The sequence below is a fragment of the Onychomys torridus genome, chromosome 4, assembly GCF_903995425.1.
Source record: "Onychomys torridus chromosome 4, mOncTor1.1, whole genome shotgun sequence".
Taxonomy (NCBI): Eukaryota; Metazoa; Chordata; class Mammalia; order Rodentia; family Cricetidae; genus Onychomys; species Onychomys torridus.
Genome location: NC_050446.1, coordinates 124562358 through 124801071, shown reverse-complemented (window position 1 = coordinate 124801071; position 238714 = coordinate 124562358). Strand labels below are relative to the sequence as shown.

General features: G+C 45.9%; 5 protein-coding genes and 1 non-coding gene across 10 annotated transcripts; 1 reads left to right on the top strand and 5 right to left on the bottom strand.

Annotated features, from left to right (window-relative positions):
- Positions 1 to 9767: 9767 nt before the first annotated feature.
- On the bottom strand, positions 9768 to 75212 carry Ndrg3 (NDRG family member 3). 3 transcript variants are annotated; one of them, XM_036184020.1, is made up of 17 exons: positions 75132 to 75212; positions 55702 to 55803; positions 42610 to 42645; positions 32449 to 32554; positions 30436 to 30556; positions 28933 to 28995; positions 27115 to 27175; positions 26378 to 26464; positions 22303 to 22359; positions 20485 to 20588; positions 19435 to 19500; positions 19269 to 19320; positions 17066 to 17113; positions 13881 to 13916; positions 13724 to 13775; positions 12400 to 12438; positions 9768 to 11322 (listed from the first exon to the last, which is right to left on the bottom strand). In XM_036184020.1, exons 2-17 carry the CDS (start codon positions 55756 to 55758, stop codon positions 11141 to 11143), a joined length of 1167 nt encoding a protein of 388 aa, XP_036039913.1. In that variant the 5' UTR covers positions 55759 to 55803; positions 75132 to 75212; the 3' UTR covers positions 9768 to 11140. The 3 variants fall into 3 exon arrangements, with proteins under 3 accessions (XP_036039913.1, XP_036039915.1, XP_036039916.1); XM_036184022.1 differs by lacking the exon at positions 12400 to 12438; XM_036184023.1 differs by lacking the exon at positions 55702 to 55803 and having other exon boundaries at positions 75132 to 75205.
- LOC118583283 lies at positions 48635 to 48719 on the bottom strand. Its single transcript, XR_004944869.1, has one exon.
- A 4503-nt stretch (positions 75213 to 79715) lies between the features above and the next one.
- Dsn1 (DSN1 component of MIS12 kinetochore complex) lies at positions 79716 to 92825 on the bottom strand. Its single transcript, XM_036185524.1, has 11 exons — positions 92747 to 92825; positions 90687 to 90712; positions 90049 to 90369; positions 87638 to 87711; positions 86440 to 86512; positions 84684 to 84774; positions 83114 to 83173; positions 82667 to 82744; positions 81690 to 81837; positions 80842 to 80929; positions 79716 to 80460 (listed from the first exon to the last, which is right to left on the bottom strand). Exons 2-11 carry the CDS (start codon positions 90709 to 90711, stop codon positions 80387 to 80389), a joined length of 1032 nt encoding a protein of 343 aa, XP_036041417.1. The 5' UTR covers position 90712; positions 92747 to 92825; the 3' UTR covers positions 79716 to 80386.
- A 4079-nt stretch (positions 92826 to 96904) lies between these two features.
- On the bottom strand, positions 96905 to 168154 carry Soga1 (suppressor of glucose, autophagy associated 1). 2 transcript variants are annotated; one of them, XM_036186455.1, is made up of 15 exons: positions 167116 to 168154; positions 149423 to 149647; positions 143459 to 143617; positions 130674 to 130736; positions 128818 to 129993; positions 126024 to 126164; positions 121522 to 121647; positions 117279 to 117509; positions 116844 to 116948; positions 115781 to 115948; positions 114677 to 114928; positions 112008 to 112079; positions 111360 to 111430; positions 108918 to 110268; positions 96905 to 105184 (listed from the first exon to the last, which is right to left on the bottom strand). In XM_036186455.1, exons 1-15 carry the CDS (start codon positions 167794 to 167796, stop codon positions 105038 to 105040), a joined length of 4968 nt encoding a protein of 1655 aa, XP_036042348.1. In that variant the 5' UTR covers positions 167797 to 168154; the 3' UTR covers positions 96905 to 105037. The 2 variants fall into 2 exon arrangements, with proteins under 2 accessions (XP_036042348.1, XP_036042349.1); XM_036186456.1 differs by lacking the exon at positions 126024 to 126164.
- An 8816-nt stretch (positions 168155 to 176970) lies between these two features.
- Positions 176971 to 189785, top strand: Tldc2 (TBC/LysM-associated domain containing 2). 2 transcript variants are annotated; one of them, XM_036186537.1, is made up of 6 exons: positions 176971 to 177003; positions 178205 to 178369; positions 178823 to 178975; positions 184348 to 184443; positions 188329 to 188402; positions 189650 to 189785. In XM_036186537.1, the coding sequence occupies exons 1-6, from the start codon at positions 176971 to 176973 to the stop codon at positions 189783 to 189785; spliced, it is 657 nt and encodes a 218-aa protein (XP_036042430.1). The 2 variants fall into 2 exon arrangements, with proteins under 2 accessions (XP_036042430.1, XP_036042431.1); XM_036186538.1 differs by lacking the exon at positions 184348 to 184443.
- A 2818-nt stretch (positions 189786 to 192603) lies between these two features.
- On the bottom strand, positions 192604 to 229311 carry Samhd1 (SAM and HD domain containing deoxynucleoside triphosphate triphosphohydrolase 1). Its single transcript, XM_036184815.1, has 16 exons — positions 228940 to 229311; positions 224049 to 224115; positions 220655 to 220727; positions 218290 to 218450; positions 217004 to 217119; positions 215688 to 215758; positions 210242 to 210397; positions 207362 to 207462; positions 205841 to 205967; positions 205215 to 205306; positions 203706 to 203821; positions 201271 to 201410; positions 200397 to 200489; positions 197680 to 197784; positions 195651 to 195788; positions 192604 to 192844 (listed from the first exon to the last, which is right to left on the bottom strand). The coding sequence occupies exons 1-16, from the start codon at positions 229256 to 229258 to the stop codon at positions 192734 to 192736; spliced, it is 1986 nt and encodes a 661-aa protein (XP_036040708.1). The 5' UTR covers positions 229259 to 229311; the 3' UTR covers positions 192604 to 192733.
- Between the last annotated feature and the right edge of the window lie 9403 nt (positions 229312 to 238714).

Below are 238714 nucleotides of genomic sequence, written 5' to 3'. Positions count from 1 at the left end.
CAGCAACCACATGGTGGCTCATAACCATCTATAATGAGATCTGGCTCTTCTGTATACAAAATAAATAAATAAATCTTTAAAAAATATTTCAAAAAGTAGCAGGATACAAGGTCATCTCAAAAAAAAAAAAAAATCAGTAGCCCTCCTATACACAAATGCTGAAAGGGATGAGAAAGAAGTCAGAGAAACATCACCCTTTACAATAGCCACAAATAATATAAAATACCTTGGGATAACACTAACTAAACAAGTGAAGGACCTGTTTGATAAGAACTTTAAGTCTCTAAAGAAAGAAATTAAAGAAGATATCAGAAAATGGAAGGATCTCCCATGCTCATGAATAGGTAGGATCAACATAGTAAAAATGGCGATCTTACCAAAAGCAATCTACAGATTCAATGCAATCCCCATCAAAATCCCAACACAATTCTTCACAGACTTGGAAGGAAAATACTCAACTTCATATGGAAAAACAAGAGACCCGGGATAGCTAAAAGAATCCTGTATAATAAAGCAACCTCTGGAGGCATCACCATCTCTAACATCAAGCTCTACTATAGAGCTATAGTAATTAAAAAACAGCTTGGTACTGGTATAAAAACCAACATACAGACCAATGGAATCAAATTGAAGACCCTGACATTAATCTGCACATGTATGAACACCTGATTTTTCACAAAGCATCCAAAACTATACAATGGAAAAAAGAAAGTGTCTTCAACCAATGGTGCTGGCATAACTGGATGTCAATATGTAAAAGATTACAAATAGCCAGGTGCTGGTGGCACATGCCTGTAGTCCCAGCACTTGGGAGGCAGAGCCAGGCAGATTTCTGTGAGTTCGAGGCCAGCCTGGGCTACCAAGTTAGTTCCAGGAAAAAGGCACAAAGCTACACAGAGAAACCCTGTCTCAAAAAACAAACAAACAAAAAAACAAACAAAAGATTACAAATAGATCCATATGTGTCACCATACACAAAACTCAAATCCAAGTGGATCAAAGACCTCAACATGAATCCAGTTACACTAAACTTAAGAGAAAGTAGGAAGTACTCTTGAATGCATTGGCACAGGAGGTCACTTCCTAAATATAACACCAGCAGCACAGACACTGAGCACAAGATTAATAATGGGACATCTTGAAACTGAGAAGCTTTTGTAGGGCAAAAGACACAGTCAATAAGACAAGAAGGGAAAAGACCTTCATCAACCCCACATCTGACAGAGGACTGATCTCCAAAGTAAATAAAGAACTCAAGAAACTAGACATCAAAATACTGAACAATCCAATTAAAAATTGGGCTAAAGAGATAAACAGAGTATTCTCAAAAGAAGAATCTCAAATGGCTGAAAGACATTTAAAGAAATGCTCAACATCCTTAATCATCAGAGAAATGCAAATCAAAATGACTCTAAGATACCACTTTACACTTGTCAGAATGGCGATGATCAAAAACACTAATGACAGTCAATGTTGGAGAGGATGCAGAGCAAAGGGAACACTCTTCCACTGTTGGTGGGAATGCAAACTTGTACAACCACTGTGGAAATCAGTATGGCGGTTCCCCAGAAAGTTGGAAATCGATCTACCTCAAGACCCGGCCATATCACTCTTGGACATATACCCAAGGAATGCTCAATCATACCATAAAGATACATGCTCAACTATGTTCATAGCAGCACTATTCATAATAGCCAGAACCTGGAAACAATCTAGATGCCCGTCAACTGAAGAATGGATTAAGAAAATGTGATACATATACACACAATGGAGTACTACTCAGCAGAGAAAAACAATGACAGCATGAAATTCGCAGGCAAATGGATGGAACTAGAAAATATCATCCTGAGTGAGGTAATCCAAACCCAGAAAGACAAACATGGTATGTACTCACTCATAAATGGATTCTAGATATAAAGCAAAGAACAATCAGACTGCGACCCATAGAACTAGAGAGGCTATACAGCAGGGGGGACCCTAGGATGACTATGGCTTATAGTAAGTTTTGTTTTGCTCAATTACTGGGCAAGCCTCAATGAAGCATTTCACTACTAGGATAAGAATTTCTACTGTATCAAGCTGATGATAGGAACAAACAAACAAACAAATAAGACTAGGCAGGAACACTCACGTCAAGGCTGGACAAGGGCCTGGCGGTGATGGCACATGCCTTTAATGCCAGCACTCAGGAGGCAGAGCCCAGTGGATCTCTGTGAGTTCAAGGCCAACCTGTTCTATAGAGCGAGATCCAGGACAGGCACCAAAAATACACAGAGAAACCCTGTCTTGAAAAACCAAAAAAAAAAAAAAAAAAAAAAAAAAAAAGGCTGGACAAGGCAACTCAGTAGGAGAAAGAGAGTCCCAAGAGATAGTGAGAGTCAGAGACATCTTCACTCCTACTGTTAGGGGTCCCATAAGAACACACAGCTGTACAACAATAACAGATAAGCAGAGGACCTAGCTCAGACCCATTCAGGCTCCATAACTGTCAGTTTCTGTGAGCCCCATGAGCCCTGCATTACTGCTCATTCTGTTCAGCCAACACTTCTGGATTCCTGTTTCTGCTTTCGACAAGTCACAACTCCCAGCACACCTCATCTGGAAACTTCTTTGACATGTCAACCTAAAATGTGTCTCTTCTTTCTTGTCTTTACATGGACTTAGTTGACGATGAGGGAGAGTAAATGACTAACTCCACACAATGCTCAGCAACTCTCTCTGGCCATAGTGTGGTGTGCACACGACCCAGTTACATGGTATTAGTTACTTTCTGCTGCTGTGATAAAACATCATGAGCAAAAGCAACTTAGGGAAAAGTATAACCCACCACTCCAGAGAGCGACTCTGCAGCAGCAGGGGAGGCATCACAGCAGGTGTGCAAGGCTGAGAGTTGAAGTCTTCAATCCCAAACAGGATGGTGAGAGAGTGACTGGGAGTGGGGTGAGGCTGGAAATTCTCAGTCTGTTCCCAGTAACACACTTCCTCTAGCAAGGCTCTACCTCCTAAAGGTTCCACAGCCTCTCCAACAGCACCACCGACTGGGAACCAAGTGTTCAGATATATGAGCCTATGGGGGACATCACTTACCTAAACCACCACCTCCATTAAGCTCCATATTGCTCTAGGGCCCAGGACTGGGACACCAACTCTCCCCTGATCTTTATCTTTGTGGCCATCTAACTTTGCAGCTTCACATTCACACAAGCAGCTTCCTTACCGTCAATCTTTATATATACACATACATGCATAGCCACATGCACATGACTCTTCCTGTTTTTTTCTGGAGAACCATAATGTTATTTAAACTCTAAATCAAGGTGTGATCTCAGAAGAGATTTATATAACATTGGGGTCACCCAATCAGAGAAAAAACCTACATGTCCTATGTAGATCCTGGTCTAGGATGTGTACATGTGTAGGTATAGTATAATATGTGGACAGGAGAACAAGAAAGGGTATTATTAGGTGATAAGGAAGGGAAGGATGTGGATAATGGATCCAAGTCATGAAAAAAAAAAAAAGCTACTTGTTCTCCTAGTTTTAATTCTATCATGGATTTTTCTTTTTGTGTCGTGAATGTGCATAAAAATATAATTAATTGATAGTGAAAGTGTAAAATCCAAAGTGAAGCTCCGTGGCTTCTAAATGGCTATTCTAACTATTCACTGAGTTATCCAGACTTTGAGTCTAGGCAAGTGCTTGAGTGGCTATGTTAATCTGTCTGTGTGATATTTATATTTTCAAATTCTTTATAATAAAGTGCCTTTTAGTTAAACAAAACAAAACAAAACAAAAAACCCACAAAGCTGGGTGGTGGTGCATGCCTTTAATCCCAGTACTTGAGAAGCAGAAGCAAGTGGATCTCTGTGAATTTGAGGCCAATCTGGTCTACAGAGTGAGTTCCAGGACAGCCAGGGCTACACAGAGAAACCTAAAAACAAATAAACAAACAAAAAAAGTATTAGCGGGCTGTTTTTGGTAATAAGAACTAGACTTAAACCCATAGCTAGTTTTGACATAAAAATATTAAAGTTTCTAGGATAATTTGCTTATGTAATTATTTTTTCCATTTTCTTTTATTAAGAAATTTTCTACTCACTCCACATGCTATCTATAGATCCCTGCTCCTCCCCCCTCCCACCACCCACTCCTCTTTCCCAAGCCACCCTGCATCCCCACATCCCCCAAATCGAGGTCTCCCATGGGGAGTCAGCAGAGCCCAGCACACTGAGCCTAGGCAGGTCCAAGCTCCTTCCTACTGCACCAAGGCTGTGCAAGGTGTCACACCACAGGCACTGGATTCCAGAAGACTGCTCATAGACCAGGGACAGATCCCGATCCCCCTGCCTGGGTGCCCCCAAAACAGTTCGAGCCAAACAACCATCTTCCGTATCCAGAGGGCCTAGTCCAGTCCCATGGGGGCTCCACAGCCACCAGTCCACAGTTCATGGGCTTCCACTAGTGTGGCCAGTCCTTTCCGCATGTCCTTCCATCATGATCTCGACGTCCTTCGCCTGCAGTATCTCTCCTCTGTCTCATCAGTTGGATTCCCGGAGCTCAGCCTGGTGCCTGGCCATGGATCTCTGTATCTGCCTCCATCTGTCACTGGACAAAGGCTCTCTTAGTCCAGTCGGGTCATGCAATTATCTTAAATGCTGGGACTTTTGCTCAGGGATATCTTAGACAATCTTTCTTATACTCCTTCATAGATACCTAAAGAAGTTCAAATCAATAAACCATGGTAAAACCTGCACATCTAGCTGGGCAGGTGGTGTATGCCTTTAATCCCAGCATTCAGGAGGCAGAGGCAGCATGTTCGAGACCAGCCTGGTTTATAGAGTTAGTTCCATGACAGCCAGGGTTACATAGAGAAACCCTGTCTGGAATAAAAACGAAACAAAAACCCCTGCACATCTATATTTATTTTACCACTTTCATGATACCCAAACTTTAGAATCAGCCTAGGTGGCCATGAACAAATGAATAGAGAAAGAAAAATACCATACATATATCAGAGTTTCATTTGTTCATAATGAACAACATATCATTTTCAGTAAAATGTTTAAAGTTAGCGATCATTGTGTTTAGTAAACATAAGCCAACTTAAGATGTTGTATGTTTTGTGTCATTTGTGGAACATAGGTTACACAGATGCATGCGTGTGTGTGCGTGCATACACACACGCGCATACACACACACACACACACACACACACACACACTCTGACATGAAAGTAGAAAGGAATCCTCAGGGAGAGGGAAGATGGGAGGGGTGAGAGGGTAATGGAAATGAATATGATCAAAGTACTTAGCATAAGTATGAAATCCATTATTTTGAACAATTACATATTAATGCAATAAACAGTAATATGTAATCTCATATACTTTATTTTTATACCGAGACATCGTAAACCCACACAAGTGCTAGGGCACACCCACAGCCCCAATATTAAGGAGTCTGATGTAGAAGGAGTGTGAGTTCAGATCAGGTTTGTCTGTAACAGCAAGTTCCAGGGTCCTGGACTAAATAACAAGACTTCATTAAAAAAAAGCAAAGCAAGGGGCTGGAGAGGTGTCTCAGAGATATGGGCTCTTATTGCTCTTGCAGAGGAACCAAGTTTTGTCCCTAGCACCCATGTCAGAGGCTCACAACCACCTATAACTCCAGCTACAGGGCATCCAATGCTTCTAGCATCTTAGAATACTTAAACTCATGTGCACCCCCACACACACAATTAAAAATATCAAACACACATATACAGCAAGAAAACTGATTCTCTGTCAAGTATTTCATATAATCTCTTAGGCTGAGAACTTCCTGCAACAAATAATGTAGACATCTTATTTCTAAGCTACCTCATAAGGTAGCACTCAGGACATGAGGCCACTGAACTCTTTGAATGCAGACAGTGTGATTGAGGAACTATGTATTGTATTGTGTGGGCTGGAGATGGAAGCCATGGCTTTCTGTGTGCTAACCAGGTTCTCCACCACTTGACTAGCCCTTGTCTCCTCTCTTATCTGCTTCTGCAATGTTCTTACCAACACTGCACACTCAGCAGAAGCTGGGCACCTGTAGATCACTGGGTTTTGGTAGGCTCTCACTGAAGCTTGATGCTATGTTTTAGGCTTGTTGGCCAAAGACCCAGAGGTGGTGAGATCTAAGTTTATATAGACTCAGGGTCTGGGAAGGCCCTGGTGATCCCACAGATATGACCTACCTGGTTTTGTGGACAAGGGTCCCTGGTGTAAACAGACACTGGAGCCTGGGTTAGACAGGCCTTTTCCCTGCCACTAGGCATCCTTTCCATCAATCTTCAGCAGACTCTTAGAAGCACACTGCCAAAAGAAATCTGAAAAGGGTGCTGCTCTGGAGACACAGTCCATGGATCCCAGCTAGGACCCAGACACTTGACCCACACTGGGAGTGACCCCTCCTGTCAGGTTCAAGCCCCAGCCCTTTCTTCACATGAAGAGACTGCCAGCAAGCTGTAGGTGGTTTGCTTTGTATCAGTCTTTCCTAGGCTGTGGCCTTGCTCCATTCTTAAGAACACCAATGGTCTTTTCTATCTCTGTGTAGGAGCTTTGGGGCCATTTTTGGTGTCCCCTCTGGAGGGCCAGCCTGCCCTTTCCATTTTCTTTGTGTTTGTCTGGATCCCAGCATTTCTCAGGAAGCTTCCTAGGCATGTTTAGCCTTTGCTGATCCTCCTTTGAACTCCCGTGGCCTGAAGAACCATTCCTTCATCTAGGGTCACATTCTGCTAGTTGGTGGCAGGGATAGTGACAAGACACTGAGCTCTCTCCAGGCACATCAGGGACCAGGGCTAGGGTTAGAGATGGACCGAGGAGGAGCCAGGAGGCCTTGGGATGGGAGTCACAAGCAGAGGTGACACCAAATACTTATTGGTGCCAAGAGCACTGGGTAAGATTGCTGGGAGTCTGTCAGTCTATGTGACATAGTGGTGACTCTGAGGAACTCTGAGGGACTGACTGGTCACTTCCATTCTCGGTGCCCCTTTTCCTCATCTGAGAAGTGGGGATAACCACACCCAACACTTGGGCATGGTAGATAATGCCTGGGAAAGCCAGCCCTGGGAGCATACTTCCTTCCTGGTTTTGAATATCCTATTACAGACTCTGTTATTGTTGTCTTGTGTTTTGTTTCCATGAGACTATGAAATGAGGACTATGTTCCCTAGGTTGTCCCCAAACTCTTGGGCTCAGGTGATCCTCTTGCTTCATAGGCTTGTGACCGCCACCAGGCTCAGCTGGAACATGTGTTCAATCCACCATTCCCTACAGTTCCTTGCCCTGTCCTCAGCATTGTGAGGCCCCCCAAAGGCACCCAACACACAGCGACAGAATGAACCAAAGTGAGTAGAATGTTGTGCACAGTGTCTTGTCCTCAGACTAAGCAAACCTTGGTCTCTAGAGGAACGCTGCTTTCCCACTACTATATTAAGTGTTTTGGTGAGGGGTACTGGCTCTAATCCTTTTCAGATGGTCTCATTGTTTTCAGCAGGACAAGGTATGGTCTCACTGTTCACTCCTCCCATTCTCATGCTGGAGGTTCTATTCAAGTCATCGACTGAGGTGGTGGTGTGTGTCAGGCACTGCCAAGGGCTCACAATTGGAAGGAGCAGCTCACAGAACAGCATGGGGACACAGTGGGCACCTTCCTTTGCCCTAGGGCGGTGCGCTGCTTGGATGAGGGTGTTGTCCCTCAGTGCCATAGGGTGGCATCCATGTCCTGGAACAGTCCCCACTGAGTGGACCCAGTCTTGCAGGGAGGACTGCTCTTCTGCACATCTGTCCTGCAGCCCTGCTTTACCAACTGGAGAAACAGTGCTCTCTGCTGCCCCTGTGCAGGACCTCAGAGTCCACAGCACAGAGCTCAGGAGCACCAAGCAGACGGGTACCCCGGGAATGGCTCTGGACAGCCCCTTCCTCTCAGACTTTGGAGACTGGACAGCCTTGGTGGTGGTGGGAGTTCTGCTGGCTCCTGAGGGATGGGATTTGCTCACTACCAGGGCAATTCTCCCATTTCAGCTGGCCATGAGTATGAGGTTCAAGCTAAATGCTTGGTTTATGCCTGCCCCGGGTAGCATGGGTGACTAACTCAGACCAGCTGTGTGACCTCAGGCAAAGCCTTCAGCCTGTAGTGTCTCCCGTGAGGAAGGATGATAATACTGATTCCACATGGCTGAAGGAGGGATTAGAGGTGATTAACTTCCCGGCTGTAGCTCAGCAAGACCATAACCTTTAGGACCCTTGGGCCCTAAGGGACCTGCTCTTTCCTGGACACTTCTCCAGGACTCTGCAACTTTCTCTTCCTGGTCTGGCCATGGCATGGTAAACTATTGGGGAAGATGAGGTCCAGACAGTGGCAATGAGGCTGAGGATAAACAGGTGTTGGCCACCTTTGCAGAGGAGACTAGATCATTTGTCACGTGTCTGAGAAGCATACCATGTGCTCAGGCACTGTCTGTGGTGTCCTGGCGAGTGGGTGGGCAGTGTTGGCGAAAGGCCGTAGAAACTGCACAGTGCCCAGGCTGCTGTACTTCTCTCTAATCCCATTTATATCGCAATGGCCATGTCTGGAGGGTGCAGTGACCTCATCTAGAGGATGAGCTGCCTGCTGCTCAGGCAGCAGGATAGACAGTGCAGAGATAGGACGGCCATCTTCTCTTGGGATTTTGTGGGCTTTTTTGCTTTGTTTTAGAGCTTGGAATTGACTCCAAGGGTCCACTGCTGTTTCTAGCTCCACTCCTTTCAAACTGAGAATCTCACCCTGTGAGAGCAGCTATAGATTCAGAAGCTTACAGTGTCTTTGGAGGATAATCCAGAGTTCTTTTCAGTCATGTTAGAAGAGTGTGGTCGAAGGCCCTGTGGGTAGTAGTGGGTAGTCAAGTAGGTAGTCCAGAAGAGACCAGCATGTATATGAGGGCATGTTAGATGGAAGAATGCAAGTCTCTTTGAGGTAATCAGAGCAGAGATTAGACTGTTTCTACGGAACCTTAGAAACCTGTTATAGCCACCAGCTCTTCTCCTGAATCCTTCATTCCTGATATAAGCAAAGCCCTTTTCCAGTCCCAGAGTGGACCATTCTTTCTACCCTTTATAAGATGGTGGGCTTTAAAAACTATTCTTAGAGGGCATAAGCACAGCAGCTTATGAAAAAATACACCCTGCTATCTCTCTCTCTCTCTCTCTCTCTCTCTCTCTCTCTCTCTCTCTCTCTTTTTCAATACTGGGTTTCTCTGTGTAGTTTTGGTGCCTGTCCTGGATCTCACTTTGTAGACCAGGCTGGCCTTGAACTCACCTGGCTTTGCCTCCCGAGTGCTAGGATTAAAGGCATGTGCTACCACCGCCTGGCCTATGCCTGCTATTTTAAGAAGAACCCAGGAAAGTGGTTGTAAATTATCACAGACTAGGACCAGGAATTCCACAGAGATGATGGAACATAAGATGTGGACTGGCTTTCTCAGACTCAAGTTCCCTCTCATCAAGAACAGCATTGTCAGGCATCTTGGGAGTTTTGAGGGGACCTGGGCATGTCAGGTAGATGGGGAATTCAGCATAGTATGCCCTTACTGGCTGTGATACCTCAAACATATTATTCTAAAGTGTCTCTTCCTCTATTAAGGGTCACTGAATGGGATAAGTAATTACAGACAAGAAAATGCACAGTCCAGACCCAGTAAAACATCTCATTCCCAGCCCAAGCCTTTAGAGAGTCGCTTGGATAGATGACACCAGCAGCCAGGGAACAATGAGACATAGACAGCTTTATTTCATCTGTAAACGTCACACTCTGGCAGACACCTTCCTTATCTTAGCAGAAAGCAAGGCGTGTGTGTGTGAAAAAGCTCTTCCTCAGATTTGGAACCACATGACCCTGGCTGGGCTCACATCTGGATACTTCCAAGAGAGGAGTCCTTGCTGTGTGGCAGCATTCTCACAGAGGATCTCCCTGGTTGGTATGGTCCCTCACTGACAACCTGGACAAGGCTGCCCTGAGATTGTCCCCTTCCCTCCTATAAAGGGACACTGCACGCTTAAAACTTTCCAGAAATGGGTTCCACTTCAATGTGACTTGGTTTCCATTAATGTTTGCTGAAACCTAGGCTACACTTACTTATCATGGTGATGTGTTAATGATTCCTCCTCTACCCCATTAAGACCCTCACCATTGATGGCATTTTAAATCATACTGTCCCCCTTTCCTGGGACAGAGGGATGGAGAACCACTCTCTTTCCAGACCTGGGAGGCACTTCCTGCAGATGTGTGGGTGTCTGGGAAGTGGTACAGATGTTACAGGGACAGCACTTTTGTCTGCAGAGTGGAGCCTGGCGTTTTGTTTTCCATCTTCCTTGGCTAATCTAGAGCTTAGGCCAATTCTTTGGAGAAAACTCCATGGTGTACAGACATCATTTATGGGTTTCAGATCCCTCTCTCTGACTTATACAATGGTATATATGAATACACTTGGACAAGGGAGGTGCCTGCCACCTTGCCTATCTGTGTAACAGGTGACTCTTTTACTGGTCACAGCTAATCAATAGTCCACACAGTAACTACGGTTCCCACATCCCTCAGACCTGTTCTCCTCTGAAATCACTGCAAATATTGTCCAAGTGGAACCAAAATCCAATCTTGTGGTCCAAGCTATCCAGATATCTGCTCTGCATATTTCCCTTTAAAACGCCACTGAGAATGCAAAAAAAGTCCCTTTGCAGAAGCACTATAAGAAAGCATGTCTAAAATCATAGAACTATGCACACACAGACACAGACACGCGTGCTCGCACAGACACGCGTGCTCGCACACACACGGAGTTGGGAATCAAAGAATCTCGTCAGATACATATTTGAGGGAGCATAGGGAAAGGCTGGCAAGAGAAGATATGGAGATCAGATCGGATCAAGATGTTGGAATGTTACAGTAATGGCATGGGTGTGGTTCTTGGTATATACAAAAAAGGGGTATGTGGAGAGAATGATAAATCCAGGCTATTAGAGAAAGGTTCTGTGGCCATGCATGAGTGAAAGTGGAGGCCAGCTGACAGGATGAAATGTTCTATTATGGAGTGGTCATTTCAAGGAGGAGGGACTTGCATGGTCCAGGGGGTAGCATCTGCTTAGCAAGACACCTCCATGGTCTGGTGTCTGTCCAGGACATCAGGGGACTCACAGGATTCTTGAGTTCCATCTGACTGATTGCTGGTCACAGACCTGCTAAAGGGACTTTCTCCAGAGCCAATGCTACTCGAGGTGGAGTGGGTTCGTGATCGGGCGAGCCGGGTCATGCTGGCAGATGGTACTGTAATAAAGAAGCAGGATATTAGAAGGAGCTCAGTGTAGCTCAGGTACCCTATAGGTTTCACCAAAGACACCTAAGATGATGCCAAGGACGACAGAAGAGGTGCCCCACTCTGCACTATTTGCTCTAGGTGAGGGGCTGTATGCATGGCTGTTTTGATCCCCTGCACCTCGATTCTCCCCAGATTCTACTTCAGAGTACGATGGGAGACCCTAAGGGTGGAGTAAAGCCTCTTTGCTGTGCCCACGCCATTCATACAGTGATGGGAAAGTGGCTTTGGGAACACATACTGGTGACCAAAACCTGCAGCACATGCAAGACTAAACCAAAAGAAAGAATGACAAACCACACAAGTAGGAAGGTATTTCACAAACACAGTGCAAGCCCGATACAACAAGACTACCATCCGTGTCCACAGGCTACTGCTGCCCTCTGGGTAGGAGACACAGATGGGTAGAGGGGAGGGAAGGTGTTCTGGAGCTGATGGCTACACAGGGATGAGGTACAGGCTGTTAGGGGGTTGAGAGGGGACTGACTCTGGGGTATTTTAATTTAGACTCCTATGTTGTTCCTGTTACTACTCTGACTCTGAGATCATTTAATTTCAGCATGGCCTGGACAGGGCTTTACCTGACAGAACTCACTGCCTATTATTCTGGATCATCAGTCACTGTCCCTGCTGTCATCTCATCACTGTGGTCAGAAGACACCATCTCTGTGGTGGTCTCTGGACACAGATGCTAACACTCCACCTGGTGTCAAGGCTGCAGGCCCTTTTGAACCCTGTCTAGGGCTCACTTCACGGGTTAAGAAACCGGTGGTGGTGGTGGGAGAGGGTCCCTCCCCGAGCTGTGCTTTGCTGCCACTCTCGCTAAGGACCGAGAGGAGGCCTGCAGTTCAGTAGAGTCCTCTTTTCTTACAGGACCAGGCCTGGTCTGCAGGGTCAACTCTTAGAACACACAAAGCCCTGTTCTATCGGGCTCTCACTGCACAGGGACACCGCGGACATGCTGCAGGCAGCCAATGCAGCAGGAAGAGCATGGTTGGGAGGCGGGCAGGGCCAGCACAGGAAGGTACCTGACTCGCTGCTGAGGTGACTGAGCTGCACATACGGGACTGGAAGCAGGATGGACACAGGAAAAGGCAGGTTAGTGACCCACAAGAACTAAGTGACAACTCTGGCTGCCTAGAAGATGCTAACAGGATACTGAGCCGGGATGGAAGTTTCTCTCAAGGTCCTAGAGAAGAGCATTGGTGCTGAAGCACCTCCTTTAATGTCACTTCTCTAAACAGACAAAAAGCTATCCCATCCTTGTTCTACAGGTAGCACCCTACTCTGGTTTAGGAGTCAGCTACACAACCAGGTATTTTTCTGGAGAGAGGATGAGACTAGGCTAGGAGAGGACTTCTCCTGGTGAGCCAGAGGGCCATGTGTGTGGGCTCGGTTGGTAGTAGCTCACATACAGGGACAACATAGCCACTCTAGACAAGACATACATGGTCTTCCTGGCAGCTACAGGTCTGAACCTAGGACCCAGCTTCCGAGGCAGCTCGCCAATGGTCATTATCGAGTGGACACCAAAAACCTGCTTCCTGGATAAAGAGCTCGGTATTGGGGCAAAAGGTATTTATTTATTTCCCCTGAGAGAAGTTCGTGAGAGTTTCTGTGACAAAGGAGAAAGCTCAGGGTGGGGAATAAGTAGGAGCCCAATACAGTAGCGCATGACATGGATATGCTCTAAACACTACCAACTTATCTCACAGCAGAAGACATTTCACAAAGGACACTGTCCTTTTCTCCTGGAGTATCTACTATGTTCTGTGGGCCAGGTAAAACCTGCTGGGTTCAGATATAAATCACAAGATCTAGTTCATGGCTAAGGCAGCCAAAGCTTCAGAGGTTAACGTGGGCCTGGTTAGACTTCCGAGATTTCAATCATGGCTATGCTGCTTATGGTTGGTTTCCCCAGGAGGCAAGCTAAACATTCTGGAGCCTTAGTAGGCTATAAAATCACTTCTTAGAGCCAGGTGTGGTGGCATATGCCTTTAATCCCAGCACTCAGGAGGGAGAGGCAGGTGGATCTCTGCGTTTGAGGCCACTCTGATCTACAGAGTGAGTTCCAGGACAAGCCAGTCTACACAGAGAAACTTTGTCTTGAAAAACAAAACAAAACAAAACAAAACAAACAAACCAACAGAAAAAGAATCACCTTAGTCTGAGGACATGTTAGCTGTCAGTCTAACTTAAACATGCACAGATGGGTGAACCCTCCATACTTTATCGTTCTCTACTTAAAGGATGACTAGCAGATGGGCTATGTCCTGAGACCTGTGGTTTCCCAGATGATAAACGTATCCCATTATCCATAAATTCCTACTCAATAGAAAACATACTACTCACTGTAGCCCATTCCCTGTAAAAAGTACTTGAAGGCCTCGGTGAGCTTCCCAGGCTGGGGGAACAAACAAAGAAGGCATTAATTTGTACGTAAGTAGAGAGGTAGCAATGAGAGAGAGGAGAGAGAGAAACTATGTAGTTATTATGAACACTTTCTTACCTGAACTACTTGGGGCAGTCCTCCACAGTCTGCCATCTAGAAAAGGAAGAACACCTAAGTGAGCAGGACCTCCACTAAGGGGAATGCTCTCAGTACCCCGAGGCCTTTCAAAGAGGTCAGGAATGGCTGGGCAGTATGGTGCACACCTTTAATCCCAGCACTTAGGAGGCAGAGGCAGGTGGATCTCTGTGAGCTCCAGGGCAGCCAGGGCTGCACAGAAAGGGTCAGGAATGAACTGTGGGCTCCCTGATGCTTAACTGCACTATCTCTGCATCACTTTGATGCACTCTATACGGTCTCAATGCTGGTGATACCCTTAGACTGAAACCTGAGAGAGGCATCCAGTGCTCTTCATTCCCAGGATGTCAGGCCTGGCTTTCAGGCCTGTGTAGGTGTTTCTTGTTAGGCTGACAGTGCTTTCAGCTACAACTTCCATCCTAGCTCTGCCTGTGTCCAAAGAAGCTTATCTTCAGAGCCCTCAAACAATATGCTGTCATGCCTTAATGCTTTGTAAGGTCCTGTTTTCCTACTAAGAGGTCAGGGCAGGGTTTCCTGTGTTGCTTACTCCTCCACTTCTTGCCTGTAAGTACTTGGGCACAGGCGTGGCTCACCATGCTTGCTTTCTAATCCCCTTAATCTCTTCATTGTCTTTACTCTATGACAAAGGGGTGTGATGCCATGAGGAGTGGAGACCTGCCTATTACCTCCCCAAGCTGGATCTGGTGGTACTGTTCTTTGCTTTTGAAGGATTTTCATCAATCAGTCTTCGAGCTTCCCTAGTGTGCACTGGAATCCCCTGTTTATTCCTGACTTTTGGATATTACCCCAGGCTTCCTCAATGAGGCTGGAGAACTCCATCTCTAACACTGTGACAGATATAGCAGCTGCCAGCTTGCACTCAAGACTGTCCCCATTGCATGATGGCCAAACAGAAACCAATGTATTCCTTCTAGCTGACATGACCAGACCTCAGAGAGAGGCTACTTGCCTGACTTGCCTCTATTTAAAGGGATATGAAAGGTCTGAAGAGATGGCTCAGTGGTTACAGCAAGTACCTGCTATTCTTCTAGAGATCCTGGGTTCAATTCCTAGCACCTACATGGTAGCTCACAATTATAATTCCAGATCTAGAGCATTTGATACCCTCTTTTGACCTCACACCAGCTAAGCACATGCATGATGTGTACACACACACACACACACACACACACACACACAAAATAAAATAAAGATTTAAAACTATATAAATCATCAGCCAGGTAGTGGTGGCACACAACTTTAATCCCAGCACTTGGGAGGCAGAGGTAGGTAGATTTCTGAGTTTGAGGGCAGTCTGGTCTATAGAGTGAGTTCCAGGACAGCCAGGGCTGTTACACAGAGAAACCCTGTCTTAAAAAACCAAAACCAAACCAACCTTTATGAATTCCTGTTTCATTGCTGGGATTAACACTTTCTTTAAATGGGAGCCATTATTTAAGACAGGAGAATACCACAGAAAGTGTAAGAATTTGAGGTTAAGAAGGGACAATTTGAGAAAAACAAGCATGAGAAACAACCATTTAACCTGACAAATATAAAACAGACCAAACTAGTATGGGCTGAGATTTTTGCAAAGTTTAGAAGCTAAAAACTGGTTAGAAGTAAGACACTGTTGCACATGCCTGTAATGCAAGCCTTGTACATCTGGGGCAAGGCCACCCAGGTTATATAGTGAGTTCCAGGCAAACCTTGACTATACAGAGAGCTACTGTTTCTATTAAAAAAGAGAGAGAGAGAGAGAGAGAGAGAGAGAGAGAGAGAGAGAGAGAGAGAGAGAAAGAGAGGAAAGTAGGAAGGAAGGAAGGAAGAAAAAGAAATAAGAAAAGAAAAGAAGGGGAGTTGAAGGGCTGCTGGTGGAGAGGCAGTCACTGTCTTTGGTGGTGTGGCCACTGGTGACTTACTCATGCTCCAGTGGCTAGCTCCACAGGATGCCCATGTGGATGGCCTGGGTAAGCCCAGTGGGTTACAAAGTAAAAACAAAAAGACATGAAAGTGCGGTGGGAACTTGTTGGGATATGGGGTGGGGTGGGGAGGCTTATGGGTATGGCAGAGGTAGGGAAAAGAGTGTGACCAGAAAATATCATGTCTGAGCCAGGCATGGGGGTGCATGCTTTTAATCCCAGCACTTTGGAGGTAGGGAAACCCTGCCTGTGAGTTTGGTCTGGTTTACATAATGAGTTCCAGTAGCCAGGGCTATCTGGAGAGACCCGATCTCAAAAAACAAAAACAAAAACAAAACAAAACCCATTAACAATAGTAAAACCAAAATAATAAATGCCTGAAACTATCAAAGAATAATTTAAAAAAAAATTAGAAGCCAGTGGTAGTGGGGCACGCCTTTAATCCCAGCACTCAGGAGGCAGAGGCAGGTGGATCTCTGAGTTCAAGATGAGTCTGGTCTACACAGTAAGCTCCAGGTCAACTAGAGCTACATAGTGAGACCTTGTCTCAAAAAACAGATTTAAAAAAAACAAAAAAAAACAAAAAACAAAAACAAAAACAAAAAAACCCAAAAACAGATAAACAAGAAACACAAAAAAACTATGTGTGTGAGCTCACTGGTTAAGAGCACTTGCTACTACTACTCTTCCAGAGTTTGGTTGGCAGAGGTCAGAGGTATCAGATTCCCTGAAGCTGGACTCACAAACATCTGTATGCCTTGGGACATGGGTACTGGGAACCAAACTTGGGTCCTCTTCAAGAGTAGTATGCACTCTTAACCAATGAACCTTCTCTCCAGCCCCTGTTAGTGTTTATTAAATTTTAAAAGTTGCATTTCTTTAGTTTGTATGTGTGTATGCATATCATGCCTGGTGTGTGTGGAGGTCAAAGCCTCTGGTGGGGGTCAGTTATCTTCTACCATGTGAGATCTGGGGATCAAACTCAAGTTGTCATGCTTGGCAGCAAGTGCCTTTCTTTACTTGTGGAGCCATCTAGCTGGCCCATGGTTTTGTGAGCTAGAGTCTCATGAAGCCCAATCTGGCCTAAACTTGGCATGTAGCTGAGGATGAACTTCAACTCCTGATTCTCTGCCTCCCAAGTGCCCATGAGCAAAGGGAAGAGAATGATCCTTTCTGCATGAAAACACAGAGTTGAAGCGTATCTAACTTATCACAAATGGTTGGCTGTGAAAAAAGACACATTACCTTTAGCAAAGTTGTATTTATAGGGTCAAGGCGAGAATTACATTCAACCTGAAAAAAAAATTTATAAATTGCTAGAATTACCATCCCAGAGATCATATAAGCCAAAGAGATTAGATGTCACGTATGAGGCACACTTTGTCTGATGGTTCAGAGTTCTTCTAAAATTTTGCCATTTCCTTTTCTGATGCTTTCAGTCTTTAATGAACAACATGTTGAATCTAAAGGCTTTTCCTGTTGGCCATGACATGTGGGCCAGGTACATTCCTTCTCTGAGAGACAAACAGGACTGTGGCCCTGTCCTGCTGAGATCTCCTCCATGCTGTCCCAGCACCAATGGCCTATCAGCTGGGACTGTGCACTGTCTCCACCTCCCTGCTCAGTCCCTCCTGCCTAGAGTGGAGGGCTGCCCCTCCCCAACCACCAACTCTTCTGCTTCAAGGTCTCTGGCTCCCCAGTGGGAAGCTGAATTCTTCTGTGACTGTTCCCTTGCAATGGTCAGCAAAGTCAGGGATGACAGCTTGGCACATCTCCATGTATGGGATCTTGTACCCTTCTATCAAAATATTTTGGGAAGATAATCTTGGAGCACATGCTCCATCACTGAGCTATGTACCTCCAGCTCCAGAAGGACAATAGTTTATGGCTCACTCAAACAGCTTTCCCTTATGTTTTCTAAGAACATACACATAATACCTGTCATAATATATATATGTGGAATATATACCACAAAAGAAAATGAATAAACTCTGAAAACTTAACAGCTGTGTGTAATGAACACATAGAAAGCCAGGTGGGATTTTCAGGGATAGACAAGAGGAAAAGGTGGGTGTCTGAAGACTTCCAGAGGTAGAGAAAGGAAGGTCGTCAGTACGCGTGTCACTACAGCGGCTAGTATAAAGTGCACAGAGGCAAATTCAGGGCAGACTGGAGCTCCCCGTAGAAGGCAGAGGGTTTCTGAGGTGACAGGTCTGAGTGTTTGGAGAGCAGTGGCATGTGTGGCATACTGAAGAGGCAGTGGGCCCGTCAGGTAGTGGTTCTAGTTACCTAGGCAAGAATCAGCAATCCAGGTGAACTTTGGATCTTGGGATTGCTGATGGGCAGGTATACAAAACTCCTCTAAAATCAGGAGATGATCTAAAAGCCAAGATCAAGTCAGAGATTTAATTTGCTCTGTGTGAATGACAATGCAGGTTGTGATAAATGCACCATTTTCTATAGAATATGCAATGATTCTACAGGTAGAATTTTAAAATGGGTATCTAATGGCTAGTCACAGTGCTCGGAATACAGTAGATAAGCTATATATATTTTCTAAGAAATCAATTTCCATGTCTGGATTTAGCATAATAAAGCATGCTTTCCTTTATCTACTACTTTGTAATTCATACAATTGACCGTGTTTCCATGTTTAACTAACCACAGTCACCAGGGCCCAGTGTGTTTTCTTGCAGGACCTTACATGTGAGTGCTCTGCCTTGAGCTACATTCCCAGCCTCAATCACTGGTCTCTGACACATCTATGCATTTTCCAAATACCCAAATAGATCTGTTACTCCTCAGCCCTGAATAAATAGGGGATGCTCAAAACGATGCTGAATTAGTGAACATAGCCAGGTGTCAATCCTGAACTAGCTAGCACCTGCGGAGCTTCTTCTGGATGGTCCCAGGGCTACCTCTCAAGTCCGCACCACCAGAGCTCTGGCCAGGGAGTCAGGTCTAAGGATGATTAGAGGAGTGTCTACTCTGTGTTTTGGATGAGGGCCCTCCTTTCAAAAAACAGGAGTGTGGAAATAAGATAAAAAGGCATTATTTATTTAGCTAACCTGTACCTTTAAAAAATAAATGAACATGCTATTTAAGTCAACACAAGAAAAAGCATTACAGGCCCTCTGCAACCTTCTTATTTGCTGAATTTGTGGTGGTTAACTTCCCTTAAGTGGAAGGCTGAAAATCTGACAATCACTGCCACAGAATGGACAGCAGCACACAGAGCCATCAAGGACCACACTAATCAATCCGATGAGACCTGGTGACTGCTGAGGAATTGATTTTCAAAATATGTAACAGTAAAACCTGGTAGGTGCAATGAGATACAGCATGATCCCATGTGGTCATGTTTCCACGACACAATGTCAGTGGTGTGCCTGCCACATACATTTGATTACACTTCAATCCCAGCCTGCTCACATCAGGACATACTTACCACAGCCTCCACAGCAGGTGAATTGTCCCCCACCACCAGTAAAGTAGAACACCTAGGAACACGAGGAAGAAGAGTCAGTCAGCAAGTAAGCACAAACACTGTGGACAATGGATCTGTTATGACAGGCAGATACACAGCCATTCAGTGGGGAGACTCAGGGGCTTACTTTAATGTTTTCAGCCTGTTATCATTTTGGCCCAATATAGGTCTTTCAATCTCCAGGTCTCTGCGTCTAGACAAACAAAGCAGAATCAGCATCACTTGAGGAAAATCATGGCCCTTCATGTGTTTCCTGGACATGTAATCCAGAGTATGACAGTCTAGGAACACTGTCTTTTCTTCACACCTGAGGATGGAAGGGCCCTGAGCGTTCTCCTGAGGCTGTTTCCATGGCACCCTGCATGCTACAGAGCAGGAACAGGGATTTTATGGGATGCTAAAAAGGGGGAGAACTTTAAAACTCAAACAAAAGCACTGCTGAAATCCTCAAGTGTAACGAATTTTCCAAGTGGTCTGTAGGAATGGAGGGAATGCAATACTTCTATTTGGGAAGAGGGTTATACTTACAATAGCTTTGCATCGAGCTGTTATCTTTTTCATTTCAATTAAAAGCAGGAAAGCTCTCCAGACCAGATTCAGAATTCAGCATTGCACCTTACTAGGTGTGTAACTCTGCAAGCTCAGAGCTGACAAATGCAGCCTTTCCTACCACATTCCCTCCTTGGAAAACTACTGCTAGGGTGGGAATCAGTGCTCTCTCCTCAGCTTACCCTCTGACAGGAACAGACAGGAAAGTAAAGTCTGAAATACTCAAGGAAAAAGGAGTTGACTTACATCCACGTGTTACTCTGCCTGCTTCATGATATCAGCAAACAGAATCAAAACCAAGCCCTAGTGTTCTCTCCATTGTCTTCCTACATGTGCTTCCCTTCAGGTCCCCACCATTGTTTGCTTTTCTTGAATATGTGTAAGTTAGCTTTCTCCCCCCCCCCCCCCCAGGACAACCTAGAAACTACAACTTTTTAGAACTCACAGTTTACTTCTTGAAAGCTCTTTCTAAAATCGGTCTTATAGCTCTTCCATTCTAGAATGGTCAAACAGCACAGGGCAATACAACAATGGCAGTAGATTATTTCTCTTCTCCGCTTTCTTAGAAGTCACGCAGATTTTAGAGCTGGACTACACAGTTAACTGAAGGAATGAGAAACAACTCTACCCATTATAGGAACCGAGGAAGAGCTGGAGATTTTCTTGGTTGATGTCTTGGGCAATGTGCAGTCTGTAGGTTTGAATGAGGTCCAAATTGGCCTGCAGTTCTTCCTAGAATAAGTGAAAGAAAATACCAGTAAACCGGGCTGCAGAACAAGTCCACCTTATTTGGTTTGTATTTTTAGTGGCAATAGCCTTTCCGCTCATGAGGGGACTTAGGGTGGAGCTTAGGATTTACTAATGCACAGATACACTGAATGGCTAACATCTTTTTTATTTGCCTCATCCATAGTTCAGTTCCATATTCTGTGTCAAATGAGGGCACCAATTGGTATATGGCATGGCATATACTAAAGACAGTTACATAGAGCCAAAAATGTCAGGCCCAAACAGTATACACTATGATTTTACTTATTTCAAGTTCAAAAACAGGCAAAGGAAAGAAGAGAGGTAATAGAATAGTGGGTACTTTGTCTAGGGGGATTAGTGACTAGAAAGAACACAAAAGAACCTTTTTGGCTGATAGAAATATTCTATACAATAATATACATGGTAGCTACATGTGAATACATAGGACAAAGATCAGAGACACGCACTTACAGTGTGTGCATCATAATATATGTGAATTACATCTCCGTTTTTAATAAAACAATAGGATGGAGGCCACCCACCAACAAAAGAATGAGATTAAAATCCCAGCACTTGGAAGGCAGAAGGAAGAGGATCCCAGTTTGAGGCCATGCCTGGGCATAAGGCACTGTCTCAGAGGCAAGAGAGGGAAGAATCGGAAGACTTAGAGTGACTGCCTGTAAGAAACAGGAAATGAGATGGGCTGCAGATTTTCTGTAATAAGCCTGTATAAGCTCCTTTCTCTAAAATAAAAGTAAATTTGTCACACTGATAAAACCTGATGAAATAAAACAATGAAGGAAAGACTATCACTTTGGAGCTGGACTTTGATTCAAAGGTCAGCTCCATCATTTTCTGTGTGGACAATGGTAGAATATTGTGCTGTGTTTCTGCCCTTTGTTCCCCTATCTTAAAATAAAGCTAAAGGTGCCAGAGAGATGGCTCAGTGGCTAAGAGCATTGGATGTTCATCCAGAGGACGCAGGCTTACATTATATACACAAGATAAAAAACTGAGTCTATACATAATCAGTAGCAATATCAACTCTCTAATCTTCCACGTTCCTATAGACGTATTTAGAATTAGGTATGCAGGCTGACCAGCCTCTACCCCTCGCTATACTGTTCCTCCACACTCCAGCCACCTCACAGCTCTTGATCTCCCTGCTCAGTTTCTCCATCACGTACTTCACTCACTTTTCCCTTTGAAAACAGAACAGGAGGCAAATCCCCACCAACAGTTATCCACAGGACCACAGTACCCCTGCTGGAGATTTCAGTGTCCATCAGTTCCTGAGGGCTGAATAAGATCATCTCTAAGCTCCCTCAAAATAACATTTCAGAATTCTTTACTTTTTCTTCTTCTTCTTCTGAAATCTGTATTTCTGTGAAGCCTTTCCTGAACCTCCTGATGGCTCTAAAGATGTCTGGTGAGGCACTGTGTTGTCAAACATTCACAGATGGCATTCTGCTCACAGGGGACAGGTGGGGGAGATGCTGTTTTCTGTCACTCTCCAAGTGCCAAGATCCCTGAGGCTAAGGGAAGCCTCTCCCATAGGCCTGGCCTTTGCAGGGCCACATGCCCTTCTAACCGCAGGATCCAGTAGATTGCAAGGTACCTCTTTCCTTCCTAAAGCACAACAAAGCTTTGCACACAAGCCAGTAAACCCAGCTCTTCAGGTTGCACAGGTGCTTACCTGTCCAAAGTGATGAGCCAAAATTATGTCCACAATGTTGGTCGTCAAGCCTGAGAGCTGCAAGATAAAAACTGTGTTAGGAGAGTGAGCATATGTGAGCATTTCATGGCTGCTCACTAAAGGAAGGTGTACTTTACACATATTATCATTCAAAAGCAAATCAAAAACACAGATCAGTATCATTTCAAAGAAATTTGAAAAAAAAGAAAGAAAAATATAAGGCAAAAACGAAGTATTCTTTCCATGGTATGAGCAGGGCTTGCTTTGAAATAGGGCTGGAAGGAACAGTGGCCATTCCTTCAAAACTCTGAATCCTGAGACTCGTGGCAGTCTGCTGCTTCATTTCTGCCCCTTTTCTGCATCTACACTGGGTTGATGGCAGGTAGAGATCCACTTACAATCCCGCCCAAGACATGCAAGAGACAAAAAAAAAATTCCTTCCAGTTTTAGCCATCTTTATTTCAGGCAGTGGGAGGAATAGCTATATTTACAGAATGTTCTCACATTTTGAACATTTTTCTCCCAGTTCTTCCCATTTCAAAATGATGCATCTCATATCTAATAAATGCAGCAATCTGTGTAAATCTGGAGACAGTCTATTTTCAGAAACATTTCCAGCTCAAACGATCTTGCCAACTCCTCTTTAGCTTTCTTCCTGGGCTTTAGATGGAATTCCTACTGAGGACTTGGATCGGAGGTGAGGCGCTGAGTTGGAGGTGGGGATGCAGAAGAGGAGGTGAGGGAGAGACATGGGCATGGGTGAAAGACTAAGGAGGAAAGATGGCCTGAAATCACCCCCTGGGCTGTGGGTGAGCCATAGGCTACAGATGTAAGAGGAGGAGATTAATCACCCAGCTCACGTCATGTGTTGCACTATTCCTAATGCTCAGAGTCCCAAAGTGTTCTGTGGATGTCACTAGGCTGTTCCACATCTAAGTGCGGGGTGCTCTACTAGACAGGTGAGCACAGTTTACACAGTCTGACTGTGAGAGAAGAGCACAGCAGCTGCCAACAGTGTTGTCAGTGCACTCCAGCCAAAGCTAGGGAAGGCAACGTTCCCCAAGTGTAAATAAATGTGGGGAGGGACAGACAGACTGCTTGAATCTGGTCTGGTGATAGGTAGAAAAATACATGCAGGGTCTCATTTACCTGGAATCTGAAAAACAGACCAGGCTAGCCTGAAACTCACAAAGATCTATCTGCCTGCTTCTGCTTCCAGAGTGCTGGGATTAAAGGCCTGTGCCACCATTCCTGGCCAAGATAGGTTTTTCTTTATGTGAGAATTTTATAATTTTCCTTATCAAACAGCCAAAATCTGTTTTATTTGTTTTAGAAACAAGGTCTAACAATATAGCTTGTCTGGCCTCAAACTCTATCCTCATCTCACGTCAGGCCTAAATAAGATAAATTTTTGATCATATACTATTCTATAGTATCAAATTTATGTTTCTTTCTCTTTGGTGATTAGACTTTGTCTATCTGTTTGTCTTACAAATAATGTTTTCACAAGTATCCTAGCTTGGTGAGTTTCTTGCTATGTGACCTTAAATAATTTATTAATTGACTTGGTTAACCTGAGAAGAGCAATTTAAACATTAAAAAAAAAAAAATTGGGTGATGATGGCACACACCTTTAATCACAGCACTTTGGAGGCAAAGGCAGGTGGATCTCTGAGTTCAAGGCCAGTTTGGTCTACATAGGGAGTTCCAGGAGAGCCAGGACTATACAAAGAAATCCTATCTTAAAAAATCAGAACCGAAACAAACCAAGTAAATCCCCCCAAAAGCAAAACAGTGGCTGCTATACAGTAAGCATTAAGTTTGTGTTAATTTCTTTCAAAATCATTATTAACCCTCCCCTTAAATCTATATCACTATCCTTTAAAGTTTTCAGATTCTGAATTATTAGATATCATGGGTATCAATGAGTCCCTGATACACGTGACAAATGAGGTTGTAGTACTCTGGAGAACACATCTTTCGGGGACAAATTACAAAGACATCCATGGTGACCACAAAGTATTTAAAAGCAGGTATTTGAAGTGAGATTTTACATTAGTCGTCTTGTGATAAGAAAATGAAAGCTTCAGTTCTTTTTCTCTTACAGAAACATCACTGCTTTAACCTCAACACCCACAGATTCATATGAAAACAGAAACAACATTTGCCTTCAAGAAGAAAATGGACTGCTTCCATTGCAATCTGAAAACAGGGAATCATGCTTCAACACAGGAGAACCCAATGCTAACAGAATATGATGCCTTTTCCATGATCTCTCTTTTACTCTAGTTTAGCACGCGGATTTTTATATTCATTAGGTCATTCGTGTTGGAATTCCTGGCCACTCCCCCAGCTACATGACCGCACATGTGCAGTTCAGTAGCCAAGAAAGGGGCCAGATGTTCTATGTAATCAGTGAGCTGCATGATCTCATAATTGTGCACAGCGTGATCACACAATCTATGTGCATGCATGTGTTGCTCCGGAAGCCCATATGCACATGTGCAGGGGAATCCACAAGAAGCTGGACACAGACTCCTCCCCTTCTTCTCTCCCCCACCTCTCTCTCTGCACTTGTCTTTCACATGCCTGGTGACACTCTCTTCTGTCCCTCCCTTCTCCTAATAAAACTCTGATAGTGGGTTTTGTCATGCCTTGTGGCCCTTCCCGCACAATTCCAGCGTCGCTTAATAAATAACATAGTGCCTCTGCAATAAAACCAACAATTAGCATACTTATTTTGTTTCCTATCTGCTAGCACATATTTTAGAGATCAAATTCCTTCATTTTTCATATGCTGAACATTAATAATCCTTATGACTCTTGGAACAGTAGGAAAGAGCTATTTCTGTGTTTACTAGAGATATGATTCATTCATTCATTTTATTTATCAGGAGAATAAATCAAACCAGATTAAGACAATTGAGATACTAGAAATAATCTAGCAGGAGACTTACATGAAAAATATTTTAAAATATTTACTTATTATTATGTGCACTGGTGTTTTGCCTGCATGTATGTCTATGTGAGGGTGTCGTATCCCCGGAACTGGAGTTAGAGACAGTTGTGAGCCATGTGGGTGCTGGGAATTGAACCCAGGTTGGAATAGCAGCCAGTGTTCTTAACACCTGAGCCATCTCTCCAGCTCCATACATGTAAAATGTTTTTATGTTGAATGGGGACTCCCACAAGAAGGGCAGAGAATTTTAAAAGGAACTTTACAAGAATATTTCAAAAATAGGCAGAGATGTCACTGCCTCTTAGGGAAATTCATATAACTTTTTATTTATTTATTTATTTATTTATTTATTTATTTATTTACTTATTTTAAAGATTTATTTATTTAGTATACAGATCTCATTACAGATGGTTATGAGCCACCATGTGGTTGCTGGGAATTGAACTTAGGACCTCTGGAAGAACAGTCAGTGCTCTCAACCTCTGAGCCATCTCTCCAGCCCTCATATAACTTTTAAAAAGATGCTAAGAGTTGGGATGTAGCGTAACACTATAGTACTCCTCTAGCATGTGAAATGGCCTGGACTCATTCCCTACACCGCAGGGAAGAAACAAATACAATGGCAGGAAACTCTTTGTTGTTGTAGCAGTCTTACAGGGAAGAAGGGATGGGGATGTAGCTCAGTGGTAGAGCGCTTGCATGCAAGGCCCTGGGTTCCAGCCTCAGCTTGTGGGGGTGGGGCGACACAAAGATAAGGGGAAGAAGAAGAGACACACAGAAGAATATAATCTACAAACCAATTACATGAGGCTTCAGAACACATAAGACCAGTCTGTTGGTAACAGAAGTCAGAATAAAGTAGTAACTGGCAAAGAGTATCTTACAGAAAAGGTAGATCTGAAAATATTCTATGTATTGGCTATGTAGTGATTACCTGTAAAAACATTCGTAAGTTATATACTTAAAACATTTTATGATAGCCCGTGGATGAAGGTTGATGTTAAGAATGCTTGTATAACACATTCAGTTCACAACACTCAACAAAACAAAACATCTCATTTTCCTCTAAACTTCACAAATAGGTAATTTTCTAAGGGACCATCATTTAGTACTTACTTTGGAAGCTGCCCAATCAATCCAGCCTTTAGCACACGGGTCAACGTTAATGAGCACAAGACCTTCTACCAGCTCTGGATGATTGAGCTGAGAGACAGACAGAGACAACTGTGTGAGACACCCACTCCCCACTCTCTTAAAGCAGTCGACATGGTCAGCAGGTTTGTGCTAAGCCCCACTGCCTCTGTCTGGAAGGAAGACTACAGAGAGGTGCTCTGCAGCACCTACAGACAGCACCTCTTGAAATCTGGCCCAGCACCTGGAAACCAGTCTCTCAAAATGCTGTCAAGCCATCTTCCCTTGCATGGGGGCTTAGGGAAGACCAGAGTTTTGTAGCTACAGCAGAGGAGAGCAAGCTGCAGTTGTTCATCTCCTAGGGGGACTTCCTTATGAGCAAGTGTGCTAAAACCCTTGGCACAGGGGCTTATGTGGGCTCCTGCAATGGTTTTCCTGAAGCCACCTGAATAGGCGATGCCACCCCCACACATTACGGTTTCAGCTCTTCCCAAGCTCACTTTTCACGGCTTTACAATCCCCCAGAAGCCACCTCTGGGTCTCTTTACAGTGCTCTGTCCTCGTGTGTGGACTTTCAGGTCCTCTACACACAAAGCAAGCCTTTACACACACATGTGGCTGGAGCAGCTGGGACTTACAAAACCAACACAAGCAGGCACCCGGCTGGGACCCCCACACTCACCGCCTCAGGAGTTGAGACATCTAATCCTTCCTGTACTTACTGCAAATCGGCTGAGGATGTAGGCTCCTGCTCCAACTCCAATACCAATGATGCTCTTCAAACTGTAAATAGACACATCAACAATCAACAAAGTCAACTACCTTTGGAAAGAATACCAGCTGGTTGTACATGCAGGGTCTCACACAGTTTCCTAGATAAGCTTCTTTAACTTCTCCAACTTCAGCATCTTACCTACATTAACAAGGGTAACACCACCTACTTTCAAATTTGCTTTTATAGTTAAATGAAATATGCTGTGGGTGTGGTGATGTACACCTTTAATTTCAGGACTTGGGAGGCAGAGGCAGGCAGATCTCTGTGAGTTCCAGGTCAGCTTTGTCTACATTGTGAGTTCCAGGACAGCCAGGACTACAAGAGAGATGCTGTCTCAAAAATTGTGTGTGTGTGTGTGTGTGTGTGTGTGTGTGTGTATGCCTAAACCTGGAATTCATTTTCACTACCACCTCAAAATTCATCAGCAAATCATGTCAAAACTACCCCCAAAATATTTCCATTAGTTACTATTCACTTTCTATTTTTTATAATTTTAACTTTTTAAAAATAACTAAATTTTCATTTATTATAATGTATATATACACTTGTATCGATATGCGGATAAGTGCAGGGTGAGTGCAAGGGGCCTGTGGAGTCCAAAATAGGGAAATGAATCTCCTGGAGCTGGAGCTACAGACAGTTGTTAGTCACCCAACATAGGTGCTGGGAACTAAACTCTGGTTCTCTGCAGGAGCAGGAATCTCAACTACTGAGCCTCTCTTCAGTCCTTACAATGTATTTTAATCTACCCATAACACATTCAAGTACCAAGCTATCCTTATCTTTTCCTAAACTATAGTGGTTGTTTAACTTGTCTCCAAGCATTTTGCTTTTACTCCTTTACAAATAACTAGAAGAGGAATAATCTTTTTTTCTTTTTCTTTTTCTTTTGGTTTTTTGAGACAGGGTTTCCCCATGTTGTTTTGGTGCCTATCCTGGATCTCACTTTGTAGACCAGACTGGCCTCAAACTCACAGAGATCTGCCTGCCTCTGCCTTCCGAGTGCTGGAATTAAAGACAGATGCCACTACCACCCGGCAATTGTTTGTTTGTTTTAAGTTAAATAGTTTTACCACTGTATAATTTATATACCTACAGTAATCCTTTTAAAAGTCTAATTTGTGTATCAGTCCAGAATTAAAATCCTTTGATATCCTTCCTTTTTACCAATAAGGACATTGTCAACTTTTACCTAATCTTTCAGACCTATGGAATCTGGTCTGTGTTTCTCAGATTTTATAACATGCCTTTCTTCCACTTGATCTTATTAGTCTTTCTTTTTCTCTGGCTTTCTGTCCTAGCCTGTATGGCACCTATCCAGCGAGACATTCCCTAGCTAGCTTCATTTATGAGGAGCCTTCTCTTTTATCCATCATAATAGCCACAGACTTCTTTGTACTGATAATTGCTAGGTGCTAAGGACCAATCTCAGAGCACAATACTTGGTAAACATGAGCTCTATCACAGAGATACACTCCAATCTACTTTGTCTAAGGCGTTTATTGTGATTATCTCTCACCTACACCCATCTCCCAACTAAATGCAATGAATGTGATGACTCTTCTGTTTGTGAATCACTCTATTTATATTTAGGGAATATAAAGTAATAAAATAAAACAATAATCTATTGTTTTGTTTTGTTTTGTTTTGTTTTGTTTTGTTTTGTTTTTTTTTGGGAAGGATATCTGTTTATTGGGAATGAAAGCCTGGGTTTCATTTGTAGCAATGAGGGGGAAGAAAGTGGAAGACTACAGAATCTACTCACCTTAAGTGTGTAAGAACAGGAGGCAGCATTTTGGCTAGCTCATCCATGGTGGGGTACTGATACCTGAAACCCAGAAGGACACCTTCTGAGTTAGAAAGCACCCACAGTTCCCAGCCACTAGGAGACCTTGACCAGTCCAGGAGTCTTAGAGAAACACATGTTTTTGTTTTTGTTTTTTTTAAACCAAAGGCTCAAAGGATGTGATGTGGTGCCTAGAAACAATTGTGGCCTGCTCCATAATCCTCCATGACTGCCATGTGAGGAAGGAAGTAAAAGGGGTCACCCTCTTTATGCCAGAGGAAGCTATAGGAAGAGAACTGGTTAGATGGCCCACTATGTGCTATTTCCAAACCCTTAACATTCACTTCCAGGCTGAGGAATGTTCAGCAACAACAGTCAACTCAGAAAGTAGCTCAAAGTCTGCCAATCATATTTAGGCAGTTAAACTCTAATAGGAAACATAGTTTGCTGGGCCTATGCACTATTATAAAACTTAGGCTCCTCAGAATAAATATCATTCATTTCCTTAGGATAAAACATATTGTACTAGAGTAAGTGTGTGTATATGTATATAGTAAATGGGCTTCTATATAAGGAGGCAAGGCTCTATAACCAACAGGGAGCTCAGATTGTATCTGGTAAACACTATAAGGGATAGAGTGTTCTCAAAACTATTTATGCACAAGTCAGGAAAAATCTTGATGGATATCACCTGGGTGAATGACAACTTGTATTTGAGAGACACAACAGCTTGGAAAGTCAACTAAGATTCTGTAACAAGACTTCTTGGGTTGGAATTCCAGCTCAGCTACTTATTTGCACACTGATACAGACCCTATAGGGTTGTGTGGATCAAGGGAGCCAACAACAAGCATTTAAACAGGAAGAGCCGGGTTCTTGCAGGTGCAGACTCTCCATTGTCTTTGGAATGTTTAAGCTCCAGAAGTCACTAGGAATTGAAGCACAAAAAGGGAAGGTCTCCCTCTTCCCTCCAAAGCTCTCACTGGCACCCTGCCCAGGGGGCACTTGGGAGTCTGTGACACTGGCATACAGAGCAAGTTTAGGATGATGTTGAGTACCAAGGCCAGTCAAGATGGTGCCCTTTCCTGTCAAGATGGCTCCAGAGTAAATGGTTCCCTGGGTGTCCAAAATCCATCTCTAGGTGGGAACTCAGATGGAAAGGTATTCCCAGAGCAAGCTCGAAGGAGTCTGGGTTCAGCCCATGTGTCTGGCACTTTAGGAAGAGACACATGTAACAAATGTGAAACAAAGGAGTCGGGGGACAGATCAGAGTCTGTGAGAAGTGGGTGTTCCAGACACATTCTGCCTTGGGGCTATAGGCACACAGGTCGTGGCCTGAGACCAGGGGCAGAGAGACAGGCAAGCAGCACCACCTGTAGGTGTGACACCATCACAGGGAGGGGAACACACCAGGAGCCCCACAACCAGTTCACCGCATGTGCTCTGGCCTGCATTCTCCCAGAGATCTTCCTAGGGCCTTACCCTGTTGGGAAGGAGGGTGCCCCTTCCTGCTGGCCTGGGGCGTCCACATGGCAGACAGCAAAGTGCTGGGTGATCTCCTGCATATCCTCGAAGTTGAAGAAGGTATTGAAACAGGATTTATCTATGAGATGAGAACAGCTGTGGATCACAAGTTCTCCAGCTGGCCCCAGTTTTCCTCTGCCCAGCAATGCTGGGCCACTGCCCTTTCACTCCCTTCTCAGCAGCAGTCCACTAAGCCAGGGCTCTGCACAAAGCCTGGACCCCAGCTCTGAAGGAGACTCCACAGGAGGCCCCTCAGGGACTGGAGAACAGCTGCTTCTCAACTCTAGCAATGGGTTCTGAGTAGGATCCACCTTGTGGAGGTTGGCTGGGTTTCCTGGTGGTGCACAAATAATCTTCTATCCACAGTGCTGTCTCCATGCACCTTCTTCCTCTACCTGATGAGGAGACACTGCCTTCCCCTGACCCTGGCTAGAGGACATCCTCAGCTGCTGGTCATCACATGGGGCTTTGTCAGAACTGCTCTGTGCAAGGAGGAGATGCTGCTTCATATTACTCTCTTAGTGGAGGGCCTTCATCACTTCGCATGCTAAGGCTCAGCCCTGGGCTCTCAACTCAACACTCAGAGCCAGAGCAGCATGAAGGCTACAGGTCTGCAGAGTCTGTGCATCTGTAGTTAGAATCTAAACTTGAGAGGGTATTCCAACACTGGCATTACACTCTCCCTGCATTAGAGTCTAATCTCATTCCATAGGTTCAGTATTACTTTTCTGCAATGCTTTTTAACAGAAGTGCCAAGGATTTTGTATTTTGAAATATCTGCATATAAATAATGAGAAATCTTCTGGTTGGAAGTCAGATTTGAATATGAAATTCATTTTTATCTCACATATACTTAATACAGATTGACTAATGATTATTTGTTATATGTAGTATTTTTAGTGTACCTCTGTGCTGAGTGTGACTTATCACATGAAGTCAGGCAAGGAAATTACTCATCACATCACAGCACCACTAAAACAGCTTCAGATATTGTAGTATTTTTGTGTTTGCGTTTGGATAGTAGGGTTACTCAAACTGTACTGTAATAGAGCACTAACTTAAAGAAGCTCAATAATAGGCTGTAGAAAGAAAACAATATTTCAGTGAGTTTCTCACAATAAAATTAAGTTAAAACTCTAAGTTTTCTAACCTCAACCTAAACAAAACAACAGAAAACACCATGGCTGAGGTAGTTGCAAAGCACTTGGCATGAGTGTGGCCCTACATCCCATCTCTAGGACCATCACAACAAAAACAAGAAAAAAGAAACAGACTTTGGCTCTGCTCTCATAGAAGTAGACTGATCTGTCTGCAGTGGACACAACAGAAAGGAGAATATAGTCTAAAATCCCCCAAGAACATGTCCTGTATACTACCTAACGATGCTAAGCCTGCACATGACAATAACAACAGAGTGTAAGAAAGACTAGCTCTGCTCTATTATATACCACTGTTTGGGATTGGAGAGCTGGCTCAGTGGTGAAGAGCACTTGCTGTTCTTACTGAGGACTAGGATTTGGTTCACAGCACCCACTTGGTGGCTTCCAACTGTTTGTAACTGCAGTTCCAGGGGATCTGATGATACTTTTTGACATCCACAGGCATCAAGCACACATGTAGTGCACATGCAGTAAAAGCATTCATACACATAAAATAATTTTAAAAAAATGAATACTATCCCCCTGTCCCCCAAAAATAAAAATAAAATTAAGAAGGCTGGGCAGTGGTGGACATGCATTTAGTCTTTTATCCCAGCATGTGGCAGGTAGATTTCTGTGAGTTCAAGGCCAACCTGGTCTACAAAGAGAGTTCTAGGACAGCCAGGGCTACACAGAGAAACCCTGCCTTGAAAAACCAATAAATAAATAAACAAGTAAATAAAAATAAATGAATAATGGAATACTATTTTTCCCTTAATATATAAAGATTACACACAGTGATAAAAAGTGAAGCTGTAAATCAAATACATACGGTTGAGCCCAATGTCATGGTATGTCAGGATAACTGGTCTATTTCCTTTTGGTAAGCCTCTTATGGTGACATGGACCATACCATGGGGTGTTTCGATGTCATGTTCCTGCAATAAGACAATGTAAAATCTCAGAAAGGCTTCATGAACTATAAGCCCACCAGAAAGAGGCAGTGCTACATACACTATTTGAACTTTCTAATTCTACTAATTAAATAGATAATAAATAAATACACAGAAAAAAAAAAAAAAAAAAAAAAAACCCTTGTCCTCAAAGGTCAGTTTTGGGTTGGGGATTTAGCTCAATGGTAGAGCACTTGCCTGGCAAGAGCAAGGCCCTGGGTTTGATCCTCAGTTCAAAAAAAATAAAATAAAAAAAGCTCAGTTTTAGGAGTCCAGGAAATCAAGGATTTGTTGATAAATTTGTAATTGGTAATGGAAGGAAACCAACAAGTTGGATAAAGAACCAGGAAATACTTAGGGAAAGAACAGTTAAGGAAACAGAAGATGTGAAACTGTTCCTGGGTAAAAGCCAGAGGCTTCAAAAACCTTGAACACGTACGTGTTCGGCTGCAGAAAACTCTGGCAGACATCAAAAGGAATGTTGGCCTAGAATCCTTCTCCTTTCTTGGATGTGTCTTACATCATCTGTCACAGGAGTGACCCCTGGCTGTCATGTTCATAGGATGAATTGTAGAATGAAACCTTCGGGCCATGGCTCCCTAGAGGTAGGAAGCCATCTGGTCATGTGGTGTCAGCATCTTTCCCTAGGAATCTGTTTGGGACTGAGAGACCACATGTGTGACTTGGTGCTTCTCTTGAAACAGGAGTAACTTTGGTAGCTTCTGGGTGGCCTGCGACTACTATAATTCCTGGTCCTCACTGTGTATGCTCTTAAGACATCCTGGACTGCTCCTGGCTTAAGGTGTGCTGGGCAGCTTGCCCCATATATCCCATAAGACAGGAACCAAAGCAAAACGAAGCTGAGAAGCAGTCAAAGTAGAGCTCAGCTCAGGGAACAGAGTGAAGCCAGAAAGGTTTGAGCTGGTAATGTTGGGATGCCTGCAACACAGAGAACGGTGGATGGGAAGGGAGAGGGGGCAGAATGCTGAGGTTTATTCTAGTCTTTCTCAACTTTTACATTTCTAAAAAAAAATTATAGCACTTAGCCTCATGAATTTCTGCTGAAGTCTCCATCTGTCTCAGAAAGTTTCACATGGATAAGAAAGAATTAATTGTGCCACTGGTAATCTCAACAAATGCAATAGGCTTCCAGTATAATTTTCTATTTAATAGTGAACTTCACTATAACTTTGGTTTCTCTCATGTGGGAAATACAATTTCTGCCTAATAGGACATCAGTATATTTCAAATCCTAGGCTCCAGATCAGAGTAGAGAGAGACCTTTACTGATTCATGGTATGTATGCTTCACTATTTGATGCTCCTGGTTACTGATTTTGCCTATGAAAACTCACTGCATGGCTTACATAAAGGAAGGCAGAAATGAAGACTAGACTTGAGTATTATGAACTGGTTATGAGATGAAGCATAGGGTTTGGATAGAAAGACTATAAAGATATAAATCTCTGTTATTGCATAGTCATTTATTTATAGACATGCCAGATTTACATGTATGTGCTTTGTGTGTGTGTGCATACACACACACTCCAAGTTAATTTATGAAGTATCTCCACACTGAACCCTTATTATATGCTACATTCTGATGTGAGCTCTGAGGCTAATAGAGCATACCAGAGAGGTGTTTCTGCCTTAGAAAGACTATATTCTGGACAGAATGTCAACCAATGAAACCAAAACCCAACCAATCCATAATAGCTCATGACAAACATAGTCCTGTCCTAGAAAATTAAGAAAGCAATCAGGACTGGTCGGTGGTGGCGCACGCCTTTAATCCCAGCACTCACTCGGGAGGCAGAGGCAGGTGGATCTCTGTGAGTTCAAGGCCAGCCTGGGCTACAGAGTGAATTCCAGGAAAGGCTCCAAAGCTACACAGAGAAACCCTGTCATGAAAAACACCACCACCACCACCACCACCACCACCACCAACAACAACAACAACAACAACAACAACAAAGCAATCAGGAAAGTACAAAATGCAAATCCATGAAATGCTATTTGACATACCCAAGAATGTAGAAAAGTAAGAGCTCATACATATTCTTGGATGTAATTTGGAATAGCAGCTCTGAAGAAGAGTTTAGTAATTTCTGGTTGTATTGAGAAGAGCCTACCTACAACATCTGTGTGTGTGTGTGTGTGTGTGCGCGCGCGCGCATTTTGTTGTTGTTTTTTAGTATCTCATTGTGTGTCCCTGGTCACAATCCTCCTTTCAGATATATCTAAAGAAATTCTCAAACACGGTTATATACACAAAATCATCAATCATGTTTATTTTTTAAAAACCAGACCCTGCCCCGCGGTGGTAACACACACTTTCAATCCCAGCACTCGGAAAGCAGAAGCAGGTGGATCTCTGAGAGTTTGAGGCCAGCCTGGGCTACAGAGTGAGTTCCCAGACAGGCGTAAAGCCACACAGAGAAACCCTGTCTCAAAAAATTAAAAACAAACAAACAAAGAACCCAGCCCCTACTAACAGGGAAATTAATAGATCAATTGCTTTATTTATATCATGAATTTATATATCATTTATTTATATATGAAATGAAAATGAGTAAACTAGCAGTTTAAGTATTAACACCAAGAAATTTTTAAAAATTCAGTGTCCAGTAAGAGCAGGATAGAGAAGACTATGTGTACAGTAAGTTATTCACACAAACATTTCACAGCACACCACAAACTGTGTTTATGATATTTAACAAATATAGTACTGGAAGAGAAGCAATGTATGACAATCTCAGAGCTTCAATTTCTTGAGGAAGGAAATGGATGCTGAAAGGGAACTCCAGGGGACCAAGGTCTCATCTCCATGCTCTGTTTATGGAGAAAAATACAGGAGGGAAAAAGAATAAAGGGAGAGAGGAATAAGTCCTCTTATTTGTTAGGCATCACAGTTCAAGAAAGTCCCCCAATTTGTCACTATGATGATCTAGTAGTAGAACCTTCCATCTGCTTCACCCAAACCTTGATTAAAAAAAAACAATCTTGCTGAAACAGTCCACTTGGGCCTCAGAAATGAGACGAAAACACTCAAATACAATGTGACCTTAACACAGGAGTCTCTCAATCCCTAGCCAGTAGTCAGCAGCGGTATGTGTTTGAGGGGATGGAAAATGAGCTGAAACAGGAAAAACAGAACAATGATAAAAATGGAGCTGTAAATGATGGAGTTTTTTTTAAAAGAACATTTTTTTTTGTTGTTTTTCGAGACAGGGTTTCTCTGTGCAGTTTTGCGCCTTTCCTGGACCTTGCTCTGTAGCCCAGGCTGACCTCGAACTCACGGAGATCCACCTGCCTCTGCCTACTGAGTGCTGGGATTAAAGGCGTGCGCCACCACCGCCCCAGCTAAAAGAACACTTTAAAGTGGGAAGGGAGCGGGGCAAAGTAACTGCTTTGTCACCACTCACAATGTGCATGACCTTCAGAGTCAAAATTGGACCCTTAACACAATCTCAACCTTTCAAGGGAGAACTCAGTCCCTACCTCCCCATAATATGACTTCAAACCATGTAACAACCAAAGCATCAAAGAGCCAAGAGTCTTCACTGTCACTTGTTGCCCTGTCTTGGCCTGTTGCTTTACGTTGTCCTTGTCTGGAGCTCCTCTTCCTTTTGGAAGAGCGTGAATGCAAATGGTCTGAGAGCAGCGGCTGAAGAGAAAGAAGGCACTAACCTCCAGGGGGCGCTGTGTATGGATCTCCATTGTCAACTAGGGCAGGGGTGCAGAGACCCCGGCTGTGGGGCTGAGTCAATGGTCAGACCACCTCAGGGTGTGAGCTGCCGCTGCCAACCCTCATTTGTCTTTCTGGTTCTTTCTTTAGGGACTTGCACACTAGCATTCTAGAATGTGACCACAATGGCAGCCTGTGATCCAAGGGTGGAGCTCAGGTGGCTTCCCCCAGGCTCTGGTATCTATCTCTGAGGGGTATACTTTATGAACATGCTACAATTCCAGGCTTATGAAACAACTCAAGCTCCTAAAGGCTGCTGACATCTCTACCTATCTTGACTGCCTTGTCCTATCAACCAAAGATTCATCTTAACCAGAGAGCCTGTTAACAATTTGAGCTAGGATGGTACCAGTGTTGGATAGCCACCAAGTCTGGTCTCTTTCTCATGTCCTCTCCCTCTAGTTAAATGTGCTGCCACACTTCTACTTGCCCTTTACTTTAGTTAAATTATGATCACGTCGTGCTTGTCATTACTTCTTCCCTACTAAACATGTTGTTAGTATAAACTTTTATTGTTTCCAAAAGGCAGGTATGATGTGTGTGGAATTCAAGGCTTGCTAGGCAATTATACTTCCTCTGAGCTACACCCCAAGTCCCAACACAAGGCTTCTTGCTATAATGCTTGTTCATTACCTTACTTCTTTCTGTACAGAGGGAGAAGGTTCACTTGTGTAATCTCACCGTAAAATGCCTGCAGTTACTTAGCCCCTGTCCTATCACGTTTCCCTGTTTAAAGTTCTGTGACACATTTCCCTTGACTCTGGCCTTAACTTTCTTCTTTCTTACCTCTCATGCCCTTCACTCGAGTTTGTTCACACAACACTTCCAGACATCTAGTTTTTCTGTTGCAGCCACCCACAACTTCTAGCTTTCCCACAAGTCACGTTTCTCATTGGAAAATCTCTTTTGCAATATGTCAACCTAAGAAGTTATTTTCCTCCTTAAGAACCAGCTCCAATATCTTCTTTCCACAACCTTAGCTGACAATGAGGATAAAGAGCAAATATCCAACCCCACCCAATACCCCAGAACTCTAACCACATTGTGTTTCAGGGTTGTGCTGTGTATGACACCCATATGTGACCATTTCTCTACCACTGAGAATCCTGCCCTAGACTTTACCATAACATTACAATAAAAATCTTTTCTTAGCACTGTGGCTCTGGGCTGTAAGGTTTGAAAAAGTTGGTAGCCATCATAAATGTGATGTGATACGGCCTGTTGGAGGAATAAACCCTCTACTTACAGAGCTTACAGGCAGGTGGTGATTTGTGATTTTTGTTTGTTTTTTACTTCAGCTTTTTCTCTAAGCTCCCCCTACCCTACCCCCACTCACTGCTAACTTAATTCTCTTATATTTGTGGTTGTGAGCCTAGCCTTTAACAGCTGAGCCATCTCTCCAGCCCTTAATTCTCACTTGGTAACAAAACATTGACCAAGTGACCTCATCTGTAGAGGTTTAAAGATGTTTGAACACCTTTGAAGAAGTGGTCACATACACTGATTTGCACTATAGTAATAGTATCAGGTCTCAAATGGGTCCTCTACAGAGCAACTACAATTAAACAGGCAACATGAAATTATTCAGTCCTTGGCCAAGCCTAGATTACCCTACACCATCATTATCAGCTTCTTCTACGGGAATGATATATCCTCCCAGACAAGAGCTTCTTACTATCCACTAATATTTACTGAGTGCTGGGATTAAAGGCATACATCACTAACACCTGGCTGGCTGAATTTCCTTAAGTTGCTATTGATTATCATGAAAGTGTCATTTTTCTTACAGCAACACAGTATATACACAGAGAAGCTACAGCATTTGTTTAAGCTCTAGCTCCACATTTCTAAGTAGTCACATGGGACAGAAGGGTCAGGAAGCACCAAGTAGACAAAGGGACAGTGAGGGGCTTATCACTGTCATCACACAATAATTGCTTTTTCTCCCTTCTTATCAGCTCTAACCAGGTCAACTGGCATCACCCCTTCCTTTACTATTCTACACCTACAATATACCTAAGTTTGCCTCAGAGGACCTGAACAGCAATGCTACCACTTGTGACAAGAATCAAGAGAAATAGCACACATATAATTAATTTTCACTGTTGAAATGACTATGCCGGGCTGACATTTGTTCTGATCTCTTTCCTAACAATGTCCACGGATATTTAAGCTGTCCTAGTTAGCTTTTTGACCAACCTCACTTTAGAGTTCCCTGGGAATGGGAACCTCATTTGAGAAAAAGGCTCCATCAGATTGCCTGCAGGCAAGTCTGCAGGGCAGTTTCTTGATTAGTGACTGCTGTGGAAGGGCCCTGCCACTGTGGCTCTGCCTCCTTTGGTAGGTGGTCCTGGACTGCATAAGAAAGCAGACTGAGGAAGCCATGGGTAACAAATCATTGCGCTGTGCTCCTACATGGCCTCTGCTTCAGTTCCTATCTTGAGTTTCTACCTTGGCTTCTCCTGATGATGGACTATAAGATGTAAAATGAAATAAACCCTTTCCTCCCCATGACCATACTCTTGGTCATGGCCTTTATCACAGTAATAGAAAACAAACTAAGACAGAAGACTCAGGCAAGCTGGGCCATCTTTGACTTTTCACATCATAGTTCCTATATCTTAGGTCTTTGTGTGTGTGTATGCTGGAGACTGAGGACTGAACCTAGGGTCTTCAAACACTCTACCACTAAGCTATATCCCTAGTCAGTTTTTCTTTATAACACAGAGACTCCATATATCCAGAACTAGTGACAAATGTGATCTTTACAAACACCTGCTCTCATTCTATTTCTTTTTTTTAAGAGTTATTTATTTATTTATTATGTATACAGTATTCTGTCTGCATGTGTCACTGCAAGCCAGAAGAGGGCACCAGATCTCACTACAAGTGGTTGTGAGCCACCATGTGGTTGCTGGGAATTGAACTCAGGACCTCTGGAAGAGCAGTCTGTGCTCTTAACCACTGAGCCATCTCTCCAGCCTATCTCATTCTATTTCTATCAGATCTCAACTAAAGTGATCTTCACAATGCCAGAAGATAGTAAACTTTCACTCAAGGTATCAGGACCTTTTGGTAGGCTATTTCAGATTATATATGTGTGTGTGTGTGTGTGTGTGTGTGTGTGTGTGTGTGTGTATACATATACATATATATATATCCACATTGGTGAAATAAGGTTTAAGCTTTCTTATCATTCAGATACATTAAAAAAAAAAATATGTCATATGAAGGTTCCAAAGAAAATGGTAACACAACAGTACAGGACTTCATAATTAAAAAAAAAGCAGGAATATAATTTTTTATTGTTGATTTTCAGGGCTGAGGACTGAACCCAGGACCTCACACATGCCAGGCAAGAGCTCTACCACTGAGTTATAGTGGAGATTCCAATATAAAATAATAATAACAATAATATAGTAGTAGCTATTATTATTGTTGTTGTTCTGGGGATGCAAGCATTGCACAGCGCACTTGTGGAGATTAAAGGACAATGTTAAGGAGTCAATTCTCTCCTTCCAGCTTGCTGAGGCAGGGTTCCTCTTGCTGTTTTTGCCATACTGTATACACTAGGCTAGCTAGACTGTGAGCTTCTAAATTCTTCTGTCTCTGTCTCCTGTATAGATGTAGGAGTGATGGGATTATAGATACATACCATTGCATCTGGACTTCTTTCTAGAAATTTTATTACACTTACATTTTTATACATTTATGTGTAAATAAATTTATATTTACACATTTACAGGTGGGGAGAGGCATGCCATGGCACGCACATAAAAGTTAAAAGACAACCTGTGAGAATTTGGTCTTTCCTGCTATTCTGTGGGCTCTGGAAATTGAACTCAGGCTGTCAGCCTTGGCAGTAAGCATCTTTATCTGCTAAGCCATCTTTCTGGCTGCCTATGGATTTTTAAAAAGATGGGTTTTAGAAATTAAACTCAGGTTATCAGGCAGTAACTGCCTTTACCCACTGAACTATCTCATTGATCCCTTGCTAGAGTATTATCGTGTCTTGCATGTGTATATATGCGTACCACAGAATACATTTGAAGGTGAGAGGACAGCTTCGTGGTGTTTGTCTCTCCCTCTACCTTATGCAGGTTCCAGGGATTGAACTCAGGTTATCAGGCTTATGTCACAAGTGGCTTTACACACTGGACCATTTTACTGGCTCCTGCTAGACTATTTTTAAGCCTTAATATTTGTGGTGCTTTGAAAGAAAATGGCCCCCACAGGGAGTGGCACCCTCAGGAGGTGTGGCCTTGTTGGAGTAGGTGTGGCCTTGTTGGAGGAAATGTGTCACTATGGAGGTAGGCTTGGAGGTCTCATATATGCTCAAGTTACTTCCAGTGGGACAGGCCACTTGCTGTTGCCTGCAAGTCAAGATATAGGACACTCAGCTACTTCTCCAGCACTATGCTTGCCTGCACACAACTATATCCCATTATGATGATAATGGACTAAACCTCTGCAGATGTAAGCCACCCCAATAGAAACCCTAAGACAATATTAAATTTAATTTCACTTAAATCTATACTTATACTTACATATGAAAACAGTACTTGTCTAGAATGAGCAAGGCCCTGGGTTCCATCCCCAGCTCAGGGGTAAAGGGGTGCAAGACACACACACACACACACACACAGCAGAAGAAATAGATGGTTTAAACTTACTAACTTTTTGGTCTCTGATGAAGGCAAGTGCTTCCATGCTTTCAGAAAGGAGTGCACACATAATATTTCTAAAGTGCATTATACTGAGTCTCCTGTCACTCTTATCTCAATGATATCCTTCTAGGTAAATTATATTAAAAACAACAACTCCAACCATTCAACCAGAACCCAAACCACACTGAAGTCAGATTAAATTAAATACAACTAAACTCAATCTTGACTGACCCTATTGCCACAAAGTATCAGAAGTTCTAAAGACTTTTTGAATCTGAGTAAAAATGACTCCCATGCACACTAGGCTGATTCTATCAAAAGAAAGAACCAGCTAGAACTAAAACTCAAGGACAGTGCTACCAGCCCGCCCTTGCACAGCAAGCCTCATCTAACCTGCCAAATAACCTCAGCTTTGAGGACAAGCTGACTCCTTAAAACATGTTAGTTCTGGACTTATCTGGGGAAAAATAAGTAATGGATTCAGGAGGAGGCAGTTTTTCAGTCCCAATCACTTCATGTCCTCACTTGGAAAAGAGGAACAAGAAAAACCATCTTATAATATTGCTTTGTTTCTCTAAAATATACATTTCCAAGATCACATCTGTCTAATAGATACTCTACCATAGGTGACCAATAATTATGATAGAACTGGTTTGCCAATGCAAAAGCTATTTAAAAAAAAAATTCTATACAAGGATTGAATGGACTGGTTTTTCCTTTTTATGCTAATGCTATAAAGACTGTACTTAACATAAGTAACTCTTTGCTGATGGATGTGCAGGATGGCTGAGTACTGGAAACAAGAAGTGCAGTTGGAAGGGCCATCCTTTCCTGCCCATACCCTTTGAGTTGACTTCATGCTGTTGCAATGGCACAACCCCAGAGTGAGAGGGTCAGGCTGTGTGTGCTTATAGGGTTCCCTGTGTATCCATGTGTGTTCCTTTCTTAGACTTCTTTCTGGGGTAGTTAACAGATAAAATAAGTGGGTAGAGAATGGCTGGCTCATTTTATTGGTTTTCAAATTGGCAATAGTAGATTATGAAGAACAGTACCATGTAGGAGAATACTGAGTTAGGATAAATTTTGCATTTCCAAACATAAAGCCAAGGAAAAATTTTCACTTTGTATTAATAATAATTGGTTTTTTGGTTTGGGAAACAATTTTGCTATTAAGATGTCTCTTCTCCAAACTGCCCATCATCTATTTTATCTGCAGTCTGGTGACAATCTTCCACCACTGGTGACAAATGAGGTCTCTAATATCATTTGAGGAAAGGAGATCTCAAAAAGTTCCTAGAAGGCACTATTTCAATATGATAGCAAATCATTTTAAATAAACTTGATCCAATGACTAAAAGAACACTAATGAGTCATAATTAGTATGATGAGCACACTTTTAGCTAGATGTGGTGGCTCATGTCTATAAACACAGAACTTGGGAGGCTGAAACAGGAGGCACTGTCATGAGTTCACGGCCAGCCTTGGCTACAGCCCCTGCTTCAACAAAAGAAAACAAAATACGAACAACAACAATACAAGATCTACTTCTCTAAGACCACTGGCACAGGGAGGAAGGCACTGTAGGGACCCTGTACAGAGCCTCTTTGGTGCTTGTACAGTCCTTACCTGGCAGTCAAAGTCCTGGAAGTTTCGTGTGCCATTCTGTCAATGGAAGGCAGAAAACACAGTCAGTTTCCCCAAATGTGCAGTAAATTTAGTTCACAATGAAAGCAGTGCACGTGCAGACTCCCTAGTTCTCACAAACTAAAATGATTCCCATTGGAAGGCTTTGGAGAGAGGGTGGATGTTTGATATGCTACTGCAGGCTTCATTTTCAGAGGTGAGATTAACATGAAGATAAAGCCTAGTCATCCAGCAAATCCTGTTGTATTATGCTTTCTGAGGAAAGAAAGCAGTAAGGATGTGTAGGAAGAGGGCAAAACATGAACCACAGTCTAAAGCTCATCCTCAACACACATGGGAAGTAAGACATTGGAGGCCACACCAACAGTGATGGAGAATCGAAAGAAGGTTCCCAGATCTAGAAATTAAAGAAACAACTGGGAAGAAGACAAAGCCAAGAAATGAAGATTTTCAAATTTAACTTTAGTTAGATTTCTTTAAGAAAAGCAATGTTAGCCAGTGGCACACACTTTTAATCTCAGCATTCAGGAGGACAGGAGGATCTTTGTGAGTTCGAGGCCAGCCTGGTCTACAGAGAGAGATCCAGGACAGGCACCAAAAAAAAAAAAAAAAAAAAAAAGAAAAAGGAGGAGAAGGAGGAGGAGGAGGAGGAGGAGGAGGAGGAGGAGAGGAGGAGGAGGAGGAGGAGGAGGAGGAGGAGGAGGAGGAAGAAAAGCAATGTTGTGGAGATGGCTCCCAGTTAAGAGAGCACACTGTGCCAGGCATGCCTTTAATCCCAGTATTTGGGAGGCAGAAGCACATGGATCTCTGAGTTTGAGGCCAACCTGGTCTATAGAGCAAGTTCCAGGATAGCCAGAGCTACACAGAGAAACCTTGTCTCAAAAAACCAAAAGAATGCACACTACTCATGCAGAGGACATGAGTTCAGTTCTGGCACTCATTTGGGGTAGCTCACAACTACCTATAACTCCAGCTCCAGGAAATCAAAAACCTCTGGCCTCTGCAGGCACTCCCACACTTGTGCACACATCTACGTACACATGTATATAAATAAAAATAGTAAACCTTAATTACAAAGAAAAAAAGAAAAGCAATGTTGGGGGTTGGAGAGATGCCACAGCAGTTAAGAGCACCTGCAGAGTGATCCAGGTTAGGTGACTCACAACCACCTGTAACTCCAGTTCAAGAGATCCAATGCCTTCTGTGGGAATTGCACATATATAAACAGGCTCACACACAGACATAAATAAAAATCAATGAAATTTTTCTAAAAAGCAATGTTACAGAAAGAAAGAAAAACAAAACAGAGTTCTTGTTCTTTTTTTGTTTGTTTTTTTGTTTTTCGAGACAGGGTTTCTCTGTGTAGCTTTGCGCCTTTCCTGGAACTCACTTGGTAGCCCAGGCCGGCCTCAAACTCACAGAGATCCACCTGGCTCTGCCTCCTGAGTGCTGGGATTAAAGACGTGCGCCACCAACGCCCAGCCAAAACGGAGTTCTTAATAGACTGGCATATTAATTATATCCTATGAAATTGCTGATAAGAAAAAAAGAGGGGAAAAAAATCACTGAATCATTTAAAAAAGCACAATATATCTAAAAGTTCCAAATGAAATCACCAAGCTTCTGGAAGGGATTGTTTGACAGTAATGCTTGAGGGAGTCAAGGAATGGTTCATAGGCACATCTGCAGTGCTGAAGCTGCCAAAGTTGAAAGAGTACAACATAAGAGTACAAAAAGGGTAACAGGTGATGTATGTGGAAAAAAAGAGAGAAAAACCCTTCTGACTTGATTTTTCATAAAAGATAAGCCCGTCCCTGAAAAGCTCTTACTAGTTAGACTGTTATATAAGGGTACATGTATTTTTCTCCCCAACAGCTTCCAAATAAGAGCCTTTCTCAACATTGCCTTTCTAGATATACAACTGCTCAAGAAGCTCACCTTAGAAATAGTTCTTCAATGAGCCAGAGGTGTAGCTGGTGGTTGTGTGGCTACTACACCACTGGCCTTGGTATATTCAAGGCCCCTGGGTTTGATTCCCAACATAAAAAAACAAAAAAACAAAAAAAACCCATTCTTCCTGATCCCACCACTTATCCAGCTGGCAAGACAGAACAAAGGTTGAGGTGGAGCCTATGGGTACACATACCAAAAGAAACAAACTGCCCTGCCCAGGAGAGGAGCTAGTAGAACCAGCTGGAGTAATCTGGATCAGTGCAATCTAATATGGTAGCCATCAGTTACATGAAGAATTCAAGTTATGCATGTATATATTTAACATTTTCTGCATTGTTTTTAATTTTGTTTTGTGAGACAGGTTCTCACTATGCAGCCTAGGCTTGCCTTGAACTCACAATCCTCTTACCCCTTGAGTGCTGAGATTACAGGTGTATGGAATATTCCTTGCTATTAGGTTTAAAATTTTAAAAAAATCAATTTCTCAGCTGCATTAGTCATATCTAATGCCCATGTTACTGGGCAGCACATACACATAACACTTCCACTATTGCAGAAATATCTGTATAATGCTGTCTGATGACCTTTTGAAGGTATAAGATTCTAGATAAACAGACTTGGGTTTTCTAAGAGGTACACAGTAAAATCATAACATATCAACTGGGGAACTGCAGATGCCACAAATAATAAACAAGGACAGAGAAGGCTAGCCTGAGTATCATTTTTTACTCAAAACTGAATAAATAATTTTAAAGTCTGATATAGTTACAGCAGGGAAAGACAGCTATGATAACCATGCAGATGAGATAGGATAGCACATTCCAAGGAAGGCCGCTATAAGCAAAAAGACATCATGGTGTTGTATGCCTCCTAATAGTTCTACAAGATACAGATAAGAACTTCTTCAAAGAAGCCATTGCATTTAATTTCCAGTAAGACGATGAAAGACCAAAGGAAGGGTCCTTGCACAGACTAAAGTAGATGGTTTCAATAAGATATAAGTGACCAGCAGGTGAATTCTTTGATCTATGCAGTAAGCAAGACAATTTTAAAAGATTAAGCTAGGTGCATGCTTAGTCCTATCCCTATAGACTGAGGCGGGATTGCTGGGAGTTCAAGGCTGGTCTGAGCTACAGTGTGAGGTCCAGCCCAGCCTGGCTAGACTATGAGGACTTGTCTAAAAACAAAAGGACCAGAAGGAAAATACCAAACATTAACCACCATCTATCTCTGCAGAATTTGTGAGTGATTGTAATTTCTTTAATGCTTTTCTACCACAAGCATGTGTTTCTCTTTTGTAATATACCAAACAAAAAGGATTTGTACAAAAAAGCATAGGTTTAAAGATGGGTCATATTAGGGCTGCAGTCTTATAGTGTTCCTAGAGGTTCCTTTAGGGATTATCTAGAAAGATTAAAGAAAAAAAATCACTCTAATCTGACTGGGCTCTTTGGGAGCAGCTGTCACTGGATGCATGACTTCAGATTCCTTGTGATCATGTGATAGTAACCACAAGGCATTTTGTGAAGTACAAGCCTCTGAGATGAGCACAAGAGAAATGCCAAAAGCAGAAACAGGCAATTGCTTCCAGAAATGTCAGCTATCTTGTTTGTTGATGAGTTAGGAAAAATCTTACTCTAATGTACAAACTCGACTCCCAGGAAAAAAATGGGTACTAATAATAATTTTTTTACTTATTTGTGTGTGTGTGTGTATGTGTGTGTGTGTGTGTGTGTGTGTGTGAGAGAGAGAGAGAGAGAGAGAGAGACAAAGAGACAGAGAGACAGAGACAGAGAGACAGAGAGAAATGCAAGACCATCTTTGTGCAGCGCTCTGAGCTTCATATGTGGCTCAGTATAGAGGTGTTTGCATGACACATCAAAGCTCTGTGTTCTAACTTCAGCACTACAAAAAATTAAACAACAAGCAAACAAGAAAAATATAAATTGAAAGCAAGTAATTCCCCCAACTGAGTAAGGAAAAAGCAACTAAGAACTGGTCAAAGAAAGGAGAAGAGTATGTAACACAAATAAATTTGAAAAATTGGAAGGGAGAAACAGTAATCACTAGAGAGAAGAGAGATGTATTTCCCCAATACCATGTCACATCAAGAAATGTAAAGGGGTTGAGGATTTAGCTCAGTGGTAGAGCGCTTGCCTAGCAAGCGCAAGGCCCTGGGTTCGATCCTCAGCTCCAAAAAAGGAAAAAAGTGCTGGAGAGATGGCTCAGAGGTTAAGAGCACTGACTGTTCTTCCAGAGGTCCTGAGTTCAATTCCCAGCAACCACATGGTGGCTCACAACCATCTGTATTGAGATCTGGTGCCCTCTTCTGGTCATCTGGTCTTCTGGTATACATGCTGTATACATAATTAATAATTTAAAAAAGAAATGTAAAAAGTGGAGCTGGAAGCAGACTCGGTGGTTGAGAGCACTGGCTGCTCTTCCAGAGGTCCTGGTTCCTAGCATACACTTGATGGCTCACAACTGTCTGTAAGACTAGTTCCTGGAGATCTGACACCCTCTTCTGAACTCTGCAGGCACCAGGCATGCTATGGTACATTTATTCACATAACATGCAGGCAAAACAAGTATATGAAGTTCTGAGAGGCAGAAGACAATGGCCACAATGTAAAGAAAGATGAGTTAATAAGACCTTGAAAGCAACACCGAAAGGAGACCCAGGGAATCTGGCTGTTCTGTGAGCTCGCAGCAGGGAGGGGCCTATGTCTGACTCACCAGCTATTCTTGGTCCTGACACTCAGCAAGTGCAAAACTGTCATCTTGAAGAGGTTACGAACACCTCAAAAGAGACAGAATTTGAGGCAGACACAAATACCAAACAGGGGAGGAACTAAAGTGGGAATAGTAAGTTGTTACAACAATAAAAGTTTTAGAAATAAATTGATCTCAAAAAACAAAAGGACACAAAAATTAACTGCCAGGTGTTGTAGCATACCTGTAATCAACTATATATGAATCACTGAGGCAGGACAACGACAAATTACAGGCCAGTCTAGACAGCTTAGCAAGATTCTTTCTGAAGATACAATTTTTCTAAAGGGGAGCATGGCTGGAGATGTAGCTCTGTGATACGATGCTTGGGTAACACACCAGAAGCCCTAGGTTCCACCCTTAGGGGCAAAAGCCAAAACAACAAAGAACCTTCTAGAGAGAAGAAAAACACAGCATCTCTCTTAAAAAAAAAAAAAAAAAATGCTTCCCAACAGAAAGCAAATGAAAATGGGAGTGTGAACAAGCAGTTCAAATAAGCTCAAAAAATACCCCATTTTTTTAATTGAGTAAAACAAACAATTAACATACGTTAATAACCAGCGTTACTTCAAAGCTTTGAGATAGAGCTATGTAGCTTAGGCTGGCCTCAACTTTATGATTCTTCCACTTTAGCCTCCTCAGAAAACCATTTTCTGAGGAGAAATATGTTCAAGCTGACAATCTAAGATAAGAATGAAAACTCTATATGTATGTATTTTAAGCATCTATATCAATCATTATTTCCAAAAATAATAACAGACTTCCTAAATAAATCCATAGAGTCCAGATGCTATGAGAAAACTGTCATCTGTAATTAAGTTATCACCTGTCGACTGCTGAAAAAAAATACAATTTCAGCTTTGAAACTGACACGTAGACTGCACACTGTTGGGCTAACGCTATAGGCCGTAGACTCCTGCATTAACCCCTGAGCACTCTGATAGGCTGTGGCTGTGGTTTGGGCTTTTCTCACTATCCCTGCTTCTTGAAATCGGTTGACAGTCGCCCAGTCTGTTGTGGTGGCATTCATATGTGCCTGCCTCAGTCCTTTTAGGTGATTTTTTACAGTTGTGACAATTGCCTCAGCACACTAAGATATACCCACCTTGTAGTGCATATCAGAAATAGCACCTCAGAATACTCTCTGATGAAAATGTCAACAAATGTGATTTTAACTGCAGACTTGTTGGGGGGCAGTGCTAGAGACTGAACCCAGGGCCTCATACATACGAGATGTGTGACCCACCATCAAGCCCCCACACACTCTTCCTTTTCTTTCTCTCAGCCACAGTCTTTCTTTCGGAGCATACTCCATCTCCTGATTCCCAGAAACTCAGAATATACAGTGATCAAGTTCTCATTAGCCAGGGCCAACAGTTACAGTAGCAGGGGCACCCCTAAACCTACCTCTAATTAACTCCACAATATCTCTTATCATTTCCCTGAGCCAGATTTTCCCTGGAATTTTTTCATAATCTCAGATTCTAAGCAGGCAACACCATCCACAATGAGGCTTGATCATAGTAAGTAAATATTGCAGGCTCACCTGGGACTGCCAGGGAACTTAGGTACTGCCTGCCCTATTACACAGCTCTTCCGGACACTCCAGCTACCCAGCCTTTAACCAGTAACCCGCCAAATAGGGCAGACCCTCTGGAAACCTTTATTAAATTTTTAAAAAATGTTATTTTATTATTGTATGTGTATTATTGGAGGAGGAATATATGTACCACTGCATACATATGGAGGTCAGAGGACAAAGGGCAGCTGGTTCTCTCCTTCCACCTTTACATAGGTTTTGGGGATTAAACTCAGGTCATCAGGCTTATTATACAACATGTGCTGTTAAGGCTGAGCCATCCAATCTCCTTCCACCCCATGTCCCACTCCACAGACAATCTTTAAAAAAGTAACCCTGACACAAACTCTTCTGTTTCTGTTCTCCTGGAGCTTACAAATGTTGTTCCCAGGGGCTGGAGAGGTGGCTCAGCAGTTAAGAGTGCTTGCTGCTCTTCCAAGGTCCCAGGTTCAATTCCTAACACTCTCATGGCAGCTCACATGCATCTCTAACTACAGTTCCAGGGGATCCAATGCCATCTTCTGGTCTCTTGGGCATCAGGCACACAAGTGGTGCCTAGACATACATGCAGACAAAACAACCATATTAATAAAAAGCAATTTTTAAAAAGTTGATCCCAGAGTTCTCCCTCTTACAATTCTTACACCCTCCCCTTTCCCTTTGCTCACATGGCTAGTCATCAGTAGAAAAGCAAACCTTAAATTACAGTATGAGTTATTTCACAATTTACTGTAATAATCAAAACAAAGCAAATAGTTTGTTTCCATTATCCCCTTGGGTATTTATTCCCCTTCCTGATATATCTTTAACTGTGGCTTCCTATTTGTTTTTTGTTTTTGTTTTCATACCTGGCTTCTGGCTTTTACTAGGCTCTTTAGCATCTAAAGCAAGTAGGCAGACTAGAAGACAGGGAGAATGAAGCATGGTCAACTCTCCTGCTTGATATGAGGTTTGCTGGGTGAGGTGGCTGAATAACAAATAAGCAGCAGCAGATGGCAGGATCAGCATCAAATCCCCAGATCAGGGTCAGAGTTAAAAGTTAAAGGTTCTAGACTGGGCTCTCATACTTTAATAGACACTGGCTTTGGACAAGTTATATGCCTCATCTGTAAAACAGGTGATTATTTAGCAAGAGGCTAAGAGAATAATATAATGTTTGTTCTTTTGTTTGTTTTTATGAGACAGGATTTCTCTACATACCCCTCACTATGTAGACCAGGCTGGCCTCAAACTCACAGAGATCCACCAGCCTCTGCCTCCCAAGTGCTGGGATTAAAGGTATGTGCCACCATGCCAGGCTGGAAAATAATATATTTGTAAAAATGGCTAAACATTTTTTTTTTTGAGACAGGGTCTTATGTAGCCCTGCCTGGCTAGCCTGGAACTCACTATGTAACTCAGACTAATCTTGAACTCTTGACAACATTCTTTTTTGAAGGAGAGCCTAGCCCCTCCCCATTGTATCAAAGCTGAGCAAGGTATCTCACCACAGGGAATGGGTTCCAAAAAGTCAGTTCATGCACCTGGGATAAGTCCTGGCCCTGCTGCCAGGGACCCCACTAACAGATCAAGCCACACAACTGTTTCCCACATTCAGCGGGCCTAGTTCAGTTCCACACAGGTTCCCGAGCTGTCAGTCCAGAGTCAATGAGCTCCAACTAGCACTGGTCAGCTTTGATAACATTCTTGACTCTGTCTCCCAAGTGCTAGGATTTCAGAGGTATGCTACTATGCCTGGTTTTTCTCTTAAGACAGGATCTTGCTAAGTATTCTAGGACTTGGTGTTCTCTTATCTCAGCTTTCTAAGCACTGGTATTATAGTCTGTACTATAACTTATAATGTTATTTAAGAAAAAAAAACCACTCATTTATCTATACATTCTGTGCTGATGGTAAATTCTTTTCATCACTGGAGCCAAAATAAACATGGCAAATTCACCCACTTCTTGACAATTCTGAGCTATAGCCAAAATTACAGGCATACTAAAATAAAATGGGAAGAACACCAACGAGTGATGGGATAAGTTAACATAAGTGTCTCTTAAAATATATGGAAAATGCTTCCTTATGGTCACCCAGGACACGCTTCTCTGCAGTAGAGTTGGTCTACATTTCCTTTAGCTCCCTGAAGCCTGAAAGGGTTTGGCAATGTCTTAGGCTAAAAGCAAATCATAAAGAAAAAGATGGGATAAAATAATATACATCTCTAGGTTGCTCCTTAAAGAGACAAGAGAAGTCACACTGGCAAGGTCTACATGGTCACAACAGTTGGCAGAACAGAAAGACTTGGGTTTCAGTCCCAGCTCTGCCACTTATTGACTGGGCAAGCTGGCCTGTCAATCAGCTTACTTTTATCTGCTAGGTGCATATTAATACTATTTCAAAGGAGTAATCTGAGTACTAAGAGAGAATGGATGTAAAGCATTTGGCACATAAAAAGTACTTAATAAATAAATAATAGCTGGATAGTCCATACCCCACAAAAAATGAAAAGAGGGAGGAAGGGAGGAAAGAGAGGGAGAGAGGGAAGGAGGGAAGGAAGCCAAAGGAACAACAAAGTGTCTTAAGGCATCTATCCGTTCAAACCCAGTGCCAGTGATTGTCATCCAGGGACCTTGTACCCCAGAAGATATTTAGCAATGTCTAGAGACTTTTTAGTTGTCACTAGAGGAGGGCTAGTAGCATCCAGTAGATACAGGCCAAAGTTGCTGCTAAACTTTCTATAATGCACAGAATAGTGTCCCAAAGAATATCTAGTCCAAAACAACATCAGTGTCAATATGAAGAAATCCTGCGAGCATTATTTGGAGCTCAATCTAGAGAGCTACTTCCTCTCTTAGCTTTATTTTACACAGCAATATGGAAATACCCTTATCTGTGCTCTCTACCTCACCAAGCTATTTAGACATCCAATGAAATGGTGGAGATGGGTGAGAAGCATTTTCTTCATTATTTTCTTTTACAATATATACAAAAGTATCAACTTACTGAGCTAAGCTGGCAGTTTTCAAATACCAAGGAATCCCTGCGAACAGTGAACATGGGGGGATCTGAGGTATAATTCTCTGAGAATGCCACTGTTCAAAGGGAACTTCACTCAGTCTGACCATGGGACTTTCATGAATAGTAAATGGGACAGGAATATGTCTCAGGGAGAGGAAGAAGCAAGATGGAGTGTGGGAAGTGGATGGAAACAGGGCAAGCATATCAAAGAGGAACTGACAGAAGTTAAGGAGTGAGACTTTGCTTGGTGTCAGTCTATTTGGGTCACAAGGAAATAACACAGATAGGAAGACTTACAACAGAAGGTTAGTTCCTCACAGTTCTGGAAGTCACAAAGTTTCAGATGGAGGTTCTGGCTCAGTTCAGTCTCTGATGAAGGCTCTTCCTGCTTCACAGATAACAGCCTTCTCACTGTACCCTCATGTGGTAACAGGGAGAGGCCACCAACCCTATCAGGTGAGTTACTATGTTCTGGCCCTTACTGAATTTTAAACACTTCTATAAAGGTCTGTTTGTACTGTTGCTACAATAAAAACACCTGACAAAAGCAACTTAACAGAGAAAAGTTTGGTTTTAGCTCACAAACCAGGTTATCGATTATCGCTGGGATGTCAAGAGCAGAGAGAGTGAGAACATACAAGCTTGCAGTGCTCAGCTTGCCTTCCCCTTTTTCATCTAGTCCATGACTCAAACCCAGTATAGGGCGCTGTAGGTTATCTTCCCTAATCATTTAGCACAATCGAGACAATTCCCCACAGTCATGCCCATAGACCAACCTAGTCTAGATAATCAATTCCTCATCAAGACTGCCTTCCCAGGTGATTCTAAATCATCTCAAGCTGACAATTAAAACTAACCATCATGCCGGGCAGTGGTGGCGCATGCCTATAATGCCAGCACTGGGGAGGAAAAGGCAGGTGGATCTCTGTGAGTTCAAGGCCAGCCTGGTCTACAGAGCGAGTTCCAGGACAGGCTCCAAAGCCTGTCTTGAAAAACAAACAAACAAAAAACAAAAACAAAAAACTAACCATTACAAGGCTTCCTCTCCAAAAGTCACATGTGGTGTGGGTTAAAGTTTCTGTGCATAAAATTGGGGGAACACAATTCATTCTATAATGTTAAGGCACAAATCATACCTAGCTGAAACATCCTTGTAGCCTTAGAAAGGTTCAGACATTAATCCAGGGATTTTCTTTCCTTTGTGTAAATTATGTGTATGTGCCTTTGTGGGAATATGTGCATGAGCATGCAGGTGTCCATGGAGGCCAGAAAAGGATATATAACTCCTGGAGCTGGAGTTATAGGCAGCTATGAGCCGCCCAACCTGGATGCTAGGAACCCAACTCACATCCTCTGCAAGAGCAATATACATTCTTTACTGGTGAGCCATCTGTCCAGCCCCAATTCAGTACTTTTCTATAGGCACAACCACCACCCCTTTCCTTCTCCAAACTGCCCTTTCTGTGATGTACACAGGCAACTAACTTCTGCATTAATGCCTCCTCAGCCATCTTGTGGCTTTTCAGGGCCAGGGAAGGGCATGTATTTGTGTCTCAGTCTTCAAATATCTGAAGTCAATCAGGCCATTTTTCTAACATTGGCAATCAAAATTAACTATGGTCCAGTCTCAATCTTGGGAGCTTTTAAAAATGCTGAACAGCCAAGACACAGCATAAATGAGAATCCAGAGTTCAAGGCCAGTATAAATTACAGTGAGACCCTGTCTCAAAACAATAATGAAGATGATGGGGGTAAGTGGCTTAATGGATGAACACTTGACAATCATGTAAAAGATCCTTGGTTCAATCCCTATTATGAACAAAACAACTAAACTATATAGCCAACCAGTCCAGTAAGGTACTAGTTAAGAGGGATGACTTGGCAGCAGTTACTTTTACATCTCCACAGGTAATTCCAATGTGAAGCTAAAGCTGACACCTACTGACCACAGTCTTTACCCCTCAGACTGGTCTGGAGTGGTATCTGGGACCTTCATCTTTAAACAATCCTTTACCTGATTCTGATGGTTAGCTAGACTGAGGGCAGGTTATTTAGTTACTGAAGCTAAATGGTCTGCTTTCTCCTGCTTTGAGAATATTCATTTCTGTGGCCAGACATGAGCTTTACAGCTGTAGGTTTTAGTTCCTTCTCCTCTTCCTGCACATTATTTTAGGTACAGTCCTCCTTATACATAGAAAGATGGTATTTAATGGATAAAGATTTCTGGAGACATGTTGGGGGAGGGCAGCAGAAATCAAGAGGGTGTTAAAAAGTATAGACTGCCAAAGGAGAGAACATGAAGTCTAGTGAAAGTCAAAGGAAGGAGTGACAGAGAGAAGTCACAGGGATAAGTATAGGGCTGGCAGGATGCAATATAATTTAGTAAAAATATAAGTCAGCAGAACCAGATGTTATAAAGAGCCTTGCTTCGGACAGACAAAGATCATTAGCATCAACATTGTTTAGTGCTCTCATCCTTTCCCACCCACTCACCTTATCCACACACTCATTTTTTTTCCTTTAAGGATGTTATGGACTCACACCAAGCTATAAAGTATTTTGACAGAAGACTATGACAATAAACCAAAAGAATAGTATAGGAAAGAGTTTTGGATGTGTACACTGAACAGGGAGGACAAGAGGGATCTGTTGTCTTAATGTTTGGTACCTCACATCATGCCTTGTATCTGGTGAGTCCTAATGGCTGTCAACTATGCCATTCATCATAAAATCCTCTAATGCTAAGATAAAAATGAGGTATATTCTGTCAGGCATGGCAGTACACACCTTTAATCCTAGCACTAAGGAGGCAGAGGCAGGTAGATCTCAAAGTTCAAGGCCAGCCTGGTTTACACAGGGCTATACATAGAAACCCTATATCAAAAAACCAACACCCCTGCCACCAAAAAATGAGGTATATTACTGACATCTATCTCTGATGAAAATGGTGTTGACCAAAAGGTCACATTGTAGACTCAACAAATTTTAGGACAGCATTGTAGCCTGTGTCTTATCACTAACCATGCATGTTAAAATCTCCTTATAGAAACTAAAAGGTAAAGCATTTGGATCCTAAATCAAATGCCACCTTTACACTTTCTATTTTAAATTGGCCATATTTTTTTTCCTTTTAGATCTCTATAAAGTAGGAAAACTTAAAAAAAGAAAATTACTGCATATTCTTGTCGAAAAGAAAAGAAAAGGTAGGGAGGCACCAAAGAGTAGGTTAAGAAATGAGTTTTTACGAATATTCCCTGTTGTATGGTATTTTGTTTGTGTTCTGACAAATAAAGCTTGCCTGGAGATCAGAGAAGCAAAGAAGCAGTCACAGTCACTTCTTATCTCTCTGGATCCTCTGACTGAATGGGGCGAGCTCCTCCTGTTTCCAAGAATCCTCAGACTGAAGGGGCAGCGAGAGCCTGTCTCCACCCATCTTATATTCCTGTCTCCACCTCCCTAGTGCTAGGATTAAAGGTATGAGCCACCACTACCTGGCTCTGTTTCTCTTTTAGACTGGTTCAATCTCTTGTAGCCCAGGGTAGCTTGAACTCCTGATTTTCCTGCTTTCTCCTCCCAAGTGCCAGGATTAAAGGTGTGTGCCACCACTGCCTGGCCTCTTTGGTTAACTACTGGCTAGCTCCGCCCTCTAGTCTCCAGGCATTAAAAATCAAGCTAATATTTTACCTAGTATTCTGATGATATAAGAAATTAATTATAGCAGAAGAAAACCATCTGTATATATTTTAGCTAAAGCAAACAGTCTTTACCTTATCATTTAGAAGCGGTTTGATCTCTGTGAGTTGAACATCCTGAAGTTCATCCATGAGGATGGCTTAGAGTAGATAAGTCTCAAGAATGAACCAGTAACTCTGAAACAGAAGAGATGGAAGAGAAGACAGATGCTCAAGCTGGTGCTGGAAACATAACATCATTCATTCAGATACTGGAATTTGCTCTATGTATATCATGTACTGCACAGGGTGCAGCAGACACATAGTGGAGGCAGACAGACTCTCAAATGGACTATGTTATTCTTTTCCTCTGGTATTCATACCTTTCCACAGCTTCCTATCTCCCCTCCCCAACCCTAATGTGGGGAGGATCTGTACCTTGCTTTTGACTAACAGAATGAGGGAAATGTAATAGAATGTACATGAATACTTTTAAGGGTTACATCACAAAATATCTTAACATCTATCTGTCTTGCTGAAAGATAATCTGCCCTGTTAGCTTTGTTGAGCCAACTGACATACTATAAGATGGCCATGAGGCAGGGAACTAAGCTCAGCTTCCCTTAAGCCAGCAAGGAGGGGAAAAAAAAGACAGAAACTGAGACCCTAGGTTCAGTATGTCTACAAGAAACTGAATACTGCCAACAACACATGACTCTGGAAACAGATTCTTCCCCAATGGAGATTTAGCTGAGAGGTAAACCAAACTGACACCTTATTTGAAGCCTTACAAAGGATCCATGATGCCTTGAGATAATAAAGGTGTGTTGCTTTAGATTACTAAGTCTGTGGTGATATTTTAATGAAGAAACAACAAATACAGTAGACTTTGCACTCACACAGTATATATCTTGGTTCCTAAAGATGGGGAAGAAAACAACATTCTCAAACTATGCTCTGGAAGCAACCATGTAGAGAGTGGGTTAAGGAAGGTTAACAACTCAAAGTTAATGATGTAGAATAGGACCCTGAATTAATAATGACAATGGCAATAAAGAGGAAATAAATAAACAGCTATTTACCAAGGAATTGCAGCATGGATAGGATGGTAGCTGACTTCTGAGATGGCCTTCTATGAGTTCCATTATCCCTGATTCTTGATATTCACACTCACTTATAATCTTCCACCCAAATAAATTAGGAATGACCTTCATTACTCATAGAATATGAGAGAAGTACATAATAAAATGTGACTTTTTAGAGTTCTATTACATGGGCATTGTAGTTTCTGTGATGTTGAGCTTCTATTGCCAAGAGAGAAAACTAGTATGTTGTGAGGGCATACACAGACCTCTGGAGGTCCATGTGGAAGGGATTAACACATCAGTACTAACCTGCTAGCCATGTGAATGATCTTGCAAATGAATCCTTAAGCCCTAGTAAAGAATTTAGATGTTTAAGCCAGAGAAACATCTGACAGCAACCACATGAGACATTGTCCAGAACTGCTCTGCCAAGCCTGTTTCTGTGTTTCTGACTCACAGAAACTATAAAAAATAATAAATAATTTTGTTTTGAAGTGATATGTTATATAGCAATAGGTAACCAGTAAAGGGAACAAATTGTGGAATTCAAAGAAAGGAAGCCACCTAGAGGGAGATAAGGTAGCTAACCAGAAAGCTTTCCTTCACCCCACCATACAGTCATGGGTAGACTAAACACTGGATACTGCAGGCACATGATTCCCACCCTGACTTCAAAGCTCTAGACTTTCTCCCTTCTCTCTTGTCCCTGGAACTATCAAGTCAGCAAAAATGCTAATTCAATGAGTTTGGGATGTAGCTACTCAACATCACTTACTGGGGACCTACTGTGCAAAACACTGGGAAAGATCAGAAGAGGATAAAAGAACAGAGATGACAATGGTTTATAAAATGATAAATAAAAATAAGAGACAGAGTTCCAAGTGGAAACAATTGCTTCTAATTGGTGAGAATTAAGAAGGCCTCAGAAGAGATTGGTGTGCTGCAGATGCTGGACCCATGATGAAATTGGATCTGATTAAACCCACTGTGAACTGAAATTAGACAAAATGATTGAATACAGCTCTCCTACTAAACATCACAGCTTAGCAATGCAGTACACTGCAGTGTATCTGCTGCTGTTCCCCATGCTCACATGACTGGTGATGAGGATTGCTGCCTCTATCCAGCATGACAAGAGGCATTGTTCTACATATCACTAGCCTAAGAAACAAGTAGAAACTCAAAGCTCAGAAGGTATAGCTACTTTTCTAGCACACATGTGGCCCTGGGTTTAATCTCTAGCTCTGGAAAAAAAAAAAAAAAAGGCCTGAAATTTACTCAATTTTTGTTTTTGTTTTGTTTTTTTGAGACTCAATTTTTGTTTATTAATCATACAATAAACTGTGGCTGCTTTTCATTTGGACTTTATATGACCATTCAGACCAATTGAAAATAACAATAATATAAAGATACTTTACTGACAGTTTCTCCATCTAAGGATAAACCTTTTACTACCACTGGCAAGGCAGAGACAGGGGACCGAAAGTTTGATGCCATCCTGGGCTCCACAGGAAGAACCTGTCTCAAAATAAACACCAATTTTAGTTTGTCCCCATGATGTTCTTTTTTTCCCATGTAAAATGGTGATTTCCTGACATTGTGTTTTCCATACCACCTGCTTTATTTCCTAGTTCAATTCACTCGCAATAAAGCGGCACAAACTTCATTGTGGGTGGGTGGGCCTGTCAGGGAACCTCAGGTTCAAAATCAAGACATCCGCTTACTGCTCCCCTGCATTTTTTGTTTGTTTTCTAAGGCAGGGTTCCATATAGTCCAGGCTAGCCCCAAACTTGATATGTATCTGCGACTGTCCTTGAATTATTCATCCTTCTGATATTAAGTGGTGGGATTACAAGCAAGTGTCACCATGCCTGGCCATCTCCTGCTTCTACAACAGAAGAAAATGAGATGTCTGCGCCAGTACACTTAGATGTAAACTACAGAAGACTGTCCCCCTAGCTGGGCAGACTAAGGAAGGACTGCTGGAGTTGCTCAGGGTTATTTAGAAACTGCCAAGAAGATAGGAGCATTCACCTTCCACATATGAAGGGACCTAGTGAATTCTTTTTTCTTAGTTCTGCCATCTTGGGCCCTTGCCAGTGAGCAGTTTTATAATATCTATAAGAAAAGTAAGATCACATGGTGGAAAACTCCATCTCCATATCCCTCAGCTACACAGACTGGCTCCCTCCTGGGGATCTGTGGCCTGCAGTTCCGGCATCTGTTGCCAGGTCCCATCCTGGCACAAAAAGGTTGGCATATTTTCAAAAGGCTGGTAAAGATTTCATAAGCTACAAATGTTTGCCCTCTTCACTAGTTTAGAAAGGAAATAAGAAGAGTGATAAAACCCAGGTACCCTTCAACTGAAGGAAAAGGAAAGGGGCAAAAGTAGGCACCAATTGCATGCCCAGAGTTCTCTAAGCATCTCATGGTTAACTTTCACATCAGTCTTCCCAGGGAGATATTTTCATTTACTTTATAAGCAAGAAACTTAGGCTTGGACCAGTTTTCGGAAATTCTATGTGTAAGGGATAAGGAAATGATTTTTTTCTTTCTTTCTATATAATATAACACTATATAATAATGTCTATACCAAGCCCCACCAGCTGGTTATGGGAACCTGGATCAGTTCCTTCCTCTCCACCCACATGATGGCACTCCTTGAGGTAAAGTTGATGGAAGCCTAAAGCAATCCTATACATATCAACAATGACTCAGACCCCTTGGAAATGGAGGTTTGAGTCATCACACGAGGATAAGAACTCACTCTTTCAGTAGCTAATTCAGGGCAAGGAGAATATAAAATAAGAAGAGGGGAATTAAATTCCAGCTATTTCTTGTAGCCAGTTTTAGAAACAAGGGCTACTTTTCACTTGTTAAAATTGTGTGCTTCAACCTTCAACGTACACTCTCCTGGGACTTTTTATTAGTTTTGAGGGAGAACAGTCTAGCATAGGATCCAGCACTAAGGACTGAGATCACCTGAGATGAGAGGGTGGATTGAAGGAGTGATCACTGACAGCATCTTTACTAGAGATAGTGAGATGAGCAGAGACAGTATTATTGTCATTCTGCCATCTTCCAAGAAGAATATACTCAATAGACCAGATCAACTAGAAGGAGAATACGCCAGAAAGAACGATTTTTAGGAACCCAGCTAAAAGGCAACAGTCTTTGTGAGTTCAAGTCCAGCCTGGTCTACAAAGTGAGATCCAGGACAGGCTCCAAAGCTACACAGAGAAACCCTGTCTCAAAAAAAAAAAAAAAAAAAAAAAAAAAAAAAAAAGAAAAAAAGAAAAAAAGAAAAAAAAAAAGAAAGAAAGAAAGAAAGTCAGTCCAGAGATGCAAAATGCAAGCCTTTGTCCACTCAGAAAGTAGAAGCCTGGAGATACTGGACACTTATTGTGTCCATAAGGACATCAGGGGTGTACTTCAGACCTAGGCAGGACCCTAATTGGCTGAGTGACACTGGGCAAAGCATTTTTTCCTGTCTAGGCCTCAGTTTCTCTATTTGTAAAAGAAAGAAGTTGGGCAGAATGATCTTTTTGGGTCCTGGACAGGACTCACATTCTGAATTCTCCATAAATGTAGTACTTCATATTTTCCTCAGGGTGAATTCTCGCCTTATAATTCATATTTTACTGTAATTCTAAGAGGTCAACCAATTAGCAACCTAGTATGAATCAAGAACTTGGTAAAGGTTACCTAGCAAATCAGCAGGCAGGTACATTTGGTCTAACTCAAAGGAACATGGGAGTCTGTGCTGTGAAATTTCCAGCCCTTAAAAACACTTTTTAAAGCAGTAATAAAGTACTGTCTTATTTCATAGCATTCTCCTATGACCAAAGTAATTTGTTATCTTTGGCTCTGTATGGACATACTGTCACCAAGATACTCATTTGTATTCTAGGGGCAAAGTCAATCACTTTTGGTTTTGGCAAGATTGCAGACAGATTACCAAAACAGAATGAAGGGAGCAAACACGAGGCACAATAGGGAGAATGAGCTGGAAGGAGTCAGCTGCAGCTAGTCCTGAAGCAGTTACAACTAAAAGAGGCAGGAAGCATCCAGAGGATTAGCCAGAACACTGGGACAGCATGCAGACTCATAGGTATTCATTCTCTCTCTCTCCCCAAAAGCTCACTGGATTATCACAATGAAAAATAGAGGTACTGGCATCACTGCTATTACAAAGATGAAAAAACTGAGGCTTAAGAAGACAAACGGGGTTGGAGAGATAGCTCAATGGTTAAGAGTACTGGTTGCTCTTCCAGAGGACCCAAGTTCAATTCCCAGCACCCAAATGGCAGCTCATAACTGTCTATAACTCCAGTTCCAGGAGATCTGACACCTTCACACAAATACACATTAAAAAAAAGTTAAATTATAAAAAGGTCATGTTTATATATAAAAAAAGACTAACAGACCAACTAAACTACTACTACTAATGAAATGGCACAGCTGGAATTGAAACTCAAGTTTTCTAAGTGCAAACACTAACTTTATGCCCAGTCTCTCACACTGCCTCACTGATCATCATCGACAAAGACAGTGTTGGGGGATGTGTTTACCCATTGCCATGTTTAGGAATATCCTAGACATTTACAAATAGATGGCAACAGCACCATCCCCCAATAACTTAACCACCAAAGCCTGTTTCATGCAAATAATCTCTGTAAGGTATAAACATCAGTTAAGAAAACTGGGTTGGGGATATAGCTCAGTGGTAGAGCGCTTGCCTAGCAAGCACAAGGCCCTGGGTTCAATCCTCGGCTCAAAAAAAAAAAAAAAAGAGAAAGAAAAAGAAAACTACCTTAGCAGAGTGGTGGCAGCACACACTTTAATCCCAGCAATCAGGAGATAAAATTGGGCAAATCTTAGAGTCAGCCTGGTCTATAGATCGAGTTGTAGGGCAGCCAGGGCTACACAGAGAATCCCTACATCAAAAAAACAAACAAAGAAAAAGAAAGAAAACTACCTTAAATTACAAAGGTTTAAGACAAAATACAGGTTGTAGTTGCTGAGAAAGTTTCATAAAGAAAGTAATATCTGTACTTTCAAGTACATTTAAATGTGGTAAATGCCTTTAATCCCAACACTCAAGAGGCAGAGGCAGGTGGATCTCTGTGAGTTCAAGGCCAGCCTGGTTTACAGATCAAGTTCCAGGACAGTAAAAGGCACACAAAGAAACTCTGTCTTGGGGGGAAAAAAAGTTCCTTAAAGACAAGGGGATGAGAGAGCACAGATCTTCTGGAAAAGGCTCCACTTTGGCAAGAGCTGAGAGCTCCTACTAGGCTGAAGAGGAACGCTAGAAAAGGTCTATCCATCAAGTAACTCACAAAATAGAACATATAAAGAGTACCCAACAACATGTGACATGACATACATGTTTAAGGGTATGCAAGTTTCAGCAGTGGTATTTCTATATGTGTTCCACCTTACCAAGAAGAAAGGGGGTCGCTTGGGTTGTCTTACAGTCCATCTAGTGTTTGGAACATAGCATTAGAGCTAAAAGAAGCTTCCCCAGGCTACGATGGCCAAGATATTCCCAAAGGAGGTGAGAATGATAAATTTGAAAGGATATGCTTGAATAATTGGAATGCAGGAGCAGCCATTCCAAGTGAGAACACTCAAGGCAAGGAAAAATGGATGACCACTGAGAGAAGACAAGCTACAAAGGAAACTGAGTCGGAACAAAGGACACAGACCACTTTATATTCTATGGACGACACTGGTGGTTTCTAGGGAGAATGATACAGAAGCTTAGCTTTATCAGATGTTTGAAACTTGGTTATCTTTGCCAGATGTGGACAAGCCTTTCATCTCACCACTTGCAAGGGAGAGGCAGGTGATGTCAGTTTGATACCATCTTTTTTATAGAGAGAGTTCCAAGCTAGCCACAACTACATGGTGAACCTCTGTCTTAAAACAAACAAGAAACAACCATAGAACAAAAACCAGAAGACAAAGACAAAGAAGAAACAACTTGAGCCCTCAATGCCATCTCTAGAGTCCTAAGGCCTACCTCTAATCATGCAGGCCCTACATCAGCCAGCCTGAGGCAGGCTAGACTCTCACAGCAGACACAACCAGTAAAAGAAGTCCAAATGCCCACGTCACATGACAAAAAACTTAAACAATATGAAAGGCCAAGATAATGTCTCCCCCAACCCCAAACCCACTACTCTTGTAGAAATGTTCTCCAATGAAAATTACGTACAACCCTAGGACTCAAAAATTCAAAAGAACAATCATGAACATGACCAAAAAAATTTAAGGAGTTTAAAGAGGACATGAGCAAACGCCTCAGTGAACTCTTAGTGACAACCAAGAAAACACAAGTGTAAGGCTGAATGAAGTGATGAAGACAATTCAGGATCTGAAAACTGAATTCAGTAAAGAGATAGACATGCTGAAGAGAACTTAAGCTGAAATAAGATGGAACTGAAAAACTCAATAGTTCAATTAGAAAACTCAGGGGAAGCCTTATCAGTAGGATGGATGTAGGAGAAGACAGAATTATCAGGACTTGAAGATAAAGTAGAGGAATTAGACCATTCAAACAAATAATATGAAAACAAAACATGGGAGAAACATGCAGGAACTTTTTAACACTATGAAAAGATCTTTGGGTTATAGACACAGAAGAAGGAAAAGAACCTCAGGTCAATGGCATAGACCAGATCTTCAACAGGATGAGAGGAAAACCTCTCCTAATAAAGGAAAGACCTATAAGAAGCCAACACCATAGATGAAAGTAAAAAGAGAAATTCCCCACAGCATATTATAGTTAAAACACTAAATAAACAAAGCAAAGACAGAGTATTGAAAGCTACAAGAGAAAAAACACAAGTTATATATGAAAGCAAACCCACTAAAACAACAGTTGATTTCTCAGTAGAGACTTTAAAAGCCAGAAGAGCCTAGAACAACGTGATTTAAATTCTAAAAGACCACAGACGCCAACCTAGACTACTGCACCCAGAAAATCTAGCCACTGTAATTGAAGGAAAAAGAAAAACTTTCCATGATACAAACAGGCTGAAAGAATTCATGTTCACCACACCAGCTCTACAGAGGATACCAGAAGCATTACTTCAGACTGAAGAAGAGAGAAATAAGCACAGCCAAGAGACCATAGAAGGAAAACAAATGAAGGTACGAGTACTGAAATACAATATAGGAATTAAGAACAAAAACAGCAAAACCCAAGCAAACCAAACAACAGAATAACAGCAATAACATACATCTTTCAATAATAACTTTATATATTAATGGGCTCAACTCCCCAGTCAAAAAAACACAAGTAAGTATAGCTCTCATCCCTAATCAAAGCTTTTTTTTGCAGCAGCAGATAGAAAAGATGGAAACTGTTATAGAAATCCACAACCATTGGGCTTAGTGGTTAAGAGCACTGGCTGCTCCTTCATAGGACCCCAGTTTAATTCCCAGTACCTGCACAGCAGCTTACAATGGTCCCTAACTCTAGTTTCAATAAATCTAGCTCTCTCTGATGTCAGAGAGTACATATACATACATGTAAATATACATACATGTAAACAAAACACTCAAATACATAAAATAAAACCTTTTTATTTTTAAGTAAAAAAAATTTTTAAAGTATTTTTATTTTTTCAACATTTTACTTTTATTTATGTTTATGTATGTGTTAGTATGCTCATGTACTTGCAGGTGCCTGTGGAAGCCAGAAGAGAACAATGGATCTCCAGAAACTGAGTTCCAGGCAGTTGTGAGCTGCCTGGTGTGGGTTCGGTGAATGGAACTCAGAGGTCCTTTCAGAGGTTAAGAGCACTGTCTGCTCTTCCAGAGGTCCTGAGTTCAATTCCCAGCAACCACATGGTGGCTCACAACCATCTGTAATGAGATCTGGTGCCCTCTTCTGGCTTGTAGACAGAACACTGTATTTGTAATAAATAAATAAATCTTTAAAAAAAAAAAAAAAAAAGAGCAGCATAACCACTGAGGTATCCCTTCAGTTCCCTAAATAAATAATAATAATAATCTTCTTCTTCTCCTCCTCCTCCTCCTCCTCCTCCTCCTCCTCCTCCTCCTCCTCCTCCTCCTCCTCCCCCTCCTCCTCCTCCTTCTTTTTTAGGGAAGGAAAGGAACAAAGGAAATATGGTAGGTGTAGAGACACATGCCTTTAATCCCAGCAGAGGCAGGTAAATCTGTAAGTACAAGGCCAGCACGGTCTATTCTGTGAAACTCTGTCTCAGAAAACAAACAAAACCAAATAAATCAATTCACAACTGGACAAAAAGCAGAGAACAACCGACTGTGTGATGCTCAACTCCAACCAATACATCTACAATGCAACTCCTACACCACATTACCAAAGAGGGGGCAGAAAGACTAAAAGTCAGATGACCAGGATATCTGCTGCCAGATAGTATCTTCTAGATGGAAAAGGTGTACCCATGAAATCTCAATAATATGGTTGCCTAAACAAAGCCTACATAATGACAACACCAGCTGACATGTTAATGTAGAGGGGGGAAATCTTAGAAGACCCACACTAGATGAAGAGTTACAGGAAATAAATGGCTGCTGAGAGAGGGACAATCAACTTTCTCTAGGGACAAACTCCCTGATAAGTTACCCAATCTAAAATAGTCAGCCCTAAGCCCATATACATATGGACAACACTAAATGGACCAACTAGGTCATATGCTGTATATTTACAGAAGTTTAAATAATAATAATAGAAGAGGTTGTAAATTTGAGAAGGAGTTGGAGGAAGACACAGGAGGAGCTGGAGGAAAAAGAGAGGCGGACATTATATAAATACAGTAGTCGTATATGAAATTCTCACAAATTAAAACATTTAAATTAAAAGCAACAAAATCCCTGCTCATCTTGTCTACAGTTTTCTTAGCTACAATTAGATCTAGGAGCTTTAAAGAATATCAATACAAGGCCTCAATCCTAAAGATCATTTTAACGGGTTGGGGCACAACTTAGGCATTGTTTTTAAAGGTCCATGGGTTGTTAAATGCAACTAAGGCGAAGAAGCACTGGTCTTCAACAGTGTCCCTTTCCTCCAATAAGGAAGAGAAAGAAAATTAAAATGATTTGACTAAATCCATACACCTGAATGTGTATGGGGCTAAGACCACTGTTTGGACACCAAGCCCAGATTCTGGAAGATATTCGAGGACACTGGGCTACATTCCATACTTCCATCTATAAGAAACACAATTATGTGATGACTTGGCTCTTAAGTTTTGTCAGGCTTAAAGCCTGAATTAATCTAATCATAAAACCATTGACTTAAGCATCCTCCCAAGCATCTAGGGTAATGGATGTTGGTTTCACTGCTGTCCCCTGGGGGCCCTTTATAAAGCAAAGGATCTCAAGAGACAGCCTGGAAAGCCAAATAAACAAACCAACTCCACGGAACAAATAGACCTTTTAAAATATAGCTCACAGATTTTTTTCCCTGCACAAATGAAAATCTGTATTTCTCTTTACAGGAAGAAATAGTTTCAGATGCTACCCCCTCCCTACATAAGCAAAAGAGGGGAGTGAGGGTCAAAGGCAGCTGTTGAGATATACTCATAGATCTTCATCTAACAGGAAATTCCCTTGCTTCTCCTTGGCCCTGGATAAGGTATAACCACACACCTTACAACACACACACACACACACACACACAGAGAGAGAGAGAGAGAGAGAGAGAGAGAGAGAGAGAGAGACACCTTTTGCTATATCTTTCTTGGGTTTTGGCAGCAGATGGTAAATAGATTTGCAGAGACTGCCAAATTGGAAATCCAAGTCTGTCCTATGTGTTCATTTTATTCATTCCAGGGTCTTGGTACAGATAACTGCTAGAACAAAGCAATCCCCATAGAGAGATCTTGTTAATTACAGACTCCCAACTAACAGAGTCTTCTAACACAAGGCTTGTCTAAAGCAATTCTGGCACCAGAAGCATCCCCTTCTGCCTTCCACTCTTGAAGGACGCAGCTCAAGACACTGGGGAAGCTACTGCTGGCAAGGCCCTGGTACAGAGTTTGGAAGAGCTCCGGGTTCTTACCAGATGAAGGCAGAATCCATGAAAACAATTTGTTCCTTTCTACAGTGTGAATGTGGTAAATGACAAACAAGAACCCTAACAGCAGTACTTCATGTTCATACCTGCCACAGTTACTGAGTGCTTACCCTATGTCAGGTACCAGGACAAGCATTTTATCCATTCATTATTTTATGTTATGTTCCAATACTTAAAAGCGAGGCAGTGTAATCCTCCCCCTTTCACAGATGAAGAAACTGAGGCATAGCTTGACTTTATAATTTTCCAAAAGCCACACAGTTAGCAAGCAGCAGAGCAAGGATTTGAACTTTAGCATTCTGCATCCAAATCTTGGACAAGTCTCTATTAACAATTATTTCTGGTGCCAACTGCTCGTTAATTCTTCATTTTTTCAGGTTTCGTTTCTGTGATGGGTTGAATGAAAATAGCCCCCATTGGTTCATATATTTGAACACTTGGTCCTCAGTTGGTAGAACTGTTTGGGAAGGATTAGGGGGTATGGCCTTGATGGAGGTGTGTCATTGCAGCTTGGAAGTTTCAAAAGCCCACATCATTCCCAATTAGTTCACTTTGCCTCCTGGCTGTGACTCAAAATATGAGCTCTCAGCTGTTGGTCGAGCACCATGTCTGCCTGACTGCTACCTTGCCCCTGCCATGATGGTCACAGACTCTAACCCTCTAGAATAAGCCCCAAATAAACTCTTTCTTTTATAAGTTGACTTGTTCATGTTATCTTATCATAGCAATAGAAAAGTATTGGTGAAATTATTATGGCCACTCCACGTAGTTAAAAAGGAGGTTTATTTTGTGGGGTAACTTACAAATGAAGGGATAGGTTGTAGCGTCTGGCAAAGGTATGGCACAGTCCGGCGGTGTTCTCTGGAGAATTCTGCTTAGTCTACCTCCAGTGTCCAGGGTCCTAGAACCAAGAGAGACCTCTGCTCTCCATCCTGGGTCTTCAGCTTCCTCCCTCAGCCCCACCTTGTGGGCGTGACCATTACCAAAGCCTCAATGGGGGTTGGAACTTCCAGGCCAAGGCTCGGATGGCTACCCACTACAGAAAAGTAACTAAGACATTTCTAAAGTCTATTAGGAATTTCATGATCAGCAAGTTTTGAAAACAGAAAAGCAATATACAAACTTTGACTATTATTACAAGGAAGAGACTAACAGCTACCTGGGGTTACTGGAAAAGCAATCTACTTGTGGGACATCTAAGGACCCAAGTTATGTTACGGTCAACACAGGTTGACACCATTTCAACACAGCAGCATCCTTCAAGGCTGAAGACTGTTGGGAGGACCTCGGCCCCCACCCCACCCCGAGCTTCTCAAGTCCAGGAAGAGAGACAATAATCTAATCTCCCTCTTCTCCCTGCCAAGTTTTAAAAATTAATGTACAATGGTCTTGCTGCTAAGATCTCATAATTTTATGAAAGCACTCACTTTTTCTTTTTTGAAACTGGGTATCAAAATTAGGTCCTCATGCATGCTAGACAAGGACTCTAGTAGTGAGCTTTACCATGAGGCTCATTCACTTTTTAATGATGAACTGAAACCTAAGGTATAAAATGTAGAAGTACTGTAAGAATAAACCAATAAAACTGTCACTTCTAGTAATCTGTCTGTTTTTTAAACAAATGCTGTTTCTTGAAAAATTACCACAATTATGAATTAATGGGAAGTTGATATGATTTCAAATCTTAAATTACAATTAGAATTAGGAAGCAATTTCATAGTACGTTTATGATCTACATAGGGTTTCCTTATCCTAATTTATTAGATTTATAAGTTTGTAAGCCATCACACTGATAGTTTCCCCAGATGACAGCTATTTCCCTAAAAGTCAAAACAGCATCTACCTTAAAGATACTACAAATAGCCAGGCTGTGTTGGTACATTCCCTTAATACCAGCACTTGGGAGACAGAGGCAGGTGACTGTGAGTTTGAGACGAGCCTGGTCTACAAAGCAAGTGCCAGGATAGGCTCCAAAGTTACAGAGCAACCCTGTCTCAAAAAAAAAAAAAAAAAAAAAAGATACTACAAAATATATAACAAAAGGTTTTAATGAGTCAAGAGATGAAGTATAAAGAATGCTGTATTTGGAACTGAATCTTGATCAACCAACTGAAAAATTCAGACTGTATACTATGGGCATTAGTTGATAAAAATAACATAGTCAAAGCTTGGTAGAAGCCACCCCTATACTTAAGGAATTAATATATTTTAAAAAATTTTTACAAAGCTGGGTGTTGGTGGACCAGGCCTTTAATCCCAGCACTTAGGGGGCAGAGGCAGGGCAGATCTCTGTGAGTTCGAGGCCAGCCTCGGCTAGAGCGAGATCCAGCCAAAGCTACACAGAGAAACCCTGTCTCAAAACAAAAACAAACAAACAACAAAAATTACAAGTGTGTATGTGTGTGTATGATGGGTGTGGAGACAGCAAGCACATGGAGGTCAGAAGACAACTTTATGGAGTCAGTTTTTCCTTTCACCATTATATGGGATCCAGGGACCAAACTCCATTCTCCAGCAAGAGATTTGACCTATTAAGCTACTTTGTCAGCCCCAGGAAACTAATATTAATTTACTAAATTCAGTCTCTGGAAAGACAAAAAGTAACTCCTACACATAAATAGTCAAGGAGACCAACAGCTCTACACTACACAGCCCCACATTAGGTTTAATAGCATAGCATGCTCAGTACCATAATTAATGTTTACATGAATGCAACCCAGCATGCAAAGAAGGCACACCTCCTTCACTGTGCACCCCTACAGCCAGCAACAACAATATTTACTTAGGACTGATAATGTGTCAAGCCCTCTTGGGTTAATTATAAGAAACATAGGATTTTTTTTTTTTTTTTTTCAAAAAAGAATACCATTCTAGTGAAGGGAAGCTGGGAATCAAACCCTAGAGCCTGGGGTATATTAAGCATTAGCTCTACTACTTAGTTACATACCCAATTCAAAGCAATTCATTCTTCTATTTAAAATGTCCTTAATATATCAGTTAATTTTATGTGAATATGAGAGGAAAGTAATGACAAAATTATAGGTTATAGTTATAAATACAATAGAGTTAGCACTATAACTAAAGTTTTTTTTCATTTACCAAAGGAAACCCTGAAACCTATAAATTTGTGTTCTCAATCTTGGCAAGCTGTTCTCAAGCAGCCTCGTAAGTGGAATGGGAATTTCTCAGGATAACACCTTTTCAGCATTAAACTTGCAGTATTATTAATCTTTGAACTTCAGAGAGCCCCTCTCCTCCCTGGCACTCCTTTCTGAGATGGTCTTCTGTAATCCAGGCTGGCCTCAAACTTGCTATGTAGCCAAGAATACCTTAAATTCTTGTACCTCCTAGAGTACTTCCTGGTGAACTGTTTCCTTTCATATTGCTTATCCAGGCTTATCACTACCCTCCCCCCCACACACATACCCCATTCCCCGCCCTTGCAACCCAGCAAACAAACAAACAAACAAACAAAAACAAAAGTAAAAACAAACCTTCCATTTGGTCTTTTCTTTCCTATGGTCCTTATTTCTTACCTGGATTCAATCATCCATTCATTTATCAAGTGCCTATTTTCAGCAAGGCCCTGATCCCTACTCCTAGGGAGCTCACTGTGATACTAACTGGAGTTGTTATTTGCAGAGCCCTATCACCAGACTCGATGCTTCAGCAAACAATTTGTATTTCCAGAAGCTACCAGCATCTGTCATACAGCAGGCACTAAAAATGTTTGTAGTATGACTAGATCACTTTATTGAGCTCTTTTTAAAATCCATAAATATTTTAATATCAATCTTCAAGAAGGTTTCATTTCCTTTCCTTTTTAAAATATAAAAGCAATATGTGCACACTATAAAAATAACTTACAAAGGTATAAATTTCAAAACTAATTCCTCAGGCTCCCATATCCCATTTTTTGAAGTGACTATTATGGTGTCATATGTATTTTTCCAGAACTGACCCATGCCAGTAACACACTTAGTCAGTCTCTCAGTCTCTCCTTCCCTCATTCCCTCCCTCCCTCATTCCTTCTGCCCCACGCCCTCTTCTCTCTCTCCTCTGGAACAAGCTCTTTGACATTTTCTGACTAGCTTTTCAATATTCTCATCCAGTGGGTTTCAAAGTGTGGCCCTCAGACTAGGAGAATTAACATGATTGGGAATGTGTTAGAACCCAATTCTCAGGCCCCTGTTAAAACCTACTGAATCAGAAACTCTGGAGGTAGGCCAGGCGGTGGTGGCGCACGCCTGTAATCCCAGTACTCGGGAGGCAGAGGCAGGTGGATATCTGTGAGTTTGAGGCCAGCCTGGTCTACAAAGCAAGTTCCAGTACAGCCTCCAAAGCTACAGAGAAACTCTGTCTCGAAAAACCAAAAAACAAAAACAAAACAAACAAACAAACAAAAAAACAAAAACAGAACCTCTGGAGGCAAGAGAAGCAATGTGCTAATGAGCTGTCTAGTTGACTGATGCACAGGAGAGGTTAAGAACTACAGTTCTAGGGGTTGGGGATTTAGCTCAGTGGTAGAGCGCTTGCCTAGCAAGCGCAAGGTCCTGGGTTCGGTCCTCAGCTCCAGAAAAAAATAAAAATAAAAAAAGAACTACAGTTCTAACACAATCAAGTCGGGGTTTTTTTCCCCACCCTTTAACCATGACAGACACTGCTATCTTGTCTCAGTTTTGTCACCCAAACTTCAAAATGCTTTCCTTGCCCTTTCAATTCTGACACTATCAATCTGTCAAGCTCTGAAAATCTTTTTTTTTTTTTTTTTTTTGAGACAGGGTTTCTCTGTGTAGCTTTGGCGCCTTTCCTAGAACTCACTCTGTAGACCAGGCTGGCCTTGAACTCACAGAGATCTGCCTACCTCTGCCTCCTGAGTGCTGGGATTAAAGGCGTGCGCCACCACCGCCCAGCTAAACTCTGAAACTCTTAATTCTTCCCCCGACTCTCTGATGTTGTGTATACTATTCCTAACCTCTTCTCCAGGTCCCACACCACACCTAATCTACCTTGACATTATCTATACACTGTCCTCAGTGTCCAGAACAGCTATCTCCCTAATAGACCAGATGCTCCTTATAGCCATAAGTGTATTTATCTCCTCTACCTCTTTATCTAAACATATACCCAGAATTTTTTTTTTTTTTTTGGTTTTTCGAGACAGGGTTTCTCTGTGTAGCTTTGCGCCTTTCCTGGATCTCACTCTGTAGCCCAGGCTAGCCTCGAACTCACAAAGATCTGCCTGGCTCTGCCTCCCGAGTGCTGGGATTAAAGGCATGCACCACTACCGCCTGGCCCAGAATTTTTAAGAGTCTTCACACAAAGAAGAAACATTGGTAACTTAAAAAAAAAAAAAATTCTGGGAATGATTTCCAAGGCCTCACACATACTAGTCATGTTCTCTACCACTGAGCTATCCTCTCTGCCCTGGCAAACCCTTAATAAATAAAAAGTCTGGAATGTCAAGCTGTAGTCTCAGTTCTATAACCTTGGACAAATTCAGTTCTTAGGATACTGTCTACCAAAGAGAGAAAGTAAGATCAATGCTTGTTTTCAGATTGAATATAATTTTATGGTATTTTCCAAACTGGGGGTGGTGGCACATGCCAGTAGCCCCAGCACTTAGATAGAAGCATGAGGATCAGGAGTTAAGGACAGCCTGGGATATAAGAGACCCCTTCTCAAACAAAACAAAACAAAACAAAACAACTAATAATTCCCACATTGGACTATCATTTCCTTATATTCTCATATTGCTTTGCTTGTAACCTAATGTGGCAGTGTTTAGATATGTCACAGTTAAAACAGTATTCCCTAGTCAGCTAGTAAACTGCTTAAAAAGGAATCATTTTTTATTCAATTCTGAATCTTCTACAATACTCATTAATATACCTTCTATATAATAATAATTCACTGTAATATCAGGAAATCATTTCAAATAACTCTTTAAGAAGTTTCAGGGTGTTTTATTAGTAAAGATGCTTGCTTGGCACCCTGAATTCAATCCCTGAAGTATAGACAAAGTTGTCCTATGACTTCTACATGCACAGCATAGCATTGTGCCCCCCAATAAATAAATTTAAAAATTTTAAAGGAACTTTATTAAGTAAAGTTTGGTGGCATGTGCCTGTAATTCCAGTATTCCAGAGGTTGAGGTCAAAAGATCAAGAGTTTGAGGCTAGACTGGCCTACAAAGTGAGGCTCTGCTTAAAAAAAATAAAATAATTGGGCTGGCAAAATGGCTCAGCTGGTAAAGGCACTTTCCCCCAATCCTGATGACCTGAGTTCATTCCCAAGGACCTGCACAGTAGAAGAGGAATTGACTCTCCAAAATTGTCCTCTGACCCCATATGCATGCTGTGGGGCACATGTGATCTAATATATGCACAGACACAGGAACAAATAGATAAATAAATCTAAAAACTAAACAAAAGCAGCAGCAGCTCATTTATGAAGAAAACCTATGCACATATCTGCTGTCTCCAAAAGGGCCTTGTGAATATTATTAATTTTTATTATAAATACCATGTATTGATATACAATAAAAACTATGATCACTCTCGTGTCACCTGGGGTAATAAGCCACACAAAGCAAAAGAATGAAAAAATGCATCTCACACAAACTTCAGTACAGACTAAAATGTCATAAGCCTTGGGCACTCCTACTGCCACAAAAAGAAAAACTCCTCTGTAGGCTAGCGAAGCATATACCGGCTCCACGGAAGGGGAGACTTCTAGATGCAAGACCATTATCTGCAAACTTTCAAAAACAAAAGGGTAGACTAAGGATGAGTGGAGATGATCAGAAGATAAATCTAAAGAGAGGGATGACAGCAAAGTGAGCCTGAAGGACAAGAGGACTAACAGAAGGACAAGAAAACATCACCCTTTGAGTAAGGATTTACCAAGGGTCTACTAGGAGCAAGTGCAAAGACGATGCCTGACCCTGAGGGGATAACAGTCCTGAAGGTAAGACACAGGCCTGCAGCCTGTAGTGTATTATTTAACTCTGGTTGGGAAGATTAAGCAGGGAAGGCTTTATAAGGAAGGTGAACATTTTGTGGAGCCTTTAAAGTGTGGAGGAGGATTTGCTAAGGAAGGAAAAGACAGTTTGAGCTAGTTATTTTGGGGGCAAAAATCAACACATTTTTATAGTTGTTCATTTGGGGCTCAAATCAAAGGAGGTGTCTTAGATTCCACATCACCCCGTCAATGCTTTCCCTTTTTATCTTAAAGCCTGAAAATGTTCTGGAGCAGAGCCAGAAAGTCCCCCAAGGAGGTGAGTACTGGCTAAATCTGCTCTGTCACCTCCACAAGTCCAACCAGCCCTGTTCTATTGCCTAGTCCTGGCAGCTAGAAAAGGAAGGCTAGTTATATACCTTGGGGGGGGGGGGGGGTTTAGGGGGGGGTGGGAGTGTGAGGTGGATGTAAGCAAAGCTTACTGAGTTCTGTCAGGGAACCACCAGGGGAGGGCCTCCCTGCTTAAGCCAAGACTCCCAGTCTACCTGTGACAGGGAGGGAGAAAAAATCTTCAAAGAAAAGAAGGGAGGAAGCACTGGATGGGAAAGCAGTGAGGTACAAAGGTGAAACAATTTTAATAAAACGCTTAGCAAGACACTGGCACAAGGCGAGTATCTGGGAGAGAGCCAGCTCATATTAACATGGCAATTGTTATCACAACAGCTCTTCCATCGTACTGACAAATTCTATTCGTAGCCCACTTTTACGACGTCTAAAAGCAACTCTATAAATGACAAGTGTATTTCCAAAATATTTAAAGATACAAGATCAAATTCCAGCAGCTCTGGCCGTGAAAGCCCCAAAGCCTCTGAGTTAGAGCGCTGGCCGTGTCACTTGTCGGTCCCATGACCTTGGACTCGGCATTTCACCTCCCAGTGCCTCAGTTTTCTTGACTACAAAGTGGGCTTTATGCAAACCGGGGTCATGGGTCCCAGGAGAGAGGGAGACCTCTGAGGCTTTGGGACGGAACCCACCGAAGGCGCGTCAAGGCCCCTGTCAAAACTCTGGGCTGTGAGGGGCGGCGGGGTAGGGGATGCTCAGATCTAGGAGCTCCGAGCTGCGCCGTGGGAGCCGGGACGACGGTGACACCCTCAGAGGGTCCCTGCGACGGAGGGTGCAGGCCTCGGGAGAGAGGCTCGACCCCGGCGGGGCACACGCTGTCCCCCGCGGGCCAGGTGCCGGCGCGGGAGGCCGGGCTGAACGCGCAACGCGCCGGGGGCTCGGAGGAGGCCGACCGCGAGGACCTGGGTTCTGCCGTGTGGGCGTCCGTCCGCGGCACCCCAGGGAGCGACACCCGGGTGTGCCGCGCCGCGCGCCCTCCGCCCGCTGTGGCAGAGGCGCTCACTCACCTGAAGCGCTACCGCGGGCCGTCAGTCAACAGCAGCTGCAGCGGCAGCGGCAGGAACGAGGGACGGGGGAGGCGCTGCGCTGCGCACGCGCGCTGAGGGAGCCGGGGGTTTACGCATGCGCAACGCGCTCGCTTACGCTGGGAACTACAGGAAAGATGGTGGCCAGGCCCGGAGAGCCTAGCAGCGCCATCTTGTCTGTAGTTTTTCTTCTTGAGGCCTCAGAGGCTGTGGCTCAGAACTGCCCTGAGATGTGAAAAGCTCAATCTGGTGCCGTCGATCTATTCCTCTTGGTTAAATTATTAGTAAGCCTTTAAGGGCCATGACATACTTGTTTTAACAAGATTTAGAGCTACATGCAAGATCATCTGGCACTCATGCGCTGGAATGAGTCTCAAGAGTTCAAATTCCTAGTCCTCTTTCGCCTCTTAACAAATGGCAGCCATATCATTTGCTTGAGTATGAAGAGATGGTTACTCTAAGTTAATGACTAAACAAAGATTTTTCATTGTTAATTATATGTACGTGATGATGTGCATGAATGTAGCAGGTACCCAAGTAGGTCAGAGGTTGCAGATTTCCCCTAGAGCTGGAGTTAGAGAACTTTGTGGGCCATCAAATATGGGGACTTGATGTGAACTCCATCCTCTATAGGAACAGTATGCATTCTTGCCACTAAGCTATTTCTCCAGACCAGAATCAAAATGTGCTGGCCGCTTTTATGTCAACTTGACATAAAGTTGGGTGTCATTTGGGAGAGAGAATCTCAGTTGAGAAAATCCCCCACCAAATTGGCCTGTGTAGTATATTTTCTTTTTCTTTCTTTTTCCTTTACCAAGAAAAGAGGTTTTTTTTATTTCTTTTACTGCCTAGGAGGATGAAGACCTGAGATGCCAACCCCCAAATTTAGCCTCCTGAGGGCCTCATGGCTCATATATTTGAACACTTGGTCCTCAGTTGGTAGAACTGTTTGGGAAGGATTAGGGGGTATGGCCTTGATGGAGGTGTGTCATTGCAGCTTGGAAGTTTCAAAAGCCCACATCATTCCCAATTAGTTCACTTTGCCTCCTGCCTGTGACTCAAAATATGAGCTCTCAGCTGGTAGGAGAACATGCAGGAGTGAGCACATGTGACAGGAAGCAAGAGAGAGTCAAAACCCAGGCATGCTGACAGTCTTAAACTAGCTCAGGCTGTCCTGGAAGTCTGTGTAGCCTTGAACTTAATGGCGATCCCCCTGCCTCAGCCTTCTGAGTGCAAGGGTTACAGACATGAGCCATTCCATTCTTGTCCTTGGAGCTTGGTCTCACAAGAACTAACTCTGGAAGACAAGCATTGACCTCCTAATCACCTTGCACTGGGCCTCAGCCACCTCACTGCCAACTGTGGCCCAAGCTTCCAGTATATGATCTTTGAGGCCAGTCAAACCACACTGAGACACGTATGTATAGTGCAGAGTATGCCCCCTCTTCAGCCTACGGGTATGCTGACTTCATCCCTGAGGTACTTCAGCCAGCAGGGCGGTTCATGCAACACTGTATGCAAGCAGATTTCCTTACTGTGACTACCGGAGAACACTTGGGGCATGGAGCCTTCATTTAATTGGTCGCTTGCAGCTCAACCATGGACAAATCTCACCCTGTTGAAACCAGTCAGAGTAACGTGTTACATGGTTAACTTCTGTTCTCATGGAAACGCAAAGGTCTTTTTGGGTTTGTTTTTTTTTTTTTTTTTTTTTTGGTAATAAAAAAATATTTGATATCTTTAGCCATCAGGGAAATGCAAATCCAAGTGACAGTGAGATTCCATCTAACTTCAATCAGGATGGCTACAGGTGAGGAGAGAAGGAAGGAATGTACCTGATTATGTTTTTCTTTTACTTGTTTGTTTTTTTGTTGTTGTTTTGTTGTTTTTTTCAAGACAGGGTGTCTCTGTGTAGCTTTGCACCTCTCCTGGAACTCGCAGAGATCCGCCTAGCTCGGCCTCCCGAGTGCTGGGATTAAAAGCGTGTGCCACCACTGCGCAGCTGATTTATGTTTTTCTCCCCCCCCCCCCCAAATTGGCTGGTGTGGTGTATTTTCTTGACTGACTGATGAGGGAGGGCCCAGCTTACTGTGAGCAGGCAGTCCCAGATGGTTTAACAAAGCAGGCTGAGCAAGCCATCAGAGAGCAAGCTGGTAGACAGCACTTCTCAACCTGTGGGTTGCATATCAGATATTTACATTATGATTCATAACATAGCAAAGTTAGTTATAAGAAGCAACAAAATAATTTTATGGTTGGGGTCACTACAACACAAGGAACTGCGTTGAAGGGTCACAGCACTAGGAAGGCTGAGAACCACAGCTCGATGGCTTACTAACAGTTCCTGCCATCTTCCCTCAGTGATAAACTGTTACCTAAAAGTGTAAAACAAAACAAACCTCTTTCTCCAAGTTGATTTTGGTCATGATGTTTTATCACAGGAATGTTAACTCCAAGATACTATACTAGCCTAGAATTTGCTATGCAGCCAATCTCTCTTAAGAGCTTATTAACCTATTATCTTATTAAAAGTAAGTATAATTAACTAAATAAAGATCATTATTCTTGAAGAGAACAAATTCAACCACACTTTGTTTCTTGAGATAAGGTCTCTCCATGTAGTCTGAGCCATCCTAGAACTCACTATGTAGACCAGGTTGGCCCCAAACTCTGAGATTCTCATTGTTATTAATCAGGCATTATTCCCAAACAAATCTGAATGAAGGCAAAACTGACAACCTTTTATTATATGATTTATATTTAATTGTTAACAGTTACTAAGTACTGAACTAGTGCTGGCTTACCCTCACTACCTGTAGTGATATTGTGTTCCCCAAAATATTGTGTATCCTAATAAACTTATCTGGGGTCAGAGAACAGAACAGCCACTAGATATAGAGGCCAGAAAATGGTGGCACACATGCCTTTAATCCTAGCATTTCAGAGGCAGAGATCTGCCTGGATCTCTGTGAGTTCAAAGCCACACTGGAAACAGCCAGGCATGGTAACTCACGCCTTTTATCCCAGGAAGTGATGGCAGAAAGCAGAAAGGTGTATAAAGTGTGAGGACCAGGAACTAGAGCACAGTTCAGCCGAGATTCATTCTGGATAAGGACTCAGAGGCTTCTTCTAGTCTGAGGAAACCGGATCAGCTAAGGAACTGGCAAGGTGAGGTGGCTGTGGCTTGTTCGACTTCTCTGATCTTCCAGTACCTGGCTCCATGTTTGTTTTTATTAATAACACCCTTTAGGCTTCATGCTAAAACTACCTATATATACTTGGCTAAATTAGGAAACATTTCTAATGTTCTATAAATGACAAAAATAAAGCCTCTCTCAATAATAAAGCTGTGGTAAGCACTAATGATGCTTAGAGCTCACTAAGTATTGTGAGACAGGGTCTAATGCAGTCCACCGGTCTAGAATCTGCAACATAGCCAAGGTGAGCCTCCAAATCCTGATTCTGTTGCTTCTACTACTTGAGTGCTGAGATCTAACTTTTTAGTGTTTTGGTTTTTTTTTTTAATGTTCTAGCCCTTTTAAGTGGTTGAAGACATGCAACACATCTCCTATCTTCATTTGAACACTTACAAATAAACAAAACGTGATAGAATATAATACAATGGAGGAAGGCATAATAACCTTTTTTTGGGGGTGGGGAGGTTGAGACAGGGTTTCTCTGTGTAGCTTTGTGCTGCGCCTTTCTTGGATCTCGCTCTGTAGACCAGGCTGGCCTCGAACTCACAAAGATCCGCCTGCCTCTGCCTCCCGAGTGCTGGGATTAAAGGCGTGAGCCACCACCCAGTCATAATCACCCTTGAAGACAGAGCAAACTAATGAGTTGAAACTATGCTCCAAAGTTTATACTCTGTTATACTTCTCTGCTTTTGAAACAATACTTAATAATACTGTCTTTGACTCTTAAAATACTGACTTTCTTGGAGGCTATCTGGAATGTTCTTTCTTGTTCTACTTTGGACAATATAAATCCTCAATCTTCAATAACTAGGCATAACTTAAATTTTATTTCTAATCCAGACTTCACTACACAGGTCTCCACCTGTGTATATAGCAGCAGCCTGCTTGAATTCTCCATGTGGTAGTCCAATTAGACATTAGCGCTTTCCCACTTCATTAACTACTCTACCGTCTACTCATTTTTTAAATCTTCAGCAATAAACTGATAATATTGTTTTAGGTTTTTACTATTTAAAATCCTTAGAGTGTCCTTAAAACACAGATTCTAACATTATTCCAACGTTCTAGACAAGAGGTTAAATAACTGTTCTTCAGTCATGGGAAATGACAACACAAGATTTTTAAAACATATCTTATAGGTCTATTATGTTCTAGGCACCATTCAGCAACCAGAACAATTATTATTATTTTTTTTAAAGACAGGGTTTCTCTGTGTAGCTTTGCGCCTTTCCTGGAACTCACTTGGTAGCTCAGGCTGGTCTCGAACTCACAGAGATCCACCTGCCTCTGCCTCCTGAGTTCTGGGATTAAAGGCATGTGCCGCAGCCGCCTGGCTACAACTTTTAAAAAGTAAAATAAAATATGGGGACTAATGATGCAGTGAGAATGCGTGCTTAACATGCAAAGCCCTGGGGTCGATTCGTAGCGGGGCAATGGGTAATTACCATAGGGAAAAAAATTAAATCGTCTCAGCCCTTTCTTGTCATAAATTTAGATTGCAGGAGGTCAATTCAGTATTAAAAACTAAGCACACTACAGACATTAGGACACTTCAGAAAATGGGCATTTTGTGACATGATCCAAACAGACCCATCATGCAACAACATTCCCGCTCCACCCTCAGTGCCACGCTTAAGAACTTGAGCTTCATTCTTTTATGACAAGAACCCAACTTGACTCCTTGAACACTTCGTTAAGATTGGTTCTAAATGTCTTTGGGTTGTTTTAAAACTTGACAATATCTTCAGGGGATAAAAAGTGCTGACCCTGAGGGCCTTTAAAGGAATGGGCCACTGTTTCTGAAGGTCATCTCAGGCATTTTGCACATTCCTATGGAAAGTGTCTCTAACAACATTCTTCTGGATACACACATTCTGTCGTTCAGAAACAGTCAAAGTGCTCTGCAGTTGGAACTTTCCAGCTCTGAGGAAACCGCTGTGAGCTTGCCATGTATGGAGGCACTCTTCCCTGTCCTCTCCCTGGCAGCTCACCACAGAAACTACAGGTAAGGTCGCCGACAAGACCCTGATCACTGTGTAGTCATGAGCTCTGCAGGTGTAGTTTGAGCAGTTTTCGAGCAGGTGAAGAATCTAATTGCTCCATGCTTCTCTTCTCTGCAGAGGGAAGGAGCAAAAACACATTTCAATTATTGGAACTAAATGTGGAAACTGTGCCAGACAGTGAAGGCCACTAAATGACACATGAGAAAGTCTCTCTTCTCAAAGAGATGGCTGTCTAGTAGGAAAGCCGGTACAGTATGATAAATAAGAAAATGGACAGGAAAAACTCTGGGGAAGCACCTGCAGCTTTACTTCAGGCATTCTGGAAAACTGAAGCCGTCGAAAAGCAGTGGGTATCTTCACGGAGTGCTTTTACGGAATTACATTAAGGCATTTCTATCAACATCCGACTTACTATGGGGAGTAAAACAAGTCATATGGTTTAAGTCTAAGGCCCTTCTGCCTGGGAAGGATCCCCTCAAGAGACGCACTTACTGAGCTGTAGTGACACCTTCTGGAGGTACTGAGTACTTTCGTCCATGAAGGCTTGCAACTGCTTCACTGACCCTTGCAGCTCATCCATCTGCAGACAGAAAGGACTTTCTCTGATTCCCCATACTGCCGGGCAAGCTCCTGCTGTGGAGCTTTAACCCTGCTCTTTCAGCCTGGAATGCTTACGCTAGACATTTGCTCTTGGCACCCACTCAACCACACCCCACATTTCCCTAGCTTGCTCCATGCCCCAGGAGACCTACCCCTAAACCTCTACCAACAAGATGCCAAGTCCTTTAAGTTTTGTTTGAGCATAATGACAAAGGAGCTAATAGCCACTGTATGTAAAATACAGTGTATGTAGCTCACTGTTCCATTCCTCCTGTATTCTTTACCCCCTTCACTCTGTTTTATTAGCACTTAACATTATATGTTTACTTACATTTTTTCCTCATTTTCCCATGGTAGAAAAGTTGATATCCTTATTACACATCTTTTTACTTCCAAAGATTATGCCTTAACTCCTATTTGTCATGTTCTCCTGAGGCCTACACCAGCAGGAGGTGATGGGACCTTTAGAAGTAGTTTAGCTTTTTGGAAGCATGAAGTGGCTATCAGGACCTAACCCTCTGTCTCTCCCCTCTCCTCTTGTTACTCATCCTCATAAGGGGAGTCGTCTCCTGTCACATGTTCCCACTACAATTATTGTATGGCTGCAGTCCAAATCAAAAGGGTTTAAACAACCATGGACTGAAATTAGTAGCCCAAACAATCCCTTCCTCCTTATGAGGCAGCTCAGGTGACAAGTCTAGGAAGCTGGGCAATCCACGCAGTAAGCCTGAAGCACTAACCACTAACTCCATGCAGGCAAAGACACGGTTCTGACTCCGTATAATCTCCTGGTAGTCAGGCTTTGTGTGAAGGACTTCCTTCTGGGAAGAGCCAAGACAAGTCATGGGGTCCACTTTGACTTCAGTGATTTTGGTTTCAGTTGATCCCCTAAAAACAACAACAAAACAAAAACAAAAAAACGGAGATTTCCTGGAGTTTACAATCATTCTCTGGAAACAGATAAGAGTGTCTTTGAGAGGGAAACCCTGTTTTGTTCCTCAAAGCCTCTCTGCAGCATTTCTATGAGGGTTCCACCTAACATTCTATAGTTGCCTTTGTAAGTGAGATTTGGTTGGGGAAGAACTTTCAAATACCAGCTGAGAGGTGTGTGGTGCCACACACTTACAATCCCAGCAATTGGGAAGCTGAGGAGGACTGTGAATCTGATGTACACCTGGGCATTTGAGGCCAACCTTGGCTGCCTCATGAGACCACATTTTAAACTAATGAAACCAGTTCAGATGCTGAAGTAGAACAAAATCTAGTGCTTTCGAACCTTCTCTGACTTACCTAGCCAAAGATGGCCTCTCACATCTTACACCTCCTGTTCCAATCCATTCATAGCTGTGTTTTCACCAAGGCCTTAACCTATCTACAGCTCAAAGGCCATGTACTTGCTAAAGTCTCTTGAGGACCGATGTTGGCCCAGTTCCAGGGGAACAGGTGCAAGGGTGGCCATGTGCCCATCTCCCTGTGGATTGTGAATGGTAGCCAAAAACACGGCCTAGAAGCAATTCTGCTCTCTGTCTGAAAAGTGACACTTCCGCTTCCCTTTGGGTCCTCCTTTCCACCAAAGAAAACAAATTGGTACTTTAAAGTTGACTGAACTATGAGAACAGGTTCATCACTCAATTTGTACAAATGGATTTGAAATAAACTCAAATCAAATTCCACAAAGTAAAAAGACAGCTGCTTCTTTCCAGTTCTTGGGCCTCACCTGGGCGTCTCTTCGGGTGGAACCTCATTCTGGTATTGTAGTAAGAGCTGATCCCAAGTTTGACGTTCCAAAGAAAACCTGTGGAATTCAGGAAGGGAATTTAAGTTAATTTTTGGTCACATTTTTAATTACTCAGGGCAACAATAAGTACTCTAGGCATGTAATCTGGTTATAAAATGAATTAAAAGGTCATTAAAGGATTAGAAAGCTCAACTGATTCAGAGGGTATTAATTTAATCAAGTAATACACAAGCTGTTGAAATCAAATTAACACCCTTATTCCTTGACTGCACCCTGACTATCAGGGCTCCTCATGTGCCTTCCAGCTCTAGAGCCGATACACGAGAGCTTCGACCATGCTTACCAGGCATTTTCTCCGGGTTCAGTTATCCCCCTGGTGGAGAACAAAGCTCTGTTTTCCAAGTAAGATTCACCCATTTTACTTACTTTGTTATATATTCCTTCACCTCAGCCACTGAGGTTTCTAGTGAAAAATCTGGTGCTTTTCTAGAATACAGATAATATTATGAGATTAATATGAATCCTTCAACAAACACTTGCTTTAATGTCTTACATAATTTTAGTGGTATTTAAATATATTCATAATTTTTTATTATTCAGAGAATATTTTTTCTTGGACTCAATGTCCACTTTGCACTATTAGGCTAAATGGTTTTTAAATTTTTTTTTGCTCATCAACTCCACTTCATACTTTTCTAAAAATAGTCCTTTATACTTTTTCTCCCTAGCTTCAAAACTCCATGACTATAAACAGAATAAAAGCAAACAATTAGCTTGGTTCTTGAGACTTTCTGTGTTCTGGCTCCTCTTAACTCAGAAATTTCTGATGGTTCGGCTCACTTAGATGACTATTTCTAATGGAAAGAAGCAGGAACTGAAAATGCCAAAGTATTGCAGATATCCTTGGGCTGCCATCGAACAAACATAGATGAGTAGTCATCCAATTCCTGGTTTTCTACCAAGGCATGTGCATACTATCTCTAGCAAAGATGCAGCCACCTGTGCTTAAATACACATTCAGAGAGATTTTCTTGGGCTAAAATATTTCATGTCTGATGAGAAATGTCACACTTAAGAACTTGTGAATGAGCAGACCTTGCATGAATTTTAAATTTGGACCAAGTGCATGATCCATTGCAGGGTAGAGTTGTGATGGCAACCGCACCCTTGAAGGATTACCAACTTAGGGGGTGATATCCTTTTAACAATAAATTCTATTTAGTAGTAGTAGTAGTGCGTTTGCATGTGCACACAAACGTGTATAGGTATGCATATGACAGAGTGTGTACAGGTCAGAAGACAACTTTCAACAATGGGGTTGCATCCTTCCAAGGGAGATGTAGATAGAAATGAGGTCATCAGCTTGTGCAGCAGGAGCTCTTACATTTAACCACCGCACCACCTTGCCAGCCCATTCTGCTAATATTCTTGTTTGCAAAGAGCATTAGAACAAGAGCTGCCTTCTGCATGACAATCAAAGATCTGAGAACGAACCCTCAATCTTCCCACAGCTGTTCCTTCTCACTACCCAGGTCTTTGGTTCCAGCCCAGAAGTGAAACCATTAGGGATCTTCTCTCAAACCTCTACCAAGGTTGCCTGCCCCTGACATCACTAAGCTACTTATGCCGACTTCCTGGTTGATTTATCACTAGCTGAAACTGAATTTTCTCTACATTATCTCCTCTAATACAAACATGACAAGAGGGACTTGACTCATTGATCACTTCCTCATCACCTGGAAGAGCCTTCCTTGTACAAGCCAAGGATAGCAGCTCATGCCTGTAATCCCAGCAATTGGAAGGCAGAGGTAAAAGGATTGCCAAAGTTAAGTCCAGTCTGGACGACAAAGATCCTAGCTCAAGAAAGCAAAATTAAACAATTAAGAGTATGGTGGTACACAGGTGCTGGATAAATGTTTATTGTGTAAGCAATGGTGTAATTATAATCAAGTTTTAGCTCAGTTATAATTAAGGACATAAGGGGAATTGCTCTTACTCTTTTGAATCTTCAACAAAACATCTTTGTAGAGTTCCATCACTTTCCAGCCTGTCTGTAAAATGTTTCAATTCTTCAGAGATAGAAGATGCTAGAGAGGACAAATTTGTTAGAAAATAAAAAGATAGCTGGGTAGTGGTGGCACACACTTTAATCCCAGCACCCGGGAGGCAGAGGCAGAGGCAGGAGGATCTCTGTGAGTTCTAGGCCAGCCTGGTCTATGGAGCAAGATCCAGGAAAGGCACAAAGCTACACAGAGAACCCTGTCTTAAAATACCAAAAAAAAAAAAGAAAAAAGAAAAAAGAAAAGAAAAGAAAAAGATTACAGCTGTTCACCAGGAGTACATGACAAAGATTTTAAGGAGTTCCTAATACTAGGGTCCCACTCCGTATCTCATTCCGGCCCTCTCATTCACACAAAACAGTCATGTAAGTGTGCTAATATTTTATCTTTGGGGTTGGAAGTTTAGCTTCATGGTAGAGAACTTGCATGGCAAATTCAAGGTCTGGGTTTGGAGCCCAACACTACAGGGATGGCTGTGGAGGTCTGAATGAGAACGGTATCCAGAGGCTCATGTTTGAACACTTTGTCCCCAGTTAGTGGAACTGTTAGGGAAGGATTAGGAGGTGTAGCCTTGTTGGAGGTGTGTCACTGGGGGTGGGCTTTGAGGTTTCAAATGATTTGTGTTATTCCCAGTGTGCTCTCTGCCTCCTCCTAGCAGATCAAGATGTACACTCTCAGCTGTTCCCGCTGCCATGCCTCTGCTCTGCAATCATGGACTCTAGCCCTCTGCAACTGTAAGCCCAATTAAATACTTTCTAAGTTGCCTTGGTCGTGATTTTGTATCACGGTAAGAGAAAAATAATTAATATGGGGTGTGGAGACAAAAAATACAAAAGAAAATGTTATCCTTTTAATTGGGTAGATGGCTAAATGGAAGGCAACTTTATGAATTTTTTTTAATAGATTTATTTATTTAGTTATTATGTATACAGAAGAGGGCACCAGATCTCATTACAGATGGTTGTGAGCCACCATGTGGGTTCTGGGAATTGAACTCAGGACCACTGGAAGAGCAGTCAGTGCCCTTAACCTCTGAGCCATCCCTCCAGCCCATGAATTATTTTTATACAAATAAAAAAAGCAGGTAAACATGGCTATCTATACAATTTCACTTTCCCCAGAGATGTGAACTGCTGTCACTGAAGACAGCATTACAGAGGAGTAAGAAGGGGCAGTTTTTAAAGAGGTCAGGGACCTGGTTTTAAAGAGGTACCCCCGTAGTTGGAGAGCTCCTCTCCAGGGGCCACCAAACCCCCGCTGTCCCACAACTCACGTATAAAATAATCATACGGACACTTATATTATTTAAACTGCTTGGCCATCATTAGCTCAGGCCTACCATTGTCTAGCTCTTACTCTTATAATTAGCCCATTTCTATTAATCTATACTTTGCCATGTGGCTCATGGCTTACCAGTACCTTACATCTTGTCATGGCAGCAGCTGGCAGTATCCCTCTCCTCAGCCTTCCTCTTCCCAGCATTCTCCTCTTCCTTGTCCCGCCTACCCTATCCTTCCTGCCTGGCTACTAGCCAATCAGCACTTTATTTATTTTAACCAATCAGAGCAACACATTTGACATACAGAACATCCCACAACACACCCCTGTAAAAGGACACTGAACACATGCTGGCTGGTTCCGAGAGAGGGGATGGGTCAAGGCCAAAGCACTTGTCTATGCTCAGCTACTCACCTTTCGCTCTAAAGCATTCTAGGCTGAAGTCCTTAGTGCTCTTTAGGAAAGGTTCAAGTTTCTCAACAGAGAACTAAAAAAGAAAAGCATTTTCAGTACAACCACCAAAGTCTCGCAGGAAAGCTCTATGTGTGGCTTTATGATGCTTAGGATAAACTTTGCTGAAACTACAAAGGCCTAATTTTCCCACCCAACACTTTTCATGTGAGTAAGTGGATAAGGAAAAATTCTCTGTTGCTCACACTCCGTTTTGATTTTAGTTTTTGGTTTTTTGTTTTGTTTTGTTTTGTTTTTTTGGAGACAGGGTTTCTCTGTAGGTTGTCCTGGAACTCGATCTGTAGAACAGGCTGGCCTTGAACTCAGAGGTCCACCCACAAGGCATGCACTATCACACCCAGCTTACATTTTGATTTTTAACTCAGGGAAAACAATAGTCATTTAATTCTCATAAATTATTTGCTTATCTAAATAGTCGTAAGCAACAGTGAGACATGAAACACAACTTAAAAAGTTTATTTTTTTTTTAAATAAAAAAAAAAAAGTGGGCTGGAGAAATGGCTCAGAGGTTAAGAGCACCAACTGCTCCTCCAGAGGTCCTGAGTTCAATTCCCAGTACGCACATGGTGGCTCACAACCATCTGTAATGAGATCTGGCACCCTCTTCTGTGTACATAATAAATAAATAAATCTTAAAAAAAAAAAAAATGGTGGCAGTATACACTTTTTTAATCCCAGTACTCGGGAGGCAGAGGCAGAGGCAGGCAGATCTCTGTAAATTCAAGGTCAGGCTGGTTTAGAGTGAGTTCTAGGACAGCCAGGGCTACACAGAGAAACCCTGTCTCCAAAAAAAAAAAAAAAATCAACAAAACAAACAAACAAACAAAAATCATATCTCCATACACTAGTCCACCTTGTAAGCAGCCTTGAATGTCTACAGCGACAGATTTTGACCTCTACCCAAATTATTTTCATCACTCGCTGCCAGTGAGTAAAAAACTCTGCAAAACCTCTCCGCTGCTCAGCTGGCAACAGCAGAGTTCAGCACGAAGGCTGCCTGCTCAAGTGAGAACTGGCTTTTAAGTCAGTCCCCCGCATGGAAAACCATCTTCCTCAGCTCATCACTGACCCTGCGATCTCTCTGAAGTTGTGACAATAACACAACAGTGAAGGAAAACACTTCTCAACCCGGGAACCTCACCTGGAAGCTGGAGAGCAGGAGAGCGCCAAGCCGTTTGCTACCTGCTAACTTCAAACTGATGGATCTGCTGAGCTCTGACATAAAAAAGCACATTTAAGGAACATCACACTACAGTTAGCAAGACAACAAAACTGGAAAATCTCTTTCCTCTCGATGCAACCCAGCTTAAGACAAGAAGCTGTCTTCTCTTAGTAGGGAGAGAATTATAATTTTTCTAGAGTAACTGAGGAATAAAGTTTACACTTTCACGCATCCAAATTTTCAAGTGTTATTAGAACCTTTTCATGTATTACATTAAAATCTTGTTCTATTTAACAAAGTATATAGAAAATATAATGAAATCTATTACTTTGTATGTCAATTAAAAACAAACAAACAAGGTAGATACAAATAATGTAGATGGCATTTTTGTAACAGGCACTGCAATGTGCTTTAGTACATAGTCAGTGGATGAACCCTTGCCTCAAATGTGCATTGACCTGAATATTACCTTCAGCACTGAAAACAAAAAAACATTTTCGTATAAATACCATAGGTTCTACTTTACAAATGGAGAAACTCAAGGAAGGGAAGTGAACTGTCTGAAGACAGGCTGAAGAAGGCATGTTTCAAATCCAAGTATGCCAGCAAGATCTGTTTCCTAGTAGTAGCATGCTGCCTGTGGTGATCTACTATTAATAGCCAGCTCCAGCTGAACACCTGCTGTATAACAGACATTTTCCTTTGCTGCTATGCACATCTCATTAAAATTTTAAGGCAAGTATCTTCTGTTCATTTGATTTGGGCTTTTTGAAACATGGTCTTGTAATGTAGTAGCCCGGGCTGGTGTTAAACTCCTGGCAATCCTCCTGCATCAGACTCCCAAGTGCTGGGATCACAGGCAAGGATGACTATGTCTGGCATCAATTCTATTTTGATAACAGATGGTAACACTGTGGCACACAGGCTGGTTAGACTCCTTGTTCAAGATTATACAGCAAGCAATGAGAATGGACTGGGTGGGTGCTTTATGTAATCACATCACTGACCCAAACAGCTGTAAGCTGTAGATACTGTTCTCGCAATGATGTCCATTTAAGAACAATTACCATATAGTAATGGAATTGTTGGACAGTAAACAATGATCATATAGTAAGGGAATTGTATAGTAAACAATGATCATACAGTAAGGGAATTGTATAGCAAACAATGATCATATAGGAAAGGAATTGGTTGCAAGAATTCTAAGGGAATTGTATAGTAAACAATGATCATACAGTAAGGGAATTGTATAGCAAACAATGATCATATAGGAAAGGAATTGGTTGCAAGAATTCTTGCCCTGTGGCTTCAGCTGGCTATTTTAAAAGCATTCTTGTCTCTTGAATGATTCTGGCTGCTGGTAACCAGATTCTTTCTGGCTATAACCAAGGAAACGTGGCAAGTAGCCAGGAATAACCAGAAAAATAATTCCTCTTATTACATGGTCAATTCTATGTTATACAGAACTGATGCTCTGGAATGGGAATGAAGGTAGGGCTAGTCTTGGCAACTACTCCCTTGGCTCGTCTAGGGAGTAAAGTGCATGGGCACTATGGCACCAGTTTTCCAACTTGGCTGTTTTTACTCAGATCCCTTCCACACATGTAAGCACCTTAAAGAAATCACAGTAGCTTTAACACTGAGGGTCTACCAATGGCCAAGTACATGTTCTGTGGTTTTATTTCCCCCAGTTTACTGAGAAGGACTTAAGACAAAGGAAGGGAAGCTCAAGAGCAAACTAGACTGTCTGCATTATGTCCTGTACTTTGATACTGGCAAATCAAATGATTATAAATTTAGAAAAAAAAATCACAACTCACATTCAAATATGGCATCCCTAAAAACCATTTTACTTTTTGTTATTTAGTGTCAGGGACTGAACCAAGGACCTCAGGCACACTAAGTATGCACACCACCACTGAACTATATTCCTATCCCCACTTAATGTATTTTTATGCACATCTTCCTTCTGAGTCATAGTTATAAAGGCTAAATCAGGCAAGTATTAACCCACTTGCCTTCTTTTCTACTTTAAGGTATAAGACACAGGAAGAACTCAAATTCCTAGCATCCTAGATAGGATGACGGATTAAACAATTAACAACCAGAATTTCTGTTCATATGTAAACCATAAGCAGCCCATATGTAACCACCAATTAACACTGAACACTTAATAGGAGTGTGTGGCATTAGGATGTATAAACGAGAGCATGTCCACAGGAGTCTCTCTAGTTTACAGGTAAGGAGACTGAGGCTCAAGGAGGTGATGTGTTCAAAGTTGCATAGCTAAATGTAGCCAAGTCGTGTCTACTCTGCCACACGTCCTGTCATTCATTACTCATGACTCTTATTTGGGCTGGAATTCCAGTTTTCTGGACACAGCACCCCACCTGTGATGCCTGGGTGAAAGGGAGCCAATGACTTCCGTCGGTTTATCTCTTTCATACTTGCTCGTCGCCAGGATTGCCTTCTGTCTTGATGACGGACAGACTGTTCTTGGGGGGACAAATGAAGTGACATCAACTGAAGTCTCTCCTGATGGTTGGCGTCACAACTTTCCCCCTTCTCAGGGCTCCAGCCGAGGTGATTTTTTTCCGTTGGAATGCCTTGCGTCATCTCCAGGGAGGCAGAGGATTTAGGCAACACTTCCAAAGGGTTGGGACTTGATTGCAATTGATGATCCTGAGTCTGGGACATCATTGGTTCCTGTTCTAGCATTTGTTATAGAAAAGTCAAAATATAAAATCAAAACATACTGCAACCAAGTATCTGAGCTTTTGCTCAGTGACAACAGAAAATGTACGACCCCACAAGAAGACATACACTGGTAGTCTCAGCTTCCTGGGAGCCTAGGCAGAAGGAACAAAGGAGGGAAGGAAATCTATTTCTCTGGTGAAGGAAACAGGAAGTCTTTCTGCAAATATACAGAGTGTGATTCCAAAGCCACCAGGAGCCAGAGAAGGGTTCTGTAATAGTTCAGGAGCCTGAACCCAAGGCAAGAGGCACTGAATTTCACTGTAAAACTCACCTTCTGCTCTGGGCACTGACGTCATCCTGGATGGAGAAATGAAAATAGGAAAATGAGGCGATCCGTTCTTCACATTCCAGCTCCAGACTCACAAGGGCTTCACAACCCCATAAGAGGTCTTGAACTGCCCTCACTTGCCTCCTCCAAAGACTATCTGCAGGGGTCACTGACTGCTCTCTGTCGATGTAACCGTCTTGTTATAAGATGGTTATAATAATAATAAGAAGAAGAAGAAACACAGAGCCAATTGCAGAGTTAAAAGCCAGGATGTCAGAGCAATAGCTGAGAGCTGAAAACCTTACCCTTCACTGCTGCTCTGTCTTTCCTCTCTGCGAGAGAGCTACTTCCTGTGTTTTTCTCTTTTTTTATAGACTTTCTGTTCTGCCTTCTCATTGGTTGTAAACCCAACCACATGACCTCCTCATCACTGCCTGTCTGTACAGACCTCCAGGTTTTCTATGGTTGGAATTGAGATTAAAGGCGTGTGTCTCCATGCTGGCTGTATCCTTGAACACACAGAGATCCACCCAACTCTGCCTCCCAAGTGCTGGGATTAAAGGCGTGCACCACCACCACCACCACCACCACCACCACCACCACCACCACCACCCAGCTTCTGCTATGGCTTGCTCTGACCCCAAGGCAACTTTATATACAAATAAAATCACATTTCAGTACAAATAAAATATCACCACAGCTCTCCTGCAGAACTTACTACACATAGCCTATCTTAGCTCCCAGGCACTTTGTGATTAACTAGCCCCTAATTCCATAGATGGTATTAGGATCTACTTTGTTTTCCAAACTAGAAAACAAACAAAATAACCCCACATCATATCTTCTTATTCTCGACAGACCCTTCCATTCCTGGAAATCCTACTTTTTAAATCTCTGTACACATATTCCTTCCACCCATAAAACAGACTTATCCTTTTTTTTTTTTTAATGCTCATTGGTGTTTTGCCTGTATGTATGTCTGTGTAAGGGTGCTGGGCCCCCTGGAACTGGAGTTATCAGACAGTTGTGAGCTGCCTTGTGGGTGCTGGGAATTGAATCTGGGTCCTCTGGAAAAGCAATCAGTGTTCTTAACCCCTGAGCCATTTCTCCAGCCCCCAAACTCATCCTTTTTAACAGCTTAAATTTGAAGTCACAGGGCTGGAGAGATGGCTTAGTGTAAGAGTACTGAATGCTCTTCAGGATGACCCAGGTTTAATTCCCAGCACCCACATGGCAGCTTACAACTGTCTGTAACTCCAGTACCAAGGGACCCAACACCCATGGCAAAACATCAGTGCACATAAAAATAAAATTATTAACTAACTAATTAAAAAATTTGAAGTCACTTCTCTTTGGCATATCTGATGGCCACGAATCTTTTCTCTATAGTACTGGCTGTAAAGTATATTTACATGTCTGTCTTCCCACCCAGACTGCACTGCATTCCCAGTACCTGTCAGAGACAACTGACCCGAAGAGAGGCAGGGACACAGCCTGGCATCTCTCCATCTTGCATGTATTTCTCCCTCCCAAAAGACATCTGAATGTGGGGGGTGTTTGGTAAAGAAAAAAAATCGAACGGTTGCTGAGGGATCATTAAAAAGAACACAAGGGTCCTTCAAGGATCTAAATTACCACAATCCTTGTAACAGATCACACAGGCTCAAGCTTAGATAACGTATCATTATCCCATTTAATACGTTCTACAACTCGGAGTATTATTACTCTATCAGGAGGCCCCGGCTCCTTCCGAGGCCAGCCTGGGGCACAGGAACAATGCAACCCGGGCTGTGACCCCAGCCCTCTGCCCAGTCCCCAGGCACAGTCTGGAGTCAGGGTCGCCTGTGCCCGGGAGAGAGGAGTGGCCTTCCCGGTTGTCCTACCGAGAGGACGTCTCCGAGGCCCTGCGGCTGGGAGCGCCGGGAGAGCGGGGTGGGCCGGGCCGAGAGGCGGGCCAGGGGCGAGCGAGCTACATCCGGGGAGATGCCTGCGACTTCCGACCCCAGGGCGACGCCCGTCCAGCCCGGGGGCCCCGGTTCCTGAAACACAAAGCCCAAGGTCACCTCTGAAAACTCGCGTCGCTGCAGAGGGCCCTCTCCCGGGTTAGCACGGCTCGCGGTCCCGCGTCGCTGCCGCCACTTCCGAAACTCCCGCCAAACAACTGCGCGTGCGCAGCCAGCGGCGGCGGCGGCGTTCGAGCGAGCCTCGCCTCCGGGAGAGCGCATGCGTACTCCGGTGTGCCAGGCTCTGGCCCAGCCCATCTTGTCCTTGATTTTTCGGTCCAATTACGGTCACCACTGGTCCGGCCACACCCAGCCCCGGGATTGCCTTCTCCGACGCACCACTTTGCTGGCCTTTACTACCATACAGCTTACATAGGAAAGTCAGGGGGTCTGCTTCTGGGCCACGGCTGCCTCTATCTCTTTCACTCCAAAAGTGTGGACAGTGACTCTCTCCAGGGACAACTGGAACTCTGAGCTCAGTTTGTCCCCTGCCTACTTACTCCTGCTCCACGGGCCCCTCCCACGGTCTCCTACGTACACACAATATTCGAGCACATCCGTTGCCAGCCTCATCACAGGCCGACCCTGCGGCTGCCACCCGTCTGCCAGTTCTTACCCGGCTCCTTTGTTCCAGCATGCTCTTTGCCTTAAAAGCCTTTCTCTTCCCCTTCTAGCCTTCTCTTCCATGTCGAAGGACAGATGTTCTGTGCTCCCAAGAGCCCAACCCATGCCGGCTTCACCCTCCTTTGCCTGGAAGGGTTCACGAAGCAGGCTGTGTCCTTGGGACAAGGTATTGAGCCATCAGAATGGCTCGATGCATCAATGAAGTGATTTCTTTCGGGTCTGAACCTTGTGAATGCAGAATTGAGAGCAGTAAGAGAGATTGCAAAGGGCCAAGTGTGGTGGCACATGCTTTAATCCCAGCACTGGGAAGGCAGAGGCAGGCACATCTCTTGAGTTTGAGGCCAGCCAAGGCTACATAGTAAGACCCTGTCTCAAACAAAAGCAAAACAAAACAAAAAGGCCCCTAAGGAGTCCCTAAGGAGGCAGGTGGATGTACATGACTTTGGCCATTCTCCCATTGTAATTGTGGTCCCTTGCAAGTTTTCTGATAAAAGATAGAAATGTGTATAATAGAAATTTCTACTCTGCCGCTCTGGCCTAATAGTTTCAACTGTTATCTGAAAGAGGTGTGTTCTTGGTTCCCTGAATATCACTTTCTGGAGCTGGGTTCCTTTATCTATGCCTCCATCCTTCAGCACTTCATGTGTTGATGTCTCACAGACAGAATTTACTATTTCCAGCCAGGGCTGGCCATGTTGGCTGGCCTCATGCAATCCAGTCCCAGTCAACATCCAACTATGTCTTCCTTCCTTTGAATTCTCTGATGGTTCCCTCCTCTTTATAAGATACACATGAATTCTTTCCCTGTTCCACATTCAACTTTCATTTCTTGGGTTTGTACTGCCTCCCCATGTCTGGTTATTTTGAAACAGGTTCTCATGTAGCCCAGGCTGGCCTCAAACTCAATATATAGCTAAGGATGACACTGTAACTTCTGATCCTCCTGCCTCTCCCTCCCAAGCATGGGGATTACCAACGTTGCCACCCTGCCTGTCTCTGCCCTCTTTCCCCAGGCGTTCAGGCATGTTCTTTCTCTCTCTGAACCATCTCCTCTGTTTCCCACCTACAATCCATTACCATTCACTTTATTCAACATGCCAAATTTGGGTGTGCTTCCCAGGGGCTCCCCACTTCTGTGACTGGTGGTTGATATCTTACTTTCCAGGCCCATCTGTTGGGAGCTGGGCCAGTATATGAGTGGTTGTCCAAGGGATCTCCAGATGAGGCAAAGCCCACGGGGACAGTCTCAGTCGGCAAGGACCAGTGGACTTTGGGACAGCGCCGAGTGCTGCTGGAACTGTGTGGCCTGTACACTCTCTTCTCTCTCATAATCCTGATGATTCTCTTAGCTGTTTTTAGTGTCACTCTGTCAGTCACATGTGAGACAGATGTGACCAGTCCTGGAAAGAGAATTCAATTTCTCTTGAATATTTTCCCCTAAAATTCTTTGGGAGCTGATGCTTCTCAGGTTTCTTGTCTGGGGATACTAGCTGTCACTCCAGACCCTGGGAGCTGTCCTGATTCAGTGCTGACAGGATCAGAGGCAGCTCACCCCTATTTCTGTAAATGTTTTGTTAAGTTTGAATGACATTGTTGTTCTTGAAAATGTGCGCCTATTATTATCACCTTTTAGTTTTGTAAAGACAGGATGGACCTGGCTCAGTATTTGACCAAGCTATCAAAATGATAAGTGTTTTTGGTTTAAAAGATGTTTTGGGGCTGGAGAGACGGCTCAGTGGTTAAGAGCACTGGTTGTTTTTCCAGAGGTCCTGAGTTCAATTCCCATCAACCACATGGTGGCTCACAACCATCTGTAATGAGATCTGGCGCCCTCTTCTGGCCTGCAGGGACACATGCAGACAGAACATTGTATACATAATAAATAAATAAATCTTTAAAAAAAAATGTTTTGATGTAAAAGTTGGGGGAAACCCCATACTTGACATATTTGTTTTTTTTGCTGGAGGTTAACATCGGACGGTGGGAAAACATATTTGTTAGTATGGAAAAACATGCTTGTTTTTGAAGTATAAAGACTGCTTGAACTCTTCGGGTGGCCACTTGTGTGAAACTCATCTGGGGGTCAGACAATCCATTTCTTTGTACCAACACCCCTTCCCGTCTCAGGACCCGAACCCAGGCTGTGGCGGGACTGCAGCTTCCGTCTGTTACATCCTCCATGCCTGGCATAGGCCTGGCAGTTATTAGCCCCCCATAAAAGAGATCTATAAAAGTAGGCGTTATGTCTTAGGCTGTCCAAACATCCAGAAATGAGCTAAAACTGGACTACAGGAAGATTTCTAGCAGTTAAATAAAAACCAGCATTCTTTGGAAACTTGCAAAGCTGGTTCCCATCTGCCCACAGTGCTATGAGCATAGCAAAGCCCATGCTGCCCTCCAGGCTCCAGCCTCACTGTCCATAGCTAGCTCTTCTCACTTCCTCCTCCACCCTGACTCCCCACCTCCCAGCTACAGCTCTCTTTTGTGACTTCTCGACTATTCCTGCAGTTACTCTAGCTTGTCTCTTCTTCGCACTTAATTTCTTATTCCTTTACCCTCGCGCTATGCTCGATCTCTGGCTACCCTGCTACTCTCTCCGCCATTCTCTCCCACTTCCCTAGCCCTGGCCATGTCCAGTCCGCTGGCCATGTTCAGTCTACTTCTTCCTCTCTGTGCTCGGGACTCTCTCAGGTGCCTCTGGCTGTTCTGTCTCGTATCTACAATAAAAACCTTAACCATATCATGGAGTAGCCATGTCGGCAGCTTCCTTACTGTAGCCCTCACATACAGCAGGCAGCTCCCAAAATGGCCCCAGCATCCCTTCTCCCGGTGTGTCATCTCCTACGGTGAAGAGTGGCTGTATAGTCCCTTTATGTAACCAATAAAATATCATAGAAATGTAACTTTCAAGGCTTAGCCCATAAGCTAGTGGCCACACGGCAAGGATACACAAGCTTCCCCACATGTTGAGGCACTGAATCTCTTTCTTGATAGCCAGTACTGACTCCCCAGGTTTGTGAATTAGCCACTTTGTAAAGGGATCTTCCAACACTAGTCAGAAATCCAAGTAGCGCAGGCTGCCCAGGCCTATAGCTCTCTGGTAGAGAGCTTGCCTGACATGCATGACACAGACCCTGGGTTCCATCCCCAGTGCAAATACTCATACCCTACTTGATATCAGATTGCAAGCCTCCAGAATCCATGGAATAGAACTGCCCAGCCCCCCACATTTGCAGCCCACAACATTGGTAGGATATGATAACGTTTGGAATGATTAATTCCACTGTAATGCCTAAAAGTATATTTTCCCCCCATAATAAATTATTGTGTTAGGGAAAAGCTTGATTCTATTTTTCTCCTTCTGGAGCATTCTGCATTTGTTTCTCAGTAGTGGTGACACACTTCCTGGGAGATGCTGAGTTACCAGCCATGAGCCACCAGAACCCCTGGTGGCCCCATCTAGGTGATTCCAAACCAGCCAGCTGGCTTCAGTTTTCCCCTCTTAAGTAATCCCAGGTGGGATGGAGTCAGTTTTCAAACCTGCTGGGGCCCCACCAGCCTCTCCAGGGAAAAGCAGAGAGCAGAAAGCAGGCACCTGTTTATATGACATACTTTATTTCCAATCTACAACCATTAAAAACACTTTGTAAGTTTACACTGTACAGTTCTCATGTCTGAAATAAGACACAGGGCGAGGAGAGCTGGTGGACTAGACTGCTGTTCTCTGTCACCCAATCCATCCCAGGAAGGAGCCTTTAAAGACAGAAAGGGGGGTGGGGATAATGGAAGGAGGAAGAGAGGAGGAAGAGGAGGAGGAGGAGGAGGAGGAGGAGGAGGAGGAGGAGGAGGAGGAAGAATAGTGGAAGGGAGAGGTGGATAGTGGGCCCAAGGATGCCCTTGGTCCCATCCTTCCTGAGGGGTCCCCTAGGACCCACGACCGCAGGACCCTCCCCAGGAAACCAGGATGACCAGGAAGGGGCTTCACAGTATTGGCCAGATGCGGGAGGGGAGCCAGGCTGAGGAGGAGGGGCAGTTTCTAGCTCTTTCCCAGGTGCTGGGGTCTGGAGTTGGTTTTGGCACTGTCTACAGGTCTCCCTGGGATTGGGAAGGTCTGGATCTGGTGTGGGAGTGCTGACAGTAGGGGGCTGGGGTGCTCTTCTTGCAGCAGGTTTTTCCCCTTTGGACAGAGACCCTCTGGCAATGGTGAGGATTCCAGTGGAAAAACAAAAAGGGTCCTTTTTGCCTCCTGCCTCTGGGGACTCTCCCCTTTGCTTGCTGTGACCTCCTATGCAGATTTCCCCAAAATCCAAATTAGTGGGGGATGGTGAGCTGGGCTGAAATGGAACCAGGGAGGTAATAGGAAAGCTGCAGGGCTGTCTCCCCATCCCAGCTTCAAAAGAATAGGAGATGCTACAGTGATATTTTGTTGGGGTGGGGGTGTGGGCAGAGGCCTTGAATCTACAGTCTGGTTGACTGGTTGTTTTCCATTGTTCTTGGCCCAGGCCAGGCACAATGCCTGCCCAAGCTGAATGGACAGCTCGTCTGGGACAACAACCTTGTTGTTGTTGGCAAAGTGGTCTACTTCAGAATGACCTGGAGGCTCTTTCAAACCCCAACTGGCTGGACTTGCTTCAGTGGGTCTTGGATGGGGCCAACAATCTGCACTTCTGTCAACCTTGCTGCTGAGGCCTCCACTGCTGGGAGAGAGTTTGAGAGACACTAGTCTGCAGTGATGCCCCCAGTTGCCTTGGCAACCTGGTACTCCTACAGCAAGCCATGTTAGCAAGGCCCAGCTGTAGAGGTACCAAAAGATCTAGACAGATGCTAGGAATGATGTTGTGGTGTGTGAGCCCCCTGTGCAGAGAAGTAAAATAAGGCACAGAGATCCATGGCAGAAACAAGAGAAGAGCCAGGGGTGCCAGGGCCCAGAGGATCCAGTGGAGGCTGTAGGACCCCCCAAATGCACAGGATGTTTGAAGCCCACAGGGTCATCCTGGTGCTCCTGGGAGGATCATACAACTGGGAGGCTCAAACTTAGGATAGGTTTCCAGACTGCCAGCTGAGGTCTCTTGACAGAAGTGGCACAGGTGGCTTTGGATGTGGTGTGACAAGTAATCCAGACTCTGACTGCCTCAGTCCCTCCAGGATTTTCAGAGGAAACCGAAGACTCTTCCCTTAGGTCCAGGGAGCTGGTGAAGGGTAGGAAAAGGAGGGCGGGCACAGAATCAATGGGGTAGACAAAGGGAAGAGAAGGGTCTCGGGAGGGTGAGGAAGGAAAGTGGTCAGACAGTAGAAGAGCCATGAGCAGAGACTGTGGCCCAGTATCACGCCCTCAGTCCCCTTTCACGGGTCTGTGGATTCTGCAAACTGCAAATGCTCTTGGTTCAAGAGGGTGAGGTTCTGCCAAGATGAGCTGATCTGGAGGAGGTGAAGGCTAGGGGAGAACAGACAGGTTGGACAGAGGGACACAAAACCAAAGAAATAGAAGCCAAACTTCTGCTTTATACTAAGGCCACTGAGAGTGGTGATCGGGAAGAGAAGCCCCACAGGTGAACACTGGGTCCGTGTGCACTACACATCCTCCCAGAGGAAGGTGACCTGGCTGCTACTGGGAGCAGGGACGACAGGAGCCAGAGAGTGGGATGGGACTCGGGTGTTCTGGGCTGGAGTGAGTCTGATAAGAAGGGCTGGAAGAGGTGGCGGTGCATGATGCATGGAACAAAGGGGATGCCTCTAGTGAGGAAAAACACAAAATAAACACAAGACTGGAAAATTCCAGGTCTGAGAGGAAACCCTGGATTCAGAAGAAAAACTGGACATGGCAATGCCCTACTGGGGTGAGGATGTGAGTTTGTAGGACAGGGAGGGGATGTCAAGGTCAGACAAAAGTCCACACAAAAGAGGGAAGAGTGTGCCAGAGAATACAGGAGGGCTGAGGGCTGGTGCTAGAAAAATCCCAGGGTCCCAGAGAAAACCTGGTTCTAGGTTAGGATTACTTCACCAGGTGGCAGAAACCAGCTAAGAAGGGGAAGCTCTGGATGATGATGGAGGAGGGGTGGGTGTGAGGTAGGAAGACTCGGATTCAGCCAAGCCCCCAGAGCATGCTTCATGCACTATGTGTGGAATCTTCTGGAAGTCAGGAGCCCTGCATGTGCCGGTGGCTATGCCTCTCTGCCTTGCTGTGAGGCCTCGGGCAAGCTGCTGCCTTCTCACCATGTAAAACAGGAAGGGGTGAGACACGGTGGATAATGTTGGATTCTGTCTACACACGCACAAAAAGGAAGGACGTAGAGCAGAGGTCATTCCGCTCTGGGGCAGGAGCAGGAATTATTGTTTAGGGGTCAGTTATTAATTATTATGAGGGGGTGTAGTTTCAGTCTGGGGCCAAGAAAAAGCTCTGTAAATAGTACTGGTGACACAATATTGTGAACATACACAACAGACACTTAAGGTCAGGGCTTGTGGCAAATGCCAGTGGAGAGAGAGACAGGAAGATCAGGAGGCCAACTGATGACAGAGCAGACCCTTTCTCATAATAAATTAATTTTCTAAAAGCCTCTTAGGTTTTGAAGATGTAGCTCAGTGGTAAAGGGCTTGTCTCACATGCTGAGTCTCATTCTCAGCGTGTGTGTGTGTGTGTGTGTGTGTGTGTGTGTGTGTGTGTGTGTGTGTATATGTGTGCACACACACAATTAAAAGGACTACGGTAGCGTTTTAAAATGTGAGCAGGTTGGTTGAGATTCTCCTGTGGTCCCCTTCTATTTATTTTAAGGCCGATGAGAGAAGGAGGTACATGCCACCACTGGAGCCAGGGCCCTGAGGGGCTGGATGGCTCTCACGAGTGTGGTCAGATGTAATTCAGATTTAGGTAGCGAACTTCAGCTTTTCTTGGGAGATGAGGTGAGCAGGCATGGTGCATTTGGTCATTACCATAGCCACCACTTAAAGCTGGGGAAACAAGCGTGGACTAGCTATGTGATTTGGCCAAGGTCATTCAAGTTGGTGGCAGTTTATCATCTTATAAATAGTCACCTAGAAAACATGCTTTATTGGTAAAACACCAACCAGCTCCTCAGTCTTCTAGGAAAGAACTCATGTTCCACATTAGTTTGTCTCTGAGAGCAAATATACTCACTCGCTCACATGACTGGCTGCCAGAAACAATAGAAACCTGACATGCTTCTCCTCTTACCATGGCTGCCAGGAAACTCAAGAATGAAATTTCAGGCTGTGTATGGTGATATATGGCTATTAATTATTAATTAATTAAACTTGGGAGGCAGAGGCAGGAGAATTACCCCAAGTTTAAGGTCTACATAGCAATGTCCAGATTTGCCAGGGATACATAGCACAGTTGTGTCTAAAAACAAAAACAGACAAATAAAAAGCAGAGAGAAAAGAAGTACAATTTAAATCGTGTAATTACGGGCATGACAGCAGGTAGATTGGGAAAAGATTTTTCTTTCCCTTTTTCATATGCTGGGCAAGTGCTCTACTACTGAGATATATGTCTCCAGTCCTCACCCTTTGATTTTCTAGTTTTCTAATCCTAGGGAAAGAACCCAGGGCCTCACACATGTGAAGTAAGTGTCTACCACTGAGCTACACAGCACTTTCTAAAATCCTTATTTTGAGATAAGGCCTCAGAAAACTGCCCAGACTGACCATGAACTATATCCCAAACAGGCTTTGAACTTGATCCCCCTGCCTCATCCTCCTGAGTAGCTGGGATTAAAGGGCTGTGCCATCAGCCTCAACTTTCTAGCTTTGTTATTTTATGAACATCTGGCTAAGGTGGAACACTGGTTTGGGTGTCCTTTGGAAATCCTTGGGGTAATTTCCTCAAAGCAGAGTTTGGTTGAGGACACCCCTCCCCCCATCCTCAATATCCCAGCTTGGTGCTCAGGGCTCTTGTCAAGAACCCACACCACGAGTACTGGCTCACAATGCAAGAGCTACAAATGGCTGGACCTGTGGATGAAAACGCTGTGATCACTGGCACTTAAGGATCTCCCAGAGAGCTGAACCCGAAGGTCCTCTGTCCAGAAGGTTATGGTAAGACCTAGGAATCTGCACTGTGAACACACTCTCAGAGGTTCAGATGTAGCAGGCCCTGGAGACCCTCTGGAACACAAAGGTCTACAGAGTTGCCTATGGGTTTGGCAGTGGCAAATTTGGGATGTCCTGAATCTAGCCAATGTCCCAGTGAGTTTGCACAGAAAGAGTCCAGCTGTAAAAGTGATGACTTCCTGGCTCCAGGCTCCGGTATGAGAACTATCTGTTTTCTCATTGGCAGAAGGAGCATTAAGCCCTGTCTTGTCAAAACTGCCTCTTAAGAGTTGTCCTTGAGAGACCTGAGGAGAGGGGTTTGGGGACGTGACTTCTCAACAGTTAAGGACTCTAGGGAGGATGGTGTGAGAGATGGCTGTTACTACAAGAGGGAGCTAGTGGACAGTTAAGTCTGGAACTGGATCCATTCTGGGTGGGTGGGAAAGAGGAAGAGTCTGGTGGTCTTGGGGCAAGAGACTGAGCTGAGTAATGGATAGATCCATGAACGGTTCATAGAGTGGTATATCGGTATCCAGAAGGCCAAGTCTTTGGAGTACTTGTTTTTGTCACCTGGTAGATGAATATCCCTGGAGAGGACAAGAGATAGGGCCCGGTTTGAGGACAAGCCTCGGTCAGATAAGGACTGGGAGGAAGGTTACAGAGCAAAGGGAATGCATTCTGATGCCTTGTTCCGTCGTCAGGGGGTCCCAAGGGCTCTGAATTCAAAACCCTTCACCATTGCCTCCAAGAGGGTCTAATTTGGTTTAGCCCTGGGAAAAGGTGAGACCTAGTTTAGTTTCAATCATGTAACTCAACCTCATGCCCCCAGCCAATTTGTGTCAACCCTGTGGGCTCAAGCCAGGCAATCTATTAGAGGACCGGGACCCCAAGGTTCCTTGGGACATTGGCTAAGAGAGAAAGAGAGATGGGGGAAAAGGAGGTAGAGAGCTGAAGGAAAAGGAGGAGAAAGTCGAGGTGGACAGGAAGAGGATGGATTGGGAGGAAGGGCAGTGCTCCTTCCCATGACCCCAGGCCTCTGGGGGAGTGCCCCATGTAGGCCAGGCAGTTTTCTGCTTTGGGAATGTTACCAAGACATAAAAGGCATTTGAAGAAACAAACAAACTTAGAAATTACATTTCGAAAGAGTAGAGAGATTTACAAACCAACCCTTCCACCCCCACAAAAGAAAACAGAACCAGTTACCAAGTAAAATGCTAAAGATCAAATCAAACCAATATTTACATGTAACATTTTCAACCCCATCACGCCCTATGTCCAGGGGCTTCTATAGGGACAGTGACAAAGGGTTCTGCACAGTGGCAAGCAAGAATTAGAAACAGGGACTGAAAACCAAGACTTGGAGCTTGCAACACCTGCTAGGGCCACGGGGGCCAGATGCTGAGACGGCAGAAACGCAAAAACGACCCAGATGGGAGACGATGGTAAGGCTGAGTGGCCCCTAAGCCCTGGGGTTCAGGTCTATGGGGACTTTTCTTCAAGCCTCCCTGGCTCTCAGCAGCTCTGGGAGGTGGCAGAAGGCCTCTGGTGGCTTGTGGCCTAGTGTGGTCCCCTCAGCTGGAGATAACCTTAGAGGGGCCTCTGACCTCTTGGAGGAGAGCAGTAGCATTCCTGGAGGGACCTGGCCCAAGGTCCACTGGCCTGCTGACTCTGCCCATGCAAGTCACTAGGACACGAGGCAACAGCTGGTGGGAGGGACTGACCCTGGTATACTGCCCATAGGGAATGGGGTCGTGGGGCTTTGGGTAACTGTTCCAGGTGTCCCCAAAGAGGTAGCCTAGAAACTGGTAGGTGGGAGTGCAGAGGCATCTCCCTAGTCTGGAGGAAACTCACTGTGCAGCTGGCTCTCTGCCTTTCTGATGGGGAACTCTGCACGACGCCAATCCAGCCTTGGATGAGTCCAGATCCCCAGCCAGGAACAGGAGGCAGCACATCCGTGCATAACTGAAATTGGTTCATTGGCACCAAGGGGAGACATGTGAGCTCCCGACACTGCAGTCTGAGTTACACTGGTGTGGCTCAGGCGACTCCTAGGGGTATAGGAAGGGCAGGCAGTAGAGCTGGGGCCAGAAGAAGAGCCGTGAGTGGCTATAAGGCTAAGAGAAGGAAGGGCTGGTAGACACTCTCAGATCCATGTGCAAAGCTGCGGTAGACAACATTCTACAAGTCCATCCTGTTTTCCTGTGAGGTCTCACGTGGGGAACGTGGAGGGTCGCTGAGCTCACAGCAGAGCTGCAGCTACAGTCATCTACATTTGACTCGGGAGAAAAGGTGTTGGAGGAACGGGAGGGGTGAGAAGGATCACGGAGGATGTCTGCAGAGTGAAGACATCATTCTGGCCTACACTTTGTCTGAAGTATTTACAGTCTGGCCTGTAGAGACCAGGCCAAGTACCAGGTGATGAGTAAAATGTAGTGATCTGAGACTAAATGGCCAGTGGCACTGGGGTAACAAGGTGCAGAGCTCTGCCAAGGGGCCCTTCTGACGAAACCAGGCGATCTGAGCCTGGTGCTGAACAGCCTCAGCTACATGGGACTCCATGGTGTCACAAGCCCCACATTGTCCCAGCGGCAAGAAAACCTCTAATAAATTACCTTAAGGGCTTTGGGGGGGGAGGGGCTGGTAAGTTAAATTATTAAAATAAAGTAAATCACCTTAAATATTTATAGTATGAAAAATTCAAATAAACAATCGAGGCAAGAAATGTCTGTAGGCCCTTGTCTTGGGCTGTGTCCAGGGATACTGGCCTCTTGGCGCTTTTCTCTGGCCTGACCTGACCAATAGAGTCTCTCCCAGGGAGCATTTCTGCCCCCTACTTGCTGCAGGATTGTGGCACCCATCCCTGCTACCAAGAAAGAGACCCTAGGGATCAAGGCATGGCATGTAGCTTTTACTACATCAGGTGTTGAGATGGACCCTACCCATTTCTGTTCTCGTGGAGTCTCCTATGAAAGTCGGGCTTTCAAGTCACCCTGACAAGGGAGCCAGCTCTTCTGGCCTCCAATTCTGAACCTTACACACTCCTACCTGCCTCCCAGTTCTTGTTACATGTGGGTACAGGACGGGGATCCAGGGCTCCAGGATTCCAAGTGTTCTTGGCCCTGGCTTCTTCTCTATCATATCCCCCTTCCCTGTTCTAAGGAGGCCCAGCCACCGGATCAGCAGAGCTAGGAGGAGGAGGCAAGAGGGATGGTGACACCACCCAGCCCTCACTCTTCAGAGCGGCAAGCTGGGCCCAGAGCAAACCCAGTCTTCTCGGCGGCTTCTCCACATGTGGTCAGGTAGGGCCCATCTCTGTGAGCCCCACTCCTGGAGCCTGGCCAGAAGTGCCTCCTTTTCTGGATCCTTCTAAGAAGTGGTGTGGGTGGTACCAGGCCCCCTGTAGGATCCAGAGATGACTTGTGGAACTCTTCAGGTGCTTTTGAGGCTCAGAGTCCTGATCACCCAGGTTTGGTCTTTCTCCTGCTCACTGCCTTCCCCCGGAAATCAGAGGTCACCTCCCAGCAATTAGCGGGACACCCTGCTTTACCTTGAAAAGCTCTTCTCTGGCAGTTAGCACAGCTGCTGTTCCTCCTGGGCAGAGTGAGGCTGAGGACGTGACCCCTTGCCTCATCTCCAGGGTCTGGGCTGCTTGAGGCGGGAGCTTGGCTGCTCTGGGACTCATTGCGGGGCTGCCCTCTCCTCCCCGCCCCAGCCCGACTCTGAAGGGTGCAGTCTGCACTTGGAAGGAGAGTGTCGGATGGTGTTGCGGGATGGCCGGACAAAGCAGGAGGCAAGCGACTGGGCACTACAGTCACAAACAGCATCCTGGGAAAAGACAGGGAGGTGGTCAGGAGCAGTCCTAGGCACTGGCTGCAGCCACCCAGGAGCCAAGTCTCACACTGCTTCCCAGGGGCTACAACCCCGTTCTACACAAATTTGTATCACATTACTCCTATTAGGGCAGAAATGGACCCTCGTTCTAATGAGGTCTGGAAGGCACAAAGAAGAAGGCAGACATTATCCACGGTTAAAATTCTCAGCATTTTACACATTCACACACTGACCAGCCTCAACCCCAGAGCGTTTTTTTTCCCACTTACAAAATACAAACACTTCTCTGCCACTGTGAATGTCTAGGTTTCTGTTGGTTTGTTTCTGTTGTTATTTTTACTGTGTCTGGGCATTTTGCTTGCACGTGTGTCTGTACACCACATGTATATACAGTGCCCAAGGAGTCCAGAAGGTGTCAGATCCCCTGGAACTGGAGTTATACACAGCTGTGAGCCATCATGTGAGTACTGGGAATGAAACCCAGGACCCCTGGAAGAGCAGCCAGTGCTCTTAATGACTGAGCCATCTCTCCAGCCCCTGGGTCTCTGTTTTAGTGGCTGTACAGTATTCTGCTGAATGGAAATAAATACCTTCCAATCCACCCGCCCCCAGCACTAGAGATAGAACCTAGGCCTTGAGCAAGCCAGGCAGGTGCTCTACCACACAGCTCCATCCTCGGCCCCAATTTACTTTTGTGTTTGCTTCTTTGTGACAGAGTCACACTACGCAGCCCAGGCTGGCCTTGAGTTCACTACGGAACTGGAGTTATAGGCAATTGTGAGCCACCAGGTGAGTGCTGAGAACTGAACCCAGTTCTTCTGCAAGAGCTGAAAATGCTCTTAACTGCTGGGCCAGCTCCCCAGCTTCATGTTGTTGTTTCTTACTGTGCTGGTTTTATGGTCTGGAACTTGCCAATGTAGACCTGGCTGGTCTCAAACTGATAGAGACCTCTGCCTCCTGCCTCTGCCTCCAAAATGCTGGGATTAAAAGTGTGTGCCAGGCTGGAGAGATGGCTCAGTGGTTAAGAGCACTGGCTGCTCTTCCAGAGGTCCTGAGTTCAATTCCCAGCAACCACATGGTGGCTCACAACCATCTGTAATGACATCTGGTGCCCTCTTCTGTCCTGCAGGCAGAACACTGTATACATAATAAATAAATCTTTAAAAAAAAAAATAAATAAAAATAAAAGTGTGTGCCACCACTTCTGGTTTGTGATGATCCATTCTATATCAATGTGACTAAGCCACAGGGCCCTTGGACACCAAGTCCAACATTATCCTGGGCATTTATGTAAGGCTAGCACAAAAGGGCTGTCTCTCCCCCAAGGAAGCAAATTCTTCATGGTTGACAACCTTCAGAATGGGACATTGGATGTTTTTCCTGTTTCTATTTTTTATGAATTTAAAAAATATTTATTCATTTATTTTGTATGTTGGAGTATAGGAATAGGCATCCACGCAGTGGAGGTCTGGGGACAACTTTCATGAGTCAGTTTTCTCACCCTACCTTGTGAGCTCCAGGGACTGAACCCAGATCATCATGTTTGTGGCAAGTACTTTTTGCTGGTCCCTTTTCTTGCCTTTGAACTGATAAAGGGCACTTCCTGCCCACCTTCAGACCTGGCTAACGTCATTGACTTTCCTGGTTCCTCCCTCTCTCCTCTCTTGGATGTACTATGACTAAACCCATGTTGTGCAACTGAGCTGGACCCTAACCTAGACAACCTCTTCTGAAAGACTTTGGCAATGCATCAAATGCCTTATAAAATTTGAAATATTCTTTTATCCTATTTCTGCAACTCAAACTTAGTGAAATAATCTGAGATGCAAATAAAAAAGGTTTTGCACTAAGACATTCACTACAGCATTCTTTATCACAGGGAAAAACTGGGAACCACCTAAACACAGTAATGGAGAAGTGGACCTGTTGAGTCAGTCACGATCCCACCCCACCCATGGCCTTCTCCATCCTTACAGCTCTGTGCTTCCTCACTGAGTCCACAGTGGGACTATCTCCACTGCAGCTAACAGAACAAGGGGATACATTTCATCCAGGTCCAACCAATCAATTTCTTGCTCCTGAAACTACAAAACTGGGACAGAGGGATTTGAGTCAATGTCTCTTAGGTACTTGAACTGGAAGATGTGAAACCAGAGCTGCAATGTTCTACCTGATCCTTAGGCAGATTCAGAGAGAGAGACAGAGAGGGAGGGAGAGAAGGCTCAGCAGTCAAGAGTAATGGCTGTTCGTGCAAAGCACCACATCAGACTGTTCATAGATGCTGCAACTCCAGTTGCAGGGGGCCTGACATCATCTGGCCTCTGCAGGCACTTTCACACACATTATGCAAAAAGACTAAAGTGAACTCACATACCTACACATGAATATAAAATAAATAAATCTAAAAGAAAAAACCCAGGAGACTGGAGAGATGGCTCAGTGGTTAAGAGTACTGGCTGCTCTTCCAGAGGACCAGGGATCAATTTCCAGCACCCACACAGTGACTCACAACTCTTTGTAACTCCAGTGAGTTAAGACACCTTCACAGGGGGCTAGAGAGATGGCTCAGAGGTTAAGAGCACTGGCTGATCTTCCAGAGGTCTTGAGTTCGATTTCCAGCAACCACATGGTGGTTCACAACCATCTGTATTGAGATCTGGCGCCCTCTTCTGGACTACAGGCATATGTGCAGGCAGAGCACTGTATATATAATAAATAAATAAATCTTAAAAAAAAAAAAAAAAAGACACCTTCACACAGACACACATGCAGGCAAAACACCAATGCACATACAATAAAACTGAAATATTTTTAAAAAGAAAGAAAAAGCCAGGAAGAGGGTAAGAGAGGAGAAACAGGAGAAGACAGAGTTCCAATAGAAGGACAATGCTGCAGTCTGCCAGGCCCACGTTAGGGTTCCACAAGAACACCATCCTGCAGAGACCATATCTTCCCTTCTCCAACACTAATTTAGACACAGTCCTTTACTAAATTTCAATTAATCCCTAACACCACAAAATTGGTATCAGGAGTGGGGTGTGCAGCAAGACATTGTTGGGGTGGGGAGGTGGCAGCTGGTGAATGTGCTAGAACCAGTCTTCAAAGAGTGAGGGTGGGAAGCCCTGATCTGCAGCTTTTCCAAGTGTCCCCCACCCCTGGCATTTATCCTCTATTACAGCACTCTTAAGCTACCGAGGCACACAGAATGCTAACAACGGACTCTTAGAAGCACAACAAGCCACTGGATAGGCACATGCCTCCGCTGGAGGGATGCTGTAGATCTCTGCCACACGGTGGCAAAGTGAGTGCTTAGGCCATGTCCACCAAGGCACTAGGCCTGTGTTATTTCAAGTCAGGGATGTTCATGTCCATCCCAGATCAGTGTAAGAACATTTTAAGACACGCAGCTAATATCTTCCCTGGGTTTAAGAGCCAGGAAAGAGCCTTGGCACACACCTCAGTTGGTAGAGACTTGCCTAGCGTGCCCAAAGCCCTGGATACCATCTCCAGCACCATATAAACCAGTTGTCATGCACATACCTATAATCCTAGCACACTGGAGGTAGAGACAAGGGAGTCAGGAATTCAAGGTCAAGGCCAGCCGGGGCTACAAGAGACTCTGACTTTAAAGAATAAAAAAGCACAACACAGCACAAAGCAAAACAGGACAGTTTGAACTTCCTAGGCTAATCCCACATCCTGACAGAAGGGTAAAGACCATCCCTACCTCACTGGAGAGGATCAAGGCGCCATCTCCATCCCGAAGGACACCATCCTTCCCGACCTGGGAGAGCATGGTGGGTCTGACCTCTTCACTACCACCTGCCTTGGCTGCCTTCTTATTCAGGATCCTGGCTACACCTTCAGGTTGATGGTAGCTGGCAGGGGAAAGAGGCTCTGGCTTCTTGGAACTCTCCTCTCCTGCTGCAGTAGTGGGGCTCGGTGCCCGGCCACACACATTCCGGAAGAACTCCTGCACAATGCCATACTTGGGAGGCTCGGGCTTGGTTCGGGCCTCAGACATGCCCAGTTTCCAGACAGATTCTGTGCTCCCTGAGTGCTCCACCACGCTGAAGAGGCTGGACAGCCCATCATTGATGTTCCTCAGCACGGGGCTATCCCGTGTGGTGGTGGAGCGGGCCCAGGCAGAGCCATTCTGCTTGCCTTGGTGCAGGTTCCACAAGCTGCGGTCCTTGGTGCTGTCCAGCTTGGACACTGATCGCCTCTGGAGCTTGGGGGAGCCATACTTAGGTGAGCAGCATGGCCGCTCAATGCGCGAATGGACCTTGTCCAGGGAGGAGGAGATCTGCTTGCTGCGTACTGACATGAGCGAGGAGCTGCGGGGTGACCAGCTCTTGCTGTGGAGGCTGCTACGGGGTGGGTCAGTCTGCAGGCCCACACTGACCGTCCGAATGGTCTGCGTGCCCACACTGGCCAGGCCCACCGTCTGGCTGGACGTGCTCTTTACCTTCCTCTCCAGGGAGCCAGAGCGCATGGCCTGCCGCACACAGTTGGTGATCTCCTTCATGTCATCACTCATGTTGCCTGACATCTCAAAGTCATGCAAGGCTGCGGGGAAAGCAGCTCCGGAAGCTGAGGTGTTGCCCCCGGATCCTCCATCCAGTCGCTGCCGAGAGAAGTTGCAAAGCCACCGGCCATAGGAACTCTCGGCCAGCCCATCTGCCTCGGTTGACTCCTTGGGCTTGGCCGTGGTGAAGAGGAAGCCTGGTTCAATGAGGATCTTGCCCTCCTTGTCATGGACCACGGGGACACCCAGGCGCCGGGCCACCGGGGGACTATAGTAGACTCGTATGCCCGTCTTGTCTGGAGCAGTGTAGCTGCGCTGCATCTGCCTCCCTGCAGGCTCCTGGCAAGCCAGGGGACCCACACGGCCGCAGTCCCGGGTGGAAAGCCCAGGCTTTTCCTTGGCATCTTTCTCAGGCTCCACCGGCTCAGTACTCACAAAGGCAAAAGCAGGGCTGTTGGGCAGCTTCTTGTTCCGGGCATCTCCACCAGCAAGGTAGGGGGAACAGTCAAGCAAACTTTCAAACTCAGACATGGAGGAAACTGATTTGGTCCTGGGAAGAGTAGAGGAAGAAAATGGGACTGATAGAAAACCACATATCAATCACGTTAGTCTACGCACCTGGATATGCATGTGGAGACCAAGTCTGGCTTGCCTGTCACTTATAGAGCGCCTTGCTGGCACCTCCTCAAACCCTCGCTATACAGCTACCTTATATACTCAAGTGGTACAAACACTGGGACCACACTTAACCTCTAGACAGAGGAAGCCAGAAACAGCCACTTCAATCCCCCTGAATGTAGCCCTCAGCACACAACGGGTGGGATCTGGAGTAAGTACGCGGCCTTCTCACACCTTAACTGGGGTAGCTCTGATTGACTGATTCGGCCTCTGCTAGCTCCCAGGTTCCTCAGCAGTCTTGAGCTCCAGCTGCCCACTGACTAACCTGGCAGCACCCCAGATCTGCCGTCGACCATTTGAAATTCCTTTGACCCACTGCCTTCATTCTGTGTCTTACATCCAGGTAGAGTCTGCTTCTAAGGAGTCGTCTGCTGCACATAACTGGCCAGTAGGCAGCTCTGGGGACATCTCCAATTATCCCACTGCAGAGAGGGAGCTACCCAAGCCTCAGTGCGAAAAATGGCAGAGCTAGAATTGAAGCCTGGCTTTCTGACCCCAGTAGCCCCCTCACTCTAGAATGTTCTGTATTGCCCGTCACGTCTTTCATGGAGGGTCTTAATGGTGGAGACACTATCCTTGAGCGTCCCCTTGGCCACAGCACTGGGCTGGGCCCAGTGGACACTGCCCAAACACCCCAGGAATGGATATCTACCATGACTCAAACTCCAGGGAGAAAAAGATAATCCCCAAAGAAGTGAAACAGCTTCTTTGCCAGCAGGTGCAGCGGCGGTCCCAGTTTCCCAAACCTGGAATCAACATTAAACTGCATGCTACAGTCTTCACAGCCCCAAGCTTTCCAGGGCCCGAGTGACGGGATTCCAGAGATAAAAACCATCTGGTGGCTCTCCCCACCCTCATGGGGACAGAAGTGGGCACATGGGGCAGGGGAGTGCAGAGAGTCAAAGCCAAGGGTCTACGGGGGAGGCAGAGCTGGGCAGGGGCTGGGGGGTGAGGGGCCAGCACCTTTTCAAGCCGGTCCCCCCAAGTTCAGCTTCAGAAACACCCTCCTTGTCGTGGACCTTCTCACTTCGTGTCTGTCAAAGGGAGAGACAAAAAGAGTCAGTTCTGGTGACCAATGTGTGAAAGGGAACTGCATCACTGGCCCTGTGAGCCCCCACAAATCTTCTGTGCCTTAGCTCCCCAGAATAGGCATTTGCCTTCTGTAGCCCCATTTCCCGAGTATTATGCCGTCATGGTGAGGGAATGGCGATGTGAAGGGCCTGGACGTAACCTCTGTTACTTGGCTCTGTGTTCTATGGGCAATGCCCCTGGATCTATGCACAAACTCCTCCAGTGTGACCCTACTGACCCCACTCAGGACTCGGCCAGGGCAATGAGACAACTGGGTCTCAGAGATGGAGAGTGACTCACCTAAGACCACACAGCCTGCTTTCTGCTGAAGTACAACTGAAGTGGCCTGGGTCTTCCCCCAGGCACGGTCAGACGGCCCCAGCAGAGGACCCTCCCCAAGCCCCAATCCATGGGCAGGAGTATGAGAAAGGGTTAGCTTTAGGGACAGAGTTTGCAGCCTTCGGCCACATTTCCCACAAGCAAGAGATTTTCTAGTGTAGTCAGGAGCCAACAGAACACGGGTAGCAGGGATGCCCTCACCTCTTTCCAGTTGTTGTCCTGCTTCTCCAGGTCCGAGTGCTTCAGGACCCAGGGTTCAGCAGCCTTCTGCAGCTGAGAAAGGCAAAAGGTATGTGCTGGTGAGCAGGGCAACTCTGAGCCGGGCCACTCCCCAGGCTCAACTCTATAGCCCATGTGACTCACATCATGGGTCCAATATTAGCTTCTCAGTGGGTGGAGATCTGAGCCCCCACAGGTGGATTTGGAAAACAGTTAATACAAGCAGCTACTGGCAGGCATCTTCCTGACATAGCTAATCGAGTTAACAGCTGTTATCGCTACAGTAATCTATAGTAGAGTCATAGGACAGCTAGGCAGAGAAGAGCAACAGCCATTTCACAGAAGGGACCATGCTGCCATCAACGGCAGCCATCCGTGACAACCCAGCACTACTTCCTGCTGAGTCCTGAGGTGACCCCCGGAGGACCATAACTTCCGGGGAGTTCATTGCATGTACATATCAGTTCATTTAATCATCATCAATACTCGCAACCACAGGAGTAGGTGTGACTGTGATTATTTCCATGGAGCAGGTGAGAGGCTAAAGACAACAAAAGGAAAAAACTGGCCCAGATGTGGGCAGATGAATTAGCAGCTGGGATTACAGGAGCTGCACTGTCACTTTGCTTAAATTCCTCCACAGCTTTACAGCTGACTCCCACATAGTGACTCACCTGAGTTTCCCCAGGGTTTTCCCAGTGTTAGTAAGGCTTACTTCCCCCAAACCTTTCAGTTCTGAAAAAGCAAGAAGGTTCTGCCTAGGACTGTTCCAAGAGAAAAGCAGAAGTCCTAAGCAAGGCCAGGATGGCTGTTTGCACTTGAACCCATGTCTCAAACGTTGCTTCTTAGGAACCCAATTAAGATAATAAAACAGGGGGCTGGAGAGATGGCTCAGAGGTTAAAAGCACTGACTGCTCTTCCAGAGGTCCTCAGTTCAATTCCCAGCAACCACATGGTGGCTCACAACCATCTGTAATGAGATCTGGCGCCCTCTTCTGTGTACATAATAAATAAACCTTTAAAAAAATAATAATGTCAATGTAACAAAAAGGAATCATCCTACAGACAGGAAGTGGCCAGATGGTGCAAAAGGGTGCTCTGGTCAGCAGCACCCCACATGTCCCAGGGAATGTGCTTTGATTTGTGGGGGTACCAGCCTGAACTTGTCACATACAGACACCAATGAAACGTGACCCTGAGAGGTGCGATGTTCTGTAGCTAGTGAGTGTGACCCTAGAGGAAACTTAGTTCCTTGCGAGAAATCAGTTCACGCCAAATGCTAGGGCTGGAGCGATGGGTCAGCCATTGAAAACTTGCTGCTTTTCCAGAGGACTCAGGCTCAGGTCCCAGCACCCCATGCCTGTTCACAACCATCTGTAACTCCAGTTCCAAGAAATCCAACATGCTTTTTTGGCCTGAGCGCATCAGGAATGCACATGGTACATATACATACATACATACATGCAAACCACTCATCCACACACTTTTTTTTTTTTTTAAATCTGCTAGGTGTGAGCTGTCTGGTATGTTTCTGTCCTGTCAGAAACAGGACATTTTGGGTCATTTTGCTCATCTGCAAAGTGACCTTCCAAGGTTGAGAGGGTTGGAGATTATATTCTGAGAAGGTATCTTGGAGAGATGCTCGCCCTCATCAGATGAGTCCAAAGATCAGGGAGTCTTGGAAACTGGCAAGGAAAAAGCAAAGCAGGTCTGCATAATGCTCTGCTTACCATGGGCGGTCAGGGGAAGGCACAAAAAAAAAATATCGGGATGGAAGGCAATGGGAAAACCCCTCTGAGACCAGCTTTTCAATCACTATACGCTCAAGTGCCCTTGAATGTAGCATCGTGATACTGTACACACGCTTGTGTGCAGATCACACTAGGGGGTTACTTTCGCTTGTTCGGTTGTTTTGAGACAGGGTTCCTTGTAAAGCAGGCTGGCTCCAAACACACTAACTAGCTAAGGACGATGACCATGAACCTTTAATTCTCCTGCCTTTACCTCCCAAAAGATTACAGGTATGAGCTGCCATGGTTGGTTCCTATGGTACTGGGAATCCAAGCCAGAGTTCCACGCATGCTAGGCAAGTGCTCTGAGTCTCCCTAGCGAAAGTGCAGTGCCTGGATTTTGTCTGTGTGGGATAATGAGTGGTGGAGTCAACAGCAGTTCAACTGGGAGAAGCACAGGAGAAGCAAGTGTGCATGCAGGAACATAACGGCTCAAGAGTGGGAAACGAACAGAACACCCTCCGCAGGTGTAAACCCACACAGCACACAGGGAGGGAGCCAGAAGGAGTATGGTTTCGGTAGTATGTAGATCTTGGTTTCCCTTCTCCAGAGGACTCCCGTTTTCCTATGGGAATCACTCTCGGCCCTCCGATCACTTTTGGGTCCTGGTTTTGATAGGCCCTCATAATGGACCTATCATGATGCACCTGGCCAATGAGAACTTGGGGTGGGGGGGGGTTCTTATTGCAACTGCTAAGCTGTGAGCTATGAGCAGGGAAGGACGGCCTTACGTGAGGCTGGCATGTGTAAGAGTGTCAAACACAGGTGAGGAGGGGCCTGAAGGACAGGCTGAGGAAAGGCCTGGTTCTCACGCCTCTCTCTGAGCGCTTTGGCCGCCTGAGGCCCTGGATCCAGCCTCACCTGACTGAGGCGGTTCTGCAGCTCCTTCACCTGCTGCTCCACCTGCTGCTTCTCGCCCTGCAGCTGCTCCACCAGCTGCAGCTTCTCCTGGCTCCAGTGGCGCTCGCTGATCTGCAGCTGCCGCGTCAGCTCCATGACGGCGCTGTAGGACTCAGCCAGGAGGTGTTGCTGTTCTTCCCGCTCCCGCTGCAGCGCAGCCTTCCAGTCGGGCCCGGGCCTCTCGCTGGCACCCTTCCCAGCCTTCAGCTCCATCTGCAGGAAGAAGCACCAGCTGGGTAGTGGAGGGGACACTGGCTCCACACCCATACCAGGGAGGCTCAGGGGACCCTCCATGCTGATCCTCCTTCAATAGAGCTGTGGACCCCTTTCTGTATACAAGCCAGACCCTGCACTAATGTTCTCTTCCTAAGCCTCTGTAAGCCAAGTGCTACATCCCGTCCCTCAGAGGGGCTCCAAGGGGCTAAATAAACATTCCACATCTGGCTACCATAGGCAGAGCCCCCAGCTACTGACAACCATGCCATTTATCAACTCTTTTTTCATTGTTGCTGTTCTCAAGACAGCGTTTCTCTGTAAAGCCCTGGGCATCCTGGAACTCACTCTGTAGACCAGGCTGACCTTGAACTCAGAGATCCTCCTGCCTCTGCCTCCTGAGTGCTGGGATTAAAGGTGTGTGCCACCATCACTCAGCCCCTGCCTATTTATCTGTATTAATAACCCTGCCTGTGTCTCTCTGCTCTAATCAACTACATAATACATAGGCTAAGCTTCCAGAGCACTGTGTTTTCTCCAGCAGAGAGCCCAGATCACCCAATGCCAGCTTTCTGTGTATCCTTGTGTCCCTCTGTCTTTTCTTCATTCTCTTGATATCCTAGTCAAGTCTACCCCAGAGCCATGCTGGATGCGGCCTGCAGGCAGGTGTGGAAGCATTCTACATGCCCACAGTGCAGCCTAGGCTCCTCTCTATCTCTCCGGGGCACAAGGCGAAGTGCAAGGGGTCCTGTGCATCCAAGAGCACAGCTTAGGACCCTCCTCCCAGATCTGACGGTCTAGATCCGGGCTGGGAACAAGGGAGAGATGTCCCTGAGAAGCACGGAGGCTTACCTGTGAGGCATGGCCCTTGAGCTCTGCCCGCTCCGTCTCCCATGTGGCCTTAGCCTTTGCAAACTGCTGCTGAAGCTCAGTCAGACTGCGACGCTCGTCCCGGAGCAGCCAGCACAGCTCCTTCAGTGTGACCTTCATGTCAGCCAGGGTCTTGATGTACTCATTAGGCTGCAGACAGAGTAAGGCCTGGTCAAGAGCTCTGTGAAGGCAGGGAGGGCGGCCCTGGTGCTGCCGACCCACCCAGGAGTCTAGCTGGGGCCCTACCAACCTCAGAGAACCCTCTGTAGGTCCTCTAGCCAGTAAAATGGGGGTGAAGGCTGGTCCTGGGGTAGCCTGGCTAAGCAGCATGCCTCACATGCCATGTATTGTTACATGAGCAGCAGTTCTGTCCAGATGGAGAGAAACAACCTTCCCCAGGCTTTGCAGGCCCCAGGCTACAGCTCTCTTGCCTGTCTGAGCTGAGGCCTCCATGGAGCCTCTCAAATGGTACCCCCCTTTCCTGGTTCCTTACACACTGCTCAGCCACACCCCGGCTCACTGTAGAACCCTTTGAGGCAGACTGACTCCATTGCTCCCTCTGACCTGTGGCTTGACTTGACAGTTCTTTCTTAACTCTAGACCATAAGGGCCTCTCTTCATGTGACCCTGGCCTGGTATCCTTACCCTCTCCCAATGTTCCATTGGTCACAGCTACTCCAGCACATCTTGCCACACCTCTGTACACATAGTCCTCATGGTTCAATATGGTCTGTTTTCCTTTCTGAATTTAACAAGTCCCTATTCATCCACGGAAGCGCACTACACAGGACCCCCTTCTCTGTAACACTCTCCCCTATATAACAAATTAACTGCTCTTCTTCCTGTACTTCACAGATCATCTGCTCTTCTGTCACCCACCCCGGATGACTCACGTCCCTCTAGCCCTGAGCAATTGGCGGGCCAGTTCCCAGCCAATAACCATCTGCAGCTCCCATGTCCCATCAGGGTTGTGTGAGAAGACAGCCGGAAGTGATCATTAATGGATGAGGTACACACGGGTAGGACGAGAAGGGACTGAACACACCGTGTTCTGGGTCCAGCTGTCCCCTGTGCAGGCCTTGTTATCTGAGTGTTGGGCGTTCATCTCTTCCTCCTCCATCAGCAGGTACAGTTCCTTCATGCTGTTTACCTGGTTTGAGAAACCACATTCAACAGCCTCAGCCTTCAGAGGGTGGGGACACGGCCAAGCCGCCCAGGTAGAAAGGGGATTGCAGGGTGGGAGGAGGGAGGACAGGAAATCCATAGCTGATATGTGAAATTAAGTTAATTATAAAATAAAAATATTTTAAAAAAGAAAGGGGATTGCACAGCCATGCAGGAAGGATGAACCAAAGCCTGCCATTGACGTTCCACACCTTAACTGTGACCCACCCCTAACCTGGCACTGTTCAGAGAGAGACGCAGAACTCATGCCCCATGCCCCCTTCTCGCTCGGGGCTAGGGCTAAGCTCAGCCATACCTCCAGGAAATCATCCTCCTCATGGGGCAGGACCTTGCCCTGCCGCCAGCGTTTCAGGAACCACCTGAGCTTCATGAAGAGCAGCAGGAAGTTGTGCTTGAACTGCTGGGACTCCTGCACCAGTATGTTCTTCTCCTGGCTCCAGAATTTCTGCTCCAGCCTCCTTTGGAGGCTCAGACTCTGCAGCTCGAACTCCCGCCTCAGCAGCGCCCTCTGCTGGTCTTCTTTTAGCTGTCAGGACAGGCATAAGCAAGGGAGGCCCCAGTTGATTCCAGAGACCCAGACCAGAGGCAGAGGGGGACACTAATGGCGAATGCATGCTGGTGACCCCTGCTAGGGCTTCTACCCAAAGCAGTGGGCTGGAGAGAGAGCTGTCAGGACAGTGCCTGCCACACAGCATAAGGACTTCAATTCATCCAGAAGGCACATACAAAAGCTCAGCCAGCCAGCCTACTGTCATCAATCAGTGAGCCCTGAGGGCCAGGGAGGGATCCTGACTCAAAACACTGGGTAATCAGCTTGAGGAATGACCTCTGGCCACCATGACTGAGAGCTTCCCGGGCGTCAGGTGTCTCCCATGTGCTTACATAGGTCTGGGAACTATGAAGGTAAGTGGGACTGCAGAGAGGGTGAGGTGCAGAGCAGAGGTATGCTGGGGTCAAGGGAGGCCGAATAACAGTAACTATCCTAAGGAGCAACCCTGGGTCACGGCCAAGGGAGCCAAAGGCCCGGGATGTACAGCTCTGAGCAAAGCACGTCTGTTCTGTGAGCTCTGTTTCCGAATCTGTAATCCTTCTACCTCTGCAGCACATCCTACCCTGCACCATCACCACAGCAGCTTCCAGATCCGTAAAGTGGGGGACCTCACAGGGAAGAGTATGAGGATTACAGACAGGATATAATACGTGGAATGTGTGTTGCACAGGCCACTCAGGAAGGTCTGCTTCTTTCTTTCTTTCTTTCTTCCTTCCTTCCTTCCTTCCTTCCTTCCTTCCTTCCTTTCTTTCTTTTTTTTTTTTACATTTACTTATTATTTTGTATGTACATGGGTGAGCACAGGTGCCTTGGCACGTGTATGGTGGTCAGAGGACTAGAGAGGTTAGTTCTTTCTTACTGTATGGGTCCTGGAGATCAAACTTAAGTTGTAAGGCTTGGTGACTAGTGTCTTTACCCATCTCACCATTAATAAATGCTATTATCGAACTATCAAATTGACCCACAGCCAGGCTTGAGAGGTGCACCGTTTCAAAAATCAGAAACTAAGGCCAAGAGTTGAAACGAGCTGGAGAGGTGGCTCAGTGGTTAAAAGCACTGGCTGCTCTTCCCGAGGACCCGGTTTCTGTTGAGGGCTGTGAGAGTATACAGCAGATAACAACTGATGTTTTTGTTTGTTTGTTTGTTTTTGGTTTTTCAAGACAGGGTTTCTCTGTAGCTTTGGAGCCTGTCCTGGTCTAGCTCTGTAGACCAGGCTGGCCTCGAACTCACAGAGATCCACCTGCCTCTGCCTCCTGAGTGCTGGGATTACAGGCATGTGCCACCGCCGCCCGGCAACAACTGATGTTTGACAAGTCGACCCACCAGATGTATATAGCTCTCTGATGGGGAGCCCTACCTGGCAAGGCCATGGGGTCACTGGCTGTGGAAACTGGTTGCTTTCTGTCTGTAACTTTCTCATGTGCCACCACTATATCTCCCCCTGTAAGAACAGCTGTGGGGTGCTTTCCATGGCCCTTCGGTAGTTTTTTACATCTCTGGGCACAAAGCTGTGGATTTCTATTTAAGCTGTATAATTCTGATGAACAGAAATATTACCAGAATATTCTTCTTTACTGACACAGGAAAGTGGCAGTATTCTCAGTCTCAAAGACAGCCTTTCATACATTTTGCAAAGACCTTAGAACAAGTCCAATATAGACTAGCTGCCCCTACAGAATAGATACAAAGACTAATTCCCAGGTGTTGTTTATTGCTAAATCAAGGCCAGGCTGTTTACATCAAGACATAGCCCTTCCTTGCAGTAGCTCCCTTTCTATGGGTACCCTGACGCTCAAGGTTCAGCCAGTTGTTTATTGGCTGTGTAGAGCTATGTGAGAGCTTGTGCCTGCATTTCCGCTGAGCTACTCAGGAGTGGCTCCAGAGAGCAGCACCTAGCCTAATCCATCTTTTGTTTAACTGATACCTTTTGTTTGTCCTATGTGAATCTTGTCTCAGAGCGTCCTAAGGATACAAGGCCTATGCAAAACTTGGTTCAGGAAACCCGGCAAACTGTGGTACCTGAGAACTTGAGGAATTTGCACTTGGCATTGTATTGTTGGGAGCTCCTTTTAGGTTGTGTTGAGCATATGGAAATCAACTGGCTAAACTGTAAATATTGAGAAATACAAAGATGCCTGGGGTGAAGGAAAAGGGGTCAGTCCCTAGAGCTTTGAATCCAGAGAGGCTGGATTCCCCTGCAGCCTCGAAGGCTAAATTCATTCTTAAGGTGCCCCTGGGTCTTCTTTCCATGGATTCATGTGAACCCAGATAAGAGCTGCTACAGAATGCGAGTGAAGTGTGTGCGTATGCTGGGTGAGAGATGCAGAAGAAGAAACATGAAGAAGCATGGGAGAAGTGTGAGGAAGTGAGTGGGTGAAAGAACGAATGAATAAAATGTGGTAGACTAAAACTTGTTCCTAATTTCCCTCAGATAAGTTTCCTACCCTCGATACTCTGAGGCATTTCCTTCATTCCCCTGAGCAGATCGTGGGGGCTGGTCTAACAAGGTCCACGATAGGTTTCAATTCCCAGAACCCATATCAGGCAGATCACAGGAAATCTGACACTTCTGGTCTCCACAGACACCTGCACTGACATGCACATATCCACACATATCTATGTGTAATTAAAAACAAAAAATCTTAAAAAAAAAATTTTTTTTAAGTGATGAAACAGAGAGTCATGGTGTCACATGCCTTTAATCCCAGCACTTGGGAGACAGAGGCAGGCATATTTCTGTGAGTTCGAATCAGCCCACTCTACATATTGAGTGGACAGCCAGAGCTACATAGAGAGAGATGCTATAGAATATTATTTCAATGCTGTGGAATATCTGTTTAATGATGCAAAGATGTGTTACATTCTTTTATGATACATGTGTTTAATTCTGTGAAGCTGTGTTACTGTGCCTGTCTAAAATACCTGAGTGGTCTAATAAATAGCTGAACAACCTGAATAGCAAGGCAGGAGAAAGGATAGGTGGGGCTGGCAGGCAGAGAGAACAGGAGAAAAAGAGAGAAACGGGAGATTAAGGAACGAGAAAGGAAGGAGAGGGGACTCCAGGGGCCAGCCACTTGGCTACACAGCAAGCCACAGAGTAAGAAGTAAAGAAAGGTATACAGAAATAGAGAAAGGTAAATGCCCAGAGGCAAACAGTAGATAGGATGATTTAAGTTAAGGCAAGCTGGCTAGAAACAAGCCAAGCGAAGGCCAGGCATTCATACGAAAGAATAAGACTGTGTGTGGTTTATTTGGGAGCTGGTGGTAGGCTCCCAAAAGAGTCAGAGTGAAAACCAACCAACAACAGAGGCACTGTCTCAAACAAAGCAGAGCAAAATCCAAGAGATTAAACAGGCCAGTGTCATCTAGGCAGCCAATATCATGTGCAGGGGTCCCAGCCCAGGCTAGAGCTACAATCACAAACTCGGTGACATCCTGGCATGTGGTGATATATTGTGTACCCTAATAAACTTGCCTGAGGATGAGAGGACAGAACCAGTCACTAGATTAGACATAGTGCCACGCAGCGGTGGCACACACCTTTAATCCCAGCATTTGAAATCAATCCTTTGCTTGGGAAGCACACACGCCTTTAATCCCAGGAAGTAATGTCTGGGCAGAGAAAGGTATACAAGGCGTGAGAAAAAAGGAACTCACTATCTTTAGGCTGAGGATTTTGTAGAGGTGGCTGGCTGCCTTGCTTCTCTGTTCTTTCAGCTTTCACCCTGATAATCTGGCTCTGGGTTTTTATTAAAAAACCATCTAAGATTTGAAGAACACTGGTAGGGCACAGGGGTGTTTCCCCTCATGTCATCCCCTTCTGAGGACCCTGCTTTTAGCAGTGTTCAATTTCTTCCTATGCTAGGAACAAAACCCAGAGCCTCCAACATACTGGGCAAGCGCTCTACCACAGAGCTACACCATGGCCTCTGCATCTTCAGTCCTGAAGAAGTTGTAGCAGGTTAAAAAAAATGTGGTACAAACCCACCTGGACCACTTTCTGGTTGAAGCTGTCAGCCTCCTCCTTCCGGAGCTGCCGCTCCTGGGACAGCTGCTCTTGCAAGCCCCGGAGGCTGTCATGGGCCTCGGCCAGAACCAGTTGAAGCTCTTTGATCTGCAGTGGGGTGGGGACCACACAGGAGTGGAGAGAGGACACAGGCTGTGGTCAAAGAACGGCGGGAGCAGAGAACCAACGGTAAGCTGGACCCGGGCGTCCTTGCCTCAGAGTCATTGTGACCATTAAATCAAACAGTCCATGTCAAAGCCTCCACAGAATAATTTTTAACAGTTCTCTCTTGCAAATTTATTTGCAGAAAATAATATACCGTGAAAACTAAATTTGATGCACAAAGTTGTTCATAGTCTCTTTAATCACTTGATTTACTTATTTTTGACTCAGCCTCAGTGTTTTTCACAGGTTGGTCTCGAACTCCTGAGCTCAAGCCATCCCCCTGCTTCAGCCTCCCAAGAAGCTGCCACAGTATGCTATTTCATTGTTTATAATTAAAGTTTAGAAGCTTCTTTATCAAAACTCAGGTGGCCATAGGTGTGTGGATTTATGTCGGGGTCTTCGATTCCATTGGTTCACCTGTCTGTTTTTATGCCAATACCATGCCATTTTTATTACTACAGCTTTGTAGTGGAACTTGAAATCGGGGATGGTGATCACTTCAGAAGTTCAGGATTGTTTTGGCTACCCTGGGTTTTTTGTTTTTCCATATGAAGTTGAATATTGCTCTTTCAGGGTCTGTAAAGAATTGTGTTGGAATTCTGATGGGAATTGCACTGAATTTGTAGATTGCTTTTGGTAAGATGGCCATTTTACTATGTTAATCCTACCGATTCATAAGCATGGGGAGATCTTTCCATATATGATTGGAGAAAAAAGTGTCAGCACAATGATGCCTAACAATATTCTGCCAAACAACATACTCATAGATCGATGACAATACCAATTGTCATCAGAGAGCCTTCATCCAGCAATCAATGGAAACAGATACAGAGACCCACAGCCAAGCACTGGGCCAAGCTCAGGGAATCCTGCTGAAGAGAGGGAAGAAAGATTGTATGAGCTGGGGTGTGTGTGTGTATGAGGTGTGGTCAAGGGCATCACAAGAGAACCCACAGAAACAATTAATCTGGGCTCACAGGAACTCACAGACTCTGGATGGACAGCCAGGGAGCCTACATGGGACTAGGCCTTCTGCATGTATGTGATAGTGGTGTAGCTTGGTCTACTTATGGGACTCCTAGTAATGGGTGCCAGGGCTGTGCAAAGTGCTTTGGTTGGCTTTTGGGAACCTATCCCTTATACTGGGTTGCCTTGCCCAGCCTTAATACAAGGGGAGGAGCTTGGTCCTGCCTCAGCTTGATATGCCATGCTTTGTTGACACCCATGGGAGGCCTGTCCATTTCTGAACAGAATCAGAGAAGTGGATTGCAGTGGTAGTGAAGGGGAGTTGGTCAAGGGGATGGAAGGACACGAGGGAGGGGAAATTGTGGTCTGGATGTAAAATAAATGAATAAATTTAATTAATACAAAAAAATCTAGCCAGGCAGTGGTGGCGCACGCCTTTAATCCCAGCACTCAGGAGGCAGAGGCAGGCGGATCTCTGTGAGTTCGAGGCCAACCTGGGCTACCAAGTGAGCTCCAGAAAAGGCGCAAAGCTACACAGAGAAACCCTGTCTCGAAAAACCAAAAAAAAAAAAAAAAAAAATCTAGGGGCTGGAGAGATGGCTCAGCAGTTAAGAGCACTGACTGCTCTTCCTGAGGACCCGGGTTCAATTCTCAGCACCCACATGGCAGCTCACGACTGTCAAACTCCAGTTCCAGGGAATCTGACACCCTCACACAAATGTACATAAAATAAATTTTTTAAAAAGAAAAAAATTTAGAAGCAATTTAAATAATAAATAATGAAATCTAAAATGTATTTAATGTGTCTATATATGTAAAAATCCATTCAGCTGTACACTTACAGACACTGTCTTTGTGTATTATTACATAACAGAAACACATTAACTATCAACATGATTTTAACTTTCTTTATACCTTCATGTAATGCTGCTTAGGGGTCTAATTGTACTTATTGTGGCTTACAATGACTATGGTGCAAGATTATTAAAAAAAAGTGTTAACCAAATTCTCCAATTTCTGGGGAAAATGGTGTTTTAAAAGAATTTAGAATTAAATAGGCCCAATAGGATGGCTCAGCCAATAAAGGCTCTTGCAGACAAGCATCAGGACCTGAGTTTGATTCCCGGGACCCACGTGGTGGGAGAGAGAGAGCCAACTCCTACAAGTTGTCCTCTGACTTAAAGGTGCATGCTGCAGCACAATGTGCACACCCACACACACCCACACACACACACACACACACACACACACACACACAATAAATAAATGTAAAAAGTGTTCTAAAACCTGTTCTTTTGTAAGTCCAGCTAGAGACTAGAAGGGACCACAGAAGGAACTTTCTAGAGTCTGCTGGCGGATCTAGAGGCTAATTTACAAAACAGGAAGATCATGAGCTTGAGGCCAGCGTGAGCTACGTAGCAAGACCCCATCACAGAGCACCAAAGGCGAACAAGGTGTTTAGTCTGTGAAAAGCCATACGCACCTGTTTGTCTTCCCTTCTCCTCTCTCTCCCTTCCCTATCTCTCTCTCTCTCTCTCTCCCTTCCCCCTCTCTCTCTCTCTCTCTCTCTCTGTGTGTGTGTGTGTGTGTGTGTGTGTGTGTGTGTGTGTGTGTGCGTGCTGAGCCGGGGATTGGACTCAAAGCCCCACACATGCTAAGCAGTGTTTCATCACTGAGCTATAGCCCGACCCCATTGATACTCTGTTGTTTACTCCAGTAACGAAAGTTTTAGCCAGATGAAATGAAGTAGTGCATGAAGCAGGAGGGTCACCTGAGCCTGTGCCTTTGAGACCAGCCTGAGCAACACAGTGAGACTCCATCTCAAGAAAAAGAAAAGTATTGAGTATTTCTGGTAACAGGAATGTTTATTCTAACACACTGTGCAGGAAGAGGAACATGGAAATGGTCCCAGGCATGGCAGGTGTCCGGCTGTGAGAAAAAAGTATGTGGCCAATAATACGATAATTTGGCACTGTCTCTGCAATGATTTGAGGCATGTCTTGTACACCTGTTGTGTATTAAAAATCTCTGCAGAGCTGGGCAAAGTGTCATGTGCCTGTAATCCCAGCAGTAAGAAGTTGGAGGCAGGAAGATGGTAAGTTTGAGGTAAATGTGGTCTACATCCTGAGACCCTGGTTCAGCAAACAAACAACTCTTTAGAAGAAGTCAGGCTGCTACCCTCACACACCCTCCTTGAACTCAGGGCTGGTGCCGCGTTTCTATCATAACTGCTCAGGAAGGGTGACTGAAACCGATTAAATGTGTAAAGGAGCTCACACAATCAAGCTCATTTCTTCTCAGAAAATGAGATCTAAGTATCTCAGGGTTTTTCTTCTCCTCCTCTCTCCCTGCCCTTCTCTCTCTGTCTGTCCATCTCCCCACTGGGGATCAAAGCTAAGGTCTTCTGCATGCTAAGTGCACAGTTCAGTTACACATCCAGACACTGTTTTTCCCCTTCCCCTAGAATGTCCAGACTGCCTCAGTTTCCAGGGAGCATCCCAGACTCAAGGGGACAGGGAACTTTTCAAAGACCAGAGAACTTTAGAAATTCTAATGAGCATTAATGTTGTGGGTGGGAAAGCTGGGGCCACAGGATGTGAATGTATTCAAGATCACACCACCAGACCATCAGAGTGAGATCTCACTCAGGTCCCCTGAGTCCAAGTGACATGTCATGGACACTAATCCTCATCTTCACCCATAGAGGCCAGGCCTTAAGCTAAAGCTTTTGATGTATCTACCCCCGTCAACAACCCTATGAGGGGCTCTATTCTTAGAGAGACAGGAAAGAGAAAAGAGGAGTCTGGAGAAACTCGAGCCTACCACCCAAGGAGCAACATGCCAGCAAACTGGTAAAGCCACAGAACACATAGCAAAACATACATTAATAGAAATGGGTTAATTTAAGATAAAAGAGCTAGCTAGCAAGAAGCCTGCCATAGACCATGCAATTGCTAATTAATATAAGCCTCTGTGTATTTACTTAGGACCAGGCAGCTGGAGGACCCAGGTGGGAGAGATTCGTAGCATGCAGGGGGGAGGAGGGGTGCAGGCAGGAGAAACTTCCAGCTACACCATTGCCTCTCTGGTATGTACATTAGACATTTTATGATGGCCTCCAGTTCGGCATCCTAACACTGGGATTACAGATACACACCATGTCCAGCTAAACTTTCTCTAACTAGACCATGGGACTGATTCAAATTCTCTTCTTCCCCCTGCCTCCCTGGTTGTTAGGAAGCTTAAAACCAAACAGAATGCTCAAAGCCCATCACCCTCCAAGGATCACCCTGGTTTTGAGAGGCCCCAGACACTCTCCTTCAATCCCACCTCCAATTTAGGCCTCGACCCACCTCAGAGGCATAGGAATCATTATCTTCAGCTCGGTAAGGTCTGAAGTTCCGACTAGGGTCAGGCTTGGAGTCCAAGTCACCAGCACGGAAGGCCTCTCGGATCCTAGGCTCCCATTCCAGCAGATCTCTGAAGTCAGGTGGCTAAAGTGAGGGGCACAAGCAGAGAGAGCCATGGGGAGAGGCCCGAGGATCACTACCAAAGGTCCCCACCAGGCCTCAGCTCCATAATAGGCTTTGTCCACATGAGAGTGAGGCCCAGGTGAATCAATCTTGCACCCTGGACCCAGCCTCACCAGGGAGCATTGCCATCACACAATGACTGCTTGTTGCAAAGATGAAAGAGTAGGCAAGTGAAAACACTATTTTTGTGAATGGCTGTTATGCAAAAGCCTTCTGAAACAGTTCCACTGCTCTACCACCTGTGTGATCCCTGCTCACTCTTCAGGATGAAACAAGGAGGAGACTCGACATGGAGCTGTCCACTTGTTTAAGAAGCCATCTTAAGCCACAGCAGCAAAGCATGAGTTGAAGCTGCTGTAGTACTGTGCAGTGCCATGCATGGAAATCTGCTCTCAGGATGAAAACCAAACCACCCCATGCTCTGCAGCCCAGCCTCACCACTCTGCACAGTTCCTTGAACCTACCATGTTCCTTCTCTATGAGCTGAGCCTCTTCAAGATCTAGGACAAGTTCCTTGTTGATGGAAACTATGTATCTTTCTTTCAGGTCCCTCTTCTGTCTGTCTTATCATAGTCACAGGCTTGCCATGTGGATGAATTCTTCCTCACTAGGCAATAAGGACCTTGGGAGTGCGAATCCTATTCTGTCTGGTTTTAGGGACTACCACTTATCCTATGCTGAACACAAAGGGTAGGGACCAGCAACAAAGTGTCCAGCAAATGGTTCCGGGAATACCGTGCATGAGGAAAACACACTATCCAGGAATACAAAGGGTAGGGACCAGCAACAAAGTGTCCAGCAAATGGACCAGGTTAGGGTTAGGGTTAGGGAATACCATGCATGAAGAAAACACACTATCCAGGAATACAAAGTATAGAGACCACCAACAAAGTGTCCAGCAAATGGACCGGGAATACCGTGCATGAGGAAAACACACTATCCAGGAATACAAAGTATAGAGACCACCAACAAAGTGTCCAGCAAATGGTTCCGGGAATACCGTGCATGAGGAAAACACACTATCCAGGAATACAAAGGGTAGGGACCAGCAACAAAGTGTCCAGCAAATGGACCGGGAATACGTGCATGAGGAAGACGCTGTCCAACAACAGCTATAACAGAAGCAAAGGGTGTGAAAAAGAAGTGCGGGGAGGGCACGTGGAGGGTTAGAGAGGTGCTTCCAGGATGCAACTAGACGCTAGCATCTGAAATGCGTAACTGCACCCAAGAAACCTCAGCCCAATCCTATGTCATTTTTGTTCATTTAATTCTGAAATTTTGTCTTGGTAATTTTGTTTTGTTTCTATTCTGTCCTGGAAATGCAGCCTGTGTGGCCTGCTAAGGCAAGTGCCTTACCACGAGCCACATCCCCACATGGCTGCTCCATGTGATGGCTGTACTGAACACCACCAGTCAAAACCATCTACAGAGGTATTGGCACACAGTGGTAAGCAGGGACACAAGGTGTTCACTTATTTTTGTCTTTGTTTCCAATGTTTATGTGTTGCTTTTGCAAGAATACTTTGCAAATTATGGACATTTTTGCTGTTTTAGTTTTTCTAGGTAGCATATCATGGGTATTAAGACTAAGCTTCTCAAAAACTCATCAAAATGATTTAAAAACCACAAACATTTGCTTTATAATTTAAAATTATGGGCTGGCAAGATAGCTTAGTGGGTAAATGTACTTGCTACCAAGGCTGATAACTCGAGTGGATCTGCAGGACCATCTGAGAACTGACTCCTGAGACCACTGCATGTCCACAGTGGCTCCCTCTGACCCCCAGAAAATAAGTGTAATAAAGATTTTAGTTACAAAAGACAAGAAAAGAAGGGGTGGGGTGGCTGCCCTGGAGAAATAGCTCAATAGCTAAGAGCTTGATGCTCTTCAGGAGGACCCAAGTTCAGTTCCTAGCACCCATATCAAGATAGGCACTCACAACCACCTTCCTCTGGCTTCTGTGGACACCCATATACAGGTGGTATATATATACACGTATGCGCGCTCGCATGCGTGTGCACACACACACATAAATTTTCAAGTCTTTTAAAAGGAGGGGGCCAGGGGTGTGGCTCAATGGTAGAAAACTTGCCCAGCGTGTATGAGGCCCTGGGTTCTGTCCCCAGCACTGGGAGAGGAGAGGGGAGGCAAGGGGAGAGGAAGGAAGGGAAAAAAATAATCTAGCAAAAAGATAGGACCTCAGAATCAACCTCCATCCATAGTAAATGCATGCTGGGCAATCACCGAGTCAATAGGCTTATACTAAGTAAGTTGGAATAAATACATTTTTACTACCTATAAGAGCAAATAGCAGGCCAAGTGAACAAAGGCAGGAACTGCTGTGTTCGGTTTATACAATTCCATTTATATAAAGCTCAAAGATGGATAAAATCAGGAGGTTGTCCTGAGGAGCAGGGATAGTGGCTATCGGGGAGATTGAGCAGGGCAGCCTTGGGACTGGTCATGTTCTGGATGATGATCACATGACTGTTGAGTGCAAGACACTTATAGAGTTGTTTGTACACAGACTTGTGTCCTTCTCTGTCGTGTGCCTGGTCCAGCACAAAGTTTGTATGTAATAAAAGTAACAGGCCCCTGGCCTGGGTATCTTACCTGGAAGTCAGAGCCAAGGTCTTTGGCCAGCATGATCTCCTTAGAGGACCCCTGGGAGCCCAAGGCAGGTAGCGCAGGCAAGGACTCAGGTTGCTCCTTGCCAGAGCTACCCAAGGCCACATCCACCTTGCGTGTGAAAGCGTTCAGTTCCTGCTGCAGCACGCTGAGCCGCACCAGGATGGCATGGATGAGCTTGGCATCCCTGGGACCCTCACTGTTATCAGGCGCCTCGTGCAATCGCAAGTCTGCACACTCATTGTCCAGGCACAGCCGGAGGCCAACCGAGAAGCCATTGGCATCAGCCACCAGGACGTCAATGGCCTTGCTGACCAGGGCGGCCTGCTCCCGCAGCCCGGGCAGCGCCTCGGCTTCACGGGCCCTGCAGAGCCGGGCAGTGTGGGGCTCCAGCGCCTCGCCCAGAGGAGCAGGCACGCACTGCGCAGAGTCCCCAGCCTCGGCGTCCGTCTCCAGCATGGGGCGTGTGCTCTGGCAAGAGGCCAGGTCGCAGCGCTGCAGGTTGGAGAGAAGCACGCGGTTCTCATACTGCAGCTTCTTGACCTTGCCGCTGAGCTCGCCAATCTGCAGTTTGGCAGCCGCCAGCTCCTCCTGCGAGGGCTCGCTGAGCACCGAGCAGCTGTCCTCTGACAGAGTCACATCCAGCTCGTGCTCCGAGCGGTATTTGGCCAGCTCGTTCAGCAGCAACTTGTTCTGGTCCTCTAGCTCAGCCGAGGAGCGCCGCAGCAGCTCAGCCTCTTCTTCCACGAACTGCAGGTGGCGCCGCAACTCAGCCAGGCTCTCCCCGCACTCACCACCCAGAGCAGAGAAGGCCAACCGGGCCTCAGGGCCCCCGCCACCCCCATGGTCCTTCATGTCGTCCATCTCGGCCCGGAGGCCCCGGTTCTCCACCTCCAGCTCCACGATGCGCCGGCTCAGCAAGTTGGCCTCCTCCTCCACCAGCTTCAGGTGCACCTTCAGCTCGGTCTCACGGGAATGCGGAGCATCCGCCAGCTCCTCTGCGGACAGGGCTGCGTCCAGGTCCCCATACAAGGAGCGGTACTTGAGCAGCTCCTCCTTCATGCTGTCGTTCTCCTTGGCCAGCTTGGTGAGCTTCTTGCACATGAGGGCCGACTCCTCCTTTGCGAAATGCAGCTGGCATTTCAGGTCTGCGCTGTCCTCCTGCGGCCCAATGGGTACAGAGACAGATAGCAATAAGGAAGATTATTGACAGCTTGGAGCTAGCCACAGCATTCTGGAGTGCACTATGTCTGAGAACACAGAGGTGACTCAGCCCGGCTCTCAAGGCCTGGAGACCACAGAAAGCAGAGCAGAGACATTGGTATTGAGAGACCAGGGCACACTGACTACAATCTTGGAGTCTTGGAGCCGGTGACATTCTGACTGACTATGGCCATTCCTGCTAGAATTGCTCCATCTGTAAAAGGGGACAGAAACATTCCTTTCTTACACACTGACTGTTAAATGGGAAAATGGACAAAAAGTGCCTGGCACCCTGGCTGCTAACAGGATTCTGTGCCTGCCCTGTGCAAAATGTGGTGCTTTTATCTAATTCTTACAACAAACCCACAGAATAGGAATAGATGAGGAAATGGACCAGGAAGTTGAAGTGATTCATCTCAGTCGGGTGGCAATCAAGCCGCAGAGTCCTAGGACCTTTGACCCTGGAGTGTCTAAGGATAGGTTCAGAGTGGGCTTGGAGAAAGGAAAGCAATAGTGGAGTTGAGAACATGCACACGGAAGGAAGTGTACAGGAGGGGGGGGGGCACACATCCCAGGACACTTAAGTTGGCCTGGTCTTCCAAACTCCATGCAGGGTGTGGGGGGTGCTGAGGAAGTACCTGTGCAGTGGGCTTCTTGTCTGTCTTCCCCAGAGATCGGGTTCCTCTTTTCTTCAAGGAATGCTAAAGGGAAAGAAGAACCAAACTGAAAGATCATGAAGACGATGTGTCCAAGGAGGGCTCACACAACAGTCACACTGACGGCCTCAGCCCAGCCTGCATGTGTCAGCCAACACCCTCGTCCGAGCCGGGGGGGGGGGGGGGGGGGGGGGGGGGGGGTGGTCACTGAGTGAGCAGCACAGGGCAAGCAGACTGGAGGAAATAAGCGGATGCCTTGCCCAGGGCTCCTCCTCCCTGCACCCACCTGTGCCATTGCCATCCTGTTGCCTGTTGGCTGGAAATGGGAATTTGGGCTCTTCTGGGCTCCCCCCACCCTCGCAGATTAAAATATAATTATATAATTTTCTCCCTTCCTTCCCTCCAATCCCTCTCATATACCCTCATTCAAATTCATGGCCTCTTTCTTTAAGTGTTGCTGCATATGTGTGTGTTCCTAAATATATAAATACAACGGCTCACTCCAGATGTCACTTGAGGATGTACGTTTTCATAGCTGACACTTGTCTTTCATTCACTCATCAGAGATTTCCTGAGCACACTTCAGAGTACAGAGAACACAACACTGAACTATACAAATGAGATACCAAAAGGATGCGGTGGCCTCAGGTGGCCCCCTGCTTCAGGACCGTGGTGTTCATTCTCCCAGGAAAGGTCTCCAAACCGAGGACTGTTCTTGGTGGTGCTAGCTGGCTAAGGGGAGCATCTTAAGTGCACTCCCTGGGTGGAGCCCTGGCCCCATGCCTCAACCCCAAAGGGCCACTAGTTTGAGTCCAGGGCATCCAAGTGATTCAGTTTCTATTTCTGTCACACCCTGTCACTGCCTAAGGGGATCTTCCCTAAAACTCTGCATGCAAATCTCCACCTCACAGGAAGTGACATTTCACAGGGCCTTGGACACAGAACGAATACTAATGAACAAACTGTGGGTGCAAAAGTAGAAACAGCACAGGAGACTCAAACGTGATCATGAGAGCCGAACAACAAGCAAAGGCTCAAAAGCCCAGAAGCTTCGGAGGTAGGGGAGTCAATACAATTGATTACACAGAAAATACTACACAGATAAAAACAAAACAATGAAGAGCAGACCATCTCGGTCCCAGCACAGCTCAGTGCTAGAAAACAGGCCCCATGTGTTCCAAGCCCTGGGTTCCATCTTCAGAAACACACACACACACACACACACACACACACACACACACACACGTTAAGAAATAAGCAATGAACTGGTGAAAATATCTGCAATGGGAAAATGGGTTAGGAATGTAAGAAAGAGCACAGGAAGTCAGGCCCAGGTGTGCAGGCCTATAAATCCAGTTACTCCCAATTGCTCAAGAGCTCAAGGCCGGAGAATCATAAATTCAAGGCCTGTCTGTACCACAGATTAAGACCTCGTCTCATTAAAAGAAAGACTGGGGGATGCTGTTCAGTGGGAGAGAGCTTGCTCAGTGTGCATGGAGCTCTAGGTTCCAGCCCCAGCTCAGGGTGGGAGGAAGTTTACAGAAACAAGGCAAATCCATCTTAACCCTGGAGAGATGCTTGGCCCCTCTCAGAATGGAGACACTCAAGGAAAGCTACACCGAGGTGCCACTTCTCAATGATCAGATTGGCACCACGCCAAGCCTTCTAACAATACGACCTATCGGTGGGGCTCTAGCTAAACAAGAAGGCTCATTTATCGCTGGCAGGAGCGCAAAACGGCACAAGCCCCACGGTGGGGAATTTCAGGAAATGCTACAATAATCAGTGCTGAAGTTTCTTGTTGTTTAAAGAAGTCATTCAATTAGACGCATGATTCCATTGAACACTTCCTCCCGAGAGAGGGATGATTCATGCCACCAGCTTTTGAAACCACACTTGGGTTGTTCTCAACTTTCTGAGTTGGGCTGCCCACTTGAATTTCTGAAAATGCTCCCCAGGGGCTTTAGATATGCCAACTGTCACCTCTCATTCCCCATCACTGCAGGCAGGCCACTGACATAAAACAAGACGTGTTTGTTTGTATATTTTTATTTTATGTACATGAGTGTTTTGCCTGTATGTATGTTTGTACATCGCTTGTGTGCAGTGCCTGTAGAAGCCAGAAGAGAGCGTTGCATCTCCTGGATCTGGAGTTACAGATGACTGTGAGCTGGGAATTGAACCTGGGACCTCTGGAAGAGCAGCCAGGGCTCTTAACCACTGAGTCATCTCTCCAGTTCATCAAGCTCTGTTTTACTGAAACTGAGAAAGGGGCAGGAACTTGACCAGAGTTCTGTAGCAAATACAAAACCAACCTGAGACTAATTCTTGACCTAGCTCTTGACTGTATTCCAAAGGCTTAGTGGGAGAAAATGTGTCTTTGATGAGGACCTGAGTGCAGCTGTCACAGTGGTTTCCAACCTGCATGCAGGGAAGAATTATCTGGAGATTTGGGAAAACACCAACAAAGGCATCATCACTTCAGAGTCTGAAGTAACTGGCCTGAGGTAGGCCTCAGCCATCCAAGGTTAAAGTCACTTCCTAGCAAAGCAGTTGGCCCGATCATGTGTGCATGTCCATGTGGGTGTTTGCAAGTGTGTGTGCACATGTGGGGATGTGTGTGCATGCACAAATGCATATGTTTGCATGTGGAGACTAGAAGACAACTTTAGTGTGCACACATGTATGCATGCATAAATGGATGCGTGTGTGTTTGTGTGTGTGTGTGTGCATGTGTGTGCACGTGTGCATGTGAACACCAGAGGGCAACCTCAGGTATTCAGAAGCTCTCTCTCTTCGGTTCATCTTGTATTTTTGGGGACAGGGTTGCTCATTTGCCTGGAGTTTACCAATTATGCTAGGCTGGCTGCTGGGAACTGCAGGATTCCTTCCCGAGTCTGGTGTTTTTACATCTTGTCAGCCCACTCTAGGTCTGTCTTAAAACTCATTTAGGTCATACAGAACTTACAGAATACCAATGAGGCAGGAAGATGGAGATAGAGTCCGGATGCCACCAGGCTGCCAAGAGAGCCCCAGGTCTTTCAAAAGAGGACTTGGGGGGGGGGTCACAAAACAAGGGACCTGGAAGGGAGAGCTCAGGGGGAGACTCCCGCGGAGTGATGAGGTGGTGCTGAGGGTCAGACTCCCACAGGCTGAGTGGTGTCTTGGCTGTGGCCTCTGCTGTGATTCTGGAGAACCCACACAGAGGAACTCCTTTGCCCCCCTAGAAATCTATGAGCTAGGTGACCACAGCTCCACCAAGTCCCCCTAATCCCAGGAAGGATGAGAAGAGACCCAGATCTTGAAGGTGCCCAGCTATCACATATGCACGCATGAGATGATGTAAAAAGCCACAGGAATGGCTGAGGGGCCGTGACAAATAACACTGTGAAGCAATGGAAGCAACCTACAAACAAAGCTTCCCACCCAACAGGCCTCCAAGTGAGGAATGGAGAAACAAGCTACTGATGTGTTCACACAGGAAAACTTACTGGTCATGAAATGAATGGGGTCCTAATGCTCAGGGCCACGTGGGCGCCTTGAAGACACCACGTGAAGTGAGCCAGGCCATCCAGACATGGCAGGCACTGCTGTGTAACAGTTTACTCCAAGATTAAAACTTTCCATCCTGCAGAAAGCTCCTTAAGCAGGGAGGTAAACAACACAAAATAGGTTCAGGAAGCCCCTGAAACGGGCCAGATTCACTAGGCCCCTCTCTGCCAGAGTCAGCAATAAAAGCTGAGAGTCCCTCTCACACAAAGTGAAGCTGAACTCCAAAGAAAACTCTCAGAGGAGAAAAGCTGCAAAAACCCTGAGACCAGATCAGCTGCCTCGAAAAACTTCCGACCAGAGTCACCTGGGAAGGACAATCTTGCTGAGCTGCCTGCAGGCTGTGCAGTGTGCTCCAGGTTCCCAGCTTTGTGAGCATCACCCGTGCTGGGGTGGGCCTCAGTGATGCAGCTGTCTGAGTCATTTCTGCTCCTGTAAGTGACCCCTCACCCATACTCCTGGAAGTAACCCCTCATCCGTACTCCTGTAAGTGACCCCAATAAAACCTGTTGGTTCACAAAGTTGGACTTTGGCTTGTTATGGGATCCCTGTCTAGGGATCTAGGTGTGTGTGTGTGTGTGTGTGTGTGTGTGTGTGTGTGTGTGTGTCCAAGAAGACACAACATCAGGCACATAGCATCAGGTTCCATTTCCACAAACTGCAGGCCAGGCAAATTGGCAAAGATGGAAAGTATATTGATGGTGTCCCAGAGCTGAGAGAGGAAGGAATGGGGAGCGACTGCTAATAAACGCAAGGTTGGCTTTTTCAAAGGCTGTAGCAAAAAAGTCCTGGAATTAGGGATGCATAATTGTGCGATCCACTAACTGTGCAGTTTAAAGGGGCAAACTTGGGCTGGGGATGTAGCTTAATAGCAGAGCATTTGGCTGGCGTGTGTTCAATTCCCAGCACTGCAAATTAAAAGGGGGAAGGCAGATTCATAGTATGTCAATGACATCTCAATAAAATGTTACTAAAAACCCAAACTGAATACCTGGGCATAGTGGCACACAACTATAAATTCAGCACTTAGGGGCAGAAGCAGGAAGAATACCACAAGTCCAAGACCAGCCTGTCTGCATAGCAAGTTCCAGGCCAGCATGGTATACATAGTGAGTTCCAGGTGAGCCTGGACTACATAGCAAGTTCCAGGCCAGCATGGTGTACATAGTGAGTTCCAGGTGAGCCTGTCTGCACAGCAAGTTCCAGGCCAGCATGGTATACATAGTGAGTTCCAGGTGAGCCTGGACTACATAGCAAGTTCCAGGCCAGCATGGTGTACATAGTGAGTTCCAGGTGAGCCTGTCTGCACAGCAAGTTCCAGGCCAGCATGGTATACATAGTGAGTTCCAGGTGAGCCTGGACTACATAGCAAGCCCTATTGCAAAACAAAACAGGAACAGCCACATAACATACAAAAATATAGTCATGCTGGGCGGTGGTGGTGCACGCCTTTAACCCAGCCCTCAGGAAGCAGAGGCAGGTGGATCTCTGAGTTTAAGGCCAGCCTGGTCTGCAGAGCGAGATCTACACAAAGAAACTCTGTCTTGACAAACCAACCCAAACAAAGCAACCACCCCATCCCACCCACCCCCAAAACACCCCAGCAAAGCACAGATGACAAGTAGATAAAGCCAAGGCCTCCTCTCGTGCCGCCCCCATCCTCCTCCTCTCCCTGAGGGACCCTTGCCAACTGGCGTCCTCTGGAGCACCTTCTAGATCTGTGGCTCTGTGTTTAAGACTGAAATAGATGGTTCGGTTTGGGACTTTCTTCCCTTCCTATGCTTGCTTGATTCTGTGATATTTTTATAATAAGCATTTCAGACTGAAGAAAACCCCAAAGCATCTAGCATTTTAAAAGGCTATATCATGCAACATGATCCTGTACATTACAGAAACCGCGTGTGTAACCTAAACCCATCTTTGTTTATTTTTTAAAGACATAGAAAGGTGCATTGTTAAACACAGGGAAAGACCCAGAAAAAACACAAAGCAAACTGCTAATCCCAAGTTATGCAGATGAGAAGGGAGTGGCTGGGTACGGCTTTCATTATTTTGTATATTTTTACACTGGTTCTATCATTTTGAATAGATGCCACAGTCACACAGTGACATTGAAAGAGCACAAAGGACAGAGGGAAGCAATGGTCCCCGGTTTCCTGCCTTAGGGGCAGGCAGTGTGGCCAGGGCCTGCTGGAACCTTCCTCAGAGTTACGCCAGGTATGCGTCTAGGGGCTTTTGCAATAGGATTTTTGTCTCATTAAGTTTATATTACATTTTTTAATTTAAAGAAGCATGCACACATATACGTAAGAGTGTGTCTGTATACACACAGAAAATCCTGTTGGGAGTGTCTGTTCACTCCCAAGTAGGAATCTCAGAGTACGGACTGGATTGCAAGAGCCTGGAAAGGATTTCATTCTCTGTGGATCTGTGGGGGAAGGTAAAGGCCTACTGTTTTTTCACTTCAAAGCTCTCTAAGAAGCCATGGCACACCTTGCCAGCAGCAGGCAGGCCGTGGGGCTGGAAGCTCACAGAATGGAGGCAAGCAGAGAGCAGGAAGCTGCGCCTTGGGAGGTGGACTGCAGTGGTTCCAGTCATTCTGTCTTGGACTGAACCCTCTCCCACCATGTGGAAGTTGTTGGGCTTCTGCACTGCCCTGAGTTCAGGAGGGAAACCAAGGCAGGTTTTGCAAGCACACAGACAGCCCTCCCATCTGTTGTGTGGCAGCTGGCCAGGTGGCTGGGGGCTGCCTTGCCCCTCAAGGGAGCCAAGGTCTGTCAGAGCTCCCTTTTAGAGCCCTCAGAGGGGCCAGTCCTGCTCAAAAGGCAATGTTCTGGCTCTGTATAGGGTGGGCCAGAATACCAGAGAGAAAGCAACCACAGTTCCAGCAGGACCCAGTCCAAAGGCACACTTCCTACTCCTCATAAGGCCACTATGAGGAGCCTGGGTGGCACCTCTGTACATCCCTGGTCCAATCCATCCCAGCAAGAGCCTGAGCTCCCAGAAACTCGTGTCCCAAACCAAGTACCATTGACAGTTTTCTGTGTAGCTGTTTCTTCCACGTGCAGCTGCCGGCTCTATGGGGAGAGCCTCTGTGGGAGGAGGCAGCAAGGGCTTCTCCAGGCCGGCAGCCAGTGGCTGGTTGAGATGGTAACCATAATAGTACACACTGTATTTAGCAAGTGCTGATTCTATGCTGAGCACTTCCCAGCCTGCCTCATTGAATTCCCACCAACACCCCTAACTGTAGGGACTGATTTTCCCTTTTTGTAAACAGACCAAGTGAGCACTAAAGCTGTTGTGCCATCTGCCCAAGGTTACAGTCACTCTCAAGGAAACAGCAAAGCCAAGATTCACATCCAGGCCTCCGAGGCTCCACGTCTGGGTTTGCGCCTGGCATATTGCAGACCGGGGCCGGAAGCAGCAGAACCAGGGCCTGACCCCAGGTGGTTGGCAGTGCTCTCCCCACCCACCAAGGAGGAAATCCAGATGAGAAATCACCGATGTGGGTTCTGAGAAAGCCCCTTGAGGGCTCAGCCAGGGCAGCAGCATCTCTGGTAGGAGTCAGCGCAAGTGTGGGAGACCCAGGGCCCCGGGTTTGCATCCCTACTTCTCTTTCCTCAGTCTTCAGTCATAGACAGCAGTTCCACTGCTGTGTGCAATACAGAATCATAAAATAAGTGAACATGGATGCCCTTTGCAGCATTATTTACGACAGCGGAAAGTGGAAGCCACCCAAATATCTATTCAATATAAGGCACTCAACCCACACAATGGATTATTACCCAGCCATGAAAAGAAATGAGGTCCTTCAACATGGATGCCTAAACCCGGAAAGCCTTCGGCTAAGTCATAGAAGCCCATCACCAAAGATCACACAGTGCTTGATTCCATTTGAATGCAATCTCCTGAATGGACAAATCAATAGAGGCAGAAAACAGGCCAGCAGCTGCCAGGAGCTGGAGGGGAGGGGTAGAGAGACTGCTAACAGGTGTGGGGTCACTTACAGGAGCAATGGGAGTCTTCTGGAATTAGATCATGGTGATGGCAATACATCATCAATCCACGAGACGGAACTATAAGATGGTGTATTGTGTGATCACCGAATTAAACTGCAATTTTAAAATGTCCACGAAGGAGGAATACCTATAAAGCAGGGACAGTGGAGGGTTAAACATCATGAAGGCACATGGGCAAGGCTGGAAGCTGTGCCTGGCACAGGTAAGCACCCAGACACAGCAGCTATGTGAGGACAAATCACACTCACACTGGCTTTCTGCCCCAATACAAGGGAGATGATAGTGGACGAAAGGGCAGCGGCTATTATGATTCTTAAGCAGCAGCCCAGCTGAGCCACAATGCCACTGCGGATAGCAGTCAGGGCATGCCATCTCCCTTCTGTCTCGCCACTGAGCTGTCTCCATAGCAACAAGCATCAGCTGAAGGCAGGGGCTCCCATTCCCAGTCAGTGACAACATCGCCCCAGCAACCTGTCAGGATGGCAAAGGCAGGTCATGAGGATGGGACTGCAGCGCTTGCAGAAGTGCTGAGGGACCCTTGTCTCCATAGCAACCATGTCAGGAAGGAGAGGGAGGAGGAGAGGGCAAACACCACACAAACAGGATCTGGAGCCAACACCACACATCAGGACAGACCAGACTTAAGGCATCTGTTTCCCAGGAAAGAGAACCGGAGTCTTCGGCGCCTACTCTGTGTTAGGGTCAATTCTGGGCTCTTTACATTATTTGAAATTCCACAAGTAGGGCTGTGGGGCTACTTAGTGGGTAAAAGCACCTGCCACCAACCCTGGTGACCTGAGTTTGGTACCTGGGATCCATGAGGTGGAAGAAAAGAACCAACTTCTTCAAGTTATCCTTTGACCTCCTCACACCGGCTGTGGACACACACACACACACACACACACACACACACACACACACACACAAGAAATAAAGTTGTGGGGTTTGTTTTGTCTTTCTTGGTTTTTTGAGACAGGGTTTCTCTCTGTAGCCCTGGCTGTCCTGGAACTCACTCTGTAGACCAGACTGGCCTCGAACTCAGAGATCCTCTTGCCTCTACCTCCCAAGTGCTGGGATTTAAGGTACGTGCCACCACTGCTCAGTCAAAATAAAGTTTTTAAATGTAGTAAAAAAAATTGTTTGTTTGTTTGTTTGTCTTTAAATTTCACAAGTAATACCTTAGTACGTTTTGATTTGTTCTTAAAGACAGGGTCTTACTATGTTATCCAGGCTAGCCTCAGACTCCTGCACTTGGTCCATCTCCCCTCAGGCTTCCCTGTAATGGGACTATAGAAGTGCCCATCATGTCTAGCTTAAGTTCTTTCTTCCTTTTCTTTCTTTCTTTCTTTCTTTCTTTCTTTCTTTCTTTCTTTCTTTCTTTCTTTCTTTCTTTCTTTCTCTCTCCCTCTCCCTCCCTCCCTCCCTTCCTTTCTTTCTTTTTTTTTTTTTTTTGTTTTTTTTTTTGTTTTTCGAGACAGGGTTTCTCTGTGTAGCTTTGCGCCTTTCCTGGATCTCGCTCTGTAGACCAGGCTGGCCTTGAACTCACAGAGATCCGCCTGGCTCTGCCTCCTGAGTGCTGGGATTAAAGGTGTGCGCCACCACTGCCAGGCAAATACTTTTTTTTTTGGAAGCACTGTCTCATGTATCCCAGGCTGTCCTCACATTCACTATGTAGCCAAGGATAACCCCGAGCTTCATGTCTCCATCTCCTGAGTGCTAGAGTTACAGATGTGTGTAACCACGCTCATTTTATTTGGAACTGTATATTGAATCCAGGATCTCATTTATCCTAGGTAAGCACTCTACCAACTGAGCTACATTCCCAGTCTATTTTTTATTTTATTCTTTTGTTTATGAGACAGTCTTACATTGTAGCCCAGGCTGGCCTCAAATTCACATTAATCCCCTTTGGCTCTGCTTCCCAACTACTGGGACTGTACATTCTGATTATTCAACCCCAGGGGGCCTGAAGAGATGGCCCAGCAGTTATGAGCACTTGATACTCTTGCAGAGGACTAGTTCAGTTCCCAGCTCCCACACTGGGCAGCTCATTACCGCCTATAGCTCAAGTTCAGCGATCCCAATGCCATCTTCTGGCCCCTGTAGGCACCTGGACACAGACGGTGTACACAGGCATACAAGCAGGCACAGACACACATACACACACACACACACACACACACACACACACACACACACACACAGCCTAACTTTGGGCTGGTGGTATAGCTCAAGAGTCCACCCTACCCTGGTATGTATGAAATCTAAAATAACTTGTGGGATTTTTCAATATATGCAATTCTGTAGCTTTCTTTTTTGGCTCTAATGGGTCTCAAATCCTGGGTTTCGTGCATGTTGGGCTACTCCTGGACAATGTTCGCAGCCCTTTACTGACTTTTTATTTCCAGACAAGGTCTCACTAAATCACCTCAGCTGACCTTAAACTAACTCTGCAGCTCAGGCAGGCCTAGGATGTGCCATCCCCTGCCTTTAGCCTTCCAGGTAGCTGGGATAATGGGTCTGGCCACCCGGCCTAGCTCCCTCATTTCCTTCCCAGGTTTGCAACATACCTCGGAGACCTTCTCATATCAGTACATACTTTTCTACTTTTTAAACATGTGGCAAAGGTTCTATCATAAAAATTTACCATCTCAAATGTTCTTTTTTTTATTATGGTAAAGTATATTTAACATAATTACCGTTTTTGACTTCTGTTTTTTCTGGTGCTAAGGTTTGAACCCAGGCTCTCTTTGTGAGACAGGGTCTCATGTAGCCCAGGATGGCTCCAACTCACTATGGAGCTGAAAATGACCTGAACTCCCGATCCTCCTGCTTCTGTCTCCCAGGTGCTGGGACAGTAGGTGGTAACACCACATCCTGCTCAAATCTACTCCTTCTGTATGACAAGCACAATCTGTCTCCAAAGCCCCTCAATTGCTCCAAATTGAAACTGTGCCCCCCACTCCCACTGAACAGTCAGCCCTGGCTCCCTCCTCCCCTGCCCAGTACCTCTACTCTGGTCTTAGGAATCTGACGACTCCAGGATTCTCAGATAAATGGAACTTTACAACGTTTACCCTCACATGTCTGGGCTCCTTCCCATGGCATGATGTTTTAAGGCCCATCCATGCTGTAGTGTGTATCAGCACTTCAATCCTCCAGGTTAAACAACTGCCCCATGACACACACAACTTGGCTTTGTATATCCATCCATCATCACTCAGCATTTGGGTTGTTCTGTCTCTGGGCTACTATGAATAATGCTATGAACATGGAGGCTGGATCATCTCTGTGTCCTCTGTTCATGGTTTTTGGGGATATACTGAGAACTGGAACTGCTAGGTGATGCAGTAACTCTGTCCTTCTGGGAAATGGTCGCATGAACTCATTCTTTCTAACTTCTTCAGAGTATTCCATAGTCACTCAAAAGGTTTTGTTTTGTTTGTTTTCTTTTCGGCCCTAGGGATTGATCCCAGGGCCTCCCATGTGCCAGGCACACACTCTACCACTGGGCTGTATTCCTGGTCCCTCTGGTTACACAAACTTCTTAGTTATTCAAAACAGTCTCGGAAACTGGGACTATTTGCATCCTGATATCATAGAGCATCGTTCTCAACATGTGGGACATGACCCCTTTGGGGTTAAATGACCCTTTCACAGGGATCATCTAAGACCATCAGAAAACACAGATATTTACATTATGATTCATAACAGTAGCAAAATTACAGTTATGAAGTAACAACAAAAATAATTTTATGGCTGGGGTCCCAACATGAGGAACTGTATTAAAGGGTTGCAGCATGGGGAAGGTTGAGAACTGCTGTCTTAGAGGTAGAAACTAAGACTCAGAGAGGGGAAGTGGCTTCAGTTACATCTTTGTTGAGGAAAGCCTGAGGCAAACTCAACAAGCTGCAGCTGAGGGCCTCAGTTTCCCTATCTGTGCATGAAGAATGGGCTATTCTAAGGGTACTCTGTACCACCCCTTCTTTTCACCATCAGACATGGAAGCAACAAGATCGTGTGCAGGGGGCACCCAGTGCTGTAGGCTGCCCACGATGGGCAGGAAACTGCTTGAAGGGAGGAAACCTCCCACAGCAGTCCTTGGGGCAGATCCTCCCCTCCCCGCCCTGTGGGCCACTGGCACCTGGCAACAATTCACCCAGTGTGAAGGGCAGTCAAAGGACTGCTCTGCCCTTGGGACCGTGATGTCTCGGTTCTGGACTGCTGGCATGCTGGCCCTCTTGGGAAGCAGGTGGGTGCCCCAGAAAACGTACAGCCTGAGATACCTAATGAGCAGCCAACCAGCTGAGGGCTAGCTGTGCCTTCTGGGGCCAGAGGCCACCTAGTGTTTGGACACACACTCCCCCTGGAATCAGGAAGTATCTAGGCTTACATCACCCAGCTGATGGCTTTCCACTGGCATTCTGCAAAGTCCCAGCAGTCTGCATGACCTTGAGAACCCACCTCCCTCTCCCAGAAGGAAGCTGTTTGCTCAGCCGTGAAACTAATCACAGCTTTATTGGGCCTTTGCAAAGATTTCTGAGATAAACTGTCCAGCCTAACTCACAGGTGGAGAGGCCGACATCAACCAGCATGGGGGACATGGGGATGGGGGCCATGGGGTCTGGAGACACATTCAGAGACCCAGGCCTAGCATCCTTCTCAAACTGAGTGGCAACACTAGTCCCTAAAGCATGTCCACACAAGCTAGTCAGTAGCCCGCTCAGTGAGCAGGGAACAACTGCCCAACCTTACAGATGAGGGAACTAAGGCACAGACGTTCCCTCATCTTTTTGCTGGGCATTGATGAACATACCCTCTATAATCCCAGAGAGTAATTAATCCCAGTAAGTGAACCTCGCTTACCACTCTATTCTGTTTGGTTTTTTTGTTTGTTTGTTTTGAGACAGGGTTTCTCTGTGTAGTTTGGTGCCTTCCTGGATCTCTCTCTGTAGATCAGACTGGCCTCGAACTCACAGAGATTCTCCTGGCTCTGCCTCCTGAGTGCTGGGATTAAAGTTGTGCACCACCATCACCCGGCTTCACCACTCTATTCTGAATGTCCAGTGTAGAATACAGATGAGGTACTCAGCAAATCCATGCTGGAAGGATGAATGGATAATCAATACTGCCAGGGAGGCCCAAGGTACCCATCTCGGTCCACAAACAATCAGGCGGAGATGAGTATCCCACCCTCACCTCTCTGGGACGATCCAGCTCCGTTTGTAGCACCTGCTTGGCCAGCTCTGTCTCGATGAGCCTCTGCCGAAGCCCCTCGTTCTCCTCCTCCAGCCTCATCCGCTTCTTCTCCACCACCTCCAGCTCCTTATGAAGCCGCATGGAGATGTCCTTAGAGACCTGAGCCAGGGCGGGAGAGAGAGAAAATGTTCAAACTGAAGGAGGACATACCTGGAGACTCAGTGATCATCTCACCATGTCAGTCACCTCATCACCCTGACTCAACAGACAGAGAAACTGAGGCACAAGGGATCCTAAGACTCACCCAAGAGCCATGAATCTAGGGATTAACAGACACCCAAACCCAAACCCAGGCACCCAGCTTTTGGGGGCAACATATTGGGTGTGTTCTGTTCTTACAGGTGCCTTTATATTCAGCTGGGGGAGCCTGTGAGGAAGGAGAGTTAGTTTGGAAGCCCAGTACCAGATGGGCAGCATGTAAGCCTCAGCAAGTCATTTCCTGGCCCTGTGCCTCAGTGTTCTCGGCTTGTATAAAATGGGTACAGCAGTGAGAGGGCCATCTCAGGCCGACAGGAGGATCACATCAGCTATTGCTCACAAAGCCTTCACCCGGCACCTGCTACAGTGAGTGTCTGATGACCTGTGGCTGCTGCTCCCAGGACCGACGTCCAGAGACAGGCATGACCTGCTGGAGGTCACAGTGACCCTGAGGCCTGTTCTGGGATATAGAACATGCTGAAATGACAGAAGCTGGAGAAGTGTCCAAGTATCCCTTGGACGCAGCTAACAGAGTGCAGTCTCTAATCCAAGGTCTAGACTCAGCAGGAAAAGCACCCCAGACTCTGGAGGACCCCCTCTGTCATGCCCTTGCTGCTGGGTGTGGCAAGGCCGGGGGACTGGGGTGGGGTGAAGGGAGACCTCCTGTGCTGGTCAAACACAAATAGATGCTATCCCCGGGTAGGCTGGGCCCTGCTAACACCCAGATGCTAGTCCTGCCCCCATTTTACAGAAGCTCAGAAGTGACTTTTTCAGGGTCACACATATCGAGCACAGCTGGGCTGGACTGGGACTCCCTGGAGTTTGGAGCAGCCAGCACAGCCAGGGTCCCCCAGGAGTCTGAAGGCTTTGCCAGCAAAACCTGTGCAGCATAGACAGCCCAGCACCCAGGCCTGCCAGTGTCGGAAATGACCATGCGCCTCCTCCCTCTGGAAGGGAAGAGGCCCTCCCTGGCTCTGCCCTCTGCCTGGGCCCAAGCCCAACTCAGCACAGACCCCTTTGGCAGTATGCGGGGAAGGCCAGGAAAAACAACAGTTGAGAGGAAACTGGGCATGCCTCTCCTCCCTCCTCCCTCCTCCCTCCTCTGCCCACTGCCCCCTCCAGCCTGAAGCTCTCTGAGGACGCCAGATGGAGGGCCACAAGCCTCTCCTGTAGCCACCCTGGGCCACAAAGCTTTCCTCACCCATAAAGTAGAGAAGGCAAACCTTCAATATCATAAAAAAGATTTTGCAGAGAAGAAAACTAGATTCAAGCCCAGTGCCAGCATTCACTGGCCATGTGGTCAGCAATAAATGGGTGGATACACTGCTCATGAGGGCTGCTGGAGGGAGTAAATGGCATCGGGTGCTTGGGTGGTGGCTGGAATCCAGAAGGTAATCAAAAAATACAAGGCTTCTTATTTACTATTATTTTTAAATAATTCACTCTATTTAATGTTTTACAAAGTTGCATTTATTTCATAGTTTCATGACCTATTTTTGATTGTGTAAAATACTTAAGAACCACCAGAGCCGCTCAAAGGCCACAAGTTCAAGGAACCATCCACACAAGGATTTTTTATCTTAGGCTGTGCTGGGATAGAGCCTTGGACTTTTGTGCACACTAAGCGAGCACTCTCCCACTCATCTACTTCTCCAGCCAGACAAGAAAGGTTTTTTCTCCCCATCCTAGCCTTGAGCTTGCTACTAGTCAGGGATGGCCTTGAACTTCTGATATTGAACTTCCTGCCTCTGTCTCCCAAGTGCTGGGCTAATAGGCGTACGCCACCTTTGCTGAGTCTATGCAGTACTGAAAACCAATGTCAGGGCTTTGTGCAAAGCTATACCTCCAGCCCAGCCACAAAAAACATTTTTGTTTGTTTGTTTCTTTGTTTGTTTTTAGACAGGGTTTCTCTGTGTAGCTTTGGTGCCTGTCCTGGAACTCGCTTTGTAGACCAGGCTAGCCTCGAACTCATAGAGATCCGCCTGCCTCTGCCTCCCGAGTGCTGGGATTAAAGGTGTGTGCCACCACTGCCTGGCCACAAAAGCATTTTTTATTGTATTACCAATTACTGCTTTGCCTCTTTGCATTGGTTTTATCCATCGTGGCCCAGGTTTATGGCTAAAGTCCTCAATGTGAGGCTATTAGGTCACTCAGGAAGCCCTCTCCTCACCAACATTCCATTCATTCATTCATTCATTCATTCATTCATCTTGCCTTGGCACTGGGGTGGAAGTGGTGGACCACAGAGACCAAGGCCATGCCTATTCAGATTCATTCACGTGTGTGTCCCAGTAGCAGCAGCTCAGGGCCCGGCATATACTAAATGCCTAATAAATGTTTGTTGGGTGAATAAACAAATCGGGATCCAGCACATGAGGAAGGAGTGGCTGGCTGAATATATGTGGAGAGCTGCCCCTGCCCCTGCCCTACTGTCTAAAGAGGGCTACCAGGATCAAGGTCCTCTCCCAAACAATCTTCTATGGGGGCTGGGGATAGGAGGTGTCCCATATCCACCATAGCTTCCACCTAGGAAGACAAGCATCTGGTCCCCATGAGTTCCTGGATCCTCTCCCTTCTCCATGGTTTCCTATCCCCGTGATTCCCTGTCCCATGTTCTCCACACCCCAGGGCCCCATGTTAAGAAAGCATCCCCTCAAGCTGCAGAATTCTAGACAGAAGAGCCGCGAGCTCAGATCCCTGCAGTGCCTTGCAGCCTCCAGAAGGGCCAGAAAGCAAAGGGCCACCACCACCCGAGTGGGCAGCAGGAACCACGGCCTGGCCTTGCCTTCCCCTCCCAGATTTCCAGCGGTCCCAGGGCCCTGGGCTCTCACAGGTCATTCATAGAACCAGTTAGCTCCTTCCCAGGCTGGCACCACAAGCTTTTCTCACGCTCAGGACACATTTTATTACCACTTTGAGACTCCGAAAGGAAAGGTCAGTTGCCCAAGGTCACATGACTGAGAAGGTCTAAAGCTGATGCTGTGGGGGCAGGCTTGAAGGCATAAAACTATGAACAAGGGTCTGTCAAGGACAAGTCCCAACATGGCTTACTATGTCAGAAGGGCCTAAAGGGGCCCATGTGCTTGTCTCATTGAGCCCCACAGTTACACCCAAAGGAGGGGGCCGAGAGAGCAAGAGAGGAGAGGCAGCTGCAGCATCCGGACACCGGGCAAATGCCTGAAGCACAAACAAATGTGCTCAGCCATGAGGTCACTGTTTACAGTGCCGGCCTTGGTCCCTGCCAAAGGCCATCAGCAGCGGAGGGCCCCCAGCTCCTGGGCACATCAGCTCTGGAATCTGAACCTCGGATTGCAGTATGTCCCCGGTGGCTCTGATCTTCAGCAAGAGAGATGGCAACTGTAAGCAGCATCCCAGGCCAGGCAGCATCCTGAGCCATGTGTGACTGAATTCTCTCAAGAATCACATGATGGGAGTGTCACCCCACTTTACACAGAGGGAAACTGAGGCTCTGGGGGGAAAATGGTGCAAGTCACCCAGGACACAGCCAAGGCCAGAGCATCCTTATCTAAGGATGGGGTACATATTACTGATGTGTTCTGGGACCTTCTACAAGAAAAAGCTGTGGGACCCCCGTGTCCCCACCCATGACACCCTCCCATCACATGCTCAGTTGATGGCTACCACACCCATCACACAGCACCCTCTTCAGTAATTTCATTTTATATTCATGAAAGTCCTATAGGGAACTGAACATATCTCCATGTTCCACAGGGGAAACAGGATCAGAGATGAGAGGCAGCTTACCCAAGGCCACACAGCCACAAAGTGGCAGCACAGCTCTCTATCCAGTGACTCTCCCATCCTCATGCTGCCAGCCTGCTGAGGGTCTGAGATCTTGTCAACTGGATGGACTAGCAAAAAGTGAAAGAGCCTGGGAGGGTTGTTTTGGGGTGGCGGTGGGGGAAATCTCACTAATAACAATGTGCCCAATAAACCACTGGAGCGCAAAAGCCCTGCAGGGCACCGGGCCAGGAGCCTGCTGAGCAAAGGAGGGATCCCTAGGCAGACTCCTTTCAGTCCCTCTCCACCTGGTCCCCTTAGCCTGCCTGGGGTAAGTCAGCATTCTGAGGACCTCCATAATTGCCTCTAACATTCCTAGCACGCTGGGGCGAAGTGCGATGGCAAAGCCGTGGCCAGCTCGGGCTGAGCCAGAGCATGAGCTCAGCCTTGCAGCTGCGAGGGGAGGGGAAGGGGGGGGCAGGGGAAGCACGGAGATGCTGATTGGCTGGTTCAAATCCCAACAGAAGGGGCCCTTCCCCTCCTCCCGGAGGGCTGAGCCCCACCCCCACCCCAGCTGCTCTGGCCCCGCCCACCAGCCTGTTCCCCACTCCCTCATCTCCTAGGAGGCTTGTCTAAGGTCTCTCACAGAAATCCTCAAGGACCAGGGCCCAATGGCAGATTTGCCTGAACTTCTCCACTCTCCTTCCGTCTCTGCTGTCTCTGACCAATGAGAGAAATGGAGGGTCGGTTCTTTGTTTTTTAATCGTGTTTTGTTTTGTTAAAAAACAAAAACAGGATCTTGCTGTGCAGTCAAGAAAACTGGCTCCTCACAGGTACACAGGCTTGTACTGAGCCGCGGCTTTACTAAATCAACGCTGGTTCTGGAATGAACAGTGTCCTTTAAGAGTGCCTTGCAGGGCTGGATTGCGTCAGTGCCTTCCAGCAGCAGGCAGGCCTGTGTGGATGGCTCCGCACCTGTCTGCCCTCGAGGGCCCTTGGGAGTCTTCCCTAGAACATCCCTGGTTCCCGGCTCAGGCCCTCTCTTCTCCTGGGCCTCAGTGCAGAGGTTACCTATGGGACTCCTAGGCTCCTCTCTGTTCTGTACCAGCCCCAGGTCCTGTGACCCCCGCTCACACTGGGCTGTGTTCTGAGAGCAGAGGGCTGGCTCAGGGACCCATGGTTTGGACCCTCATCAGGGCTTACATAAGACAGGCAGTGGAGACTTCTCTCCTGGAGCCCTCACCTGTCTGAGTGGGGCCATCCCTGCTTGCTCCTGAGGCAGGGGAGCAGCAGGGTCCAGCAGTGAGGTCTAGGGGGTGGGTGAGCCTGACTTCTGCCACCCACAGAGGAGAGCCCCTGACCCTGGATAGCTACAACCCCCCTCTGAGCCCCAGAACCCTCATCCAGACATCGGATTCAATAATAAAGGCTAATCACTCTGGTGTCTTAGCCACAATCTCAATATCCTGGGTTGGATATTCTTACACCCATTTTGCAGATGAGGAAATTGAAACACAGGTAACTTGCTCAAAATCACAAAACCCAGTCATACTGGAGCCCAGCTCTGAGCCAGCCCAGCCCAGCTGCACTCCTTTGGTCTCTCAGTAGCCTAAGGAGCCTGTAGAACTGAGCAGAGACTATGTAGGAGGCCACTCAGAGGCCAGGTACAGGCAAGATAGAGTCTCCTGCTGCTGCTGCTGCTGCTGCTGCTGCTGCTGCTGCTGCTGCTGCTGCGTGGGGGTGGGGGGTGGGGGGGGAGTTCTGGTCATATCATTTTGGAGGACCTGTTGATCCACCAGGGGTCCCAACTTTGCAGATGGAGAAACTGAGACCCAGACAGACAGGATAACTTGCCCAAGGCAAGTAGTAAACTACAGGGATAACCTGGATCCCCAATAGGGCCCATGACCCAACCACCCACCATGGGCACCTATAAAATAGGTTGGTGGAGATCGTCAGACTGACCTTAACATCCTGCTCCAGACCACGGATGAGCTCACCATCCACCTGGCCTGTCTGGGCCGCACGGAGGCTGCGGCGCTCGGCTTTACGCAGTCGGTACTGCAGGATGCGACAGGTCTTGCTGGCTTGGTCCAGCTGCTGCCGGAGCTCCTGTAGCTGGTACACATCTTCCTCCATGTAGACATCCCGCATCTCCAGCATCTCAGCCCGCAGCTCCTCAATCTCGTCCTGCAGGCCGGAGGAATGGTCAGGTCCCCAGATGCCGTGTCAGTGGCCAGGGTGCCTGAATGCTGACCACATTTGGCAAGCAGCCCTGGGGGCCTGGGGTTATAGGCCAGATGACATCCAGATAACCACAGCTGAAACTCCCAGGCATTGTAAATATATGCCTTCTGTGGCAAAGGGGGCTTTGCAGATGTGACTAAGATAAGGGTCTCCAGACGGAAGCGGAAGCGTTAACCTGGACTATCTGGATGGGCCTTGATGGGGAGGCTAGTGGGAGCGAGCAATGTGAGACGTTTGTAGAGGGAAGGCAGACAGGCTCTGCAGGTGGAGAAAGGGCCACCAGCCAAGAAATGCAGGCAGCCTCCACAAGGGGCAAAAGGCCATGGAGAACACCCTAGAACACTCAGCAGACATGCAGCCTGCTGGGACTTGCATTTCAGACTGCAGATGCTACACAACTCTGGAGATCTGGATCTTAACAGTCCCCGCAAAGTCACCTGCTACCGGCTAAGTCTTCCTTCTGGCTCCACTGGGAAGTGGTGTGCCCTTTTTAGGAGCCGAGGGCACCAGGTCATTGGAAGGCGCCTTTGAAGGGGACTTGGTACCGGGTCCCCTCCCTCCTTGCTTCCTGGATAGCACGCGGTAGGCAGCCTCCTGTGCCACGCTCTCCCCACCACGATGCTCTATGTCACAGCAGGCACAAAAGGAAGTGAAGCCTCCAAAGGATGAGGCAAAGTACAGGCCACCACGTTCCTCCTTGTAAGCTGGTTACCGCCGGTATTTTGTCAAAGCAATAGAGGCGATTTGTTACAGAAGCGATGGGAAACACATCAGGATGTAGTCAACATTCACCAGTGCCAGCCACCTAACTGACGCTACGCTGCACACAAAACCAGGGCAACGCGTTAGTGAGCAGCATGGTCTCTGTCTTCCTCCCCAAGCCTTAATAGGAAAACACAGTAAACAAAAACCAAATTCAGATACTATTAACTCATGGAGGGAAAAAGAACAAAATAACAACAATATGGCAATCTGAGAAGTATGGGGGGGGGGGGGGGGTGGGAGGTGCTGTGTTAGGGGACAAGGTCAAGGGGGCCATCTCTAAAGAAGGGACATGTAAGCCAAGGCAAGAAACAATGACCACACGTTCCAGGAAGAAGGAGCAGTGTGTGCAGACTCAGAGGCAGGAAAGAACTCAATGCATCCAGACACACCAAGAGGTTGATGGTGGTGGCACATGCCTTTCATTCCAGCATTTGGGAGTCAGAGGCAGGTGGATCTCTGTGAATCTGAGGCCAGCCTGGTCTACAATAGTAAGTTCCAGGATAGCCATGGCTACATAGTGAGGCCCCATTTCAGAAAAAAAAAAAAATCTATCAAGGACCGGTAAGATGGGTAAAGGTGCTGGCCTGAGTTTGATCCCTGGGACCCACATGGTGGAGGAGAGGAGAGAACCAACCTCTATAAGATGTCTTCTGACCTCCTCATTGGTTCTGTGGGACACATACACACAAACAACTTAATTTTAAAATTGTTTTTGTTTAATAATGACACAAACATTTCATTCCAACACTTGAGAGGAGGCAGAGGCAGAGAGGCAGGATTTCTGTTAGTTCCAGGCCAGCCTGGTCTATATGGGAAGTTGCAGCCCAGCCAAGGCTATACATAGTGAGACTGTCTCACAAAAAATTTTGTTTACTTTGGCTTAAAAGACAGGGCAAGAGTTAGGTACGGGGAGATATGGAGTTGGAAAGATCATGAGTTCAAAGCCAGCCTCAGCTATATCAGATTATCTAAAACCCAAACAAAACAAAGAGGGGGAAAAAAGAAAGAAAAAAGAAAAAAAAAAAAAAAACCAAAGGAGTAGAGGGGTCAGCCACACAGGGCCTGGAAGGTCTGGTTTGAAGGTTTTGTTGGTTTGTTTGTTTGTTTTGGTTTTTGGAGACAGGATTTCTCTGTGTGTATTTCTGACTGTCCTGGAACTCCTTCTGCAGACCAGGCTGGCCTCAAACGCACAGAGATCTGGCTACCTCCACCTCCTGAGTGCTGGGATTAAAGGTGTGCACCACCACTGCCCAGCTGGTTTGAGGTTTAAGCAGAGGGTATTACAGGTGACCTCATTCAGGAAGGCCACCTACTGCCCCTCTGTCACCAGCTCCTCACTTCCCTCAGCTCCTCTGAAATTCTGTGTAAGAGTTCCAGTAACCATGGGAGCCTGGGAGGTCGTCCCACCTGCCTGGCCTGACATCTAGCACCTGCTTAGCCTCCTGCAGACTCCCAATGAGTATTGACGGAATGAAGAAAAGCATGCCTAGTTAAGGAGGAAAGAACAAGAGGGAGGGACTTCCTGCTGTGAAAGACAGCAAGGACTACCAGACACTACATAGAGGGGCATTCAGACACCTCACCGAAGAAACACATAATTATGTCTCATATCAAATATGGGAACTGAGTCACCAACATGAATACTATCAGTTAGCTTAAACAAGATTGCACACAGAGAAGGGAAACTGAGTCATCAGGGATGAAGCCTTGACGAAAGCACTCCCCAGGATAAGTACTCAGGGTCGGTACTGATGGAGGCAGGGAGGAACCAGGAACAGAAAGGCCCTCTGGAGAGGGGGCCAGATCTGGAAGGCTGGAGTCCCCACTCCACACCCTTTGCTCACCCCAAGGGCCTCCATAGTCTGGGAAAGGAATCATGGAGGCCTCTCCTCACCCCTACCTGCCAGCAGGACAAGCCAGGCTGTGGTCTAGACCGCAATGGGTCCAGACTGTGGCCTGGCTGCAGTGGCTCCCTGTGGGAAAGGGATGTGGCCAGATGGATTGAAGGATAAGTGAGAAGCCATGTTATCCAGGCCTCCCCACACCCCAGGGGTCCTCACATCCATCTGCCTGGCTTCTGGAACTATTTCTCAGGACACAGGAAAGGCAGACATAAGTGGCAAATTGGGGGCTCCAACCCCCACATGCTTCTCCCTCCACCAACAGCTAATTGGTGTGTCACTACTTGCCACACCAGACTGTGTCTTGGGGTGTGTTCACCATCACTCCAAAGTGGGTGACCCTGCCTTTGGCTGCAGAGGGGCAGTCACCTCAGTGGACACCCCAATCCAAAGTAGAGTCACCCCTCGACACCATGCTAAGCAGGCAGACAGGAAGTGGAAAGGGAGGAAGTGAGACAGCCAGTGAGCACACTAGTGAGAAAAATGAGGAAGTGAGGCATCCAGCCTGCACAGAAGGGAGCAGGAAGTAAGGGGCAGGAGATGCAGGCAGACAGATACATCCACACGGCCAGGCTGCAGGGGCCCATGTTCAAACTCAGCCTTGCCACCCGTGAGCAACTTACACAGTTCCCTAGTTGCTCTGACAGAACCCAGTGACTGGCAGGATGTGGGGGTCTGAGAGACTCTCCAGGTCGGAATGAGTCATGGGAGAACAGGGGCATGCTCAGACCCATGCTGCTGGGACACATTAACAGAGGTATGAGGTTGAGACCACAGTAGGTGGCATCCCTCCGTGTTTAGCTTTCTAGTAACTAACTGGCTTTTGTGAAAGTTGTACACTGTCAAACCAAGTTTTGAAAAAGAAAATATCGACCATAATTTCTCTCCCTGGTTCTGAATGACAGTGGTCCCCAAGGACAGTGCTATGGCTTGCTGATAGTGTTTGCCTAACATGCTGGGGGATATGGTTCTACCCCAATGCTCTGCACCCCCAAAAAATGGAAATCTGATACAAAACCCCTTATTCCCACCCAGGCCTACTGAGTCAGAATCTTAGGGGTTGGGTCCCTTGAGTGATTCTGAGGTAAGGAATCTCTTCCCCATTTTCTTCCCCACAGAAGACAAGAGTCCCATCTCGGCACAAGTCCTGGCCCTGGGCCTGACAGAGGCATCTAGTGAAGAAGTGGGCGAATGTCTCCCCGAGCAGCTGTCTCTCAGGGAACTACCTTCACCACAGTGCAGGCAGTTGTGGACATGCCAGCTCTGTATCTGAGAGGGTTTGGGGGGCCGAGGCCTCTGCTGGCTTGCTCCAGCTGCAGGCAAAACACCCACCAGCCCCTCCTGGCACGGTCCTACATGAGGCTTGAGTTGACAAAGGCGGGCTTGTGGCCCACACAGGCTTCTCCTGGGATGTGGGCAACAGAAACTGGACACTGCAGAACTTAGGCAGACTCTGGGTGTCCAGGCCTGAGGTGGGGGCAGGGAAAGGAGCCGCTGAGGAAGGGCCCCAGGAACACAGGACCCTGCTTGGCCCCAGAAGCCAAGAGTCCACACCCAACCCAGGCATCTTCTGAGCACCTAGGTCCTGCAGACTGGGTTTTGCCTTGTGAGGCTCCACAGTTGTGGTTCCGGTTGAAGAGAGTGGAGACACAGGCCTCCTGGCTTCTTCACAGACAATCCAGAGGCCCCACAGAGGTGCTACCGCTTGAGCTACAGGACATCGGGAAGGAGGGTTCAAACTCATAGAACAAGGTCCGGGGGTTTCCCCTTCCCAACATGGGGGCACTCCAAATCTCATCCTCTTCCTCAGATATAAGTGGCTACACTGTGCAGTGCCCACTTTGGAGTCTGGGGAACCCCGATTCTCAACCCCACAATCCGAGGGCTGCTCTGAATGAACTGGATCAAGACCCCTAGACTGTGCCAACCGTAAGAAGCTAAAGAAAGGCGTCAAGTGGTCCGTCTCGGCTGTTTTCATGCCAACCTCTGTCCCTTGAGGTGTAACCCAAACATCTAAGCCCAGGCTGCACACGGGGAGTGGAAGGGGAGGCCAGGGTCTCGGGACAACAGGTCAGCATGATCTTCCCTTTTAGAAGTTTCTTGGCCTCTGACTGGAAAGGCTATGCCTGTTGATTAGAGGAAGTCTGCGTCGGGTCCAAGCCCCTGACCCCTTGCCATGCCCCAGTCTGTTCCCTACTCTGCCTTGCACCTACACCCAGATATGCTAGGACCGAAAGGCTGGCATGGCCTACAGGGAGGCCCCCGAGCACAGGCCCGTCCATGCACTTCTGACTGCCAATCCTCTCCAGCCCTGGGAAGGAAGCACTGAAAACGCTCCCATTTCGCAGAGGAGGCATCCGAGCCTCAGAACTTTGCCAGAGCTGCTCAGGCTAGGGAAGGGCGAGGCTGGATTCCACACAAGGCGATGGCCCTAGGCCAGGGGATGCTAACTGCGTTCTTCCAGCTTTACTCAGGCCTGTGCGCCACTGGCCTTCACCGGCCAGCCCCCAGCTCTCTCATCTCTCCAGAACATCCCTCCCACCTCCAATCTGATTCAGAGCCTACAATCTGAACTGCATGGTCCCTAATGGCTACAATGCAAGGCTGTATTTACTTTTTCTTCTTCTTTCTTCCTCTAACTGCCTGAGGAAGGGCAGAGCAGGGTAAGGCTGGGTCTGGCCCATGCCTGGTCTCCAGCATCACTGGGATGTGGAATGCAACAGGTACCATGGGTAGGTGTGAATGAAAGAGTAAGCTGCTGGCCTGCTGGTCTCTCTCCATAGCCTCTGTCCTTTGACTCCAGATGTAGGGCTTGTATGAAAGGGCAGATAGAGCCCAGGCAGACCCCTGTGCCACCATAGGAGGGTGGCAAGGTCTGCCCAGGGAACCGCCTGCTTCCCACACACTTCCTACACATCAAGTGTCTCTCTGTCCACACAGTGACCCAAGAGAGTTACTGGCAGGAAGCAACCTCCCAGAGATGGCCAATTCCCAGGACTCCTGGGAAATTGGCCCGGAAGAGTCTCTAGGTTCAGGCTGGGCTGCACATGAACTCACAATGCTACTAATAATAGGCTCTCAGAGTAGCACAGGACTCCACAGTTTATACAGACATTCCTGGTGAATCATCTCATGGGTCCTCACAGAAAGTGCTAGCTAAGGCAAGCCAGGAACCCCTGTTCTGCAGGGAAGGCTGTGAGCATCACAGGGAAGGTGGGTATGCAGAGCCTACCCAGCCAGGCAAGAACCCTGGACAGAATGCTTCCCTTGGGACCCCCTACTCTCGCTACTCAGCAAAGTCACACATTTATTTTCACTAACCTCTCAAAATTGGTGGCACGTGCCTTTAATCCCAGCACTCGGGAGGCAGAACCAGGCAGATCTCTGTGAGTTTGAGGCCAGCCTGGGCTACAGAGTGAGTTCCAGGAAAGGCTCAAAGCTACACAAAGAAACGCTGTCTTGAAAAACAAAAACAAAAAATAGCATCTCCTTCCATTGTGGACTCAAGAACAATATTGGAAGATGATACTGAGACTATATTGGAAGCATCCAGGACTTGGACACCAAAGATATCACTAATATTTTCATATCCTATAATGGTTCCTGCAAAAATGTAAAGTATTGTTCATGCTCATCAGTACTGAAATTACAGTAGTTAACAAAGCAGCCACCAGAACTCATGAGTTAATAAACATCCGTAACTATATCATAGTTGCTGTAGTTGGAAGTTTTCCTGTGTCCCGCCCAGTCTCACAGCTGCTCAGACCCATGTAAACATATAGAGGTTTATGTTACTTACAAACTGTATGGCCTATGGGTCAGACTTCTTGCTAGCTAGCTCTTATAACTTAACTCAACCCATTTCTATTAATCTATATGTTGCCATGTGGCTGTGGCATTACCGGTCTGCTGTCCAATAAAGACCAAGTGTGTGTGTGTGTGTGGGGGGGGGGTCCTTGTATATGAGGGCAAAGCACATGCATGATGGATTTGGGCTGTGGGAAATGAAAAAGACTGAATGTGACATCCCTTTGCAAATACACAGCACACAGCAGTGTATGACCCCAGAGACAGCCCTGCCCCAACCTGCCCCTTAAGGGGCAGAGAAGTAGTCTAGGGAACATAAGGTTTCTGAAGACTAGAAGACGTTGCCACTTGGCAGCCTATGAGATGCTAAGTGGAGATCCCCGACTCTCCCACCCAGGAGTAGCTCCCAGTGCCACCGTGGGGCCCTGCAGACCACATTTGAGATCCTAGCTATGCTGAGGCTGAGTCTGAAGCTGGGGATTGACATCCTAACACAGTAAGCTCCCATGGACTCTACACTGTGTGGGCCTCCTGCTGCTCCATCCTGGCCTCCTAAGTTTTCACCTCAAAAACACCAAGCACTGAGTACCTCAAATACATCTCTGTGCTTGAACAATTAGTGAGTGTCATAGTAGGCCTGGTGGCCAGAGCCAGGTTGAAATGACCAGATGTCATCCCTGTCATGGTCACCCCCCCATCCCAATAAGCTGCTCCAACTTGCATAAGATATGCTGGGATTTTTTCCTTCCTCCCTCCCTTCTCCAGGGTTGGGGATTGAACTCAGGAGTCTTGCGCTTATTAGTGCTTGCTTTGTACATCCAACCCCCCAAAAATGATTTTTTAAAAAATGCTTATAAATGTGACTGAAACTGTTTAAATGTTCCCTCATTTAAAACCCTCCAATGATTACCAAAACCTGGGACAGCCATGTGTCTCCTGCCTGGCAAATGGATAAGCTGTGGCCATTCAGTGTAACAGAACTCCGACAGCAGAAGAGGAACAGGACTCTGGAAGCATCTGGTACCCTGGCTCCATGAAGGAAGCCAGCCACACTCGACGCTGTGGGATGCCATGTATGTGCCTTTCTGAATGGGCAAGGTTATGGGACAGAGAACACACCAATGGAAGAGAGAGGGCTTTGATTATAGAGGAAATTCGAGTGAACAACCAACTCTTCTAGACCCTCTCTTTTGTTTGGTTGCTGAGGATTAAATCTGCTGTCTCCCACATGTCAAGTCCAGGCTCCAGCCCTGAGCTACACTCCTAGCCCTTAGGTACAACTTAAATACAGTAAAGTGATTGTTTTAGTGTATCCAGTTTGGGGCCTGTGAGATGGTTCAGTGGGTAAAGGTCTTTACTGCTAAGCTTGATCTTCCACAAACTGTTCTGTGACCTCCACATGCATGCCTGCACTCACAAGTTAATATGAAAGGCAGCTAGGTAGGTAGGTAGGTAGGTAGGTAGGTAGGTAGGTAGATAAATAGATAGATAGATAGATAGATAGATAATTTTTAAGAAGAAATAAAATTTTAATGTACCTAGTTTTGCATCCTTAGTTTATATCTTGACTGGAATTAACAGTTACACAACTGAATACATTCATCAATTTATTTTACAGTGAGACCCTGTTTCAAACAGATAAAAGCAAAGTGAAACAAACCCTCCACAGAGGCAAACTCTTTCACCACACACAGAACGAACCTGTCCCAGAAGCACAGGCTCCACCACGCCCGACCCCACTCACTTCTCACACCCATGTCACTCAACTACCTTACGTGGGCCACACTCCAGCCATTCGAGTCTCCCCTGCAGCAGACATCGCCTGCTCTGTCCCAGCTCTCAGCCTGTCACTCCTGTGCTGAATGGCACGTGGCACCTCGCAGCCTAGACATCTCTTTCCTCACACTGGGTGTCGCCGTCTTACTTATGACATTCATTTCACACCTTTGTCTACTCGACTGTGGAAAGTCCGTCTCTGACACTAGAGACGTTAGGACAAGGCTGGCACACACAGAAGGGCACACACACTCAAGAAATAGCTAAGCATGAACAGCCAGCCTGAGGAGAGCGCCGCCCTCCCACGGTGCAGCTACAGCAAACCGCCTTTAGACTCTGAGCTAATGTCCAAGGAGGCTTCAACTGTGACACCAGCCATGACAGATTCCAAATCTACCCCAAATGTATCACTTCCTTTCTAGCTCCCATCCAACTGGCCAATGAGCAGGCAGACTCAGGGATGGACAGGCAAAGTTGAGTCATATATGGGACCAGGAACTTCTCTCGCATCAACTGCTCTACAGAGAAATAGGGGCTCTGCTTTGCCCACCTCCTCCCATACCACCTGGCTACCATGTGGCCATCATTCCCTTGGGTCAAGGCCCAGGCTGCCTACCCATCTGCCAGCCTGGCTCTAGGCCACTTGTCACCCACCCTGGCTCTGGCAACCTACCTCAGCCCTGGAAGAGCTGACCAGCAGGGTGGCCAGCAGGGTGGCCAGCAGTGGCCACGGGGACAGCATGCCAACCCCACCCAAAAGGCCAGAAAAGCCATCTGCTGTTCTCTCCCTGCTCCCCGGGACTCTGACAAGGCTCCAGATGAGATCATCGCACGTGGACCCCAGAGAAGGGCTGCAAAAGGCTTCACTTCCCTCTCGGCTCAAATACAAATGCTCTAGACACAGGCAGGGGACAGGGAACTGAAAAGGGCTCCATCCTTCACAGAGCGGGCAGAGGCTGAGAGGGACTCTGGGCTCCTGTCTCCCAGTACGAGCTCACTTCAGCTTAGCTTCCTCAGGCAAGGGTTTGGGAGTCAGGGTCAAGGTTCCTAGATGAAGGTCACATCCAACCAAGCATCATGAGGTCACAGATCTCAATGGCCCTTGTTCTGCTGGCATTGAAGATGTCTGATCCTGACTCTGGGGCCTACCTATCCAACACCATAGAAAGCAGACAGACTGACCAAGCCAGGCCCACACCAACAGTGCAGTTATTCCCTACATCCCCAGCAGGCAAGAAGCCTGAAATGAGAGGGGTCAGTAGTCAGGAGTTAGGCTCATTTTGAGGCTCATGAACTGGACTATCTCTGCCAGACACCAGGTGAAGACCAGGAGCCATCATCTCTGTCTCAGTGATGATCCCCTGTGGCTGGTGCTAGTCTACCTTCCCACTTCACAGAGGAGCAAACCAAGGCTGAGAGAGTGAAGACCCCAGGGAGGCGGTCTCCAGACCTGGCACATCTCTGCACATGAAGCAGATGCTCCTCGCTCACTCACTTCTGTGTGTGTGTGTGTGTGTGTGTGTGTGTGTGTGTACCTGCACGCGCACAAGCACATTGATCAAGGCTGGGGAGATGCCCAGAGACTACCAAGGTCACATCTGGCTTGTCACTGTCTGATTCAATGCCTTTAGGGGAAAGCAGGCCCTATGCTGCTTGGGCACACTCTGGGGAGCACCAGACCCTGCTCCTCCTGTCCTGTGGCAGTGCACAGGAAGTAGGCAGCTTTGAATCAGGATTTGTTGACAACTTCCCCCAGCCTCTGGGCTTCAGCCAAGTCTACAACAACAGAGAGCAGGGAGTTGAGGATTTAAGAGTCAAATGAGCCACACAGCCTGAGGCCCTCTTGTCACTTATGGGCTATGTGACCAGCAAGCTCCTAACCTTCCTGGGCTGCAGTGTAAGCCTGGGTAGAAGGGAGGGCTAAACATTCTGGAAGGTCCATGCTGTGCCATGCCGAACACCAGGAGGGGCTGCTGGGAAACTGAGAATTACTGGTTAACAATCTAGTCACTGTGGGATGAATGCCCCACCAAGGAGTCCTCACAAAGCTCAGTGGTACCTAACACAGGAAACCTGGCCCAGAGCAGTCCCTAGGCACTGCTCCAGCTGAACTTGTGGAAGTGGGGGGAGGGAATGGATGGGGTAACGAAAGGGCAAAGCCATGGGGGAGTCTGGGTGCAAAGACTGTGGAAGTGTGACCTCATAGGCAGCTCAGCCACAGGCTGGGCCAGGAGGGATGGTGCCTGGGCAATGCAGGACCAGGGAGGAGTCACCAAGCAAACTAGTGCAATTGAACAGTCCAGAAAAGTCAAGCAGGCTCAGGCAGTCGGGAAACCCCACACTTTACCACCAGCCACCTCTATTTCCATCTGTGGCCCAGGCAGGAGGGGACCACTATCTTGGAATAGGGGCCCGGGAGTGGTCCTCCACCAGCAAGCAAGCATCACCAGATTCCGTGTAAGACACAGGTTTTGGCCATCAGGGCAAGAGTGACTTAGGGTAAGGGAGCTGCAAGGAGTTTCCCACACACCTCCCAGACAGATAGGCACACCCAGAGTGAGCGGCAGCCTGAGACCCAGGACCCAGGGCTCTCCTGGGGTCAGACTAGAGCCTTCTGCCTCTAAGGGTAAGGGCTGAGAACCAGGATGAGTGATGAGTAGAGAGGGTCAGTTCCTCAAATACCCACTCCCTCACGAGGAATCTTCACAGCAACCGTGCAGAGCATTTTGTAGAGCTGAGGCTCACGAAGGGGAAACACGGAGAACCAAAGTGCAGACCTACGGCTGTAGCCCAGGCTTGCTCATTCCAAATCCCTTGCTTTCGGTCCTTCTGGCCGAGACACGGAAGGGATGGACTGTAGCTTCTACCTCCTTGGACTCCTGCCTCACCTCGGGGCAGCCAGCAACTGCAGCCAAGATGCTGGCCCGGGGGGGTGGGGGGGGGGCCCTCCTTCCTGCACCAGAGGGGTGTGTATTGACTACAAATGATGTCATTTGTTAGAAGCTAGGGGGTTGGCCACAGTTAGAACCTGGCTGCTCTCCAGGCCTATGTCTTGAAGTTAACCAAGCCCTCTTCTGGAGTGTCCCTCTGCTACAGAAGCTACCCAGAGCCTGGGGTCCTTCCCATCTTCTGTACACAGGATGGTGATAGGCTGCTATATGCCTGGACTCTTATTTCCCCAAGTATCTGCAAGAAAGGGATTGAATTCCCACTGTACAGACTGGAAGACTGAGGCTCCAATAGGCAACGTGCATAGGAAAGATGTAACAAGGTGAGGCTTGGCCCCAGACCTAATTCTAAAGAATGCCTAGGAGGCCTCAGAATCTTCCCGGCTTCCTCCCTCATTGGCCTCCTGAGAGAGGAGCAGTCTTGAGCCTGGTGCTAGGGTCACATGGTCCCAGCCCTGCTATGAACCAACAAGGTGACCTTCCAGTCAAGGCTGCACTGACCTGGAACTTGGTGCCCTTCAAGGGGGCCTCTCCTTCCACGACTCTCACATCCACGACCCTATTCTCCTGTCTCCCCTCGCTCTGTCCTTTCCTGACAGGGTCTCCCTCTATACAGCACAGGCTGGCCTTGAACTGCCCCGGCCTCCTGAGTGCTGGGACTACAAGCATGCACCACCACACCCGGCTCCAGCCCTCCTTTTTAAACCTATCATCCATTTCCACAGCTGACCAATCAGGCATACACAGCCATTTAATGAGCCCCCCACCCAATTGTGCCAGGCCCTGTTCCAGAAGCTGAGCACCGAGGCAGCTGCTCAGGCAACCCTGCAGCTGTGATGTCTCCTTGAGGAAGCCCACTCAGCTGCTCTCAGGTGCCTGCACTTCTTCTCACTTCTTTAAGTTCCAGACTAGACATGGGCACCCTCTATGGATCAGTGCATCATGGCCTCTGTAGCTTGCAGCCAAGGGAGACAGGATAAGGAGGAAATTCCAAAGAGATCAGAAGTTACCCTGAGGCAATGTTCCTTCTTGGGCAGGCTTGCTATCTATTTCCCTTAGCCCCACAATGCCTGGCTCTCGAGCCTGGGGGGCTCTGGCACCGCTTCTCGGTCATGGAGACCTGCAGACTCCCTCCACTGCCTTCTTCAGTTGGGCTCCTGGGCCCCCAGATCCAGGTGGTTACAAACTCCAGTCCTGACTCCACTTCCATTCCCCAGCAGTCTGCTAAGAGGAAGCCTTATGAGCAGCTGGAAATAGTAAGGCCATATACAGTAGCTCCAGGGGGACATTGACCAAGTCTTCCTGTGTTTATGTGTAGGTGAAATGTCACAGTCAGCGTAAGTGGATGCATGTGCGTGCGTGTGAGAGAGAGAGAGAGAGAGAGAGAGAGAGAGAGAGAGAGAGAGAGAGAGACTATGCATGTTTGGTGCCCTGGTTAGGCAAACACCATGTCTGACATTTGACATTTGCATGGTCAGCCCTTGTGTCTCTGCTAATGTGTATGAAGGTTTGTGTCTATCCTATATCTGTGAACTCTTTGTATCCACCTGAAATCTGTTGAGCCTCAGACACATGTGCAAAGGTCGGTTGCTCTCTGAGGAAGAGGCAGTTCAGGGTATCTGGGTGAGCCAATGACTGTGTCACCTGTCAAGGATGTCCCTGGGTTCCCAGGGATGCTGGTATGTGTAGATAGTGTCTGTGTGTATTTGTGTGCACACCTTCACATGTATGTGTGTGAACACTTCCTATGTGTCTGAGGGTGTCTCCAAGCTGTGTGTAGAAGGGTATGCTGATAAGTGATGTATTTGGTAGTGTGTGGCATGAAGGGTCTACACACGGCTCTGTATACAGCTTTCCATGTGGATCCACAGTGACTGTGCCTGGAGGCTGGCCTCCGGAAGCATATAGCATAAGTGAGTCACTGAATGTATACATCAGTCAGGCATGAATAGATGTGGGCCTCTGGGCTTGAGCTCTGCATGAGCGTACATGTGTTTGTGTGTCCAGTCCCTTGTAAAGCACACTGAGCTTTGAGATCTCCCCAGCCACCTCATTTTCTCTCTGCTTGAGCTGCTCCCCCAGCCCCCAAGCCCTGCCCCCCAGCTAGAAGCTGCGACTCAGGGCAGGGACCAGGGGACTCTGCTGACATGGGACAGACTGGGTCCCTCCTATGCCTCTCAGGAGTTTTGCAGAACTGCCTGAGGCCTACCACTCAGAAGACTCTGGATGACATCACAGGGAGGGAGGAGAGAGGAAAGGGCCATGGGCTGAAGCAATGGACATGCACCTTCACAATCAAGAGGTCCATGACACACTAACCCCCCATTTTACAGAAGTGATCCCCCTCGGGGCACACCCCCACCTGCAGGCTTGGATATCAGCTTTTTGAGTTTTTGTTTTTGAGACACAGTCTTAGCTTAAGCTGGCCTTGAACTCACTCTGTTGTTGAGGATGGCCTTCAACTTCTGGTCCTTCTGCCTCTGCCTCCTGAATGCCAGGATTACAGGCACGTGCCAGCGTGTCTGGTTTATGCGGGTCTAGAGATGGAACCCAAGGCTTTGTGCATGAGAGGCAAACACTCCCCCAACTGAGCTTACTCACCATTTGCTCCCTACAAATCTTAGCCTGGCACCTGGCCCACAGGATTCCTCTCACCAACCTCCATCCATGACCAGACATGTCAGTAGCAACCCAAAACTCAATCGTGCTGGCCACATGGCAGGCAGAACAGGACCAAGATAGAACAGCAAGGCTGGAATGCCTGCTGTAAGAGAATCCCAGAGCCTCCACTTGTCCATCGCCAGTCAGCGAAGGGTTTTCTCTGGGCCCTTGTGAGTGGTATCTATCACTCACAGTTGGAACCCTAGTAGGGTGGGTGCCTTGGCTCCCTGCTACCTGCCTGTGCAGTGGGAAATATGATCATGCCTTCCTGTCCCCCTGAAGCAGCACCCAATGTATTAACACTCAAGGGCTAAGGAAACCCACCCCCCGGCTCCTCCCAGTTCCTCCAAGAATGAACACACAGACATCCTGTCTGCTCATTGGCTCAGAATCATAACAATTCCTCACGAGACACAAGGACTTCTCTTTACGAGATGTTTTCCTGACTGTTCACATCTCCCTGATTGCTGAAAACAATCCTTGGAGACTGTCCAGGCACACCTCACCATCTCCATTAGACAGATGAAAAAAAAAAAAAAAAAAAGCAGCTCAGAGCGCCCGGCCACTTGCCCATGACCACACAGTAAATGGTAGAATCAGGTCTCAAGCCAGCTCCAGTACTGAGATACCCAATGACACACAGGTAACAGTGGTCACAGAGACTTTAGACCACTGGGGCTCTGAAAATCAAAAACAGCTAACCTGCCTAAAGCCGTATTTCTGGGTCCTGAAAACCCCAGTGGATAACCCTCAGGCACCTTGACCAGAAGGGACCCCAGGTCAGACAGGTCTACTGTAACCACCATGCCTATCTCCCCAGTTGCTTCCCAGGGATCGCAACAAACTCTCAGGATCATTTACACAGTACTCCCGACAAACCCAATGCCTGTGTCCACTCTCTGGATAGTTCCGGTGACACCAAGCTCACCACCTTCCCCGAAGAAGTGCCTTTTGTCTTGTCACCGGCAGAGGCTGCACCTCCCTCACTTGGGCTCCAGAACAAGACTTCAAGAGACGGGGGATGTGTAGTCACCCAAGGGTCCTTCCTGGTTGACAGTCCCCCCTACCCTGACAACCCTAGCACACACAAACTGGAAGGTGACCCTAACAGGGCCACCTGGAGTCCAGGGCATTCCCTTCAACTCCTATGGTCAGCCTGCAGTGGGTATGCTGGGGGTTTGGAGTCATTTTCCTTCTTACCCAGTCTCTACACCTCAGATGTAAAGAGGCTCAGAGAGGCAGGAAACACACAGGAGACTGATGCTCTCTACTCCCAGCTCTGGCTGCCTGGAGCAGTGTGGCTACCACCAAACGTGCGCAACAAGAGTCGGCGAGGCTCCCTTCCTCACCCAACACCCCTCAACTTTCCTCAGCCTAGAATGTTCTACTACGGTCCCTTATTCTGCTGGCTCCATCATCTCTCAGCTCCTGGCCTCCCCGAGTCCCCAGCCCCACCTCCACGTGCTCTTGGCACAGTTAACCATCTCACCCTATCACCAGCCACATTGTGTTCTGTTGACTATTGTTTAACTCTGGTCTCTCCAGAGGCTTTCCCTAGTTCAGTTACACCCCCAAATCGGCACTATGCTGTTAAGCTCTAAGCAAACGTTGAGTGAGTGAGTGAGTGAGTGAGTGAATGAATGAATGGACTCAAGGTCAGGAGGAAGAGCCCAGCCTGCTCCCACAGAAGCCACAAAATAATCTGACAGATGCACAAGGTCTCTATCCTGAGAGCAGCAAGTGACATCAGGATAGAACCGTACAGCGTCTAGTGCTCTGTAGCTGCATGCGCATTTAATCTTTAGGGATGACCTATGTGTGCCTGCTTAATTCTTAAGATGAGAAAACTCAGGTCCAATCATGGGAAGTAAGGTGCTCAAGATCACACAGTCAAGAAGCTACAGAGCCAGCAGTGGCCCAAAGCTTGTGCATGAAGACTCAACTACAAATGGATGGTAGAAACTGAGGCTCAACCTGACCCTGAAATGGAATGTTCCCAGGCGGTTCCTGGTCTCCAGGAGAACCTAGGCTCAACCCGAGGCCCCTGGCACCACTTTCCCATCTGCATACTCATGGGTGGTTTCAGATGGAGTTCAGGGCTCTGTCTGACCACTTCCTGGGAGCACAGGAAGGGATCCAGGATAGGAGCAGGAAGAAACCAAATCAACAACTACAAGTTGTCCTCATTTTCTGGAGTGAGGTCAGGGTCTGGAGCAGCTCAGGGAACACAGGAAGCTGGGAGGAGCATCCAGGAGGCTGTCCCCCATCCTCTCACCCTCCACAAACTGACCCAACCCCCAACTGTCAACACTGAGTGAGGCCTTTGCAAAGACTCATACTCCCATTTAACAGAAAAAAAAAATGGAAGCCTGGCCTGGGGGAGGTTCCGGCTAGGAACCGGTAGCAGATGACCATTTCTCAGATGGACCCGTGTTCTCTAGTGTGCAGGAGTTTACTGAGCCCATGTGGGACAGAGGATCCAAAGAAGAGCAAGAGGAATACCCCAACAGGCTAAGGAAGAAGAAACCCTTCTAGACAGTAGAACTGGGAGAGTCAGTTAAGTGCTGCAGGGCAGACATGTCATCAGAGTGCCATCAACTCCATGGCTGCTGGCCAGGCCACTCTGGGTGTCGTGCCAGGCCATCAACAGACAAGTGCAGTCAACACCGCAGTCTCTTCCATGGTGGCAGTACATACAGCCCATGAAGATTCCAGCTGCCCACACCAAGGTCAAGAAGCCAGGACAGGGCTGTCCCCATAGCTGCCACCGTGTCAGGGGACAGGCAGCCAGAGCACAAGCTGTACCTAGATGCCCAGGCACAGCCGCCTGTTCTTCTCAGGAAGCTCTGCAGTCCCACGCGCACAAAGGGAATACCCCTATCCAAGAGGGCAGCTTCCCTCCTCACACAGGGAGCACGGGCCACGTCTGCCCAAGCTTCTCTCAGCAGGGACAGAAGACAATATCCTGGGATTGAGGAAGTGGCCTCTGAACCAGTTCTCCCACGACATCATCCTCTCAGGCTGTGGGACCGTTAGACTGGGCGGAAGTGGACTCCAGCCAAGGGGATGTTCCCAGATGTCATGCTTTCAAACTGGTCCCGCCCCAAAAGGCAGGCGAGGACAGGCCTGCCGGGGAAGCCCTGGGTAAGGACTAAGGATGGTGTTCTGGCTCTCCTTGCCAGGGGATAGCCACGGTTTCCCTGGCAGCCGGACACATCAATGTTGGCCCCAGAAAGGAGAGCCAAGGAAGGGCCGCTGACCTGGGGGCGGTGTCCTGGGCGGCTTACAGCAGAGGTCGGCCTTGGCTGACTAGCCCCCGCCCCTCGACACCGAGCATCCTCCAAAGCACTTTTACGAGGAGGGGGATGCACACTGGGGTCCTTTAGTCAGTATCTTATCCAAGATCCCCCTCGGGAGAAGAGTAGGAAAAGAAGGTGGGGCACTCTTTCCCTGCTAGTGTTAAAGTGGCCGGCTGAGGCCCTGGGGCTCTTGAGCCAGGGTGGCAGGTCCTCCTCCCCAAACCCTGGACTCCCCTTCCCCTCTAGGTCCCCACCTTGAGATAGTCGTTCTCGGAACGCAGCTCTTCCAGCTCCCGCACCAAGCTGCCGGGCCCGCAGTCCAGCATCTCCTCGGTGAGGTCGGAGAAGGCGAGCGAGGCGCTGAGTGGCAGGCGACTGCTGCCCACCGACGATGCTGCCACCGACGGCTCATCCGGGGAGGCAGGCGGCCGCGGAGGCTGCTGCCCCGACGGTGCCGGTTGGGGCGGCTGCCCGGTGCGGGTCCCCGCCGGGCCACCCGCCGCAGACTCGGCGTCGCTGCTCAGCGCCAGCTCCAGGCCCAGCAGGCGCGCCTCCTCCGACGCGCAGTCCGACACCTCCGAGCTGCTGTCGGTGAGGCTGGGCGGCGGCGGCGGCGGGCGCGGCCCGGTACCCGGACGAGGGCGGCCCTTGGCGCGGACCCCCGTGCGCACCCCGGCCACCCTCGGCCCCGCGCCCCGGGCTCCAGGCGTCACCGTGCGCCCCTTCTTGTCCGGCCTCGCCGAGGACGCGGCGCCACAGGCTGCGGCGGCGCCCGGGCCTGTGCCGCGGCGGCCCTTGGCCAGAGACCAGCCGGCCACGTCCTTGGGCCGGGCTGGCGATGGCGCGCGGTGGCTCTTCTTCCTTTCCGTGGCGGGCGCGGGAGCAGGCGGGGGGCAGTAGCCCCGCGCCGATGACTCTCCCGCTGGCGCCTCCATCGCGGCCTCCCCGGGTCTCAGCGAGCGGCGCGCATGGCCCGGGAGCGGCCGGTCTGGGGGTCCCTGCGGCGGGTCCCGGATGCGCTCCCGCCGCTCAGGCCGCGACTGCGCTCCGGCCTCCTGCGTCCGGGGACAGCGCTCGGGCCCTGGCCCACGCCGCGCGGCCTCTCCGCTACTTTGTGCTCTCAGCGCGCGGCCCGATCTCCTCCAGGCACCACGACTCCGGCTCCGGCTCCGCCCGGTGCCCGCCCCCTCCGCCTCGCCGCGCCCTCGGAGCGAGCCCGGACCCCGGCTGCCGCCTGTTCGGCGATCGCCGCCTCGGACTCCCAGTCCGGCTGAGGCCAGGGCCCCGGCTCCGCCCGGCGCGGCCCGCCCCCCACGCAGCCCCGCCAGTTCCCCGCCCCGCCGCCTCGGCTCGGGGGCGCGCGGCTCGGCGAACAAAAGGCGGACGCGGCGGGAGCAGCGGGGAGGGACGCGGGCGGGGAGCGAGGGAGGGATCCGCGAGGCAACAGCGACCCCCTCGAGGGTCAGGCAGGCCTGGGCAGCCGCGGCCTCGGCTTGCTGCGGCAGCTCCCGGACACTGGCTGCTCCCCTGCGGGCTGGGGGATGGCACCCGGTCGTGGAGCCTGGGAGTCTGGCGTCGCCGTGGGGGCCTCGTGGATGGCAGGAGAGGATATTCCCCGGCAGAGGCCCCGCGGACCTCAAAGGGCCGGAGCCAGCATCCATGCACACCCAGCACCGCGCCGCGAGCCCCTTGCGGGTGCTGAGCCTGCGCGAACTCCGCCCCCTTTAGCTGGGCATGACAAACGACCCCATCGCTTAGAACGGTAAACTGAAGCATGACCCAGCACGCGGTCTGCTCTTGGTCAGCGGAGAAACCAGGATGGAGCCTCATGCCTCCAGAGTGTCCTGGACTCCTCCTGCCTGACCGCTGTCATAGTGATCCCGCGTGCATACTGGACTCTGTACACCTTGGCCGCCTGCGATCCCGAGCAGAGTCCTTTCTCCTACCCCAATTCCAAGGTCTTTGCGATTCAACTTCAGGCTGTGACTTATGCATGCCTGGCAATCGGATGCTTGGAGGGAGGGGGCAGGTTCTGGGCCGGATGGAGGCTGGCATGGCCTGAAGACTGTGGCCCTGAATCCTACAGGGTCAGGTCGTCTCTACCCCTCAGACTCCCAAGACCCCAGCCCTGTAGGCGTGGTTTCTTTCCTTCCACGCTGCTCTCCAGTTAACCGAGTAGCTTCTCGGTCCCTTACACCTTCTTCACCTCTGCCCTCTCCTGCAGCCCTCACAGTGCCTGAGCCACAGGAAGTTCTTTGGCTGGTTCTGGGAAGGCACTCATCCTCAGAGTGGCTGCCCAACCCCTTGCTACCCAGGAGAGTAGCGCATGCGTGCGAGACACACACACACACACGCGCACACACACACACACACACACACACACACACACACACGCACACACTATGCAGCTTCATTTCCCTCCTCCTCTAGTCCCTTTCCCCCCCCCTCCTCTTATCCCATGCATTCCCCTTTCTCCTCCCCCTCTTCCATTTCCCCTCCCCCCCTTACTCTTCCGCCCCTCTCCTAACCCGATCTACAGCACAGCAGCAGGCTGGTATCAGGTCTACCCCTTTTCCTGGTACCCACCCTCCACACTGATGTACAAGCAGGTCTGCCAAAGCACTGGGCGAGGGTGCTGGGCAGTGGTTTGGGAACCCTAGACTAGAGACCCAGGGTGTGTCATCTCACACGCAGGCCTCATTCCAGCCCTGGTCTGGTCTAATGTGCCCATGACAGGGCTATTAGCTTGATTGGCCCTACTCACGCAGGCTTGTCACAGTGATACGCAGAAGTTGTGCAGTTCTTGCAAACTGCTGCCCTCTCTCTGCTTCTGTAGAGCATGTGGGCTTTGAGGTATGAGAGGGTATGCATATCACCATCCTTGGTTGCTCCAAGCCCACAGCACTAATGCAGACAACGATCAATATTTCAGCAAAGGATCTCAGAATTCTCTCCCCGACACCACTACCTCTCTCTCAAGAGGGGGTCTTGGTATGTTGCCCGGGCTGGGCTGGAATTCATGGGCTTTGGTAATCTTCAGCTTCCCAAACAGCCAGGAGCACAAGGGTCTGCCAACCCTTGTCTCAGAAAGGTTAAGGAACTTCTCTCTGGTCATATTTTCCAAAAAGAAACACGTGGATATATATTCCAATTGCCCCTTTATTACTATTATTAATGTGTGTGTCATACATGCATGTACACGTGCAGGTGCGCATGTGAAGGTCAGAGGACAACTTTCAGGACTTGGTGCTCTCCATCCAACCAATTGCTCTTCTCACAGTGACATCGACACTTCCAACAGCCACAGGGTCCACTTCCTGCCCTTCTGTCTGTGCAGAAGACCCCTGGGGCATGGCCTCTCTCACTCCTGTGATCTCTCTACTCTTGCTCTTCATTCTTGGAATCCAGTCATCATGTGGAGAGGAAGTTTAGGTCTCGTGGGGTAGCCATGTGAAGGCAGTCCAGCCAACAACTCCAGCTCTAGTCTCCACTGGCCACCAGAGCTGTGAGATGAGGAGGCTACAGATGCTCCACTGGTAATCTTGAGCCACCCAGTGAGGAGTGGACAGAAGTGAATTCTCTCACCAACCCTGCCCAAACTGCAAAACAAAGCTCTGAAGGCACCCCCCCTCTTTTTTATACACAGCAGTGGGTAACCCAAATGCACAGCCAAGGTCATACAGCTTGGAAATGACTTAGCTGGGCTTGTTTGACCAGAGGCTGCTCTATTCTAGGGCCTGCTACTAACTGGTCAGCTTAAGCACCCAGTGGGTGCTGTAAAAATCTCAGGCCAAGAAGGAAGCATTCAATGAATGATGGCTTTAGTGGCAGGTTTAAGACATGAAGGGGATGATGACCCAGAAGTTCTCCCATGTAAGCTGCTAAATAGACCAACAGGATGGAAACTAAATGGAAGCTAACTCCTGGAAGGCTTCCAAGAGGAGGTATCTTTTTCTAACTAAAGTGAAGGTTGTTTTCATCCTACAAATCATGAAAGAAGTAAGCCACTGACTGGAGAGTGATAGGGAAACCCAATGGAATAGGGTTATCAGGGAGCCCTCTCTGAGGAGGTGGCCTGTATGCCCAGTTAGCCAAAGGGCCTGGGGAGAGAATCTGGGGCAGATTGAAGAACCAGGGCAAAGTCCCTGGAGGAAGAGAAAGTGTGGCAGATGCTCAGGGAAGGATGGTTAGTGTGGCTGGCTGGAACCCCTGGGAGATAAAGACAGAAAAGAGAGTGGAAAGCAGGAAGTAGACGGGACATGGGCAGGGGATTATCTCTGATGCAGTGGTAAACATCAGAAACTGCAAGCAGGGAGTCACAGCATCTAATTTATGTCCAGAAGAGATCCCTATGCTGACAAGAACAGATGCTGGCCAAGCTTAGGGGTTGACGAACATGACTCTGGGGGCTCAGAGAGCTCAGACGCATTAGAAGCCAGAGAAAAGATGTGTTCTGCTTCGGAGAACCAGCCACTCCTGGCTGGAAGTGAGGACTCAGAGAGTGATGTCAAGTTCATCTCCCCATCACCTGCTTCAGAGGACAGACGACAGCACCATTTGCTTAAGCAGGAAAGACAAGCCTGGAGGTGTCAAAGGGTAAGCGAGCCTGAGTTCATAGGCCACAGTGGCTGCGGAGCATCTCCGGAGATGTCCAAATAGAGACCCAGAAAAGCATAGCACAGGCATGCAAAGCCAGGCCAGCAACAAGGTCTGGAGTAGTCAAGAAAATATTCACCTTGATGACTGGAGATGTTGCTCAGTTGGTAGCATGATGGCCTAGCACGCACAAGGCTCTGGGTTCTAGTCCCAGCATCACATAAAACATGGGTGGTACATGCTTCTGTAATCCCAAAACTCAGAAATTGAAGGCAAGAGAACCAGAATTTCAAGGTCATCATGGGCTACATAGTGTATTTGAAGCCAGCCTGGGCTACAATGAGACTATGTTATTAAAAGATTCAGATTGAGGGCTGGAGAGATGGCTCAGCGGTTAAGAACACTGGCTGCTTTCCCAGGGGTCCTGAGTTCAACTCCCAGCAACCACAGGGTGGCTCACAACCATCCGTAATGAGATCTGGTGCCCTCTTCTGGCCTGCAGTCATACATGCTGTATACATAATAATAAATAAATAAATCTTAAAAAAAAAAAAAAAAAGATTCACATTGAGGGGGCTGGAGAGATGCTCAGAAGTTAAGAACACTGACTGTTCTTCCAGAGGTCCTGAGTTCAATTCCAGCAACCACATGGTGGCTCACATCCATCTGTAATGAGATCTGGTGCCCTCTTCTGTGTACATAATAAATAAATAAATAAATCTTTGAAAAAAAAAAAAAGATTCACATTGAACCTGGGTAAAGTTACTCAGGAGGAGGGTCTGGAAAGAGGAAAACTTGTCCAGAATCAGAAAGTTAAGCATTTCTGGTTCAAGAAACATAGTCAAGGGAGCTGAAGAGCTGGTTCAGTGGTTAAACACATGCTATTCTTCCAGAGGACCTGGGTTCAATTCCCAGCACCCACATGGCAGCTCACAACTGTCTGTAACTCCAAGATCTGACGGCTTCATACAGACATACATGCAGGCAAAACACCAATGCACATAAAAATAATTAATTAATTAATTAATAAGGAAAGAGTCAAGAGAAGAGAAAGTGGGGACAAAAGAGGAGGAAGTGGTCCCTGCCAAAGCCCAGGAGCAGAGCAGATTGAGAGGAGGCTGCTGGGGCCTCACAGGGTACGAGACAGCTGTGAGGCAGAGCCAGAGGAAGTGGCCTGAGAGCGGGAAGAGGTGGAGGCCAAGTGCAGAGAGAAGTGGCAGCTCCTGAGGGGACCCTGGGATCAGCAAGGAAGAGGAACAAGAGGCAGGAGAGGCTTTGGAAAAGAGCAGGGCCCACCCTCCGCCAGCCCTTAGGAAGGCAGAGGAGCAGAGGAGGCCAGGTGAGGGGGTGGAAGACGGGCTGACCAGCAGGGAAGATGGAGGAGCACGTCGGGATGTAAAAGTGACCTCAGAAACTGGAAACTGAGCTCGCAGTATGCCTGCAGGAGTGTGTCAGACTGACTCCACACCCACCTGAGGTTAGGAGACTAGCCAGGAGGCCCAGTGAACACAGGTGTGTTCCCTTCTGGTCATGTTCTCTTGGTTCTTTTCAACTTTCTGTTTGTGTTACTGAATTTTAGCTTCTGCTCTTACCCGAGTAGAGGAAACATTCCCCACACATTCCAGAACCCTTTGCAAGCCTGTTTTCATAACTGAAAATAATCCCCAAGAGCAGGTGTTCCACGGACATTCACCTTCCCCCTCTATTGTATACTTAAACATCTGGAGGCGCTAAGCACCTATGATTCCAACATTTAAGAGGTGAAGGCAGGAGCCGGATGGTGGTGCAGGCCTTTAATCCCAGCACTTGGGAGGCAGAGTCAGGTGGATTTCTGTGAGTTCAAGACCAGCCTGGTCTACAAAGCGAGATCCAGGAAAAAAAAGAGGTGAAGGCAGGTGGACCAAGAGTTCGAGGCAGGGGCTGGAGAGATGGCTCACACTTGCTGCTCATGCACAGGACCCCCAGGTTCAGTTCCCTGTACTCACCTGGTGATTCACCAACTATCTGGAATTCTAATTCCAAGAGATCCACACCCACTTCTGACCTCCTAGGCATCAGGCATGAATATGGTGAGGGTACAGACAAGCAGGCAAAACCCTCACTCATGAAATAAAATAAACACCCCCCTGCATACACACACACACACACACACACACACACACACACACACATACACACTCATTACATTAGGCATTACAATGAATCTTAGGTCAGCCTTAGCCACGTAGCAAAACCCTCTCTCAAAATATTAAAAATATAGGATGCTTGCCTGGCATGCTTAAGCCCTGGGTTCAATTTTCAGCACCATACATAACAAAAGTCATTCCCGGCCGGGGTTGTGTTCCCTGAAAGGGGATTACAAGGTCTGGTGGAGGAAAGAGGCGCGGGGGGGGGGGGGGGGGGGGGGGGGGGCTGCAAGGAATCCGGTGGGGGCATCTCTTAAGGGGCTGTTAACCTGGCAAGGGATATTCCTGTGAGATCACATACTGGACCTTCCAGACATGAGAATGGGACAGTCAGGCAAACCTCACTGGTCAGTCAGAGTGCTTGGTGGTCAGGTGTTGAATGTGGGGGATCTGCAGAAGGCAGTGGGGGAACCGGGTGTATTGGCGTGCATCTTTAATCCCAGCACTGGGGAGGCAGAGGCTGGAGGAGCTCTGGGATTTCAAGGTCAGCCTGGTCTACAAAGCTAGTCCCAGGCCAGCCAGGGCTACATAGTGAGATCCTGTCTCAAAAAATTAAAATTAAAATTATTTTTTTAAAAAGATGGGCTGAAGGGAGGAGGAAGCGCCAGGCCTGTGACCCTGAGCTGTTTACAGCTCAAACACCCATTGCAACAGCCATGTTTGAGGTAACAACAGGCCCTTCACTTTCCTGTTTTCCCTATAATAGAAGTCCTGAGGCAGGCCGCACTTCCTGGAGGGGATGTTACCCTGGGTCACTTGGCCTTGAGGCCCAAGTCACCTGATGGCCATCAGGACAGTCTTCTAGCTGTGTGGAGATGGACTGAATGAACTACATGGCTTAGTGAGCTCATCTGCCCAGCATGCTTTTCAGGGCTTCTGGTCCTGGTGGGGTACTCACTTTGAAGGTCCTCCCAAGTCTGAGTCCTGTGATTGAAAAATATAGCAGTTCTCACAGTCCTACTGGGAGCCAAAGATAGGGAAGTTACCCCACGGGCAGGGTGCCTACTGTGTGCCAGACACTGTGTGTGCTTCCTGTGAGAGACTTTGCCAAATACCCCAGGCCAATGAGGAAAGTCCTTACCCCACCTGGGAGGGGAAGTTGGCTGGGGCAGAGTTCGGACCTGGGATCCCTACAGCTTGGGGTGGTTCATGAGAACCCACAGTACGGCCCTTTCTTGTGCCAATTGTATATCACAGATTCTAACCTTAATTGAGAGGACTGACCTCCGTGGAGGGCATCAGGCAACAAATGGTGTTTAGGAGCCAGTGAAAAGCAGGTTGGGGCATAAAACCTGGTACATCTCCCCTTTTTTTGGCTGATGGTGACAGCTAGGGACCTGGGGGGTTGATAAGGTCTTTTAGCGTGTTTGTGGGATTTGAGTTTCTGATGTAGGGTAATCATTGGCACCTTCCCAATTGGAACTGGCTTGGCATGGGGCCAGGGCCCGCCGCCTTGGGGCAGGTATAAGAAGCAGGGAGAAAGGTTGGAGCCAGGGCCAGGCAGAGACACTAGTCATACACAGAGGACAGGAGTTGGGACCAAAGTGGCTGTATCCAAACAGCAGGATAGACGGGTCATTCTGGGTGGATGGGAAAGATCATCGGTGGATGAGCTGCAGGAGGGTCGGCAGGGATTGCTGGGGTGAGTGCCTTCAGCCACATCTTCTCCATCTTTCCCTTCTCACCACTGTTCCTCGCCCCATGTGACTGAGGATCCCAAGTGGAGGACCAGTGGCCTCTTATCAGATATTGGACACTAGGTCTCTCCAAGAGGCAGAGCTGGTAAATACTGGCATTTATCCAACTGCATCAAATGTCAGGTGCGCTAGGTTACCACACAGATTTGAGCACAGGAGAGGGAGGATGGAAGCTTAGCGTCCTGATCCTTGGGTGTTGTCTTCATTTTAAGAGAGAAATGCTTACAGATGAGGAGGGTGGGGAAGCTGGCCCAAGGTTGCTTCACCGAGTAAGAAGTAAATCTCTCTCTTCCTTTCTCTCTTCCTCTTCTCTCCCTCCTTCCCCCTCTCTCTTGTCTCCCTCTCTCCCTTTTCCCAGGTCCTTGTGCACACCGGGAGTAAGCTACCCTGGAGGGGAGGGGCCTGTGCTGGGTTAAGAGTGGATGTGTGTGTGTTGGGGGGGGGGTGTGACTGGCCACTACCACGGAGCTGTATACAGTCTGTGCTTTCTCGCCCCTTCCATTACTTTCCTTCCCTTCATTTCCTTTCCTTCTTTCTCTTCTTCTCCCTCCCCTCCCTCCCTCCCTTCCTTCCTTCCTCCTCTTTCTTCTTCCTTTCCCTTTCTTTCTCTTTCTACCAGAGATGGGATCCAGAGCCTCATGCGTGCTAAATAAGCACCTGCTACTGAGCCACACCTTTGGGCAAAACTATGTCCTTAAAAGGTCGGTTCTTTTGGTCTGGGCGTGCTCCTTCAGGCTTTTGCTATGGCATGCTCTTTGGCTTTGAGAGGGACATGAATTTCTGGCTGTCAGTCCTGGAAAGTCTTTTGAGGTTTCCTGTCCTGGGGGTTAAATGTTATATAGAGGGGCAGTGAGGTGGCCCAGTGGGTGGAAGTGCTTACCATGCAAGCCTGAGGGCCTGAGTTCAAATCTTGGAACCCACATAAAGGTGGAAGGAGAGAGTTGAAGTTGACTTCTAACAGTTCCCCTCTGGCCTCCATACATGTGCTTTGGTTGGTTCTTGCATGCAGACACAGACTTTTTTTCTTTTCTTTTCTTTCTTTCTTTCTTTCTTTCTTTTTTTTTTTTTTTTGAGATAGGGTCTTATTGTGTAGCCCTGGCTGACCTGAAACTCTATATGAAGACCAGGTTGGCCTTGAACTCACAGAGCTCTGCCTGCCTCTGCCTCTCGAGTGTTGGTATTAAATTAAACCACTCCTGGCTTACAATAATTTTTAATGTTACATACTGGGTAATTAAGGCCTGGGGTGCAAAAAATTTTATTCTCAGTCATTCATAGAATCAGGGTCCTGGATCCCTAGTCTGGACCTTAGCTATCCTACAAAAGAATCAATGTGTCTAGGCCAGACTGTTAGAAGAAATTGAAGTGGCCAGAATTTACAGCTGGAATTTACTGTGTATGGCTAACATAATAGATGCTAACTGCCCATGAGGCCTTGAATGTCTGTCCAGTGGCCCGCAGACCCACCCAGTGGCCACTTAGCTGAGAATCACAGGTGAGAGAGAGCAAAGGGCAGCTGGGAAGGCATGGAGCCAGTGGGGAGTGCCTAGGCACCTCCTCACTGCTGGCTTTGCCCTGCAGCATTTCCTCCCTCAGGGCCAAGGACTGTCTCTTATCCTGGGCTGTGAGAATGAAAGGCCGAAGATGGCTGTACACTCAGCTGGTAAGGGCTCAGCACGGGCTGCTGTGGGGGCACTTGGAAGGGGGGTGAGATCTCTAGCAGGGAGGGGCATGGGCGTGTGTGGTGTGTGTGTGTGTGTGTGTGTGTGTGTGTGTGTGTGTGTGTGTGTGTGTATTTACCCTTCTCAAGTCCTTCCCAGCTGGACCTGGAGCAACCTTAAGGTGCCAAGACTCCCCCCACCAAAGGGGATAGACCACTGTTGCTGACCCTTTGGGGGGACTATTCCAAGGTGAGGTTCCCTCCGGGTCTGAGACTGAGTAATAGAGGGGTAAGGAGGGAGTACATGGGGCATTCCTTCCCAGATGGAGTCCCCCTCTATGATGAGCCTTATGTTATTGTGTACCAGCCTGCTCACATGCGTGAACACACACACTCAAACACACCATGGTAGATAGAGTCTGGAGGCTCAGTTAAATGAATGAGAAGACCACATTAGCATCCATGCCCACCGATACCCATGCGAATATATATAACCCCAGCTCACTCTCAAAGCACACTGACAGTCAACACACCAATCTGCCCTGTTCACCTGCTCTCACCAATCTGCCCTGTATATCTGTTCTCACCAACCTGCCCACACACATACCTCTATTTCAAGCAACATACAACTCATGTGGGCGAACACACACTTTGCGGGGAGGTAGGTGTGAATGCACGCGTCTCCTCACTGACTGAATGTGAATCTCAGAGCTCCCTATAGAATGTAGAAATCAGTGGTACCTTCTCAGGGAGAAGTCGAAGAGACCATTCACAGCATGCTCATCACACAGGCCTGCTCAGAGTTCTGGACCATGGCAATGTCAGCCATTCTTGTGATCAGTATTGTTTTAGTCACTATTTCATGCTCAGACATACACAACTGCAGCAGAGCTAGACTCCTACTGCCCTTCTGCCCTCTTCCAGGCTTAGAGCTTGGAACCTGGTGCTTGCCCTGGGGCTAGAGCAAACTGGCAACAGATGATGGTGCCTACCTGAGTGGCACTGTGAGTGCCTTTGCCCACCCCACTTCCTTTGCTAGAGTAGCCAGCAGGGAGGAAACAGGTTGCAGGCAGAGACAGAGTGTTGCTTGTGGTGGGTGCTTCCCAGCTGTGCTGAGCTGGGCTTGCAGGGGCCTGGGCAGGATATGGTGACATCTGGTGCCTCTGTGTCCTTCAATCCACCAAACTTCTTTGTATCTTTACAGCCCACCCAGGTGGAGGACACCCTGTCTGGGGAGGAAGGCGAGGAGGAGGAAAAGGAGGAGGAGGAAGAGGAGGCAGCTCCAGCCCCAGTCCCAGCCCCTCAGGACCCTGTGGAGCCTCAGCTGACAGAAGCCAGCCAGGTCCTGGGTGCCTCAGAGATTAGGCAGGTTCGGGCACATTCTATGGAGTAGGACTTTAGCCCTGAACCTCTTCCCTATACCAGCCCCACCCAGAGGTGCTGGAGTCACAGCTGCAATGTCCCCAGCTCAATGTCACCTTGAATCACTCATGCTTTCTCTCTGGGCTTTGCTGTCCTCTCTTGTCACACTAGTGGCCCCCTTCTCACTGGGTAGAGTAGGGGAATGTAGCCTCTCTTCTATCCTCTAAGGACCAGTGACCAAGGTGAGTTCCCAGAGATCTGCCCTGGCTTGGAATGCTGGCTCTGCCATCTACTCTCCATTTCCCTGAACCTTGGTGTTCTCATCTACAAAATGGGAACAAAAACAGCTCCAAAGGCTGTATCTAATGGGCACAGAGCCTTTGGACGGAGTAAAAGGCTGAGAGGTGGGAGGAGGGAAGGTAGAGGCAATCCCGTCACTCAGCTCTAGCTCTGCCTCCAGCTCAGTCTCCACTTACCCCCAAGAGTCGCTGGCCACCCCTGGAGTCTGGTCTTCTGCACATCAAGGGATGGCTTTAGTCTTCGGAGACTATACCGGCAGATGGAGGGTCACAGTGGGCCAGCACTGCTGGTGTTGAGAGACCAGGATGGGCAGGTGAGCTGGGACAGGGCATGGGGGCTCCCAGGCAGACCAGTGGGTACTGCCCAGGGCAGAGTGGGATGCAAGGAGATAGAGATGACAGGCTATGTCACCTATGAGGTACACTGACAGCGGCACTCACACCTGTCCCACTTGGAGCCTTATTTGCTCATTCGTGTGTCTGAAGTCACTTTTGTGTGCCAGGTTAGGTGATGTGGAGAAGAGTGGAATCAAGCCAAAAATGGTCCAGCACACTTAGAGTTGATGGTCTAATTTCTTGTGTGTGTATGGGGTGAGTGGTGGGGCATTGAGCAACTAACCACTGAGGCCATGCAAAACTGCACCCTTATGTTTGCAAGCACAAGACCATGGATGGGTTTTTTTGATTTATTTTGAGTCAGGGTCTCAATGACTAAAACACAAACTGGCTCCAAACCCTAGATGTTGCCTGTGCTGACCTTGCATTCCAGATCCTCCTGCCTCAGTCTCCCTAGTGCTAAGTACAGGCAGATGTCACTGCCTCTGGCTCCTACAGAAGTCAAGCAGATGATCTTCATCTAAATGATGGATGCATATTGTGAAAATATCCCCAGCTGGTGGGGAAGAATGGATTGGAGGAAATCAGAGGGGACAGACAGTCAAGGCAGTTCCTACATGCCACAGAGGAACTCTGACAGCTCTGCCCGAAGTCCATGTGGTCACTCTAACAATAGAATTTCTGGCAAGTTCTCCATGCAGAAGGTGGGTGAGATTGAGAGCTGGTCTCAAATGTTCCTCTATAGAAGGAACATACCAGAGTTGGAAGAGATCTCAAGGGTCCCCCATAGAGACAGGAGTCTCCATGGGAAGACTTTGTGCTTGAGAGCCAAGAAACTCACCCTGTTCGGACAGAACCCCTTCTGTGGCAGAGAACTGTGTACTATGGGAAGTTTCTCCTAGCATTAGGCCTAAATCCTGCACCCCATGGCTCCCCTATGCAGCACTGTGAGGATTTGTACCCCAACCCCAGAAGCCATTCCCACAGAAAAAGATGTCAATCAGACAAATAGCAGACAGGCAAGAAGCAAGATGCAGAAGCACAGTTATCAAATGTGTTGTTTTCTCTTTAAAGCAGGGTGTGAGGCACAGTCTTGAGATAACCACAAACAATTGAGTACACAATGGTACAAATAGATAATACCAGGTATTGGAATTATATCGCTAGCAAATCCACGGAGTCTGCTTAATGATCAAAGGAATTTATTTGGGGGTTAATTCACAAGACAGAATAAAGGAATTTGTCACAGGATCCTGGAAGGGTGAGGCATGGTCCAACACTGTTCTTAGCATCCAAAACCATGAGGTATCAAAGAGAGAGCTGTGTACAGGCATCCCAGGTCTTAAGTCCCCAACCCCACTCCCCCACTCCCCAACCTCTCAACCCCCACCATGGCCACGCCTCAGGGGCGTGTACCTCAAGCTCATAGGCAGATGTAACAGTTACCTGCTACCTCAAGAGGGGCGGTTCTTCAGGGCATGGCTCAAACAGCTCCCACTACAACCAGGACTATTGTTAGTTCTCTTAGGTGTGATAATAGCATGGGGGTTACATAATTGCAGTTAGAGTTTTCCTGCCTGGCCCAGTCAGGACAAATCTCTCTTACCTGCCAGTCCCACAGTCACTCAGACCCAACCAAGAAAGCACACAGAAACTTACATAGTTTAGAAACTGTATGGCCATGGCAGGCTTCTTGTTATCTACTTCTTCTATCTTAAATTAACCCATTTCTGTTAATCTATACTTTGCCACATGGCTCGTGGCTTATCAGCGTCTTTACATGTTGCTTTTCATGGCGGTGGCTGGCGGTGTCTCTCTCCAGCCTTCTACTTCCCAGAATCCTCTTCTCTCTTGTCCTGCCTATACTTCCTGCCTAGCCACTGGCCAAACAGCATTTTATTTGTACAGAGCGATATCCACAGCACTTCCCCTTTCTTTTTTTTTTTTTTTTAGGAAGGTTTTAACTTTTACATAGTAAAATTACATATAACAAAACAATTATCAAGCAAGAATTATAGTTACATTATTAAAGAAGATGTCCTATCTTATATTGGTGAGTCTAAGGTTTTATATCTAACTTATCTTTTATCATAACTAAACAAAATTATAACTATCTAGTCTTCAACCACATGAAAGACCTCAGAAGGATATAATATTACCTGAGGACTGGGAGAAGGATGCAAGCAACTTTCGGGAGTCTTGCAGGGTAGACAGAGACATCTGGCAGCCTGGACAATCACCTAATGATCCTTTGTAAAGTTGGGGCATTTGTCTTCAGCCCACAGGGCTAGAGTCTCTTGGTCATTTCTCTCAGTGTCCTGTAGAATGTCTGGCAGTTTCCTCTGCAAAGCAGGAACCTGAAGGACCATTTTGTCAAGCAAAGTTCAGTGGTCACCTTTCTATAGGTCCTGCATGTCCAGTTGATCAAACAGTCCAGGCAAGAACAGTTTCTTGCCCAAATGGCTATTTTTGCCAAGGTGAAGATAAGATATGAAGTGTCTTCAATGCCCATCCTCGTCTCTGAAGTAAATCAGTGTTGCCAGGAGCAGACATGTCTCACTGTCCAGAAAGTCTAAATTTTAAAAATATTTTAAATGCCATATTCTGAAGGTCTTTGATGTGGTTGAAGACTAGATAGTTATAATTTTGCTTAGTTATGATAAAAGATAAGTTAGATATAAAACCTTAGACTCACAAATATAAGATAGGATATCTTCTTTAATAATGTAACTATAATTCTTGCTTGATAATTGTTTTGTTATATGTAATTTTACTATGTAAAAGTTAAAACCTTCCTTAAAAAAAAAAAAAAAGAAAAGGGGAAGTGCTGTGGATATCGCTCTGTACAAATAAAATGCTGTTTGGCCAGTGGCTAGGCAAGAAGTATAGGCAGGACAAGAGAGAAGAGGATTCTGGGAAGTAGAAGGCTGGAGAGAGACACCGCCAGCCGCCGCCATGATAAGCAACATGTAAAGACGCTGGTAAGCCACGAGCCATGTGGCAAAGTATAGATTAACAGAAATGGGTTAATTTAAGATAGAAGTAGATAACAAGAAGCCTGCCATGGCTATACAGCATTTTATTTGTACAGAGCGATATCCACAGCACTTTTTTTTGTTTTTGTTTTTGAGACAGTGTTTCTCTGTGTAGCTTTGCTCCTTTCCTGGAACTCACTTGGTAGCCCAGACTAGCCTCGAACTCACAGAGATCCGCCGGCCTCTGCCTCCCGAGTGCTGGGATTAAAGGCGTGTGCCACCACCACCCTCAGTCGGTAGAGCATGAGACTCTTAATCTCAGGGTCGTGGGTTCGAGCCCCACATTGGGCGCCAAATGTAGATGTAACCGGCTTGTTAAATAAGAAACACAGAACCGATTGCAGAGTTAAAAACCACGAGGTCAGAGCAAGAGTGGAAAACCTTACCCTTCACTGCTTCTGCTGTTCTTCCTCTCCGCAAGAGACCTACTTCTGTGCGGCCTGTCTATTTAAAGACTTTCTGTTCTGTTTTCTCATTGGTTGTAAACCCAGCCACATGACCTCCTCATCACTGCCTGTTTGTACAGACCTCCAGGTCTTCTATGGTTGGTATTGAGATTAAAGGCGTGTGTCTGCCATGCTGGCTGTGTCCTTGAACACGCAGAGATCCACCTAGCTCTGCCTCCTAAGTGCTGGGATTAAAGGCGTGCCCCACAACTGCTCAGCTTCTGCTCTGGCTTGCTCTGACCTCAAGGCAACTTTATTGACATACAAATACAATCACATTTCAATACAAATAAAATATCACTATACATAATAGTAAGCCTCATTCTTTGAAGTTGTTGTATTAGGAATGAAGGATCATAGTAGTCAAGTGGGTCTGAGAAATATAAAGAGAGAAAGCCAGTATGGGAACTAGAGCAAACACCCTGTTGGGTCAAAGCTGCAAGGAACCTGTACTTGTTTTGAACTTTTGTTTTGTTTTGTTTTGTTTTGTTTTTGAGCCAGGGTTTCTCTGTGTAGCTTTGCACCTTTCCTGGAACTCACTTTGTAGCCCAGGCTGGCCTCGAACTCACAGAGATTCACCTGGCTGCCTCCTGAGTGCTGGGATTACAGGTGCGTGCCACCACTGCCCGGCTTGTTTTGAACTTTGGAATTGAGCCTAGGACCTTGCACATGCCAGGCTAGCACTCTACCGACTGACATACACCCCCAGCCCTGTGCTTTTCTGTACATTTGAAGTTGGTGCAGAAAAGCAAGAGGGAAGAGTCTATGTGTGGGGTGTCAGTGTGTAGGAAAGTCTGCACTGGCATTGGACAGGTGCCAAGAGGAAGTGAAGACGCCATCCTGAGGAGGAAGAAGGAGATCTGACTACGGCTTATTTCGTTTTCCTTCTGCTGTGTATGATTGCCAGCTCTTCTAGAAGCATTGCTCATATGAAATAAGTATATTTGGGGCTGAGACGATGGTTCTGTCAGTAAAGCATTTGCCATGCAAGCATGAGGACCTGAGTTCAATTCCTAACAGCCATGTAAAAAGCCAGGTGTGGGCCGGGCAGTGGTGGCGCACGCCTGTCATCCCAGCACTCGGGAGGCAGAGGCAGGTGGATCTCTGTGAGTTCGAGGCCAGCCTGATCTACAGAGCTAGTCCAGGACAGGCTCCAAAGCTACAGAAAAACCCTGTCTCGAAAAGCCAAAAAAAATTAAAAAAGAAAAAAAAGAAAAGAAAAAGGGGAAAAAAAAAAAAAAAAAAAAAGGAAAAAGCCAGGTGTGGTAGGATATGCCTGTAAGCCCAGCACTGGGAGGCAGACACAGGAGGCCCCTGGAGCTTGCTGGTCAGTCAGTCTCATTGGTCAGTTCCAGATTTAGAGCCTGTCTCAAAAAATAACATGGAAGGCAATAGAGGAAGACAGTCTATATTGGCCCATGGCTTCTATATGCATGGGAATGTGTATGTGTGTGTATACCTATGTGCACACACATGAACATATTCACATTCATATAATACAGACACACAAAGTATATTTGAGAAAAGGTAGGCTGGCCGTGGCACATGCCTGTAAAGGCTCTCAGGGAATTAAGCTCTGGGTCAGCCTTGGTTACACAGAGGGACCCTGAAGAGGGAAAGAGGACAGGAAAGAGAGGGAGGAAAAAAGTGAGTGGGAGCAGAGAGTCAAGACACTTCAGGGGAGGCAGCCAGCAAGGGCTCTTCCTGGGGAGTGTGGGAAAGAGGGCAGGCTGGTGGCCTTGGAGACTCCCTATCCCCAGCTTTATACCCAGCTCCCCTGGAGTCCCAGAGGCTGAGTGTACACTTGCAAGCCTGGTGAAGGCGGCTGGCAGACTCCCAGCTGCTTTCTTGCACTGTTCTGTTTTCCAGATGTTTGGCGCCTTCTCCTCCTCAGCTATCCGACTCAGCAAAGGCTTCTATGGGACAGGCGAGACCTTCCTCTTCTCATTCTCCCCACAGCTAAAGGTGAGGCTCCCACCTTCCGTCATGGAAGAAGGCTATGACAGGGCACAGCTCTGGGGATGCTAGTGGGCTCCCAGCTTCAGTCCCTGTGCTGGGCTGCTTCCTTCCTGCTTCTCCACAGGGCAATGGTGGGCATGGAAGTGCCCTTAGCTGCCCATCAAGATCTCCAGAAACCATGAGCTGACTGAGCAAGGGAGGCATACTGTTCTGCACAGGCTGGAAAGGACAAGATGGGTTCTTGTGCAGGTAGACCTGAGGTGTGGGAGGAGGATATATCCAGTGGCTTCTTGTGAGGTATGCATATGAAGGCTGGAAGAGAGAGGAATCACACAGTCCCTGTGTGAGAAGAGGAGCCCCAGAGGGCATGCCAGTCCGGTCATGGCAGGAAGAGGCCATCTCTGCCCTGTCCTTTTCTCAGCAGGGTAAGGCTCTCCCTTGGCCAGGCTTGTACCAGAGCAGCCAGTGTTCTCAGACCCAGCTCTCCGCAGGCCCCATTCACAGGAAACAACAGGGGAAGGGTAGGACAGAGTAAAAATGCCAAGTGGCCCACAGAGCCTAGAGTGGGCCGGAGGCCAGCCAAGCCAGAGGGAATGAAGGGTGAACAAAGGAGGGGTCTCCTTGAGGGCAAATACTTGGAGCAGTGGCAATAGCTGAGCCATGTGTAGGACAACAGGAAGGAGTGGGCAGATGGAGAGGGACATTTGAAATGAACTGGAGGGGCTCCTTGCACTCCTTGCTAAGGTCAAGAGCCAGATGTGACTATGAAGACAGCAGCTGGAGACTGCAACTGAGGAAGAAATGGGCTGAGGAGACAGGTGGATGGACCCATGAAGTTCACTAGGGAGCTGGGAAAGAATGGGGAGAGTGACTTCAGTGCTCAGGTCCCCCAAGTGGAAAGCAAAGAGATCAGCGACAGGCACAGGTGATTGGAACTTCAGAGGCCAGAAGCTGCTGAAGAGCTGGGGCTTTTGAGGCAGGAGACAGAGCCCCAGACATCTTCCATATAAATGTTCTCCGTCACTGGGTTGTTGGCTTAACTGGAGCTGCCGAGTGCTGCACGACAGGCAGAGCATGAAACTTTTACTATAGACAGACATGAGAGTAACATGATAGTAACTCACAGGTCTGCACTTATCACCTCACAAAATGGCACATTTAGTTATTGAAAAAAAAAACAAAAACCCACAGGTCACTGGGCATGCCTTTAATCCCAGCACTCAGGAGGCAGAGGCAGGTGGATCTCTGTGAGTTCCAGGCCAGCCTGGTCTACAGAGTGAGATCCAGGACAGTCAGGGCTACACAGAGAAACACTGTCTCAGGGGTTAAAAAACAAAAACAAAAAACAACCCACATGCGCATGCTGTTATCATTGCCACATCTTACAGATGAGGGAACTGAGGCACGGAGAGGTTGGCTGACATGCCCAACTCAGTCGGTGGTGAAGGGAGATATGGAAACCAGCCCCAGAGTGTGAATTCAGGAAGGGTGCTCTGGAGGCAGAGGATGGGGGGAAGAGTGCACATGTAGGAACCACTAATGCAGGAAGGGACCACAATGGTGGACAAGGTCAGTGTGTGAGGAAGAACAAGTATTTGCTTAGTGTGTCCTTGAGAACTATTCACTTTGATGGATGGAGAACTTGTTCTGGATGCTTTTGTTTGCTATTAGAGGTCTCCCCTCCAATGCACAGACACCTGAACACACTCTGCCACACTGTCATCTAGTCTCACACCAAGATGGTTACCAGGGTGTGGATGGCCTGGTTAATGACAAAAATACCTTGTCTCGCTGGGCGGTGGTGGCATATGCCTTTAATCCCAGCACTCAGAAGGCAGAGCCAGGTGAATCTCTGTGAGTTCAAGGCCAGCCTGGTCTATAGAGTGCGTTCCAGGACAGGCTCCAAAGCTACACAGAGAAACCCCATCTCGAAAAATACAAAACAAAACAAAGCAAAAACTTGGACTGTTGCACAGCTCCATCACTGCGAGCTACCTTCCCTTCTTGGGAGAGAGGTAAAGGGGTTAGTTACACAGGGTCACCCAAGACTGTAGGCTGATTGTCTCCACCTTGCTTCCTGCAGCATGTACTCCTGTTGGAGCCTCCTACTAGTTCCCATCCTCAGAGCTGGGGATTCGGTTATCTTCGATGACCACCCCTGCTTCCTCTGTGGCTTTCCTCATGCCATCCACATACTGATGGCTCTTCCCTGACCCCTTTCTAATACTGGGTATTTATTTTTCCCATCACTTTGCCCCAGCAATGCTGGCCTAAGCTGGAAGGCAAACATATAGGCCCACACGGGCCTCAGGGCCTTTGCATGTGCTGTTCTACTTCGCACACCCTTCCATTGACTCACCAGGACAGCCCTACTGTGCCTTACCGTAGTTACATCACAGGGACTGACCACTCTATTTTAAATGACCATTCCCTGAAAACTTTATTGCCCCTCTGCCTGTTGCTTCTCACTAGTGTTTCTAACATACCATTTATTTCTTTATCTGTCTCCTCCTGAAATGTCATATGAGGCAGATATTTTTGTTCATTATGTCCACTGTTCTACCCAATGCCTAGCTGTGCCTAGTATATGAGTGCTAAAAAAATTATTACATGAAATCTATCATTTCCAAGGGATCTTACTGTCACCCCAGCCTGTAAGAATCCCACACATTGAAAAACTTAATCCTTGACTGTGCCTGGCCTGGTGCTCATGAATTCCCAGTGCTTGCACACGTAACTGCTACCCAAGCAACACCACCAACTTTGTCTTAGTATCTTCTGTAGCAATGTTTATCTTGCTCTTTTAAATTAGAAGGACATGTCCTTGGAGAAAGCAGAGGAAGTGTGGAAGTGCTGGGCGACCCCAGCTTCTGGAGGTCACTGTTCACTTTATCTCATCCCTTCTCAGCTTGCTTCTTTATCTTTTTCTATTCCTCCAGGGGTTTTGGGGTTTGCTCTTAGCATTTGTGACATCTAATTACAGGAAGCAACATACTATACTTCTCTGGCCCTTTAAAAGCCTTTCTATTGCCTACTTTGGCTCTTTGAATATTCACTCTTTCGTTTCAGAGTCTAGCGGGGCATCTGGGCAGTTCTCCTGGAATTTATATTGCAGTGGGGTAGATAAAGACAAGACACACTACTACAGGAATGGAGCCGTGCCGCCTTGGAAAACAGGCTCTCTGTAACGACACTCAGGCTGTAGGGTAAGAAGTGACCCTTGAGGATGCAGTTGTGGGGAGCTGTGGCAGAGAGGTCTGAAAGTAGGAAGGCCTAAGGCATGAGCATTTCACATGCTAGTGAACAGAAGGGTCAGTGCGGCTCAGTCAGTAAGAGGAGGAGAGGGTATAAAGAAAAGGCATGGGGGCAGGTGCACTCTGGCTGGAGGACTGGATTCTGTCTCCTTCACAGTGGAGAATGTCAGAAGACTTTAGGTGAAGACTTAAAATGTGATTTAGGGTTGGGATGGGCCATTCAGGTCACTATGGAGAGGGCTGTGGGCAGTATATGATGGGAGGCAAGACCAGCAGGAGGCTGTGACCCAGAGGGTGGGGCAGAGAAGTCACAGGAGGTCATGGTGAGTCTTACTGCCTGCAGATCATGGGATAGATTGGCTGGGAGACAGTTCCACCCAACTCCAGGCCTGGCCTTTCTCCCTCCTCTTTCCATCTCTGAAAGCAGGAAGCCTCGGAGGTTTTGTTTTACTGCTAGCATGAAGGTGCTGCTAGGATGTAGGGGATCCAAAGCAGAGGGCATAGGGGTGGAGCCCCAGAAAACTGAAATCTTACTCACTGGGCCCACGAGTGTCTGGTCCTGCACAACACTGCCACCATGTGGCTTGGAGGCAAACTGCAAGGACAGCACTCAAAAGTGCCTTTCCTTTTCACCCAGGTCTTTAAGTGGACAGGAAACAACTCTTTCTTCGTGAAAGGAGACCTGGACTCACTGATGATGGGCAGTGGAAGGTGTGTGTCTCTGTCCCCCATGTCTTGGGATGGCTTGTTTTCCTTTCTTAAGGGTGTCGCGGGTGGAATGGGCAGGCTGAGTCTTTCAGGCTGACTTACAGTGAGTGCCCTCTAGCCTCAGCTCCATGGCCCATCCCCAGAGGCCCACACTCAACCAACCCTCCTCTAGGTCAAGTGAGGAGAGTGGGCCAACTGGTTAGTGCCATCATGGTCTGAACTGACTCTGGGAATGTCCACGTGGATGAGAAAGTTATAGTCACGAGATGGGAAAGACCCAGATTTCCGAGTCCCATGGGACATGGCTCATTAGAAGACCTGCATCTAGCTAAGAACACAGCCTGTGTATCTGTGGACAGGAGCAGGAGCGTGTTAGGAACAAAAATGGAGGGTAGCCTCACCCTGCTGTGACCTTCACACTGAAGCACATTAAGTTATACCTAAATGAAAACATTCCTCATAGCAGAGCTCCATGGAGAGGCAGCAGGGTACATACAGGACACACCAACCATTGATTATTGATTCACTTCCTGCTTCCAGCCTGGTTTTCTGTCAAACATGAGGATTAGAATGTTCCAAAACTGGATTGAGGTGATGGCTGTACCACTGCATATAGTTATTAAAACCAATAGATTGCTTTAAAAATGCTTGGGATGATATAGAGCACACGAGGAGATCCCAAATCCTGGATAAATTGGTATACAGGATGAGAATAACTATGATGATGATGGTGGTCAGTCCCACAGGCCTACCATACACTACAACTGTGCTAAGATTTCCTTTCCTCCCAGGCGGTGGCGGCACACGCCTTTAATCCCAGCACTCGGGAGGCAGAGGCAGGCAAATCTCTGTGAGTTCCAGGCCAGCCTGGTCTACAAAGCAAGTTCCAGGAAAGGCACAAAGCTACACAGAGAAACCCTGTCTCGAAAAACCATAAAAGAAAAAAAAAGATTTCCTTTCCTGGTGCGCGTGCGTGCGTGCGTGCGTGCGTGTGTGTGTGTGTGTGTGTGTGTGTGTGTGTCTGAAATTGACCTCAGGTGTGTTCACGGTCCATCTCTCACTGACTGGCTAGATTGGCTGGCCAGCAAGCCCTGGAGCCTCCTTGTTTGCACTCCCCCTGTACCTGAGCTGCAGAGGGAATGTGACCTGCCTGGCTTCTTATGTTGATCCTGGGGGCAGGTCCTCATGCTTGTGTAGCAGACATTGTACCAACTGAGCCATCTTTACAGCCCATTTCCTCTTCTCTTTAGTGGCCAGTTTGGGCTGTGGTTGGATGGAGACCTGTACCACGGGGGAAGCTACCCCTGTGCTACCTTTAACAATGAAGTGCTGGCCCGGCAAGAGCAATTTTGCATCGAGGAGCTGGAGGCCTGGATTCTGAGCTGACACCTCCCAGGACCAGAGATGCCCGGGTCACTTTTGTATGCTGCCCAGACTTTGCTCACACAGGGCAGCCATTCTGCCTGACTCAGGATGATGGAGAACCCTCATGTGGACTATGGCTCTCAGCCAGCCTCATTATGGCCCGAAAACCCAGGGCAGGGACGGGTAGCCCCTGTTCTCCAGCAGAGTTGACTGTGAAGGTGTGAAAGACATTCTTAATGAAGAAGCATGAAATTTGTCTTCACAGGATTTGACAATTCCTAGAGAACCCAGAAGACCAACAAAACAAAACAAAAGACCCATATGAACAACAACAAACAACTTCCTCCCCCAATAACATTTCCATATCCTTCCAAACAAGTCGAGTGTGTACACGAGCATATACACACACTTCTTTTGGTATGTTTTAGAGACTGCTTTTTTTTTTCTAGTACCTGGGCTCAGCTACGAGAAACCAATAGAGTGGAAGCATCATTTACTCCCTCCCTTGCTGTCTCTTCTGGAAACCAAATGGGGCTGGATGCCACCAATGGGTCAGGTGCTCGCACATATGTTACTTGATTTCATGGGAGAGACATAAAAGCTGAAAGTGAACACTATGTATATTTGGGCAAAGAAGCTGAACCTTTGCAGACCCCAGGGGCTTGAGAGAGGAAAGAGTTCATTTTCAGGCACAAGAGCCATGTGAACTAAGGCTGCATCATCCGTTCCATGCAGGGTCTGCCTCCTGCTGGAAGGGAGCAAACTATATCCTGCTCTTATTTTTCGAGAAAAACCAAGTACCTGGGACCTTGTCAATACCACTGTCTCGCAGATCCAACACAGTGTTGTGACACCATGAAGCATCTCCATGGGTCCTACAGAAAACACATTCCTTTGCACAGGAATTCAAACCAGGAACACAGGGTGCGAGGAGACAGTAATTAAGGAGCATACCTCTATAGTTTCGAGAGAGAAATACATTCATGACAGCTTCACTGCAGCTGTCTCCCTCACCCAACTGAAATCACCACCACTCAACCTGTGGTTCCATTTACACTGAGCTGACAGTGTTCAGTGACGACGCCAAGCTGTTAGAAATCTCCATTTTTATGTGGTCTTGTAATGACACAGGTACTCACAATGAGAATAGCTTCAAAGGCATAAAATGGAGCTGTCTTGTACATAGAAGGGTCCAGCGTTGTTTCCCAGATACCACGGTACAAAGTTAGGACTACAAAATTCCAGAATAAACCACAAGGAGTCAAAAATAAGACTGGTGAAAATAAAGCAACAGTAGCAGAAAATACACCACTCTGTTCAACAGAGTCTGGGCACACGGAGGCGGGACCTCTGGCCATCTCCCTGAATGTTAGAGGCATGTGGCTAGCAGGGGCGAGCTCGCACCCGCCTTGGGCATCTATGAGCCCAGAGAGGCAAACACACCAAATACTCTTTCATTCACAACTGGACAGAATAGAACCTGGCTACCCAGAGGGGAGAGCTGGCACAGGCAACCTGCTGGTGTACTCAAGCTGCCCACTGCCAGGGCTGCCACCTCACGCAGGGGAGCATCATGACTAAGATGTCATCTGCAGATGCTGCCTCTGGCTACCACCCTCTTCGCACTCCAGCTAGGCTGGGTTCTTGGTGAAGCTGTGAAGAGTGGAGGGTGAGGGGAGCAGTGCAGGTGAACTCAACCACAGTGGTTCTGCCCTGCTAGGAACAGCAAGTGACCTGGGGGAACCTGGGACCCACTGGGGGGTCACTAGGCTCACATACGCAGTCCAGAATATTCTGAAAGTCATAAACACAACGAGGCAGCGGTGGTGAAATCCCAGGCAAGAGCGGTCAGGACGGTGTCTGTGGTGTTTTCTGAGCAGCTGACCAGGCCAACTCAGAAGAGGTGGAAGGTCCGTCCCCGGGCTGGCAGCGCTGAGTCCCTTGGGGCTGGAGTGGCTCCAGGTGCAAAGAAGCTGATCATGTCTGGAGCCACATCAGACTCAGAGAACAGCCTGGCGTGAGGTCCCCTTTGACCCTAGTACCTCCTACAGCAGGGGCAGGGGGTTATACTAGGAGACAAGGGTGGAGCTGCAGGTCAGTGGTAGAGGACTTGCCTGGCACACCTCTACTCCTCTCCACAAGAGCTGCCCCCTGATGCTTCCCCAGCCTGGCACTTAACAAGGCTGGAGAGGGGCGGCAACTCTCTCTCCCGGGAGGAGCAGGGTGAGGGCACCTCTTCAAGGGGGCTAGGATTTTGTTTATTTTTTAACCATGTGGAACGTGACAATTTCAACTTGGAATTCCAATTTGTGCCTGTGTCTCAATTTCTAAATTAAAAACTAAAGACAATCATTTGTCCTAAGAGTTCAGAAGAGATGGGAGAGTTATCCTGAGAAAATAGGCTGCTCAAGGAAAAAGGCTTCAATTAATGTTAAAATACACAAGCTAATGCTTTTCATAGTCCGTGTCTTAGTCACTGTTCTATTATTGCCGAGAGACACCATAGGCAACTCATAAAAGAAAGCAGTTAGTTGGGGACTGGCTTACAGCTTCAGAGGGTTAGTCCACTATCATCACGGTGGAGAGCATGGAGCTGGAGCAGTAGCTGGGAGCTACATGCTGACCCACAGGCAGAGAGAGAGAGAGAGAGAGACTGGACCTGGCAAGGACTTTTGAAACCTCCAAAGCCCACCCCCAGTGACACACTTCCTCCAACAAGGCCACACCTCCTGAATCTTGTAATCCTTTCAAACATCTCCACTCCCTGGTGACTAAGCATTCAATTATATGAGCCTATGGGGCCCATTCTCATTCACACCTCCACAGAAAGCAGAGCAAAAATTTTTCATTTTTCATTTTGAATGAAGATAACTTACCCTTCGGCATGTGCGTACATTCAAAATACTAAATAAAAATCACTAGTGAACTCTGGTCACATATCCTAACTTAATTGTGAAGAGGGAAGAGGTTTATATAAAGAGCTGTTTTTTGACGTCGTCTTTGGATGTTTTTTGGCGGCAACCTGGATGATCTTTCTTCCATTTCAGAGGTGTTATAAGTGGGGCTATAATATCACCATCCTATGAAAGAGAGTGAGTCAGGACATAGAAAAAAAACCAGTTTTTATCACTGTATTTTAGAGTGCAGTCTCAGGCACACATACTCTTACTTACACACACTCACTCCTGAGAAACTCTAAGTTGTATATGTTCTGAGACTGGATTAAACTAGAACACCACAGTCCTAAGCAGGTAAAGGTCTTCATGGGAAAATGGCTGAGACACAGCACACTGCTGCCTAGAATTGGCTGAGTTCACAGACTACGTGGGACTCTTGGGGACCAGAAACCACACTTGATTCTTGCTTCTCTTTTTCCCAGTCTCTAAAACATGACCCAGGTCTGCAAATGGGGGAGAACAAGGAGGGGGCAGGGAGGATGGGGACAGATGACAACAGGGACACTGGGACCATGACTACTCGCCTAACTTGAATCTTTCTCTTTAAATAAACCTCTTTAACACAATGACCTGACGGGGGGGTGGGAGGTGGGGGGGGTTGGGAGGGGGAGAGCATGAGCAGCAAGGCCCTTTAACCCTGCCTGGCCCCTGGGATGAGGCTCTTTGCCCATTTGCTCCCTGGTACTTATCACCCCTCCAGATGTGCCCCGCTCAGACAGCAGCTGCTCTTCTCAGCACCCTTTTCTAGGCCTCATGCCTAGTGGCTTCTCAGGGGAAGTGAGGAAGGCAGAGAAGCCTGCTATCTCCTCCGGTGTGGGTTCAGGGGCCGTTAACATTCTATGGTTCCAGCTCCTGGAAGGGGCCACAGCCCTTGACCTCCCACCTGCTCCCCCAGCCTCTCCTAGAAGGCAGCGACATCATCCACGTATTGTCTCACTGTCTGCCATTCGTTCATTTAGCTTGACCCAAACTTTGGAAACACCCCGATGTTAAATGTCATCTGCTGGACACACTGGAGCTAGCTGGACAGGGCTTTTGTGGGCTACTACTTGTTATCTGTTTTCATTCTTTTGGGGGGCCGCCACCCAGCTCCCAAATAAAACACACACGGAGGTTAATTCTTACCTATAAATGCCCAGCCTTAGCTTGATTGGTTTCTTGCCAGATCTCCTAAACTTCAAATTATCCTGTCTATCTTTTGCCTCTGGGCTTTTCCTTTTCTATTCCTGTCTACCTTTCTTTGTTTTGTGAATCTGTGGCTGGCTGTGTAGCTGGGTGGCTGGCCCCTGGAGTCCTCCTCCTTCTCTGGCTACTTATTTTTCCTTCCTCGCTCCTCCATCTCTCCTCTTCTCCTGATTTCTTCTTTTATACATTCTCTCTGCCTGCCAGTCCCACCTAGCCTTTCTCCTGCCTTGCCATTGGCTGCCAGTTCTTTATTAGACCATCAGGTATTTAGACAGGCACAGTGACACAGCTTCACAGAGTTCAACAAATGCAACGTCAACAAAAGTAACCCGCCTGAAAATGGTATTCCCCAACAACTCCTGCTCATCAAAGGGCAGCCGTATTTGTAAAACTCCTATCTCCACCACATTCCCTTCTGATTTCAACTCTAGCAAACGTTAAAAATGCAAACTTAAAAGATTTCACTCACTCCAATTCAATGGCTCCAGACTGCCCCTCCAGACTAGATGGCGGTCAGTACCTCACACTCAATCCTGTTCCTGAACGGCCTCGTGTTCTTTGTTACCTTTTCCGCTACCTCCATGTTGTTTCTGTCTCAACACCAGCCCTGCTACCCCTGTCAAGAGTCACTGAGTCGCCTCCTCCTTAGGGGCTGGCTGCAAGCTTTCCTGAGGTAGGCTTTCCTCAACTAACCAAGTCTGGCTGGGCCCCCTTTCACACCCCAAACACTCACTATGCTACACAATTGCTGTTTACTTTCGTGTGTGTGTCCACACCCAGAGTGAGACCCAGAGCACTAAGGACTACGTCTATCTTAGGTCCTGCTTCTTCCTGGGACCTAACAGGGCCCGACAAGAGACAAACCAAGCACACTCATCTGACGAGTGAATATACCTTGGCTTAAGGTACTTATCACATATATCAGTGTTTTTATTTCCCTTTTCCTTTAAACAACAAAAAAAGTGTGTATATGTGTGTGTGGTGTGTGATAGATGTGATGTATTGTGTGAATGTATGTGGCACACATGGGTGTTGTGTGTGTGTATGTGTGTTGTGTGTGTGTATGTGTGTTGTGTGTGGTATATGTGTATTGTGCGTGGTATATGTGTATTGTGCATATGTGTGTAGTATGCATGAGGGGTGTGTGTGTGTGTGCAGTGTATATGTATGTGTATGCATGTGTATTGTGTGTACTCAAGTGATCTTGACTATGTGGCACATGTGGAAGCCAGAGGGTAACATTGGGTGCCTTCCTCAATCACTTCTCCACCTTTTTAGGATGCCTCCCCTACATTTTTTATTTTATGTGTATGTATGCATGTTTGGTACCCACAGAGACCAGCAGAGGGCATCAGATCCTCTGGAACCGGAGTTACAGCTGGTTGTGAGCCGCCATGGAGGTGCTGGGATTTGAGCCCGGGTCCTCTGGAGGAGTAGCCAGTGCACTTAACTGCTGAGCCATCTCTCCAGCCCCATATTGCTACAATTTAAATGAGAACTGCTCAGTGCATAAAAAGGATCATGTTTGAATTTTCCTTAAAAATCAAACTATGCCAGGCTCCATTGCTGCTGCCTACCTGTACTCCCCATCCTTGGGAGGTGAAGCAGGAGGGTTAGGAACTCAAGGCCATTCTCATCCACACAGCAAATCTGAGATCAACCCAAGCTACACAGGACCCTGTCTCACCCCAACTCCCTAGGTTCCTTTCTTTTAATGTTCGAGGATATGAACAGAGTTGCCCACCTGTGGCTTGGTGAAGTCTCTGTCTGCACACCATTGAGTGAAATGTTGCCTAGCGGCATACAGGCTCTTCTTGTCTTTCTTCTTACAGTACACTCGAATCAGTTGCTCTGCAAATTTCTGTGGCAGAAGTTGTGACACCTTTTTTACAAAAAGAAAAGGTCTTGCTTGAGTTCACACTTCTAGGAACGAGCTGCCTCCCAGGGTCTAGGGTTCTATTTTTAATGTTGAGTTAAAAGCACTGCACTGCTTTTCTATTTTACCCCAATTATAATCCAAAGGGAAAAATAATTATGTGCTGCAAAATGCCTCAGAATTTTACGTTAATTACTAAAAGACTGAAAGATTTATAGGACATAACTACGTACAGACCACAGACTCTCATATAAGATATGCAGGTAGGCACATTTAGCTTATATAATTTCAACTGCCTGGCCCACTAGATTTTGTAACTGAAGCTTCAAACCAAACACTGCACTTTCAATGATGTTCAGGAAACAGGAGACACTGGAAATTGGCTGTTACTATGCCTCTGTTTTGAGATAAAGTTTCATGATTATCACCAAGGCTTACCTTGATCTCAGGATTCCATGTCCTATGGTTATAGGTGTAGCTAGCAAAATATGATTTTTAAATTACTATTACTTTGGTGGATCAGGGATTCAACCTCACTGCATGCTAGGCAAATAGCTCACAACTGAGCTACATCCCTTTTTTTTTTTTTTTTTTTTTTTGGTTTTTCAAGACATGGTTTCCTCTGTGTGGCTTTGGAGCCTGTCCTGGAACTCACTTTTTTTTTTTTTTTTTTTTACCCAGAGCTGAGGACCGAACCCAGGGCCTTGTGCTTGCTAGGCAAGCACTCTACCACTGAGCTAAATCCCAAACCCCAGAACTCACTTTGTAAACAAGACTGGTTTTGTACTCAGAGATTTGCCTGGCTCTGCCTCCCGAGTGCTGGGATTAAAGGCGTGCGCCACCACTGTCTGGCTAGGTGAGCTACATCTCTAGCTCTCTGTTTCTTTCCTCCCTTCCTAATTTGAGAGACAAGGTCTCATTTGGTTGCCCAAGCTGGCCCTGAACTCACTTCATAGTACTGGCAGATGTTGAACCTCTGATCCTGCAGCTTCAGGCTCTGCCTCTGCCTCTTCAGTGCTGGGATTAAAGGTGTGTGCCACTGTGTCTAGCTAGATATAGAAACTTAAAATGGTTATTTTGCTTTATTTTGAGTCAGAGTCTCATTCATCCCAGGCTGGCCTTTAACTCCTGATCCTTCTGCATCTCCTTCGCTTCCCAAATGTGGGATTATAAGTGCATCAGCCCACCTGGCTTATGCTTTACTTCAAAAAAATATTAGATTCATTGATTTTATTATATATGTGAGTGTGTTTTGTCTGCATGTATGCATACACACCACATACATGCTAGGAATTAAACTGGTGTCCCCTGCAAGGGCTATAAGTGTTCCCAACCACTGAGCCATCTCTTCCCCTGCCTTTTCTTTAACCGAAATAGATATTCTCTCATACAATACATCCGGACCAGTTTCCCCTCTCAGCTTCCCCAACCTCCCCTTTCTCCTGGATGCACACCTACTCCATCTCCTATCAGAAAAGAGCAGGCCGCAAAGAGACAACTAAACATGACAGAACAAAATACAGTAAGACAAGGCAAAAGTCCTCACACCGAACCTGGACGAGGCAGCCCAACAGGAGGAAGAGAGTCCCAAGAGCAGGCAAAAGAGTCAGAGACAGGCCACTCCTACAGCAAGGAGTCCCACAAGAACACCAAGCTAACAGCCATGACAAACATGCAGAGGACCCGCTGCACACCCCGCAGGCCCCATGGCCGCTGCTTCAGTCTCTGTGAGTCCACACGCTCCCTGCTTAGATGATTCAGTGGGCCCTGTCTTCTTTTATCTCTTGAACAGTAGACACTGACATTACAACCTGACCAGCATGTAAAATATAACTTGACTTTAAGACTTCCCAAATATATTCCACCTTAGAGTAGAATTCCCTACGTAGCCAGTTACCTGGTCCTTAGAGATCAAGACTGCGTGCTTCGTGTTACTTTTGCAATAGAAGTGAACATGATCAACTGGATTCTTGTCTTCCATCCCATAATCCATGTTGATAACCTTGATTAAAACAATAAGTAAATAAGCAATCACATAACAACCACAAGAACTGAACTCAGGATTCTCAGAATACCACAAGAACTGAACTGAGCCCTCTGGGTGTTCAGAAGTAGGAATATTAAGAAGTTGTAACGTGTAGAATCAAAATAACTCTGTTACATGACCACCTTTGAGGATTTGGTTTAGTTAGAAACTTGGGTGGAGGGGGAAGTATCTTTGAGTTCTATGTGATAACACTGGTAGACAGTAGACAATCAATGTTTGTCTATGTATGGGCATGTACAACAGGAGGTCAGCTGGGCGGAGGTGGCGCATGCCTTTAATCCCAGTACTCAGGAGGCAGAGCCAGGCGATCTCTGTGAGTTCCAGGCCAGCCTGGTCTACCAAGTGAGTTTCAGGAAAGGCGCAAAGCTACACAGAGAAACCCTGTCTCAAAAATGAAAAATAAAAAAAGGGGGGGGGGAGGTCAGAGGTCAACTTTGGCTGTCATTCTTCAGGTGCCAATCACTTTTTTCCCTGAGACAGGGTCTCTCAGGCTTGGAGCTCACCAAGGCACTTAGGCTGTAAGCCAATGATCCCCAGAGATCCAGCTGTCTTTGCCATGGCTAGTGGAAGTATGTGGCATGCTTGCCAAGGATAGCAACTTTTGTGAGCAGGAATTAAACCAGGTAGGAAGGGAAGGATTCCCAGGATATAAAACCTGCTCTGAAACATAAGTCTGACACTGCCTAACGCATTAGCCACACTGAAATCACTGACAATCTTGGTGAGAATTCTGCTATCAGTGGAGTGGGGGGTGAGGTTGGGTTGGGGTGTGTGTGTGTGTGTGTGTGTGTGTGTGTGTCTGTGCGCGCGTGCGCGCGTGCTGGGGAGTGAACTCAGGGCATAGAGAATGGTAGGTAAGTGTTCTACCACTGAGTCAAATTCTCAGCTCTAAATTCAGTAACATTTTAAATTTCAGGTTTCAGATTTGGGATCAAACAGTTTCTCCTGGTGGATTATCTCAGGATAATGGTGGAACCAGCGCCTTTGGAAGACTGGACCGTGCCCAAAGCTTTCCATAGACAGCACTGGTTTGGACATAGAGATGATCTCTACAAATTCCTAGTGTGAAATTGATGAGTCAATTACAATTTCAGAATAAACTTCCAATTTGCTCTCTTGTACCAATTTACATTTCTGTATTTTCATGTAGATTTATTAACACAGAACTGTATAACACTCTTTGTTCTTGTGTGGCTGATGTAAAACAGCCCACGGTCAAGCATCCCGCTGACTTCACTTGATTACTGGTCTTTCATGTCTGCTATGGGTAGCATCAAGTACCTCGGATCTAAATACATTTGGAGACAGTTGAGTGGCAGAAGTCAGACAGGAGGTGAGGGATTGCCCCCAGCCCTGAGAACAGGACAGGCCTTCTTGTGAAGCAGAAGAGCCAGGGTGGGCACACTGGCACACAGGTGCCCAGGAAGAATGCTGGGAAGTGATGTCTTTCTAAGTCTCAGGGAGTGTAGGAAAGCTTTGCTCCCTTGGCCACTCACTGTATTTGGCAAAGAATGGTTAGGGCCTTTCATGCAAGACTCTGTCAACAAGAAAACAAGAAAGAAAAAACTTAGGTAAAAACACAAAGTAAACTCTCTGAGACTTCAGAGGAATAGAACACTAAAGAGAATTTCCTACAGAGAACTGAAGAAAATACGAGAAGGTTTCAGGGCTTTTTATTAGGATACACCAAGACACTATGGCCATGTAAAAAATAGGAATAAAAAAATCTTAACTGCTTTGTGTATATATGTAAGCAAGCAAAAATACCTAATTGGTAGTACTTTTATAGCCAAAATAATTTAAATCAACATATACAATGTGCTATTTATCACAAGATCTCAATATACTGGCAGAACATCACAAAGAAAATCTGAAAAGTGTCTGATAATGCTGATTTTCTCTGAGACCACAGATGATTCTCTTCCTCCTAGCTTTCTGTGTGTCTCCAGGTTTTGGGTTTTTGGTTTTTTGCATATATATATTTAAAATTAAGTGCATGAATGTGTGGGAGTGTGTGTGCACATGAAGGCATTGTAGGACATTGGATACTGGGGCTGGAGATACAGGTGGTTTTGAGCCACCTGACATAGGTGCTGGGAACTGACCTTCCTGGTCCTTGGGAAGAGCAGAAAGTCCTTCACTGCTGAGCCTCCACTCCAGCCTCTTCGTTGTTTTGTTTGTTTGTGTTGAGACAGGTTCTCACTATGTCATACTAGTCAGCCTGGAGCTCACTATGTACAGCAGGCTTGTCTCAAATATGTTTCTTCTGCCTCTACTTTCTGAGTGCAGAGATTTCAGAAGTGCATCACCACTTCCTACTCTCCAAGTTTTCACAGTAAAGAAAGGTTTCTTTGTTTTGTTTTTTGAGACTGGGTCTCTCTACATAGTTCCTGGCTTTTCTGGAACTTACTATGTAGACCAGGGTAGCCTTGAACTCATAGATCTGCCTGTCTCTGCCTCCTGAGTGCTGCTGGGATTAAAGACTGCCACTCTTGGAGGGAAGGCTTTTGGGTTCTTTTTTTAAAACACAATTTTTCACTTAGCCTATTCGTAGGCTCACTACTTACATCCACTTCGAAATCTTCAGCCTTCAGCTGGGCTTCCAGCGGCATGTCAGGTTTGGTGTCAGCAATGTCTTGGGGAAGTTGTTTATAGTCTTCCTAGAAGAGATGAGGCTTCCCAGTTAGGATCCAGTTTGTCATTAAGACTCCAATACATGCTAGCCTGGAAACAAACTGGGTAGTTTTCATTACAAAACAAACAGACAGAAACAGCCATCACATTTTGGGAATCCATCCATTCACAGCTACCTCCTGTTGCTTTTGCCATGACTCCTGCTGCCAGCGGCCCCTGGGATGATATCTCACACCTCACCAGGAAGCTACATATAGTACCAAGCTCATCTTCCCCAGTCCTTCTGGTTTTTGGACCACATATAATACAAATAACATACAAAATCCATGGAGTTAACTGTTATGATGGTGGTAAGGTTCCTGGGCAATGACAGACTATTAGTGGTCACATTTCTGGAAAGTCAAAAGTGAAAGGTCATGTTTTGACTGCACCGTGTCAAGTGCCCCTAACCATCATTGTTCAGGGGTCAACTATAGATAAAATGGGTTCTCAGAGCCTTAGTGAAGCTCACGAGTCTTATGTTGAGGGATTTTCCCTTAGATTAATTTTCCAGTGCTTGGATCTGTCTCAAACTTGAGGCCCTTGTTGAATGTGAGAGCAAATATTTATAGATGCTTAGATCTGCCTTTGAATCCTACCTGACTGCTTTCATAACGATTTATTTATTAAACAGGCCTAAGAATATTGCAAAAATAAATGAGAATACACAGGAAGCATGGTTACTGTGACAGACTAATGGCTTCTTCTTGAGGACAGACACTGGGATAACCCTCCACTAACAGCAGGATAGCTGATGACTCAACTTACCTTTTTAATCCTGTCTTGACCGTTTGGCTGGGTCTCACCCAAATACTTGTATAGATTACGGTTTTCGATGTTCCTTAAAATATTTCGTGCCTCAGACAACTTTGGATCAGTAGAATATAAAATCTCCAGGAAAATGTTATCTGTCAATGTGATGACATTTCACTCACATTAAAATGACAGTAGGATTTAAAGACACTCTGCTGTGGCCCTAAAGTGTTCTTAACAAGGCAGAGCATTATGTTCAGGCTTGAAAAGAAGATGGTAATAAGAGAGGGGAAAAGTCAAGTGCAGAGGTGGGAAGCTGCCGTGTGGGAGAGGAAGGGAGAGCGGCCTAGAACCGACAGCCTGAGCTGGGCAGGCAGGACATGGAGACTCACTGTTGTTGGGCTTTTATCTTTGTAAATGAGACAGGCTTTGCTAATTAGCCCTACACAGCCTTAAACATTTACAAACAAAATTATGTCTATAATCTAATAAAATAGCCCAGTGTTTGTCAGAAGGAAGTAGATGGAAAGAATTGCTGTGTTGATTACAGCTGAAGCTAAGTGAGGAGCACATGGAAGTTTGTCAAATGATTTAATTAAAAGTTGGGTTTTTGTTTTTTTTTTAATTTTTCGAGACAGGGTTTCTCTGTGTAGTTTTGGTGCCTGCCCTGGATCTCGCTCTGTAGCCCAGGCTGGTCTCAAACTCACAGAGATCTGCCTGGCTCTGCCTCCCAAGTGCTGGGATTAAAGGTGTGCACCACCACCTGGCTTTTTTTTTTTTTTTTTAAAGTTTTAAAATATTTTATTCTATGATGATAACAGAAGGGAAAAAACTTTCTTCTTTTGTCTTTTTTCAATTTTCTTTAAAATTTTTCTAATCAAAATAGCCTTAACCAAATTCATTACTATCATTTTTCCATAAAAGAACTCCATTTATCTACAATTTTCTTGCTTTTGTTTTTCTTTTTTGAGAGAAGGTCTCACTCTTAGGGTGGTTTGAGCTCACTATATAACTCAGGTTAGTTTCAAAGTTGTGATAATCCCCCTGCCTCATTCTCCTGAGTGTGAGCCACTGCAGCTGGCTATGTATATATGATTTTTTTGATGAAACGTTATTGTATAGTATATACTTCTGAAGAACAAGAACACTTTTTTAAACATAAATAAATGCACCAAGAAATTTAACAGTGATTTTTTTTTTTTTAAATTGCTTTACCTCAATAATGTAACTTAAGGATTTTCATTATGGGTAATAGGAAAATCAAGAAAATATATGGATAAAATTAGTGGTCACATACTTTTAGTCTTTTAAAATCTAGAACTAGAACAACCCTTCCATCTTCCAGGATGTTAACTGTTGTTGGTTGTTTTTTTACTCTTTTGGGGGGCCTGCCACCCAGATCCCAAATAAATACACGAAGGCTTTTTCTTAATTATGAATGCCTAGCCTTAGCTTGGCTTATTTCTTGCCAGCTTTTCTTAACTTAAATTGTCCCATCACCTTTATGCCTCTGGTATTTTACCGTTCTCTTTCTTCTGTAAATTTTACTTTCATTCTTGCTCTTTTTTTTGGTTTTATGTTTTGTTTTTTGAGCCAGGGTTTCTCTGTGTAGCTTTGCGCCTTTCCTGGAACTCACTTGGTAGCCCAGGCTGGCCTCGAACTCACAGAGATCCGCCTGGCTCTGCCTCCTGAGTGCGGGCATTAGAGGTGTGCGCCACCACCGCCCGGCCTTACTTTCATTCTTACTCCATGGCTGGCTGGATGGCTGGGTGGCTGGCCCCTAGTGTCCTCCTCTCCTTCCCTTACTTCTTCCTTCGTTCAGATTTCTCCTTCTATTTATTCTCTCTGCCTCCCAGCCCTGCCTATCCTTTCTCCTGCATTGCTATTGGCCATTCAGCTCTTCATTAGACCAATCAGGTGCTTTAAACAGGCACAGTAACACAGCTTCACAGAGTTCAACAAAAGTAACACACCTTAAAATAATATTCTACAAGAGTTGATCTTTAGAACAGATCGAGGAGCCATGGTGTATATACACTGCTGCCATGACCACTACTGTTAAATCTGATCGGATTTCTCTATTATAAATTTTTTGGGGGATGTGGTTCTGTGGACTGGACCCAGGCCTCACACCCACTCCTGTCCACCATCAGCCCTTAATTACCAGCCTTATGGGTTTGAGACTGAACCTGACCAGCAACCTTTTAGCCACTGGTGCTTAGTGATGACAAGGTTTGTTTGGTTTGGATTTTTTTTTTTTTTTAGTATTTATCTAGTTGTGCTAAGTATACAAGTATACTATGGCTCATTTAAGCATTACACACTATGCCTACTTTAAGAATCATTAGTTTGTAATTTCACATCTGTATGTACTTTCTCCTCATTATCTTCTCTATCCCTGCAAAGGCAGCTTATATCTGACACAGACGTGTGTGTCCTGGAGTTCTCACCTGTCAGTTTAGTGAAGGCTTCCATGTCATCAATGGCTGTAGAAATGCGGAACTTTTCCCCACCGGTCCCTATAAACTCCATGTAGGGGTCTGCTTTGAGGAAAGCTTCTGTGATCCTAAAGACCATGTTGGAAACACACAAGGACATTTGAAGATTTGCTTTATACCTTGCTCAAAAGGATCTTTCTAGTTTAAGAGAACAAAATCTTGAGGTATGATGTTCAAAGACAGCTGCTTGCTTATTTATTGATTTATGGTTTTTCAAGACAGGGTTTCTCTGTGTAGTTGAAGCATGTCCTGGAACTTGCTTTGTAGTCCAGGCTGGCCTCGAACTCATAGAGATCTACCTGCCTCTGCCTCCCGAGTGCTGGGATTAAAGGCGTACGCCACCACTGCCCAGCAAGACAGCTGTTTATTAATATCCTTGTAATGACACATGACCTGTGAGTTGCGTGCCTACTATGTCAGGCTCTAGGGCAGAGCTTTAAAGACCTTATCTCAGTTAGTTTTTCCAATAATAATCACATTCAGCTCCAATTTTATAGAAGCAGAAATAACATAACTTTCCTTTAAACAAGTTCAGAAGAAGCTTAATTGAACCAAAGTCTCTTTGACTCTGAACTGGAAACAAAACTACTTTATTAGCTCTTTTCTTTTCTTGAGACAAGGTCTCATGTACCTCAGGCTAGCATCAAAGCTGCTATATACCTGAGAATGACCTTGAATTTTGTCTCTACCTCCCAAGTGCTGGCATGGCAGACATGTGCTACCATATTCATTCAGCTTTACACTTTTTTTTTTTTTTTTTGTGACTGGATTTTTCTGTACGGCTCTGGCTGTCCTAGAACTCACTGTGTAGACCAGGTTGGCCTTGAACTCAGAGATCCACCTGCTTCTGCCTTCCTAGTGTGGGATCAGAGGGGTGTGCTACCACACCTGGCTACATCTAACTTCTGACTGAGGTTAGACTCTTCAGGAACCAGTGTGGTGGTTCATGCCTGTGAACCCAGATCTGGAAGGTGGAAGCCAGAGAATCATGAATTGAGGCCAACTTGGGCTATACAGTGAATTCCAGACCTGTCAGGGCTATAAGTATGACATCCTGTCTCAAAAACAAAGAAAGGAAACTCCTCATGGGGTCTCTGAGACATATAGAGACTTTGTGCACTTTTTGGCTATAGATTTGTCTGAATCAGGGAAAAAGATAAAATTCCTATTTGCTACTAACTTTGAAAAACATTTGACAGTCAGCACTTGGGAGGCAGAGGCAGGTGGATCTCTACGAGTTCGAGGCCAGCCTGGTCTACAGAGTGGGTTCCAGGACTGTTACATAGAAAAACCCTCCTCTTTCTCCATCTACCCTATTGCCACATCCACTTTCCTCCTCTTTCTCCTCCTAAATTTACAGTATGCTAGTCTTCTTTTAAGGGAGTCTTTTTAGATTGCTTGAGCTGGGAATGCTAATGTGGTAAAACATCGCGTACACTATTATAATGAGATAACACTTACATTATGTCAATGAGGTTGCTGATTTTGTGTTGATAAGCTCTGCGGTGTAAGCAGTTGCGTGTGTGGAACATGTCATACAGATTTCCAACCTCCTGCAAGGGAACAGAAATGGTAATGCAGGACCAGATTATGTTCACCTTTGTTGGAGTCAGGGTCTCAATGAGTAGCCCTGGCTGTCCTGGAACTCATTATGTAGACCAGGATGGCCCTGAATTCACAGACCTGCCTCTGCCTCCTGAATGCTAGGATTAAAGGACCAGCATACATAAAGACTTTCCTATAGCATAATTCTATACCACTGTTTAAGTTATATGAGTATCTCTGTGGTGGTATTAAATAAAATGTGTGTAGGGAGAGACCTTGAGTAAAGAGATAAGGCAGGCGGACAGTGACAGAGCAGGGCAGCCTCTGCACGCATCCACACAGGTGTGAGTAGCAAGCACACACACAGACTACACATACACATGCACACAATCTAAAAAAATTCAAAAGAGAGAGGGAGAGAGAAGGAAGGAGGGGAAATAAAAGAAAAGAAAGATGGCTCTGGATCTTTTCAAATTGCTAAGTGATTATTTCCAGATTTCAGACCAGGAGCTGCAGTGTTATTTTCTGATGATGTAACTTACCTTTTCTCTAGTACAAATGTGCTTTATCTTACAGCCACTGGTCTTGTCCTCCACGTCACAGATACGGGCAAACTTAACAAAGCGCTTGTAATCAAAATTATTTTGGATGCCAAGATGGTGACAGTCCCTAGGAAATTCCAAAGCAGAGATAGGAAACATTTCAACAAGGGAACTGTGCCTTAAATACAAAGACTACATTTCTTTTGTTTCTCTTTTTCTCTCTCTCTCTTTTTTTTTTTTTTAATTCTGAACCAGGCTTTGGATCTACCAGCTTGCAGAAGGCTGGTTGGCGACTAAAGAATATACTGAAGGACACAAGGAGGTATAACTAGCTAAGTGAGTCAGTGGAAAGATTCCCTGAAGAATGTGAGGGAGCTGCTACAGGATAAAAACTGGAGAGTTATCACCAGGTGCAGTGTATAGACAAAGGATTATGAATTTCACAAGCTAATAATAACAAGGCAGTTATGAAATAGCTAGGGAATTTTGAATCCTGACCATTTATTAAGTAATACCTTTGGAGTGGTAGAGCACACCTATAATCTCAGCACTAGGGAGGCAGAGGCAGGAGGATCCCTGAGTTTGAGACAGGCTTGGTCTACACAGTGAGTTCCAGGACAGCTAGGACTACAAAGTAATACCCTGTCTCAAACAACAACAACAACAACAAGAAAAACAAAAAAACAAGAAATCTTAAAACAATTGCAGAGTGTTTTTTAGGTTTAACAGTGACACTTTATTTACAGATGCACACAGAAACATGATGAGATGCTATATTGCCTGAGATTTACTTTAAAATAATTTGAAGTCACTCAGGAGGCAGAGTCAAGTAGATCTCCATGAGCTTGAGGCCACAGTGGTCTACGTTGTTTCAAAAAAAGTAATAAAATAATTCGAAGTGTAGAATAGACAAAATAAGATTAGTCATGTGAGTCAGAGTATGGTGATGTATGCCTTCAGTCCTTGGCCATGGGAGGCAGAGGCTGGGGGATCTGTATGTCTCTGAGGACAGCCTGGTCTATGTAGCAAGTTCCAGGCCAGCCAATCTATATGGTAAGACCCTGTCTCAACAAACAAAGGATTGAGTGTGTTCTGACATTCACAACAACTTGAGGTCTGAACACCTGGAAGGTTCTTATGCTGTTCTCACTTATTACTAAAATCCTTCATTATACTTAAGAACAAAGCCTTGATTGAGAAGAAGTAAACAGAGAGGAAAAAGAGAATTTTTCACACTTCAAAATGAGACTGTCTTCTACCTTGAACCAGCTTAAGAGCTAACTAGAGCCTAACGGGGAGCCCAGGAGAGTAAATGACTGTGATGCAGGACAAGGGGGCAGGAAGGAACCCAGCACGCTCAGGGCAAGGGGAAGGCTGTTTCACTTCTTCCACGGTGTCCGAGAAGCCAGTGCTGTAGCCATACCAGGACTGTGGCGCCCAACTTCTGATTAGCTGGGTAGGCCTTAATGCTACCTTTATACAAAGAATTTAGCAACGTTTCTGAAAACATTCAGTGCATACCTGGCAAAATAATCCCACTTGTCCACATCGATGCCGTTTCTCTTGTTAGCTACTATCTCATAAAGGAAGCTCTTCTTGGCAGGACGTCCTTTATACGGCCACTGGAAAACAAGAGAATTTCATCGAGGTTTTAGTTAGACACAGACCTATTTATAAGCAAAGCAACTGTATCGACCTGCAAATTACAAACAAGACACTAAATTAGAATGCTAATCCTTCTTTCTCCTTCCCACTTCTAATGAAGTATGACGAAGGGAAAGAAATGCTAAAGCATATGCTACCCTGGAAATACCAGGCCTCCTAGCTGGGGATGTTGCTCTGTGGTCTAGTGCATGCATGTGTGAGGGCCACAAAAATAATGCATAAAGAAAAAAAGTCTATAAAGCGCTGGTGGGATGGCTCAGCAAGTAAAGGCTTTTGCTGCCAACCAGACTACCTGAGTTCTATCCCTAGGACCCACAAGGTGGAAGGAGAGAACTAACTTCTGCAAAGTGTCCTGTGATTTCCACAAGTACACTGTGGTCCACAGGCAGGTGTGTGTGTGTGTATGCGCGTGCACATGAATAGTTAACTACTAAAAAATGTTCCTTAAGTGATAAACCTTGAATTCATATATTAAAATGATAATGTCTTTCACTGATGTGGTGACAACCTTTTCCTCTGTGTATACATATGTATATGTACGTATGTAGAGACTACTATATTTTTCTTCCCTTTGTGTTGTTGTTAACTCTCTCTGTAGACCAGGCTGGCCTCGAACTCAGAGATCTGCCTGCCTCTGCCTTCTGAGTGCTGGGAGTAAAAGTGTGCACCACCACACCCTGCTTTCTTTCTTTTTTCCCCCCTCACTGAGTCTCGTGTAATCCAGACTCACCTTGGATTCACTGTACAGGAGAAGAAGACTTTTTTTGGAGCTGAGGATAGAACCCAGGGCCTTGTGCTTGCTAGGCAAGCGCTCTACCACTGAGCTAAATCCCCAACCCATGAATAAGACTTTTAACTTCTGTTCCTTCTGCTTCCACCTCTCTAGTGACAGACTTCAATAACCACATACCACCATACCTGTTTTATACATTACTATGTTTCAAAACAACTACACAGCTACACTTGAAGTGTTTTTGAAGCTAACATTTTTAGAAATGAGATAGCTGCTCCTCAATGAAGCTGGAATCTTAGAAGGTCTTATTAATAAAATCAAACCTGAGGCCAGGTATTGGGGTGAATGCTGGAAGATCAGAGACACAGAACAAACCACAGCTACCTCACCTCGCCAGTTTCTCAGCTGGTCTTGTTTCCTCAGACTGCAAGCTTCTGTGTCCTCATCCCAATGGCTCTCAGCTGAACTGCTGCTTGAAAGCCTGAATGCTTAACCAGCCAAATGCTTCTAGTTTCTGGTCTTCACACCTTATATATCTTTCTCTTTCTGCCGTCACTCCCTGGGATTAAAGGCTCAATTTCTGGGATTAAAGGCGTGTGTCTCCATGCTGGCTGTATCCTTGAACACACAGAGATCCACCTAGCTCTGCCTCCCAAGTGCTGGGATTAAAGGCGTGCACCACCACCGCCCAGCTTCTGCTATGGCTTGCTCTGACCCATTTTCTAGCCACCATTTTTGGCCCTGTATCTAGTGGCTGTCTGTCCTCTGACCCCAGATAAGTTTAATTCAGGGAACACACAATATTTCGGGGAACACAATACCACTACACCTCAATCTACCTCATGTATGTGTGTGTATGCATATGTATATGTCTGTGTGTGTACATGTGTGTACACATTCACATAGAGACCAGAGGTTAATGCTGAATATCTTTTTCTGCCTCTCAGTGCTGAGGTTACAAGCCTGTGTCCAGCCATGCTTTGTTCTTATTGTTGTTTTGGTTTTTGTTTGTTTTTTGAGATAGGGTTTCTCTGTGTAACAGTCCTGGCTGTCCTGGAACTTGCTTTGTAGACCAGGCTGGCCTCGAATTCATTGAGATCTGTCTCTGCGAGCGCTGGGATTAAAGGTGTGTGCCACCACTACTAGGAGCTTTTTTTTTTTTTAAATTGTTGTGTACTGTGGAACACTTTGTACACTATAAATATGTATTACTCTCATTGCTTAATAATAAAGAGCTGACTGGCCTATAGCTGGGCAGGAAGAGATTGGGCAGGAGAGCCAGACTAGGAGGATGCTGGGAAGAAGAAGCGAGCAATCTAAGGGTCATGTGCATGAGACACAGGAGAAGCAAGAGGTGAACTGACCATGTTGAAAGAAGGCACTGCCATGTGGCAGAGGGTAGATAAGAAATATAAGTTAATTTAAGTGTAAGAGCTAGCTAGTAACCCTTGTAAGCTATTGGCCGAGCACTGATAACTAATAAGAAGTCTCCATGTTGTGATTTGGGAACTGGCTGGCCAGAAAGAAAAGTCCACCTACCACTGTGTTGTTTTGTTTATTTGAGATAGAGTCCCATTGTATAGGGCTGGATGGCCCGGAACTCTCTATGTGGACCAGGTTGGCCTCTGCCCCTTGAGTGTTGAAACTGAAGGTGTGCGTTACTCAGCTTGCCTTTTTACATGGGTGCTAGGTATCTGAACTCAGATACTCTTGCTTGCATAGCAAGTACCCTTACCTACTGAGACATCTCCAGCCAAGGATGTATACTTTTACATTTGGATCCTTTTGCTTCTGCATCCCAAGTACTGATGTTGCAGACATAAACTATCATTGGGGGAAATAATGTCTAAAGAACTCAAGATAGCATTAGAAAGCAGATGCATATAACTTATATTTTGACACTTAGCGTCCCTACAATAGCCAAATATGTAGCTCTGAGACAATCAAGAGTAGACTAGATGGAAAGTATCAGTTGGCTCTAAGTAACATGAATAAAAACTTACCGAACAGTTTTTCACTGGAGTTTCAGGTGGTCCCATAATTTGTTCCTTGATAAAGTCAATATCTTCTTCAGGGATGAGACCGTAGTTTTTCATGATAGGTTTGAGTTCATTAGAATCAACCAGATGCTCAAACATCTCAACTGAGCCCTGTTCATGCTGTGAAAAGTCAATATAACACAGCCTGTTACAGATTCTCTAATTAAACAGATTATTCTGGATTCTAGGTAATTCTCAGATGAAGTCCCATTGACTGTTGATTACTGAGTTTCCAACTACATTGTTACAGTTTTTAAATTAGTCAATTTTTGTCAATATTTTATTTGTCTACAAAACAGTTTCAGTTGGTTGGTTAGTTTTTTGAGACAGGGTCTTACTATATAGCACTGGTTGGCCAGGAACTTGCTCTGTAGACCAGGCTGGTCTTACACTCACAGAGATCCACCTGGCTCTGCTTCCTGAGTGTGGGGATTAAAGGTGTGCCCCATCATGCTCAGTCACAAACAATTATTATCAGTTTTTAAAATGGGCTTACAAAGGGATGAGCTCCATTCTCACATAGACTTTAGGTTACTGATCCTCTTCTCCTAGTCTTCAAAGCTTTTATAAATCATGTTTATTATTGCATAAATAAATACAATGAAAATATTTTATGAAATGTAACCATTTACATTACCAGGAAGAATATTACCAGATCATACAGGTAGAATGAATATCACTCTAAAATTTAGGATTTTTTGCCATCCACAGAAGAACATCTGAAGTTAAAAGCTGTTGGTTGGTATTTCCACCTTGTGGTGGACAAGGGTATTGGCAATATAGCTAGTAAAATCAAGTGTCTCCCAGCTCTGATGTCAGCATCTGAATTAAATTCTCAAATTGGTCACCCGGTTGCACATGTCTCTGCTCATTCTTTCACAATCACTATAAAGAGCAAATGACCCCCAGAGACATTGGCCCTATGTTACGTCTTATCAAAACTGATTCAAAATGAAAATGAACCTAGAATGATCCTATAACTATTATGAATTGACTCAAGATATATTAATTACAAACAGAAAGATAATAACGTTGTTATCTTGATTATTCATGGTCTGTTTTGAGTAACGGTCTCATTACTTAACCCACGTTGACCTGAACTCACTATATAGCCTGGACTGGCCTGAAACCTGCAATTGTCTCCTTGTGGCCTCTGGAATAATTACAGTAGAATGCTGGTTCACACTGCATGAATTCACATAAACAATCACTGTTCTAGGTACAAAAATCTATTATAGAATAATAATAATTAAGAACATGTGAAACATGGGGCTAGAGAAATGGCTCAGTGGTTAAGAAAACATGCTGTCCAAGCAGAGGACCTGGTTTTGTTCCTCAGCACCAATTCAGTGGCTCACAACCATCCATAACTGCAGTTCTAAGGGACCCAACACTGCCTTCTCACCTCTGTGGGTGCCAGGCATGCATGTGATGCACATATATATGCATACAGGCAACGAACACATACAAAAGAAAACTGTGAAATAGAATCTAGGAAGATTCATCATATATGGGAAATTTTAAAATGTTGATAACTGAGATTCATGAGAAAAGAAGTAACTGTTATTCAATAAACAGTTATCCATTAGTCTGGGGCTATCACTTAGAGGTAGAGTGTTTGCTTAGCAGGATTGATGACTTTAGTTCAACTCCCAAAACTGCAGGAAAATAAAACAAAACAAGTATCTCTACAAATAAAGGAAAGATCTTATATTTGTATGTAAGAATTAATTCTGCTGGGCGTTGGTGGCACACACCTTTGATCCCAGTACTCAGGAGCCAGAGGTAGGCAGAGATCTGAGTTCAAGGCCAGCCTGATCTACAAAGTGAGTTTCAGGAAGGGCGCCAAAGCTACGCAGAGAAACCTTGTCTTGAAAAACCAAAAAAAAAAAAAAAAAAAAAAAAAAAAAAAAAAAAAAAGAATGAATTCCATATGAGCTAAAGTATTAAATAAAAAAGGCAAATGTATTTTTAAAGGCTAGGGATATAGCTTATTGGTATAGTACTTACCTAGCATGTATAAGCACAAACACACACACACACACACACACAGAGCATATACACAGAGCACACACATATAGTACACACACCACACACATGCAGAGTACACACATATACACTCAGCACACACACACACACACACAGCACATGCACACAACACACAAACACAGCATACACACAAAATCACACACATAGACTCACATACAGCACACAGCAGACAAACACAGCAAACACACACAGAGCATACAGCATACATACACAGAGTAATGGCTGAGTAGCTCCTAGTTCCTATTAGATCAATCCTGCTGGAGATAAAAAAAACTATACTCTGGACAACCAACTTCCTGATTGGACACTGGCCAAAAGCAAGCAGATGCTAAAAGAAAGTCAACAGTACGATGAGGGGCAGAGAACTCACTTCTAATGTTATGGCTTTCCTGCAGGAAGCAGGCCCCACAGCACTAAAACTGATGGTAAACTATGTGAGCTACTGGCTTAAAGGAGACTAGAAAATGTCTTCCTCAAAAGGCACCATTAAAACAAGCAGTGGCAAGTCAAACACTAACAGGAAATATTCCTAATAAATATAAAACTACACACACACACACACACTCTCTCTTACAAATCAATACTAAGTGGGCAAACAATAAAAACTCTTTTGTATGTGTGTGCCTGTGGAGACAAGATGATAAACTCAGCTATCATTCCTCAGGTGCTGTCCACCTTATGTTTTTGGTCTAGGGTCTCCCACTGGTTCTGGATTCTCCAAGCAGGCCAGGCTGGCTGTGCAGCAAACCCCAGGAACCTGCCTGACTCTGCCTCCCTACCAGCAGGATTACAAATACACACTCCACACTTGCCTTTAACAAAGGTTCTGGGGGTCAAACTCAGGTGTTCAGCACCTTACAAACTGAGCTATCTCCTAGGGTCAAAATTCCCCTCCAGCCCCACCTTTTCGCAGTGTTGAGAATCAAACCTAAAGACTCAGCTCCTTGGCAAGTGACCTCCTCCTAAGCAGCCTCCTGCCCCAACTTTTAAATTGGTAAAACGTTAGAGCAGTGTCTCAACCTGTGAGCATGACCCTTTGGAGGGTCAAATGATCCTTTCACGGGGGCTGCCTAAGACCATCAGAAAACAGATATTTGCCTTACGATTCATAACAGTAGTAAAATTACAGTCATAAAGTAGCAATGAAAATAATTTTATAGTTGGGAGTCACCACAACATGAGGACTTGTATTAAAGGGTTGCAGCATTAGGAAGGTTGAGAACCAATGCATTAGAGGAACTCTTCACACACTCTCTCTCTCTCTCTCTCTCTCTCTCTCTCTCTCTCTCTCTCTCACACACACACACACACACACACACACACACACACATAAAACTACAAAGTGCAAATAACAGGAATCATATTTTTGATAGATTAAAGAATACAAATGAAACTGAGATACCATTTCATAGTCAGGTGAGCTAATCTAAAAGGTGAAGTATCAGGGCTGGGATATAACATGATGATTGAGTATTTGCCCAGCAAGTACAAGGCTCTTGGGTTCTATCTTCAGCAGTATATACAGAAAATAAATAAAAGTTAATTAATTTAATTAAAGATAATATGGTGAGGTTATAGACTGGCATCTGGAATTTTTATACACTGCTGGTGAGAGTGTAAAATGGAACAAACACACTGGAAAACCTGTAGGTTTTTATAATGTTAAATGAACACCTGCCATATGACACCATAATTCTACTCTAAGGTACTCTTTTAGGAGACATGAGAGGATATTTCCACAAAACTATTATACAATGACACACACAGCAACCTTAGACGTAGTAGTCCAAATCCAAAACAACCCAAATCTCATCAAAAGGAGAAAGGACAAAGTGTGGTTCATACACTAGGTACAGGCTTAGCAGTAAAAAGCCATCAGCGGTATGTGGCGTGTGCGGATGAAGGAGTGCTCACTTCCGATCGTACTGACAGCGGGGGGATCAAACCTAAGGACTCATCTCCCACTAAGCAGCCGGCAGCTCTAACTGTTGGAATAGGTAAAACAGTAGGAGGAAGTCTAAACACACACAGTACAAAACCACATCGTGCAAACAACAGGAAATCCTATTTGCAACCGAGCAGAGAATACAAATGAAACTGAGACACCAAGTCTAAGAAAAGACAGACGAATCTCTGTTCATGAAAATCAGAAGTAATGGAGGAGGACTCATTTTAAAAGAACATGAAGGAGGGCTGGGCTGTGGCAGTGGCACATACTTAGTGTCTGCAGTGCTGTGGGTTTGATCCTCACCACCACAGAAAAAAAAGGCAAGGCACAAGAGAAATTTCCAGAAGATAAAAATGTTCTAAATCCTGACAGCATGTGTGCACCTGTCAAAGCCCCATCAGCTTTGAACAATTTAAGTGAGAACATGCCTTTAATCCCAGCTCCAGGGAACTAAAAGTAGGCGATCTCTCAGTTCCAAGGCAGGCTTGGTCTACACAGTGCGACCCTGTCTCAAAATAAAAACAAAAACAATGCAATGAAAAATGCATAATGTATTGGATGTAAATTATATTTAAAAAAAAAGGGCAGGCAGAGAAAATGTGGTTTGACATACAAGGAGCTTTCAGCTTATGTTAATGTGCTCTTCTCTAGTTGTTAGAAATACAGCGTGGTAGAAACCAGGAGGTCAACTTCATTTCTCAAAACTGATTCATCACCTGCAAATGTGTAATTACAAAGGGTTCATTTAAAGCTAGAAGGTATAACATACTCTCAGCATTTGGGAGACTGGGGTAGGACAACATTCAGTCATTCTCAATTATGTAGAAAAACTCTGTATTAAGAATATAAGATCGCCAGGCGGTGGTGGCACACACCTTTATCCCAGCACTCAGGAGGTAGAGGTAGGCAAATCTCTGTGAGTTTGAGGCCAGCCTGATCTACAGAGTGAGTTCCAGGACAGGCTCCAAAGCTACACAAAGAAACCCTGTCTCAAAAAACCAACAACAACAACAAAAAAACGAAACACAAGTTCATTTACTAAAAATGATGATACTTAACTTCATGGCTATACCAAAATCAAAACTGAAGTTGAACTTTAAAAATAGGACTGTACAGTAATGTGACAGAGTAGAAAGAGCGCTGTACTGACAAATGGGGAGGGAGGCTGGTTTTCTAGGGCGGGCCCACCACTCTACGGCTCTCTGAGGTCAGGCACTATGCTTCAGAGGTTTCAAGTCCCTTTGACTGTGGAGGGGGGAAGGGTTCTTTCTCCACAGACCATTGTGAGGATCGAATCAAACCCTGTTCCTGGGAAGGATGCTAGAACATGGAGAGGAAAAACAGATAATTCAATTGAATAACTAGATAAAATCCTATTTCTTTCTATTGACCATAGGATAGATGAATACATACCCTCCAATTTTTATCTGGGCGAGCACGTGGGATAAATCTTGAATCAAACATATGAGAAAATGGCCCATGACCTAAAAACAAAAGCAGCCTTCACATAAGAAAAATATTTGTAAATTGCTAAAAACTGAATTCTTAAAGAAATTTTTTTAGTTTACTTTGAATATCAACAGCCACTGTTAATAATCTATAAATTAATCAAAAAAACAGAACAAGTCTCCTCTTTCAGTTTTCCAAAACAACAGAGTAAGATGCAAAACTATATTGGAAAGCTAGCCTTCCTGAGATCAGTCTCCAGCTTGGATTAGCTATGAGGAATGCTGAGAGGTTTGTGTATTTAAAAAAAAATAATCAAGGTTTATTTATTTAGGGCTGGGATTGCAGCTCAGCAGGAGAGCACACACAGGTCCTAGGTTTAGTCCAATCACCAAAACCAACCCCCAAAGCGTACAAGGACCAGCTGTCTTCTGAGAAGGGTCACTGAGCCTACTGAAATCCCTGGGCTGACAGAGAGGCAGCACTCTCCTCCTTCAGTACCTGTCCATGGGGACACATGCACACACTCTCTCCTGTAAATAAAGAGGTGGGGGTTGGGGATTTAGCTCACTGGTAGAGCGCTTGCCTAAGCGCAAGGCCCTGGGTTTGAGCCTCAGCTCAAAAAAAAAGACAAAAAGAAAGAGGTTGGGGCAGTCAGCTCTTATTTTAAACAAAAGGCTGATATTCTTCTACTTGAATTTAACTGGCCTAAAACTTGCCATGAGTCAGGGAAGAAAAAGTATTTCTTAAACCTGCTCTAGTTGTGCAAAGGGACAGATTTAACAAAGGAACTAAAGGAAAAAGCAATTTTAGTCCATGAGAATGATAAAAGAAAAATCACATTCCCATTATCCTCAAGACAGAATAAGAAAAACTCACTGTCAGACGGCCCTTTCAGCCAAGTGCAGCGGCTCATGCTTGTAATCTCAGCACTGAGGAGGCAGAAGCAGGAGTATTGCCGTAAGTTTGAGGCTAACCTGGGCTATATATAGTGAGTGCTAGACAGCTTGGAAAAAACCCTGTCTCATAACTAACTAAATGAATGAATGAATAATAAATAAATGAATAATGCCTTTCCTATGACATAGCAAAGGTGTTTAACATGGAAAATTTGTAAGTTAAAACCCAGTTTTGTCCTTATCAATAATATTAGGAACCATGGTGCACCGTGATGAATAAAAACGACAATCCTTCTACAGCTCCCTTGGGTAGACTGAGTTCTGAATGTGAGCGGAGTGAGACAGCAGGCTCTTACAGGAAGTGGTGGCTTTGCGGGAGCTTACCAAGGTCATGGCAGAGCCCGGCAATCTGGACGCAGAGCATGTCTCGCTCACTGATCTGCAGCTCTGGCTGTTTTTCAGCGAGTGCTCGAACAAGGCAGCCTGCTAGGTACCCAACCCTGCAGAGAAAAAGATCAAAAGTCACTCTGGTTTAGAAGAGGTGCCTTTGGAACTGGAAACTTGAGTCCTGGGAGTTGGCTCTGTGATGTCCACCGCAGACTGAAGGTAAGCACTTGGCAGGGCCGAGGATGAGGTTTTGGAGAACACTTGATTAGCATGTGCAAGACCCTGGGTTTAACCCCCAGCAAAGCAAACAGACACGGAAGTAAAACAAACAGACGGCATGACAAGTGCTAAATGCACTTTCAGCACTTCTCTCCGAAAGGACTCCTTAGAAAATGTCCTCTGCCCTCAGCTCAGCTCTGGGAGGCACACAACTTGTTTGTGGCTTGGAAAGCTCTAGTAAGTGTGTAATAAATATTGTCTATAGTTTGAGGATAGGTACATGAATCTTGACTCCTGGACCTGGACACAGTGGCGCATACCTGTAACTCGGGCATTTGGGAGGCTAGGGAGTTTGAGGCCAGCCAAGGCTGCGTAATGAAACCCTGAAGCAAACCAAAGGAAGCAAGCAACAAAGAAAAAGGCCTAGATAACAAATGAAAACCACAAAACAACAACAACTTAATTCCCAATTATTCTCTGCCCACTTCTCCCAGCCCTCCACACATAATGGAAAAGCACACAACAGAGATGACCCTCTCGGAGCTTATAAGCATTTCTCTAGCTTACTAAGTTCCTGACACAATTATTTTGTTGAAAAGGGGGAATCTACACAACTGGATAGGAGCCAGGCATGGTGGAGTGTGTCCAGAATCTCCATTCTCAGGAATGTGGGGGAAGACATTGAGTTTGAGGTCAGCCTGAGCGCCACCCGGAGTGGAGGGGAGCTCAGGGGTCCCAGAAGAAATGAAATGAAAAAACTAAGTAGGAACTAAAGGAAAACTAATCATATAGTTAGTTATGCCAGCAGCCAACCCTATTCAAGTATTCACAGACAAGTATTTAATTTAACTGAACTGCCAACAGACATTAAGTTTCGGGAGGATATGAGGTAAGTTTGAAAAAACACATCAAATATGATAAGAGGGCTCCAAAGTCTCAATTTTCCCACCAATAAAATAAAGATGTTACAATGACCATTTGAAAGAGCACTAAGAGATTAAAGGAGACTATTCCATGAGAGAGAAAGGGTAAGAACTACACGTTCCCCGCCTTTCCCTTCTTACCCCAGACTGTGTTCAAAGCGATTGTGAGAAGCTCCTGGGAAAACATAGTAGCCGCCTCCCAGCTGTTTAATGTATCGAAGCCGCTGAAACTGAGGTGTGTCAATGATCCGGATAAGGAGAGGGTGGAACTCAATATGGCCATGAATAGGATCATTAAATACCTGGAAAATTATGTTTAAAAAGTTGTCCTCTGACCTCCACATGCCCACACTGGTACACATATGTCCCTCTATCACACATAAAAAGAAACAACAAATACAATTTTAAAAACTACCTTTAACAGTTAATATCATAATACAGTCTCCTTCTTATATCAAAATCAACAGTGAACATTTTATATTTTTATATAATTATTTTAATAACTTAATTTCATTAACAAACATCTAAAATTTAAAAAATGATATTCTATTTTTTATTTTATTAGGGTTTGCCTGTGTCTGTGAACTATGTGTGCTTGGAAGATATTAATGTTTTTCATCCTGCTCTGTAAGGTCACTTGACAATTATTATAAACTACACCAAGCTTATCACCTCTAGTAAAACTCAAGGAATGGTATCAAAGTCCTCAGGAAGAGAAGGAACTCAGAATATCAAAATTAAATCCTCTGGACATCCTAACTGCATAAGACCAAGTTCAGTGATCTCTAAATATTTAATCATAAACAAATATTTCTCCTAACACAAGGTCATCCTAACTATCACAAGTGATGTTGTGTGTTTGTGTATATATACAGAGAAACAATAAATACAATTTTACCAGAAGAGAGCATCAGCTCTCCTTGAACTAGTTATAGACAGTTTCGAGCCATCATGTGTGTCCTGAGAATCTAACTTGAAGAGAGTGGCCAGTGTTGCTCCAGCTCTACAGTCCCCTTAACATCTATTTATTTTTACTCTGCGTGTGTGCGTGTGCGTGTGTGTGCGTGTGTGTGTGTGTGTGTGCGTGTGTGTGTGTGTGTGTGCGCGCGCGCGCACAGTATATGAGTGAAGGTCAGAAGACAGCCTGACTGAAATTGGTTCTCTCCCAGCATGTGGGTCCTCAGGATTGAACTCAGGTTGTCAAGCTTGGTGGCAAGTACCCTAACCCATTGAGCTATCTCACATACCCTTATGAACATTAAAAAAAAAACCAAAACACTATTCCTTTAATGTTGAGCATTAAGTTAATAGAAATAATACCACATAATTTCGTATTCTCTTCCTAATTTTTAGTGAATACATGTGATATTTAAGTATTTTGATCACTATTTTATTTATTTGTTTGTTTATTTAAGACAGGGTTTCTCTGTGTGCAGCCATTGGCTGTCCTAGAACTTGCTCTGTAGACCAGGCTGGCCTTGAAGTCACAGAGATCTGCCTGTCTCCGTCTCTCAGGTGCTGGGATTAAAGCTGTATGCCACTACTGCCCAGTGGTCATTTTTATTCTTACTATTTTCACTTGATATAAATGACAGTCACATGGTCTGCGTATGATTTGTAGTGGCTGTATGATACCCTAGTTTGTTACTAGCCAGCAAGATAATTACCTGTTTAGTTACTGTATTTGCCAAGCAGAGTGGGTAAGAAATCAGGCAGGAACCATTTCTGTACTCTGGGAGAAACAGTAGAGCTGTCCAGAGTAAGAGGGTCAAAGCATAGAAAGAATTCCCAGCACCCACATGGCAGCTCACGCCATCTGTAACTCCAGTTCCAGTTCCAGGGGACCTAATGCCCTCTTCTGGCCTCCATGGGCATTGTGTAAGAAAGTGGCACACACACATACATCCAGGCAAAACACTTCTTATACACATAAAAATAAATTAATTAATTAAATAAAAACTAAAACAAAAAACTTGCTGGATGTGGTGGTATACGTCTTTAATTTCAGCACTTGGGAAGCAGAGGCAGGTGGATTTCTGAGTTTGGGGTCAGTCTGATCTACATAGCAAGTTTCAGGACAGCCAGGGCTATATAGTGAGATACTCCCTCAAAAATAAATAAAGAAATGAAAATAAAAACTAATAAATAAAAGTTATTCTATAACTGAAGGTTATTAGGACATTTGTGTCAAATTAACTGATTACCAAAAATAATATCATAGGGCTCAACAGATAATAGCTCAGTGGGTAAAGACACCTGAGGCCAAGCCTCATGACCTGAGTTCCATCCCCCATACCCACATGGTGGAGGGGGAGAACTGACCTCCGAAAAGTTGTCTTCTGATCACTATTCTTGGGCTGACACTTGTACACACACACACACACACACACACACACACACACACACACACACAGCATCATAAATCAAAGTTGTAAGTTATAATACCTTATGTTTCAATACCATTTGTATAAAATAAATGCTGTTTATATGTTCAGATTCCTTTTACCTTCATTAGCTCTATGTGAGATTGACTCAGTTCTTGGATACATGCAATCATCTTCTTCCTCTCCTCCAAGGAACTAAAATTGAAACAGCATAAGTAAATATATTAATGCTTGACTAATAATAATTCCAGGACTATTGGCAGCATATAGCCAGCTCTAGGGTATCTATACCAATAAAAAGACACAGTGGATTAGAAGGAAAATCAATTAACTCAAACATACTCCTAGAAACTTTCTTTGCTCCCATAACAAGTGTTAGGTCACAAGGCAGGCCCCAACATGGCAAACACTGCTAACAGTGTCCTAGAATGACAGCCCAGGCCCAACCCAGACCATATTTTTACCAGGTAAACAGAAACCTCAACTCTGAATTCCTCAGAAACCTCATAATGCAGGTTCTGTCTGTCAGGAAAGCCACTACTTCCCTTCTCTACCGCTGATGGTCAACTGATGGGGGCAAAATCCATCTAGTTCCCATGTAACCGAACAGCCTGCATCAGCTCAAAGACGGTCACCCTCCTGACTCACCCTCCTGACCGTCATACAAAGTCCCCTTACCTTTCCACCATGCTGCTGCTCTGTACTCTGAGGCAGCCCGCACTCTGCCCCCTAGTAAACTGCTCCCACCGATGGAGTAATCTCCTTTGGTGCTTTGCTGCACTTGCTTACAAGAAGTTCCTGCTGAACCAAGGGGGCCCGCCCAGGCTCCTGCTCTTGGGCCTCTTCTTTTTTGACAGACTTAGGCTTCAATACCTCCTCCACCTCACTTCATATTTCAAATCTATTTTTAACCAAACTGAAGTCAACATATGCTTCATAATCCTACACTGATTGATAAATGCCAGGTATGACTCAGGCATGAACTCGTATCTATGAAGATTTTAACTTTGTACTTCATCTCCCATTATCTATAATGATCCAGCTGGGGAATATAATCATATGGGAATTGTATTTGAACAGCTCAGAATCTAATATCTTACTTCATTTGTGATTACTCATTGGTTGATGCATAATAGAAATACACCTGTCCTAAATGTTAACGAAAACAACAGCAGGTAGATATTGGTATCCCTGACTTATCTAACTGTCTACTCATGTTGAAAAAACATTTTTTTGTTAAAAGTCTTAATAGATTTGAAGTCAGAAGTACCTTCAAATCTTTGCTGTACTGAAACAACAATAACAAAAAATCTAGGAGTGATTCTCAGGATATAAAGAGATATTATTAAGCTGATAAATTAAAAAGAACAAATTTAATTCACCTTAGGACTTGGAGTATGTGTGTGTGTGTGTGTGTGCATTGTTTCTGTAGCCCAGGCTGGCCTGGAACTTAATGTGTAGCCTAAGCTAGCCTAGAACTCACAAGAGTCCTCCCAAGTACTATGGTTACAGGATGAGCCATCATCAAGTGGACATTCAGTATAACAATGTTCACTTTCTGGAAAAACCTTCACAAATCAGTATTTCATCAAAAATTGAAGGAATACAGAAAGCGTTGGTCTAAACAGGCTTCCTCGTAAAATGCTGAGTTCAACACAAGAGCTTATACACAGAACATTTACTTGGAAGTTTACATCCTGGAAACCGGAGTTGGGGGACTAGGAAGGATAAACGAGAAAAGCATGGCAGTACAGCAGCAAGCCAGGCTAGCACCACGGACTCACTGGGCAACGCTGTGCTAAACTCCAAGGTAGCCGCCTTCCAGAACTTTCTGCAGTTATCCAAGTGTCCTTATCTGCCCTGTGTAACACAGTGGCAACTACATACTGATCACTTGAAATGTAGATAGTACAGCAGAACTAAAAAATTTTAATTCCTCTAACTGAAAAGATTTTATTTTTGTTTCTGTTTTTGTTTTTGGGTTTTTGTTTGTTTGTTTGTTTTTGAGACAGGGTTTCTCTGTGTAGCTTTGCGCCTTTCCTAGATCTTACTCTGTAGACCAGGCTGGCCTCGAACTCACAGAGATCACCTGGCTCTGCCTCTCAAGTGCTGGGATTAAAGGCGTGCGCCACCACCGCCCAGCTTAAAACATGGTTTTTTGTTTTTGTTTGTTTTTTGAGCTGAGGCTCGAACCCAGGGCCTTGCAAGCTAGCAAGCGCTCTACCACTGAGCTAAATCCCCAACCCAAGATTTTATTTTTAATTGTGTGTCTCTGTGTGGGTTTGTGTACACAAGGACAGTCTGTGGATGCCAGAGAGTGTGTTAGACCCAAAGGAGCTGGAGTTAATAGTGTTGCTAACGGGCAGCTTGATGTGGGTGCTGGGGACTGATCTGGGGTCCTCTGGAAGAACAGTAAGTGCTCTTACCCTCTGAGCTCCAGTTCCAGCCCTGACTTAATCAAATTTTAGATATTTAAAACATACAACAGGTGGTTACATTACAGGCTAACACAAGTCTAAGAGATAGTCCTGAAGATTCCATCTCAGAGGCAGAAAGCAGGGCATACAACCCAAACTGTACAGTAGTGTTTGTCCCTTCTAGAATTTGCCTGTCTTGTTCACCTATGTGCCCCAAGTTCCCAGCGGAGCACCTAGAACCAAATGAACTCCATAAATATCAGCTAAGCAAGTTAACAGTATCTGGGTCTTTGAGAAGATTAGCAGAAAGGCCGTCCGGTCGCAGGTAACAAGGTGATGGATGGAAGTTGCAGCTGGCTGAAATGAGTATAAAAGAAGCAAAGTGAAAATCCCTGATGAATGTGCGCCAAAGGGCAGTTTAAATGACAGCTTTGCTGATGCTCATTCCCCATCTATTTCCATTCTCAAGTTCTAGGCCGCAGGACCTGAAGTAATTCAGAATTAGCTTTGTTTTTATTCTTTAGTTACTGTTGCCACAAACATTAAACTAACTGTTGCCAATTCTAAAGGAAGCAAAGCTACATTTTAAAGCACACATAAACACTGAATACTCAGCTAAGGTTTTTAAAGGTGTTTCAACTCTACTTAGACCTCAGAACCTCCAGACATATACAGAGATATCTACACCACGTGTGGACAAAGCTACAAAGGGTAATTATGTGCCTTAACAGTCTACATACACAGATACATCCCTGTCCTAAGACAGCTTTAGGAACTTTGGTAACTTTGACTTTCTTGCTAATCTTTTTCCTGCTGGTTCGTATATGTTTCTAGTATATACAATTCAATATTCTGAATTTGAGAGTAAAAAGTGAGTCTCTACAAACTTCATGAATGCTTGTCAGCAAATCCCTTTGAAATAGAAACCACACGTAAAACTAAACACAAGGTCCATACAGCAGAAACAGCAGGCAAAGGATTCTGTTTAAAACATGTCACAGTATTGACCTGAGGATGGGTAAAACCCAAGATCTTGAGCTTTGTCTCTGAAAGGTGAATAAAGTGTGTCTGGACTTACTGTGAATGATATTATTCTTACCTTACTCCAAGATTTTCAAGACGAGACTCATTGAGAAAGGGCAGAAATGAACCAGTGATTTTATTTTCTATGGAAGAGGAAAAGCAAACTCAGTATTTATAGCATATGTTTTCCAGTTCCTTTTGGTTTGAATCCACCAAAAGTTACTCAACTTGTATTTACTAAGAACCCACTACAGGCAGTGAACCATGTGACCTGCAGCCAGCCTTCTGTAGCCACAGATCCTTTATTTATGGTATTAGTGGAAAATATTCAAAAAAAAAACCCCAATAATCCTAGACCTGTATTGAACACGTAGAGACTTCTGTTTATTATTGTAGATAACATGTAAAAATATGGTACAACAACTATTTACATTATATGAGGCATTATAGTAATAGATGAATTAAAGTATACAGGTCTGGGTGTACACAAGTTATATGCAAACACTATGTTATTTTATGTAATGGACTGAAGCATCAGATTCTTAGATACCTGCTTTGGTCTTGGAACCAATACTTCTCAGATACTGGGACACAAAAGCATCATATATAAAACATACTCACTCTGTAAACCAGACTGGCTTCAAATTCCTGAGTGCTGGGATTAAAGGCATGTGCCACCACCACCTGGTGGACAAGCACTCTTAACCATTGAACTAGCTCTCCTGTCCTCCCTTTTGATTTTTATTTATTTGTTTGTTTGTTTGTTTAGGTTTTTTGAGTCAGGGTCTCACTATGCAGCTCTAGCAATCTTGGAACTCACTATGTAGACCCACGCTGGCCTCAAACTCATAGAAATCTACTTGCTCTGTCTCCTAAGTGCTGGGAGTAAGCCACCATGCCTGGTTTTTTGGTTTTCTTTTTTCCTTCCTTCCTTCCTTCCTTCCTTCCTTCCTTCCTTCCTTCCTTTCTTTTCTTTTTTTTTAATGATAGAGTCTTGCCACATAGCTAGGTTGGCCTTATCTCTGAGAGCCTCCAGAGTTCAAAGCTTTAAAAAAAATGTTCCCAAGGATTGAATCCAGGTCTTTGTACATACTAGGCAAGTATTTTATGACTGAGCCACATCCCCAGTCTGTACCATACTTTTGACATTCTACTCTAAAAATCTTAATTAGGTAACTAATCTAAGAACTATTTTGATGAATCAGATGAACATTTATAAATTACTCGTGTAAATTATTTGTGAGAAAAGCAATGGGAAAATTAAAGTTGCTTGTGAGGTTCTGCCAGAGGCCAACAGCTTCCTGTTTTTTAAGTCAGGGCTGGGGGTGGGTGGAGAAGGGCATTTAAACCAATTGTTCTTATTATCATCAGATTAAAATCAGACTGAGGACTACCCAGAGTTTTATTTCTAAAATATCCTTTGAAAGCACACAATACTCTGTTTTGAAAGTTATATATACATATATCTACATATTTTTTTCTTTCCAAATAGTTAATTCTAGTACTTCTTGAACTCAGATTCCATAGCTCTGAACTATTTCCATATTTAAAAAAACTTTTTTCTCAATGTAACAAGAGAAAACAAGGAAGTGGTTTTCTGAAGAAATAATATAAAAAAAATACAAAATACCAATTTACTTAAATTCAAAACTGATACTTACTGTTAACATTTTGAGTTAACACATTTAGGTAGTTTTATATATAAAAGGTTGTCATATAACCAATTTTTCCTACCCAATATCCTAAACATAGCTCTTCTCCATGATGAAAGTCTATATTTTTCTCTATTTTAAAAAAGATTTATGGGGCAGTGGTGGCACCCGTCTTTAATCTCAGCACTCAGGAGGCAGAGTCAGGTGGATCTTTGTGAGATCAAGGGCAGCCTGGGCTACAGCTACACAAAGAAACCCTGTCTTGGGTGGTAGGGGGAGTGGGGGGGGGGATTTATTTATTTTATTTTGTATGTATGAGTGTTTGGCCGACACATACATACATGCACCACATGTGTGCCTGGTGCCATGAAGGACAGAAGAGGACACCAGATCATCTGGAACAGATGGTTTTGAGCCACCATGTGGGTGCTGGGCATCAAACCAGGGTCCTCTGCAAGAGCAACACATGCTCTAAACCACTGAACCATCTTTCCAGCTCCATCTCTACTTTTCTTGATGGATACTTTGTATTTGACAATATATACAAACCCTAGTACATTTTGAATGTGTGTGCATGTGCGTGTGGGTGCATTCACACACTTGTGCATGTGCTTGTTGGAAGCTGGAGGTCAATGTCAGATATCTTCCATAATTACTCCTCTGCCTGGTATTTTTCTAAGATTTATTCATGTTTTTATTTATGTGTATGTGTGCCTGTGTGAGTTTATGTGTAAAATTCTGATAAAGTGCTTGGCTAGCAAAACATAGGAAACTACCTGTTTCTGCTTCCTCACCTCTGGGATTATAAGCATGCACCAGTAAGCCCAACTTTTCATGTGGGCGCTAGAATTCAGAACTCAGGCCTTCATGACTGAGCTATGTCCCTGGCCCCTGTTGTAATATTTTATAAAAATAAATATGTACAGAATGGGGGTGTGTGTGACTCAGTGGTAGAATCTACACATAGCATGAACAAAGCCCTAGGTCTGATCCTCCATATTATATACATACACAAAAATTCTACCCCTCCCCAAAAAGCTTGTAAAATGTATATAGCAGTACTTCATACAAAGTATATACATAATAAATGTTACCCATCACTACCATAAGTCAAAAAGCATTGCCAAACAGTCCATAGTTGAGCTAATGGACACTTTCAGCAACTTTATTAGAATACATATTTCATATACTAACAATCTTTTTTTTTGGGGGGGGGGTTGAGACAAGGTTTTTCTGCGTAGCCTTGTGCCTTTCCTGGAACTCACTCTGTAGCCCAGGCTGGCCTCGAACTCACAGAGATCTGCCTGCCTCTGCCTCCCAAGTGCTGGGATTAAAGGCATGCGCCACCACTGCTCGGCCTAACAATCTCTTCTAATTATTAAATTAAAACCCAGTATTTTAAAAACTACATTGAGATGGAACTGCTTAAGTTTATTGGTAGGCTGTTAATGGTCTCCTGCTGTTGTCGTTTTACTCATTTTTCTACAGGATAGATTTTTTCCCCTTGCTCTTAGTTGATTTTCTAATTTTGGTTATGTTCTCCAAGGCCTTATTATGTAGCCCAGGATGGGCTGAAGACCTAAGACTGGAACCTGGAGTCTTGATTGTTTTGCCTCAGCCTCCCGAAGAGTAGGATTACAGGGATATGTTCCCCAGTAATTTTTATTGAGAACACTGGTTAAGTAATAACTGGAATGAATTCTGGAATCCAAAGATATAACCTTTAAAAAAAATCCAACTCTGCATCTTTTGTCTAGTGGTGTGACTTTGGAAAGTTACTTAACATCTTTGGATATCAAAACATCATCTGGGGTTGGAGAGCCAGCTTAGCAGTTAAGAGCACACACTGTTGTGTGTCCCTAGTACCCACTTTAAGCCACTCACAACTGCCTTTAACTCTAGCTCCAAGGGGTTGGATGCTCCCTTCTGGCTTCTGTAGGCACTGCACTCATGTGCATACACTCCCCACCTACACTCCCATAAAAACATAATTAAAAATAAAGCCAGAAGAGGTAACTCAGAGGTTAAGAACACTCATTGCTCTTGCAGAGGGCTCAGATTCAGTTCTCAGCACCCCCATGGCAGTACAATAAACATCTGTAACTTCAGTTCCAGGGTGAGTTACAGCCTCTTCTGGCCTCCTCAAGGACACCAGGAACACACACGATGCATATACACACATGAAGGCAAAAAACACTCATATATATATAAAATTAAAACAAAATATTGCCAGGTGTGGTGGCACATGCCTTTAATCCTAGTACTCAAGAGGCAGAGGCAGGTGGATCTCTGAGTTCGAGGAGGCCAGCGTGGTCTACATAGAGAGTTCCCCGACAGCCAGAACTACATAGAGTGACACTGTCTTAGCACTCCAACCCCCAAGTTACTTTCCTGTAGAGGAGGAAGTGGGGGAGGGAAAAAGAAAAATGTGAGTTCCTACATTTAAGCTACCTTTATGTCCTGAACTTTAAACTTCTCACTCCATCATTCAATTAGGTATAAGGAGCTCTACCCCACAAGAAGTAAAGTTTACTGCATTTGCAAATCACAACCACCTAAGAGCCACATTCCCAGTAAACACCTCAGGAGATTCCAAGTGTTTGATGAATGAGCAAGAACCAGAAGAGTCACTTAAAATTCTTAGCCTGTACCCTTCCCTTTGTTTGGCCAAGTCGTGGCATGCTGGGGTTTCAGTGGTCAACCGAATAAGTTGTTTTTATTTTGGGAGAGAAATTGATAAGTAGCACTGTGCAAATACAGTCAGCACAAACTGAGCCCTACTGGGGTGCTATGGTAGCCAGTGACAATCTGGAGATCAACCAATTTCCCTCCCTTTTAGGAAAACCCCAAATTCCGGGACCGGCGAAACTTAAAAGCGCCCAAATCTCTCCTGGGGTCAAGTGTTTTAGGAGCTGCGGTTAGCACAGAAGGTAAGCCTGAAAGACCGCAAGCCACTGCCGGAGGTCTGGGGGAAAAATCTAAGGGCGGGGATCTCTCCTGTCAGAAGTGACAAGTTTCCGAAGATACCCATCCACAGTAAGATGCAAACCTCCCAGGGCCCCTCCCAGGTTCGAAGCCCCCAGAGCCAGCACCTTCCTATGGGCTCGCACTTCGCCCGCGCCCACCTCGGGTAGCTGGCCAGGGCTGCTCGCTTCGGGGCGCCTCCCACCTCAGGTCCGGGTTCCCGCCGCGAGCCGCTTCCCCCAGGGGCCTCCGCTCTGTGAGCCTCCGGCTTCGGATTCCTCTCGCGTGGGTCCTCCCCGCTCAGCCCCTTGGTCATAATCCCTTGTCCCTCACCTCCTCAGCCCCCGTTACCTTTGAAGCTGTCCAGCACTTTCTTCTCTAGGAAGCCGCATGTCTCTAAGAAGGAGCACACGTCCTCCACTTCCCAGGTCCGGAGGTCGGTGTGGAGGTCGCAGCCCGGAGACGCGTTCGCCGCTGCAGGAGGGGTACGCTGTGGCGTTCTTGGGCTGCCTTCACAGCGAGGCCGCTTAGCGGGCTGCTCGGGATCCGCGCTCTGCATGCTTACCTCCTCCGACACTAGGTGCAGCGCACTTAAGTAGCGCGGCACCCGGCCGGCGCGCAGTCGCACTGACTGCACAGCCCTGGAGGCGAGTCCATTCAGTAGTGCCATCCGGGCCTACTGCGCAAGCGCAATGTTATGCGCTCGCGCTCAACCTTGCCCAGCCCTGTTTCTCCGAAAGGGCGGAGTTATTAGAGAAGCAAAACCGCGCAAGCGCAATGATACGCGCTTGCCCTCAACCCCGCCCCTGTGTTTCTCCCCTTAGAGAAGTAAAACCGCGCAAGCGCAATGATATGCGCTCGCCCTCAACCCCGCCCCTGTGTTTCTCCGAAAGGGCGGAGTTATTAGAGAAGCAAAACCGCGCAAGCGCAATGATATGCGCTCGCCCTCAACCCCGCCCCTGTGTTTCTCTGAAAGGGCGGAGTTATTAGAGAGGTGAAACTCCTGAGTGCTGGGGTTAAAGGCCTGTGCCACCACTGCCTGGTGGACAAGCACTCTTAACCATTGACGTAGCTAGCTTTCCTGTCCTCCCTTTCGATTTTTATTTATTTATTTAGGTTTGTTTAGGTATTTTTGAGTCAGGGTCCCACTATGCAGTGGCCAAACCCAAAATCTTCTTCCTTCCTTCTTTCCTTCTTTCTCTTTGTTGAGATAGATTTCTTCTTTTTTCTTCCTTCCTTCCTTTCTCTCTCTCTCTTTCTCTCTTTCTTGAGATAGAGTTTCTCTGTGTAGTCCTGGAACTGGTTCTGTAGACCAGGCTGGCCTTGAACTCAGAGATCTGCCTGCCTCTGCCTCCCAAGTTCTGGTATTAAAGGCACTGCCCGGCTCCAAATTCTTAAAAAAAAAAAAAAGAAAGAAAGAAAGAAAGGAAGGAAGGAAGGAAGAGAGGAGAGAGAGAGAAAGAGAGAAAGAAAGAAAGAAAGAAAGAAAGAAAGAAAGAAAGTTTGTATCCAAGAAGCATTTATGGAGGCAGCGGCAGGAGGATCTTGAGTTCAGGATAGCCTGGTTGACATAGTCTCTTTCTCAACAGCAACCACACAGAGCTGAAGACATGGCTCATTAGCTAAGAATGCTTGCTGAGCAGGCAGGAGGATCTGCATGGCTGGGCCTTGGCACATGTGTAACTGTAGTTTATTTTAGAAATAAAACTCTGGGTAGTCCTCATTCTGATTTTAATCTGATGATTCTAAGAACAATTGTGATTAAGAGTGAAGGCTCCATTAAGGACTGTGCTAGGGTAAGAGGGCACCTGGGGCTAATGAAGGTTCTACCACACTCCAGACTAAAGGGTCTTCTGGTGGACTGCAGGTACCTTCCTCTAAACAAGTACTTTTTGCCGGGTTTCAAGTGTGAAAAATGACCTAAAAGGCAACGAAGCTGCCAGCACCATCCAGTGCAGAAAACAAGGGGCAAGGGACTGGTCTACCCAGAAGATCCTGCAATGATTGCCAGCTAAGTTGCCAGATTGTCCTTTTTTACATTTCACAAATTCAGTTAGTTGGCAGTGGACCACCCCAAGATGACAAATTTATTTCCAAACAGACAGATTTTTACTAATTCCAATTAGTATCCAAATGGCACACATTTTCTTTTGCTTTAAGCCATTTTGAGGCAGGACCTAAACTTCCCCATAAATCCTTCTCCATACATTACTAGTACAATGACCACTGCTAATAAAAAAAAAAAAATCTTTTCAGAAACCAAGACACATCTACAGCTAGGTTATTTTAACACCAAGCAGTACAAATTCAATGCTTAGTGGTGAGCTCCACAGCTGCAGGTGACGTTCAGGAATAGAACACAAGCTTGAGGCTCCATATTCAATCCCCAGCACCCAAACAAAGCAAACGTGACATCGGATGAACAAAGCATTCTTAGCAAACAATGCTGTTGTGGTCAGGGCACTTGTTCTAAAGGATTTACAAATACTAACTCATTCAACAAATCTGATGTAAGAAAGTGAAGTACAAAGATAGGGAGGAGAGGGAGAGAGGCAGAAAGGGAGAGAGAGCTAAGAAATGATAGACAGCACGTTCTAAAGTCCATGCTCTTAATAACTTGTTGGCCCAGAAAAACATGCTCCATCCTATCAACAGAGTACTTGGTGAAGACGTCCCATAGTTGTCAAGACTTATGAAACTGAAACAAGAGGGTAAAAGAGATGTGTTTATGTCTACAGTGGCTGATTTGAAAATTGTGCATATAAGATTTGTGTGAAAGTCTTTTCCTGTAGCATGTAAGACTTGTGGGAAAGTCTTTTCCCGTAACAATCAGCAAAAGTGATACAAACAGGGTTTTAAGTTTCATCAGTTAAATTTGTGTTCAGCTTGGCTTAGCAAGGTGGCTTTGTGGGTAAACGAACTTGCTGTGCAAGTGTAGCAATCTGAGTTTGAGTCTCAGACCCTAGAGAAAGGTGGAAGAAGAGAGCTGACTCTGAGAAATTGTCTTCTGACCTCCACGTGTATGCTGTGGCATGAGAGACCACACACACACACACACACACACACACACACACACACACAATTTAAAAATATGCAAGATTCCCGCCCCCAAACCTCTCATTTCCAGAGGCCCTTAATCTTTTGAACTATTACAGTTACTAGCTCAAGGTCACATGCTGTAACAGAATTGAGAGTCTGTTGGCACAGGATTTCAACTTGAAAACTGACTCTTTCCAGGGTGCCACTTAGCCAACTCTAGTTCTGGTGACCTGATCCCACTCAGTCATCCCATAGCCTGGGAAGCAGGACCTATCAGACAGGAGTCCTCCCAAACTGAGAGGAAGTCCTGCCCAGGCTTCCTCTTCCAAAGTCCATTTTGCCATGCTTAGGAGCAGAAAGGCAATAATGTCAACTATTTTAAGGACCATTTTGCCAATGTCCTCCCCATTCCAAGAAATTTGTCCTGGACCTCCAATTGTCACAGGCACAGATAAGTTGTGAAGTTTGGTCGTGACAGCATCAGATTGTGAGTTCTACATCTCTCCACAGCCAACCACCATCACTCTGATTCGCCGTTCCACTTCCTCTTCAGCCTTCACTAAACACACTTCCTGGAGATATTTTCCCATCTATGCAAATTTCAAGGCCAAACCCAAAATCTTTTTTCTTCCTTCCTGAAAGAAAGGAAGAAAGAAAGAAAGAAAAGAGAGAGAGAGAGAGAGAGAGAGAGAGAGAGAGAGAAAGAAAGGAAGGAAGAAAGAAAGAAAGAAAGAAAGAAAGAAAAGTTTGTATCCAAGAAGCATTTATGGAGGCAGAGGCAGGAGGATCTTGAGTTCAGGATAGTCTGGTTGACATAATCTCTCTCTCAACAGCAACCACACAGAGCTGAGGACATGACTCAGTGGCTAAGAATGCTTGCTGAGCAGGCAGGAGGATCTGCATGGCTGGGCCTTGGCACATGTGTAACTGTAGTTTTGGGGGAGGGCAGAGAGGTGGAGATAGAGGATCGATCACTAGAGCTTGCTGGCTGCCACTCTCCTTCAAGTTCAGAAAGAGAGCCTGTCTTCTAAGTGTAGCGTTGCACATCTTTAATTCTGGCATGCAGGAGGCAGAAGCAGGGGGAATCTCTGTGAGCCTGAGTCCAGCCTAATATACACGGCAAGTACCAGGCTATCCAGAGCTACATAGTGAGATCTAGCCTCAAAAAAAAAAAAAAAAAAAAAAAAAAGGAGCTGGGCAGTGGTGGTGCACGCCTTTAATCCCAGCACTCAGGAGGCAGAGGCAGGCGGATCTCTGTGACCAGCCTGGGTTACCAAGTGAGTTCCAGGAAAGGCAGATAGCTACACCCTGTCTCAAACAACCAAAAAAAAAAAAAAAAAAAAGGAAGAAGGAAGAAGGCAGAGAGAAAACACAACTCTAAATGTGTTCCTCTCACCATTCCGTGTGCACAAGGACATACACATGGACATGTACACCTGCACACACATGTCCATATATCACACATACACAAGTGGTATTTGGCTAGGACTGGGGTATATCTCAGTGAGTAGAACACTTACCTATCATTCATGATGCCCTTACACACACACACACACACACACACACACACACACACACACACACACACACACGAGAGAGAGAGAGAGAGAGAGAGAGAGAGAGAGAGAGAGAGAGAGAGAGAGAATGGCTAAGTCAGACATTTCATTTTTGCCTTAGGGTCTATTATTTTTAATCCTCCTAGAGTTTCCTTGACTGGTTATTCTAGTTTTAAGTTTCTATGGTTATCAATGAATTTTTATTCATCAAATATGAGTGTTTACTGGTTACTTAGAATTTGCTTAGCACTGCTCTGGACAACTAGGACACATCAACAAATTATACAGACAAAAAAAAAAATCCCTGCTTATTGGAATTCACATTCTACTGGGAATACCAGCAGTGAACGACATAATTAACAATAGGAGACTTGCCTGATATGTCAAAAGCTGGTGCTGCAGAAAATTATAGATTGGATTAAGAGACCAGGACTGGAGAATGATTGGGACACCATGTTGGGTAGGATAGTTCAGACAGGTCTTTGAGAAAAATGACATTGAACAGAATGAAGAAGTTATCCGTGTGGTATAGAAAGGCATTCCACAGAGAGGAAGCAAGTCTCCCTAAGCAGAAGCATGCCTGGAGTTGAGAAATACCAAGGGGCAGAGGAGAAAGCAGTGAGAAGAGACTGAAGCAGGGCTCGTTTGGATGCAGGAATGAGGGGCGGGAGGACTCCAGTCCCAACTGCAGATCTTGAGAGAATGACTTTGACAAGATGGATGACCTCCATTTTTGGACTAACCACCACTGTGGACATTCTAAAATGATTGACTCCGTCAGGCTACCTTGAACTCCTTTAGTCAAAAGGCAAGGTCTCATCCTAGTAGGGAAAGAACTTATTCTCAACAAAGACCCCAAATGCCACCATATCCATGTAACAGAGAAAGACATGAAGCTCAGAGATTAAATTATTTACTTATCCAGGGCCACATACATTCAAGGGCCCTGAAACTTGCACCTAACTAGCTTTGAAATTCTTTTTCTATAATTTAAACTGAGTAATAGCACTATTGCTTTTAAGACATTGCAGAGCCAGACTGCTCAGAGCTGGGCAGCAGTGCACGCCTTTTTAATCCCAGCACTTAGGAGGCAGAGAGAGGCAGGTGGATCTACATCACTTTGAGGCCAGCCAGCCTGGTTTATAAAGCAAGTTCCAGGACAGCCAAAACAAAACAAAAATCCAAAAATCTCATTGCTAGGAGTTAATCATATCTCATGTTCTAAACCCTGCATGGGTTTTCTAAACTCTAGTGGTCACATCAGCTTGTCTTTTGCCAGCATGGATTTGCTTGGTAGGCTGAGCAACAGCAGAACCTGTCAAACTTGTCTTTGTTACAGTTAGCTAGTCTACTTAAGGCACCAGCAGAGCCTCTAGAGGAAGTCACACTCTACCTGGTCACATGTTGTCTGCTTCGTTGCCGTAGTTTTGCCTTTCCTAGATTGTAATATAAATGTTACATGCATGCATAATGTATCCTTGGTACTTTTCTTTCACTTAGTACATAATTTGAGATTTATCTATGGTGGATACATACTATACCCTACCATGGACATATATTTCAAGAGCATCTAGATTCTGCATGAGAGAAAACAAGCAGCAAATCTTGTTCAGCTGCACACATTCTTTTCTATCTCCACCTTTTTCCTGCCAATGATGCCATCTCTTTCTTCTTGTCTAAGCAAAGCTCTTACTGTTAAAGAAAGAAGATTCTGAATCTAAGTATGTGTGACCACATCCTGGAACGCAGATTCAGACTACCTCAAATACTGTGTGCCAACATGGGAAGAATTTGATGAAGTTTTTATTGTAACAAAACAAAAAAAATTGTAAGTAAGTTATATGCATTGGTGGAAACTCCATACTGGCAGGTTAGAGGGGAGAAATCTTTGCTGTAGCCCCAGATGCTATGTGATGATGACCTTGGAGGAAGCCAGGGGGGTTAGTTGTACATTATCCAAAAGATCTGCCTAATAGTCACAAAGATGCTAGGACAGAGTTGGGCAAATGGTTATTTAGGGGGCTGAGATAGCAGGAGATAATTTGGCTGTGGACCTGTATTATTTCAACTCACCACAATCATTAAAATTTTTTGTTTGTTTTTATCAGTCTATCAGCCATATATAGAATAATTAACTTTGGAGGGGGGAGGAACAACATTTTTTATGTGTAAATAAAATACCATTTTGCAAATGCCATTTTAAAAATTTCATTATCTGGGGTTGGGGATATAGCTCAGTGGTAGAGCGCTTGCCTAGCAAGAGCAAGGCCCTGGGTTCGATCCTCAGCTCAAAAAAAAAAAAATTCATTAATCCATTGATGGGCATCTAAGGTGGTTCTACATCTTGGCTGTTGGCCTCTTTTCTTTTTTGGAGACAAGGTCTCATGTAGCCCAGGCTGGTCTCCAACTTGAACTTGTTATGGAGATGTCCTTGAATTTCCTGAACCTCGTGCTGGATGGTTTTTTGTCAACTTGACACAGGTAGAAGCCATCTGAGAGGAGGGGACCTCAACTGAGAAAATGGCCTTACTAAGATCAGGCTGTAGGCAAGCCTTGGGGCATTTTCTTAATTAGTGAATGGTGGGGGAGGGGCCCAGCCCAGGGTGGGTGGTGCCATGGGCTGGTAGTCTTAGTTTCTATAAGAAAGCAGGCTGAGCAAGGCACGAGGAACCACCAGTAAGCAGCACCCCTCCATGGTCTGCATCAGCTCCTGCCTCCAGGTTCCCACCCTGTTTGAGTTGCTGTCCTGAGTCCTCTGATGATGTGCTGTGGATATCCTCTAACTACAATGATGAGCAGTAATATGGAAGTGTGAGCCAAATAAACTCTTTCCTCCTATCTATAGGGCTTCTATTCCTGTGATGAGACACTAGGACCACAACAACTCTTAAATAAAGGAAAATGTTTAACTGGGGCTGGCTTACAGTTAGTCCATTATCGTCATGGCAGGTGGTGTGCAGGCAGACATTGTTATTTATCTGTCAACATTATTTACAGGGAATGAGAAAACATGAGATACAACGGAACCCACTACAAGAGTTTTTATTAGGGAAGGGAAAGGGTGGAAGTGGGTAGGCCTACCAAAAAGAAAGGTCGGTGGACAGGGAGAGAGAGCAGGGAGTGGGCAGAACCTGCTTTTATACATCGCCTCAAGCATTCGTATATGGGTTTACATAGCTATGCTATGCATGCCCATAGATTAAGTGATCACATTTGTGTGCAGCGTGCAGCACAGATTACGTAGGACGTAAGGCCCTGGAGTGACTAAGCTTTTTGCCTGACTGCTGACAGTGCATGCCCAGTGATGTGACTCCAGAAGTGGCTAGGAACAGCAACAGACATGTGCTGGAGAAGGAACTGAGAGATCTACATCTGATCCAGAGGCAGCAGGAGCAACTGTGTGCCCACAATGAGTGTGGTTTGTGCATAGGAAACCTCAAGGCCTCCCCCACAGTGACACACTTCCTCCAACAATGCCGTACCCACTCCAACAAATCCACACCTCCCAGAAACGCCACTCTCTACTGGGACCATTTTCTTTCGGTCTTTTTTTCTCTCTTTCCTAGAGCTGAGGACCAAACCCAAGGACTGTGCTGTCATTTTCTTTCAGACCACCAATTCCACTCCTTGGCCTCTGTAGTTCTACTATAGCCATATCATAATGCAAAAATGTATTTGGTCCAATTTCAAAAGTCTCCATAGTCTATATAACAGTCTCAAATGTATTTAAAAGTCTAGAGTTCAAATTCTCTTTTGAGATTCATGCAATCTCTTAACTGTAATCTGCTGTAAAATCAAAATAAAAAAGCAGATTTCATACTTTCAACATAATGGCACAGGATATACATTACCATTCCAAAATGTAAGGAAGGGAACATAGTGAGGAAATACTGACCCAAAGCAAGACCGAAAACTATCTGGGCAAACTCAAAATTGCATCTCCATGTCTGATGTCAAAACACTGTTCAGATCTCCAACTCGGCTCAGCTTTGTGGACTGCAACACACTTCTCTCTCTTGGGCTGTTTCCATTCCCTGACAGCAGCTTTCCTCAGCAGGTATCCCACAACTCTGGAATCTCTAACATCTTGGGTTCTCCAAGGGGATCCAGGCTTCTGTGGGGCCCAGGGCAGCTTGGCTACACTGCTGACATTGCAGGCTCAATAGAAACCAGTCAGAAAGTAGGCCTGAGTTTTGGTTTACTGTAAGACACCACCTGGTTCTAGGAAAAACCACAAACTCACACGACCCAGGAATGGGCCAACCAGCATCCAGGGGGAAAGTACCCAAAACATTCCAACGTAAGGGAAAAGTACCTGACGTTCAAAACATTTCCAACTGACATCATCAGACGCATACACCTATAACCTCTTGCCAAGATAACCCCTAGACAAATGTTAGCCAGTCAGGGTCCTGGACCCTGGAAATCCCCTCATCCTCTTCTATGATTAAAACCCTATCCTGACGAGGTTCAGGGCACTCTGCTCTCACCACTGCATCTGACAGATGGAGAGCAGCTCGAACTTGAATAAAAGCCTCTTTGCTTTTGCATATGGATTCAGTCTCCATGGCAGTCTTTAAGGGATCCCTGAGATCTGGGCATAGCAGCTTCACATTCACAGCTTCACGAAATGGCCTCCCTACTAGGCCTCCATTCAGGGACACCCCTGACACAGGCCTCAGCAGCTTTCTTTAGGTGTGGAGGCAAATTCCATAACCAGTTTCTTCTATCCTTGACTCTAAAATCAGAACCACGGGGCCAAAGCTGCCAAGTTCTGCTGCTTGCTGGGGCTGGAACACGGTCCCCTCATTCAATTACATCTTCACCAACTTTCTGTCTTTCACTGCCTAAGCCTGGCTGTCCTGAAACTTGCTCTGTAGACCAGGCTGGCCTCAAACTCAGAGATCTGCCAAGCTCTGCCCTCCCAGTGCTGGGATCAAAGGCATGCGCCACCACACCAGGCTCTAAACTTTTCTTTAGTTCTTCCCACAAGTTGGAAACTTAGCTGGGTGGGATCTTGTCCTGAGGTCACCACTCCCTTTATTCCATTTCTTAGTTCATTTATCTCCTTGAACACAGGCCTTAGCTCTATTCCACTTCCTAATGAAGCAGGCTTTTCTGAAGGGCTGTCCTACCTTGTTTTGGTAAAGTTTGGCAGTCCTTTCTTTTGTATCCTGCTTGTCCATTTTGGACAGCATACTGTCAGCAGTTGAGGTAAGGGCCATTTCCTTGCCCAGTGGCTAACTTTTGCCACAAAGGAAGTAAATTCCATATTGAGTTTCTCCTATGCCCATCATCTTCTCTGAAGTAGATTGGTGCTGCCAGAAGGAGACATGTCTCATAGTTATAAAAAAAAAAAGAACCTATGTTATTAAAACATCTTAAATGCCATATTCGGTAGATCTCTAAAGTGTTTGATGATCTGTCTATCTGAAATATATGTTTGATCTTGAAAACATACCTAACATGACTACAAGTTTGATTGTAATGACTACCAACTTGCATTTCTTTATAACCTAATTAGTTGGTAA

What these genes read in the sequence shown, in the direction of transcription:
- Ndrg3 (XM_036184020.1), bottom strand. Translation starts at nt 55,758, where the DNA reads ATGGATGAACTTCAGGATGTTCAACTCACAGAGATCAAACCGCTTCTA. An exon ending in CACCTGCTGTGGAGGCTGTG is followed by an intron (nt 17,114 to 19,268) that starts GTAAGTATGTCC and finishes TTTTTTTTTCAG; the next exon opens with GTTGAATGTAATTCTCGCCT. An exon ending in TCACCTCAGCAGCGAGTCAG is followed by an intron (nt 11,323 to 12,399) that starts GTACCTTCCTGT and finishes TCTTTATTACAG; the next exon opens with TACCATCTGCCAGCATGACC.
- Dsn1 (XM_036185524.1), bottom strand. Translation starts at nt 90,711, where the DNA reads ATGACGTCAGTGCCCAGAGCAGAAG. An exon ending in TTTGTTGAAGATTCAAAAGA is followed by an intron (nt 83,174 to 84,683) that starts GTAAGAGCAATT and finishes TCTGTATTCTAG; the next exon opens with AAAAGCACCAGATTTTTCAC. An exon ending in TTGCCTGCATGGAGTTAGTG is followed by an intron (nt 80,930 to 81,689) that starts GTTAGTGCTTCA and finishes TTCTGTCTGCAG; the next exon opens with ATGGATGAGCTGCAAGGGTC.
- Soga1 (XM_036186455.1), bottom strand. Translation starts at nt 167,796, where the DNA reads ATGGAGGCGCCAGCGGGAGAGTCATCGGCGCGGGGCTACTGCCCCCCG. An exon ending in ATGATTCCTATGCCTCTGAG is followed by an intron (nt 121,648 to 126,023) that starts GTGGGTCGAGGC and finishes ACCCCACTGCAG; the next exon opens with ATCAAAGAGCTTCAACTGGT. An exon ending in AGGAGGATGATTTCCTGGAG is followed by an intron (nt 116,949 to 117,278) that starts GTATGGCTGAGC and finishes TTCTCAAACCAG; the next exon opens with GTAAACAGCATGAAGGAACT.
- Tldc2 (XM_036186537.1), top strand. Translation starts at nt 176,971, where the DNA reads ATGAAAGGCCGAAGATGGCTGTACACTCAGCTG. An exon ending in GATGGCTGTACACTCAGCTG is followed by an intron (nt 177,004 to 178,204) that starts GTAAGGGCTCAG and finishes GTATCTTTACAG; the next exon opens with CCCACCCAGGTGGAGGACAC. An exon ending in TGAGAGACCAGGATGGGCAG is followed by an intron (nt 178,976 to 184,347) that starts GTGAGCTGGGAC and finishes TCTGTTTTCCAG; the next exon opens with ATGTTTGGCGCCTTCTCCTC.
- Samhd1 (XM_036184815.1), bottom strand. Translation starts at nt 229,258, where the DNA reads ATGGCACTACTGAATGGACTCGCCTCCAGGGCTGTGCAGTCAGTGCGA. An exon ending in AAGTGGGATTATTTTGCCAG is followed by an intron (nt 205,968 to 207,361) that starts GTATGCACTGAA and finishes GGAATTTCCTAG; the next exon opens with GGACTGTCACCATCTTGGCA. An exon ending in TCTTGATCTCTAAGGACCAG is followed by an intron (nt 195,789 to 197,679) that starts GTAACTGGCTAC and finishes TTTGTAAAAAAG; the next exon opens with GTGTCACAACTTCTGCCACA.